The 282709-nt window shown below is 44.6% G+C and overlaps 13 protein-coding genes, 1 long non-coding RNA gene and 4 other non-coding genes across 27 annotated transcripts; 8 read left to right on the top strand and 10 right to left on the bottom strand.

Annotated features, from left to right (window-relative positions):
• Positions 1 to 6609: 6609 nt before the first annotated feature.
• Positions 6610 to 36762, bottom strand: Clstn3 (calsyntenin 3). Its single transcript, XM_047551736.1, has 18 exons — positions 36439 to 36762; positions 33787 to 33909; positions 33127 to 33322; positions 31496 to 31704; positions 31079 to 31228; positions 30645 to 30830; positions 29931 to 30212; positions 29008 to 29120; positions 25246 to 25408; positions 24561 to 24617; positions 23608 to 23765; positions 23326 to 23474; positions 16433 to 16659; positions 15988 to 16158; positions 15019 to 15164; positions 14710 to 14845; positions 7802 to 8004; positions 6610 to 7572 (listed from the first exon to the last, which is right to left on the bottom strand). The coding sequence occupies exons 1-18, from the start codon at positions 36500 to 36502 to the stop codon at positions 7432 to 7434; spliced, it is 2874 nt and encodes a 957-aa protein (XP_047407692.1). The 5' UTR covers positions 36503 to 36762; the 3' UTR covers positions 6610 to 7431.
• Positions 36763 to 38271: 1509 nt separating this feature from the next.
• Rbp5 (retinol binding protein 5) lies at positions 38272 to 42025 on the top strand. The gene is made up of 4 exons (XM_047550749.1): positions 38272 to 38444; positions 38717 to 38895; positions 41020 to 41121; positions 41534 to 42025. Exons 1-4 carry the CDS (start codon positions 38372 to 38374, stop codon positions 41585 to 41587), a joined length of 408 nt encoding a protein of 135 aa, XP_047406705.1. The 5' UTR covers positions 38272 to 38371; the 3' UTR covers positions 41588 to 42025.
• Positions 42026 to 48141: 6116 nt separating this feature from the next.
• On the bottom strand, positions 48142 to 61948 carry LOC124983810 (uncharacterized). The gene is made up of 3 exons (XR_007108499.1): positions 61739 to 61948; positions 48638 to 49393; positions 48142 to 48275 (listed from the first exon to the last, which is right to left on the bottom strand). It is a non-coding gene; the product is annotated as an uncharacterized LOC124983810 (long non-coding RNA).
• Positions 61449 to 74391, top strand: C1rl (complement C1r subcomponent like). Its single transcript, XM_047551403.1, is given in 8 exon segments — positions 61449 to 61516; positions 61934 to 61951; positions 62020 to 62107; positions 62109 to 62237; positions 67853 to 68042; positions 69438 to 69563; positions 69709 to 69783; positions 72246 to 74391. Coding segments are annotated over 8 exon segments (1467 nt in total). The 3' UTR covers positions 73019 to 74391.
• Positions 74392 to 77324: 2933 nt separating this feature from the next.
• C1r (complement C1r) lies at positions 77325 to 87401 on the top strand. Its single transcript, XM_047549332.1, has 11 exons — positions 77325 to 77480; positions 78180 to 78408; positions 79799 to 79991; positions 80309 to 80455; positions 80556 to 80752; positions 81043 to 81190; positions 81414 to 81535; positions 83181 to 83259; positions 83627 to 83782; positions 85991 to 86065; positions 86524 to 87401. Coding segments are annotated over exons 1-11 (2118 nt in total). The 5' UTR covers positions 77325 to 77478; the 3' UTR covers positions 87294 to 87401.
• Positions 87402 to 100528: 13127 nt separating this feature from the next.
• C1s (complement C1s) lies at positions 100529 to 110661 on the bottom strand. Of its 2 annotated transcripts, none has more exons than XM_047550854.1 (12): positions 110503 to 110661; positions 109538 to 109648; positions 109089 to 109296; positions 108704 to 108881; positions 107735 to 107860; positions 106702 to 106901; positions 106149 to 106302; positions 105661 to 105776; positions 105182 to 105260; positions 104172 to 104300; positions 103056 to 103130; positions 100529 to 101671 (listed from the first exon to the last, which is right to left on the bottom strand). In XM_047550854.1, the coding sequence occupies exons 2-12, from the start codon at positions 109558 to 109560 to the stop codon at positions 100872 to 100874; spliced, it is 2088 nt and encodes a 695-aa protein (XP_047406810.1). In that variant the 5' UTR covers positions 109561 to 109648; positions 110503 to 110661; the 3' UTR covers positions 100529 to 100871. The 2 variants fall into 2 exon arrangements, with proteins under 2 accessions (XP_047406810.1, XP_047406811.1); XM_047550855.1 differs by having other exon boundaries at positions 109538 to 109645; positions 110503 to 110659.
• A 49545-nt stretch (positions 110662 to 160206) lies between these two features.
• Lpcat3 (lysophosphatidylcholine acyltransferase 3) lies at positions 160207 to 206387 on the top strand. The gene is made up of 13 exons (XM_047548093.1): positions 160207 to 160465; positions 199375 to 199482; positions 200773 to 200879; positions 201448 to 201541; positions 201709 to 201746; positions 202158 to 202336; positions 203378 to 203486; positions 204260 to 204346; positions 204442 to 204608; positions 205159 to 205306; positions 205385 to 205543; positions 205635 to 205763; positions 205989 to 206387. Exons 1-12 carry the CDS (start codon positions 160315 to 160317, stop codon positions 205749 to 205751), a joined length of 1464 nt encoding a protein of 487 aa, XP_047404049.1. The 5' UTR covers positions 160207 to 160314; the 3' UTR covers positions 205752 to 205763; positions 205989 to 206387.
• A 238-nt stretch (positions 206388 to 206625) lies between these two features.
• Positions 206626 to 213476, bottom strand: Emg1 (EMG1 N1-specific pseudouridine methyltransferase). 4 transcript variants are annotated; one of them, XM_047548097.1, is made up of 6 exons: positions 213155 to 213471; positions 208168 to 208269; positions 207925 to 208066; positions 207481 to 207539; positions 207254 to 207403; positions 206626 to 206883 (listed from the first exon to the last, which is right to left on the bottom strand). In XM_047548097.1, exons 1-6 carry the CDS (start codon positions 213344 to 213346, stop codon positions 206797 to 206799), a joined length of 732 nt encoding a protein of 243 aa, XP_047404053.1. In that variant the 5' UTR covers positions 213347 to 213471; the 3' UTR covers positions 206626 to 206796. The 4 variants fall into 4 exon arrangements, with proteins under 4 accessions (XP_047404053.1, XP_047404052.1, XP_047404055.1 ...); XM_047548096.1 differs by having other exon boundaries at positions 206626 to 206888; positions 213155 to 213464; XM_047548099.1 differs by lacking the exon at positions 207254 to 207403 and having other exon boundaries at positions 206626 to 206888; positions 213155 to 213476.
• Positions 213477 to 213541: 65 nt separating this feature from the next.
• Phb2 (prohibitin 2) lies at positions 213542 to 218307 on the top strand. Its single transcript, XM_047548095.1, has 10 exons — positions 213542 to 213838; positions 214016 to 214100; positions 214395 to 214474; positions 215281 to 215465; positions 215970 to 216099; positions 216225 to 216328; positions 216737 to 216814; positions 217065 to 217141; positions 217738 to 217743; positions 217930 to 218307. The coding sequence occupies exons 1-10, from the start codon at positions 213712 to 213714 to the stop codon at positions 217955 to 217957; spliced, it is 900 nt and encodes a 299-aa protein (XP_047404051.1). The 5' UTR covers positions 213542 to 213711; the 3' UTR covers positions 217958 to 218307.
• LOC124984157 (small nucleolar RNA U89) lies at positions 216381 to 216643 on the top strand. Its single transcript, XR_007108614.1, has one exon. It is a non-coding gene; the product is annotated as a small nucleolar RNA U89 (small nucleolar RNA).
• A 3905-nt stretch (positions 218308 to 222212) lies between the features above and the next one.
• On the top strand, positions 222213 to 222288 carry Trnai-uau (transfer RNA isoleucine (anticodon UAU)). Its single transcript has one exon. It is a non-coding gene; the product is annotated as a tRNA-Ile (tRNA).
• Positions 222289 to 222905: 617 nt separating this feature from the next.
• On the bottom strand, positions 222906 to 240731 carry Ptpn6 (protein tyrosine phosphatase non-receptor type 6). 4 transcript variants are annotated; one of them, XM_047551208.1, is made up of 16 exons: positions 240489 to 240731; positions 234388 to 234510; positions 233937 to 234131; positions 230170 to 230233; positions 229902 to 230018; positions 229688 to 229801; positions 229411 to 229507; positions 228662 to 228741; positions 228316 to 228465; positions 226786 to 226917; positions 226499 to 226653; positions 224220 to 224287; positions 223964 to 224115; positions 223775 to 223866; positions 223292 to 223402; positions 222906 to 223098 (listed from the first exon to the last, which is right to left on the bottom strand). In XM_047551208.1, the coding sequence occupies exons 1-16, from the start codon at positions 240500 to 240502 to the stop codon at positions 223020 to 223022; spliced, it is 1743 nt and encodes a 580-aa protein (XP_047407164.1). In that variant the 5' UTR covers positions 240503 to 240731; the 3' UTR covers positions 222906 to 223019. The 4 variants fall into 4 exon arrangements, with proteins under 4 accessions (XP_047407164.1, XP_047407160.1, XP_047407163.1 ...); XM_047551204.1 differs by having other exon boundaries at positions 230170 to 230359; positions 240489 to 240728; XM_047551207.1 differs by having other exon boundaries at positions 223261 to 223402; positions 230170 to 230359; positions 240489 to 240723.
• Positions 240732 to 241192: 461 nt separating this feature from the next.
• Positions 241193 to 242838, bottom strand: C4H12orf57 (chromosome 4 C12orf57 homolog). Its single transcript, XM_047549962.1, has 3 exons — positions 242569 to 242838; positions 242115 to 242291; positions 241193 to 241420 (listed from the first exon to the last, which is right to left on the bottom strand). The coding sequence occupies exons 1-3, from the start codon at positions 242618 to 242620 to the stop codon at positions 241269 to 241271; spliced, it is 381 nt and encodes a 126-aa protein (XP_047405918.1). The 5' UTR covers positions 242621 to 242838; the 3' UTR covers positions 241193 to 241268.
• On the bottom strand, positions 242838 to 242899 carry LOC124984103 (U7 small nuclear RNA). The gene has a single exon (XR_007108565.1). It is a non-coding gene; the product is annotated as a U7 small nuclear RNA (small nuclear RNA).
• A 1003-nt stretch (positions 242900 to 243902) lies between these two features.
• On the bottom strand, positions 243903 to 256748 carry Atn1 (atrophin 1). Its single transcript, XM_047549960.1, is given in 12 exon segments — positions 243903 to 244267; positions 244455 to 244635; positions 245206 to 245349; positions 246160 to 246651; positions 246654 to 246756; positions 246758 to 246856; positions 247249 to 247471; positions 247673 to 249705; positions 250368 to 250481; positions 250622 to 250759; positions 250913 to 251083; positions 256500 to 256748. Coding segments are annotated over 11 exon segments (3588 nt in total). The 5' UTR covers positions 250940 to 251083; positions 256500 to 256748; the 3' UTR covers positions 243903 to 244233.
• A 4326-nt stretch (positions 256749 to 261074) lies between these two features.
• Positions 261075 to 268935, bottom strand: Eno2 (enolase 2). Its single transcript, XM_047551826.1, has 12 exons — positions 268825 to 268935; positions 267601 to 267699; positions 267043 to 267138; positions 266837 to 266895; positions 266464 to 266533; positions 265903 to 266036; positions 265456 to 265678; positions 264209 to 264406; positions 263191 to 263392; positions 262811 to 262919; positions 262521 to 262579; positions 261075 to 262009 (listed from the first exon to the last, which is right to left on the bottom strand). Exons 2-12 carry the CDS (start codon positions 267683 to 267685, stop codon positions 261940 to 261942), a joined length of 1305 nt encoding a protein of 434 aa, XP_047407782.1. The 5' UTR covers positions 267686 to 267699; positions 268825 to 268935; the 3' UTR covers positions 261075 to 261939.
• Positions 268936 to 269426: 491 nt separating this feature from the next.
• On the bottom strand, positions 269427 to 277533 carry Lrrc23 (leucine rich repeat containing 23). Of its 3 annotated transcripts, none has more exons than XM_047550479.1 (8): positions 277407 to 277533; positions 276712 to 276899; positions 276526 to 276635; positions 275688 to 275941; positions 274363 to 274493; positions 272723 to 272859; positions 270132 to 270444; positions 269427 to 269627 (listed from the first exon to the last, which is right to left on the bottom strand). In XM_047550479.1, the coding sequence occupies exons 2-7, from the start codon at positions 276847 to 276849 to the stop codon at positions 270171 to 270173; spliced, it is 1044 nt and encodes a 347-aa protein (XP_047406435.1). In that variant the 5' UTR covers positions 276850 to 276899; positions 277407 to 277533; the 3' UTR covers positions 269427 to 269627; positions 270132 to 270170. The 3 variants fall into 3 exon arrangements, with proteins under 3 accessions (XP_047406435.1, XP_047406432.1, XP_047406434.1); XM_047550476.1 differs by having other exon boundaries at positions 270144 to 270444; XM_047550478.1 differs by lacking the exon at positions 277407 to 277533 and adding an exon at positions 277109 to 277232 and having other exon boundaries at positions 270144 to 270444.
• Trnav-cac (transfer RNA valine (anticodon CAC)) lies at positions 271573 to 271646 on the top strand. The gene has a single exon. It is a non-coding gene; the product is annotated as a tRNA-Val (tRNA).
• Positions 277534 to 282709: the final 5176 nt, after the last annotated feature.

Raw genomic sequence — 282709 nt, 5'->3', positions numbered from 1 at the left:
CCAGTCTTCTAATTAGGGTCAACATATACATCTCCTTTTCCCTTTCACACCCACCTGGACTGGTCTCTAAGTTGCCATACTCTTTTATACACCTATCTTCAAAGACCACGAACATGACTTTAGGAGGTTGAGGCAGGAGTATCGTAAGTTCAAGGCCAGCCTCAGCAACTTAGCAAGACCCTGTCTCAAAGTAAAAAATTTAAAAAGGGCTGGATGCAGCTCAGTGGTAGAGTATACCCCTGGATTCAAACCCCAGCACCAAAATAAAGAACATAGCCTTTCTTCCAATGAAATCTCTCTTTCTCCATCTTTTGTTGGTAATTTCCACAAACCCAGAGTGCTGGGGACTCGAACCCGGGCCTCCAGCATGAGAGGCAGGCACTCTATGAGATGGGCTATATGGCCTGCCCTTCTCTATCTCCATCTTAATCAACCTTTTAATTTCTTTCAATTTTCTTCTGCTCCTATTTCAGGACCAATACAAAAATCCTATGTAGTTCTGTCATTGTTGTTTTTAACTAGTTTTTCCTTGATTCTCTAAGCCTTTGGGTTTTTCCTTAAGAAAATGGTATGTAATTTTAGGAATCATTTTCTTTACCAATTTCTTAAGGTAGAGAGATAAGCAAACTTACTATAAACCCAGAGGTTCAAGAAAACTATTAAAGGTGCCTGTATTCAAAACATTTTAAATCTTAAGAATTAGATTTGCTCAAGGAATCAAGGAGGTTCTACAGTTTGGATAAGTGTCCCCCAAAGGACCCTGTGTTGAAGGTTGAAATTTAATTGCCATTTTGACGCTATTAAGAAGTTGAACCAAGACAGGCACAGGGGCATATGCCTGTAATCCCAGTAACTTGGGAGGCTAAAGTAGGAGGATCACAAGTTCAAGGCCAGAGTAGGAAACTTAGAGATACCATGTCTCAAAATAATAAGGAATGGGAATATAGCTCGGTGGCTCAATTTCTAGTACTAAAGGGCTAAGGAAAATATTAAAAATCCTCTCTGTCCACGTGCCTGCTATGACCTTCACACACCCTTGGTTGGAATATCTAAAGAATGCTGACTTATTGGCTCACTCATGAAAACTCAGAATCATTCACTTACCTCAAGACTAACACTCTCTCCCTTTATAGATCTGGCAATCCTTGCAGGGATGAAGTGTCCTAGAGGGGATCATTAGGTCACACAGGTTGTTAGATGGAGCTTTCTTTGTTCTAATTTGTATTCCAGGAGACCCACTGGGAATAAGACTTTGGAATCTCATTTGTGGAGAGGATACTCTGCCTAGATCGTCCTAGTCAGCAACCTGAAAAGGTGCCCGGTGACTTCCCAGCTGCATGCCTTCAGGTGTTGGTGTTTCCCCTGATCTGGTGATATGTTTTCTTCACTTTCTATCTTGACTGTGACTTTTGATTTTGCTCTTACTTCCATATTATTACTAAAATGAATGTTATTTTATATAAAGAGCATGTCTTTTTGTCTGTGGGATTTACCTGCCAAATTCAGCAGCTGCACAGGTACATAGTGTTTTAGCATTACAAATACCCCCAACTCCAAAGATAGGCGGGGCCATGAAGACTCCACTCTAGTGATGGATTGATGCTGTCATCGTGGGAATGGGTTAGTTATCATGAAAGTATGTTCCCAATAAAAAGAATGAATCCAGGCCCTCTTCCCTGTCTTGCCCTCTCTTTTCACACTCTCTTGTCCTTCTGCCTTCTGCCATGGGGTGGGACACAGCAGAAAAGACCTAACCTAATGCTGGCACCATACTCTTGGACTCTCCAGGCCCCAAACCATAAACCAAATAAATTTTTGTTGATTTGAAATTACCCAGTCTTAGATATTCTGTTATAGCAGCAAAAAATAGACCAAGACACTTCTTTTAGGTGAAGAACTAAAACTTAGAGAAGTTGAAGGCCAAGATAATACTAAGTTACTGGGATATGGACACGGGTGGAACTGACAGCCTTAGTCTTAAAATTCCTCCCGACCACCTTGGTGCTTTGGGCTTTCCTCAGAGCAGTAAGACAGTATATAGGGTAGATTCCTGAAGTAAACGGTCATTGGTGCAGAGGTCTATGTAGGGACTGTTCAACTTCATGGGAACAGGTGGCATGAGCAGCCCAACTCCACCTTGGGCCCGGCACTCTGGGGCTTCACTCACTGTGTTTTTGTCCACCTCCCCAAAGGCACAAAGTTTTCAGGTCTCTGATTTGGTAACAGAAGGACACACTTTGTTCCTGAACTAGTAGTTAACATATCTGTCTTTACAGCATGGCTTTTTTCCCAATGGCATTAATGCACCATTTGAAAAGCTAATTAATTTTCAGTGAAGAGAGTGGACTTAAGAGGAAAACAACCCCCATCACAAGAAAATCATCCCACCATCTGGAAATGGTGCTTCCCGTTCTTCACTGGACTTATTTTCCTTCTCTGTAGTATTGTGGAAGGGACAGAAAATAAAATAAAAACTACTCTCCTTTTAGAACATCACACTGCAAATAGAGAACTTAATGTGGCTTTCATGCCTATTAACAGCCCCCGAGAACCAGCCACACTATGACCCATGAAGAAAAGGTCACACAATCCCAATCCACAAGAATTTATGGGAAAAATGCCCAACTGATGGTGAGGTGGAAGACGTACTGCAAAAATTGGGGTCAGGTCTTGAGACAATACTGGGGACAGAGGTTCCCTTAGCCTTGTGGACTAGAATTCCCACACAGGAAATACAGTGTTTCTACTCCTTTTCCCAACAAAGCCGGCTCTACCACTTCCCAGAGTCTCCATCCCCCGCCCCTCCTCCTGACTGTCACTAAATTTAGACCCTCATCTGTCCTTTTTCTGTAGGATGTTGGTATTTTAAGCTCTCAGCAGCTTGGTGCCACAGAGAGTCAGTGACTCCAGCACTGCAGGTAGACAAGGCAGCTCCTCCTCTCCCAGACACCAGCCTGCCAAGGGCTCACCTGTCTCCACACCTATCTCACTTTCTCCTGCCTCCCTCCCTCCAGGAGGCAGCATGAAGGAGCGGGTCCTCACAGGACCCTGGGTGAGGAGAGTGTTCCCTGGGAGGTGGCATTGAGGAAACCAGTACCCACAGTGCACAGAAGAATCTAATGGTCATCTGCTCATCTCCATGTCATGCTTATGGATGTCCCCAGGAAATAACTTCAGGTTCTGAAGGATCCAGTGGATCAAAACAGGCCAGAGGAGCACCGAGTTGTGTTGGCTTTAAGGATCCTAGTGAATTCACTTTGGTGAACCCCTGACATGGAGCTAATCTGAAGGAAATGAGATCTTCCGCAGCTCCTAGAAGATTGGAGCAGATCTGTAGAACTCCCAAGACGGGGGTTGATGGGTATTCTTAGAAGTGTTGCTGAGCAGTGCATCAGCCTGAAGGCTATAGGGTGGAATCCCAAAGTGGGCAGACCCACACCTTTGCACACTTTTGTGTCCACCCACCCCAACAGCACAAAGGTGAGTTTTCACATCTCTGGTTAGATAACAGGAAGGACACATTTTGTTTCTGAATTAGTAGTTACGTATCTGCTTTTACAGCATGACTTTTTTCCCAAAGGCATAGCTCTTCCTAATGCACCTTTTGAGAAGCTAATTAATTTTCACTGCAAAGAGTGAACTTAAGAGGAAAACAACCTCCCCACCTCCCAGGAAGAAAATTTTGAGTGGGGCCAAGGGAAATGTGTATGCTGTTTCTAATTAAATTGGAAATAGGTGAATTGGAAACACTGCCAAGTCTGACATCCTGAGGCTTTGCCAGCTTCTGTGAGGGAGGTTAGGGAACATCTTTCCAAAAGATCTTGAACAAAAAAATAAAAACCCATTTGGACTCCTGTCTGCTGCTCTTTGCCTGCATCATTGGAGTTGGTGTCTTGCCTCTTACCTGATCCCTATTTCCAGTCTGTGTGAGTGTGTGTGTGCGCTAGAGACAGATTGAGAGAAGGAAGACAAGTTGAGAATCGAGAACAGTTCAGGGCATGTGTTGGAATAAAGAATTCAAGGTCTTCACAGGCCTTCAGGATCCCACTGACATAAACACCCCACGTGACCTGCCCATCTGTCATAAAGGGAGACAGTGGACTGGGCCCTTGTGTGTCAGAGGCTAAGGATAAGAAGAGGAACAGGGAACAAGAAATAATTGGTGGCCAATGGTTCTGATTCTGGAGGCTGTTTCCAAGGAAACTAATGTAGAATGGTTGCTTTTTTTTTTTTAATATTTTTTTAGTTGTTGATGAAACTTTATTTTATTTATTTACTTACGGTTGCATAAAAAAATTTTAAAAAAACAAAAATCAGGGACTGATGCTCTAGGAGGGTCAAGAGGTAGGATGAGGTTAAACAGATGCTATGAGAGAGACTGTATGCTGCCACGTGACAGTCTGCAGGTATGTGTACATTAAAAGCCAGCTTGCCCTCTCACCTGCGGGCTTTCTGCCCCTAAAGCCTGAACTGGAGGTGAATAAAAACTCCAAGCCCCAAGTCTCAACTATGGTATAAGGGACTCCAAGGACCAATGGAAATAATGGATCCCACCTTCCACTCCTCTGCAGTGAGAAACTGTGGCCTCCAAGGCCAGGGTGAGTGAGGACTAAGAGGATACAAAGAGAGTGGAGAGGGGGTTGAACACACTAAAATTCCAGATCACAAACTAAAACCTGCAATTCATATGTCTTTGAGAGCTAGAGCTCTCAGTGTCTCGAGCTTCTGACCTCTATCTGGAGCTTCAGAGGCATTCCAGGATGAACAGGTAGGGCTGCTTCTTACATGGTGTTGCTTGCAAGCACTGACACAACAGCTTGACATGTAGGCAGACCACTACGGGAGAGGCTGCTATAGGGTATCTGTTTGGCCACCCTCTGTCCCCTGACTCCCCAGGCCAGTGCATCACCCACGCTGCTCTCTCTCCACCTACTGGTAAATTCTCTGAGTCTGAGAATGATGCACAACCTCATTCATCATTTCCTGGGCCCCTGCTGTGTGTCAGGACCAATGTGAGTTGCTGAGGATACAGAGAATCTGTGGTAGACATGTGCTGCAGCCCCATGGAAAGTACTGTCATGGAGATGTGACCATCTTTCTGGAAGAGGTGACATTTGAACTGAGTCTTCAGTAATAGGATTACTGGGCAATGGGAAAAGGGCATGCGAGGCAGGAAGAGCAGTACCTGCAAAGACACACGGGCAAGACAGAGCGGGGCGATTTGGGAAGTATAAATGGCTCATGTGACCAGAACCCAGGTGTGCAGTGATGGTGACAACAAAGAGATCGGGAAGGGAGGGAGGCAGGACCTGATCCTCCTGGGCTAAGAGGCCTGCCAAGAGGCTTGACCCAAGCAATGACAGGGAGGTACGGAAGGTTCCAAACAGGAGTGGCATAACCAGAGAGTCACTGAGTTACGGATGGGATGGAATGGAGTAAGACATCAAAGGCTAGGCCAGGTAGGAGGCTCTTGGAACAGACCAGGTGAAAAATGAAGAGGGCATGAGTCCAGGCAACAGCAGAGGAAGAGAAAGTCATATTTAAGATATAGCAATGACGGATTAGTCACCATTTGGACATGGGGTTGAAGGGAGGGAGGAATCTAGACTGACTCCCAGGTTTCTGGCTTAGGTAACTGGGTGAAGGTGATAGGAATAGGTAACCCAAATACAGAAGAATTCAGGCAAAGGTGAGTTTGACGCACAGGATGCCCAGGTGGAGGTACCAACAGGTAGGTGGAAATAGCAATTAGGAAAGAGATAAAAATGTGGCATCAACATTCAGCTGGTAGTTAAAGCCACGGGCTAGGACAGAGGCACCTGGTAGAAGTGGGAATAGGACCAGAGAGCTCCACCGCCACCTCACCGTATTACAGAAAATTAGGAGCAATCTTACTGATACTCTCACTCCCTTCTTTCTGTAGAAAGGAACCAAGGCTTAGCGTCCCTGGTGTTTCCCAGGGCAAGGAGAGGACAGGAATGATGTTCCCACAGTGGCTCACTCTTCTAGATAACTCCATATGGTTTATTCCTTTACCACTTGGACCAGAGAACCAGTGGCCCAAAAGGCCGAGGAAGGACCAGAATCTGTCTGACCTCAGGCTGGACTGCCAGGTCAGCATGGCGAGGCTGAGGCCACTCAGCAACCATGTCAGGAGAGCCATGTGGACAAAGCAGAGGTCCCCTGGGTTGAGGGCCACAGAATGATCAGCAAAGAGAGCTCCAGATCCCTTTTAGTTCCAGACAGCAGGGTTGCCTGCCTTCTCCCTGAACTCCCAGCCTTGGAGCCCATGTGGTCAGGCAGGATGTTCCAAGTAATAGGGAGAGGCTGGCGGTGTCCCCTACAAAGCATGCAGCATCTGTCCAGGTGTCTGTGGCATTTCCTGAGTTGTTTGTTATTTTATGGGGGTACTGAAGGAAGGAGACAGTGAGAGCCACCTACCCCCATATTACCTTCCCACTAGCCTGGAACCCTAGGGATTTATCTGTCAGTCCTACCCCTTCAGACCTGAATGGCCCTGAGACCCCAGAGCCTGCCACCCACGCCCACACAGGATCAGGCAGGTAGAAGGCAGCTCCTTGAGCTTTTTTCTTATTGTTTTATTTGAAAACCCTAGGGTGTGTCCCCTCCCTCGCCACACCCATCCCCTTCCCTCACCCCAGGACATGACGATGCCACACGCACACACAAGGCGGTGAGCTGCACACAGGAACACAGGGGCTGCGCTCACGACAACATTGAAAAAATATACATTATATATAATACAGCCGGGGCTCCCACTCTCCCTCCCATCCCCACAACCTAGCCACAAGCAGGTCATGAAGGAAGGGGCAGGAGCTATAGGACCTCAGGACTGCAAAGGCAGGAGGAAAGAGGACAACAAAGGAAGGAAACGGGGAGAGGTGGAGGAGCAGGGATCCCCAGAGTGAAATGGAAATAGAGGAGGGGATCAGAAGAGAGGCAGGGAAGGCCTGGCCTTCCTCCTCCACAGAGCCCAGGGGAGGAGGGCATCCCGTGGACGGGACAGAGTAGAGAAGGGCAGAGCAGAGGATTTTCCTTGATCCCGCCTGTCCCAGCCATGGCTAATGCCATCCCCTCCCCAATACAGTGCATGACTGGTTGGGGGCAGACAGAGACATGGTAAGCCAAGGGGGCAGCTGCCATGGGAGGCAGAAAGGACAGCCAGAGTCACCCAGCCCAGATGCCACAGGGAATGACAGCCCAGAGACAGGAGGGGTAGGAGGGAGGAGAAAGGGTTGGGGCAACTCCAGTGGGGTCCACTGGAGTTTTGAGACTAAAGGACAGCTCTTCTGGAGAACTCTCTCCCTCTCGGTCTCTCTTCTCTAAGAATGTCCTTCTCCCTTTCTTTCCTGGGCGTCTCTGTCTCACCCGGGGCAGAATTCTTTCTCTCTCTGGTCCAGGATGTAGGCCTTAGTAGCGATGTGGAGGGCTCTCGATGATGCGTCTCTCGTCACTGCTAGGGGAGTCAGCTGCCTCTGAGTCACTGCTGTCCTCCTCCTCCTGCTGGCCACCAGCAGCCCCCGCCACACAGGCTTGCCGATTCTGATAGGACTGGAGAGGGTGGAAACAGCGAGGACAAAGATCACACCCCAGGGTCTCTCCTTTAGGAGTCAGGCCTCCCTCAGTCCCCTTACTCCGCTCCCACCTCACTCCCAGTCTGAACCTTCTTCATCCCTGCTCACTGCAACAAGAGCTTTCACATGGGACCCAGGGGTCTTGATTGGGTATGTTCCAGGTGAGCTTGACTCCATACACCTCCCCATTCCTCAGAGCCACTCACCTCCATAGGATTCACAATAATGGTGAGAGCAGAGTCATCCCAGAAGAGGTCCGGGTCTTTGGGGTCATTGGAGGCCCCTGGGGGTCCACCAGTCCCTGAGACGCGGCGGTGAAGGGAGTGGATGCGCACAAGGCCCAGGATGACCATGAGCACCAGGAAGCCCACACACACCACAATGATGAGCGTTGCGGCACTGGGGACCACTGTGGGGAGAGTGGGGAGGTCAGCATGACACAAGTGGGGGCCTCAGGCCCAGGGAGGAGGGGGAGGGGTTTGGGGGAAGAGGCTGCCAGGCAGAGGAAGTCCCCAGTTAGGACAAGACAGCATCCACAGTAGCCCAGAAGAAGATAGCCTGAGAAACAGAATCCACTAGGTAGGACAAGAAACAGGAGAGGGAGGGAAGCAGAATGGCTACTGCAATAGCCAAGGGGAGCCACAGACAGGAAGGCTGATGGGAAAAGGGAGGCAAGGGCAGGGGAAAAGAAGGCACCTGACACCGCCCTGCCATGAACAACCCTGGCATCAGCAGAGACAGAGGACAAGGACTGGAATCTGCATAGTCTTTCTGCATGTGCCTTACCCAGACACCACTCAATCTAGGAAGCCCAGTACCCAGAGGAAACAGAACAGAGCACTACAGAAGCTTGATGGACAGGAGGGGAAGCAGACTCCCAACTTAGCCTGGCTGCTTGAAAGCAGGCCCCAAGACTGGGGACAGGTCCAAGGGGCAAGGAGAAACCCCTTCTCTTACCCACCTGATCTGGGCTCATTCCTGCTGGGTGACACCTCCCTTCTTCTTGAGGGCTGGAGGCTCCTGGTGGTTTGGGGCTTCTCCCTAGTCATCTCCCCCTGAGGCAGCCCTGTCTCCTCCTTGGCCCTCCCATGCCTCTGACCCTGCTGCCTCACTTTGATGCCCAGGTTCAGGGGGGCAAGGACCCTGACAGGCAGTGAGAAATGGAGGGGCACAAGTACTTTCACAAGGACCCTTGAGCTGATGGCAGCAAAGCAGATATGCATGCATAGGTACATACCCAGGAAGAATGTGTGGGCACACAGCTGGACAAATGTTGCCATGCCCCTCAACTGAGCTAGGCCTCTGCCAGCCTGCACACCTGCCCTCACCAGATACCTGGCAGCCTGCTCACACCACGGGATTAATAAAATCCATCTAAGGGTCTCCAGCAAAGCATACAAAAGCCATATAGGAGACATCACCCAGCTCCCTGCCAGCTGAGCAGACCAAGCAAGCCCCTGAAGGAAGATGTAAACAGTATAGACTTGGGCCGTGAGGGCTACAGAGCAAACAGCCCTGTACACAACTCTGCCTCTTTTCTGCAAACACATACACAACACTCGGAGAAGCATGAGGAAGCAAAGAGGGAGAGCCCACAGTACCAGGGACAGCAAGTGTAAGTAGAGACCCCACAGACACAAGCCCAGGCCCAGAGCCCTTGCGGGCATCTGGGTCACAACACGCCACATAGGTTCACACCGCTACATGGCAGTTCAACCCTGGCTTAGTCTGTGTGTGTGTGTCCTAGACACACATACACACACACACCCACAGATTAGCAGTCACATAAGCAAGCCCCCAGAAGTGCATGCACACACACACACACACACAATTACATTCCAACCCAGTTCCAAATTTACCCACATTACATGATCACACATCAAGAGACAGAGCAAAGCACAGAGAAGCACATGGCACAGGAGCCCCCCACCACACAACCTGCTGTAGACCCTTCCTCACCAGCAGTCAAACACTCCTGCTGCCACCCGCTCCAGGGCCAACCAGGTGAGTGAAAACACCAGGCCTAGGCAGGCCAGCCACCCACGCACCTCCCTGAGGCCACCCAGATGGCTCTCTACCAAGTTGATACCCATCCTGACCCGACCTACAGCCCATTTGGAGCCACTTGCAGAGCACAGCTGGCTCTGCAGGGCAGAGTGGGTAGGCTTCCTGGGCACTAGCTCAAAGACAAAGATTGGCCTGCCTGGATCAGCATTCCTCAACTGGCTGGAGATCAGGAAGGAGGAGAGAAGGGGACAGAGCTGCCCTTTCTGCGCATCTGCTCCAAACAGTCTCTCCCAGGTCTCCAAGTCAAAGGAAAAGACCTGGTGGTGGGTGACCCACCAGCAGATGGCCCCTGTGGCTAAACCCAGGCTCTAGAAGGAGTGGCGACGCCATCCTGTGGAGTCGGCCCACAGCAGGTGAACAGGCACTATGGGCACAACAAGAACAAGCCACACTTCTGGTGAGTGCTTTAATCAAAAGCATTTGTCCTAATGGGCGTGGCACACGCCTGTAATCCCAGAGGCTCAGGAGGCTGAGGCAAGGGGATTATAAATCCAAAGCCAGTCTCTGCAATTTAGTGAGGCCCTAAGCAACTTAGTAAAATTCTGTCTGTAAATGAAAAATAAAAAGAGCTGGGGATGCAGCTCAATGGTTAAATGCCCTGGGGTTCAATCCCTAGTACCAATAAATAAATTATCCCTCTGAGTCCCTGGCCTGGTAAAGGAAATGACAAGTTGATTCTAGGAATAAGGAAGGACCATCAGAAAGACAAAATGCAGATACTCTGTGTAGCCAAACAAGTCTGGTTAATTAAGTTAAGATGAGCCAGGAGACCAGGGAGATGGGAGGATTTTTAGCTACAGACAAAAATTTACATTTAAGAAGTCCAGTCAACATTTCTTGCTGCATTAGATCCTAGCAGTTAATTCTTCCCTTGAATGACCTCTATGGCTGACCTTAAGGGGCGTTTTAGCAAATGGCCCATGTAATCAGAACAACACTATTGAAAGCCCTGTCTACAGCCCCACATAGTGCCCTCTTTATGAAGAAAGAGAGAAGTCTTCTGATCTCAGTCCCAGAACTTCTCTAGAAATTCCAATTGGTCCCTGTTCTATGACTTCCATAACTTCTCAGGTTTCCTTTTGCTTTAGCCACAAGGAAGTTCAGAATCAAAATTCTGCTCTATACTTGCAACTGCGCTGCATCTAAGAGTATGTATTTTATAAACTGACTTTATTCTTTTGCTTCATTTTGTTCTTCTTTCATCATTATCCCTTCCTCATTATTTCCTAGTTCATATTCTTTTTATTAAGTGTCATTGTTTTTTTTGTTTGTTTGTTTCGTTTTTGTTGCAGTACTGGGAATCAAACTCAGGACCTCATGTTTATTAAGGCAAGTGCTATACCACGGAGCTACAGCCCCAACCCTTTTTCTTTTATTTTTACACAGGGTCTCACTAAGTTGCTTAGACTGGTCTCAAACTTGCAATCCTCCTGCCTCAGTCTCCCTAGTAGCTGGTATTACAGACGTGTCATTGCACCAGATGTGTTGTTGTTTTTTGTTTTTTGGTTTGTTTGTTTGTTCGGTTGGTTAGTTGGTGTTTGGGTTTTTTGTTGAAATAGGCTCTTGCTATGCTGCCAGGCTGGCCTTAAACTCCTGGGCTCAAGTGATCCTTTCTGCCTCAGCTGCCTAAGGAGCTGGCCAATGCCCCTGTGCTGGCTCATTTTCTTTTAATCCTATTTCTTCATGGGTCTTTCTGCAAAGCTTCAGGTAATTGTAGGAAACAGTAGGAAAATGACTTCCAAACTTTTCTGCCCAATGAACTCAAGTAAGGATCTTTAAACTCACTGATACCTGGTGTCCTCAGCCCCAGACAGTCTGATCTCATCCATCGGATGTCACTTAAACACCAGGATTTTTTAAAGCTCCCCAGATGACTCTGATGTACATCAAAGTTTGGAACAACTACATAAATACATAAACAATGTCTTCATCAACTCAGACAATCTTACTCTCCCTAACCATAAACACCCTTAATCACCCTCTCAAATTCTCAAATTTACATTCTTTCTCATGCTCCTCAAATTCAGAGAAGACCTTCTTCTCCCTATGGTCCAAGTTCAAACTTTACATATCCACAAAACCTTCCCTGACTGTCCCAATACACACCAATCTTAGGAGCTGCAAAGAAACGTGCCTTAGTTCCACTGGAGGAGATCACATCTCTGCTTCTACACGATTACAGCTGGATATTGTGAAACCACAGTTCTGCAACACCACTTTTGGACTTGGGAGGTGAAAGGGAGGGAGCACCTTGGGGAGTCAGAAAAGGCATGTGAAAAGGTCACCTGAGACCTGAGGCAATGTCCTCAGGGAAACTGTGAACCCTGTGCCCACTCAGGCTGAAATAAGGGAAGAAGGAAAAGCAGGCTGCTATTCTAATTAAACTCTAGGGGGGCGGGGGCTGGATGTGGCGGCCACACCTTTAATCCCAGCGAGTCACAAGGCTGAGGCAAGAGGATTGAAAATTCAAACCCAGCCTCAGCGATTTAGTAAGGCCCTAAGCAATTTAGTGAGACCCTGTCTCAAAATGAAAAATGACTGGGAATGTGGCTCAGTGGTAGAGCACTTGAGGTCCCTGGGTTTAATCCCCAGTTTCACCCCCACCCCCAAAACTCAGAGGAAAGCTTAGTTGACCCAGACACTGGCTTAGAACAATGGACAAGAAGCCTGAGCTTCACCATAGGGAGAAAAGGAGTTAACACCTGTAAGCATCAGCCCCACTCACAGCATCTCTGGCGGGTAGTGGGTGAGAAATGCTGCCTATGGGACCAGTCAATGCAGGGCAGCTGGACACCCCAGGGGAGGAAGGTCTGTAACATTGGGCTGGGGTTGCAGCTCAGTGGGATAGCACTCGCCTAGCACGGTGAGGCACTGTGTTTGGTCCTCAACACTGCATATAAATAAATAAAGGTATTGTGTCCATCTACAGCTAAAAATATTAAAAAAAAAAAAAAAAAAAAAAAAAAAACAAGGACTACCTCACCTGGGGTCTCCTACCAAAAAAGAATAAAGAGGTTGTAGCTCAGTGGTAGAGCACATGCCTACCGTGTGTGAGGAGGCACTGGATTTGATTCTCAGTACCGTATATAAATAAATGAATCAAATAAAGGTCCATCAACAACTTAAAAAAAAAAAGAGAGAGAGAGAGAGAGAGAGAATCTTATCAGGCCCAGAAGCACACCCAGATCTCCAAGAAAAGAATGAGAAAAAGAACTAAGGAGTCATAGGAGATATATATACGACTAGCTCCAAGTGTTTAAAAAAAAAAAAAAAAAGACACACATACACACATACACACACACAAAACAAAACAGGTTTCATTTGTTAGTATGTCTAAAATACTGGGTGAAGTGTCTTTGAACCTTTGCAACTTGATTATGCCTTATATCCCCTCTCCCTTCTATTCCCATCTACTTTGCTGTAACAAATCGCAGTAGAACTGACAGAAAGGACTCTGCAGCTGTTTTTGTGGAGACAACCAGTCCCAGGGACAAGGAAACACAGATACAGTGTAGGTGGAGGCCACTCCAAGAGACCAGACTGAATACCTGGGAGGACCAGGGGAGCTAGCCTGATGAAAAAATTTTGGGAAGCCCCTCAGGAGCCCCAAATTAGGTACAACTCTAAAGTAATGAGACTAAAAAAGCATAACCATGTGAGGAGAAGGTTGAGGGCCATGGTTAGTGCACATGCTTTGGAATCATGCTGCTTGGACTTAAATCTGGTTCCAACTTTTTTCTAGCTGTGTGCTCTTGGGTAAGATACTTGACCTCTTTGTGCCTCTGTTTCCTTATATTTAAAGGAAGTACTATTTCATTTTTTGTTTGTAATGGCAAAATGAGTTAATATATGTAAACCCATTAACACAGACAGCAAGAGCCTGTTTGTTGGTATTACCATTACATGTATTGAGATGAATGCTTACATGGTACTGTTCAGTGACCCTGAACTTCCCTGAAGAAAGCATTTGTGGAACTCCCTGGGGAGTTGGTTTCAGAGTCTGTCACAACCCTTTGACATTTTTCCAAAAGTGACAAGTCTATGACCTTTGATAGTGGTTTTAATGTTTTAAAAAGTAGAATGATATCCAGAGCCAACTCTAACAAAAGTAGATGATGAAGTTGAATAATACTGAACTGGGTTAAAAGCGAAGTAGGTCCCCAAAATTACAAAAATAAATGTACCTCCTGAATGGGCTTTGAAAAAAAATTCTAAAGAGGGATTCCAAAAATCACTTTCAGCAATGTCAGCATCATTATTCATTTTTTAGTAATGAAGACTTGTTTTATAATATTAAGTATAAACATCAGGTTACAAAATAGTTTGATCTCAATTTCTAAAAAGAGAAAAATAGGCATAGAAAAAAGACTGGAACATAATACACCGTAAAGCAAGGCATATTTTTTTTTTCTGTATACTTGTATTTTCTAGTTTTTCTACAATTGAGCAATGTGTACTGGAAAATAATTGTACTGTGGTAAAGGACCATGGTTGGGAAGTGAGATTGCTATAAAGGCAGCACTCCATCTGGAGGTAACACTTTGCATATTTTGTTCTAGAAATACTCTTACGACTTTACAGATAGCACATAATGACACAAGTAAAAGTACCAACTCTCTCCTTGAAGACAGGAATTGTATCTGTTCTATAATATTTTATATCCCAAATAGCATCTTAGGATAGTGCTAGTACCTTATAGGTGTTTAATGAATGCCTGATAGCTCCACTGCAGAGGATCTCTAAGTCCAGAGCTAATTTGGGAGAAGGTTCGTCAGCAGAATAACAGACACCTAAGCCACACACTTATGATTCCAGGCACAAGTGTCCCTTCAGTAACTCAGGGCATAACTTGTTCACAAGGGAGTTAATGACTCAGCAGGATAAAGGGATTAGTCCACAGCTGTCAACTAAAACAGGTATCACAGGCAACAGAATCAACTGGCCTCCCCTCTCCTCTCCTCCCAAGGGTGGAAGGGAGTAAGTAATACCAGTGACCCCCTCATGTGCCACCCACCTCTCTTGCCAGGACCCAGTTAGCCTTACGTACTGGAGTTCCGGTGGGAGCTGGCCAAGCTGTGTCCCGCCATCTCAGGAAGAGGCTGGTGACCATGGTGCAGAAACTGCTGGGAGCTGAGCACATGGCTGGGGTGGGCAACCCGGTTCATGCTGTGCAGAACATTGACCTGGGCAGAGGGAGGGCTCTATGGGCACAATGCTTCTCCCAAAGCCCCTCCTCACCCTTCAGAGCACAGCTCCATATCTGAAATCCTGCTCACCACTATCGAGTTGAGTCCACCCCACCCTCGCTCCTTGCCAGGGGATAGTAGCTGTGGAAAAAAGGAGATTTTCTGGGTACCTCCACGATGAACTCATTGCTGGAGTAGCGGCCATTCATTTCTGAGCAGGAGAGACGAAATTTCCTGGAGTAAAGGGCAGCTCCATGTCGTAGCCGATAACGAGCCTGCCTCAAGATCTCTTCATACACAGTGATGCTCTCCACCCCTGGGGAGGAGGTAGACTCAGTGCAGGGCCCTGGACTCCCACTAGCTGACAAAGCCATAGAAGGAATTTTCACACCCCACAACAGGATGTATCAGAGGAAGAAATGCTCCCCCACTCCCACCCCACTTGGACGGACTTGAGTAAAGCAACTAAGGCTTGTCCTTCTCTACTAACTCAGTTACTTCTGGGTAAGAATGAAAAGGAGGAAATAAGGATATCCTGCAAGACAGAAGGGCAGAGGCAAGCAGAAAGGAAACAGGGAAGACACAGCTTCAGTGAGGCCCTGGGAGGGAAAGACAATAGGAGGGAACTGGTCATAGCACCTTCTTCTGTTCCCCATGAGGAGGGCCCTTCAGAGAACAGCAGCCTTCCTTTGCAAATCACCAAAGCATCACTCCCCACTAGTCATTATGAGATGAGCACTTAACTTAAAGCTATGGTGTGTATGTGAGACAGGGAGATGGAAGATAGAGAAGATGACCAGTGCTACCAAACAGCTAGATGAGCTAGCTAGTCTGGGAAGACTGAGCCAGAGGAGGAGAGAGATGAAGGAGATCTGAGGGAGAACACAAGTGGAAGCAGAAGTGGAGGTGAGCCAGACTATGGAGAGGAGAGGGAGGAGAGAAATTGCCAGAGGTCACACCCCAGTACACTTCCCCAATGGGCAATCTGGAAGTCAAAAGATCTTCCAGCTAGGAAGGTACAAGTTGGCACTTGGTCACATCCCTGGGCCTGGAAAAAGGACACTCTGGGTTTCCTAAGTATTTAATCAAAGGGAGAGGCACACACACAAAAAGAGGACAGGCTCTCAGGCCCCACTGACCAGCAATGGTGAGGTAGGCTGATGTGTTGGTGAGCTCCAGCCCTCGCTGCTGCAAGGACGCCATGTCCAAGAGCAGGCTTTCCCGCTCAGGGTCTAGGTCATCCCCCACCAGGGAAATTTCACAGCCATCCAGGTTGTGCACAATCTCATCCGACATACGCGTGTCTGTCACTGGGTGGGAAGAGTCAGGGTCTGGGTCAGAGCTGGTTCCACTGAGGTTCTGAAGTCCACCATTATCATCATCACCTTATAGCCACTGGCCCCACCCCAAAGGGCATCCTTAAGGGAAATCAGTCTTTGTTTTCATGATCATTCCACAGTGGTTTCTTTACACCCATGGGCCTCCCACCGCTCTGTTTCTTAAGTGTGAGTTGTACTAGTCAGTAACCCCAAAAGGTTACTAGCCCAGACATCTGGATGATGTCGCTTCCTGGATCATCCTCACCTGTGCCCTGCCAACTCTCGTCCTTTTTGGCTTCCACCTGGTGAGAAATGGAGCAAGTGATTTGAAGATCAGGGAACAAAGGGACCCCCTCAGGTCCCTCAAAGTCCGCAGCTGGGCGGGCAAAATGAGTGGTGCCACTCAGCAGGATCTGCGGGGCATCGGGCTGAAGAACCACCACGTAGCCCTCCACTTCAGGGATGGAGACACAGGATTCTTCGCTGAAACATCTATGTGAGAAAGGAGAAATAAGCAGTTGGTGACCCCATTGCCCCCTCCCTGAAAATTGTTTCAATCCTCTGGGCCTCCAGCTCTACAGTGCAACCCTCATGTTAGAGCAGAGTTGGGGAGGAGACGATGTCTCTGCACCCCAATACCCACAGCAAAGATGGAGGGAAGGTCTCCTTTCCTGATAGGACATCACTACAGGAAAAGGTCAGGGACAGAAAGGGAGATGGTCCCAATCTGCGGGGGTGATCACATCATCAATGCTATGCCCCAAGACTATGGAATGTCTGTCAAGTTTTATTTTAATGAAAAATAAACTGAACTGACAAAAATGTATATACACACACAGTTCTTCACCAGGGAGGAAAATTACATGGGTTCAGTATAATATCTGGCAGATATGTGACCCAAAATTTTAAAATGGGGAAAGGTGGAAATTCTATCAAGGGAGGTCCTCTTCCTTGGTGTATCTTCTATTCTCTGATATCAGAGATACTGACAGGGAGGTGAGATAATCTGACCTTGGACCTAGATCCACCCCCTGCAGCTTGGTGATCTGGGCCTTGGTCCTGGAGGATTCTGCCAAGCCAAAGCAAACTACAGGACAGCTGCTCAGAGCTATTCCAAGGAGCACTTCCAGTCCCACCTTTTCCAAACCTCCTTTTCCCACCTCACAATCACATAGCATTAACCAGTTTATGAAGAGTTTTGCCCATAGTCTTTCATAGTAAACTTGCTTTGATGTTGTACAATAGGGAGAAGGCACCTAAGCTCTTAGATCAAGCATCTGGCCACAAAAACTTGACAGTTTAAGAGTCAAGGTTTAAACTAAGGTCCACTGATCTTTCCACTAAACTGAAGCCACTATTTAGGACCTAAGTTTTCACCAAGGGAATTTATTTATAAAGAAGTTCCATAATATATTTTTCATAGATTTTTCAAAACAGTATGTGTTGGAAATTTCAACCCGAATACAACAGTGCCAGGAGGTGGGTTCTAACAGAAGGGGTTTAAATGGTGAGGGCTCCTCCTCATGAGTGGATTGATGCTGATTATAAAAGTCTCATGCTATGAATTTGATCTCTCCCTCTGACTCTCACTCTCTTTCTACCCTTCTACCATGGGATGATGCAGCAAGACAGCTCTCAACAAATTCCAGTCCCTCACTCTAGGACTTTGAAGCCTCTAGAACTATAAGAAACAAATCTCTACTATTTATAAATTACCTAGACTCAGTTATTCCATTATGGCAACAGAGAACCAGCTAAGGAAATTAATAACAAAAAAGTAGAGTATTGCTTAACCAATGCCTAAAATATGGAAATAGTTTTGGAACTGGTTAATGGGTGGAGGCTGAGACAGTTTTGAAGTGAATGCTGGAAAACAGTCTTTACTGCCATGAATGGAGCATTAAGGGAATTCTAGTGGGGGTTCAGAGAGAAGAACTATAGAGAAAGAATAGAACTTCTTAGAGATTATTTAAGAGGAGATGATCAGAATGCTAGTAGAAATATGGACAGTAAAACCATTCTGATGAGGTCTCAGACAGAAATGAGGATTATCTTATTAGAAACTGGAGTAAAGGCAATCCTTTTTATAAGTTGGCAGAGAATCTAACTGAGCTGTATTCATGCCTGAGGTTTTATGGAAAGAAGCATTTAAGAGCAATGAACTGGAATATCTGGCAGAAGAAATAGCCAAGCAAAATATTGAAAGGGTTGCATGACTACTTTTAACCACATATGGTAAAATGGAAAAAAGAAAGAAATTATTTAGAGCTGGAATTTATAATCAGGTGCAGTGGTGCACGTCTGTAATCCCAGCAACTCTGGAGGATTACAAGTTCAAGGCCTGTCTCTGCAATTTAGCAAGACTCTGTCTCGAAATAAAATTTTAAAATGGCTAGAAATGTAGTTCAGTGGTAAAGTGTCCCTGGGTTTGATCCCTAGTACCAGAAAATAAATAAATAAAGATGGAATTTATAACTAAAAGGGAAAAAGAACTATGAGATTTAAAGGATTCAAGTAAAGAATGAAAAAGGGTGCTAAAGTATGACCAAACAACTCTCTAAAAAGGAATTAGCATGAATAGAAAGAAGTAAGGTAGCTGGGTGCGATGGTGCATTACTGTAATCCCAGCGACTTGGGAGGCTGAGGCAGGAGGATTGTGAGTTCAGCAACTTGACGAGGCCCTGTCTTTAAATAAAGTATAGAAAAAGGGCTGAAGATGTGGTTCAGTGGTTAAGTGTCCCTGGGTTTAATCCCCTGTACCAAAGGAAAAAAAAGAAAGAAGTAAGGTGTTAGGCATCAAGACAATGAGAGAATGTCCCCAAAGGTATTTCAGAGATGCTGAGGCAGTCCCAAGTGAACAACCCAGGGTACCCAAGAGAAATCATCATCCTCAGCCTTGTGCCACCGCCAGTCTTTGCTCCCCACATGCTGGTGCAGCACCCTTGACCATCCCAGACTCAGCTTAGACCACTTCTCTGAAGGGTGCGAGCAGTTAAGTCTTGGTGACATCCACATGGTGCTGACTTTGCAGGTCCTTAAAATACAAGAGCTATGGGGTTATGGCTTCCTTCACCTAGATGTCAAAGCATGTCACAGATAGCAGGGAACTCAGGAAGAGACTTCTCATAAATACAGAGCCACTGCAGAGAGAACTAAGTGGGTCTACAGCTCAATACCCCTGCAGAAAGTCCCCACTAGGGTCATGCCTAGTGAAGTCATGGAAATGCAATCACCATGAGACTCCAGAGCTACAGAGCTACCTGCCTCTGACACCAACCTGGAAGAACACAGGCATGAGACTCCAAGCTGTGAGAGTTCCACATGGGCTGAGCCCAGCCAAGCCCTGTAAGCGGGACTACTCAAGGCCTTGGGGGCTGAATCCCCACTTCAGTGTGTTCAGGAGGTAGCACATGGAGTAAGATTTAACTGGAATTTTAAGATTTAACGTTGTTTGTTTTTGGACTTGCTTGGGACCAGTTACCCTTTTTCTTTCTTGTTGTTCCCTTTTGGAATGGGAATGTCTATATTATGCTTGTCCCATCAGTGTATTTTGGAAATAGATAACTTGTTTAATTTCACAGGTTCACAGATGGAAGGGAATTTGCTGCAGAATGAATCATGCCTTGAATCTCACCCATCTCTGATTTAGATGAAACTCTGGACTTTGGATTTAGAGTTAGTACTAGAATGAGATAAGACTTTGGGGCCATTGGGATGGCATGAACACATTTTCCATGTGAGAAAAACATGAATGTGGGGGGACAGGGGCAGAATGCTATGGTTTGAACATGTCCCCCAAAACACATGTTGGAAACTTACTCCCCAACACAGCAGTGTGAGGAGGTGGGGCCTAGAGGAAGGTCTTTTTAGGTCATGAGAGTTCCATTCCCATGAATGGATTAATGCTGATTATAAAGGGCTTGAGGCTGTGAGCTCAAATTCTTGCTCTCTTGCTCTCCTCCCACACATAACACTGCCCTTCCAACATGGAATAATGCAGCAAGGAACCCTATCCAGATGATGGCCCTTCAATCTTTAACTTTCCAGCCTCCAGAACTATAAAAATGAAAAAAGAAAGAAGAAACTTGATTCTTTATAAATTACCCAGTCTCAGGTATTTTGTTATAGCAGCACAAATTAAGACATTCCCCTTTGAAAAAACAATCTTCACAAGGCAGTGTAGGGACTGTGGTCCGTATGCTTGTGTGTGCTAATTGAAATGATTTTGCAGAAAGGATTTAATTATCAGTGTTACTGAGCATGCCCAAGCTGGCTGTTAGAGCCAAAATGGAACAAGTATACCCTCAACAGGTATGATGTGCCCAGAGCCCCTGAAGTTACCAAAGCCCAGGACTTCCTGAGTTCCTGTACCAGAAAAATAACTCTAACAGGCATCTCCAATGCAGTGAGTAATCCTGTAGTACATTACTGCTCTGGACACCCAAATAAGAATAGGAAGCTATCCCTGACCCAAAGAAACTCATGATCTGGTAAAGAGATTAGGTATGGCACCCAAATCTTAGACCAAATGGACCAAAGAAAAAACCATGAGAGCACAGAGGAAAGAGAATGGAGTAGGGCACTTGGAAAAGAAAGGTACAAATAAGTCAGGAAAATTAGCAATTGAACTAGCTTTGAAAGAAGGTTGGACTTTGCCAAGGCAGAAGGTAGAGAGCATGGTGAAGAGCACACTAAGGGGAGCAGAGGAAAGGCAGGCCAGTGCCAGATGGTTCGGGGCCTTAAATGCCATGATAAGAATTCAGTTTATAAGTTTCATGCCATGGACATAAAGTCATTGGTATCTTTTTCATCAGGAGATCATGCTGATCAAAAATCAGATTTAAGATCACTTACCTAGCTTCAGGGTGGAAGGTGTACTAGAGCTAGATCACCTAGTTAGGAGGCAATCGGCCAGGTGAGAGGTAAGGAGAGTTTGGGTGGGAGGGGCAACAACAGAATCAGAAAAAGAGAAAACAGATTGCAAACACCTAGCACAGAGGCAGGACCTGGATGACCTGGAAACTCCACCTGGTGTGCAGAGGATGAAAACAGGAGGAACGAAAGATGACTAAGGGGTTTCTAGCCTGGGTTATGTCAAGGACAGAGATGCCACTAGAAAGAGAAGTTAGGGGGAGTAGCTACTTTGGGCAGTGGTTAAAGTTAATTATTTCAGCATTAGCTCATCTGGGTTGAGGTGCTGGAAGATCATCTGGATAGAAGTTACAGAAAGCAGGTGTAAATTCTAAAGATGTGGAAAGAAGACAAAGTTGGAGAAAAAGGTGTGGTTTCCATCTGTTCCAGGGTTCAGACCATGAATCGACAGGCCTCCAAAGAAACAAAATAAAAAATGTTTTAATCTTAGAGAAAAGTTGCCTTTAAGCATTAACCAGTCACATAAATCTGGTTTTACACGGACAGAGGTCCAAGAACTGAATACTAGAAGTTAGGGAAGTCACATGGACAAGGACAAGCATATACATCAGAGAAAGGGAGGCACTGCCATGCTCTGTCTCTCCCTGTTACACACATGCACACACATACACGCACACAATTTTTCTCCTATAAGGGAAGTATTAGGGTGGCACCAATCACATGGTTACCCTAGAAATGGAGAGAAAAGAGTTCTCAGTCTTAACCTCATAAAGAAAATATCAAGGCCTCTTTCCTCTTCTAAAGAGCTAAAGTTGAGTTCCAAGCCCTTGGATAAGCCTCTATCCTAGATGTGAAAGAGGTATAAGGAATTCAGATGAGCCAGTAAACAAGAAGGATCTCAGCTCCTCCTTCTGTGCTTGCAGAGCTCCACCCCGCAGCAAAAAGCAGTCCTCCCTTCTGATGTGGCTCCTGAACTGAAGGAAAAGAGACAATTCCTTGGTCTCTGAGGGATTAAACCCTTCATAATTAGATGGCAGCCCTTAACAACTGGAGTGCTGACTAGGGTATGGCGGGGTGCATACTCGGCTCTCATCTGTGCCATGTGATCTTCAATGACCTGTGACCTTTCCCACCATGACCACACCATGGATCAGCAGCCCAATTCCCAAAAGCTATTGCCTGCCTTCTACAGCTCTAATTGTGCAGCCTATTAATCTTGCCCAGAGCCCTCTTCCCTTTAACCCCTACCAAGATAAAGATACCTCAAAGATGTTGATCTTCAGACAGCTTATGGAGAAATTAAGGTAGAGCTGTGAGAACACAGGAATCCTGACTCCTAAATCCACCCACTAAATGAGAGTATCTCCCCAAAACTTCCCCACAGACCATAATAAGGGGTGAATATAATAGTCAACATTTACAGAAGGCACTCTACTAGGCACTCTACTCTTTGATCTGGGACATATCATTTCATTCTCATAACAATCCCATGAACTAGATTCTATTAATATCCCTTCTTTATAACATTTGTCAGATACTAAAAAGCTAGTAACAGACCCTGCGTCCTTAACTATTATGCTTTCATGGCCTCTCAATCTGCATTTTCAAATTCCTAATATGTACTTAAGTCTTGAAATAATCTAATCTTTCTTTTAATAAATTCAAAATAATTTACTTAGAATTCAGAGGTCAAAAAAATTCTCTATAAAACACTAGACACTAACTATTCTCTTCTTTTCCATCCGATAGTCTCAGTTCCAACTACACAACTGTACCATCCTACTGTGAAATCAGTCATGGAAAATATGTTAATAAAAGGGCATGGCTGTGTTCCAATAAAACTTTATTACAAAACAAACAGTAGACCAGATCACACGTTGCCAACCCCTAGCTTGGATCCTCCTGTTTGACTTTGGAAGAGCTTAGTGAAGCAACTAGAGCTCACTGCTTGCTCAAGGCCATCCAGTCAATTAGTGTTGCGTCATGATTAATGTCAGGTCCCCAGCTCCCAGTCTTCTGGCTCCTACTTCACACATCTCATAGAGGCATTGAGAAGATCAAACCCCCCAAATCCTGAAAGTGTGACTTAGTGGAACGATAATGAACTGGTTATGAGTCTAGACCAGATTCTTCTACCAACACGACTATATGACCTTCAGCAGACCAGCTGTCCTCTCTGGGGGCCCAGAGGGTAAGGCATGGCTAGTTCTAGGTGACATCTTAGGCCCAGGAGTTGAGAACTATCTGACTGTGCTCTATGATTTGCCCCGCCCACCCAACACTCACTTGACTGCAGTGGTGAGGCGCAGGGGCCTGACGCCGGGCGTGGCAAAGCGCAGAGTGTTCATGTAAGCCACATGCTGCAGGGCATGGTTGAAGGTCTCCACATCATCCCCCTCCAGGGTGAGCAGGGACTGCGAGGGGTTCACGTGGACCTGGGCCCCAGACACAGACACAGCTGAGAGCAGGACCAGGAGGCAGGAGAGGAAGGGAGCAGAGGTAGAGAAGTGGGGAAGGGGAGGGGCGGGGGCATGCCGGGAAGGAGAGGGCTGGAGGAAGGGGCTATACCTTCATGCCTTTGCCCAGGCTCTCGAAATCCCTATAGTCCAGCCCCTCCCGACATGCATAGAGGCACTCGATGACCTCGCGGCTCTCCAGGCGACCTGAGCGCACGCTGAAACCAGCCAGGTAGCCATGGAAGTAGTGGTGGATCGGCAAGGGGTCTCCTAGGGCAGGAACACAGGAGCAGGCCCAGCGGTGAGAGGAGGAAAGGGGAGGAGGGAACAAGGACAGAGGCTGAAAGAAAGAGGAAAGAGACAGCGAGAACGAGACGAAGACTTGAAGAAGAAAATGAAGAGGAAAAATATGGAAAGAAAAGAGATGAGAGGTGAGAGAGAAGTGAAGATAAGGGGCGGGCTGGAGAAGGGAGAAAGATGAGACCAGAGACGGGATGGGGTGCGGCTCCGTGGTAGAGCTTGCCTAGCATGTGCCTGGCCTGGGTTCCATCCCCAGCACTACAAAGAAGACAGGATGAAGCTGGGGGTGGAAATAGAAGCAACAGAAATGAGAAAAGCTTCTGAGAAGGAGAGAGAGAGAAGAAAACCAGGAGGACAGGAAGGTGAGTGGAAAAACCGAAAGGAAAGAGGGAGAATGCAAGAGAGGGTGTTCATAGTGGCATGCAAGGAGACCAGGATGAATGTGTGTGAGCTTCACAGATGCCCAGCTCTTCCCCTCCTGCATGTCTGACTCCTGCCACCTCCTTTCTGTCATGTGAAAAGCCAGCAAGAGAAACCCTTTCCTATATTCTGTGGGCAGGAAAAAACAATCGAAATCCAGCCAAGCTACGGCTAGCTTCTTTGCTCCAAGGAGACCGGACTTTGCTAAATTTCTCTGTGACTCCGCCCCCTGGTGGCCGTCATCAGCAACTAGACAGGCTAGATGGGACTTAGGTGAAAAAGGTAGCACAGATCAGAAAGCTAAGATGAGGACTTGCTGGCCTCCTGTTCATACACACGGAGTACCTTGGGTGGTGTCTGTGCTGTTGTCTCCTCCCTTTTCTTTCTCTTTGTTCTTCTCCTCTGAGGACAAAAAAAAAAAAAAAAAAAAAAAAAAGTGACAGTGAGCTAAGGTTGTGGAGACAGATTGAAGAGAAGAATGAGAGTCTTCCTCTCATTCTTCTGCCTAATAGCACCTGCAACCTCCAAGCTGAGTCCCAACCCTTCTTGTGTCATGTCTCAATTTCAGGCCTCTGTTATAGACCATCCTCCAAATACATTGCTGAGAAAACACAGGAATCTTGGTAAGACACATATGTGTGCCTCCAAAAGAAAAAAAGGAAAGAAAGAAATGGCTTAGAAGTTAGAAGGTCGAATGCTCTGAAGGGTTACTGTCCTCCAGTGGGGGAATGGATCATCATCACTTCAGAGGAATAAAGTGGGAACTGGCTGAAGTTATGGAAAGAAAGATTCTAGGGACACCCAGAAGGAAATCCACCAAGTCAGAGGTGATGACCCATGAAATGGGAGTGGATGTAGAGGCCAAGGTCTCCTCCAGTGGAGACCATTCAGTCACCCTGCCCAACTGCAGGGAAATGCAGGAAATGGCCTCAGCTGCAGGGTCAGGCTGCTCTCTCACTCCTGACCAGCCTATGTCCCCTCACCAACCCTAAGCCACTGAGTTTTTACTGAGAAGATCAGGGAGACTTACCAGTCCAGCAGGCCCCGATCATGAGTGCAGGTTCCCTTCGTGGTGGGTGGATGAGGCCATTGTCATGGATGAGAGCAGGGTCAAAGGAGATGCCATCAGCATAGAGAGTGACTGTGGGGAATTCCAGGTTCAGAGCATAGTGGTGCCACTCATCATCGCAGACCTGGGGGAGCAGGGTGAGGGCAAGAATCTTTCAGTTTCTTCCTTTTCTGGGAACTAACCTCAAGCACCACTTCATCTCCTGAGGAGGACAGTCCAACATGTTCCTAGTTCTACCAACAGGGCTGCCTTCCCAGCTCAAGGAATAACATCCTTGTCCAAAATCTATCAGGCAACCAACATAGTATGGAAAATTCCACTAGTCAGGTAAATCTTTAAAACTATAGTGATGCACTGTGAGGACTCAGCAGGCCGTAGTTGGCTTTGAAGATGGAGGAAAAGGCCACACCAAAGAATGTAGGAAGCCTACAGAAACTGGAAAAGGCAGGGGAATGACTTCACCCCTACACCCTCCAGAAAGAATGGCCCTGCTGACACTTGGTTCTTAGCCCAGGGAAACCCAGTCAGATTTCTAACTCACGGAACAGTAAGATAATCAATTTGTGTTTTCTTAAGCCACTAATGTTGTAGTAATTTGTTATAACAGCAACAATTAACTGATAAATTCCAATGCAGTAAAATATACATATGCAAAGAGTCAGGTGCATTGGCATCCACCTTGAGTCCCAGAAGCTGAAGCAGGAGGATCTCTCCTGAGCCCAAGAGTTCAAGGTCAGCCTGACAACACAGGGAGACCTCATCTCAAAACAAACAAAACACTATAAACATAAAACTACGTTGTGAATAGATTTTTCTAAAAAAAAAAAAAAAAATGTAGGTATATATGGCACTGGACTCTCTAGGGTAGTTTCTAACCCAACAGAATCACTGAAACCAATACTGCTGCCCTTTGCATTCTCTTCTAGTGTCAGTCAGCTGGGGATGGGGATGGCAAAGGAAGGAGCAGAGCTCTCTGCCTTATCGACCTCCAAAGTTTAGGTTCCCTCAAGGCTCACACCTAGGCCCTCTCCCCTCTCTTCCTAGGATTTACCTTATCTATTCCCCATGGCTCAGATACCATTTTATGCTGATAATTCCCCAGTCTTCATCTCCATTCCAGGGCTCTCCATTTGGATGTCTCACAGGTCTATTTTTTTGGAGAGGGAGGTACCAGGGATTGAACTCAGGGGCACTCGACCCCTGAGCCACATCCCCAGCCCTATTTTATATTTTATGTAGAGACAGGGTCTCACTGAGTTGCTTAGTGCTTTGCCTTTGCTGAGGCTGGCTTTGAACTTGCAATCCTCCTGCCTCTGCCTGAGTTGCTGGGATTACGGGTGGGCACCACTCCTCCTGGCTCACATATCTATTAAATGTAACGTGTAGGATGAAAATCCATGTCCCTTCCACATTCCCTCGGTTTTTGCTGGGTAGAATAACAACTCTACCATCCACATGTTTGCCCAAGTGGTAACCTAGGAGACATCTTCAACTTTCTTTTCCCTCATCCTCTACATTCCAGTCAATCAGCAGGTGCTTTGGCTCTCAGGTCCAAACAGAACTAAGAGCTGTGGGTTCCTGTGCTGGTCTCTCTATCTCCCTTGTCATATGCCAGTCAAGTCCCCAGCCCCTTTGTGGGGACTATCTGTTCACTGTCACTTTTGTCTCCAGTACAGTCCTCCCACCATTGCCAAAACAATCTTGTTAAAATGTAAATCTGATCAGGTCATACTCCTCCTTTAAATCCTTCAAAAAAGGCTTCCTATCCCTCAAAGGACAAAATATAAACTAACCCCAGTGACTAAAGTCTACTGTACAACCTGATTGTTGCCCATCTCTCTAGTCTTTCCCTCTTGTTCACTGTGCCTCAGCCTCACTGGCCTTGCTTCCATGCTTGGAAAACGCTCACCTTTTTTCTGCCTCAGGGCCTTTGCATCTGCTCTTCCCACTACCTGGAACACTTAATACTCTCCTCTCAGTCAGCTAGTTCTCATCCTCTAGCATTAAACTAAAATTTCCCCTCAGCCAGGCATTCTCTGGATATCCAATCTAAGTTCCTCACCCACATCCTATCTTCCCCCACATTCTATCTCAGGTCCTTGTTAATTTTACAGTACCTATCATAATTGATGGTTTTGTATGTCTTTTTAGATTTGTGGGTTTTGTTTGTTTGTTTTTTTAGTGCTCAGGATTAAACCCAGGGCCTCTAGCATATCAAGTACATACCCTATCACTGAGCTAACACAGCCCCATTTAGTTTTTAAAAATCTTTCTTCTCTTGGGGCTGGTGTTGTAGCTCAGTGGTAGAGCACTTGCCTAGCATGTATAAGGCACTGGGTTCTATTCTTGGCACCACATATAAATAAGTAAAATAAAGGTTCATTAACAACTAAAAAACTATTTTTTTAAAAAATCTATCTTCTCAAGGGTCTAGGGGTATAGTTTAGTGGTCGAGCACTTGCTTAGCATGCACAAGGCCTTGGGGTTCCATCCCCAGCACTGTAAAACAAAAACAAACAAACAAATCTATCTCCCCAACCAAAGTGTAAACTCAATGAAGTCAAATATTTTGTTCCATCTTCAATTCCATTATATCCCCAGTACCCAGCAGAACAACAAGAACTTAATTGACATTTAATTGATGTTTTTAATAAGTGAGAGTAAATTAAAGAAAAATGGGAAGGGCAAAGTAGATTATCAGCAATGTGGCAGAAAGAGCAAAAAAAAATGGCAAATGGCAGACTTTGTTTTTAAAAGAGTGGCATGAACAGCAAAGCTTTTGCAGGTACCCTCAACTATCCAGTTTGTGAATTTTCAAAGCCCTTGTTTCTCTTCTCTCTCTTACTTTCTGCTTTTTTTTTTTTTTAAAGTTCTGTGTTTATTCAGCCACTCTACTATAGCATGCAAGAAAAATAGAAGATGGTAACTCAAATTAGTCTTTACTGGTCCTTGTGTTCAGCTTGGAGAATAAACTGAATAAAGAAAAAGCTACAACTGTTGGTTCATGAGAGGATTTAAATTTTTTGATCCACTTTTATTAATTCCCCATAATAGTGAGAATTACTATGTATAGAGTGCTTTTTAATCTATAAAGTTCTGTCATGTAATTTAACCCAACAACCACCCAGGGATATAGAATCCTTTTTTTTTTTAGTCATTGATGGACCTTTATTTTATTTATTACTGAGAATCAAACCCAGTGTTTCACACAGGATAGGCAAGTGCTCTTAACACTGAGCTACAACCCCAGTCCCTATAAAATATTTTTTATCTCTATGTAATAGGTTTAAAAAAAAAAAAAGCCTGAATTTTAGACATATTAGCCAAAATTTCATAGCAGGCAAGTACCCCGACAGGACTCAAACCTAACCTGTGTACTTCAAAATTATTTATTTTCTTGGTTAAAACTCTTGAGAGTCAGGGACGTGTACTGCTAAGGTTCTCCTTAAGAAAGAGATGAAATAAAACAAAGGGGGAAAGACAGTCGGTCGACCTTAGTGTTAATAGTGATTTGTTGCCTATTTCCTTTGAATCCAGGAGTTCTTACCCTAAGGTACAAGCCTTGGAGAAAGAGAACCTGGGAGTAGAATGACAGGGAACGGAAAGAAGCATGAAAGAGGGGGCACAGGCAACCCAGAATATGTGAATCCCTTCAGGGGACCTTCTTTCCCTGAACATTAGTTACATGCACCTGGCCTCCAAGGAGCAGGGCACCAGCCTCACCTGTTCCAACTTCCACAGGAACTTGACCGGGCGCGCGCTCTCAAGCAGGGGCCAGTAGAGGAACGCAATTCTGCAACCATGGACGGTCAGCGAGTAGTGAGAGAAGCCATCCTCTGAAGTGACAGGATGGGGAGAGGGGTCAAGCACAAGGCCACAGGCAAGAACAGCAGTAGGAAGAAGATGCCGGATGCTGCTGATCCTCTCATGTGCTCTTGTTTCCCTGCTCTCTAGTGTCCTCTCTCCCCCCTCTCTTTCTCTGTCTTTGCACACACAAACACACACACATACATGCATACTCCAATGCAAGTGACAACTAGAGCTTCTCAGGCACTGGTTGCCCAAAGGAGGAACGCTGGCCAACCTGCTCCTACCCCCACTGGTCCTTTGGTTAATATACACATCATGGGGGACAATCCTTTTCAGGTCAAGAGAAATGAGGTCAGAGAAGTGGCTAGAAATAAAAGAGTAGGTCAAGGCTGAGTCCTCCCTAAGGAGCTGTGCCACCACAGTTGAGGAAGAGGGGTACTCGGAGTCAGTTAGCTCTTAGTGGAGGAGAATGGCATGGGGGTAAAGAGGAAGAAATGGGCATACCATTACCCAGACTTTTCCATTGCAATGGTTCATGGGAGTAGAGATGGGGTAGTCAACTATCTGATGGGATGCAGGGGTATTGATCAGACAACTACAAATGAGATTGGCAGTGGCCATGAAGAATCTCGTTGCACCAGAGCAGCAGGATCTCAACATGCCATGTTGGGGATAAATCACAGAATTTCAGGAAATATCAAAGCTGGTACTTTTATCAAAGCATGTCACAAATGAGAGAGGAAGTGACCTATTCACAGTCACACACAGGGCAGTCACAGACTCAGGACAAGAAGCTAGTCTCTCACTCTCAATCCAGTGCTCTGAGGAAGGCTCACCATTCTGGACTGTGTTACACACAATGGTTTCCTCTTCCTTCTTGCCCTTGTTGGGAGTTATACCATGCTTCATCCAGAAGGACAGGGTGAAGTGGTCACTGAGGCCATCCTGGGGCCCGGAGCCCAAGCCAGCTGTGCCACCCAGAGGCACCTGCACAGCTTGAGTGCCGTTGAACCAGTAGATAAGGCTGCTGTCTTGGCTGTAGTGCACCGAGAGCCCTGCTGTCCAGTTGGCATTGGGGCCTGGCATGGGCAACAGATCCACCTCCCCAGTGGCAGCACCTGCAGGGGCCCCAGGAGGCACAAGTGTCAGAGCTAAGGGACAGCAGATAAGGGAATGGGAAGGAGGCAGGGAAAGAGGGACTGATGGGAAAAGATTTCCTGCAGCTAGTCTCACCCCCTCTTGTGAACTTTCAAAGAAAGGAAAGGGATGAACCTCTCTTCTGGGAATCTCTCTCCAGTTAACTCAACCCATCCTCCACCTCTTCATGTCTCCCTACCATTGTTCCATAATGTGTCTGGTGACTAGTGAAACAATTATGATCTTTGCCAAAAACATATCTACCTGCCCTTAGACCACAGAGCTAACTACATACCACAGCTCCAGGCAGATGACCAGAGAAGATATAAGGGGATTCTTAGGAAATCGACAAAGGTGCAGGATGGTTGGAAAGGGACAAGCCTGAGGAGTGTTAGGGGAGGGAGTACACGCACCACACAGTTTCCGCAGTGCCCGCTCTGAATAGTTGTCTCGGTCACAGCCCTTGGCCACATGGCTGGTCTGCAGCTCTATGGTGGCCTGAATGTTCCAGAGTGGTTCATCACAGGTCTCCAGGCGGATACCAGGGAACAAAGCCAAGCTGCCAGCGCCTGGTGCATATTCAATCCTTTTGTTCCAGCCTGCATGAGTGAGACAAAGAGTGAGCAGTGGAGAGAGAAGGTAAGGCAACCTCTCCTATCCACTCCCCTCCTGCCATGTCTACTGACAGTCTCAGGTTCTTAGGAAAATGGTTTGGCAGGAGTACATGCCTGGCTGCAAATATGTCCCCCAACCCCTAACCTAGCCCCTATGGTTATTGAATGGGACAAAAAGAGAAGCCAAGGTGAACGAAGATTCACAAAATAGGTCACAGAGCTGAGCGCCTCACCTTGCCAGCTGGGTTTACAGGTGGGCTTCACCTGGATCTCCACCTCAGCATCATCTGCTGCTCGCTTCTTCCCACAGTCATAAGCAGTCACCGTAAATTTGTAGAGTTTCTCACCACTATATTGCAACTTCTCTGTGTTCTCAATGTTCCCTGGGGCACAGGAGTGAGGGAAGACAGAGAGGGTCAGGTGCACTAGAGAAGGCCCAGGGAGGCAAGGGGAAGATTAAGGAGTTAACTGAGCAGTAAGTGGATTCATCAGCAGGAAATGGAAAGGAGCCAGAGAAAAATGGCTCCATTTGTAGGAAGGAGGGTGCAACAAGGATCTGAGGGGCAGAAGTAGAGAACACAGTGCTGGGTTGTCCTGAGGAATGTGGTGCACAGGCCTGGGCAGCTGAGGCACAGGGAATGTGGACTCACCATCATTGTCAATGAGGAAGGGGGTGTTGGGCGTGAGGATCTCATAGTAGCAGATCTGGCTATACTGGGGAGAGCAGTCACCATCGATGGCTTCCACCCGCAGGATGCGATCATACAGCTTCCCCTCTGTCACTGCAGCACGGTACAGCCGCTCCACAAACACGGGGGCAAACTCATTCACATCGTTGACCCGCACATGCACAGTTGCCCTGCAAGCACCAGAATGGGAGGAGGAACAAGGAAGTGTTAGCGAGTTTCTATACACCAAGCAAGGTGCAAGCAGAATTCCACATGGAGAATGGGAGCTGGAGGGAGCCAACCTATCTCTAAGACTGCTCACCCCCACCACACAGAGCACTGGGCTATGCCAAAATCATGCCAGAGACAGGGCAACACAAGGAAGAGGGCCCGAGGAAAAGGTAGCTGAAGTGAGGGATAAGGAACAATCTGCAGGGGACACCAGGAGCTGATATGGAGGACTTCAGTACAGAATGCTATAGGTTAGGTTGCCATGACCAGAGGTGGCACAAACCCAGCAGGTCCTTCCTTCAAAGGTCAGATCCAATGGGATAATCAAGACACAGTAAAAGCCAAACTAAAACCAGCCATAAGAAGGGAAGTGGTATTTGTACAAGTTAAAAGTCAGCTGGGTGCAGTGGAGCACGCCTGTAATCCCAGGGACTCGGGAGGCTGAGGCAGAAGGATCACAAGTTCAAGGTCATGCTCTCAACAACTTAGCAAGACCCTCAGCAACTTAGTGAGACCCTGTTTCAACAAATAAAAGGGACTCAGCGTTAAAACACCCCTGGGTTCAACCCTTGGTACCAAAAACTAGAAATAAAAAAACAAAAACATGAAGTCGTAAGTCACCTGACACATCAGCATAGTACGCATGAGCCATGGGCTGCCTTCCCGCATGTGAATGAAATGTGCATGTCAGCTGTGGACCCTCTCCATTCATGCTCTTACTCAGGCAAGCAGAGCTGGGTCTAGGTCCTACATGCTGAGCCCTGACCCTCCTCAGGATCCAGACCCAGAGGAAAAGGTCCTCTCTCTAAATGGGAAACTGAGTCACAAAGAGCATTTTATGTCTAATGCTTCATAGTGGCCTAGGAATCCTGACTGCTGATCTTTCTCCTCTTCTCAAATGGAAAGTGAACTGGAAACGGATGTAGGTATCTGGGACCCAAATCTCTTTTACCCCCTTCCCCACCGCTCACCTAGAGCTGTGTGTTATGAATTGTGTGCACGGCACACACTGCAAAAAGACTAGAGGGGGCAGTTGAAAGGGATCTGGATGTGTGCTGAATGTGTTCATCCTCTTCCTCCTTGTTGTCTTCCCCATCACCTCACCTCCCACGTACTAGGCCCTTACACAAACCATCTCTAATCTTCACAGCAACTCTCCATTTTACAGATAAGGAAAAGCAGGTCCAGAAAAGCTAAATTGTCCAAGCTCATAAGAGGCAAAAGAAGAATTTGATCCCAGTGAACTCTGCCATGCTGAATGTCCTTAAACCCTATTAACAATGGTGGTGGGGTGGATTTTCAATGACACATAGACAGAGGATGGTAAGGGGCTTGGGGTGGGGGGTACACAGTACATGGGGCAGGGGAAAGGCTTTCCTCACTTGTGGGACTTCTTGGTGTTGGCCCCGTCAGGACCCTCGCCACAGTCGTAGGCTTGGATGGTGAAGGTATGCTCCTTCTGGGCCTCACAGTCCACCGGCTCCTTGGCCCGAATCAGCCCTTCTCCAGTCGCCTTGTCCAGGATCACAGCCTCAAATGGCACCCCAGACCCATGGAGCCGGAAGCCACAGATCTCACCTGGCCAAGTGGGAAAGAGAAGGGGTGAGGCTCCTGCAATACCTGGTACTTCTCCTTCCCCACCCTCAACCTCCCCGCCTGAGACACACTGACACTGACACATCAGGTGGTCCAGTACCATCTGTCCTCCCAAACCCCTGGGAAAGCATCAACAATCAAATATACAGCTCCAACCCCAGCTTTTCCAAACAGCAGCCTCTCAGAGCCACCAGGCCTGAGTTCTGGCAAAATTGGAATGTGTTTAACCCCTGGCTGCCCATGACCCACTGTCGCACCCTTTACTCAATCTCCTTGTTCAGTGGAGCCCATGCCCCTCCTTGAGTCCACTTCCATCTTCCCCAGGACTCTTCCTCACTTTCTCATTGCTCCCACTCCCAGGATCTTCCCTACCTCCCTCGTGCTCTGATCTCCCACCCACTTTTTCTCTGTTCTGCCCCTGCCTTGCCACCCCCAGCCCCAATTACCTGCATAGCGCAGGGGGGCGTCCTTATCCAAGGCAAAAAGCGGTGGGTTCAGCAGGACAGTGTTGTCATTCTCCATGACAATGCCCTGGTACTCCGCCTCGATCCATGGCTTGTGCTTGTTGGCTGGCCCCACCCCAGGGAAAGGAGAGGAAGCACCTGTGAGCAGGACCACCACTCCCACCTAAACCCTTACCCACCCAGCAACTCATACCCCAGCATCATCCACCCTTTCCTCTCCCTGCTGAAGCACCTTACAAAAGGGAGGACTGAAGACAAGAAATCAACTACAGAAGTCAGAAGGTCTGTGGGAGATCAGAGCCTTCTCCCAAGGCAGGATAGACTGTTTCCATGGCAACTGCCTGCCCTAGGGGGAAGGGGACCCACCATCTCCCCTGGGAACCATAGTTAGAGATGGAGAATCTTCTTTAGGGACCTCCTATGTTTAGAGGAGTGGAGACTGGGAACTCAGGAAGCAGTAGTGAGCCCTCAGAAGGCCCTGGGAAAGGGAAGGGATAAGCTACAGGCAGAGTTAAGACTGAGGAAAAAATCTAGAAGTTTCTTGAGATTCAGATTATTTATCCTCCCACCCACCCCCAACCCCAAACCTCATTTAAATACTGATCCCTCCATTCTGCACTTTTCCCAATCAGACCCCAACCTCAGGCCACTCTCCCAGAGCAGAGGAAGAAAAGAAAGAAGAGAAGATATATAGGACAGAGGGAGGGGGACAGAGAGGGGCAGGGATGGAGCAGAGGAATCAATGCCAAATGACTGGACCCAGCAGAGCCAACATCCTAAGGGATTATAGAGCTGGCCTAGAAACATGCCAAATCCCCTCCCTGTTTTCCATCCCCACACCCAAGAGAACATTCACAACCAGCACATATCTATGTCCTCTATAAGGCCTCCAAACCCCACACTCCCTTGACCCCACTTTTTCTTGCTGTGCTGGGGATCAAACCCAGGACCTTGTTCTTGCTAGGGAAACACTCTACCACTGAGCTACATCTCTAGCCCAGGTTTAATACTAATTAATACAGACCCATGATTTAATACCAATTCTTGTGTACCCCAGCCCTCTCCCTTTCATCCACCAGCCAATTCAGGATAAATGTAGGACTCAGTCAGACTCACTTCTTCCCATCTCCTACCAGACTCAGTTGAAATCACATCTCCTTCACAGGACCAGTCTCCCATGGCCTGGCGAGGAGCTGGGGGAAACTGAAGCTCAGCATGTTCCCTTCCCCCTCTGTCTCACCCCCCAAACCCCAACCTCCACAGCTTGTTCTATCTAATCCCATTATGCCAACACCCAAGATTTAAAAGCCCATTCATGATGGCACATCAGCTAGACACATGTGGGCAAGGATGTATCATCTGAGGGAAACTGAGTCACCAAAGGGAACCTCACCCACAGTAACATGAGGTGAGCAAGAAATCCTGATTTCCACTCTCTCCTCCAACTACACTCCAATGCACTTCCTGCTATCTGAATGCCTGCCCCTTTCTTGCTGAGAACCACCATAACCCCCTTCCCTATGACTGAGGAGAAAACCACAAGATGGTGTACTGAAGGCCGCACAGGAAGTGGAAGAAGGCTCAGGAGCCAGGCTAAGGTCCTGAGGAGACAAGAGAGCAGAAGGAAGGGCTGAGGTGTGGCAAAGGCAGGGCTGGGAGCCCTCTCCAGACCTCACCCCTCCTGGTCCCTGAGCCTGTTCCCCTGTTGCTCCCCTCTTGGTCACCTACCATCTCCCTTTCACTCCCTCTTAGGTTCTCTGACTCTTCTTTGGCTCTGTGCCCCTCTCTTCTCACTTTTCTTTCTGATTTTCCTTTCATTCCTCCCTTTCTTCTGCCTCTATCTTTACCCTTTTCCATCCCCTTCTTATCCTCCTCCCACATCTCACCTCCCTCTCCTCCATCTCAGCTTTCCTTCTCACCACTCACTTGGCACCCCCACACACCCACTTCTGCCCTTCCCTGCCTTTCTCCTTCCCTTCCACTTACCTGAACCCTCTGTCCCAATGGCTCCCTCCCAACCTCCCTCCCCATCCCTCTGACAGCCTCACCCAGCTGAATTTATCTTCTGTCTGCCAGAGAGGGCAGCTCTGGTAACCCATAGCCCAGCGGATGCAAGCATAGGGTATGGATGCAGAGGAACACGCAAAAACATACGTGCTCCGAATTACTGAGCTGCAACCAACAGTTTCTCCCCGGGATGGGATGGAGAAGAACCAGATGGATCTGCCACACACCCTTACCGTGTGCACACCCCAGTGGGAAAGGAGAACCATTGAGTTACGCATACCACCCCTCAGGCAAAGTCTTCTGAGACCTGAGATATCTACTAGCATGGAGAAATTGTGGGAGAGGAGAGAAGCAAGAGACCACCCAGACAGGAATGGTAACCAAATGGGAGAATGACTGGCAAGAGAAGCACATGGGTAGAGATGGGTTGGAGAGGAAGATGTGTTGCCTTGGGAAGTGAGAAAGAAGGGAAAGGAAACAGGTCTGAGAAAATAGGTAAGAACGGGCATGGTCAGAGAGGAAGGGACACCTGTCAGGTGCCAGAGTCTCAACACCTCCTTCCCACCCCACCCCCACATTACTCTGCTTGATGCCTTCATTCAGAGCCCCCACCCCCACCTCACTCACCTTTGTTCCCAGAGCTGGGTGGAAGCAGAAAGGCCAGCAAAAGGGGCAGCAGCAGGAAGGTCATGGTGCGGATGTGGGGCAGGGCCAGGCCAGGAGATCGCAGTCCCCTGGGAGCCTCAAGCCTACTAATTCCACCTCAGAGGAGAGATGCCCGGGCTCTCCAACGAGGGGAGGGCAGCAGGCAGTGACAGGAAGGAGCCTGCCGCCCACGTTAGTCCATAAAGCGCACCCTGGCAGACCCCAGTCTCAGTGGCTGAGATGGGGGACTTGCAGTCGCTTCTCTTCCCTCTTGAGCCCAGCGTCCTCACTCTCACTCCCACCCATCCCCGCTACTGCAGGATGACGTCAGCACAGCCAGGCAAGGATTGATGAGGCTGCTGGCCAATCGGGTGACTGGGGGTGCCAGGTGCTGCAGAGGGGGGAGGGAACCAATAGGACTGAGGGGCAGGGGTGGGAGAATGTGTTAGGGCTTCTTCCCCTGACTGCAATTTGGGGGAGCAGAAGAACTGTGGGGGCTGGGGAGGAAACTGGAAAGCCCTAGAGGGGATGGGAGATAAGAGGGACATTAGGAGGAAGGAAAAGCTAGAAGCCAGGGATGGGAAAGGGAGGCATCAACTGAGACCTGAGGGTGGCCTGGAGGGGCGGTACACGTCACCACACCCCCAACTCTGCATTAACCTCTTTTCACAGCCCTTTCCATCAGCAAGTCCCTGCTGTGTGCCTTCTGGGAACTGCTAAGTAAAACCTTCAGTCTGAACATAAGAAAACCTAGCATTTTAGGTCCCAGCCCAGGTCTCTGAGGAAACCATAGGAGAGTCAGCAAGGCAATGCAAAGCTCCCTGGGACTGGAGGAAGAGTGAGATGTTTGTTCACTGTCTTCCAACACTCACACCCCTGTTGGGACAGTTCACCAGTGGCTTTTTTTGCTACCTACTCTACCTCCAAATTCCCCTCCTTAAACTATGATAGAACAGCCCAGTAGACTCTGAAGCCAGGGAATTTGGCAGGTTTGAGAGGGAAATGTGCAGTTGGGGGTGGCACACACAATAATTCAGGGGTCCTCCACACCACTATGGGAATACATCTGGTAAAAATGGGCTTTTGAAGGACTGGGGGCGATGGTATCATTGGCAACTCAAGACGGAAATCTTGGGTCTTAAGCCAAAGAAGATAAATTTCTCCTGAATAATCAGACAGATCCCTCCCTCACCTGCTCCAGACCTTGAGTTCAATACCCACCAGGATGCTGATAACCAGTTTCTCTGCCACTTTCTGTACAACCCTATAGGACCGAGATCCTAGAATGCCAGTTTGGGGTCCCAATTCAACCAATTATCTGAGGGAGCTGTGAGGCTAGGGCTCCAGGACTTTCTTCATTGTGGCTTCTAGCCAGTTGGTTATCTGCCTTCCTCCTCCCCTCCTACCTTTCAATATCCCTGACTCAGTCCCAGGATCTCAGGATACTCCTAGAACTAATTTATCCCTATCTGACACAGTCAGGGCAGCCATAACTGTGTCTGAGGGAGGCTGCCCCCTCAGGGCTCTGGGAGGGTTCTGAAGCCTGCTAGAAACTGAGTGGAAGCCAAAACTGACCTTTGGAAAGACTCAAGTTTTAGATGATGGACAGTCCCAAATCCTGCCCCAAGTTCCTTCCTCAGGAAAAGCTGAGGTCAGGTTCAATTTTGCCAAGTCCCAGACTTTCCATCAAGCTGTAGGCACCAGCCTCCAACTCATCATGGGGAAGGGAGACAGCCCAGCAGAGACTCTTATTGCAAAAGGACCCAGCCCTATAAAAACCCTGGCCAGGGGACCTTTCCACCCTCCTGTGTGTACACATGTGGAGAACTGACCAGTGTCTGTCAGTACTCTCTCCCTCTTCACTCTGTCTCCTGTTTCTTCTGAAATCTTGATCTCCATCCTGACCAGCAGAACAATGCCTCCCAACCTCACTGGCTACTACCGCTTTGTCTCCCAGAAGAACTTGGAGGATTACCTGCAGGCCCTAAGTAATGACCTCACCCTCCCAGACCTCTTTCACTTCCCTTCCCTCTCCCTTACCACCTCTAGGTCCCCCTGAGAAGGGGGCACCCTGGGGTCCAACATTGTGGAAAGGCTCTATCAACTGGCAGCCTACTTGAGATTCCAACAGTGGGTGGGTAAATCCTCAGTGCCAGACTCAACTAAAGGAGTGCTCAAAGCCACAGGGCCTGGGCGCTGCTACAGGCAGGGGAGTGCCTGGCTGGGTGGCAGGTACTTTGCTAAGACTTAACCCCCACAGACATCAACGTGGCCCTTCGGAAGATAGTGCTGCTGCTGAAGCCAGACAAGGAGATTGACCATCAGGGTGACCACATGGTAGTGAAGACGCTCAGCACCTTCCGCAACTATATTATGGAATTTGAGGTGGGAGTTGAGTTTGAGGAGGACTTAAGGATCGTGGATGGACGAAAATGCCAGGTACTTTTTCTTGGGCTAGTGGGGGAGAAGGAGGACAAGCAGGTGCCTCCTAACAATGTGGGCCAAAACAAAGGGTCTTCTCCCAGCCGCCAGAGCCAGGGAAAATGACCATCGCAGCAGGCCACAGGGTCCCAGGACACCAGGCTCTGTGACTAGCGGATTCTTGCCCTCCCCTGATTCCTTCCTTCTTCTTCCCTTCTCCCTCTTATCATTAGCCAAAGGGCAAAAAAAAAAACAGGCCCAGAAAGCCAATGAGCAAACATTTGCTCATTCCCTATCCCGTGACACTGTGGGTCACCTCAGTCTCTTTTCTATTTTCTTTTTTTAATATTTTTAAGATGTCGATAGACCTTTATTTTATTCATTTATCTATATGTGGTGCTGAGAATCGAACCCAGTACCTCACACATGCTAGGCAAGCGCTTTACCACTGAGCCACAACCCCAGCCCAAAATGCATATTCTTTTTTTTTTTTCTTTTCTTTTCTTTTCTGCTGTGCTGGGGATTGAACCCACGGCCTTGTGCTTGACAGGCAAGCACTCTATGAACTGAGCTATATCCCCAGCCTCAGTCTCTTTTCTATAACCCTAGTCTTCTATTGTTTTTCCCTACTTCTTCCAGAGTCCTTCTTGGTCCCCTTTGCAAACAATATCCCCCTATTTATCTCCTAAACTGGGGTTTTACTCCCATTGTTTTATTCTTGACCTTCTCTCTCTTACCTGTGCACCATCCACGGCAAAATCATCTACACCCAAGCTTTCTGCTACTGTAAACTGTCCTTGACATTCATCTCCAGCCAGAGCCATCTCCTGAAATCCAGGGCAATGTTTTTAACTGCCTGCAAAATATTTCCATTTGTGTGCCTCAAGGTCAAACTCGAATTCATTATCTTCCTACCCAAACCTACTCCACTTTTATATTTACTGTCTTTGTTAATGGCAATAACCAGTCAGACCAGGAGACCCAGTGATGTTTCTTATTTCCTTACCCTGTGCCCCCAAAACACACAACTCCCACATCAAGAAGTCTTTACAACTTTTCTGCCCTGTCCAGTATAGTAGCTACTAATTACATATGACTTCTGCACACTTGACATTGAGCTTCCAAGTAGAATTATGCCATGTGTGCAAAATACACACTGGATTTTAAAACAATATCCAAAATATATATATATAGAGAGAGAGAAAGATATAGATAGGTAGATAGAAATATAGATATTATTATAAATATATTATTTTATATGTATATATATTTTTTCTTTTTCTTTTTTTCTTTTTTTTTTTTTTTTTTGTACCAGGAATTGAACACAGGGGCACTTAGTCACTGAGCCACATCCCCAACCCTTTTTTATATTTTATTTATAAACAGGGTCTTCCTAAGTTGCTTTAGGCCTTGCTAAGTTGCTGAGGCTGGCTTTGAAGTTCTGATCCTCCTGCCTCAGTCTCCTAATTTGCTGGAATTATAGGCATGCGCCACCACACCCTGCTTCAGAATTTTTAAATATTGATAACATGATGAAATTATAAAATTTTGAACATTTTAGAGTAAATAAAATACATCATTAAATTTAAGTTAGCTGGGTATGACTGTGTACTCCTGCAATTCTGAGCATACCTACTCGAGAGGTTGAGGCAGATGGGTCTCAAATTCAAGGCCAGCCTGGGCACCTTAGCAAGACCCCGTATCAAAGTAAAACAAAAAGGCCTGGAGGTGTAGCTCAGTGGTAAATCACTAGACTTGCATGCCTGAGGCCCCATTATACGCAAAAATAATTAATTAATTAAGTTTTTCAAATAAGGCTCCTATAATTGTTTTGTAAATGTGGCATTTTATTTCTATTGTACGTCACATCATTTTATTCTATTGGTCAGTCAGCAGTATCTAGAGAACAAAGTTTCCATTCTTCATCACATCCTCCCCAGTTTCACCCCTAGTTATCCTCCTCCTCCCCTGCACTCCCCGAAAGGTCCCTGTAGACAACTGTGGGCCCCCCTTGGAGGCTTTTAGGAATGGAGGGGGTGGAGTTCTGCTAAATCAGAGCATCTGTCTCAGAATGAAGGGGCTGGAGAACACAGTAAGCTGAGAAGTCTTTGGGGTGTCCTTTATTTCTGCCTTCCCCTATAGACCATAGTAACCTGGGAGGAGGAGCATCTGGTGTGTGTGCAGAAAGGGGAGGTCCCCAACCGGGGCTGGAGACACTGGCTGGAGGGAGAAAAGTTGCATCTGGTAAGTTGGGTGAGGCTTGGGAGAGGGACCTCCAGCAAGGATGCATCCCCTTGCCCCAAACCAGAAAGTCTACTCCTCTGCCCCCACCCACCCTCACTGCCAGCTCCAAAGAAGTAGTGGGGGGAGCACTTGCAAGAGTAGGCAGAGGAAGATACAGAGTGGGTCCTGGCTAAAAATCAGATGAACACCCACAAATCATAACTGGAGAGATGGAAACCACCATTTTACATCCCCTGACCCAGCGACCTTCCTTCCTCTGGGGTGAAAAGTTGAGAATTTGGAACAATGATACAATTCCCCATGTATCAAATACTTTAGCTGCTATATCCTGAGGGATTAAATGAGGTCAGGGACTTTGAGAAAGGAGTTCCGGCTATTGAGAACCCTCCTCACTGTTCTCCTTTACCCCCAGGAACTGACTGCCAGGGATGCGGTGTGCAAGCAGGTCTTCAGGAAGGTCAGATAGCCCGAGAGGAGCCAAGGCCCCTCCAGACAGTGCCAATCCAGGCCCCTCTTGTTTGTGCCCCTTTCAAACCCAGATCAGGTTTGTGCCAGGTCAGCGTTTCCATCTCAGTCACTATTCTCCCTGTGGGTCCCTCCTCAACCCTCTCCATGTTAATGGGTAACCTGCAGCCCCCAGGTCAAAGTCCTTTCTCTCACACACTCCACTGCCCAATAATGGCCCTACTTCCAGTTCAAGGTCTGGCCTCCTGGATGGCAGAAGAAGGCAAAGGGGAAAGGACCCTTGAGAGTAACTAATCTCCACTCTATAGTTAATTTGGCCTCTTATTTTCCATCTAAGAAATAAACTACGGGCATTTGAGTGTTCTTGAAAATTCTATCCTGCTGGATCTTTTGGAAAACTGTGACTGGTTCAAGTGTTTAAATGGACTCTACTGTTAGAGACTTCTTGTTCGTTTCTTGGTCTTTATTCTCAAGAAAGCCTCATGTACTCAACAGAACCTGGTCAGAGGCATGGCCTCAACCACACAGGGTCTCACAGATCCACCTTACTGACATCTGAAGGCATCCTGGCCATTTTATACTTCCATCAAGCATGCTGGGGAAAAGGGAGGGGGCTGGGTGAGACTTTTGTCCAGTGCCAGGGAAGCTGGGAGCTTCCAAATAGTGCCCTGGCCTCTGTGTCTACTTTGGGAAAGACAGGCAGCAAAAGGAACAGAAAAGACTGAAAAGGGAAGCAGATGGAAGATGCAAGGCCAAGGGATAAACAGATAAGGAGCACACAGGTGTGCAAGCAACAGTAGCAGAAGTAGCTGGAGAGACCTCTGTTTGAAGACCAGCAAAGCTGAAGACAGAGGATAAAGGGAGAGAGCTGAGGACAGCACAGCCCCTCCCCTGGAATCCCAAACTCACTGACTTGGGAGACTGCCCAGAGGGTGGAGCCGGTTAAGGGTCAGGGCCAGCTCAAGCCTCAGCTTCCCAATGCCTCTAGGGGCCTTGGTTCTTTCAGAATAAAAGTCCTGTGGAGCAAGTGGTCAAAGGGTTCAATGTGTGGGTGGGAACAGAGCCTGGAGGAGGGGTGGAAAGTGGAAAGTCCCTGGCCCTCACCAGATGCACACCCGGTCTCCTCTTCCTGCAATGACTGAGCCCCCTACACATACAAGAATTACTGGGACTCTGAAAGGAGGCCTGTGCTACTAACCCTACCACATACCCTGGAGTGAATTTGGAAAAGAACTGAGTTGGACAAAATAGCATATTCCCTGCGCAGTCTCTCCACAGATGTCCCCAGCAAAGTGGGGAATGCAAAATCCTTTTCATTACAAAGCCACCCAGCAGAGGCTCTGAAGGCTACTGGATCCTACCCATCCCTCCCCAAAGCACAGGAAGATGCTCTATGTGTACTTGCACATTGCTCAAGTCACAGGGTCTTCTAAGTGTCCTGGTTCTCTGAGTTCACAGTGCATGTCCAAGCCTCTCCCTACAGGACTGTCCTTGATGTTCTTGTTCAGTGTTCCTCAGTGCATGCAGTCTTGCTAGAGGTCTGACTCAGGAGCTATAGGCCTCCAGGTGGCTAAAATGGTCTCAGTCCCTTAGAACTGCTCCCCACCAAACAAGAACACTGCAGGTCCCCTTCCTCATTCAACCACGTCCCTCCAGGAGCCAGAATCCAATGGAGGTCCCCAAAGGAACACAAGCAGTCTGGGGTTGCTGAGTAACTTCAGTCACCTCCAAGCCAACAGGAGCCGGGCCTGCTGAGACTATGGGAAGCAGGAGCTGCTGTTTCTCCTGTGGACAGCAGGGGGCACTACTCACTGCAACAGAAGTCACATCCTTCAAATTAAACCTCCTCCTCTATCACCTTCTTGGATATTCAACTCCCCACTCTTGTCCCCACCACCTCCCACACACAGGCCAACTCCCAACCCACAAAATCACCCTCACAAGGCCCTATCTCTTACTCAGATCAAATTCTATTCAGCCTCAGAGCAAAGAGACTCCAGAGAACCAACACATGGGTGAAGAAAAGGCAAGGAAGGGTGCAGGGGCCTCACATGGAGTAGGTCTCACTCCAAGGCCTTCCTGGAGCACATGAAACTGTGGAGTTGACTTTGTTGACCACAGTCTTAGACCCTAGGGATATGATTGGGAATCCAAAATGTTTATTTCCATATAAGATGGAACAACTGCATTCTCCTAGGATAGGTCCCTACCTCACTTCCACTCCACCAGACCCTGAGGCCAGGTTACAGCAATGCTACAAGTCCCCAACCTCACAGAATAGGCAGGGCCCAGAATAGGCAGCCTCTAGGCCCTCCCCTGTCCTCAGATCTCATCCAGCAGGATGGACTTGGAGCAGCTCTTTGGGTACGTGTGCTTTTCACTGAATACCCACCCCCACTAGAAGCCACTTAGGTTCCAGGGGAATGAGATGGAGCTGACCTTCCACATCACCCTTCTAGCAAGGGGGACCTGCCTTTCTCAAGGGCTTCAAGGCCCACTATCTAGCTGGAGGTGAGACTCCTGCCTCCCCTCTACCCTTGTTTTCACTCTGGCCACTGGATAGAGGGGACAGTCCTCTGGGTCTCAAAAATAGTCAAGCCATCTGGTCACAGATAAATTACTTACTTCAGAGCCTCTAAAATCACATCCAAAATTGATAAGGTGAACAGGTTTTGGTGTCAAACTATTGTTACCAAAAGTTCGGTCCTTGTCCCAGATGCCAATTCATGCCAATTTAACAATGAGGACACAGTTTTAAGAAAAAGGCAAAAGAAGTTTTAGTACTTTGCTAGCAAAGGAGAAATACAGGGGACTCCAGTCCCGGAGGCTGTGATTCTGCCCATCAGGGAAAACAGAGGGCTTTTAAAAGTGTGCTCTGGTAGGGGTTCCTGGGGCAACCTGATGGCTGTTAGGATTCACTTGTTAATTTGGGAGATATCAATTCCTACATCCTGTGGCAGATATCCCCTCCCTGTGGAGAACAGATAATATAGGGTAGGGAATGGGAAAGGAAGAAGAGGAAAAGAAAAACATGTCCCTTTTTAAATAAGCAGCAAGGGCTATATTCAAAAAGGTGAAGTGGACCACTGTTACACTATTATTAGCTCTGTGAGCATATACAAGTCTCCAACCTTCAGCTAATAAGCCACGTATGCCAGTCATCCAAGGCAGTACCAAGAGTACTTCCATCGCCAAGAAGTTTTGTGAAGATTCCATGAACCATCACCCAGCAGAGCACCAGGAACAGAGTAAGCACTCACAGGATGTTCAGTATCACTGCCAGTATTGTTCCTTACCTCTTGCCCGTGGTGACTGAAACTCCCTTAACTGGAAGCAAAGCCTTGTATTCTTTAGTTAAGGATAAGGCGTCAACTGCCAATACCTCTGAGGTTACACAGTGACGTATATATGTACCAAAGTGTAAATGACCAATAGCAGAGAAGTGGAGATGATATAGCTCTCATCCTGCTGCCCAGGCAGGGAGATTGTCTGGGAGCAGTGGGGGTGAAGGGGAGTTGTTGGTTTCTTCCCACCCTCCAGAACCAGATTCTCCCACTTGATCCACCCCCTCATCCCTGGGAGAGAACAAGAGTACAGAACACCTGTGCCGGCTTCAGGGCGGTTACTTTTGCTCCACTTCTTTCCCCCACGATACACACTAAAGCTCCTCCACCTAAGGTGCTCGACTCCTGTGGCCAGGCTATGTCCAGGCCCCAGACTCCTCCAGTCACCAGCTGCAGGCTCAATCACTTTCCCTTAACCCTCCTGCTCCCAGGTCTTTGTCCTCACTGACAACAAACCAGCACCCTCACCTGCCCTGGAGTTGTTTCCCACACTTTTCTCTTACGTGGGAGGCTTCCACCCTCCTCCTGACCCTGATCTGCAGAATGTCCTATCTCCTTTACACACAGGCCCAAGCCTTCCCTCCTCTGGTTAAGCCTTAGATTGACCCCACCAGCCCTGAGTAGTGGGCAGACCGAGGTCTTATGTAGACCCTGAACAATCTTCTTCCATATAAATGTGCAGCATAGCCTGTACAGTTCTTTCTGGCACACACCTCTTCTACACACAGTGTGTGGGGACATGTGTGTGTATCATGGTGTGGCCTTTTCCTTTCTTGTCCTACAAGCCTGCTGAAAGTCAGCATTCTCTCTGCTCCGTGCATGTAACAATAGCCATGGCTTCTTCGTTGACCTAGGCAGGTGACACAATGCAAAGCTGAAAGCATCATTGGAGGATCCACTGTCACTGCCTCCTATGTGATTCTGAGAAAATTATTTTACTTCTATGTGCCTTTGTTTCCTCAGAGGACTGGTCCTGTTCAGCTCTGATACTCTACAACTGATGTCTCTTGCCTTCTGTACCCACCCTCTCCCCTTGAGTTCTCTCTTTCCAGATGTTTTCGGAGAACAGTTGCTCCACATCCTTGACCCAGCTGCAAGGAAACTATTGTCATCCTTAATGTAACTGGGACTTCTGCTAGGTTTCCAGTAGAGAGAGAATCCACATGAGAAGGGGCAGCTAGATGGCAAAGCCCCTCTCCTTGAGGCTGCCTCTGCCCCCCACAGCAATCACCACCCCCTTTCTATCTGCCCACAGTCCCTTTATCTCTGAGTAGCACAGATGGGACAAGGTAGATCTTTCAAATAGGGCTTTTTTTTTTTTTTATTGTAAACAAATGGGATACATGTTGTTTCTCTGTTTGTACATGGCGTAAAGGCATACCATTTGTGTAATCATAAATTTACATAGGGTAATGTTGTTTGATTCATTCTGTTATTTTTTCCCTTCCCCCCCGTCCCTCCCACCCCTCCCTTCCCTCTATACAGTCCTTTATCGTGCTCCCTCTGCCCGCAGAGAGAGACACGACAAACGTCTGAAGCTTTGGAAGTTTATTGCGTACAGTCTTCCTTTCTTTCCTTCTTATCTATCCCTTTCTCTCGTTCACTTTCCCTCTCCTGCACTTCACTCTTCTCCCGCTCGGCTCTCGCCTGCTCCGGCCGCTTCGTTTCTCCCGCTCGGCTCACGCCCGCTTGCACGCCTCTACTCCCAGCTTCTACTCCTACTCTCAGTTTCTTCTCTCTTTTCTTTCTCTCGCTCTCTTTTCTTTCTCTTGCTCTCTTTCCCTCTGCTTAACTCTCGCCTGCTCCGGCCGCTCTGTTTCTCCGCTTCTACCCCTACTCTCAGCCTCTTTCTCTCTCAGCTTCTTTTCTCAGCTTCTGCTCCTACTCTCAGCTTCTGCTCCTACTCCCAGCTTCTGCTCCTACTCCCAGCTTCTTCTTACTCCCAGCTTCAGCTTCAGCTTCAGCTTCAGCTTCAGCTTCAGCTTCAGCTTCAGCTTCAGCTTCAGCTTCAGCTTCAGCTTCAGCTTCAGCTTCAGCTTCAGCTTCAGCTTCAGCTTCAGCTTCCAGCTTCTTCTCCTACTCCCCCGCCCATCAAGCTTATATACACTTCAACCAATCAGGGGAGAGCACACGAGGTAAACGCGGACAGCTGCAGGTATAGAATAGGTAAACGAGGGGGGCATGCTCTAATCACATCGTTAACTAGCCAATCATTGGAATTCGCTGGTTGTTTACTGTATAGCTGGCCGCTTTTGGCTCAGCGTCAGGCGCCATCTTGACCGTGCTCAAGGCTGGGGGTCCTGGAAACCCCGACAGTCCTTCCTTCCTCCATTCTTGCCCCCCTCCCTAACCCTAACTCTAACCCTAACACTAACCCCTCCCACCCCCCATTATGTGTCAGCATCCACTTATTAGCGATATCATTCGTCCATTGGTTTTTTGAGATTGGCTTATCTCACTTAGCATGATATTCTCCAGTTTCATCCATTTGCCTGCAAATGCCATAATTTTATCATTCTTTATGGCTGAGTAATATTCCATTGTATATATATACCACATTTTCTTTATCCATTCATCAATTGAAGGACATCTAGGTTGGTTCCACAATCTGGCTATTGTGAACTGAGCAGCTATGAACATTGATGTGGCTGTATCTCTGTAATATGCTGATTTTAAGTCCTTTGGGTATAGGCCAAGGAGTGGGATAGCTGGATCAAATGGTGGTTCCATTCCAAGTTTTCTAAGGAGTCTCCACACTGCTTTCCAGAGTGGCTGCACTAATTTGCAGCCCCACCAGCAATGTAAGAGAGTACCTTTCTCCCCACATCCTCGCCAACACCTGTTGTTGCTTGTATTCTTGATAATCGCTATTCTAATTGGGGTGAGATGGAATCTTAGGGTGGTTTTGATTTGCATTTCTCTTATTACTAGAGATGTTGAACATTTTTCCATATGTTTGTTGATTGCTTGTAGATCTTCTTCTGTGAAGTGTCTATTAATTTCCTTAGCCCATTTGTCAATTGGATTATTTGCATTCTTGGTGTAGAGTTTTTTGAGTTCTTTATAGATTCTGGAGATTAGCGCTCTATCTGAAGTATGATTGGCAAAGATTTTCTCCCACTCTGTAGGCTCTTTCTTTGCATTGCTGATAGTTTCCTTTGCTGAGAGAAAGCTTTTTAGTTTGAATCTATCCCAGTTATTAATTCTTGCTTTTATTTCTTGTGCTATGGGAGTCCTGTTGAGGAAGTCTGGTCCTAAGCCGACATGTTGAAGCTCTGGACCTACTTTTTCTTCTATAAGATGCAAGGTCTCTGGTCTGATTCTCAAATAGGGCTTATTAAACTCCTGGGGGAAACAAAAGGGAAATGGAACAGAGTAATATACAAGTGCAGCTTCACCCATGAACCCATTGTCAAAGGAAGGGGTGTGCAGGATAGAACAGAACTGCTCTGCTGTTAGCACGCCAAGGACATGGGCCATGTGTTTAAAGACTTTGCTGCAGCAAGATGAAAGTCCACACAAAGCCCAAGAGGTTTTGAAACAGGCCAAATTTGCCCCACCCCAACATCTTAAGAGGAGCTTCTTCTGCTGAAAGAAGGAAGATGGAGCGGCTGCAACCCACCACCTGACAGGCACCAAAGAAGATGGGAGCAAAGAGGGCCCTGCCCCAGCCTAACTCCAGCTAACTGATGAGTCTGTGACTCTACCTTTTCCACCTTCTGTCTCGCGAACCTGCAGCTGCCTCCTCTCCTTTAAAATTCTGCTGATTTTCAGGGATTTCAGAGATGAAAACTTTGAAATGATTAAATTTCTTCTTTCTTCTTTCAAACTTGACTTTGGATAAAATCTTTTTGCCTACCAATTTGACTCTAAGTATTTCTGGAACAGTGAGCACTAATGGCCTAGTCTCTTTCTTCCCTAAGCAAAATTTTGTGCTGCCCAGTAAATTTAGAACTAGACTCTACAGCCTCAGAACTTGTTAATTTGGGCAATCTGCTGGTGTGGGACCTCATGGGATTATCAGGATGCACAATTGCCATTAATTCCCCTAGATTAAAAAGGCATTCTGCCTAGGGTTTTTTGTTGTTGTTTTTGGTTTGGGTTTTTGTTGTTTGTTTTTCATCATCGTTGGTTTTTTTGTTTTGTTTTATTTTGTTTTTGGTACTAGGTATGGAACCCAGGGGTGCTTTACCACTGAGTTACATCTATTTTTTATTTTGAGACATGGTCTCACCAAGTTGCTGAAGATCTTGCTGAATTACCAAGGCTGGCCTTGAACTTTCAATCCTCCTACTTGCCAAGTGGTTGGGGTTACATTGCACTACCACACTGGGCTGGCTGGGGCTTCTCTTTGTTATCTTCTGCTCTCTTCCCAAAGTCCCACCTCCTCTCAGGTTTGGCCTCCGGAGGGTCACACTTTGATCTGTCCAGTCCTGCTACTGGATGAGAATGGATGCAGGGCCCTAAAGGTAGAAAACAAGAGGTCAGAGTCCTGCCAAATACTCTGGGTTCAGCTTAATGCATCTGCAATACAAACAGATCTAGCAAAAATAACATCTTGATAAATGTACTAAAATAAGGTCTGCTTCTGTGACAGTCAATTTCCAAGATGGCCTCCAATGACCCCCTCCTGGAATTCCAGTCCTTGTGTTGTCTCCTCCCACATTACATCAGGGTTGGGCCAAGTGACCAACAGAATAGGCAGAAATGATATTATGTCACTTGTTACTTGCAAGGTTAGATTATAAAAGACATCTTGGCCTCTGCCTTGCTTTTTCCATCTTAAGTCACTTTTTTTTTTTTTTTTTTTTTTTTTTTTTTTTTGGTACCAGGGACTAAACCCAGGGGCACTTTATCACTGAGCTACATCCCCAGCCCTTTCCATATTTTATTTTGAGACAGGGTCTTCCTAAAATGCATAGGCCTCACTAAGTTGTTGGGGCTGATCCCAAACTTCGGATCTTCCTGCCTCAGTCTCTCAAGTTGCTGAGATTACAGACGTGTGCCACCAGCCCCTTCTTGGGTCACTCTTGAGAATATTCAAGTGTCCTATGAAGAGGGCCTTGTGGCAAGGAACTGAGGTCTCCTGCCACAGTCATGGGGAGGCAGAACCTAGACTGCCCCGGTCAAGTCATCAGATGACTGTAGCCCTGGTCACCCCTTGATTGAAACCTTGTGAGAGACCCTGAGCCAAAAGCACCCTTCTAGCCACTTCTGGATTCCTGATGCTCAGAAACTGTGTGAAATAATACCCATTTGCTGTTTTAAACTGCTCAGTGTAGGGGAGATTTGTTACACAAAAACAGATAACTAATACATAGCCTCAACCTTGAATTTCATCACAAGTAAATTTCTCCTGGGACCATAGCTTCAATGTTTCCCAAGCCGGCAAAAAACTGGGGGATGACTTGAGGCAACAAAAACATGTCCAGTCACAAAAAGATATGACTCTACTCAGTGTTCACAGGCCTCCCATCCTAGCTAGAAGCTGAGATACCATGTTACCACTCAGTACAGAGGCTCACATCTCAGCATCAGCCCCTCCACACATCTAAAGAGAAGGAAGGTCAGAGACAGGCAGCTGTTCTCTTTCCTTCCTCTGTAAGCTCCTCCTGCCTAAGTACTATCTGAGAAGCCATTTCTTCCCTAGGTAACTGTTCAGGGGAATATCTGGCATCTCAGGTGGTACCCACTTTGTGCCAGGGGGTCACCTTGTGCAGGGGCCATCAGATGTAGCCAAATCTGAGCCAGGTGCTATGGCACATGCCTGCAATCCCAGCAGCTCAAAAGACTGAGGCAGAAGGATTGTGAGTTCAAAGCCAGCCTCAACAACTTAGCCAGGACCTAAGCAACTCAGCAAGACCCTGTCTCTAAATAAATATAAAAAAGGTTGGGGCTGTGGCTCAGTGGTTAAGTGCTGCTGGGTCCAATCCCTGGTACCAAAAAACAAACAAACAAAAATGATATAGCCAAATCTGATGCCTGGAAGGATTCCAGGGAAAGTGTGTACAGACATTGTCCTATTGTGCTCTCCCAGACAGTACAGGCAGCCCCTCAATTTGCCAAATGAAAACATCCAGGAGAAGCAGAGCACCCACCAGTCCCAGATATACTACCTGCCAAAAGCTCTATCACTAGATGATAGACCCCTAGTGAAGGCCAGCTGGGCCCTCTAAGGGGCAGAATCCTTCCATTCACAGGGTAGCTTTCTCCAACAAAAGGTGAAGGACTTAACAGTGAAGAGCAAGATCACATGGTGATGACCAGAACTCTCACTAAGGAACAGCAAATGGAGCAGGGCTACGCTCAGAATCTCTGCCTCCAATGCCAACCCTAGCTCCCAGACACACCTGTCTACCACCTACTTCTCCTCTATCAACAAGAACTCCAAAACCTGGTGCATACTTCCCTGCTCTGCCCCACCCCAGACACAGGTGGTCCTAATGTGCCAGGAACTGTGCTCAGTCCTGGGGATGGTGCAAATTGCAGGACAAAGTCCCTCCCTCAAGGAACTCATGGTCCTGTGGGAAAGACAGACAAATGGACAGGTGGTTATCAAGTATCAAGAAATGTACAGGTGGCACATGCCTGTAATCCCAGCGACTTGGGAGGCTGAGGTAGGAGGATCACAAGTTCAAAGCCAGCCTCTGCAAAGGTGAGGTGCTAAGCAACTCAGTGAGAACCTGTCTCTAAATAAAATATAAAATACGACTGGGGACGTGACTCAGTGGTTGAGTGCCCCTGAGTTCAATCCCTGGTATCCCCACCTCACACCAAAAAAACAAAAGAGAGATGCACAGGGAAAGTAAACGATCCTGAGTCAAGGAGACACATGTGGAGAGAAGTAAAAATAATGGCTGGCATCTGTGACATGATTACCATGTACCAGGTACTTACTCCTCTCAAGAACCCCATCACATATCACTGTTCCATTTTACAGATAAGAACGAAGAATTTCAGTAACTTATGAAGGTTATACATCAAATAAAAAGGAAATCTGGGTTTGGACTCAAGCAGATTGGGGCTGACCTAACCCTGGTTTTCTCATCCTTGGCACTATTGACATGTTGAACCAAATCATTTTGGGTAGGAGGTAATGCCTTGTAAACTGCAGGATGCTAGGCACAGTCCCTAGTCTCTGTCCACTAGATGGCAGTAGCATCTACCACTTGTAAAATACAAAAACAAAAATCTGTAGATATTGTCAAATATCTCTTGGGGAGCAAAATTGCTCCTAGGGGAGCACCACTGACCTAACCATTTTGCTCTTTGGTCTCTCTAAGCAAGAAATGATATTATTTATTATTGTTGTTGTTGTTGTTATTAATTTATTATTGTTGTTTGTCAAAAGCCAGGCACTGTCCTAAACAATGTTGGTTATTAACTCATTTAATCCTCACAACAACCATCTGATGTGGACACCATCATTCTCTGTTCCACAGAGGAGGATGTTTAGTGGCACACAGAAATTATATAAATTGGCTGTGGTCCCACAGCTTCTAAGTGGTAGTGCCTAGCTAGCTTTGAGCTTGGTGAATGTGGCATAGAAGCCCACCCATTTTACAACTATGCTATACTGGTTTTTTGTCTCTGATGACTGAAGAACATGGGATTTAGCTGGGCACCGTGATGCATGCCTATAATCCCCGTGACTCAGGAGGTTGAGGCAGAAGGATCACAAGATCGAGGCCAGCCTCAACAACTTAGCAAGAACCTGTGTTTATAAAAAATAAAAAGGACCAGGGATGTAGCTCAGTGGCAAAGCACCCCTTGGTTCAATCTCCAGTCCAAAATATAGAACAAGGTATTGGCCAGGGGGGTCATGTGTGCAAATGTGAGACACATTCAATGTGTCTGGAGCACACATGTGTGGCACAACAGTGCAGATGTGGCTAGAAAGACAAATACAGCCTGGTTACCAAGGAGTAAACTACACGATCCACACGTAGCTCAGGCTGCATGTTGTGGTTGTGGATTGGAAGATAGAGTCATTGAAAATTTTTCAGCTTGTGAAGGGCGTGATTGATGAATACTATGGACAGGTAGGAAGGGTGGGCTTGACACTCCTTTGGGTTCATTTACCTCCTGCCTGAATGTCCATAACCTATGGAAGTTAAAGTCCTAATTTATAAACCTGAGATGACATGGCGGTGGGAGAGAATGCAAACAAAACCCACATCTAATTGGGGTCATCCCTGTCCCCTAAATCCCTGCCCTGCCTACATCCATACTGGCCATTCAAGACAGAAGCCCAGGCTCCCAGTTCAGCCCACTCAGGCTGCTTATCCTACTGCTGTTTTGTATCTCCCTTCCCATGTGGTGCTGGGCATAGAAGTCCCACCATGTCTTGTCCCTGGGCAAGGTATCTGAAGACAGGACAGCTGTGGAAAGGAATAGCTGTTGTTGCCTCTGTCGCCCAGGGTCTCGTGGTTGATTGGATTCCAAGAGAGCAGATTCTTTAAATAAAGACTGCAGAAAAAAATCCCTGGCCAGAACACAACATTCCTCTGCTGGGCCCTTCCCTTGCAAGACAGCAGGTGGCAGCACCAACAAAATTGTCAAAACCAAAAACCCAAATTTCCAGTATGCTTATGCACTTCCTGCCTTTACACGCATGTATTCTTTCTACTCACCCTCCCCTGCCCGACCTCTGCCCTCTGCTCCTCTTCAGTCAATGAGAAACAAAATTGAATGGACCCAGATGCAAGCTTAGAAGGTGTGAGGACTGGAGGCAGGGGGAAGAACATCACTTTGTCTTTAAACCTGGTCCCTGGAATACATTGTCCTTGTTCACTCAGTCCCCCAAGGCTGAAAGAATCCACAAAAAGCCAGGTATAGTGGCACATGCCTGCCTGTAATCCCAGCTATTTGGGAGACTGTTAGGAGAATCTCAAGTTCAAAGCCATCCTGGGCCCTTGAACCCTGTCTTGAAATAAAATAAAGGAGAAAGACTGAGTATGTAATTCAGGGGTTAAGCCTGTAGCATGAAGCATATATGAGACCCTGGGTTCAATTCCCAGTACCACAAGGGAAGAAGAAAGAATGGACGATCCCCACTAGAGCAAGGAAAAGATGAAAAGGATCCACATCTGGCCTAACCTTAAATTCAAGGACTAAAAGTCCCTCATTAAGAGAGAAGAATGGAGGAACTTTAGATTATGTTGAAGGAAATGGGGGGGGGGGTTTGAAAAATCGTGGAGCAAGACAGACATCATTACCCTGTGTACATGTATGATTACACGAATGGTACGAATCTATATTGTGTACTGTGATGGGCTGACAGATCTGGCTCCATGAGAATGTTATAGGCCAGACTCTAAGGGAAATGACTAAACAGACTCCATTTTGATCTGAGACTCCATGTTATGTAGGAAATAAGCTTCTCCCATGGGAACACCCCGCCTCTGTGCCCATCATCAGTTACTTGGTGTGACATGTTGAATAATACACAATGACAACTCCTATTTAGTAAAGAATTGCTCTCTTTTGATTCCTATTGCTCCTAAATAATGTACCATGTGAACAGTGATTGTGTGGATGTTAGTAACCATTCTTTAGTTTGTACCTAGGTAAGGGTCATTTTGACCCACTTCTCCCTTTGTTGATGATCCCATGATGTTAGTTTGTAATTTTGAATCATAGCAACAGACACTTATGATTGATGTGATTTTTGGTATAACAACCCCTACAACCCTGTGGTCGGGGTTGTTCTCCCAATAGCCATTTTTTTGGGGCATTGTGTGAGACAGTCAGCTGGCCAGCTTAATAAAGACTCTCAAATTTGGACTTCTCAGTGGTGATCAGTCTGTTCTTAAGTTGCGCCCCATAACATGTACAACCATAGAAACAAAATTATGTACCCCATTTGTGTACAATGAATCAAAATACAGTCTGTAAAACATAAATAAATAAATAATTTTAAAATATATATATATCTGTATTAAAGATGCCCCCAAGATGGGCATGGTGGTCCATGCCTATAATCCCAGTGGTTCAGGAAACTGAGGCAGGAGGATCACAGATTTGAAGCCAGCCTTGGCAATTTAGCAAGGCTCTAAGCAATTTAGTGAGAGCCTATCTCAAAAATAAATAAATAAAAAGGACTGGGGAGGTAGCTCAGTGGTAAAACACCCCTGGGTTCAATCCCTGGTACTAAAAAAAAAAAAAAAAAAAAACTGTCCCCAGAGTCAGTCTCACACTCAAGTCAGTCTCAAAATCTGTGATTTCATCCTTCTAATCCTCTCTGGCTTAGAAGGGATGATCCAGTCACACTTATAATTTTAAATCCATTTATTTCATAACTATTAAAGTGACTTAATAACATTACAGAAATTTCACTAAACATCATTTAAATTATCCATGACCCTGTGTTCTAATATGACAGTTATTTTAGAATTTTCTCATGGATGTTATCTATAGTTGTAAATACAGTGTACTTGCAAATTGTAGCTTGCTTCCTTTACTTAGTTAGTTTACAGGAATCCCAATCCTTTTACCTACATTTGAGGGCCTTAAAATAGACCAGATGTGACTTGTACTCTCTAGGGGCTCACATTTGGATAAGGGAATGAGAGCCAAAGTGAATGATTGACACATTAGAATAAGGTGACCTACTGTCCTGGTTTGCCTGGGATTGAAAGGCCCATGTTTCATGAAACCCCAACCCAATCAGGATGATTTCTAATAGGTCACTCTATTAGAAACAAGTTCCCCCAAATTAAACTAGTTCAGAGTTCACAAGTCCACTTTAATTTATATAATGTCCTTTTAGCTATACCTTTTTGCTTCTCCCCACCTCATGTTTGCCCTAGGGTAATTGTTTTCAAATTTTATAGTCTTTAAAATTATTGCGAACCCAGAAGAGCATTTGCTTATGTAAGCTATTTCTATTAATATTCAATATATTCAAAATTAAAATAGAAAGCCAGACACTGTGGCACATGCCAGTATTCCCAAAGATGTGGAAGTCTGAGGCAGGAGGATCATAAGTTCAAGGTCAGTCTCCGCAACTTAGTGAGGCCCTAAGAAACACAGTGAGGCCCTATCTCAATATAGAAAATTAAAAGGGCTAAGGATGTGGCTCAGTGGTAAAGCAACCCTGGATTCAATCCCCAGTACCAAAAGAAAACAAAAGAAAAGAAATTAAAAATAAAATTTTAAAACACAAATACACAAAACACACATTCCAATAGTTAACAGGGGATATCATCACAGATCGTGTAGCCTCTGGTATGCTCCACTTTATAATCATGAGAGAATGAGAGAAAAAAGCAAATAGCATCTTGGAACTTTTATAAAATCATTTTGACCTAACAGACCCACTGAAAAGATATTAAGACCTCCCCACCCCAGGGCTTCCCAGACGGTGCAGAGATCCATTGCTCTGCAGAGAACCATCTACCAGGAATTAAGTATACATCCTTAACTTTCCAGTCTTTTTTTTTAAATATATATATTTTTAGTTGTATATGGACACAATGCCTTTACCTTATTTATTTTTATGTGGTGCTGAGGATCAAATCCAGTGCCTCACACATGCTAGGCAAGCGCTTTACCACTGAACTACAACTCCAGCCCCAACTTTCCCATCTCGAGATTCATATTTGTACCACTACAGGTAACATGAAGGACACTTGTAACCATCTGAGTTCACCCCCCGCAATCCTTTATGCTGTAGTTTCCATATATTAATTTTTATTTATCATTTATTTATTTGGTACCAGGGATCAAACCCAGTGGCCCAAGCTCTCTTTTATATTTTATTTAGAAACAGGGTCTCACTGAGTTGCTTGGGGCCTAGATAAGTTGCTGAGGCTGGTTTTGAACTTGTGATCCTCCTGTCTCAGCCTCCTGAGCCACTAGGATTAACAGCATGAGCCACCATTCCTGACACATCTATACATTTATAAACCCCACAATTCAGGGTAATAATTTTTGCCTTAAGGGTTTTAAGTATTTAAAAAACATTAAGAAGTAAAATGTGTCAGACACACCATGGAGCCCGGGGACCTGCTTGGGGTAGAGACTGTCCTTGTCGCCAGGTGGGATGCAGGTCTGCTCCAGCCCCTCAGTGTGTGCAGGCTCAGCTTAGCCCATCGTAGACAGAGGAACCAAATGGTGCTCATTTCAGAGCACGGGTGTGGCCATGCTTGACAAATATCTTAACTTCCTTATGAAATTAAAATGTAAAAAAAATATATAATTCTCTTGTAACGCAATCATTATCAGATATGATTGGGACAGAAGTGGGTTGACTTTTTGCAAATGTGACTAAAGTGGGAAAAAACACACCATAGACATTTTATTTTAATGGGGAGCACCTACATGTTCATGTCTTTGCCAGCCTTTTGATGTCAGGCCAAAGCTTTTCTAACTGACAAGAGTCATTCTAAAAAAAAGAAGGAAAATGTATTTTACCTTTACCTACAAATTTACGACTTACTCTGTTCCAGTCTATGGCTCTGTTCTTCCATTCAACCTCATTTCCTCCTGCCTGAAGAACTTTATTCAGCACCCCTCATAGTGTAGGTTTGCTGCTAACGAAATCCATGGATTTATTTCATCTTCATATTGGAGAAATATTTTCACTGGAACAGAAACTCAGCTGACTTTTTCTCTTTCAGCATTTTAATGATGTTATTCCACTATCTCCTAGTCTGCATTGTTGTTGATGACAAGACAGTGACATTGAAAATATTGTTCTCTGTTATGTCGTGTCCTTTTCCTCTGACAGCTTTCAAGATATTTTCTTTATCTTTGTTTTTTGCAGTGTGACTATGATATGCCAATGTGTGCTTTTTTATTTTCTACTTTCAACTCTGCTTTAGGGTTATTAAGCTTCTTGAGTCTGAAAATAAATATCTCTTACCAAAATGAGAAAAAGATCTGTCACTGTTTCTTTGAATATTTCTTCTGCATCATTCTCTCTTTCTCTCTCTCCTGAAATTCCAAGAACACTTGTTTGAGGATTTTTTTTTAATATTGTCTAACAGTTTCCTGAACTTCTGCTCATTTTAAGAATATTTTTCTCTCTTCTTCAGATGGGATCAAGTCTTCATGTTCAATGACTCTTCCTTCTCCCATCTCCATTCTTCTGTTATGTGTGTGTGTGTGTGCATGTGTGTGTGTGTGTGTATTGAACCCAGTGCCCTGTGTATGCTAGGCAAGTGCTCTATCACTGAGCCACTTCCCCAGTCCCATTCTTCTATTAAGTTCCTCCAATGAATTATTTTATTTCATATATTTAATCCTTTAATTCTCAAATTTAAATTTGGTTATTAAATTTTATTTCTCTGCTTATGTTTCCTATTTTTCCTTAGTATGAATATATTTTTCTTTGCATCTTTATGTACTAAAATCCTTGTGCACTGACTCCACCTTGGTCCTTTGGAGGATGGTCTCTCTTAATTGTCTTTTTTCATAAGTACGATTTGTTTTTCCTCTTTCTTTGCATTTTGAGTAATTTTGTATTGTATCCTGAACGTGCTACATCTTAGTCCATTTTCTCTTGTTACAACAAAATACCTGAGACTGGGTAATTAATAAAGAAAATGTATGTATTTCTAACAGTTCTGGATGTGGGAAGTACAAGACCATGGTGCCAGCACCTGCTTGGCCACCAGCAAGGGCTTTCTTAGGAATCATATCATAGCAGAAGGCATCACATCAAGAGACAGAGCAAATATGCTAGCTCAGGTCTCTTCGTCTGTTAATGCCACAAATGCCAACATGGGGGCCCCATGCTCTTGATCTCATTAATCCTAATTAGCTCCCAAAGGCCCCAACCTCCAAATACCATTAATCTATGACTTTAGGGATTAAGTTTCCAGCATATAAACTTTTAGGGTCCACATTCCAGCTATAACATGGTGATTGATAGATTATAAAAACTATGGATTTTGTGATGTTCATGAAAAGAGTAATGTGGGGGGGGGGGGTTGAGTAGGCTGTTAACTGGGTTTACCTTAAACTACAAACTGTCTTGAGATGAGCAATAGCTCAAATGTAAGTTCAGATCTTTTCAGTCTTAGCTAGGCTCACTGGAGTCTGTTCCATGCATGCATTCTTTAGAGAAGTAAAGGTAGAAATATCTGATACATTCAAGCTGCTTCCAGCCTGGTTATTAGCCAAGCATCAGGCAATGAGAGGAAATTCACTTTTAGAGGTTGGAGCTCAAGGGAGTGGCTCAGAGGCTCAATGCTGTAGCCTTCACAGTCTATCCAGCAACTACCTGTGGCCCTAGACTAAACAAGGTGAGCAAAAGCCGCTCATGATGAAATTAAGGAAAGAGCCCTAGTTCTCCCTTAGTCCTGCTCCCTCCCCACAGCTCCAAAACCTACATCATCAACTTCTCATCTTCCCCATCTCCCCACTCCCAGACATGGACAAGTGTGCAATTCCACAAGCCAGCCCTGAAAAGCCTGTGTCTGCATCTATGCCCATAATTACTTGGGTAGCCATTCCACTTCTCCTGCTCAGGCTAGAAACTGTAGAGCTGAGGGGGAAGCCTTGGTGCAGGGGAGGTGGTGCTGAAAACGGGAAGGGAGCACAGCCGCACAGCCCCCACCACCAGCTATACACAGTTGTCAGGCTCCTTCTCCAGGCCCAAGTTCCTGGAGGCTTTGTCCCCTAGACCCCAACACTCTAGAGTCACACCACTTAAGTGAGAACAAAGAAGACCCTCATATCCTGGTGTCAGATTCCCTCAAACAGATACCAAGACATCAGCCCCCAGAATGCCCCAGACTCCAGCTATAGGTGTCTCACTGTCTCTTCATTCTGTTGGCTTCCTGTCCTCTTTCCACCCAGACTCCACCCAGCACTTTAACCCCTGTCCATGAAGGGGCAGCAAATATCCTGGTTTGCCCAGAACTTGCTGTTTTAAAACTGAAAACCCCATGTCCCAGGAAATCCCTCAGTCACATGCACATCAGACTAGTGGGTACTCCTATCTGCTCTGGAGTCTCCTTTAAAGGCCTTTCCCCTCCACTCCTCCAGAACATCTCCAAGGAAGTCTTCTCAGACTGGTTAACCCAGGTATTCCAGTTCCCACCCCTCTTGGAATAGCTCAGAAACAGAGGATAGTTCTGTCCCTCACTGACTGTCAGGGTTGGAATAAGAGAGTGAGTAGGGGTGGACTGACCCAGTCCTGAGCTGAGCCACCACTGGTTTCTTCCCAACAGATGGGTTGTGGGATTGGTATCCTTGGGCACCCCATGGAAGCATCTCTGGTTCTCCAGGTGCTCTATGGGATCCTAAGAGTTAGATGAGAGGGTGGGTTTCAGTGCACTCGGGGAAAGGAAGAAATCCCAGCCAGAAGGGCCCATCCCCAAAGGATGAATTTGGGAGATCATCCCCAGGTGTGTTTGGGGTTTGGACATGGCACACAGGGTAGAGCAGATCTCTAGACTTTGTCTGGGACATCAGGTGTGTCCTGACCATCTCTGCCATCCCCTCATAGCTATAGACTGTGACTCTTCCAACCTTTTTTAATCTGGAAAAACCAAAGATACCCCGTTGGGGTCTATAACTTGCTGCCTTTGTGAAAAGTCAAGTTACTACAAGCAAAATGGAAGAAATAGTAGATTCCTCTCAGACAAGTGTGTGTCTAGACCTTCCACACCTACCTTGACAAGGGCTTCCTGACCCACTATCAAGCCATGAGTGAGAGTCCTTCCTGGGGGTGTAGTCAGGGAGCCTCTGACCCCAACTGTGGCCCCTGGTATCTGCCTAAGGAATTATGAGTGACAGCCTAGCTGATCCCTGGGGATGTGGGGTACCTAGGCTGGACTATGGCCCTGACCATAGTAGACAAGGAACATGCAAAGTTAATGGGAGGGATTTAAAAGACTATCTAAGCCAGGCAGCACACACCTGTAATTCCAGGACTCAAGAGGCTAAGGCAGGAGGATCCCAAGTTCAAGGTCAGCCTCAGTAGTTTAGCAAGACACTGTCTCAAAATGAAAATAAAAAGGGCTGGGGATGTAGTTCACTGATTGAGAACATCTTAGTACCAAAAAATAAATTAAATAAAAGACTATGTAAGTGAGTGACCCCAATCCATCTTTGGTGAAAAGGGAGAAGAAGAGAAGGTTCAAGTTCATGAGTCACAAATTCTTCAAGATTAGGGCTGGTAATTTAAGTGAGTGAGAAGGATAGGGAGGGAGAGAGATGACTGGTCAACGGTTCAAGCCATCATATCACATGTGATACACACACAGTAAAAATTAGTTTTTAACTTGTACAAAAATTGAACAAAAGAGTCAAGAGGTGGTGCTCCCCACTCTGATCCCTGAAGGCCAGCATGGTTTTGGAGATTGTTTTTCCCAGTTGTTCTGGGTGAGCTATTCTTGATTTGGACAGCAGGTGGCACTCAACCCAGAGAATTAGAAAAGGAACTAGTTTAGTTGCTCAACTCATTTCCAGTAATTTCTCCCTCCTCCCCACAGGCCCCACAGAGCTTTATGCAGCCCCACTTCCTGTTCCCTGGCCTGGGCCAAGTCCTCTAGCAGGTTCCAGATGTCTGGTCCCAGAGTTGGGGAGTATCTCTGGAGAAGTCCTCCCTCCACAAGCTGCCCAGGCAAGATGTGAGTGTGCCCCGGGGAGAGGCCTGGAAGAGATAAAGGGTGTGGAGAGGGCGAGGTAGGACACACACCCAGCATATGTGCACTCACCCTCTGCACGCACTCACAGAGCAGTTAGTCCAGAAGGAGCTGGAATTTGCTTATGGTCTCTAGCAGCCTTCTTCCCTGGAGCTGGCCAGGTTTAACGCTCTGAACAGGAAACATTTAAATGTCCCTCTATTGTACCTTATTGCTGCCTCAGATCCAGGCAGAAGGCAGCCTTCCAGTGCAGACGAGACTCAAGGAGAGCAACAATGGCAGTGTCCTCAGCGGGTGCAAAACTCTGAGTTCTGAGGCTCAGGCTGAATGGGAGACTTTAGGGACTGGTTGAGGAAAGGGAGTAGACAGGAAGTGATCAGGCCTCAAGGGCAGAGGCCACAGCTGCTGGCCCCTGCTTTTGCCTGGCCTCTTTATTCCTTCTTGTCACTTGTCCCTAACCTTCATATATCCACAGCCTCAGGCCACAGCTGTGTGGTCTCATCTTGCCCCACACAGGGCTCTGTGCTCTTGGCCCAGTGACACCCCCAGAAGCTGACATCCTCTGGGTACTGGAAGCTGGAAGCCGTATCTCAAAGGCCAAGAGAGCAGCACTGACATCAAGGCTCCAGGGGGCTTTGCTGTAAGGCTGGTCTTCCAGCACTTGGACCTGGAGCCATCCTCAGACTGCAAAGGGGACTCTATCACAGTGAGCTGGGGGAGAGGGCCTACAGGGACCCTGGGGTGGATCTGCCCTGAATCACCCATCTAGAGGGGGCGGGGATGAAGAGCAGTCAGGAAGGTGGCAGTCTGCCCAAAACATGGCTTCCCACCAATATCTCTGTCCTTGGCTACCATCTGAGTCCCGCAGAGCAAAAGAGAAAGTGGCAGGACAGGCCCTGCATTTTAAATACTTACAAAGGGACACATAGATATTGTAACTCTAGAGTAAAAGGTCAGGGACTCACACATTAGGTATTGTTGAATACCTGGGAAAAGTTTGCCTTGGCAAAGATACCACAAGACTTCTTAGGGCAAAGGCATTATTCAGAATAAGGTCATTTTTAGAACAATACTTTACATTGTCTTTTGGTTTAAATTTTGTTTATATCAAAATAAGACATGCACATATTTTTTTTTAAAAGCAGGGTCTTTCAAGGCTTCTATTGAGAAATAGCAGTCTGAGGTCCTCTCCTCTCACCCTTAAATGCTGCTCCCCAGGAGCAATCATTTCCAGTTCATGTAGCTGTTTCATATATGTAAATAATGCTTATTCTTAATCTGTTATGCATTTTTCATTTTGGTCTCTTATTCACTTTTCAATTTTAGTCTATTATTCATTTTCATTATTTCTCATTTTCATTTTCCATTAATTCCAGCCATATAAAATGAGGACTAGTTTTATCTTTCTTAGACTTTCACCATCTACATTTCCCTTGCCCCATGTTCCCAGTTTATCAATGTTATCATTTTTAGTTGAATCTATATTTTTTATTTGCATTGTTATGACTATTAAATATTCACATTTGTGCACATGATATTCAGTAATTATATTTCCTTCTCCAACTTTTGGGTTTCTCAGGAATCAGTAAGGACATGGAGTTCTTTGGGGGTGGAAGTTGTTTGATTTTGTTTCAATTTTTAGTTTACTTAGTTCTCCCTGTAACTAATTTCTTCCAAATTCTTATCCAGGAATGTACAACTTTTCTCAAAATACTCCAACACAAAGTTCAGTCTTGTTTTTGTTGTTAGCAGCAGCATCCTTCCTTAAGATATCTTGATAGTTTATTCCACAGCCTGAATTCTTTGCTCTCTCTCCTTTTCCACATTCTAAGTGGAATTCTCCCTCTCACCTGTCTTGTGCTGTACCTGAAATCCCATGTCTTTCTGGGGTTTTGTTGTTGTTTGTTTTTTTGCTCCCTCACTTTGGAGGAGCACATTCTCCAATAGCTTCCTTAGAAAGAATATCTTCACGGAAATTTTAAAGGATCTTAACATGTCCCTAAATATCTTAGCTCTACCCTCATGGTGGATAGTTTATCTGCACATAACATTTCAGATTGCAAGCTCCTTTGTTTCAGAATTTTGATGAAATTGTCTTCTATCTCTACTACTATTAAGAAGTCTGAGGCCATTATCATTCCTGATCTTTCATTTTTTCTACCTAGAACTTTTTAATTATTACCAATATTCTGAACTTTTATTATGATGTGCCACACTAAGGGTGTTTTTTTTTACTATGCATATTTCTTTTAATCTAGAGATTTATTTATTTATTTATTTATTCATTCATTCATTCTTTTATTTATTTGTTTTTGGTACTGGGGATTGAATCCAAGGATATTTTACCACTGAGCTACATCCCCAGTCCTTTTTATTTTTATTTTGAGACAGGGTCTTGATAAATTGCTGAGGCTGGTTTAAACATTGTGATACTTGGGGCTGGGGAGATAGCTCAGTTGGTAGAGTGCTTGCCTTGTAAGCACAAGGCCCAGGGTTTGATCCCCAGCACCGCAAAATTAAAAAAAAAAATAAAACATTGTGATACTCCTTGTGATACTCCTGCCTCAGTCTCCGGAATCGCTAGTATTACAGGTGTTTACTGGAATTACTGGTTCTCCAGACTATTTTAATCTATTTCATCAATGCTAGGAATATGCATTATTTATTTTTAAATTTTTAGATGTCTGCTTTATTGTCTCTTTCTGAAACTGCTATAATTCAACTGTTGTATGTTCGTGACTGAGTCTCTAGTTTTATTATCTCTTCTATTCTATTTTCCATCTCTTCATCTTTTTGTTTCTCTTTCTGGGAGATTTCCTAATTTTTCTTTTTTCTATGCTGGGTACTGAACCAAGGGCCTCACACATGCTAGGCAAGTGCTTTACCCTCATCTCAAATTTCTTCGTCTTTAAATTCCAAACTTTTGTCTGGGTTCAGTGGTGTACACCTATAATCCCAGCAATTTGGGAGGCTGAAGCAGGAGAATTGCAAGTTCAAGGCCAGCCTCAGCAACTTAGTGAGACCCTGTCTCAAAATAAAAAGTAAAAAGGGCTGGGGATGTGCCTCGCTAGTAAAGTGCCTCTTGGTTCAATCCCCAATACCAAAAATAAATAAATAATAAATCCCAAACATTTTCTTGTACTAACATATTTCACTTCTAAGGATTTATTCTTACTTTTTTTTTTTTTTATTTCTTTAGTTGTTGATGGGCCTTTATTTTATTTATTTACACGCAGTGCTGAGAATCAAACCCAGTGTCTCACACGTGCTAGGCAAACACTCTACCACTGAGCCACAACCCCAACCCCTGTTCTTATTTTCTAAACGTGCCTTTTATAAAATATGATTTCATAGATGCAATATCTACTCTTTTCCCTCTGTTGGGTTATTTTTCAGTGTTTCTTTTGCTCCCTGAATTATCTCTACTTCACCCGAATTTCTTTTTGCTATTTTCATCTGTTTTTCATCTTTCTCCTACAATGTCTGATAATACTTGGCTGTCCATTCACATTTGAATGAAGCACTAAAATGTTGATTTGAAGTTTTCTGTGGATAGTTAAACTTGTCAAATCATGGGTTTGAAAACAGGGTGTCTTATTACATTTTCACATATTACCACAGGCTGGGTAATTTGTAAACACTTGAAGTTTTTTTGACTCATAGTTCAGGAGACTGGGAAGTCTAAGATCATGACACTGACATCTGAAGATGGCAATGACTTTTATACTGTGTCATAATGTGGCAGAAGGGCAAGCAAGCATGTGAGAGACAGAAGAATTGGGCCGAATTCATCCTTTTTATTAGGAATCCACTCCCACAATAATGGCATAAATCCATTAATCACCTCTTAAAGTTCTTACCTCTTCTTAACACTATTACAATGGCAATTATGAGTATGAGTATGAGTTATGTTTTCAAACCCATGATTTGACAAGTTTTAACTATCCACAGAAAACTTCAAATCAACATTTTAGTGCTCATAATTCATAATTGAGTATGAGTCAACCTGATTTGGTGGTGCATGCCTATAATCCCAGCTACTCTGGAAGCTGGGGCAGAAGGATCACAAGTTAAAGGCCAGCCTGGGCAGTTTAGCCTGACCCTATCTCAAAATAAAAAATAAAAAGGACTGGGTATATAGCTCAGTGGCAGAGAATTTGTCTAGAATGTGTGAAAAACCTGGGGTTCAATCCCTACTACCACAAAAAAACTTTTTTTCAATACAAATTTGGATTAGACATTCAAACTATAGCATAGGGTTGCCAACAGAGTGACTTAGATGTGCTACTGGGGACCTCCCCAGCATGTAGAAGTATTTTCTCTGGGACAGTCAGCTTCTCCAGAGACTCCTACTCAAGGCTCCCAGAATTCTGGGCTCTCAGGTGAGAACAGGGTTTGGGAGAAGAGGACACTTCTCACTCTTTGATAGGCAGACTTTCCCTTAATCCCTGTTTTCCTTGCTGTCCTTCACCTGCTCTGTGTACTTAGGGACCCCAGGTTCAGGATTTCTGATTCAAGTTCATGTCTTCTGCCAGGGCAGGTTAGAGACAGTTGCCGAGATTCACAGGATGGATAAGAGGATCTGAGATCTTCCCTATCCCCAAGGGCCCTTCCCTATCCCCAAGGGCCCTTGGTTCCCCCAATTCCTGAAACTTTTCAGGATTCTGCCATGAGAATTTACTTAATTTATGTTAGCTTTCACCTTTCAAAGTTAGTTTGCTCCTTGTCTGTCTTCGTTCCATTGTCCAAAATGCTGCTGACACCTGTTACCTGCTGTCATCTCACACTTTTTTTTTTTTTTTTGGTGCCAGGGATTGAACCTAGGGGTGCTTAATCACTGAGCCACATCCCCGTCCCTTTTTACGTTTTATTTTGAAACAGGGTCTCACTAAGCTGCTTAAGACTCCACTAAATTGTTGAGGCTGGCTTTGAAGTTGTGATCCTCCTGCCTCAGCCTCCCAAGCCACTGGTTAACAGGTGTGCGTCATCACACCTGGCATCTCTCACTTTTTTGTCCTTGCTTATGTATACCATTTTATCTCTTTAATATCATCTTAGTAGGGTTTAAGATGGGAAAGGAAATAAATGCTTTTATTTAATGCTTCAGATTTAACAGGTCAGGACATTTTATTTGATTCGGCCCACGTCTGTTAAGTAGCTACCATGAGCCCTTTTCCACTTAAATAATGGAAAATTTTAAACCTGGCCTAAGTCTTCCCTTGTCATGGAGGGAGTTCAAGTTTGGGAACAGAATTCCTCTTTCCCAGTATAAGTCACACTCATCTCAAATACAGAATTCCACACACTATAATCTGCTCAATTTTTATCTGTCATTATCCTCAGTCAAACTGTGGGCTCCTTAGTAACAGATAGACTTTATTTATCATGTCTGTGGCCCCAGCACCTAGCATAGCATCTCACACATGGTACGTGACCAATAAATGTTTGTTGAAGGAATTAATGAAAGAATGAGTGAAATCTCACCCTGCATGTGGTTTCATTACACAGAATGAATTTTGAATGAGCAGGTATGTAGTGCCCTGCTCACCAATGCTCTTACTGTGGATACTGGAGAAACCACAGGATTTGGGGTGTTGGGGAATGGGAGCAGGGAGAACGAAAGCAAGTTAAGCATCAGCATCCAGCGTGCCCATGCTTTGCACATTTCGTGTCCCTAGGTTCCACACCTTGTGAGGGCTTCCATATACAGTTCACAGGGTAAGAAGAGGGATGTCCCCAGGAGAGGAAAACAAGAAAGGGCAGGCACCCCAGGGGCTCCATCTTGGCTGAGTATCTTATTGCTTCAATTGCTTCACAGATGTTGGCCATAGAAAGTTACTAGAAAAAGGGGAAGGCAACGGGATGGGGGGAGGGGAGAAGCTATATGGGAGGGGCTCTCTGATTCAAAGCACTGGTGCTAGAAGCACCATAGTGACCATCAGGGACTCAATGGTGAGCAAAACAGATATAGTCTCTGTCTTCTTAGAACTTGTAATCCTGTGACCATACAGGAACCCTGGTGTTCCCAAGGAGCTTCTTGAAAGAAGGAAAAAATGGTGAATTTTACAAGATAATGAAGGTAGGTCAAAGAAAGATTCTAATATGTAGTCATTCTGGAAGAAACTCTGGAAACCAATGATGACAACAACCTACTTGAGGAAGATTCCATCAAGTGTGGCCTCTGAGCTCTAGAGATGTACAGATCTTCTAAATGGGGCTGGAGTCATGCCCAACTGAGCCAGAGGTGACCCTATGACAACCAGTGATATAGACTCACCCCATACCTACCTGTTCTCTCACTCCTCCGCCTCTTCCTTTCAGATCTCAGCTAGTGGGATGGATCTGAGCCGGCTCTGTGGTAAACAGGGCTCCCCTCTGGCCAGCACCCCTGGTCAGAGGGAGTTTGTGTCTTCAGGGAGGAGATTGCGGCTGACTTTCCACGCACACACTTCCTCCAAAGACAAGACCATCTGTCTCCACAAGGGCTTTCTGACCCTTTTCCAAGCTGTGGGTGAGTGTCCCTCCTTGGGTGCAGGGAGTTAGCCTCTGTCCCCAGCCATGGTCATGGTATCTTGAAGGGACAAGTGGAAGCTTCACTGACAGCTGAGGATGGGGGCTTAGGGACATCTGGGCTGACCCCATCCTTGCCCCACCCTTGACCCTACTGGCAAGCAGCCTAATTAAGAGGAAACCATTTCTCAGCTCCAGCCGTAGTTTCCAGGCAGATTTACAGTCCCAGTATTTACAGATCAAGAGAAGCCAAAAAGAGTTTTAAATGAAATTCTAGATTTTCAAATGGTGACTCAGACTTTTTTTGAAAAATATAAATTAAAAGAAAAAAGGATAGTAGATGGTATGATAAAAAAAAAAGTACGTCTTCCTCTGATCTCTGGCCCTTAGTTCCTGGTCACCTTCTCCAGAAACACCCTGCTCTCTATTTCCTGGGTATACTTCCAAAGATATTCTATACATTTTGAAGATAAATTGTGTGTGTGTGTATGTGTTGCATACTATACACAATGTTCTAAACTTGTCATTTTTCACTTGCTATTATCTTAATGATCATCCCATATGCATACAGTTAGCTTTGACTCATTCCTTTTTAATGATCACATAATATCCCTTTGATTGATATGTCATAATGTATTTAATCAGTTTTCTGCTGAAAGATATTTTGCTGCCATGAACAGTGATGATGTTGATATCCTTGCATGTACATCTTTGTGTGCGTGTGTGAGAACATCTTTAGGGTAAAATCTTAGAAATTGAAATGGTAGGTCATAAAAGATTTGCATTTTTTAAAAAAATTTTTAGTGCCAATGGACCCTTATTTTTATTTATTTATATGTGCTGAGAATCGAACCCAGTGCCTCTCACACATGCTAGGCAAGTGCTCTCCTACTGAGCCACAACCCCAACCCGCATTTTTATTTTTGGTACTGTGAAATTCCCCTCCATAAAGGTTTTAATGATTTACACTCTCACTAACCGTATTTGGAAGTACTTGCCTTCCCCACACCCCACTTACTATAGTTATTTTCAAACTCTTTGCAAGTTGACAATCAAATCAGTAAAAACTAGCTCCAGTTTTTTTTTGTTTTTTTTTTTTGGGGGGGGGTGCGGGGTACTGGGTTGAACCCAGGTTTGCTCTTCCACTGAACCTTTTTATTTTTTATTTTGATACATGGTCTCACTAAGTTGCTAAGGCTGGCCTTGAACTTGCTATCCTTTGGCCTCAGCCTCTGGAGTTGCTGGGATTACAGGTGTGTGCCACAGCACCCAGCCTTCAAATATTTTTTAAAAAGCACTGTTCAGGTCAAATGAAATATAGCTATGGCCAGAATCAGCTCCTGAGTTGCCAGTTTACAAGTCTGTGTGAGGCCTAATGACAGCTATTTTCCTATAGTGGTGAGTTGCAGTCAGCCCATGAGCCCGGCCAGCAGGGACTCTGAATCTATTATTTCACCGGCAGCCAACTCCTACAAGATCCAGAGACACTGCCAGGAACCGTATTATCAGGCAGTGCCAGCAGGTGAGTCCCCACCTGCTGAAGAAGCAACTTCATTGCCTCACTCCTACCCCAAGACCTAAGGCCCTCTGAGCACCTAATCTGTTAGCCCGACACCATTCAGTTCTGAACCTGCTTCTTTGCCCCCAACCCCCATTTTGCTCTTCAGGGACACTCAGCTGCCCAGCCTGGAAGACCTGGCAGAATAGACAGGATGGGGAGGAGATTCCTCAGTGTGTGCCTGGTGAGTAGCTAGCTACCTGCCCAGTGCTGTTCTCATGGCCACTCCCAAACAAGCCTCAGCTGTAACTGGGACCTGTGAGACACGGGGGGTAAAAGAAAAGCCTCAGGTGGAAAGGGGAGATGAGAGTGGGTGAGCGTGGTGGTGCAAGCCTGTAATCCCAGCACCTCAGGAGGTTGAGACTGGAGGACCACAAGTTTGAAGCCAGCCTCAGCAATTTAGCGAGATCCTGTCTCAAAATAAAAAAATAAAAAGGGCTAGGGATATGGCTCAGTAGTTAAGTGCCCCCAGGTTCAGTCCCCGGTACCACAAAAAAGGCAGGGAAGTGGTGAAAGCAGAAGGCAAGGAGGAAAAAGGAAATTAGGAAGGCCCAGAAAAGAAGAAGCAAGGAGCTTGTCCCTTATTCTTTAAGGGTCAAAGTATGTCTGAGAAAAGAAAAGCACAAGAGAATAATCAGGTGGGAAAATGAAGGAGGAAGGACAGGAAAGTTAAAATAAAACTCTTTGTATGTTTAGTGTATTTTAAAGATACAGGCAGGTTTTCTGACTGCCCCCCAAAATCTTCCTGTCTAGGTGCCACACTGTGGTGTGTGTGTGTGTGTGTGTGTGTGTGTGTGTGTGTGTTGGGAAGGGTGCCAAGGATGAAGCCCCGGGCCTCACACATGCTAGGCAGTACTCTACCACTAAGCTATGCCCCAGTCCTCTACCTTTTTTTTTTTTTTTTAAACTGAGACAGAATTCACCATTTTAACCACTTTGAAGCGTGCAATTCAGTAGACTTAGTGTATTCACAATGTTGTAAAAACATTACCACTAATTCCAGAACATTTCCATCATCCTCCATCTGAAAAACCCAGTACCTATCACTCTCTTTTCCTCCATCCCCTGGAAGCTACTTATCTACTTTCTGTCTCTGTGGATTTGTCTATTCTGAACTTCTCGTACAAATGGAATCACACAATGTGTCTGGCTTCTCTCCCTTAGTATTATGTTTTCAAGGTTCATCTGTGTTATAATATGTATAATACATAGCGGTACTTCATTTTTTGTTGGGGGGCAGGTACTGGGGGTTGATCTCAGGGGCTCTCGACCACTGAGCCACATCCCCAGCCCTATTTTGTATTTTATTTAGAGAGAGGGTCTCACTGAGTTGCTTAGTGCCTGGCTTTTTATTGAGGCTGGCTTTGAACTCCAGATCCTCCTGCCTCAGCCTCCCAAGCTGCTGCGATTATAGGCATGTGCCACCACGCCTGACCCTCAGTCTTTTTATAGTTAAATAATATCCCTTTGTACTTATATGCCACATTTTGTTTATCCATTTATCAATTGATGGGCATGTGGGTTGTTTTCACTTTTATTTTTAATTTTTTTTGCAGTTGTAGATGAACAACATGCCTTTATTTGTTTATTTTTATGAGGTACTAAGGATCAAACCCAGTGCTTCACACGTGCTAGGCAAGCACTCTGCCATGAGCTATAGCCCCAACACCTTGTTTTCACTTTTGCCTATTATGAATAATACTAATATGGATGAGTATTTGTGCACAAGTTTTTGTATATATTTCCAAATCTCTTGAGTATATACCCAGGAGTGAAGTTGTGGGATCATATGATAATTCTATCTTTAACTTTTTGGGGAACCACCAAACTGTTTCCATAGCAGCTGCCACATTTTACATCTCACTGGCAATATAAAGGTTCAAATCCATCACTTGTATTCACTTTTTTTTTTTTTTTCCAGTACTGGTGATAGAACCCAGGGGTGATTTACTACTGAGCCACATCCCCAGCCCTTTTTATTTTGTATTTTGAGACAGTGTCTTGCTAAGTTGCTCAGGGTCTTACTAAGTTGCTGAGGCTGGCCTTGAACTTGTGATCCTCCTGCCTCAGCTTTCTGAGTTGCTGGGATTACAGGTGTGCGCCACTATACCTGGCCATATTTTCCAATCAAAGCATTACCTTTCCAACCCAGTAGGATGCACAGAAAACCACAGGGAAAGTCCCAAGTTTCCTACTCTGGGAGTGGGTTGGAGGACAGTAATGCACAGTTCCAAATTAGGATATGACACTGAAAATGGGCAACAGGTACTAAAGGTAAACTCTGCTTGTACCATGATGTGGCTCAAGGATGGTTCCTCCAAGAGTCTAGAGGAATGGCTTAAAGATGGCCAAGGAGGCCCCACAGAGCCAGCCCCAAATGTGCTCATCCAGGTTCCCCACCTCTCAGTCCACTGTCCTGAGTCCCATGAAGGTTACGTGCCCAGTAGTGTCAGAGTTGATTCACTGCTTCCATCAGTCCTTATGGTCTATGCTCGTGGGTCTGTACCAGCATAAGGTCCTGACCCAATGCAGGGCCATACCTGGGGCCTTCTTCATGCATCCACCGCAGCATTCACAGAAGCAGCGCTTTAATCCATGTGTTTGGTTTCAGTGCTGATTGTTCCCTCCTCCCTCTCTCTCTCCCAGTCTGTGGACAGCCAGTCACCCCCATTACCCAGAACCCAAAGACCCTGGGTTCTTCCAGAGCTAAGCTGGGCAACTTCCCCTGGCAAGCCTTCACCAGCATCTATGGACGTGGGGGCGGGGCCCTACTGGGAGACAGATGGATCCTTACTGCTGCCCACACCATCCAGCCTAAGGACAGCATCTACCTCAGGAAGAACCAGAGCGTGAATGTGTTCCTGGGCCACACAGACATAGCTGAGATGCTGAAAGTGGGAAACTACCCTGTCCGCCATGTCTTTGTGCACCCAGAGTATAACCAGAGTGAGTCCCACAACTTCAATGGGGACATCGCCCTTCTGGAGCTTGAGCACAGCATCCCTCTGGGCCCCAATCTCCTCCCAGTCTGTCTGCCTGACAATGAGAGCCTCTACCTCAATGGCTTGTGGGGCTATGTCAGTGGGTTTGGTGTGGAGATGGGCTGGTTAACTGAGGAGCTGAAATACTCAAGGCTGCCTGTAGCTCCGAGGGAGGCCTGTGAGGCCTGGCTCCGGGAGAGGCACCGGACTGAGGTGTTTTCTGACAACATGTTCTGTGTTGGGGATAAGATGCAAACGAACGGTGTCTGCCAAGGGGACAGTGGTAGTGTCTATGTGGTATGGGATGATCACACCCATCGCTGGGTGGCCACAGGCATTGTATCCTGGGGCATTGGGTGTGGCAAGGGATATGGCTTTTACACCAAAGTGCTCAACTACGTGGACTGGATCAAAGGAGTGATGGACAGCAAGGACTGACCCTGGAGCACCTGAGCAGTGACCAATCAGCTCTGTGGAGGCTGCAGTCAAGAGAGGGTTGGGAATGAGGACCGAGTCCTGGAGGGAGGAGCAGGTAACCCCTATTTAAGTCATCAATGCAGTCAACCATGTGGGAGAGAAATCCTTTCCCATCAATATACACCATCCCAAAAAGTAAGTGGCATCCCACCTCCCCCTTCTCCTCACCCTCTACCTTCCTGCATGTTTGCGCCAGGGAAGCAAGCCCTGTACATCTCTCAACCCTCATCTGACATGAAGCATCCCCTTCCCATGCTTAATTTGTAGACGCAGCCTCTCACATGTGGAATCACATGTGGAAGAGTCACCATCTCACCCCTATTCAGAGGAGTATGGAGGAAAGGGCCTAAATTGCATTTTGTGAGATTGCAAGTTCAAAGCCAGCCTCAGCAACTTAGCAAGGCCCTAAGCAACTCAGTGAGACCCTGTCTCTAAATAAAATGTAAAAAGGGGCTAGGGATGTGGCTCAGTGGTTAAGCACTCCTGGGTTCGATCCCTGGTACCCAGTCTTCCCCCCCAAAAAATTGCATTTTGTTCCTGAAATAGTCCAAAAACCCTTTAATTGACCTTCGACTATTCAAGCTATGGGCTTTACCACCTACCACAATTCTTAGATGCAATTATCATAACAGCTCCTTTTTGTTTGAAGTCTTCTCTATGTCAGGCTTCACTTGTTATTTCGCTTAGTCCTCACACTATGTTTGCAAAGAATGTGCTATTATCCACATCCTACAAATGAGGAAGCTGAGGCTCAGGGAGCTATGGTGACTTGTACAAGTCCCACAGCTGGTGTTTGGCTGCAGAGGCTGTTCTCCTCCTAGTATGCCAAGATAATTCTCAGTCCTCAAGACGCACCACAGGAACCTCTCTGTTCTGGTCCCTATATCCTCAGAGATTCCTCCTCCCTGAGAGGTCTTGCTTCTGTGCAGGTGGCATCACCTGCTCACACTTTCCTCCTGCCTTGTCCCATGCAGACCCCTAGGTGAGCCTGGCACTGGACTGGAAATTCCTGAAGACAGCCTGGTTGGTGTCCCTGTCATCCTGAGGGTACAGCTACCCTGAGAAGACCAACTCTTTAATTTTTAGTAATAATTTGGGATGCTTTATAGTGGAATACAAAAATAAAATACAATTATTCAGTGGAAATATAAAATGCATAACATAAAACAGAGAACAAATTTGTTAATGTTGCAGGTCAAGTTCCCATTTGGTCAAAGGTTAAATTTAGCCTTGCAAAACAGCAGGGTTCAAAGTTGTACATACATGTGGTTACTTCTGTTCTATTTTATAAACCTACAGGCAGTACAAAACACAATAAAAATATTCTCAGGTGATCATGGTGTCCCATGCCTTTAATCCAAACTACTCAAAGAGACTGATAGGAGGCTAAGTACCTCAGGTTCAATCCCTAATACTGAGAAGAAAAAAAAAACTCAAAATATGAAACAGAGCTGTTTTAGGTGATATGATTTTGGCTGTTTGGTTCTCCCCCCATTCTCTATTGGCTAAATTTTATTAGTGAGCAAGTATTATTTTTGTTTATTTTCTTTATTTACTGTTTTTTAAATTTTTATTAAAAATGATATTAGAGCTGGGGTTGTGACTCAGGTATAGAGTGCTTGCCTAGCATGTATGAGGCACTGGATTCAATTGCTAGTACCACATAAAAAAGTAAATAAACAAATAAAATAAAGGCATTCTGTCCATCTACAACTACAAAACATTTTCTAGAAAATGATATGAGTTTCTTCCTACCATGGCAAAAATAGATATCTATATCCATGTGGGTATGTCTAGATCTGTATCTATTTATATCTGTAAATGTAGATTTAGGTCTATGTCTAGCTCCAAATCTATAGATATAAAACTATATCTAAAGATGGTGCAGATGATCCAAATCTAGAGAAATAGATGATGAGATATAGAAATATAAACACAGCAAAGAAAGAAACTTTTTTGTGGGGCACAGTGACACATGCCTGTAATCCCAGAGACAGGGGAGGCTGAGGCAGGAGGATCACAATTCCAGGCCAGCCTCAGTGACTTAGTGAGACTCTGTCTCAGGGTGAAATATTAAAAAGGCTGGGGATGTAACTCAGTGATAAGTGTCCCAGTACCAAAAAAAAAAAAAAAAAAAAAAAAAAAGCTCTTTTCCTTTCTTTTCACCCCTGAGCGGATGCGCTAGTTGTCCGCATAATAAAGTCTCTTGCCTGAGAAAAAAAAAAAAAAAAAAAGGAAAAAGAAACTTATTTCCCCTAGAACCAAATCTTAAAAGGAATGAACAGTATAACAATATCTTCCATTCCAGTTTTAAATAAGTGCAGGAGCAATCTTCATATGGCTCTTTCTTCTATTCTTGTTATATGGCAAAGGCATAACAAAAACATGTAAGAAATGGTTATTTTGAACAGGTGGGCAGAGTGGAGGTGGGGCCTAAGTGAATAAGATCCAGGTTTGTCACTTTACAGTCATGTTGCGTGACAGAACAGAGCTCAGAACCCCTAGGATGTTACATGGCACCAAGGCAGAAATCAGAATTCCTAGGATGGACGAGAGAACTTCAGCTAAGATAACCTTCTTGTATTGTCCCCTCCTTACCTGTTCCCTCTGCCCCCATTATGAACATGTAACACACACATTGTTGTGAGGATACTAATGTGCACTTACCTGGATAAAATTCCCCTTTCTTCTCATGTTCTGATCTGGACCATCTCCTCCCCTATCTTTTGTTTTTCCTGACCCTACAAGCCTATGGATCATGTCATCATCAAATCACAGATCAGCCCTGCTACCAGATTCAGTTCTCAGCTCCAACACATAAGCCTGGTGTATAAAACCTCTAAACCTTGGTTATGCTAGCATTTTCTGTGTGCCTGCTCTCATTTGGTAATGACTTGGTCACTGCCAAATGGGCAACTGCCCCATCTTGCAATCTACTTCCTGGCAAAGTGATTGGCACATTAAGTAGGTAACCCACAAAGGATGAGTAGGTGGGCAGATGGGTGGAGTGATGGAGGGGTCAATCTCATAAGGGAAAGAAGGACAGCCTACAAAGGTAGAGGAACTAGAAGGACCTGCTCAGCAAGCTGAGCCTCCTATGACAAAGTGCTACAGGGTACTTGGAGCCATGCAGAGTTGATGAAGAAAGGCTCTCCAAAAAAAACAAAACTTTAAAGCAGGACATTATATCCTGGTAGATGGGAGCTCTCCCAGAGGCCTGGCTTCCTCTCAAAAAAAGACCAAGTTGCTCTTGCTCTGCAGCCACACCCTTTGCTTAAGCACTAAGCAATTGTAACCTTCAGGGGTCAAACCTGACCAGACACTAAGGAAAGAGGACATTTCTTGTTCCTCCATATCCTGGTTTTTCAAAAAGCAAAGTTCATTGGCAAGCCTGCTATCACTGAGGTGGAAAGGAGGGTTTCACAACCTAATACTGCTTTAGGGTCACCTGATATAATAACCCTTCTTCTAAACATAAGTGTCATTCACGAGTAAAGTAGGCCAGGACCCCAAAACAAACCCATTTACCTCTGGCCACTCCTGCAGGCCTCCATTACCCCACTGTTCCTATCACTTCATTCCAGGCATTTAATCCTGGCCACTCCTGGACAGGGCTGCTGGGTAAACAAGGACAGAAAGAACAGGGTCAATGGAAAAGGGCAGCCTGGTGTGGTGGTGCACGCCTGTAATCCCAGCTACTCAGGAGGCTGAGGCAGGAGGATTGTATGTTCCAGTCCAGTCTGAGCAACTTAGTGAGACCCTGTCTCAAAATAAGATTTTAAAAAGGGATTGAGGGTATAGCTTAGTGATATAGCACTTGCCTAGCATGCACAAGGCCCTGGGTTTAATCCCCAGTCCTGAAAAAAGAAAGGAAGGGAGGAAGGAAGGAAGGGGAAAGAGAGGGAGGAAGGAAGGGAGGAAGGGAGGAAGGGAGGGAGGAAGGAAGGGAGGGAGGAAGGGAGGGAGGGAGGGCAACCCAGAAAAAGGAGTCCCTTGCAGCCTGTGATTCCCTGTTGCCTCTTCGATGAGAATTTTGAAAAAACAGCAGTAACCCCTAGATAGTCTTTGAAGAAATACTGATCAGATTTAGAAAATGAAGAGTCTGGATTTCCAACCAAAGTCTTCCTGCTCCTTAAAAATTCAGACCCACCCACTCCACAGCTCTTCCCCAAATATACCAGCAGGTGGCACCACTACCAGTGATTTCAAAACCAAAACCAAACAAAGTGGAAACTCAGATTTTTTTGTTTATGCAAATAGTTCATTCCCTACAACATTCCTCCGGGAATGGTCCCCCCCTCCACCTCCACAATCATTCCCTCCCGCTTCCCGCCTCTGCATGACTGTCTCTCCCTCAACACACAGTGCATGAAGACGCTGTCAGGAGAGCTGAGGACCCAAACACAAACGGGCCTTGAGAAATGTGAGTAAGGTTGATGGGCACTGAGTTGGGAGGGAGAAGCTTGGGCATAGGAGGCAAGCCTGTACCCAGATTTGCTCAGGGAGACAGAAACACCCTTCCCCACCTGTACACCTCATCTACCCCAATGCACACACGCATGTACGCACGTGAACACGTACCCTCATCCCTCCTCTAGAGAACCAGAAGAGTCCTTAGATATGTGAGCCAATGTGGCCTTCCCCTTCTTTTGTTTTTGGGATCATTGGGATCTTCCCAGGAGGAGGATCCCCCAAGTGTGTTTCTCAGACTCCATGAAGGGTTTCTCCCAGAGGCCTTTGCTGAAACTTTGGGAGTCCTTTCAGAGAGCCATGTCTGGAAACCCTCACCCTCGATTGACTGGTTCCAAGCCAGTCCTATTCCGGGAAGAGAAGGGGATGGAGGGGGCAGGGCAGGGGAGAAGGCTGGTGAGGGAGCATGATGAGAATGCGGTGACCTCTGGACTGGACACTGCTCAGGGAGGGATGCACGATGCAACAGCTGCAGAGGCCAGGCTCCCTGCCCCACCCACCCCCACCAACAACATCTCTATTAGGTCTAGAAATGGGCAAAGTGAAGAAGGCAGAGCAATATGGCCATCCTGTCCCCCACCTCAGCTAATGCCCAAAAAGCAAGGGTGCTACACCCCTCCAGCGCCATAGACACCTTCTTTCTTTTCGGCAGGTGGCTCTTCTCCCTCTTGGTGCCAGCCCTGTTCTGCAGAGCAGGAGGCTCCATCCTCATCCCTCAGAAGCTTTTTGGGGAAGTGACTTCCCCTCTGTATCCCAAGCCTTACCCCAACAACTTTGAGACAACCACTGTGATCACAGTCCCCAAGGGATACAGGGTGAAACTTGTCTTCTGGCATTTTGACGTGGAGCCTTCTGAAGGCTGTTTCTATGACTACGTCAAGGTAGGAGTCAGGTCGGAAGGGGAGAGGGCAGAGGGCACTAACCCCTTCTGGATGCACAGGGCTTGTGCCCTCACCACCCTGGATGGCATGCCCACCCCCAACACCACCCCAGCCCTGTAACAGCAGATGCCAAGTGGAGTTCTGCAAACCAGGTGATTCTATAGATGGGGCACCCACAGGTTGGAAGGCCCTCAGAGGCGCAGTCCCACTCTTAGGAGATTCATTGTCTATAGGAGTCAGACAAATCTCCCATCCACTGGTTAGCTGGGAGTCTTTGGGAAGCAACCATACCTCCCTTCTCATAGAGGATATTGCTGTGGCTGCCTGCCTCATCATTATGAGAAGGAAATGTGTGCATGGCAGCCTGAGCACAGCCTTCAGCAAGGACAGTGAACTCAGTCCCCTTATCTCTGCAACCAAGGGGGCTTCCTTCTCAGTCTTTCTATATCCAACAAAAAATAAGATGCAGGATTTGAGTAGAACCTGTGAATTTCCTGTACCTACCATTCCCAGGTGCTAAGATATGAGAGAATAACATGAAAACAGTGTATCTTCCTAGCACAGAGGACCTGGTGAGTCCATGAGGGAAAGAGGGGTTGGTGGCAGTGACGGTGAAGGATAGAGGGAGGGACCTCTCCTGCTTTTGAGAGATTGGAACATCTATAAGGAAAAAAGATAGGGAAGCAAGGCTAAGACTGGTGAGCCCCGGAGCTTGTATTCAACTGGGTATATCCGGAGGCATGACTGGGTGTGAATGGCTTGAATAAGGTGAGGTGAAATAATTTTTTTGAGCAGGAGCTACCAGGGATTGAACTCAGGGGCACTCAACCACAGAGCCATATCCCCAGCCCTATCTTTGTATTTTATTTAGAGACAGTCTCACTGAGTTATTTAGTACCCCACTTTTTACTGAGGCTGGCTCTGAACTCACAATCCGCCTGTCTCAGCCTCCCAAGTCACTGGGATTACAGGTGTGTGCCACCGCACCCAGCTATTTAAGGTGAAATTAGAAGACAGAAAGTAAAGACCAGTGCAGGTTCTAGGAATGAAGGAGGATGATAAAGGTGGGGCAGAGGTGACCAGGGTTTGAGTGGAAGAAAGACACAGGAATGAAGAGAGACCTGCAACCCACTGGGGGAGCATAAAACAGGAGAGATAAGGTACTAGGCACAAGACATGTAAAGAGTTAGTCACAGGGAGACAGGCAGACATATCTACATCAGTCACCTGGGACGTTGCAGCAGCCGGAGCCCAGCAAGTAGTGACCAGCTGGAGCCATTGTGGGGCATGATTCTCTCTGGAGCAAGAGAGGAGGACCTTCCCTGACTTGCTGTATGGGAAGCAACTTTTCAACAGGGCTTCTTCCTCCCCCGTGTCCTTCCTCCAACAGGTCTCGGCTGATAAGAAAGACCTGGGGAGGTTCTGTGGGCAGCTGGGGTCTGCACTGGGCAACCCCCCAGGGAAGAAAGAATTTTTGTCCCAAGGGAACAAGATGATGCTGACTTTCCACACAGACTTCTCCAATGAGGAGAATGGGACCAGCATGTTCTACAAGGGCTTCCTGGCCTACTACCATGCTGTGGGTGAGTGGCCCCTGAGGGGACCCTTGATTCCAGCCTCAGCCATGTTGAATGGGGTACACAAAAAGGGAATCTTGAATTCAAAGGAGCCAAAAACCTGACTTTCCTTGTTCTTCCTCTCAAGAGAGCTTTCTGCAGAAGAGGACTGTCAACTTGGGCTCTGTTCCCATTGGGTAATTCCTAGAAAGCATTAGAAAGACCTGGAGGTCCAGGTGCCTGACTGTATCTCTAGGCCTCTGGTGACTGACCTCTCTAAGACCAGAGTCACCACAGAGGTCTCCTGGTGTAAATTCAACCCTACTTTCTGGAATCTCTTCCAGACCTCGATGAATGTGCTTCCCAGCACAACTCAGCGGAAGAGGATTCCCAGCCACAGTGCCAGCACCTATGTCACAACTACATTGGTGGCTACTTCTGTTCCTGCCGTCCAGGCTATGAGCTTCAGAAGGATAGGCATTCCTGCCATGGTAAAGTGAGGTGGGCATGGGAAGTTGACAAGGAGACGGGCTGAGCAACAGCTTGCTCCAACCCGAGACCCTGCTGACCCCTCTGCCTCTGATCTCACAGCCGAATGCAGCAGCGGGCTGTACACAGAGCCATCAGGCTACATCTCCAGTCTGGAGTATCCCCAGCCCTATCCCCCTGACTTGCGCTGCAACTACAGTATCCGTGTAGAGCGGGGCCTCAACCTTCACCTCAAGTTCCTAGAGCCTTTTGAAATTGACGACCACCAGCAAGTGCACTGCCCCTATGACCAGCTCCAGGTACAGCCACCCTACCCCACTGAAAGACCCCTTCCTCTCCTCCCCATATCCACTTGGCTCTTCTTGACCCTGTTTCCTCCTGGATCTCCTGGGAACAGGGGCAGGGATGACCAGCATCTTACAAAGGCTGAGTGGGTTCCCACAAATCGGGAAGTGACCTTCAGGTGAAAACATACACAAGGCAGGATTCCACCACCACCACCACCTTCCTGGTCACGAGGCTGATGCCCAGGCAGCCCTGTCTAAAAATGTGCTAGCTGGAGAAATAACCCTCCCTCCTCCCCCATCAGATCTACGCCAATGGGAAGAACATGGGCGAGTTCTGTGGGAATCAAAGACCTCCTGATCTTGACACCAGCAGCAATGCCGTGGATCTGCTGTTCTTCACAGATGAATCAGGGGACAGCAGGGGCTGGAAGCTGCACTATACCACTGACAGTAAGGTTCCTAGACTGGAGCTAGAGTTCAGCATAGAGCTTGTGCCTAGCTTACATAAGGCCTTGGGTTCCATCCGCAGCACCAAAATAAATAAATAAAAACAAAAAATAAAAAACAAGGTTCATGGGACCTCTCTTACTGGCCAGCAATAGACAGAGAGAGAGTGGGGAGAAAGAAAATCAAGTGGCTCTGAAACAACCATGCCTTCTTGTCTCCCCAACAGTCATCAAGTGCCCCCAGCCTAAGACCCTGGATGAGTTCACCATCATCCAAAAACTGCAGCCTCAGTACCAGTTCCGTGACTACTTCATCGCCACCTGCAAACAAGGCTACCAGCTCGTGGAGGTAAGAGTCCCAGGCTGAGGAAAGAGCAGTTCAGTGTCTCAGGAAGATTCCAGTGGGTAAGTCTGCAGCAGCCCTAGGCTCACACACAATTCTAATTATCAAGGTTTCAGCTGGAAAAGTCACCTGGTCTACTAGCTCTCACACTTGACAGCACTGGAGAGTTTTTTAAATACCACTGTTGGGACCCTAGAGACTCTTGATTCCATGAGTCTATAGTGCACCCTGGGCATCAGGATTATTTAAATCTACCCAGATGATTCTGATATGTAGCCAAGTTTAAGGACTACTGATCTAGTCCAATAACTCGTGGCAGAAAAAGCAGAGTAGGGATGTGGTGACTTATTCAGCATCATGTAATGATTTGGTACAGTAGGAACTGGGACCCAAATCTCCTGCCTTCTGCTCCAGGGCTCTTTTCTGCACATTGATGGTTTCATCTCACACCCACTGACCTGTCCTCAGCTTTGCAGACTCAAGAGGGAATATGGTTTTTTCAATTGACCATTATCAAAAAAAAACTGGTGCTGCTTTTAAAAATAAACAAGTTCACCTCTTGCTGGGTGTGATGGTGTGTGCCTGTAATCCCAGCAACTCAGGAGGCTGAGGCAGGAGGATCACAAGTTCAAAGCTAGCCTCAGCAACTTAGCAAGACTCTGTCTCAAAATAAAAAATAAAGGGGCTGGGGTTGTGGCTTAATGGTGGAGCACTTGCCTGGCATGTGCAACACCCTGGGTTCAATCCTCAGCACCGCATGTAAATAAATAAATAAAATACAGGTCCATTCACAACTAAAAAAAAAAATCTAAAAAATAAATAAATAAACAAAAAGGGCTAGGGATGTACCCAATGGTTAAGCAACCCTGGGCTCAACTCCTGGTACCCAAAATAATAATAAATAAAATCTATAAATGGCTGGGCATGGTGTGGGCACACCTGTAATCCCAGCATATCAGGAGGCTGAGGCAGGAGGATCACAAGTTTAAGTCCAGCCTCAGCAACTTAACAAGACTCTCAGCAACTTAGTGAGACCCTGTATCAAAATTAAAAATTAAAAAAGGACTGGGGAGGTAGTTCAGTGATGACGTGCCCCCCGGGGGTTCAATTCCCAGTACCAAAATAAATAGAAATTTAAAAACCTGGAGATGTAGCTTGGTGGAAGAGTGACCCTGGATTTAATCCCCAGTGCCAAAAGAAAGAAAATAAAACAAAGGAAAAGAAAAGAAATAAATACTATAATCTAAGAGAGAAAATGTGATACAGGGCATTCCAGGGAGAGAGAAGCATTGGTCTGCTCTAGGGCAGTTTTTTTCTTTCAATACAAAAACACTCATCCTGGCTTGTGGGTTTTCTTGTTTGTTTTCTCATTTTGAATTATAAATTGTAGGGTTTAGTGGGAACAGGTTAGAGTCCAGAGGGAAGACTATTGGGTCCAGTTTTCTGCTGTGTGGGTCAGTATCCCATCTGTGGCTCTGGACTGAGAGGTCTGGCTAGAGAGAAGGAAGAAGGAAGCTATGATGGGCACTGGTTGGGGAGCCCAGGTCTGAGAGCTCAAAAGCAGACTTGGAACTCCCTACTGCTCCTATGCAGGGGAGGAGAGCTGCCTGTCTCCTGGTGCTAACAGCACCTCTCACCTCTACTCCAACAGGGGAAACAGGCGCTGTTCTCCTTCACAGCCGTCTGCCAGGATGATGGCACATGGCATCGTGCCATGCCCAGGTGCAAGAGTAAGTCAAAATTCAGGGGTCCATCTTCCCCTGGGGACCTCCCATCCCTCAGCCTTGGGGATCTGAGCTGAGAAGGAAAGAGGAGGTACAGGCTCGACTCTTTCCAAGAGACCCTCCCCCTGATGTGCTCTTTGAAGCTTATGGCACATCTCAGGAACCACTGAGCCGCATCTCCACAAGATCTATGGGCTCTACCAGAACCAAGTTTCAATCCATCCAGCTCCTGTCCTTTGCAAGTGCCCTGCTCGCTGACTGTATTTCTCTAAGTTTCTTGGCCTGTTCTGCAGGCAGACAACTCACATTCCCCCTACTGAAGCTCCAGGACAGTCAATTCTCAGTTCTCACACAACCTTGTGTTCTCCCCCAGTCAAGGACTGTGGGCAGCCCCAAAGCCTGTCTAATGGGGACTTCCATTACATCACCACAAAGGGAGTGAACACCTATGAGGCCAAGATCCAGTACCACTGCCATGAGCCATATTACAAGATGCAGATCAGAGCTGGCAGCAACGAGTCCACACGAGGTAGGAACTGATGCCAATGACAGTCTTCTCTCCTTTACGTCTTCTTGGGACATCCTCTGAGATGTCTTCCAATGGAATCCCTAGGGAAAGTATGCTAACATATCTTCCCAGGGAACTGACTTCTGAAGTTACAGTCTGAAGAGTCTAGTAGTTTTGAAGAAGGAGGCACCTGAGCTGATACAATGAAAAAGATTCAAACCTCATAAACTGTCGGTTCCTTCTCACCACCACTACTATCATCACCACAGTCGCTACCACTACTTGTAACAACACCATCATCACCACAACAGCACCAACACCAGCACAGTCACCACTATAACCACCATTACTAACACCAATACCACCATCACCAACACCACCATCACCACAGAAACCATTACCACCAACACCATTACCAACATCAGTGCTACCCATTGTTACCAATTCCAACACCACAATCACCAGCATCACCATTATTACCAGCAATATCATTGCCACCATCGTCATCATTACCATCACTACCCAAACAAACACAAACACCACCATCACCATTACCACACCAATACTCCCAGCATCAACACCATCAGTACCACCAATACCACCATTACCAATACCACCATTATCAATACCAATTCCACCATCACCACCAACACTACTATTACTACCATCATCACCACTGTGACCACCATCACCATTACCATCACTATAATTTCAGTGAGACTAGCCCCTCCATTCTTCCCACTCAGGGCGAATGTTGTTATTTTTTTTATATAGGTTTACTTAATAACTCTCAAACTCTCTTATCTATGGGTATCTTGAAAACTTTTTTCAATTAACAAAAAAAAAAAAAAAATCAAGGCTGGGGGTGTAGCTCAGTGGTAAAGAATTTGCCTAATGTGTGAGGTCCTGGATTCCATTCCCAGCCCTGAAAGAAAAAAAAAAAAAAAAAAAAAAAAAAGAACTGCATTCATTAAAACAGGTTTGAAATGTGTAAAAAAAAAAATAGGTTATATATGATGTTCATTAAGAGATGGGCTTTGGAGTCACTATTCATGTTAGTTCTGGTGCGTAGAAATTCTGTGCCCATGCTGGGCACAGTGGTACACTTCTGTGATCCCCGAGACTTGGGAGGCTGAGACAGGAGGATCACAAGTTTGAGGCAAGCCTCAACAATTTAATGAGACCCTAAACAACTTAGTGAGACCCTGTTTCAAAATAAAATATTAAAAGGGTTAGAGATACAGCTCAGTGGTAAAGCACTACTGGGTTCTATCCCCATACCAATAAATAAATAAAAGAGTACTTTGACCTTGTGCAAATTATTTAAACTCAGTTTCCTCATTTATAAATTGAGGCTCATACATACCTGAAAGTGTCACTGTGGCACTTAAATGACATAATGCAGACAAAGTGCTTAACCAAAAGAATGGTACATTGTTAACAAACAAAAAAATGTAGCTGCTACCAGGTATGTAGGCACATACCTATAATCCCAGCAGCTCAGGAGGCTGAGGCAGGAGGATCTGGAGTTCAAAGCCAACCTCAGCAAAAGCGAGGTGCTAAGCAACTAGTGAGACCCTGTCTCTAAATAAAATACAAAATAGGACTACAGATATGGCTCAGTGGTCAAGTGTCCCTGAGTTCAATCCCCAGTACCAAAAATGAAATTTTTAAAAATGTAGCTACCATTATTATCTTCAATCCCACTACCAAGATGTGTGACTAACTGGGCATGATGGCACATGCCTGTAATCCCAGAGGCTGAGACAGGAGGATCAGTTCAAGGCTGGCCTTAGCAATTTAGCAAGGCCCTAAGCAACTTAGTGAGACCCTGTCTTAAACTAAAAAATAAAAAGGGATGGGGATGTAGCTTGGTGGTTAAGTGCCCTGGATTCAATCCCCAGTATAAAAAAAAAAGCCTCACTGATAAGTTTTGGATATATTCCTTTGGTTTTATGACTACTTTCACAAATAGGCCTCACATCAAACACATAATTAAGTATTATAATTTTTTTCCCTTGACCTTAAAACAAAAATCTATGTAAGAGCCTTTTAACACTTTTGGTATTTTATCCTTATAGATTTGCTCAGTTTAACTTTCATCCTTGTCTATGTTGGTTCCTTATTTCCCATCTCCCTGTAACAACACACTCAGGGCTCACTGGCTTCTGCAACCTGGCTTTCTTGCCCATGACCTCCCATCCTGATCACAGCCCCTTCTCCCCTCAGGGTTGTATACCTGCACAGCCCAGGGCATCTGGAAGAATGACCAGGAAGGAGAGAAAATTCCTCGGTGTTTGCCAGGTGAGTGGAAACCCTCTGGGGCCATTGTTGGTATCTGAAGCAACCCTGCACAACCTCAGAGGAAGTATGGCATAGAGAAAGGAGACTGAGTGAGGAGAGAGATACTTTAGCTGGAAGTAAAAACCAGAGATGCGGAATAGGGAAAAGGAGAATAATACAGAGATGAGGATTGTACCAGGAGAAAGGAAGAGAGGCACAGAAAACTGGGCCCGGTCCAATGGTCTAGCATTTCCACAGATGGAGAATCAGGGAATAAATACACAAGAAATCCCAGGAAGAAATAAACAAGAAGAGAAGAAGCTACCCACAATAGGCCCAAGAATAGGGTATGGGAACAGAGGAGAAAGGAAAAGGGCAAGAGTCAAAATGAGGGAGGAAGGGAACTGACTGACCACAAGAGGAAGGAGGGGCAGGACCCAGGACTGACTGGTCTTGTCCTCCCTGTCTCTTTTCTCAAGTGTGTGGGAAGCCCACCAACCCCGTGCAACAGAAGCAGCGCATCATTGGAGGGCAAAAAGCGCAGCCCGGCAACTTCCCCTGGCAGGCGTACACCATCATCCATGGGCCAGGGGGTGGGGCCCTGCTGGGAGACCGCTGGATCCTCACAGCTGCCCACACTCTCTACCCCAAGGATTTCAACGTACAGGAAAATGTCACCAAGGATGTGTTCTTGGGCCACACAAATGTGGAGCAGATCCAGAAATTGGGAAATCACCCTGTCCACAGGGTTATCATTCACCCAGACTATCGTCAGGAGGAGTCCCACAATTTTGAGGGGGACATTGCCCTGTTGGAGCTTGAAAACAGCGTCACCCTGGGCCCCAACCTCCTCCCCATCTGCCTCCCTGACAATGAGACCTTTTATGAGAAAGGTCTCATGGGCTATGTCAGTGGCTTTGGGATAACAGAGGAGAAGATTGCTGAAAACCTCAGGTTTGTTCGATTACCTGTAGCTGATCGAGAGGCATGTGAGAAATGGCTCCAGAAAAAACAGACTAATGATGTTTTTTCTCAAAACATGTTCTGTACGGGGGACCCATCTCTAAAGCAGGATGCCTGCCAGGGTGACAGTGGAGGTGTTTTTGCAGTGAGGGACCACAAGAGAGATCGCTGGGTGGCTACAGGCATAGTATCCTGGGGCATTGGATGCAGTAAAGGATATGGCTTCTACACCAAACTACTCAACTATGTGGACTGGATCAAGAAAGAGATTGGAGAGGAGGTCTGAGCCCAGACTTCACTAGGTCAGAATCCAGAGTGCAGTAAAACAAAGTTATCTGACCAGTAGGTGATGACCATTAAGAATCCACATTAAAACCGCTGATGTAGAAAGACACCATGAAATTCTCTCTCTCTAATTTTATCATGTTTGTTTTTGTTTTTGTATTGCCTTTTGGTTTTGGTTCTGGCTTTTTACCATTCTGAAGATCAAACCCAGAACTTCAAGGGTACAAAGCACATGCTCTATCTCACCCCCAGCCTATAAATTCTCTATTTTATAGTACCAACCACATTCTTCACCTGAAACAAATCAAAGAATGCCTTTCATTTGTCCAAGGATTATAGAGAATATACTTATCAATCTCTACTTACATTTTCCTTTTCATTTTTATACCATTGGGAAACTAAATAAAACCCTTTCCAAATAAAAATTTCTGAGACATTCTGCAGCATCAAATGGATCAAAAGTGGTATTTAATTAACACAAAAATATTTAGTAAGGTCATGTTTAAAATATTTACCCTAAGAACACAATAAGAACAATTTACAGTTAGTGTTATGAATAACAATATATTATCCAGGCACGGTGGAACACATCTGTAATCCCAGCGACTTGGAAGCCTGAGACAGGAGGATCACAAGTTCAAAGCCAGCCTCAGCAAAAGCAAGGTGCTAAGCAACTCAGTGAGACCCTGTCTCTAAATAAAATACAAAATAGGGCGGGGATGTAGCTCAGTGGTTGAGTGCCCTGAGTTCAATCCCCAGTGCCAAAAATAAATAAATAAATAAAAATGTCCTGGGAGTTCAGGACTTAGCTTGGTGGCAAAGCACTTGCCTACTACCCGCAAGGCCATGGGTTCAAACTGCACCACTGAAAAAAAAGTCAGGAAGAATAACAATATATTTCTGAATTTCATTTTGATTGTACTATAGAAGGAAGTCCTAATTTTCCCACATACAGAGTTGGAAATGCAACAGTTTTTTTAACAGTTCACCTTCCAAACTCTACATATTCCTTAGAGAAAGTTATAAAATTTTTGTCTCCAAGTTGAATCACTAACAATGTTTTTAAATAACTTGGATTTCTGTTGTTGTTGTTGTTGTTTTGTTTTGTTTTGTTTTGTTTTTGTCTGTTTGCTTGTTTGATTGTGGTACTGGGGATGGAATTCAGAGGCACTTTTCCACTTTTCTACTGAGCTACATCTCCAACCCTTTTTAAATTTTTATTTTTAAGACAGGGTGTTGCTAAATTGCCCAGGTTGACTTCCAACTTTCAATCCTCCTGCCTCAACCTCCCAAATTGCTAGGATTATAGGTGTGCACTGCCCTGCCTGGCAATAACTTGGATTCTTTAAGATTTATTTAAAGAGCCAGGTGCAGTGGCGCATGCCAGTAATTCCAGCAACTTTCGGGGGCCCTGAGGCAGGAGGGTCACAAGTTCAAGGCCAGTCTCAGCAATTTAGCAAAGCCCTAAGCAACTTAGCAAGACCCGGTCTCAAAAAATAAAAAGGACTAGGGATATAGCTCAATGTAAAGCTCCCCTGGGTTCAATCCCTGGTACCAAAAAAAAAAAAAGGATATATTTAAAGATCATGGAAAAGTGCAAAACTCGTAATAAGCATTCCAAATCTTTATAACAAAACACTTTGTGCTGGACTCGGTAGTACATGCCAATAATCCCAGCAACTAGGGAGGCTGCAGCAGGAGGATTGTGAATTCAAAACTAACCTCAGCAATTTAGTGAGGCTCTAAGCAATTTAGCAAGATCCTGTGTCAAAATAAAACATAAAAAGGGCTGGGGATGTGGCCCAGTGGTTAAGGGCTCCTGCTACCCCCCCCAAAAAAAAAAAAAATTGTGTTATTGCACAAGCAACTACTGGGGACTTGTTTGAACAATTTTACATGGTCTAACACATTAAAACCATTGCAGTGTTGAAACAGTCCCAAGTATGGATGAGTTTATAAATCCATTGCCAGTCTATAATATCTTATTCAACCCCTCAGAGCCAAGTGCTTTTCAATATCCAAGATTCTATAAGTTTTAGGAATGTAATACACTGTTATGAAATATTCCCTGCAGGTTTCAGGATAGCACCCATAATAAAAACAGATGAGTGATTCCTTGGAAACACATTTAAATATTCACAGTAAGTGAGATAAAGTTACCCGTCAGTTCCGGTCAGATTTTACCACTAATTAAGTTTCACTGCCAAACTTAATAAAAACATTTCTGGTGTTTAGAGCATTTTGGATTTCAGGAAATGATAGAAGAAAACTTTTTCTCACAGTCTACACAACAACATATACAAATGGTGTGTAATACATTTGATGAGTGTAACTGCAGTTTTTTTAAAGGTTAGAAATGTTACCAGAAGTGAAGCATCTCCAGGATTCCCCTGGAAGCAGGAGTGGAGGAGATGGAGGTGATGAAAACAAAACAAAACATTGAAAAATACTGTTTTGGTTTTTTTTTCAGTATTGGGGATTGAACCCAGGGGAACTTTACTGCTGTGCTACATTCCTAGTCCTTTTTATTTTTTATTTTGAAACAAGGTCTTGCTAAATTGCCCAGGTTGGCCTTGAACTTATGATCCTCCTGTCTCAGCCCTCCAAGTCGCTGGGATTACAGGCATGCGCGCAAGTTCTGTTGTGCCCAAAGGCTCGAGACCCCACAAGGACCACCAGAGACCACGATCAATGCAAGCAGCAAAGAGTCATTTATTAGCAAGTTCGAACCTGGTCCTCTGCGTCCTTAACCAGTGACACTAAGAGAGGCCCCGAGCCCTCGTTAGCAGGGTTTTTATAATGAAAGGCAAGCAGTTTTACAGTGTTCTTTTAATTGGTTAACATTTGAACAGCTAAACATTAGTCCTCCTCTGGTTGGGTCCGGCCAATCTATTTGATTCTCATTGGGTCCTGCCAGAACTGAACGGTCCCAGTGGAAGAAGGGAGGAGGGAAGGGGTGAACTATGCAGGAGATGAGTCGGGGCTAAGCCCCGCTCCCGTCCTTGACGGATAAGGTCTCCAGGCAACCGCACATTCCTCGGACAAATATCTCTTAACAACCTTGGTAAGCACAGGGGCCCAGCAGTCCTGTTTGTCCTTGAGACAGTTAGCAGCACAGATACCACCCTGCTCTCAACAGTTCAGGGATAGCTTCAGCAATTTAGGGAGACCCTGTCTCCGAATAAAAAAATAAAAAGTGCTAGGAATATAGCTCAGTGGTAGAGAACCCCTGGGTTTAATCCCCAGTACCATTATAGAAAAGAGAGAGAGAGAGAGAGAGAGAAGAAAGTTCTCTATAATCAATGATTTTAAGGAATTTACTACAAAAAGGAAGAAGGAAATAAGGTAAACCAGGTCTGAGGGTATAGCTTAGTGGTAGAACGCTGCCTTGCCTTCAGAAGACTTTGGGTTGGATTCCCTGCATGGGGAAGGAAGGAAGGAAGAATGTGGGCAAGCTGTTGGAGGAACTGTGATCAAAAGAAGTTTACTTTGAGATTAGGGGAATAACGCCATGTTTATACACTGAGAGGAATTACACAAGAAAGGGAAAATGGTGACAATGTGTGTGGTGGGCGGGAGGGAGAGGGGGGCGATCCGGTTGGAGGGTGTCAGAGAATAAGGGAACAGATGTTGGTATAGTAGTTGATGGAGTGGAGGAAGCGTATAGATGTCCTAGTCTTCTTCTGTCTTGGTAAAGTAGAAAATAAGGTCACCAACTAACAGTGAGGAGGAAGAAGTTTTGGGGTTTGAAGAGAGAAATAATGAAATATTTTTTGAGAATGGATTAGGAAATTTTGATTGCTAGGACCATTGAGTATCCACTTGAGGGCTGGGGATGTGACTCAGTGGTAGAGTGCTTCCTGGGCATGCTCGAGGACCTGGGTTCCATCCCCAGTCCCTCAAAAAATAAAAGGTTCATGTGAGATTCATGGATCAAAAGTGAGAGAATTTTTTTCTTTTATTCAAGAGGCACTTTTTCACTTCCCTTGGAAATTCTAGAGATGAACTTAAAAGTATTAAAAGAACACCTCTTTCAAGGATGTTGTCACAGACCACTTCTGTCGTCACAATCTTCTTCCACATGAATATTAATTCTTCTTCACTTAGGTTGATACATTTTAGTAGCTTCAGGCTTGATTGTATTATTCATTCAATTATAGATATCTAACAAGCACCTATTAAAGACCAGGCACCATGCAGGATTTGTTTTTGAAGAGACGACTCTGTTTTGAAGCAGTGACTGTGCAGGCCTTGCACTTAATGGAGCCACGGGTGCCAACTCTGTGCCCTCTGTGGTAGACAGGTCACTCCTAATCCTTCTCTAGCATACATGGTCATCCTACAGCTCACTGGATCACTGATGTTCAATCAGCCTTATCCTCAAAGGCCCAGAACAGAGCAGCCCAATTGCTATTTATTTTCTCTGATGAGCTTGATCAAACTCAAGAGTTTTAGTCTTGGCTCCTCCACTGACTTGTTACTATGTGCCTGATGGTCACAGACAGGGAGGGCACTTTAATAAACTGATCAGAGTTTCCAGGCCTGGGGCTGGTGACTGAGATCCCGTTTGGGAAGCAGAGTGGACTCTGCGACTTTGCACGTGGGTAGCCTGTTAATGAGGATGGGCCGATGTAATGAACTTTTAATTAGGTTGGCTTGGTGCTTGACCCCACTGTACTGTGTGCTGGGTAGCTGGGGAAACCTCCCCACCTGCATGAGCCAGATAGAGTGTCCTGGAATGCTTCCAGGCATGCCCCAGCCCCTGAGGATTTTCTTTTGTGAGACAATCTCTCTTGTTTTGAGACAGTTGTGAGCTGAACTGTGTGTTTCCCCCAGCCACTAGCACAGCTACACCAGCACAGGCACTTAGGAGACAAGGTTCGATTTGGTGGAGAGAGTATATTCAGACCACAGAAAAGCAAGGGAGTTCAAGGTGTATGCAAGAGAGTTATCATACAGAATTTAAGCTAATTAAAGAGAAGATCAAGCCAAGTGTGGTGGCACACACCTGTGAACCCAGCAACTCAGAAGGCTGAAGCAGGAGGGTTTCAAGTTCCCGGCCAGCCTGAGCGACTTAGAAAAGCCCTAAGAATAAAAAATATAAAAGGCCTGGGGATATAGCTCAGTGGTAGAATGCCCCTGGTTCAATCCCTAGTATGAGAGAGAGAGAGAGAGAGAGAGAGAGAGAGAGAGAGAGAGAGAGAGAGAGAGAGAGAGGGAGAAATCAAGTACTTAAGGGAAAGTTATGTAGTAAATATGCAAATACGCGGTAGGTCAATGGTCAATGTATTGGGGAGGGTCCTGGTGTGGGAATAATAAGTGTAGCCTTAAGGAGTAGCCTGGAAAAACAGGAGGCAGTGGCAAGAGAATAGGATGTGTGAAATTGAGACTACTAATAGTTGTTGTCCATGTGATGGACTATCTAGCTACAATCACGGAAGTGTGTGTCTGAGACAGAGTGGAAAATAGAATTGCTGGAAGATATTTCATGGATCAAGAGGTCAGCGTTTTAGAAGAATCACCTATATATACAAATGAAATTGCCACAAATCAAGATAGGAATGGTGTGAGAATGACATTGAACTGGAAACCAAGATTACTGAGCAATGAGAGGAATGACTAGGTTTCAGGAGAGGACCACATTGATGAGGAGATGTGGAAAATACACTCTGATGATATGAGCTTTAAAACTGAGAGGTTGGGAGAAGAGGGAGAGAGTGACCACATGCCATCAGCCCCAGGAGAGTGGAGACTATGGGAGAAAAATAGTAACTAACTGAGAGAGCTTCAGGAGGACACAGTGATTCAGAGAACTGTTTCTGCGGTCGAACTGCCTGGATACTTTCCATCCAAGAATAAGAGCATATTACTTAACCTCTCTGAGCCTCAGTTTCTTCTTCCGAGAGTAATGGGGGTAATTATAGTACGTACAATCTCATACAAATATTAAAGATTTAAGTGGGATGATACACGTAACAGGCTTAACACAGTACCAAGCACATTGTAAGCAATTCTGGGGAGATGTCCTTCAGGTACCTCACAGCCTTAACATCCACATCAGAAGGCAGAATCCGTCTTTGTTTTGTTTTGTTTTGTTTTGTTTTGTTTTGTTGTTGTTTTATTTTTCCCCGCCTGAGAGGCCAGGAATTTGAACTGCAGTCCTTGCGCATGCTAGGCAAGCGCTCTCCAAAACAAGCTATTTCTTCAGCTCCAGGATCCTTCTTTGTGACTGTGATCTGTGTGGATGTGAATTTCTCCCTTCCAACACACTTTGTAGTCCTTTTGCTATAATATGCTGTATGTCCCCCAAAGTTCATGTGCTGAACTCTTCATCCCCAATGCAACATTATTGAGAGTTGGGACTTTTAAGAGGCAATTAGGTCATGAGGACCATGCCTCATTCACAGACTAATACCATTATCATGGGAGTGGGTTGGTGATTTTAGGAGTGGTTCCTGATGAAAGGATGAACCTTCCACAATCATGTGATGCTCCCCACCATGTTAGAATGCAGCAAGAAGCCATCACTAGATGCAACCCCACTATCTTAGACTTCCCAGCCTCTAGAGCCGTAAGCCTAATAAATTTCTGTTCATTATAGATTACCCAGTGAGTAGTATTCTCTTATAGCATTAAAAAAAAAAAAAAAAAAAGACTAAGGTATACCACAACAAAAAGTAATACCATGCCCACCTGTAATCTCAGCAACTCAGGAGGCTGAGATAGGAGGATAACAAGTTCAAGGCCAGCCTCGGCAATTTAGGGAGACCCTAAGCAACTTAGCAAGACCCTGTCTCAAAATAAAAGATAAAAAGGGTTGGGAATGTGGCCCAGGGGTTAAGCAGCCCTGGGTTCAATCCCTAGTACCAAAAAAGAAAAAAAAAAAAAAAAAAAAAAAAAGTACTACTATTAAAGATACAGATTTTCAGAGTCCCAAGAAAATTTTAGGCCATCCCACCCCCAAAATACTTCTGACTGATCGAAGTGCCATTAACAAAAAGCAAAGGTGCTTCAGGTTTTTGTTGGTCAGGCTTATGGGTTGATCTGTCCACTCACACTGGATGAATGATGATATGAGGGCAGCACAAGATGCCAAAAGCAGCCCAAGACCAGGAAGGAGGTTTGAAATGGCCTAGGGTCACCTGAAGCAAACTGAGGCAGCTCTGCAAATTGCTGGGGGGTGGGAATCCCCACACTGAATTGTGTCACCTGTAGAGAACCTCAGAGCACATAGTTTGACCTACATCCAACATAGGTGATTCATGTTTTCCAAAATATCTCTCAGAGAACCTCAGTTGAGCTCCTTGGACTCAGCCCTTTCCTGTACTTCGTTGCAGGAGAAAACCAAATTCTCCTTTTGGGTTCTTCCAGTCCTATTTAAGCCCTGACAGTACTCACCTCTAGGAGTCCCAGGATTCTGTTTTCTTTTGTCCTGAGATTTCCCTGCACTACGTATTCAGGCACATTTTACCTTTATCCTAGCATCTGTGAATTTTTATTCTAGTCATTATCTTTTTGCAGTTGGAAACCTTAGATTCTTCTTGCTTTCTAACAGAGATCAAAAAAATTTTTTTAATTTTATTCATGAATGGCAGATACCCAGAAAAACCTGAGCATGTTATGCCAAAAATATTTCACATTCAGCAATGAAAAAAGAAGAAATAATTTGCTTTCACGTTAAACATAAGGGAGATGCAGATTGCAAACAGCCTATTTGGAGGTCAGACAGAAGACAGTGGCTAAAATTAGAACAAGCTTCTAACAAGCAGTTGCTAGTCTCCTATGTCCTTTTTGCATTCCCTTGCAGAAGGAGAAAGATTTTGTAAAACAAAAGCTGCACTCCCAAGCAACAAGACCCATTAGGAGACTCTCCCTTTAAGTTGATGCTCCCTCCTTCAGAGTTTCCCTACTGTTGGCTTCTGTTGCCAAACTTCATCTTGCCCCCACAATGTATCCTGTCTCCCCTTTTCTCTTGCTCAAGAGAGGGCATGTTAGTCAGCTTTCTGCTATTGTAACAAAATACCTGAGATAATCAACTTTAAAAAAAGGAAAGGTTTATTTTGGCTCCTGGTTTGACAGGTTTCAGTCCATGATGAGTTGGCCCTGCTGCTTTGGGTTTTGTGAAAAAGTGGCACAACACGGAATGGAGCATGTGGTAGAGCAAAACTGCTTACCTCAGGGCAACCAAGAGAGGATGAGACCCGTAGGCCACAATGCCCTTCAAGGGCACACCTTCAGTGACTTAGAGTCCTCCTGCTAGGCCCCACCTCTTAAAGATTCTATTACTTTCCAATAGCATAGAACTGAGGACCAAGTCTACAAGACAGGGCTTTTAAGGGACATTCCAGAATCAACCTATGGCAGTGAACATACCCACCTTCATCCTCCTAGCACAGCTGAGAGGTGCTGGACTTTTCAAAAGTAACTTTATATAATTGTAAGAGACACTAAAAAGTGAAAGGCTATGATTATAAAGAGGTAGCTAGAGTGTAATCTGTGGTGATGGAACAGTTTTGTATATGATTGCAGTGAAGGTATATAAAACTCCAATGTGAAAAAATGATGCAGAACCATGCACACACATTGCACCAATGTATCGTGCTTTTGCTATTGCGTAAGATGCAACCAATAGAGATCCTAGGTTTAAAAAAAAAAAAGAGTAACCATTAGGGAAAATGGGCAAAAGGTACACAGCACCTCTCTGTACTATCTTTGCAACTTCTGGTGAATCTGCATTTCAAAAGAAAGGGCTTTTGTTAGATCAGCATTAAAAAATAATGGCAGGGTTTGAGGATTTAATTAATATTAAAGTTCTCTCCTATTTTTAATTTCTTAAATAAAAAACATTGAATTATATTTATTATTTTCCTATTTTTAATTTTAAAAAATAAAACAGATATGCAGAAAATATAAAGTCACATTTCCAAAGGATATGTTTTATTTTAGGAATCACGGTCAAGGCAACTTGGAAGAGTTCCAGAATCCCTTCCTGCCCATTCTGGACTCGTCCTGTTTCAACTGCATTCCTTTCCATGAAGTCCTTTCGATTTTTTTATCCCCCACCCACCCCCAAAAAGCATACAGAGGTTTATTTAGAAAAATAGATACATATTCAAGGGAGAATGTGGGCCTCTCCAGAGGGAGAGACAGCCTTCCATCAAGTTCTTTTGACCACTAGACTCTATCTTTCCTCCCTAGCCAAGTTGCGGATTGCTACAATTTGGATCTGGAATATCACTCCAAATTCACAGGTTGTAGGTTTGGTCTTCAGCCCATAGCACCACCGGGAGGCAGTGGAGCCTTTATGAGGTGGGGGACATTCACTTCCTAGTGGGAGGAAGTTAGGTAGAGTAACCTTGAGGGGATGGGGACCCCAGCCCCTCCACTCTCTCTCTTTGCCTCCCAGCCACCGTGAGGGGAGCCAGTTGCTCCCTGACACACTCCCCACCATGATGTACTGCCTCTCCATGAGGCCACCTGATCTTGGCCTGGAACCTCTAAGACTGAGTCAAAATAAACCTTTCCTCTTTTTTAGGTGATCATGTCTGGCATTTTACTAGAGAAATGGAAAGCTAACACAATAATCCATTGGTCCATTTTCTTCTAACTGAAGAAAACTGACAATTCATCTGCTTTAAAAAGATTTTTTTCCAAGTCAGGTGCTGTGGTGAATGCCTATAATCCCAGCAGTTCAAGAGGCTGAGGCAGAAGGATCACGAGTTCAAAACCAGCCTCAGCAAAGGCAAGGCGCTAAGCAACGCAGTGAGGCCTTGTCTCTAAATAAAATACAAAGTACGGCAGGGGATGTGGCTCAGTGGTTGAGTGCCTCTGAGTTCAATCCCCAGTACCTACCCCCCAAAAAAGGATTTTTTCCTCAGTCAGGCACAGAGGCTCCTGCTTGTAATCCCAGCTACTCAAGAGGGTGAGGCAGGATGATCACAAATTCAAGGTCAACCTGTGCACTGTAGTGAGACCCTGTTTTAAAATTTAAAAAATTAAAATAAAAAGGTATGGAGATTTGGTTCAGTGGTAGAACACTTGTCTAACCTGCACAAAGCCCTGGGTCTGATCCCCAGTGCCATAAAAAATAAAAATATATTTTTAAAAATTTGTTTTCCTAAATAACAGAATGAATCAAACATTATTACCCTATATAAATGTATGATTACAAAAATGGTATGCTGTTACTCCACGTAGAAACAGAAACAACATGTATCCCATTTGTTTACAATAAAAATAAATTAAAATTTAAAAAATTTTGTTTTCCTAACTTGGAATGGACCCACCTTTTGACCCAGTTATAACACTCCTCAGTTTATACCCAAAGAATTTAAAATTAGCATACTACAGTAATGCAGCCACAACAATGTTCATAGCAGCTCAATTCACAATAGCTAGATTGTGGAACCAACCTAGATGCCTACCAACAGATGAATGGATAAAGAAACTGTGGTGTATATACACAATGAAATATTATTCAGCCATAAAGAATAATAATATTATGCATTTGCAGATAAGTTGATGGAATTAGAGAATATCATGCTAAGTGAAATAAGCCAATCCCAAAATACCAAAGGTTGAATGTTTTCCCTGATAAGTGGATGATGATATATGATAGGGGTGGAGGAATGAGGGATGAGAAAAGAATGAACTTTAGATTTCATAGAGAGAAATGAGAGGGAAGAGGGACCAGGGGTAAGATGGTAGAAGGAGACAGAAATCATTACCCTATGTACATGTATGATTACACAAATGGCATGAATCTACATCGTGCACAACCATAGAAACAAAAAGTATTCGCAATTTGTGTACAATGAATCAAAATGCAGTTTGTAAAAATAAAAAAAAATAATTAAAAACACACACACATTTTTGTTTTGTTTTGTTTTCCTTAGTTTCAGGTGATACAGGCACACATTGTCCCTAAGTAAATTTCAAGGCAGTAGTATGATTGACTGATATCCTTTAAGCCACCTGATGTGCTAGCCCTTCTAGGCCTGAAGATGACCTCTGCCCAGCTCAAATTTGGTGATAATTAATGTAAATCCTCTTCCTGCCATCCAGGGAACCTATCTTGCAGTGCAGTTAACCAGGCAAAACCCAAACCCATATGAGGCAGCAGCAAAGGGGAAATTGTTTCACCAGCAACTCAGCCTAACAGCAAGGACAGAACCAAAAGGACTGAAGATTCTCTCCTGAAGGCATGAATTTCCTTTTTCTGTTAACTTGTTAGATTCCTGGTTTCTTGTTTGCTGTTATCCCAAATATTAGAAGAAGGGAAATGCCTCTACCACGTTCCCGTTTCTCAATTTAATATTTCTCCAAAGTATTTTTTTCCTCCAGAAGAATCCTCTTTCTGTCACCCAAATCACTGTAGTCCAGGATATGCTATCAATTCCATTGCATCTGCAATGACAGGCAGTTAGGTGTACAGTTAAGGAACAAGGCAGTGGTTTTATGCCACTTGGTTGACTCAATGCCATCCTTCCAGAGACTCCTGGTGATTGCTTATGATTCTTCAGTCCCTTCTATCAGAGTTCTTCTGGTTACCTCATGCTGTGTTTACCCTGCAGTCTAAAGTCAATTGTTGAATTTGGCCCTTTCAGTGTATGGAGGATCAGAGTTCTTTCTTGATAAACCCCAAACACACCCCTATTGACTTCTGGGAAATGTACTCTCCTAAAGCCAAATGTCACAGTAAATAGGCCAGAGTTCCCCTGAACTCTTATTTTCAATCTTCAGTTTCCATAAGATCCCTTGTTAGGATGATCATCACCTAAGATAGCTCTCCTGTCTCCAGTTTTAAAAATGCTAAATCTGGCCAGGCATGGTGGTACTTTCCTGTAATCCCAGCACTTCAAGAGGCTGAGGCAGGAGGATAGTAAATTCTAAGGCAGTCTCAGCAATTTAGTGAGACCGTAGTGAGACCCTGTCTCAAAACTTTAAATAAATGAAATGGACTGGCAATGTAGGTCAGTGGTAAAGCACTCTTCTCAATCCCCTGTACCAAAAGAAAAAAAAAAAAAAATGTCTCAGAACTGGGGATGTAGGTGAGTGGTAGAGCACTTGCCTAGCATGTGTGAGACCCTGGGTTCCATCCCCAGCATCCTACCTCCCAAAAAATCTCTCTCTCTCTCTCTCTCTCTCTCTCTTTCTCTCTCACTGGTACTGAGATTCAACCCATGGGTGTTTAACCACTAACCTTTTTCATTTTAAGACAGGGTCTTGCTAAGTTGCTCATGGTTTGCTCATGGCTGGCCTCAAATTTGGAATCCTCCTTCCTCAAACTCAAGCCTCTAAGATTATAGGTGTGTACCGCCACCCGGGCACTAGTTATTCTTTGAAGAGGAGTTCTTTGTTACATTTTGCTTTGCTTTGTTTTGCTAAATTTCTTTTCCCTAGGAAATAACAGGGAATACCTCTGGGTCCATCATCAGTGAACTTTCAGCAACAATGTCTTTAGTACAGAGTCCAGTCAAATTTTCTCCCTTATTGAAAAATCAATCAAAACTACCAAAAAAGCAAACAGAAAATCCTGAATTTTTTTCTTTTGCAGTACTGGGATCTAACCCAGGGCCTTCTACATGCTGTGAAGTGCTCACCACTGAGCTATAACCCCAGCCCTTTTAATTTAATTAATTTAGAGACAGGGTCTTGCTAAATTGTCAGGGCTGGCTGGGCGCGGTGGTACATACCTGTAATCCCAGCAATTTGGGAAGTTGAGATAGGAGGATTGCAAGTTCAAGGTCAGCCTTTGCAAATTAGCAAGGCCCTCAGCAGCTTAGTGAAATCATGTCTCAAAATAAAAAATAATAAGGGTTGAGGATATGATTCAGTGGTAAAGTGCTCCCCCGGGTCAATCCCTGGTACAAAAAAAAAGGTAAAAATAAAAAGGACTGAGGCTGTAACTCAGTGGTAAGCATCCATTGGTTTAATTCCTAGCACACAAAAAAAAAAAAAAAAGAGAGAAAGAAAGAAAGGAAAATGTCAAGGCTGCCTTCCAACTTGCAATCCTTCTGCCTCATCCTCCTGAGTTGCTGGGATCATAGGTGTACCCACCACACCCAGAACTCTGAATTTCTTTAGTTTTTCTTTTTTAAGTCATAATATTGTATTATACAAATGAATATTATAGAAAATTTATTTTCAGGTGACAATGAAACAATTCATATTTAATTTCCATTCGCCTCCTACGGTCCTGGGGTACTGATAGAGAATAAAGGAAGTCAGCCAGAATTGGATTATAAACATGCTTTATTGTAAGTAGATAATGGATACTGAGAATGATAAAGCAAATGCAACTTCAGTGAAAGAAGAACCAAAAAAAAATTAAGGTATCCCTGCCGAAGAGTGCAAGACAGATGTGCCCCTCCATGTTGGATCTGTAACAGGTACTCAGGCCACAAGTGAATAGCCAACATAGTTCTACCATCCAGTCAGGCACCTTGACAATCAAGTTCTATCTCAATGATACTCCCTTGTCTTCTCTCAGTCATGGTGAAATAATGAGAATATTGTGAGGAACTGAAAGCAGTGAGTAGATCATATTCATTGGAGAAGCGGGTGGTGTATGCATGGATTAATCCTTAATAGAAGGACTATTTTCCTGCATGGTTTTCTTTATCCAGGCAAGATAGTTCTTAACCTTTGTGTAGATCCCATAGGTCCCACACTTGGGTCCCCAGGACACCAGGCCAGCTACATAGAATTTGGGGTTATCTTCATTGGGGTCCTGAATAGCAAAAGCCCCACCACTGTCCCCTTGACAGCTGTCAACACCCTTCTGTCCTCCAGCACAGATCATGTTGTCAGTGAAAACATACGCAGCTGGGTCCACTTTGGAATTTCCCCCTTTCACCTCTCGGCACTTTTCTAAGGGAGCTACAGGTAATATTGCCCCTCTGAGTTGGATAACATGATCTCTTATCTCAGTTCGACCCCAACCTGAGATCATTCCTAGTTTTCTCAGTGGGGGGTTGTATTCTGAGGAGGTGCCTGGCAGGCAGATGGGGGAGACATTTGGTCCCATCTTCACAGGGTCCCTCAGCTGCACCAGCGCAATATCATTGTCAAAATTCGTTCGTGAGCTTGAGTCATCCACAGGTTTCCAACCCGGATGAATAATCACACGTTCGGCGGTCAGCATCTGGGCATTGTTCAGATGTGAGGTTTGCACAGTGGTGGACCCGACATACATAGGTGGGTCAGGGTTTCCCTCCACAACATGGGCAGCCGTCAGCACCCAATACTCATCAATGAGAGCCCCACCAGCCCATGGATCCTTAAAGAAGACTTGCCAAGGGAAATTTTTGATCTTTGCACGGAATCCTCCGAATATCCTCTGTTGGATTGGCAAGGGCTCACTGGGGACTCCACAAACTAGGAAAAAATAAGATGGGAGGGACAGGAAATGATACTGGACTCCTGAAAATCCTCCAGTCACTCAAATACTTTTACCATTGGCTGCAGAGTTCTCCAGCATGAGACAGTCAACCCTATTTGGTCAACCATCTCCATATCTGATGTATCCTAGCCTTCCCTAAACATCCTCCTTTGCCAATGCCATAAGCAGGCTCATAGAAGAGCAGTTAAAAGAGTCTCAGCATGTGAGGCCAGGCACCCAACTGGGAACCAGTGCTTTGTACCTTCTGCTGATGCCCAGATGAAACCTCTATTTAATACCTTCTTTACTGAAGTCCTAGTTGCACCTGACTCCCTCCTAGCAACCCAGAGGTCAAGCTAGGATGTAAAAAGAGGGTTCTCTTCTTTGGTCTTAACCTCTCCCTCTCCATGGGCTGGTTCCAGGTAAGACTGCTTTGCCATTCCCCAGTACTGAATTTCAGATCAAGTTGGCCTATCTAAATCCCTTGCTAGACAGTCTGAATAGACTTTGAATTGAGTACAATGAACTTTGGACCCAGACGGAGCTGGGTTCAAATGCTGCCCCTGACTCTTATTGACTGTAAACTCTGTAAACTGAATTCACTCATCCAAAAAATGGAACCTCATAGGATTGCTGAAAGGACATGGAAGAGATGATAAATGCAACAAACTAGCTTGGTCCTTAATTCTCAATAGCATTGTTATTACTAGGATCATTATTATTATTCTTGTTTTGCCCTTTTGTCTTCTATGCAACTCTGATCTTCCTATAACCCCTCATTTACTTTATTCCTCAATATCTCCTTTCCACATAGATTTTTTTTCTTTGTTTGGTACCAGGGCTTGAATCCAGGGGCTCTTAACCACTAATCCACATCCCCAGCCCTTTTTATTTTTTATTTTGAGACAGGGCCTCACCAAGCTGCTGAGGCTGACCTTGAACTTGCTATCCTCCTGCCTCAGCCTCCCTAGCTGCTGGGATTACAGGCGTTCACCACCATGCCTGGCTGCCACATAGACTTTTAGTATAATAACTATGCTATATACCCACACTTCTTTCTGAACGTTGATTCCTCACTCTCAACTTTCAAGTCCTGCTTTTGGCAATTCTGTATTTGCTTATCTCATCTTCATCACCAGATTCAACTGTCCCTGACTCAACTATTGCTGGCTGACTTGCCTACTTTGCTTCGAGCTGGCCTGACTCAGTGTGGTTGAGGGAATTCCCACAGCCCAGTGTTACCACCACCTCACTGTGCTGGATCTGGAAGACCTGGACTAAGTCCTTTCCCAAGAGGATTACAGCTGCTTTCAGAAGGTGACTCCCCACTCCACTGCATGTGTGGCTCCAGTCTCTGCCCACACCAAAAACCCTGGTTACCTGGAACACATTTTGGCAGCTCTGTGCCCAGCACTTCGTTCACCCAGCTCCCGTTCACGGCACAACGATACTCCCCTGGAATCACACAAGGGATACTTGTCAACACCACCACATCTTCTCTCTTCCATTTCCCCCTTTCAGGCAGAGTCTGGGCTCCTCTGGGACTTGAGAAGGGGGTCAGAACAAATCAACTAGAAAATAATCTTGAGCATTCCTCCAAATAATCCCTCAGACCTCTATGCTGCCAAAGGAGAAGAAAAGAGTAGTCTCCAAAGCAGAAGAAAGAAAGATTATGGTAGAGATTGGGAAAGTGCTTCAAGTGGGAAAATAAAACTTTTTAAAATGTTAATAATATAATGAAAAGCAATGTAATAGGGCCTATTGTGTTTCATTCAGCACTGCCAAGGCCTCTTTTGCAAGAAAACCAGACATCAGCCAGGCACAGCACACACCTGTAATCCCAGCGACTCAGGAGACTGAGGCAGGAGGATTACAAATTTGAGGCAAGACTTAGCAAATTCAAAATAAAAAATAAAAACGGTTGGGGATGTAACTCAGTAATAAAGTGCCCCTGCATTCAATCCCTAGTACCAAAAACAAACAAAAAAAAAAAAAAAAAAAAAAAAAAACAGTCATCACCGTATAGTGACTTGCAGCTGGAAGAATTCCTCCTGTGAGTTTTACACAGAACAACTGATTCAAAGGTGAATAACCATATGAAAGGAAGGTTGTAGGGGAATGCCTGTTGTAACTGCAAAGCTGAGTTGGTGACCTTTAAAATTTTCTGTGGGGCTGGGGTTGTGGCTCAGTGGTGAGCGCTTGCCTAGCATGTATGAGGCACTGGGTTCGATTCTCAGCACCACATATAAATAAGTGAATAAAATAAAGGTCCATCAACATCTAAAAATTTTTAAAAAAAGATTTTCTATGAATGATCCTTGAGAATATACTCTGCCCCACCTGAAAACCGTATCCTGAGTCTAAGCCAAGAGGATAACAATGTGTGTTGTCTCCCCCATTTCTCTACAAACTCTCCCCAACCAAGAAAGATTTGCTCTTCACCCTCTAAGTGTTCACATTCCCTTTCTTTCTCTTTCTCTAGTAGAAAAAACTTACCTCCTTCTTCATGTTCCATGTAGTAATATGGTTCCTCACAAGTGTAGCGAATGACAGAACCAAATAAAGTATTTTCTGGATCTTCAACTTTACCATGTTGAATGGGTTCAGGAGTACCACAGTCCACAGCTACAAGAGGAAGGGAGGAGACTGATGATCAGGACAGTCACTCCTTCCCAGGAAGCATTATGGGGTCAGTTCCATCCTTACTTCTTTCCCACCCCATATCCATAAGCACGCCCTGGATGAATCTCCCCACACCACCTCTCCATGACCATCCTCTTCAACTGACATCACGCCACTCTCTAGACCATCGAGATCTGCCAATCCAGATGGTCCATTGAAAGCTAAAAGGAAGAATCTGGTTCTCAGTCATTGGCAGATCCATGGAAGTCAAAAGGGCACCCATTTGGAGCTATTAACTACCAATCCCAAAGCTCCTTTCTTAGCCAGGCATGGTAGCACATGCTTGTTCTCCCAGCAACTCAGGTTGAGGCTCAAGGATCCCAAATTTGAGGGCAGCCTGGGTAAGTTAGTGAGACTATGTCTCAAAATAATAAATAAAATGGACTAAGGGTATAGCTCAGTGGCAGAGCAGCATTGGATTCAAGTCCCAGTATGAGAAAGAAAAAAATGAAAGGAAGGAAGGAAGGAAGGAAGGAAGGAGAGAGAGAGAGAGAGAGAGAGAGAGAGAGGAAGGAAGGAAGGAAGGAAGGAAGGAAGGAAGGAAGGAAGGAAGGAAGAAAGAAAGAAAGAAAGAAAGAAAGAAAGAAAAGAAAGAAAGAAAGAAAGAAAGAAAGAAAGAAAGAAAGAAAGGAAGAAAAAGTCTAGCTGACCTGGGACCAGGCAAGGGCTGGGTCTAGAAAATCTTCTGACTTGCTTCCCTTCAAAAACCTAACCCACTCTCTCATAACCCTAAGAGGAAACCATACATTTGAATTTTTATGTGCTGATTTTTCAATTCCTTTTGGGAGGAAAAAAAAAGAGTTCCACATTGAAGAGACACATACGTTGACATTTCAGTTTAGAATTACTCCATTTTCCATTGCTTTGACAAGTCGAATTGAAAGATGTTGAGCCACCACTTCCCTAGAGAACAATAGACATCAACATTAATTTATACAGTGAGAGATGGGAAATCAAAACCAAAAATGGAATTGATCTCTGGACTTGGATCAATGAGATGTCCTCACCAAAAGAAGCTTGGGAACATCCTAGCAGATGACCCAAAGCACCTAGGAGCTGGGGCTGAAAGAGACAACTCTGCCCCAGCATGTCCACTCCCCTTCCCCAGGAAGGCTGAAGGCAGAGAGATGCCCAACTGGCCAAGGAACTCCATGACTCACAAAGGACTGAAGATCTTGAGCTCTTCTATGGCAGAGGTGTTAATACCTTAATCAAACAGGGACAATAGGCAACGGCTGGAAAATTTCAGTATGCTTATCCTGATCTGGCCAGAGATAAGAGAGAAGCCCAAATGGTACTTTACCTCTACAACTTCGAACCCATCCTGACAGGTTATCTTCACCACATCTTTAAACACATATTTGGCCTTTTCAGGCTCCCAGAAAGAATTGGCAGTGACTTCTTTCGGACAGGGGTTTGCTTAGAAAGGGCAAAGTTGAGACAGAAAAATAATTTTACTAAATAGTTGGAGACTGTTCTATTTGCATCATTCTCGTACTTTCTAAAATCATTCAATTATTCTCAATTCCAATGCCTGACATCCCAATATGGCAGATAACTAAAATAATATGGCATTACTAACTAACAATCCCCAGGTTGTCCACATTCTCAGATCCAGTTGAAGGATTACTATATGTTGAGGCATTTCTGGCAATAATTGACAGATTTAGATCTTCTGGAGAAACTGATGTTTCCCAGGATTCTATCCAAATAACAGTCTACTTGTTTTGATCCTATATTGTTCAAGGACTTTAGTGTCACCCGTCAAAAAGGCACTTTTAGGTTACTCACGATCTCCATGGTAACGAAGTTTCCATCCTTTTTTTTGCCCCGTTAGATCAGTTTGAAATATGATATCAAGAATGTTACTCCTAGTTTCAATAGTCAGAGGTCCAGGGAATCCATTACCACAATAAGGACCAAATTGTTGGTTTCTTGCAACAAACTGAAAGAAAACAAAATGATTAAATCAGAAGAGAAAGAATTTAAAGGGACAAGGTTAAATGGAAGGTATAAAAGGAACAGTTAGGCACAGTTCTGCATGCTTTTAATCCCAGCTATTCTGGAAACTAAGGCAGAAGGACTGCAAGTTCAAGTCAGACTCAGCAACTTAGCGAGGCCCTGTTTTAATAGAATAATAAAAAAGACTTGGAGCATAGTTCAGGGGTAGAATGTGTGCCTAGCTGTACAATACTACCAAAAAAAAAAAAAAAAAAAAAGTAAAGGAGATAATAACTGTAATACAAAATAATAAGACAACAATAAGGAGAAGGAAGAAGGATAGTTTTGTCTTCAAGAAGAAGTAAATGGGGGTGGGGGCAAGAACTAATCATCCACCACGCACAACTAAACTGTCATGGCAGTTCCCCTCTGAGTCTGCTGGTTCCACATCAAAATCTTCTCTCCGCACAGTGACCACCACTTGGAACCCCTCCTCCAACTGGATCTGATATTCACACCTTGAGTTCTCTGGATATGGATTGGGATAATTGGGACTTGCAATCTCCCCAGTCAAGGTAGTAAACACATCCCCACTGCAGTTGACTAAGGGAGAAAAAAAAAAAAAAAAAAAAAAAAGGGGGAAATCAAATATATGGTCAAGCAAAGAAGTCCTGCACCAATCTATGATTCCTTCTGTCATAAACTGAAAGTCCTCCATTCAGACTAATCTAGGAGCCCTGACTGGGGCCCACAAGGGGCAATTATATACTCAGTGTTCATTAGTAAGGATATCCAATGCCTATGAGATTTCTATCACTTTTCTTATGATGGAGCCTTTCATGGATGTGAACAACCTCAGGCAGACTCTTCACAGGCATCTATCTCTCTTCTCCAATTAACCCCAACTCCTGTCTCTCTTCCACTTCCTGACTGCCATGATGTGAGCAGTTTTGCTCCACTACATGCTACCTGCCATGATGTTCTGCCTCACCACATACCCAAAACAATGGAGTCATCCAACTATGGACTGAAAGCATGAGCCAGAACAAATATTTCCTACTTTTTAAAAAAAAATATTTTTAGTTATAGATGGACACAGTACCTTTATTTTTATTTTATTTTTTTATGTGGTGCTGAGGATCAAACCTGGTGCCTCGTGTGCTAGGCAAGCGCTGTACTACTGGACCACAACCCCAGTCCACATTACCTCCTTTTAAGTTGTTTATCTCAAGTATTTTGTCACAGAAATGAAAAACTGACTAACACAACTTATCTTGTTCCCCTCCTGTGGTTTCCCCCTTAGTTTATGGGTAACGAAGAATAGATGCCTGAAAGGAGAACCTACTTAAAATTGGAAGGATAGACAAAGCCTTTTCTGATGTCTCAATCTGTTCCAAATCCCATGGAACATGAACCTCTCTTAATGCCAAGCTCACCTCCACAATTCCTCATATCATCGTGGAGGAAGTACTCTGGAGGACAGGAACAGAAGTAACCACCAATGAAGTTGTTGCAGAAGTGGCTACAAGGGGCATCTGCAAAATCTGTGCACTCATTTACGTCTGTAAAGTAGAAAAAGATTGAAGTCAAGGACAAAACTCTAGAAGGAGGAATGAGTTTAAACCCAAAATCATAAGGGTTAAAAAAAAGAGAGAGACTGTTACAGATCATCAAAGAATCGCCTTTTAGAGTGCTATTTTTCTACATTATTTCCTGAACTATGATTCTAAAGTTGTACCCTGCCATTGAACTGCTATAAGGAAATTCTCAGTGCCAGAGATCCCTGTTTTTTTTTTTTCTTGCATACAGAGCATTTCAATGCTAGAGACAAAACTCTGCAGGCTAAACATGTGACATTGTTTTCTGCAAGGATGAATCATTGATTCATCTATCTCATTATACCACTGGTCCTTCTATCAGATCTAAGCAAGTTTGGTTTTGTGACAAGTTCTAACTTCATTTTAACCTGGAGACAGATGTAGAAGTGCCCAGAATTTGAAAGTTTGAATGCCATATCTTGTATTGACTTGTGTATCCAATAATCCTTGTGTAATTTTTGGCAAGTGATTAACTTTACAGTTCTCACTTTCTTTATCTTTTTATGGAGATAATAACACCTACCTTGAAGTGTTGAGATTACATTAATATAGGAAGCTTTCTAATATAGTACTCAATTCATAGTGATACTCAGTATATCAAAATTTATTATCTGCTACCACCATTAATATCATCACCACTAAAATACAATCGTTTGTCTTTCACAAAGGTAATTCATGGAAGGAGTCAGGCCAAGTCAATACTTTGTAAAAGTTATAAATAGAATCCTCATTTAATGCATTGTACAATATTTTTACCGTTTCTAATCTTGTAACTGGATCAATAAATCATATAAGGGTGAGTCTTACCAGTGGCAACATAATATGCAGCAAACCCAGTAAACCGCTCTTCATTGGAGAAGTCTGACTTAAAAGTCACCTGGAGTTTATTGTATGGGACGTGGAACTCTTCCACAATTGGGGAGTTGGGATTCTTGCTGGTCCTCTGCCCACAGAGTTTCCCTTCTTCGGTGCCTCCCGACATTATCTAAGAGAAGAGTAAAAAGGATGTTATGAAGGGGAATATTTTGGCATGGAGGTGAGAGGAAAAGGACAGAGAGAGTAGAAACTTGACCCCCGTAGGACTACCTGACTCCAGTTCCCTGCAAGCCTATGGCTTTCCCTCATGCATCCTTCTCATTCCTCCACCCCAGCCCTGATCTTCCATCACCGTTCTGCATGGTTCGTCATATACCTGCACTGAGTCATATGCGCAGTTCTCTGACAGTTCTATGTCCAGATGAGTGAAGTAGAGGTGAATCCCATACCCTTCAGGAACTTCTATATCCCAAGATTTCTCTATCTCATTGGGGTATGCCTGAGGATAGTTAGGGGACAGGATCTCCCCATACATGGTAGGTTCAGCATAAACACATGCCAAAAGAGAAAACAAGACAATGCACCTGAAATTAAAAAAAAAAAAAAAAAGGGCATAGTAATGTGGGTAACCCAGCTACCAACAGCCTTGTGTAGAAGTCTAGCATTTGTCACAAAGAGAAGAAAGGGAAAGAGAAAAAGACACCCATCAAGCCATGGAAGAAAACCTTAGGTTGGAATAAAGAAAAGGCCTAGGTCAAATCAAAGTCCTTCTCTTGAGAAAATGAAGTGATCTATGAATGTCTCTGTAGACCCGCAATCACTTACCACATATCTGGCGACGTGTCCATGTCTCTGGACCTAGTTATTTGTTCCTCTGGACTTTGGAGCTAAAACAGTAGCCAGCCTGGCTAGCTGTCTGACAAACACAGGCACCTGCTTTGGTGGTGAGGAGCACCATAAGAATAACACATAGGTTTAACAGAGCCACACCACTAATCTCCACCATATGACACCTGGCCTCTCACACCATCCCTGGTCAGACTTCAACTAATTTTCTAGACTGGAACTAAATCTTATCCTTCTCCTATTGCTGCTCTGGACCTTCTTCCAATTTTTCTCCAAAGCAAATAGTTTCTCCCAGTTTTCTTCTTTTTTCTTCCTCACCCCTAAGCCCCCTTATCATTCTCGTTCCTGCCTTCACAGAACAATAGCCCCATTTCCACTCAGGTTTTCAGGTGCCCACCTGACCATCCAGCTAAGACAGTTCCCCTTCTTTTCCACAAGGAAACTTTTATCACTTCAAGTCAGCCCCCTTTACTATGGTTAGTATAGCATGGGTTTCTGTTGATGTCCCCAATGACCCACTGATGGAGGAATGAGATTCTTTCAAGGGGAGGGCAGGGACCTTGAGAGAAGTTGTCTGAGAGGAAAAGTACTGCCGCCTCTGAGATAGGATTGCAAGAGGAAGGAGAAAAGGGGCAGTTAATGACAAGAAACAGAATCTTCCAAAGTTAGTCAGTCCGTTTTTTCCTTTACTAAGTAGAGAGGATATCTTCCCACAGTTCCTAGAAAAGTCAAAATTGCTTTTAACCCTGAAAACAATGGTACTGTGGTGGGATAAAGTGGGGATGGATGGGATCAACCTAGGAGAAACGGGTTGTCTTAAATTCTGTCTTTTTTTATTCTACTCTTTCCAGCCCTCAATCTTTGCCCCAAAGCTTTCTCTGTGTGATTCTCTGCCTTTCTTTCCCTTCCATCAAAGCTGTGCTCTTCATTTGTAAAGTTTTTACCTTCAGAAGCTGATGGGAGCAAGTGGGTCAGCCCCCTCGCTCCTGCCAGTGGTCATGCTGGGCAACTCTGCTGGCTCCCAGGAGGATGCTCCCTCTGCAGGAACCTCCGGCAGACCTCCCTGTCCTGATTCTGTTCATAAGATTCCCTAACCAAATGTGCATGTCCGAAATTCCCTGATCTAAACAAAGAGGGGGCTGGGCGACCATGACACAGAGGAAGGGTAACTCAGCCTTGATCTTGGAGCTCCCTCTGCTTTTGAAACAAGAACTGCATCTTCCTCCCAGGCTCAAGTTCCAGAGAAGAAAGGAGGAATGGGGAATTTCACAGATTGCCTAATGCTCTTTTCCAGCCAAAGGGTGTGTTTCAGAAATTTTAAGGGAAGTCAGGTGACTTATGGGAAAGGGAGGGAATTGATACTAAGAGAAAAAAGCCAAACCCAGAAAGTTCAACTCTCACACTGTGAATTATGAATTAAGAGAGAGGGGTTGTCAGAAGTGCAGTCCATCCCTGCCTTCAAGGCAAATTTAATGGTTGGATAATGATTTATACCTAGGCCTAAGCTCATGTGGGTTGATGTGTTTTCCTCTTCCTAAAATCTCTTCCCAAACATCTTGATACTATGCACCAGTCAAGATAAAATGCAAGGCCTAGGGTTGTGGCTCAGTGGTAGAGCACTTGCCTGGCACATTTGAGGCACTGGGTTTGATCCTCAGCACACATAAACATAAATAAATAAAATAAAGGTATTGTGTTCATCCACAACTAAAAAGAATTTAAAAAATAAAATAAAACCCTACCTCTCGACCATGGGACCAGATTTGCTTTGAGAAGCAGGATTTTACTAAGGCAATGATGTATGTGGACCCAAAATTAAGCAACATCTCCTTCGTTGCCTTGCTCCAGGTGTTACCAAAAACTTGGTCCTTGTCCCCAATGCCAATCCAATAATGAGGACATGGTTTTGAGAAACAGAAAAAAAAGTTTTATTACTTTGTTAGAAAAGGATAAGCATCACAGAGGCTTTTTTGCAGTGCTGGGGATTGAACCCAGGGCCTTGTATATGCAAAGTAAGCACTCTACCGACTGAGCTATCTCTCTAACCCCAGAATAGGGAACTTTTAAAGAGGTGATTCAAAGGCTACAATCCATGTGTTCTTGGTCCAGAGTTGTAATTCACTTGTTAATTTGGAAGATAGTCATTTCTGAGATCTTGTGGTACCATCCCCAAGTCTGCATTACTTAGTTATTGTGGTGAGTATGTGCTCAAGGACTAACTCCACCTAGGATGGGGAAGAAAGATAATCCTGTTTTCCCTGAAATTAGGGATGGGGAAAGATTAGGGAGGAGGAAGGATAGAGGAAGAGAAACATATCCTTTTTAAAATCAGTCGCAGTGGCAGAGCAGCAAGGGCTATATTCAAAGCATAAAGTGGACCACTATTATATAGGGACTGGGATCACACTATTATCAAACAGTAATATTTCTGAAACTAAACATATTGATCTTCAGAGTAAGAAGAATAATTAAAGATTAGAAATTATTTCAAATCTGTTAAGGTCAGGTTTTGTTGCCAAATGAGTTTTTGGTGCTAAACTTGAAAAGGGAAAACAAACAATGTAGCCCCTCCTGGTAGCACATGCCTGTAATCCTAGTGATTCAGGAAGCTGAGGCAGGAGGATACAAAGTTTTATAACAGTGGTCCATATTATGCCTTGAATATAACACTTACTGCTCTGCCACTGTAACTTATTTTTTTAAATGGACATGTTTCTTTCTCTTCCTCTTGCCCTGCTCCTCCCTAATGTCTCCTGCTCCCTAATCTCAAAGGGAAAAGGATTACCTTTCTTCCCCATCCTAGACAGAGTTAGTTATCTGTCTTTGAGAGCTCACCCACCATAGGAATGAAGTAATCCACACTTGAGGACAGTACCAGAAGATCTAAGAGAAGACTATCTCCCAAATTAACAAGTGAATTACATCTCCAACAGAAACACATGGAATGTAACCTTTGAATCACCTCTTTAAAAGCCCCCTGTTCCTCCTGATGGGCAGAATCACAGCCTCTGGGACAGGAGTTCCCTGTGCTTCTTCTTTGCTAGCAAAGCAATAAACCTTCTTTTTCTTTTTTCTCAAAACTGTGTTATCATTATTGAATTGGCATCAGGGACAATGCCTGCACTTTCAGCAACAGGAACATCTGGTCCTTCTTTGTGAGGACATCTGTGGTGCCACTTGGTGTAGGAGTCACAATTAAGTTGGACTTGAGAACCTAGAGATATTTACTCCCTTCTAATCTGCCCTAAATTCTCATCTGTTTATTGGCCTTGGGCTTGGGAATTCCCTCTGGTTGCCTGTCCATATTTTTGTTTTTTGTTTGTATCTGTTATTTCCCCTTTAAAGACATGGCAAATACTGAATTGATCCTACAGGTAGTCTTTTGGGAAATGTAAGAACCCAGAAACCACTCCAGACGCAGGAACTCACATAAGAGAGTTTATTAAGCAAACAGGTAGTGTCTCCCTGCAGTGTAAGAGAGAAAATGACAGGAAAAGAGAGAGAGAGAGAGAGTGTGCACACAAGAGAAAGAGTGAAAGCCAGGAGGAGAGAGCATGAAAGCGAGGAGGAGAGAGAGAGAATGGCAGGGGAGCTATTCTTAAGTAGTGGAATTTCATGGGCTAACAAGGACCAATAACGGAGAAGAATACTTGCAGGCTGACTGATAAACCAATAGGTAGCTAGGATGTTCACAGACTGACAAGCTAGGCTGTAAGTTGGGAGATGGGGAAATGACTGCAGCGTAAAGGGCGGGGGAGCAGCTTTATATTATATTCCCCCATTTTTGTTTTTATAAGAAGATCTTTTGTTCTCTAGTTCTCTCCCCCCTTATCTCTCCTTCCTGTCTATGTGACTAGGCCTGGTTTTGCAGGTGAGAAGTAAAAAGTAAGAAATGGATGGGACAGGGGGAGAGTCAAAGTAATTCAGCCAGGCAAGGGCCCAGGGGGCATTAATTAGCAACTCATTGCTTGCAGTCTTTGATAAGGGCAGGGAAATTTGGTAATTGATGGGCTCCAAAGATCCTTGACATTCCATTCTCCCAGGGGCAGTCTCCAACTTCCAGACTTCCAGAGGCAGATGGCTTTCATGGACTACATTTCCTCAATTTGACCAATCCCCTATTTCTACACTAACTGCCTGTCCCCAATTCTGGCTTCATTGCCCCCTCTAGTTTTAGGAACTCCTTACTGCTGTAGGGAAAGGGGGCGACAACCACTCTGGCTGCTTTGAGCTGGAAGGGGGCAGCATGGGGCAAGCAGTTTGGAGTTCCCTTTTTAAAATGGGTCAATTGAGGGGTCCATGGTAGAAGTCTGGCTGGGGAAGAGCAGATTGTAAAGGCATCTCGGGGTGGGTGCTTCTATGAGAGAAGAACAAATAGACATGAGTACTGAAATGAGATTAATACAAAATAAATGTTGCAGAATCTGGAACATATCAATGAATATCACGAAGATGACAGAAGTCAATAAGCCCTCACCAGGAGGTGGAAGAACTGAGAAATTGTTCCCATAACAAGGCCTAACAAAGGCTGGAGAGGACAAGGCCTTTATTTGGGAACTTTAAGCTACTTAATGTCATCTGATTTTTGTAAAATATCCTTTTATTGGTATAACCTGTGTTTAGTAGAGATCTCTATATTTCTGTTACTTAGGGCTAGATAATCATACTAGCAAACATAGATTAAGCCTACCTGTGTAGCTTAGGAAGGTCTGTAGGCCTTAAACTGACAAAAAAACTTCTGACTCTGGCAGTTTCTCTTGATAGTTATCAGGCACATTTGCCTAAGAATCTCTTTTGTAGCTTCCAGTCTATATTCTAGTGGGCTAACACAAGTGTATATTTTAAATGCCCAAGAGTGCTGTATTTTGGTTTTAACTGTTTTGCTAGGCATCTAAGATCAAGCTAGTCAAATTGACCTGTTCCTGTCTTGTTAAGAGTCAGCTGAGTTCCCACAGGGTCACTCATGGGGAACTTGAGAGCAGCTTCTTAGCTCCAATAGTGCCATCCATTAGGCAAGGTCTCCTCAATGAGGTGGCTTCCCTTGGAAGCATCAGGAATGTCTCCCTCTTTCCATGACCCTCCTCTGCAGCAGGTGCATTGATTGGCTTGTCATCCTCCAGTGGTCTCATTGGTCTCCCTGATAGGGAGGTTGTGTGGCCCAGAGTTGCAAAGCTCCTTAGAGAGGTTCTCTTGTTCCCTGGATTCAGGCTGACTTTGAGGGCAAGATCCAAATACTGACTTTTCTTGGCCTCTGTATTTAATTTCAACCTCTAAATTTGATCTTAACCATTCAGAAAGCCAGTCTCGCCAGTCATAAAGTAAGAATACTGGGCTTTAATTTCAATGTCTATAACTTTATAGTTATTTATCCTTTTATTTAACTGGAGTCTATATTAGGACTGGAAGTTACCATTATATACTATCTGTTCTGTAGGTGATGGCTTATTATCACAAGTTACCTAGGTTCTGTGTTCTTGAAGCAGTACCTCTGCAAAACAGGTTACAGTTTCCATTTTTAAAATTTTCATTTTATGCAAGCTTATATTTAGTTTCACACAGACAGACAACACATAAAACAAAAGCAAAGGCCTTGTAACATTTATCTCCATTGCAATGTAACAGATGTTCAAAAATAACTCTAGAGTTGGATAAAAGAACTGATCAAAAACCATTAACCTAGGTATGTAGGATCAAAATTGTGAGCTAAAAAAATATATAGCATTTAAGAAAAATAAGAGTCCTAGAAGAAAAATTATAATGGCCATTAATTATAGCATGAGAGAGTGAGAAAGAGAAGGGGTGAGAGGGAGAGATAGAGTGTTCTGTGTTGCAGCCCAGGAGAAATTTAAAATGGACACTTTTTCTCTTCAATCTCAGGTTGGTCCCTTGCTGAGCCAGCTGCAGTCTACATTTCAATGCAGGCTTCAGCAAGGCTAGGCAGAGGGAATTACCTAGGGCTTTTAAACTTTTTTCCTGGTTGGGAATCAGGTCAGGTTTGGATGTAAAAAATTATGAAACATTATCTCCCGCTACTTTTGAGGAATGGGGCTGCTATATCATACTCCTTACTGCAACATACCACTGACTATTGAGCTGGTTAGGGTTACTCCCTCCACACCGGCCACTTCCCATGGGGGACGGGAATATGTGCACAGGACCTCATGGCAAGAGGACTGGGTGAGCTGGGTAGGAGAACAGAAGCAGAAACAGAACGGGGCAAAGGAGATAGAGAAGTAGTGGCCCGAGGGCCTCTGCCACAGCAGACCAGTATGGGGTGGTTTGTTAGCTGAGTCAAAGTTGGAGAAGGAGGAGGGATTAAGAGGGGGAGAAGAAGCCAAAAGGAAGCATTCAAGTTTGTAGGAAGAGCAAAAAAGTACAAGAAAGAAAAGACTTGAAGATAAGGACTCCCTTTCCATCTGCCCACTCACTCACAGAAGCTGTGAGCCATTACGTGGCCATTTTGGATTGATTACCTAGGCCAGGGTCAGGTAAAGGGGTTTAAGATTGTCTAGTAGACACCCAAGGGTGAATCTGCCAGAATAGAGGACCCGGATCCCATGGTGGAGACTGATACAGCCGAGTCAGTGTCCAGGGCATCCCGAGGTCAGAGTAGTGGGCTGGAGATGAGAAGGCAGCACAGTGTTGGGGTCATCACACAAGCATCAATGTGGGCCAGGTAAAAGCTGAGAGAGTAGAGGACCTGATGTCAGGATTTTCAAGAACGAGAGTGAGCACAAAGTGGAGCCTCAACCCTGAGAGAGAATCTCCACCATAAAGATCAGGGCCCCACTGTCAGATAAGGTCAACTAAGAGGGCCAGCTATAACTGCAAAAGTCGTGGATGGGGGAGCCCCCATTCCTCAACCACCTCGAGGGTACCGGACCATCAACGGTCAAGTCTTAGGTCAGCAGAGGAGTGTTTAAGCTGACCTAGGGGAAAACTCACCAATCTGAAGGCCGGTGGTGGATGTAGAGAGTGTCCAGGCAAATGGAAGGTGAGACCAGCATCTGGGAGTCTGGGTTGATAGATGGGATTCCACCCACCTAAGTGGTGGTAGAAGAGCCCATCAAAGTCACAGCACCAATGTAAGAACCCAGAAACCACTCCGGATGCAGGAACTCACATAAGAGAGTTTATTAAGCAAACAGGTAGAGTATCTCCCTGCAGGGTAAGAGAGAAAATGAGAGGAAAAGAGAGAGAGAGAGAGTATGCATGCAAGAGAGAGAGTGAAAGCCAGGAGGGGAGAGAGAGAGAGAATGGCAGGGGAGCTATTCTTAAGTAGTGGAATTTCATGGGCTAACAAGGACCAATAACAGAGAAGAATACTTGCAGGCTGACTGATGAACCAATAGGTAGCTAGGATGTTCACAGACTGACAAGCTAGGTTGTAAGTTGTGAGGCGGGAAAATGACTGCAGCGTAAAGGGTGGGAGAGCAGCTTTATATTATATTACAGGAAAGAACTTGATTGATCAAGTTAAAGGTTCCCATCTGTTGGCTGTGGTTTTCAGACTCCTCTCTGGTTTTCTCTCTGGCTTTCTTTTTTGTACAATCTTGTAATTAAAGTTGGTCTGTCAGAGGTAAAGTAAATTGAAGAAAGGGCCCCCTACAGGTATAAACCTGTGTAAGGTGATGTTTTACAGTAATGATCTGGCTTTTGAATAGCTTTCTGAATTATTACACAATATTGTAGTTAGAGTTGGTTTGTCAAAGGTAAAGTGATGCACCCAGAAACCACTCCAAACGCAGGAACTCACGCAAGAGATTTTATTAAGCTGACAGGCAGAGTGTCTCCTTGCAGGGTGAGAGAGAAAGAAAGAAAGAGAGAGAGAGAGAGAGTGAAAGCCAGGACAGAGCAAGAAAATGGGGGAGCTATTAAATATTGGAATTTCACAGGCTAATAACAACAAACCGATGATTGGTGAGGAGATTCATAGGCTAACAATCTGGGTTGTAAAATGATATGGGGGAGGCAGAATAATGGTGGCAGCAAAATAGCAGATCCAATGCCAACATAAAGTAAATAAAAGAAATTTTTACATGCAGGTCTGTCTGTTTTAAATGTTCCTGTCTGTCAACCCTGGTTTCGATGATCCTCTCTTATCTGTTTTGGTTTTACTTTGTTTTATTTATTTTTGTTTTTGTTTTTTGGTTTTTCTGGTTTTGTGTGTGGTTTTTTTTGTTTTGTTTTGTTTTGTTTTGTTTTTTGGCCTGTTACTTGCCCTTTAAGACATGAACTATGCTGCATTGATCTTATCAGTAAATAGTCTCTTCAGCAGAGAGATCTTGGCTTAATGAGTCACCTATAGGTATAAGCCTGTCTAAGAGAAAGACAGTTTAACACAATATGGCCTTTGAATGTTTTTCTGGATTATTATACAATTTTGAAGTTGAAGTTGGTCTGTCGGGGTAAAATTTATGAAAGAGATTCTGTATGTACATGCATTTATGCAGTTGCATAATAAGGGGTGTGAACCATCAGGAACCAAGTTGAAGGTGCCAAAAGGCACTGCCTCTGGTGTGCAAGGATAGAAGGACACCAGAAGAAAGGGTTAAAAGATTTCAATCTTTTAAACCCAGTGCTGGCAGTCCCAGCACTGTTTCTCAGCCTGGCCCCAGGCAGCCACAGATCATCTCACTGTGGGTCAAGGACACCAGCCCTAAACAGGGGAAAGAAAAATCCCAGGAAAGTTTCCTGAGCTGTAGAGAAGTGACCAAAGAGAACCTGGCCTCTGTCCTTCCTTCCAGGCCCTTTTGCCCATGGAGAGTGGAGGTGCTGGCCACAACCTAGAAAAGATAAAAGAAAGTTATAGGTTTGGAAGTAAATTTCAGAATGGAAATCTGGAAGGTAAAAGAAATGTTTCTGGATGAGAAAGTATTTTGTTTGGTAAAGTAATATTCTTGGGCTAAATTCCAAGATGAAAGAAGACAAAACTAAGGATGTAAACAAGTTGTGAATGTTTAAGTAAGTTGCAGAAGGTTCATGGAAGGTAAATCTCAAAAAATTTGTGATTAAGTTGGCTAAAATTAGCATAGTCAGCTAAAGTTATTTGAACTTTACCAATATGAAGCAAAATCTAAAACATTGATCTGCTCTTACCTATAAAGATAATTTTCTTGTATTTGTTAGGTTTTATTACTTGGGGAAACTAAGTCTTAAAGGAATTAGGGTTTGTACCTGTTTTAAAATCGTAAATGATTACTTTACAACTGGTTAAACAAACAATGGTTATTTAGGTTATAGCAATATTGTTGACACCCAAAATATGTGACTATGTATATGTGTACCTCTGACAACTATATCTGTCCAAGTCTTGTCTGAGTATTATATAAAAGTTTGTAAAATGAAAGTTTATGGGTAAGATAACCAATAAGTGCTCTCTTTTATACATTGTATCTGACATGGAAGAGCTGCATTGTCATTTGAAGACCTGTCTTATATTGGTTTGCTTGGACTAAGTCAATTTCTGATCATTAGCCCTGTTTCCTAAAAGCATACGAGAGTTAAGGCTATACTTTGATTTTTCTTAATACATACATGAAAGCACATGAGAGAATATAAAAAGAAAAAGGAAATGGAAGGAGATCTTGTGGACTAGTGAAGCTTTATTCAGCACTGGATGGGCATATCTTCCAGGGCAAAATGGTGGCAGGTCACTGGAGGATCTGGGTTTTATATGGCCTTAGCAGAGACAGGTCATTGGAGGAGTTAGTTACTTGTGGCAGGCCCTCTTGGCAGGCAGGGTCAAGTAATGGACAGAGTTTAGGGTAGGACAAGAGGACAGGTAGGTAACCATTCCAGATTCTGAATTTTTGCTTAGTTAATATCATTTGGTATTTTCCTTGTAAATTTTATAACTGGTTGCTGGTTAATGTTTTGCAGAGGTACTACCTGAGTTAATTTGAGATAAAAAGTCATCACCTATGGGACAGATAATGTATAATGCTGACTTGCAATACTAATACTGACCCCAATTAAATGATCGGGTGTACTGTAAAATTATAGATATTGAAGTTATAACCTGTTACTCCTACTTTTAAGACTAGTGAAACTGGCCTGCTGAGTGTTTAAAACCAAAAACTTGGAGACCAAAGTCAAGGAAGTAAAAGGGCCAAGGAAAAAATGGCTAACATTTTCGCCCTTGCCCCCTAAGGTCAACCAGGACCCAGAGAATGACAGGAACGCTCTCTGGGCCCTGAAACTCTGGTGAGTCACCAGATCGGCTGATCAGTGAGGTCAAGAGGACCCCAGTGAACAGGAAGTCAACCAGTACACATTCTGCAAAGAGAAGGGTCATTGGAGATGTCCCTGATGCATCCAAGAGAAGCCATCCTGGAAGGTGGCACCACTTGCAGAAGAAAGCTAAAGGAGCCAGGAGGCTTCACCTCTTCAAGAGTGATCTCTGAGGAATCTCACCTGAATTTTAAGAATAGATAGGAACAAGTCCAGTTTTGCAGGAGAATATAGCCTAAGCACACTCCTACATGAACAATTAAAAGAAAGAACAATGGGTTTGTTTAAATGTAACTTAAAGATGTACACTTGTGTCATTTCTACTAAAATTAAGTAAAGCTGGAGGCTATAAAGGAAGAGCTCTTGTGTGAGAATGCCTAGTAATGATCATAAAGGACTCTAGAGTCACAAATTTGTCCTGAGTTAATTTGAGCCTGATCTCATAGACTTACAAATCTTCTTAACTTCTCATATTGATAAACTTCATCTGTTTTTTCACTGTTATGATTATGAGTTACTGTCTTCATGGTTTTCACAGACTGGCTTAAATACTAATTGCTTTTGTGCTAATTGTTTATGAAAAAAGTATTGCTTTGCTGTCTTGTTTATTGTTATCTTAGCATGATCACTGCCCTATGTATGCCTTGTCCAGTCACTTGCCATCAGCCACTGTGGACCTCTGAACTGCTCTAATGCTGAATACCCTTAACTGTCCACAATCCACCTGATAGAGAAAAAGGACTTTGGGTTACTTCCCCCAACTTTGCCCCCCTTTCAGCAGGAAGAAGCTTAGAGATATTGTCCATTTTTCCATAGAAATGGAATGTGGAACTCCAACTAGAATGGCTATTGTCAAGAACACAAGCAATAATAAGTGTTGGTGAGGATGTGGGGGAAAAGGAACACTCATACATTGCTGATGGAGTTGCAAATTAGTGCAGCCCCTCTGGAAAGCAATATGGAGATTCCTCAGAAAACTTGGAATGGACCTACCATTTTACCCAGCTATCCCACCCCTCGATTTATACTCAAAGGACTTAAAATCAGCATACTACAGTGATGCAGCCACATCAATGTTCATAGCTGCTCCATTCACAATAGCTAGATTATGAAAGCAACCTAGATGCCCTTCAATAGATGACTGGATATAGAAACTGGTATATATATATATATATATATATATATATATACAATGGAATATTACTCAGTCATAAAGAATAAAATTATGGCATTTGCTGGTAAATGAATGAAGTTGGAAAATATCATGCTAAGTGCCAAGCCCAAGAAACCAAAGGCCAAATGTTTTCTCTGATAAGTGGATGACAATATATAACGAGGGGGTTGGCAGGGAGAGGAGAATGTAAGAACTTTGAATGGTGTAGAGGAAAATGGGATGGGAGGGGGTGGGGGAAGGAAAGATAGTAGAATAAGACAGATAGTATTACCCTATGTCTATGTATGATTACATGAATGGTGTGAATCTACATTGTGTACAACCATAGAAATGAAAAGTTATACCCCATTTGTATACAATGAATCAAAATGCAGTCTGTGAAAATTAAAAAAAATTTTTTCAATAAAAAATTTTTAAAAAGAAAAAGAAATTGACAATGGGAAAATATAACAGTGGTTCTCTTTATTCTTTGAATGTAACCCTTGCAGCTCTGCCACTGCGACTTGTTTTTAAAATGGAAACATTTCTTTCTCTGTTCCTCCCTAATCCCTCCCCATCCCTAATCTCAAGGGAAAATGGATTACCTTTCTTCCCCATCCTAGACAGAGTTAGTTATCTGTCTTTGAGCGCTCACCCACCATAGGAATGAAGTAATCCACACTTGAGGACGGTACCAGAAGATCTGAGAGAAGACTATCTCCCAAATTAACAAGTGAATTATAACTCCAACAGAAACACATGGAATTTGAATCCCTCTTTAAAAGTCCCCTGTTCCTCCTGATGGGCAGAATCACAGCCCCTGGGACAGGAGTTCCCTATGTTTCTCCTTTGCTAGCAAAGGAATAAACCTTCTTTTCCTTTTTCTCAAAACCATGTCCTCATTATTGGATTGGCAATAGGGACAAGGACTGAGCTTTTGGCTACAATTTAAGGCCAGCCTTAGCAAATTAGAAGACATAGTCTCAAAATAAAATATAAAAAATTGGGATGTAGCTCAGTGGTAGTGAAATAGGTATTTGGGATAAGGAGACAGAGAGAAATTTAGTCTCAAAGCAAACACCTGTGGGCCACTGAGATGCAAACAGCACCTAATAACAATTGCAGCTCCAGAATAACATGCCCTTGGCTGGACACTTGATCTGTGGCCTTGTAATTCAAATGCACAAGCACAGGAAAAACTGTAGTGAAACTGTGTAGCTCCACCCTGGTCCCACATCTAGTCCTAGCAACTGCCCCCCTGTAAATACTAACACTGCACATCAGTCAAAGTAGTCCACATTCTTCCTTGAATGTGTATTCTTTGCTTTATCCTAATGACATCTCTCTTGAGATTGCTCCCATTCTTCTTTGAATATGCAACTACTTTCCTAAATAAATCTGTCTATGCCTTTCACTGGCATGTGCTAAAAAAATTTTTTTTAATACCAGGGATTGAACCCAGGAGTGCTTTACCCACTGAGCCATAACCCCAGTCTTTTTATTTTTATTTTGAGACAGTGCCTTCTTAAGTTGTTGAGACTGACTTTGAACTTGAAATCCTTCCACCTCAGACTCCACAGTCACTAGGTTCACAGGGGCAGACCACCACACCCAACTTGAAATTCTTTTCCATTATGTATGGCAAGAACCCCCCTGGGCCTGGTTCAAGTTCCCCCTTCTTCTGGGAACTCAGACCATTCTTTGGAGACATCTCTACTCTTGTGACAGTAGAGAGTAAGTAGGTCCAATTCCCTCAGTACTGCAAAAAAGAAAGGGGTCGGGAAGAGGGGAGAAAAGAAATACAGAAAAGAAAAACAGTTTTCAGAGCCTTTTGGAATTTAGAATTGCAGATGAGGGAGTGTGGACCTGTACAAGTCCTCCTCAAAACTCCCCCTGATCTCAGTACTCCTTTTTTCCTTATCACTTTCTACTCCCTGTTTTTTTGTTTGTTTCTTTTTCTTTTTGTTTTTGTGCTGACCAGGATCTTGTGCATGTCAGGCAAGTGCTCTGGCACTTAGATACAATCCCACCCCTTGCACCCATCTTAATGTCTGCATTCTAATGAACCAAAGATTTCATCAATCAAAGAGCCTTTGTTTTTTTTTTTTTTGTTTTTGTTTTTGTTTTTTTATATATACCACTAAGTACAAAAAGGCTTTCAATGAATTTATGACATGCCATTGATCACAAGATGCATCCTGATTTCAGAGTGGTAAAATGTGGGGCTGGATAAAGCATGGTACACCAGTCTTACCCCCAGTTAGTTCAGTGCTAGACCAGCAGTTAGAAAACAAGGTCAAGTTCTAGTTCTGGTACTCCACAATGGTAGACTTAAGGCTTAACATTGAACTTTCTAACTTCCTTAAATATAAAGCAGGAATAACCGGGTGTAAGCAAAAATAAACAAAATGGTTTCAGCACTATTATGAAAACACAAATAACCAGGACAGAAGGAGACCTCAAGTGGATCAGCAAGCTTTCCTTTATTCCACAGCAGAGTCAATCAGTCAGGCACTGGAGGGACTCACTTTCTGGGTAGAAAAGTGGCCCCTGATGACAGAAATCTGGGTTTATGTAGGTTACACACTGGGAAATGACTTAACCATTGAAGACTTTAACAGAATATATCAGTTTGGGCATTCAAGAAACAGGTTGTGAGAATTTGAAATTTGTTTTTACTGGGCAAGAATGGAGGGTCCAGAGTTCAGCATTCAGTGCTTATCACTTTCCCTCCAGGGTCTATTGTACTGTCACTGGGGAAAGATTTATCCAGGGAAGGATCAATGTCTTGGCTCCTTCCCAGAGATTGTCATTTTTAGACTTGGTAGATATTTTCTTCCCAGGGATTGTCTTGTTGCTGGGTGATGCTTGGTTCCTTCCCGGGGATTGTCCTGTGACTGGGAAAGGATGTGTTGGGAAAGGAACAATGTTTTCAATGTGTTGCCTTCTTCCTCCTTCCCAATTCCCAGGACACACTGGGTTGGGGTTGACATTTCCATATCCTTCACTTGGGACATGGCTCAGTGGTAGAGCACATGCCTAACATGCACAAAGCCCCAGGTTCAATCCTAGTGAAGCCAGAATTAAGGACAGGTAGTTAGTGTAGAAATAGGAAATTGGGTCAATTCGAGGAAATGAAGCCATGAAGCCATCTGCCTTTGGAAGTTGGAGACTGCCCCTGGAAGAATGGAATGTCAAGGATCTCCAGAGCCCACTGATTACCAAATTTACCTGCCTTTATCAAGGACTGCAAGCAAGGAGATGCTAATTAATGCCCCCTGGGCCCTTACCTGCCTGAATCACCTTGGCCCTCCCCCTGCCCATGGTTTCTCAGTAATGCAAAACCAGGCCTAGTCACCTAGGCAGGAAGGAGAGAGATAAGGGGGGAGAGAACTGGAGAACAAAAGAGACTTTAACCTATAAAAGATGTAGGGTGCGCTCACTTCTTGGGACTTTTAGAACATCAGCCATGGCCCCCTTCTCCCTGCCGGGAGAAGTCTGTATTATTCCCTTTAAATAAACCTGCTTAATATGCTTGCCTTGGCGTGCTTCTCTAGTGTTCAATCTTCAACATTAGAAGGAGCAGAACTCGTCACCGGTAAACGGCGGTATCACTAGGTTCTGTGACCTTGAAAAAGTTACTTTTCCACTGAGCACCAGCTTCATCATGTGGAAGATGAAATATCACTTACTTCAGATGCAGCTATCATTGTCAGGGCCTGTTGTGACCAAGATTAAGTGAAATACTGCATGCTAAGCCTTCAACATATACTGATAGTAAGCCCTTAAAAAATAAACAAATCGTGTATGTAGTGGTACAGGCTTCTAATTCCAGTTGTTTAGAAAGCTGAGAAACAAGAATCACAAGTTCAAGGTCAGCCTGAACAATCTATCTCAAATTTAAAAATAAATAAATAAAAAGGACTGAGGCTGGGGATGTAGCTCAGTGATAGAGTTCTTGCCTAATGTGCTTAAAAACCTAGGTTCAATCCCCAGGACTGAATTAAATTAAATAAATTTAATTTAATTTAATTTAATTTAATTTTTAAGAAAGGACTGGGAGTGTATCTCAGTGGTAAAGCAACTCTAGGTTCAATACTCAATTTAAACAAACAACAGAGGGGTTGGGGGTGTAGCTCAGTAGTAGAGTACTTGCCCAATATGTGTGAGGCACTGGGTTCAATCCTCAGCACCACATAAAAAATAAATAAAAGTATTTTGTCCTACACCTAAAAATATTTTTTTAAAAAATCAACTTAGGATATGCACTTTATATCTGTTACTGAAAGCTCGGTCCTTGTTCCCCATGCCAATTCATACCAGTTTAATAATGAGGACAAGGTTTTGAGTAAAAGAAAAAAAAGTTTATTGCTTTGCTAGTGAAGGAGAAACACAAGGGACTCTAGCCCCAGAGGTTGTGGTTCTCCCCATCAGGAGGAACAGGGGGGTTTAAAGAAACACTCAAGGGTTGCATTCCAGGGGCGCCCTGCTGGTGTATCAAGGATTCACTTGTTAATCTGGGAGATAGTTACTTCCTAGGTCTTCTGGTGACATCTTCTTCCTATGGAGGACAGATAATTCAATGAAATCTTGTTCCTGGTCCCCAGGTTAGGGATGTGGAGAGGGAGAAAAGGAAAAGAAAAACATGTACATTTTAAAATAAGCAGCAAGGGCATTCAAAAGGTGAAGTGGACCACTGTTACATATTGAAGAAAAAATAATATTTTATCAAATTGTGCAGGGTTCCCTCCTCTAAATTCAATGATGTCTAATCTTGAAGAAAAAGAAGTTAAACCCTCTCCTACTCTTGCCTGTGTTATTTTTACTTTTTCAATTTTTCCATCAAAATAAAAATTATTCTTTTTATCAAGTTCTCAAGAAGGAAAACACCACTCCTGTAATGGGCTCTGCCTCTTTCCTTAGCTCAGAGGTCCTGCCCAAACCACCTCCAAACAGCGGGGGGCATGTTGTGTATTCTGTCCAATGTCATAGGGATTCCTTAAAACTGAGGGTGTTGCTGATTGCCACGGTCAGGGTCATCCTGTTAGCTGTGAGGCAGGAACTTTCAGGGGCATTCACCTGTGTTGAGTGGTGGGGTCTTGTAATGAGACAAGGATATAATAGGAATTGCTATAGCTGTGTGTTATGTAGTAATAATAAGCTATATTTGGTACTTGCCTGGACTTATAAAACTAAAATCATAAAAGGCGCCTGGTGACATACTTGCTGTGTGGCAGGATGACACTCCTGAACAATGCCAACATGAACCTTTATGATTTGAGTGGTGGCTCCTAGTCTAGTCATGTTCTGGTCTTTATCAATGAAGACCAGAGCATGACTGGGCTGAAAATCACTATTTAAACCCCTGAACTTTGGAGCAAACTGTCAGCAGCACCATGACCAGAGGACTCCATGTCGCTCTGTCTCTTGACTGCCCCTGGCTGCTGTCCACACTAGTGCTGATTATTGATCAACTGTTGTCACCGAGGCCAGACAACTGACCACCTCTCTCTCGATGATGACTGCCATCCAGCCTACACCCAAGGACATCCAAAGACATCCGAGGAGCTGAGAGAGGCTACTGCTGAGAAGAATCCCCTCGGTCTTGTTGACTGACTTCTTGGCTAAGAGACGTTGCATTGAGTAAGTCCATAGGGATTGGACGCTAGGTGAACAAGGGAGTGAATCTTCAATGTATTTGTGACTTATTATTAGGAATGTTGAGTGTGCATTGCATGAATAAAATCCACTTGTTGGAACCAAACTTGCTTCCTCTCACTCACTGCTCGCGACAAGCTTCCTGCTCCTTTATTTATTTATTCATTTATTTTTGGTAGCAGGGATTGAACCCAAGGGTGCTTAATCACTGAGCCACATTCCCTGTAGGGGGGATTCTGCCACGTCCAGCGTGAGTGATGGAAAGTGTTTCTGTCAGAGGACAGGGCCAGCTGTTGATTAGTCACTAAGAAACTTGTTTAATTAAATAAACACAGGAGCCAGTAATCTTTTTAAATGGAAGAGGGTGTGACAGAACGAGCCATGCCAAGATCTGGCCTCTAACAAGATGGAGAAGTCCACCTTTCCTTTATTATAGTCATATAGATAAAGGGGGACTGAGAGGAGCTGCTTCTGTGAAAAGCAGGATGGGTGGAGTTAGGAGAGCCATTTGCTCTAGAATTAGCATCTCCTCAGGGGTGAGCCACTACACAGTCACATACCCCAGGCTATCTGAAACAGTCTCTCATGACTGCCAGTTCCTGGGAGTCAGACCTCTCTATCCCATGGCTTAGCCAAGCCTGATTCTGCTAACCATGGATGGATTTTCACATCCCTAGCCCTTTTTATTTTTTATTTTGAGACAGGTTCTCACTGGGTTGCTGACACCTTTGCTAAATTGCTGAGGCTGGCCTCAAACTTGTGATCCTCCTGCCTCAGTCTTTCAAACCTCTGGGGTTACATGCCTGCACCACCAAGTCTGGTCCTCTTGCTCCTTTAAATGGCTGTTAATGTCTCTTCTTTTTTTCAAGTAAGGCCATGCTGTGGAGAAAACCTCAAGGAACCAGCCAAAATCGCTGAGTCACTCTCACTCTTCTAGGTGACCTAGAGTAAACTTTGCCATTATAATCTCATTATAAGGCTAAATTCTCCAACCAGGAGGCATTCCCATTTGCCATTTTTGAACAAGAAAAGCATGATCTCAAAGTAAACATGCTCAGAAATGTGCCAGTCTCTACATGCAACAATGAATCTTTCCAACATGAAGATGTGTGATTTTCCAAGGGAAGCCCCTTAAGATCTTTGTTCAGGGAGATACTGCTTCAGGAATTATCCCCGTACTCTCCTAGCTGGTACTTTAATAAACCTCTTCATTCTTTTATCCTCTGATTGTGTTTATTGGTCTTGATCCCATAAAGGGGCAGATGCATTGTGTTCAGTTATAATCGGAAGCCCAGTTGATATGATAATGCAGAAGTACAAACCAGGAATTAAAACCTTACAGGTTGATAGGTAACATGTGTTCAACTTCAGGTTGCAAATGTCCCAAGTATACTCGTTATTAAATCCAAAAGAAAGAATCTATAGGACTCAAGAGAGAGGTTTGGGAAATTTTATTACTCATGCTATTACTGAAAGTTCAGTTCTTGTCACCAGTGCCAATCCAATAACCAGGACACAATTTTGAGAAAAAGGAAAAAGAATATTTATTGCTTTGCTAGCAAAGGAGAAACACAAAGGACTCCTGTCCCAGAAGCTGTGATTCTGTCCATCAGCAGGAACAAGGGCTTTAAAAAAAAAAAAAAAAAAAAATATATATATATATATATATATATATATATATATTAGTTGTAGGTGGATATAATACCTTTATTTTATTTCTATGTGGAGCTCAGGATCAAACCCAGGGCCTCAGGCATTCTAGGCAAGGGCTCTACCACTGAGCCACAATCCCAGGCCCAGGAATAGGAACTTTTAAAGAGGTGATTTAAAGGCTACATTCCAGGTGTTCTCTGTTGGTGATATAATTCAGTTATTAATATAATATATGTATATATTATACATAATATATATAATTTGTTATACATATAAACATGTTATATGTTATAATATATATGATATATATATATCTTATTGACAATACTTTATCCAGCTATAAATCAAATGACATGAATAAATGGCAAACAAATTTGTTATTTCTATACAAATCTAAAACTACCACTACAGATAATTTTAGTTTGGAGAGCACCAACTTGGTAAAGTGCTCTCCCCTAACCTTTACATTTAACTAAGTTGAACTTTTAAAGTACAATTTAGAATCCATAGTGTACAATAACAAAAACCACAGTCTGTAAGGAAATCCCACGGAACCATGCCAGACCCGGGAAATCACATAAGGTAGTTTATTAAGCAAACAGAGTGTCTCCCTGCAGGGTAAGAGAGAAAATGAGAGGAAAAGAGAAAGGAAAGAGAAAGGGCACGCGCTAGAGAGAGTGTGAAAGCCAGGAGGATAGAGAAAAGTGAGGAGGACAGAAAGAAGAATGGGAAAAGATGGCGGGGAAGCTATAGTAAACAGTTGAATTCCACCTGGCTAACAGGGGACCAATATCGGAGAAGGATACTTGCAAGCTGACTGATGAACAGTGGCTAGCTAGGATGTTCACAGATTGACAAGTGGTTGGGAGGCAGGGAAAATGACTGCACCTGATGGGCGGGGGAACAGCTTTATACATTACACAGTCTGCATGGGTTAGCAGTACTAGCAAAAATCAAAGGATAGCCTTAAATCTCTTATACATTTAGGAAGCAATGTTAATGATCAGAAATTGATTTAGTCCAAGCAAACCGATATAAGACAGGTCTTCAAATGACAGTGTGGTCCTTCTATGTCAGATACAATGTATAAAGGAAAGTATTTATTGGTTTCCCTGCCAGTAAACCTAGATAAACTTTAAAAGTATAGACTTTTACATAACACTTAGAAAAGGCTCTGACAGATAAGTTCTCAGATGTATACTTATATCTAGTCACATATGTTTATGGTGTCAACCATATTGTTATAACCTAAAATAATAGTTGTTTAACTAGTTACAAAGTAATCATTTAAAAAACTTTAAAACAAGTACAAATTCTAATTCCTTTAAGATTTAGTTCCCACAAGTAATAAAACCTGACAAATACAAGAAAATTACCTCAACAGATAAGAGCAGATCAGTGTTTCAGATTTTGCTTCATATTGTTAGAGCGGTCTGAGGCAGCTGGATGGGGGTGGGGCATCATGCAGCCCAAGAGCCAGAGAACAACCAATCAGACACCGACAGATAAACCCTAGTGGCCTCTCGGAACCCCCCATCAATCAAGAGTCCCCAGCCATTCCGGGAGGGACACAAGTCCCAGTAGGATCTCCAGCCAACCCCAGGGGGACGGTAAACCCTCGAACCTTCCCGCACCTATTCTGGACTACAAAAGCCCACCCCACCAAGCCGAAGCAACTTCCTGGGTCCTCCACCCCGCCCTCACTCTGTAGGACCAGCGAATCTCCACCTAGAGCTGATCCCAGTAAAGCTTTGTTCATCCGCTTTTGGTCTAACTCCTTTAGTTCAAATAACTTTAACTGTGCTAATTATAGCCAATTTAAGATTTGATTTGAGATTTGAGATTTTTGATATGAGGTTTACCTTCCACAAACCACCTGCAACTTACTTAGATGTTCACAACTTTTTTTGGGGGGGTTGTTCATTTTTTTTCACATTGCATTTTTTTATTGTTTGTTCTATTTAGTTGTACATGACAGCAGAATGCATTTTGACTCATATTACACAAATGGAGTACAGTTTTTCATATCTCTGGTTGTACTCCATGTAGACATGTAGAACAGAGGCCTAAGTTCTCTTTGGTCATTTTTCTACAGCCCAGGCAGCTTTTCTGGGATTTTTTCCCCCCAGTTTAGTGTTCTGGACCCACAGTGAGATGATCTGTGGCTGCCTTGGGCCAGGCTGAGAAACAGTGCTGGGACTGCCATCACTGGGTTTAAAAGATTGAAATCTTTTAACCCTTTCTTCTGGCATCCTTCTATCCTTGCACACCAGAGGCAGTGCCTTTTGTCACCTTCAACTTGGTTCCTGACTATTCATACCCCTTTTCATGCAACTGCATAAATGCTTGTCCATAATCTCTTTCATATACTTTTCCCCTGACAGACCAACTTCAGTGTCAGTATTTTATAATAATCCAGAAAAAAAAAAAAAAAAAATTTAAAGACCAGATTGTGTTACAGTTAACCACCTTACTCTTAGTCAGGTTTATCTGTATAGATGACCCATGCAGCCAAAACCTATCTGCTCAGGAGACTACTAGTAAGATCAATGCAGCATGGCCCATGTCTTAAAAGGTCAGTAACAGACCAAAAAAAAAAAAAAAGACCGGAAACTAGGGCTGACAGACAGTAACCTTTAAAACAGACATGCACTTACAAATTTCTCCCATTACTTTACCTTTAACAGACCAACTCTAACTGCAAATTGAACAATAATCTAGAAAGCTAACTGAAAGCCAGATCATTACACTTAAACATTGTCTTAGATTTATAGGTGGCCATTTCTTCAACTCACTTTACCTCTGACAGACCAATTCCAATTGCAAGATTGTACCAAAAAAGAGAACTATACAGACAGCCAGAGAGAATCCCCAAAACCATGGCCAACAGATGGGAACCTTTAAATTGATCAGTCAAAGTCTTTCCCAAGACACTACCTATAGAATCAATGCACTACTGGCCATGTCTTAACAGACAACCAGAGGGAATTCCCAAGTCCAAGACCAAAAATGAATGAGAACCTAGAACAGACCAGAAGCGGGTAAATATCCCTAGGTTCTTGAGTCCCATGTAACCATAACTCCTACACCAGTGGCACCACAGATGTCCCCAGAAAGAGGGACCAGATGTTCCCTCTTACAAAGAGTACCCAAGTGTATGGAATGAAGAGTCTTGGCATCCATCCACACTGGGGGACTTACCAAAAGGCCAAGTTGTCATGAATTTCCTGAGTTCAGTTTCCCCTTTCTCAAAGTGGACCATAATGGAGCAACCTGTACTGATCAGAGAGGTAAGGCTGGAGTTCCTCAAAGAAAAGGAGCTTCAGCAGCTGCTGGGATGGTCCCTCAGCCCCTCCCTTTACTCACAGGAAGAATTCCTCTGCTTCAATCCAAAGCAAACTCACCCATCTCCAAACTCTCCTGCACTTGGCTCTCAACAAGTTCACCAGCACCATGAATCCTCAGTATGAAAGTGGAGTTCTTTGGAGAGCCAGGTCTGCCCAAGAAAACTGGAGTGGGGGCTGCTTTCAGGTTCCATCTGTGTCACCAAATTTGATGCCAAAAGTTCACCCTTGTCTCTGATGCCAATTCAATAATGAGGATACAGTTTTGAGAAAAAGGAAAAAGAATACTTATTGCTTTGCTAGCAAAGGAGAAAAATAGGGAACTCCTGTCCCAAAGACTGTGATTCTACCCATCAACAGTAACAGGGGGCTTTTATAGAGGCGATTCAAAGTCTACATCCCACATGTTCTCTGTTGGAATTGTAATTCACTTTTAATTTGGGAGATAGTCCTCTCTGAGATCTTCTGGTCCCATCCCCAAAGTCTGGATTACTTAGTTTCTATTGTGGGTATATACTAAAGGACAGATAACTATCTAGGAAGTGGAAGAAAGGTAATCCTCTTTCCCCTGAGATTAGGGATGGGGAGAGATTAGGGAGAAGCTGGGAGAGAGGAAGAGAAAGAAATATGTGCATTTTAAAAATAAGTCCCAGTAGCACAGCAGCCAGGGTTATATTCAAAGGATAAAGTGGACCACTGTTACAGTGCACTCCTCAGGAGTGACAAGCCAGGATACCGTGGAGGACCACACTGCACCTACAAGCAGGGGAATAAATGGAATAGGTTTCCTCCTTATAAGTTGTTTATCTTTGGTATTTGTCACAATAACAGAAATATAACACACTATTCTTTGACATACAGGCTATATAGACTATTGTCAAGAATTTTGTTTGTTTTTGGGTTTTTTTTTTTTTTTGGGGGGGGGGAGGTTGTTACAAGGGATTGAATCCAAAGGTACTTAACCCCTGAGTCACATCCCTAGCCCATTTTTTTTATGTTATTTAGAGACAGCGTCTTGCTAAATTGCTTAGGGTCTCACTAAATTGCTGAAGCTGGCTTTGAACTTTCAATCCTCCTGCCTCAGCCTCTCAAGTCATTGGAATTACAGGCATGTGCCACTGTACCCAGTTAAGAAGACTTGACATGACCTAGCCTTGCCAATAATATAACTGGACACATTTGTGTCTTTCTATAATGTCAGGGTTTATTGAGTAATTATCAATTCATAAGCTACATAGCTGTCTTTGACTTTAATTCACTGAAATACTGATGGTTCACTTGGTATCAGGACCATAGCAATCTCAAATTCTTTTATTCCATTCCAATCTCAATTTCTAATATCTATAACACATAAGTCATATGCTTCACACATGATATATGTAAGTTACAGAAAGGCTAAGAATAGGTTAATGTTGCCACAGAGTTTCAAGAAGCTGAGTCAAGAGCAAAGACAGAGCAGATACAAATACAAAAAAGTCACTGTAGGGGGCTGGGGAGATAGCTCAGTCGGTAGAGTGCTTGCTTTGTAAGCACAAGGACCTAGGTTCGATCCCCAGCACCAAAAAAAAAAAAAAAAGTCACTGTAGGTTGTTCAGGGTGCAGAGCTATTCAGTCACAGAACTTGTTCAAGACCAAGTCCAGATGGCAAGTAGTTTCATAGTGGGCCAGTCCAGCAGAGAGATCAAGCTGAGCTGAAGCCTCTGGGACAGAGTCAGGAGTTTGTCACCTGTTGACCTCAGGATGCTTTTACTGCATAGTCTGATTCAAAGGCCTGTGTGTGCCACCATTCAACCATCTTAGGTTATTAATGTGATTATGGTGAGGAAGTTGCATCATTGGAGGTCTGGTATAACTGAGAAGCTCAAGGGCCTTGGTTTCCATATATGGGTTTTGTTGATTCTTAGATTTTGGTCTTTTTGCAATATTGGGATTGAACACAGAGGTTCTCTAATACAGAGTTACACCCCCAGTGAAAGCACCCAGAAACCACTGTGGACACAGGAACTCACGTAAGAGATTTTATTACGCGGACAGGCAGAGTGTCTGCCCGCAGGGTGGAGGGGGGAGGGAGAGGGAGAGGGAGAGAGGAGGAGGAGAGAGAGAAAATCTGGGGAGGGGGGGAGCTATTCTTAGGCAGTGGAATTTCGCTGGCTAATAACAATGAACCAATGACTGACTTGGAAGTTCACAGGCTAACAATCTGGACCAGTGACTGACTAGGAGGTTCACAGACTAACAGTCTGGATTGTAAATTGGTGTGGGGGAGGCAGAATAATGGCGGCAGCAAAATAGCAGATTTGATGCCAATACCCAACCCTTTGTATTTTTTATTTTGTAACAGGGTCTCCCTAAGTCACTGAGACTGGCCTCAAATTTGTGATCCTCCTGTTTCAGCCTACAGAGTCCTTGGGTTTAGAGGTGTGCTCCACTACAAGTGGCCACAGGTGGACACTTTTTATTAGCATGATTCATTGATGAATTAGTGCCTTATGGTTGTGCAGCTGGGGGGTTATTCTTTTTGATAAGTTCTGTATGTCCAATGCCTGGTTATTATCTACTTGCCCAGACAAGTTACCAAATCATTCTGCCTTAGCACTTGCACTCAAAATGGATTAACTTACGGTAAATTGCTGCTTTATAAAATGGAGTAATTCAGGGCAATGCACAACCGGAATACATTCTTTTAAAAAACATAGTAATTACCAAAAGTGCTATACAGATTCAGTGCAATTCCAATTAAAATCCCAATGATGTACCTCATAGAAACAGAGCAAGCAATCATGAAATTCATCTGGAAGAATAAGAAACCCAGAATAGCTAAAGCAATCCTTAGCAGGAAGAGTGAAGCAGGGGATATCACAATACCAGAACTTCAACTATACTACAAAGCAATAGAAACAAAAACAGCATGGTATTAGTACCAAAACAGACAGGTAGATCAATGGTACAGAATAGAGGACACAGACACAAACCCAAATAAATACAGTTTTCTCATACTAGACAAAGGTGCCAAAAGCATGCAATAGAGAAAAGATAGCCTCTTCAACAAATGATGCTGGGAAAACTGGAAATACATATGCAACAGAACGAAACTAAACCCCTATCTCTCACCCTGCACAAAACTCAACTCAAAATGGATCTAGGACCTCGGAATCAGATCAGAGGCCCTTCATCTTATAGAAGAAAAAGTAGGTTCAAATCTTCAACTTGTTGGCTTAGGATCAGACTTCCTTAACAGGACTCCCATAGCACAAGAAATAAAAGCAAGAATCAATAACTGGGACAGATCCAAACTAAATAGCTTTCTCTCAGCAAAGGAAACTATCAGCAATGTGAAGAGAGAGCCTACAGAGTGGGAGAAAATCTTTGCCACTCATACTTCAGATAGAGCACTAATTTCCAGAATATATAAAAAACTCAAAAAATTCTACATCAAGAATACAAATAGGCTGGGGAGATAGCTCAGTTGGTAGAGTGCTTGCCTTGCAAGTACAAGGCCCTGGGTTCAAACCCCAGCACTGCAAAAAGAAAAAAAAAAAAAAAAAAAGAATACAAATAACCCAGTCAACAAATGGGCTAAGGAAATGAACAGACACGTCACAAAAGAAGATCTACAAGGGCTGGGGATATAGCTCAGTTGGTAGAGTGCCTGCCTCGAAAGCACAAGGCCCTGGGTTCAATCCCCAGCACCGCAAAAAAAAAAAAAAAAAAAAGATCTACAAGCAATCAACAGATATATGAAAAAATGCTAAACATCTCTAGTAATAAGAGAAATGCAAATCAAAACTACACTAAGATTCCATCTCACCCCAATTAGAATCGCGATTATCAAGAACACAAGCAACAATAGGTGTTGGCGAGGATGTGAAAAAGGTACACTCATACATTGCTGGTGGGGTTGCAAATTAGTGCAGTCATTCTGGAAAGCAGTGTGGAGATTCCTTAGAAAACTTGGAATGGACCCACCATTTGACCCAGCTATCCCACTCCTTGGCCTATACCCAAAGGATTTAAAATCAGCACACTACAGAGATACAGCCACATCAATGTTCATAGCTGCTCAATTCACCATAGCCAGATTGTGGAACCAACCTAGATGTCCTTCCTTCAATTGATGAATGGATAAAGAAACTGTGATATATATATATATATATATATATATATATACACAATGGAATATGACTCAGCCATAAAGAATGATAAAATTATGGCATTTGCAGGCAAATGGATGAAATTGGAGAATATCATGCTAAGTGAGATAAGCCAATCTCAAAAAACCAAAGGACGAGTGATCTCACTGATAAGTGGATGATGACACATAATGGGGGGTGGGAGGGGTTAGTGTTAGGGTTAGAGTTAGGGTTAGGGAGGGGGGTAAGAATGGAGGAAGGAAGGACTGTATAGAGGGAAAAGAGGGGTGGGAGGGGTTGGGGAAGGGAAAAAATAACAGAATGACTCAAACATTACCTATGTAAATTTATGATTACACAAATGGTACACCTTTACTCCATGTACAGAGAAACAACATGTATCCCATTGTTTACAATAAAAAATAAATAAATAAAAAGAATAATAAAATTATGGCATTTACAGGCAAATGGATGAAATTGGAAATTATCATGTTAAGTGAGATAAGCCAATCTCAAAAAACCAAAGGACGAATGATCTCGCTGATAATCGGATGATGACACATAATGGGGGGTGGGAGAGAGGCAAAATGGAGGAAGGAGGGACTGTATAGAGGGAAAAGAGGGGTGGGAGGGGTGGGGGGGAAGGAATAAACAACAGAATGAACCAAATACCATTACCCTATGTAAATCTATGATTACCCATATGGTATGCCTCTACTTCATGTACAGAGAAACAAGATGTACCCCATTTGTTTACAATAAAAATAAATTTTAAAAAAACATAGTAATTCAGAGTAGAGAACAGTTGGCTCTCCACAATGCTTGCCAAAGTAACAATTCATTTATTTCTACATAGATATTGAATATTACTCATGTACTTTTTTGACCTAGAAAAAAAACGTAAGTAAAGGATCTATCAAAAGAAACAAAGTGAATGGGCTTGGGGAGTGGCTCAGTGGTAGAATGCTTGCTTAGTATACATGAGGCCTCATGTTCAACCCCAGCACTGCAAAAACTAATCGATTTTTAAGAAACAAAGTGAATGTACAGAAAAAAGAAAGTAAGTGTAGAAAAGGAGCAATAATGAGGTAAAGTCAATCAGGGAATTACTCTGTTCCCTGCCCAAATTGTATAGGAGACTTTGAGCCTGAGAGTTTAAAACCAGCCTGAGAAACATAGTGAGACCCTAAATGAAAGAAAGAGAGGAGGCAGAGGAGGGAGGGAGGGAGGGAGGGAGGAAGGAAGGGAGGAAGGAAGGAAGGAAGGGCCAACTGCAGTGGCACATGCCTGTAATCCCAGTGATTGGGAGCCTGAGGCAGGAGGATAGCCAGTTCAAGCCAGCCTCAACAATTTAGCAAGGCCCTAGTGAAACTCTGTCTCTAAATAAAATATAAAGAAGGGTTGGAGAGGTGGTTCACTGATTCAGTGCCCCTGGGTTCAATTCCTAATACCAAAAAAAAAGAAGAGGAATTCCTTGAGTTATCTAATTTAATAAATGTATTGGGTGTGTGTGTGTGGTTCTGTAAGGACTTAAATCTGCTTTGGTGGCCTAGCTGCTTTCATTTTGCATTTTCCTCTTTGCTCTGAATCACCTTGGAGGCCAGGAACAAAGTCTGATCTGATAATCAAAATCTTGTAAGGAATTGAAGCTACCCTCCAGGAAACAGCAACTTTCTTATCAAAGATAAGATCTGATTAAGATCACCTGCATCAGTAGTGTAAGGAAATCCCACGAAACCATGCTGGACACGGGAAATCACAAAAGGGAATTTATTAAGCAAACAGAGTGTCTCCCTGCAGGGTAAGAGAGAAAATGAGAGGAAAAGAGAAAAGAAAGAGAAAGGAAAAGAAAAAGAAAAAGAAAGGAAAAGAGAAAGGAAAGGTGCGTGCTAGAGAGTGGAAAGCGAGGAGGAGGAAAAGCAAGTGTGTAGGAGAGAGAAGCAAAAGAGGAAAAGTGACGGTTGAATCCCCACCACCTTCCGGCTAACAGGGGACCAGTATCAGAGAAGGATACTTGCAAGCTGAATGATGAACCAATAGCTAGCCAGGATGTTCACAGATTGACAAGTGGTTGGGAGGCGGGGAAAATGGCTGCAACAGAAAGGGGGGCGAGCAGCTTTATACATTACAAATAGCTGTGAAAAGCCTCCAGCTATGCAGATCCCCAACCCTTGCCCTCATTCCCCTTCCTGTAAAGCCTCAGTCATTGTCAGTTCCTCCAAGACAGGGCTAGGGACGAGGGTCCCTTTGCCGTAGTGAGACCCTGTATCAAAAAAAAAAAAAGAAAGAAAGAAAGAAAGAAAGAAGGACAGTATTATTACAGTATTATTTGAGTTGTCTAATTTAATTTCCTCTCCCCAGCCTCCAGTGGGGAATTCTCCTTGTCAGGGCATATCAGGCCTTGCCTTTCCTTTTCTTTTCTTTGTCATTTGGGGCTCTTTTAAGCTAATTTGGGTTTTTTTGTTTGTTTTGTTGTGCTGGGTATTGAACCCAGGACCTTAATGCTTGTAAGGCAACCACTTTAACCAACTGAGCTATATCCCTAGTCCCAATGTGGGTTATTTTGAACCAATTTGAACTTCTGTCATTTACCTTACAGGGAAGTTTGGATTCTAATTTTGTGGTACCAATTAGCAGGCAAGGGATATAAGGTACACAGAGATAACAGCTTGGTTTGAGGAGATCTCTGTTGTAATTTGCATAAAAATGGAAAGCACTAATTCTGTGATAGTGGCCACTAGGAAAGATTTTGACCATCTCCTATAAATCCATAACTAAGAAAAAGTTGATTTACTATTATAGTGCAGCATGGTCTATGTACCTTAAAAATGCACTCTGGTTTAATGTAATTATGTATTCTTTTGTCTGCTGGTCTGGTTGTTAGTCTGTGTTTATGATAACTGCCTTGATAAAGGCAAAAACCAATCTGATGTCTGGGAGTGACAGTCACTACCGGAAATTCATTGTTTGGTTGACAGTCTTTGATTTATTCTTAGCTGATTAATTTGGATATCCTGTGTTTCCAACCCCTTGTTAGAGCATTGTTTGTTAGCATTTGGTCTTTTCTCCTGCTATTCCATTATGTAAATTTGCCTTTTGCTTTTTGTCTCTTTCTTCTGATTATTCAACCTTGGCAGTTTTAGCCCAAAACACAAGTCCACAAGTTAGCTCCAAAGGTTGCACTTTGGGGAGAGGGGGCATCTCCACTGAAACAGAAAGCACATTCAAGGAAGGAGAAAGTATTGAAGCCAGAATTGGGGACAGGCAGTTAGTGTAGAAATAGGGGATCGGGTCAGATTGAGGAAATGGGGGCCGTGAAAGCCATCTGCCTCTGGAAGTTGGAGACTGCCCTGGGAGAATGGAATGTCAAAGATCTGCAGAGCCCATGGATAACCAAATTTGCCTGCGTTGGTCAGAGACTACAGGCAAGAAGATGCTAATTAATGCCCCCTGGGCCCTTACCTGCCTGAATCACCTTGGCTCTCCCCCTGCCCATCCCTTCTCACTTTATGCAAAACTGGGCCTAATCCCTTAGGCAGGAAGGAAAGAGACAAATGGGGAAAGAATGGGAGAATAAAACCTATAAAAAGGACAAGATTTGCTCAATCCAATGAATTGTACCTTTGGGTCCCCTTCTTCCACCCGGGAGAAGTCTTTTTCTTTAATAAAGCTTCTGGGCTGCGGATATAGCTCAGTTGGTAGAGTGCCTGCCTCCCAAGTACAAGGCCTTGGGTTCTAATCCCCAGCCCCGCAAAATAAAATAAAGCTTCTTACTTTCTACTCTATGCTTGCCTTGGCATGCTTCTCTGGCATTATACACCTGGAGAAGCAGGACTCGTCACCGGTATCAGCGTTTGGAGAATAACCCTTTCTGGCTCTCCAGGTAGTTTTATGTGTGATGATTATGGTGCCTGGGCTCGCAAGTACTTTAAAGTTGAGGAACATTTAATATTCCTCAATTGGTTTTCTTGCATGCTGTACAACAAAAGTGTAAAATATATATAATTTTCTGACCAGCTGTGTCTAAATTCTGATGCAATAGGAAATGTTTTAAAATATAAATCAAATTTTCTAAAATGACTGAAAACTGTGATAAATTAAAGCAGAAAGAAAAAACTTTGGAAAGCTCAAAGGAGGCTTTCCCAGGTTGGGAGGGCATAGGAACAGCTCTTTGCCTAGTCATTGAAGGGTTATGTCTTATAGAAAACAAATTGTTCAGAAGGACTTATCAACTAGATATACTCCAGAATATGAGTTTTATAGCCCCTCACAAAAGAAATTCCCACTTGTAAGAGTGACTCCCTCTATTAACTAGTTCTTTCTTTTCTTTTTTTTTTTTTTTAATTTTTATACTGGAGATTGAACTCAAGAGTACTCTACCCCTGAGTTCCATTCCCTAGATCTCCCTCTCACTCTTTTTTTAATTTGGAGAGAGGGTCTCGCTAAATTGCCAAAGCTGGCCTCCAAGCAGAGCGTCTTTCCTCAGTCTCCTTGAGTTGCTAGGATTACAGGTATGCCACACCTGGCTTTAGTTAGCTCTTAAAATACAAAAAACCTGCATAACAAGCCCCACCTTTAATCCTTTTGCTTTCACTGGGCCTTTGCCTTCACCCTTCTTAATGAGGTTTAGACGAAGTTCTGTCTGTAATATGCAAAATTTTTACTTTGTTTAAACTAAATTATACCTTTGAAAGTACAGATTTAAGATTAAGGATTTCTTAAGACTGTAGCAATCATTCTGAGGTTAAGAGGAAGAGAAAGATTAGGCAGATAGGGAAATGGGCCCCTAGGCAACTTCCTGGGCATCAGAGCACAAACAGCAGCTGCAGGGTTTTGCTGAGGAACTTGCAAAAAGGTCATTTTAAAATCAGGACATATGAGACCTGGAGTCCACAGCCTCTCCAGAGAAGGAAAAATGCCTGACCAATATCTCAACTGGACTAAAGTCTGCATGGATGCCTTGTGAACATCGAGAGCCTCACCAGGATTGGGTTTGGGACTGACTTCCCTAAACCTATAGACCCATATGAACCCTTGGACAGTGGGGTGTAGTGGCACAGGTTTATAACCCCAGCAATTTGGGAAGCTAAGGCAGGAGAGTCACAAGTTCAAAGCCAGCCTCAGCAACTAAGCAAGGTTCTAAAGAACTTAGTAATACCCTGACTCAAAATAAAAAGTAAAGGGCTAGGGCTGTGGCTCAGTGGTAAAGTGCCTCAGGGTTCAATTCCCTAGTACCAAAAAAAAAAAAAAAAAAAAAAAAAACCCTTAGACAATAAACATTCACTGATAACCCTCTCCAGTCCCCTCCCAACCAATGGGAGCTTTGCTTCACTTTGCTTTCATAAATTCTTTTTTTTTTTTTTTGGTAGTGGGGATTGAATCCAGGGGTACTCAACCACTGAGCCACATCCCCAGTCCTTTTTTATATTTTATTTAGAGACAGGGTCTCGCTGAGTTGCTCAGGGACTAGCTAAATTGCTAAGGCTGGCTTTGAACTCTAGATCCTCCTGTTTCAGCCTCCTGAGCATCTGGAATTATAGGCATGTGCCATGGTACCCAACTGCTTTAATAAATTCTTTTACATTGCTTTCATCCCCTGCTGCCTATGAATCTAATTCTTTGAAATTAGGAGACAAAAACTCATCTGATCCACATTCTGTGTTACAGTATCAACAGACTAGTTTTAAAAATTGGCAAATGATGAATCTAAATAAAAGCATAAAATCTTTGTTTTCTATTTTTATGTATGTAGTGTACATGTGTATATCACGTGCATATGTGCTATGTTGACATGATAACAAATTGGTTTATAAATGAGAACACATAAAGCTTAAAAGGGCATAAAGCTGGGTATGGTGGCATACACCGGTAATTCCAGCAACATGGAAGGTTGAGGCAGAAGAATCACAAGGTAAAGGCCAACCTGGGCAACATAGAGAGACTGTCTCAGAGGATTGCAAGTTCAAGGCCAGCCTCAGCAACTTAAGTGAGGCCCTAGATAACTTAGTGAGACCCTGTCTTAAGATAAAAAATAAAAAGGGCTGGGGATGTAGCTCAGTGGCTACTGGTTCAATTCCCAGTACTTGTAAATTTTTTTTATTAAATAAATAGCACATAAATCCAAATGTCTTAGCTTATGTGACTTAAATGAATCTTTGACAAATAAGTTACCTTAAATTTGTTGGTAAGACAAAAGTAAAAATATCTTTAAAAATTATTAACACATGCTTTCTACTTCCCAGCTGCAATGAGCTGAGCAGCTCTCCTCTACCACACCCTTTAGCTGTTATGTTCTGCCTCATCTCTGACCCAGAGCAATGGAGCTAACCGACCATGAACTGAAACTCTGAAACTGGAAACTGCAGGAATATGTAAAAAGTAGACAGTTGATGCATGGAACAAGGAATGGTTTCTTAGTTTGAAGTTTGGAGAAAAGAGAAACTGAAATCTTCATCCTTGGACTAGTCTTATGGTATCCTGAGATGTTTAAGTGTAAAGAGATGTACATGCAGTGGGCAGGGATTGGGGGAAATCTCTTGAATTCATTTCAAATGAATAATGATATGAAGCTTGAATTAAGAATCTCATCTTGTTGACAGCCTCAATATCTTCAGTGTTGTCTGGGGGTGTCTTTACTTGCAAATCACCAACAACTTTAGGGCAGTGAACTTGCCACAAGAAAATACCCAAATTCAGCTGGATTGTTGGAGCCCCAATTCCCTGAGCTGTGAACTATGACCTGAGTCATAGGAGTGGTTCCTCCTGAAATTCCTGGAGGACACACATTTACCTGAGGGAAAAATCGGGTTGGCTTTTTTTTTTTTTTTTTTTTTTAAGTTTAAAGAGGTTATGTATTATCTGCTGGAAAAGGCAGGCATGAAGAATGCTAACATAAATAAGTAAACCATGTTTGAGTATTGGAAGAGTTGGAATCAGTGTGGACTGAAAATGAAAAAATTGACCTACAGTCAGATGTCATCTGGATTATTACAAAAACTAGAATTTCAAGTACAATGTTGAATAGAAGTGGTGAAAGAGGGCATCCCTGTCTTGTTCACATTTTTAAAGGGAATGCTTTCAGTTTTTCTCCATTAAGAATGACATTGGCTGTGGGCTTAGCATAAATAGACTTTACAATGTTCAGGTATGTTCCTACAATCCCTACTTTTTCTAGTGTTTTGAGCATGAAGGGGTGTTGTATTTTGTCAAATGCTTTTCCTGTGTCAATTGAAATAACCACATGATTCTCATCCTTAAGTCTATTGGACATGATGGATTACGTGTATTGATTTACAGATGTTGAACCAACCTTGCATTCCTGGGATGAATCCCACTTGATCATGGTGCACGATTTTCTTAATATGTGTTTGGATACAGTTTGCCAATATTTTGTTAAGGATCTTTGCATCTATATTCATCAAGGATATTGGTCTAAAATTTTCTTTCCTTGATGTGTCTTTGCCTGGTTTGGGTATGAGGGTGATATTAGCTTCATAGAATGAGTTCAGTAGGATACCCTCCTTTTCTATTTCCTGGAATACTTTGAGAAGTATTGGAATGAGTTCTTCTTTGAAGGTCTTGTAGAACTTGGCTGAGAATCCATCTGCTCCTGGGCTTTTCTTGGATGGTAGACTTTTGATGACTTCTTCTATTTCATTGATATTGATCTGTTTAAATTGTGTATGTCCCCCTGGTTCAGGTTGGGAGGAGCATATGTCTCTAGAAATTTGTCAATGTCTTCTGTATTTTCTCTTTTGTTGGAATACAGATTTTCAAAGTAGCTTCTCATTATGTTATGTATTTCAGTGGTGTCTGTCATGATATTCCCTTTTTCATCACGAATTTGAGTTTTTTGAGTAATTTGAGTTTTCTCTCTCCTTCTCTTTGTTAGTATGGCTAAGGGTTTGTCTATTTTGTTTACTTTTTCAAAGAACCAACTTTTGTTTTGTCAATTTTTTGAATTGTTTCTTTCATTTCATTGATTTCAGCTCTGATTTTAATTATTTCCTGTCTTCTACTACTTTTGGTTGTTGTTCTGTTCTTCTTTTTCTAGGGTTTTGAGCTGTAATGTTAGGTCATTTAGTTGGTGACTTTTTTATTCTTTTCTTGAATGCGCTCCATGCAATGAATTTTCCTCTTAGTACTGCTTTTATAATGCCCCAGAGATTTTGATATGTTGTATTGTCCATTCTCATTTACCTCTAAGAATCTTTTTATGTCCTCCCTGATGTTTTTTGTTATCCATGTTTCATTCATAGCATATTATTTAGTCCCCAGGTGTTGGAGTAATTTCTGTTTTTTATTTTGTCATTGATTTGTAATTTCATTCCATTATGATCTGATAGAACACAAGGCATTATCTCTATTTTTTTGCATTTACTAAAGGCTGCTTTGTGGCATAACATATGGTCTATTTTTGAGAAGGTTCCATGTGCTGCTAAGAAAAAAGTGAATCCACTTGTTGATGGATGGAATATTCTATATATGTCTTTTAAGTCTAGGTTATTGATTGTGTTATTGCGTTCTATGGTTTCTTTGTTTAGTTTTTGTTTGGAAGATCTATCTAGTGGTGACAGTGGTGCATTAAAGTCACCCAGAATTATTGTGTTGTAGTCTATTTTATTCCTGGAATTGAGAAGGATTTGTTTGATGTACAGGGATGTACCATTGTTTGGGGCATAAATATTTACTATCGTTATGTCTTCTTGATTTATGGTTCCCTTAAGCAGTATGAAATGTCCTTCTTTATCCCTTCTGACTAACTTTGGCTTGAAGTCCACTTTATCTGATATAAGGATGGAAACCCCACACTTTTTTGCTGAGTCCGTGTGCGTGGTAGGTTTTTTCCCATCCTTTCACCTTTAGTCTGTGGATGTCTTTTTCTATGAGATGAGTCTCTTGAAGGTAGCATATTGTTGGGTCTTTCTTTTTAATCCATTCTGCCAGTCTATGTCTTTTGATTGATGAGTTTAGGCCATTAACATTCAGGGTTATTATTGAGATATGATTAGTATTCCCAGTCATTTGTGCTTATTTTTGGTTTTTAAGTTGGCTTGATTTCTCCTTTGAATGAATTTTCTTTTAAGGTAGTTCCTCCTTTTGCTGACCTACATTGTTGTTTTTCATTTCCTTCTCATGGAATATTTTGTTGAGAACATTCTGTAGCACAGGCTTTCTATTTGTAAATTCTTTTAACTTTTGTTTATCATGGAAAGATTTTATTTCATCTTCAAATCTGAAGGTTAGTTTTGCTGGGTCTAGGATTCTTGGTTGGCGACCATGTTCTTTCAGAGCTTGAAATATGTTGTTCCAGGCCCTTCTAGCTTTTAGAGTCTGGGCTGAGAAATCTGCTGGTATCCATATTGGTTTCCCCCACATGTAATCTGATGCTTTTCTCTCGTGGCCTTTGAAATCCTATCTTTATTTTGACTGTTAGGCATTTTCATTATAATGTGCCTTGGTGTGGACCTGTTGTGATTTTGTGCACTTGGTGTTCTGTAAGCCTCTTGTATTTGATTTTCCATTTCATTCTTCAAGTTTGTGAAATTTTCTGATATTATTTCATTGAATAGGTTGTTCATTCCTTTGGTTTGTATCTCTGTGCCTTCTTCAATCCCAATAATTCTTAAATTTGGTCTTTTCATGATGTCCCATAGTTCTTGGAGATTCTGTTCATGATTTCTTACCATCTTCTCTGTTTGGGTAACTTTATTTTCAAGATTAAATATTTTGTCTTCATTGTCTGAGTTTCTGTCTTCCAAGTGGTCTAGTCTGTTGATGATGCTTTCCATTGAGTTTTTTATTTGGTTTATTGTTTCCTTCATTTCAAGGATTTCTGTTTGTTTTTGTTTTGTTTTTCTTTTCTTTTTTTTTTTTTTTTTTTTTTTTTTGGGAATCTCTAACTCTTTGTTGAAATGATCTTTTGCTTCCTGCACTTGCTCTTTCATCTTATTGGTATTATCTTTCATTGTCTGCATTTGCTCTCTTATCTCATCCTTTGCTTCGCAAATCATCTTAATCATGTATAATCTGAAGTCCTTTTCTGACATTTCTTCTAACATTCTATCATTGGATTCTATTAATATAGAATCTAGATTTGTTTGGATCATTTTCTTCCCTTGTTTTTTCATGTTGTTCATGTATCTTCCCCTCTAGCAGTGCAGATCTGGGGTATTGCAGATTTCCCCCTATAGGCTTATAGTGGCCCTATAGGTTTCCAAAACCCTTTCTTTAAGGGGAGATCAATATTAGCAGTGCCCAATTCAGACACTATGCCATCCTAGACCAAATAGCCCCTATGAGGACAATAAGAAAATTGTCATAATAAACAGAATGAGTTCAAATATTATCTTCAGTAAAACAAACAGATTTGCAATAAGGTCTGCAGTTTCAAATGGAGGACAAAGAGGATGCAGAGGGATGTAGAATGTGGCTGTTAATGGGATAAGAAAAGATTATACAGAAGTTCTAGATAATCGAAAGGGTGAGAGTGTAATCAAAAGAAATTGGATGTTAGCATGCAAACAAGGGAGAAAGAGACTGTGAGGGAAGAGGTAAACAAAAGGAAAAGAGAGCAAGAAAAGTAAAGAAATAAAAACTTAAACTTTTTCAATAAGGAGAAAAAAGAAAATCTACAGTATAACAGTCATATAGTCATGAAAACTCCCAGAGTTCAGTAGCCTGATGCAGGAGAGGTACCTGACAATGAGCTTCAAGCCTCCAGCAGGCATCTCAGGATGGGTTTTGCCCCACCTAAAGATCGGAGTTAAGGCTTCCAGGATTATCGAAGATGGCCGCTCTGGCTTCCAAATGTGTTGGCAAATGGGGAGCTGCAGCTGAGGGTGTGGATGTGGTCAGCTGGAGGTCCTGGAGACGGGATGCAGTTGGTCCAGCAGGGGTCCTGGAGGTCCAGTGCGTTTCGTGTGGTTGTGGAATCCTGGAGGCCAGTTGTAATTAGCCGATCTGGGGTCCCGGTGATAGGGTGCAGTCAGTTGGTCTGGGGGTCCTGGCAGCAGGGAGCAGTCAGTCGATGTGAGGGCCCCAGAGGCAGGGAGTGATTGGTCAGGCTGAGGGATCCTGGAGATGGGGCTCAGTCAGTCCAGTCAAGGGTCCTACGGGGCCTGGCTGTTGTCTCAAAATGGGGGAAGCCACGTGTAATCAAACCTGCAGGTACTGTAACAGTGAACTTCCAGGCGACAGCAGGCAGCTGGTGTTCCACTGGCGGTCGGCGATCAGTTTGCTGACTGTTGTCCGACAATCGGGAGGTTAATCTCGTGCGTTGGGTGATGGACAGGTGTAAGGCAGGCAAATGGCTGATGATAGGTGCCTGACAGTGAGCCACCCTTTTGATTTTTGGTACTGGGGATTGAACCCAGGGGTGCTCTACCTCTGAGCAACCTATGCTATTTTCCTAGCCCTTTCCAGACCTTTTTTTTTTTTTTTTTTTTTTTGTACCAGGAATTGAACTCCAGGGAGCTTAACCACTTAACCTCTGAACTACATCCCCAGGCCTTTTTATTTTATTTTTTATTTTGAGACAGGATCTCATTAAGTTACTAAGGACCTCGCTAAATTGCTGAGGCTGACTTTGAACTTGCAACCCGCTTGCCTCAGTCTCCCAAGTCACTGGGATCAGAGGTGTACACCACTGCATCCAGCTCTGCCTCCATTTTGCATCTGCCTCCTTTGCTGAGTCACCTTGGATGCCAGGAACAAAGTCAGATCTGATAATCTTCTCATGAGGAATTGAAGCTACCTTCCAGGCAACAGCAACTTTCTTATCAAAGACCAGGTCTGCCTGAGCAAAACTCAGATAACAAGGCCAGACCACACCTGATCAAGATCACCTGCTTCAGTAGTTGTGAAAAGCCTCCAGCTATGCAAATACCCAACCCTTGCCCTCATTCCCCTTCCTATAAAGCCTCAAAGTCATTGACAGTTCCTCCAAGACAGGGCTAAGGACATGGTCCCTTTGCTTTCCTGGTATAGGTTATACTGATTAAAATTCCTTTCATGCTTTTCACCATTACCTTTTCTGTTCAGTTTTTAGGGTGAGAAGCCAGACCTGATTTGTTGTTGAACCTCTTGGCTAAGACTCTATTAACAGAACTAGGGACTGAACCCAGGGTTTTGAGAATGCTAGGCAGACACTCTAACATTGAGCTATATCCCCAGCCTGACTTGTCTTATTTATTTATTTATTTATTTATTTATTCTGATTTGTCTAATTTATTTAGACAGAAATCTTGGGAATGTGTGGGGTAGATATTGAGGGTTTGGATTAATGGCAGAAGGAACATCAAGTTGATTCTAGTCAAATTTATCGACATGGACTCAGTGGGGGCTCTGCATTTAATGTTGCACCTCAGTGAGTTAGGAAGGACCCTAACAATGTAGCTGAAACAGACCAAAATATGGCCCAGAGTGAGCCAATTAGAAATTTTAGACCCGCCTTCAATTTAGTGTTACAGGAAGGTTTAGGGAGATTGGAATGTTAGAAGGGTTGCCATTTGTGACCTATTCACTTAAACTGGAAAGGTCTAGAAGACATATCTATCATCAATATTTTGAGAAATAAATTTGTGAGGGGAGCCCCAGTATTTTTCTCAGTACTAAGGTTTGAGCCCCGATCACTTTACCACTGAGCAACATCCACAGCCACTATTTATCTTTCATTTTGAGACAGGATCTCACTAAATTGACTGGGTTGGCCTCAAACTTGAAATCCTCCTGCCTCAGCCTTCCAAGTCACTGGAATTTCAGGCATGCACCACCACACCTGGCTAGGACACTCGATTTTCACAGACCTGTGGGATTGGCTATGGTATTCCTGTAAATGAAATAGGAAGTCTCTTAAATTCTTACTTGATCTATATAACCAGAAAAGTTCTAGATCAAGTGAACAAAAGGTTCACCTGAATTATAAAAACAGGGAGTCATGGCCCATCAATGAATTCCCAGACATAAGCTAGTTTTCATACCCAGAATTCCTTAAATGAAGGGGAGGCCAAATCCCCTTGAAGAATAACTGCAGTATACTACCCAAAATTTGTACAGTTAATATTTCTCCTAGTCTTCCCAGTGGTATCTATAATCTTTAAAGAGGGCAACTGTATATTGAAGAAAAAGAAACAATCAGACATTTCAGCAAATACTGCCTCTGAACTGACACTAATTTCAAGAGACACAAAAAGTCAATGTGGTCCACAAGTCAGAGTAAGGCCTTATAGAGATTATGTGATGAATGGAGTTTAAGTTCAGATGATCTCCCAGTGAGCCCCTAAAACCAACTTGTGGTTATTTCCCCAGTTCTGGAATGCATAAATAGAGTAAATACACTGGGCAGCTGACAGAATCCCCACACTAGTTTGTTGATCTGTGGAATAAGGACTATTATGGCAGGAAAGGCCAAGTGGAAACCATTAGAGATGTCTCTATCTGGGAAAATGGTAAACCAAACACAATACCATATTCCTGAAGGGGTTGCAGAGATTAGCACCACCATTGGCACATTTCTACACAACTTCTCTATTTGGCCTGTTCACAAGACAGATGGATCTTGGCAAATGACAGTGGATTATGGAAAACTTATCCAGGTGGTGACTCCAATTGCAACTGCTATTCCAGATGTGATTTCATTGCTTGAGGAAATTAACATATACCCTGGTACTTAATATTCAGTTATTGATCTGGCAAGGGTCTTTTTTCTTGATACTGATTAGTAAAGACCACCAGAAGAAGTTTGAGTTCAGCTGACAAAGTCACTAATACACCTTCACTGTCCTACCTTAACAGTATATCCATTCCCCAGCCCTATGTCACAGTTTAGTTCTCAGGTACCTTGAGTGATCAAGATATCACACTGGCCATTACATTAATGACATTATACTGATTGGATTTCATAAGCAAGAAGTGGCAACTATTCTAGACTTATTGGCAAGACATTTATATGTCAAAGAATCTGACGACAATTCAGGGACTTTCTACTTCAGTGAAATTTCTAGCCAGGAAGAGTAGCACATCTCTATAATCCCAGCTACTTGAGAGGTTGAGAAAGAAGGATCAAAAGTTCAAGGCCAGCCTCAGCAGTTTAGCAAGGCCCTACACAAGGTAGCAAGACCCTGTCTCAAAATAAAAACTAAAAAGAACTGGGAATGTAGCTCAGTAGTGAAGTGCTCATGGGTTCAAGTCCCAGTACCAGAAAAGAAAATAGCCGAACCTGCTACTGGAGTAGAGACTGGACACTTAAACATGGGCCACCAAGTTAACATAGACATGAGCTGAAATGGGTGTTACCTGACCCAACAAACTACAAAAGTTGACATATATAGCAGCACTCTATCCTCAAATGGAATTGATGTGTATGTTATTGGGCCCACATGCTCTGAAGGTACAAGTAAGTTACATGAGGAAATGGCCCAAACACCTACAGTCCCCACTCTGGCTATACTGCCTTCTCTCTCCTAGTTTGTATCTGTGGTTTTATAAGGATTTTCCTATGATCAACAAGTGGACAGAAGAAGAGACTCAGACCTGGTTCTGCATAAATGGAGACACCTTCCAAGAAGGGACAGCTGTAACACTACAGTTTCTTTCTGTGACATTCCTGAAGGTTGGTGGTGACTTGAAATATTCCCAATGGGCAAAACTTTAAGTAAGTACCTTGTAGTTCATTTTGCTTAGAAAGAAAAATACCAGATATACAATTATGTACTGATTCATGGGCTGTGGCCAATGGTTTAATTACATGGTTAGGAACTTGGAAAGGGGATTGGGATATAGTGCAATGTTAGAGCACTTGCCTAGCATGTACAAGACAAGGGTTGTTCAATTTAAAAGCACTGAAAAAAAAAAACTTGAAAGAAATATGACAAGGAAACTTAGGGAAGAGGTGTGTGAATAAATCCTTTCATGGGCAAAAAAAACCTCCAATATATTTGTGTTCCATGTCATGTGACTACTCAACAAAGGGTGACTGCAATGTAGGAGAATTTAAATAACAAAGTAGATAGGATGACTTATTCTTTGGATACCAGTCAGCCTTTTTCCCCAACCACCCCTGTAAATTCCCACTGCACAAAGTGGCCACAGTGGTAGGGGTGAATGTTATGCATGGCCTCAACCACGTGGATTTCCACCCACAAAGTCTGCAGCCACTGCTAAGGGTCTGGTCTGACAGCACCAGAAATCAATACTGAGTCTTTGGTATGGCACTAGTCCCCAAGTTAATCAGCCACCTACCCAGTGGCAGGTTGATTACATTGGACTGCTTCCACCGTAAGAAAGTGCAATTGTTTGTTCGTTTTTGCTTCTGGAGATTGAACCCAAGGTGCTTAACCACCGAGCCACATCCCCAGCCCTTTTTTATGTTTATGTAGAGAGAGGGTCTCACTGAGTTGCTGAGGGCCTCGCTCAGTTGCTAAGGTTGGCTTTGAATTTGTGATCATCCTGCCTCAGCCTCCTGAGTCGCTGGGATTACAGGCATGCACCACTGCACCTGGCAGAAAGTGCAATGTTTTGTTCTTATTGGATTAGGTACTTACTCTGGAAAAAAGATATGCCTTCCTTGTGTAGGATGATTCTGCTAAAACTACCATCTATGAACTTAAAGAATGCTTTATCCATCATCATATTCCAAACATGGTTCGAATTAGGGAACGCATTTCAAAGCAAAAGAAGTGTGGAAATGTGCTTCTGCTCATGGACTTCACTGATCTTATCATGTTCCCCTTCATCTTGAAGTAACTAGCTTGATAGAATGGTAGATTAGTTTGAAGACACAGTTACAGCACCAAACCTTACAGGACTGGGACAATGTTCCCCAAGGGGCTGTAAGTATTCTGAATAAGCATCCATTATATTGTAGTATTTCTCCCATAGCCAAGATTTGACAGGTTCAGGAATGAAGAGGAAGAAATGGAAGTGGAACCACTTGCTATTTCACCTCATGAACCACTAACAAATTTTTTGCTTCCTTTTCCTGCAACTTTATGCTTTACTGGTCTTAATTCCAAAGGGAAGAATGCTTCTGCCAGAAGACAAAATTATTCCAGGCTGCTACCCAGTCACTTAGGACTCCTCAAGTCTCTGAATAATATGCAAAGAAGGGAGTTACTGTTGATCAATCCTGACTACCAAAAGGAAGTCAATTGTCACTCCACAATAGAGGGAAGGAAGAAAATTTCTGAAACTCAGAGATGGCTTAAGTCAATTCTTAGTACTACCATACCTGTGATTAAGATTAATGGAAAACTACAACAACCCAATCCAGGCAGGACTACAACAGCTCAGATCCTTCAGCGATGAAAGTTTGGTTCACTTCACTAGGTATGGAACCACTACCAGCTGAGTAACATTCTTGCTAAAAGCCAAGGAAATACAGAACACGTAATTGGAAGAACATAGTTATAAATACCAGCTATGGAGCCAGGCACATTGTACCAGTCATGTACACTTGTAATCCCAACTACTCAAGAGGCTAAGGTAGAAGGATTGCAAGTTTGAGACCATCATCAGCAATTTATCAAGACCCTGTCTCAAAATAAAAAGGCCTGGAGATGTCACTAAGTGGTAAAACACCCCTGGGTATTTGTTCTCTTTCATGTAACACAGGATCTAATAGTTCAGATATGAAGTGTCCCCCAAGAGCTCATGTGTGAGACAATGTAAGAACGTTCAGAGGTGAAATGATTAAACTATGAGAGTTGTAACCTAATGAGTGGATTACCTACTAATAGGGATCAACTTGGTAGTACCTATAGACAGGTAGGGTGTGGCTAGAGAAGGTGGGTCACTGAGGGCATGCCTTTGGTCCCTGGTGAGCTGAGGCTCTCTCTCAGCTTCCTGAGTGCCATGTCCTATGCTGCTTTCATCCTCCACACCCTTCCACCATGATATTATACTTCATCTTGGGCTCAGAACCATGAAATCAGTCATCTATGGACTTAAGCCTCTGAAAAAGTAAACACCAAATAAGTTTTCCTCTTCTAAAATTGTTCTTGTTAGGTCTTTTGGTCACAACAGCAAAAAAGTTGACTAAAACACTCAGGATATATTGACTCTATATCATAGTACTTAACTAGTTTTAATTTTTCATCATAGTAGTTATGAAATATCAAAGAGAAGAGTAAACATCATTCAAGGATTTTTGTCTCCTGGGGAAAAAGTACATTTTCAGCTGTACACAGAATGGTTACAACATGTTATATAAAATTATGATCTTATCATTGTCTATTTGGAGAAAAAGTATGGTTTAAGGAGATGAATATGGGTGCCACTTTTTTTTCCTTTTGGAACCAGGGATTGAATCCAGGGGCACTCAACCACTGAGCCATATCCCTAGCCCTCTTTATTTTCTATTTTGAGATGGGGTCTTGCTAAGTTGCTTACGGCCTCACTAAGTTGCTGAGGCTGGACTTGAACTTGCAATCCTCCTGCCTCAGCCTCCCAAACTGCTGGGATTACAGGCATGTGCAACTGCACTGGCCTGTAATGGTTAAGTTTATGTGTCAATTTGACTGGGTTATGGAAGCCTAAATATTTATTCAAAACTTATTTGGGGTATATCTGGGAAGGCACTTCCAGATGAAAATTACATTTAAATTAGGAGACTGGGTAAGGCATATTCTTTCTCCCCTTCTCCACCCAGCATGAGGTGCTTCATTCAATCTGTTAAAGGAATGAATAAAATAAAAAGTTGAGTAAGGGAGAATATACTCTTTATACCTATGTTCAAGATGGAAAATCAATCTTCTACCATTGGACTCTGACTCAGACTGGAACTTACACCATTGCCTCTCCTGATCCTAAGGCCTTCAGGCTCAGACTCAATACACACACACACACACACACACACACACAACCTTCTGGCCTAATGGTTTTCTTCCTTTTTTTTTTTTTTTTTTTGGTATTGGGGATTGAACCCAGGGACACTTTACCACAGAGCTACCTCCCCAGTCCCTCTTAGTTTTTATTTTTTGTTTTGCAATAGGGCCTCACTAAGTTGCTCCAGTTGGCTTTGAACTTGGGATTCTCCTGCCTCAACGTCCTAAATTGCTGGAATAACAGGCATGCAACACCCTGTCTGACTATGGATTCTGTTTCTCTGGAGAACCCAGAGCAATATGAAAGCTTAAGCACGGTCTTTAACAATACAAAACTATTAGAAAGATTAATTACTTTGTCACTTTTTAAAAGCCGACCATTTATTTTTTAAAAAATTTCTTTAAAAAAGGAAACTTATAGTGAAAGTGTCAGACTGACTTGCCTCCAGTGCCCAATAGCTCACTAAAATAATAATGAAGCGTGGAACACAGAAGGTACAAATTCTCTAGGGATAAAGTAAATGAAAGAGGATATTCCAGAAGATTAAATACTCCAACACATTTTAGGAAAGAGGTGAGAGATGGTAGCATAGTGATGACAGAGCAGAGGGGAGGCACCTCAGTGAGGAGTCAAGACTGGACAGCTGGCCTGAAAGCCTAAACTCAAGAGGTTGGACTCTCAGCCTGTTCCCAACCTAACACATGACAAATGCCCAACCCCACCACCATCAGGCAGATAATTGATGCTAGATTCTCTGGAGAAAGCAGATGTGAGAAACCCTGGACTCAAGGACAGGAGGCAGAGCAAGGAACAGGGAGATTTGTGGAGCTGAAAATGGGCACATATCTTCCTGATAGGAGACTAGATTTCTCTCAGAAAATAAATAAATAAATAAATAAATAAATAAATAAATAAATATATCCCTAAATAATAAACCAACCCTCCTAATACTAACATTTGGAAGTTTTCAACCAGAAGGAGAACCCCCAGCTCAAATACCTTTAGAGAAACTCACCTGTCAATAGCCCTACCTACAGCCCATATGCTTGTTCAATTTTGAAAGAACAGTGATTATAATAAAGGTGACAAAATAAACTGAGTAAAAGAAAATGCTAGGAATAAAAGAAGAGGAATTTTAAAATAGGTACAAAAAAGAACCCTGCCCAAGCCCCAATTAATGTTCTTGGAAGGCTAAAACAGTAGATTGCATCCATGAAACAAAAATGCTATGGAAAAAAAATGAGCTATCCTAGCATAAAAAAGGGTTCTTGCAAATAAAAAACATTAGACAGAAAATAGTGAATTAGTCAGGGTTCTCTAGAGAAACAGAATCAACAGGAAGTATGATTAGAAAAAGGGGATTTAGTAGATTGACTTATGCAACCAGAAGCTGGATAGTCCACAATGTCCATCTGCAGCAGGAGAGCTAGAAGAACCAGTAACTGCACAGTCCAACAGGCAGAAGCCCCAGAACAAGAAGGATCAACATTGCTACCCTAGTCCAAGACTAAGACTTCTGGAAACCCCCTGGAGAATCACTGGCAGAGTCCACGTTGAAAGAGTGAAGAAGCAAGAATCCGATATCCTCAGATAATCCAAGCAGCAATCAAGAACCCATTCAAGAAGAGTGGAGTTTACATCTGCATCTGCTTCCTTGTTCTTCCAACTTTTATTTCATCCAAGCCACCATCCTATTGGGTGATGCTGCCCATGCTTAGGGAGGGTCTCCACTTCAGTTCTCTATCTCACATTCCAATCATTCCTAGACACACCCTCACTGACACACCCAGAAGCCTCTTAATCATCTGCATCTCTTAATCCAATCAAGTTGACAATTTAAATTAACCATTGCTATTGTAACTATTAATGGTCTTATATGAGTTGTAGTGTCACTGGAAGAGGGTCAGAGAAGTTTTCAGAGAAGGTTTCAGAGAAGTGGAGCTCAACTCAGGATGAGTGGAGTTCCTGACAAACATTGTAGAAAAGAATTTAGGGACACATCAAATAGAGGCACTAGCAGGGATTTAACTAGGAAAACAGGATTATGCAGTCAAAGGGAAAGAGAATGTGAGCCATCTTGAGAATGAGAAGCAATGCTTTGGTCTGGGGTTCTAATATTTATAGAAGGACTGTAGCTTGGGAATTCAATTAGAGGCAGAGTCAAGGTGGAATAACACAATTTCCCACCAGTTTTCCTTGCTTGTTCATTGCTCTTGCATCATGCTGCCTTCTATGGGCAAGGACATGGGCACAAGGACCTGGACTGGGTTGCTCACTAGTTTCTTGTTTTTCATTCCAATAGTTCATGGGCAGTGCCTGTATTCCAAGGGTTCATGGGTGTTTCTCTTTTGAGATTCAGTATTTTTTTCCCCTCTGTATTCCTAAATTCCTATCTCAGTAGTTTCAAAAATAATGCAAACACCAAATTCCTATGGGAATAAAGAGTAGTGGGTAGCTGGGTAGGCACTGTGATACACTCCTGTACTCTCAGATATTCAGGAGGCTGAGGCAGAAGGACCACAAGTTCAAGGCCAGCCTGGGCAACTTAGCAAGACCCTGTCTTAAAAATAAAGTAACAAGGGCTAGATAGCTCAGTGATAGAGTACTTTCCTAGCATGTACAGGCCTTGGGTAATCTTGAGGTTTAATACTTCAAAGGTTTGTATCTTGCTCAAGCTAAGTCTGATGCAAGTTAGGTGGCCTTCTTTATCTTATAGCTCTGCCATGTAGAACATATGGCCTTTGTAAGAACACTATAAGAGGGGAAGAGAGAAATTTGGTAGTTACACTGGCCCTTCATCACTTTGACCAGGAAATGATACACTTCATCTTGGACTTACAGTCATGAAAACTGAGAAATAAATGTCTATTATAAATTACCCAGCTATGCATGGTGGCATATGCCTGTAATCCCAGAAGTTAGGGAGGCTGAGGAAGGAGGATCACAAGTTCAAGCCAGCCTCAGCAATTTAGTGAGACCCTAAGCAATTTAGTAAGACCCTATCTCTAAATAAAATATGAAAAAACGACTAGGGATGTGACTATGTAGGTAAGAGCCCCTGGGTTCAATCCCCAGTGCCAAAAAATAAATTACCCAGTTTCAGATATTTTGTTATAGCAGGACAAATGTAGAAGGACAAGAAGGGAAGAAGGGAAAAGTAGAAAGAGATACTGAGATAGCTAAAGAAGGAGAAAAGAACAGGGGAAAACAACAGTAAGAATGAGAACTGGAGCTATAGCTTATTGGTAGAGTGCTTGTCTAGATCGCAGGAAGCTCTGGGTTCAGTATCCAATACTGCAAGGGGGAAAAAACAAAACAAAACAAAACACAGCTGGGCACAATGGTGCGAGCCTATAGTCCCAGCTACATTAGAGGCTAAGGTAGGAGGATTTCTTGAGTCCAAAAATTCAAGGCTAGCCTGGACAACATAGTGAGAAGCCATCTCAGAAAAAAAAAGTGATTTAACCAATACATTTTGCTTATTTCTATACCAGAATTTCCAGTTTGTTTTATAATTCTCTTGCTCTCCCTCTCTTCCTCTCTTAGTAACATTAATATAAAGTTTGAAAGCATGCAAAATTATACTGTATATTGTTTCTGATTACATACAGTATGTAAGGTATAAAATAGAAAAGACGGGCTGGGGATATGGCTCAGTTGGTAGAGTGCTTGCTTTGTAAACACAAGGCCCTGGGTTCAATCCCCAGCACCGCAAAAAAAAAAAACCCAACAACAATAAAATAGAAAAGACATTGATAAATACTAAAGTTATGGGTGGGAGGTGCATTTAGCTCAGTGGTGGAGTACTTTACCTATCTACCTATGTGCAAGGATCTGGGTTCAATCCCTAGCACCAAAAAACCCTTGAAGATAAAAACCAGAGTCAGCCAAGTGGTAAGTGACTGACTAAGGCCTTCAGACTCAGAATTTTATATATATATATATATACACATATATATATATAAAATTTATATATAAATTTTATTTATATATTATAAATATATTATTATATAATATAATATATATTATATTACATATTATATTATATATTATATATTTATTTATATATATATAATAAAATTTATATATATATATGCCTTCCAGCTAATTCTTTTCTTAAGTTTAGAAGTCATAGAGAAACCCTCCAGCTGCTTAAAGGAAAATATCCATGAACCAGGTGTGACAGCACACACTGGTTACTCAGGAGGCTGAAGTAGAAGGATTGCAAGCTTGAGGTGAGACACTCAACAACTGAGCAAGACCCTGCACACGTGTGTGTGTGTGTGTGTGTGTGTGTGTGTGTGTTCATCCATCTTATTAGTTCTGAGAAAGGAACTGCCATCAGAAAAGGATAGGCCAGGTTCTTCAACTATATATGTGATGTTTGTTTTTTAACTTAGGCTGGCTATAGTATAATCTACAGTACTATTTACTTTTCTGTGTGAGTGAAATATTTCATATTTTTTAAAAGTTGGGGCCTGGCAGTGTAGCACAATAGTAGAGTACTTGCCTAGCATGTGTGAAGCCCTGGGTTCAGTCCTTAATACCCTGGGTTCAATGGTTCAATCTCCAGTACTAGAAATTTAAAAAGAAAAAAAAACCACATTGTCCCCCAAAAAAGGAGTAGGAAGAATTTGACAATACTAGGTTTCAGTTATGTCTCTGCCACCTGCTAGAAAGGAACCTAATAAGTTCCTTAATTTTTCCAAGGCTCTGGGTCTGTAAGAGGATACCATAACAATAAATATACTGTTGTGTAGCCAAATTAAGTGAAATAATATGAATAAACATGATTTTGTAACCTCTTCTATGTAGGATTATGATCAAGGCCTCCTCCTTTACTTTGGCATTCAGCTCAGAGCCCAGAGGACAAGGGATTTAATTTTAATTACACCTATACTCCCAGTGGCTCTAGAGGCTGAGGCAGGAGGATTGTAGGTTCCGAGACAGCCTCAGAAATTTAGCGAGGCCCTCAGCAACTTGGTGAGGCCCTGTCTCAAAATAAAAAATAAAAAGGGCTGGGGATATGTTTTAGTGGTTGAGTGCCTTTGGGTTCAATTCCTGCCAAAAAAAAAAAAAAAAAAAAGATATTGTGTATCTTCAAAATAACTAGAAGAGAGGTTTTTTTAATGTTCTCACCACAAAGAAAATAATAAATGTTTGAGATGATGCATATGCTTATTATCCTATTTGATCACTATACTATTTATACTATTTGTGTATCAAAATATTATATTGTATTCTATAAATACATACAATTATTACATGTAAATTAAAAATAAAAACTTTTGGGAGCTGCAGTTGTGACTCCGTGGTAGAGCGCTTGCCTAGCAAGTGTGAGACACTGGGTTCCATCCTTAGCACCACGTAAAATAAATAAAATAAAGGTATTGTGTCCATCTACAGCTAAAAAATATATTTTAAATAAATAAAAACTTTTTTAAAATAAAAAATAAATAAATATGCTTTATAAAGAACAAAATGCTGTAGAAGTATAAACCGTCATTGCACAAGAATGCTCTACATAGTTAACAAGAAACTCTTAGTGTTCCATGGTTACATACTCTCATAGAACCTTGACACTTTCCTTCAGAGTACAGTCACACATTCACTAATGCCACTATTTGTGCACTCCATGGCTTTGTACTCGTTATTATATTTCCAAACCCAGGGCAGTTCTGGGCATATACTAAAGCGCTCAAAACATTGTGTATGGGGGGTAGGGAATAGGGTTACACGTAGGAAGTGAGAATAGGAAGCAGCGTGGGAACAGAGATCTTTTTAATTTTGTTTCATGGTTCTATTCTGTTTGAACTTTTATCATGAACATGCATTACTTGAAAAGTGAGAAAACTAGTTGAATTGTTAATTAAAATAGCAAGTGTTAAATAGGCATTTCTTAATTTCATCGCCTCTCGGGAGAAGATCACGTTTTACTATAGGAACTGACACGTGGAGTGTGGATGTAGTTCAGTGGTTGCTTAGCATGGGGGAACCTCTAGGTTCGATTCCTAGAACCTCCAAAAAGGAAACTATAGAGGGATCCGTTGGATTAATTTTTTAAAAAAATAAAAATAAATTTTAAAAAATTAGGCAGGAGTGATTCTAGGCACTGGGCTCTCCCCAAACCTCTCTTGGAAGAGAGGGCGACACACCTAACAGCTCAAGAATTGAAGAAGAGTCCGGGAAGTACCGTTAGGAGGAGCTCGCGAAGCTGCATCAGGAATTCCCGCCTCTCCGTTACATGCCCCAGTAACCCCAGCGCGCCGGTGACCGAGAGTAACCTCGCGGTTGGGTGACGCCCCACCCCCCCGCCCCGACTCTCGCCTGCTCCTATCTCAGCCTATGGGAAGGCAGCGAACGAGCCGGCCGGACACTCGCCGGCGCCGACTCCTCCCCCGCGCACTTAGGACAGAGTTGAACAGTCACCACGCCGCGCGTTTTAGACTTTTCCAATAGCAGCCCAGGGTCCTGACTCCAAGCCCCGCCCAACCCGGGTCTGCCCTGTTTTCACTCTCGGTAGGAGTCACCTTTGCCTTACAAACGTTCAGACCCGCCTTCTTCCTACCTTGTTCGCTAGGCCCCGCCCCCTGCTCGTGTCGACCAATAATCGGGTGGGCCTGGCGACTCTGGGCGGGCCCGCAGCCAATGCGCACGCCGTGGGCGGGCCCCCGGCCGGAATTGGGGGTGAAGCTACAGCATTTTGCCCACATTCGGGGCGCGCGGAGCTGGGGGGGTCCCTGGTGGGCGCCCGCAGTTAAGATGGCGTCCGCAGTGGAGAGGGACGTGGGAAAGGTGGTGGAGCCGATTTGGGGGCTACGGTCAGGTTTTGAGGAGCTGAGCCTTAACAAGTTGGCGACGTCCCTGGGCGCGTCGGAACAGGCGCTGCGGCTCATCATCTCCATCTTCCTGGGTAAGGACCCTCCTGCCTCCCTCCGCCCCCTCGCGGAGTCCCCGGGGAATAGTGGAGGAATGGGGACAAGACCTCTCTCTTTTCCTGGAACCACTCAGGAGGGCTCTGTGGGGTGCGGGTGTGAATCCTAAAACATACCAACCATTTATTGAGGGGAAGATAGAAGTCAGGTCTCGAGTCTGGGGCGCTGTGCTCTTTGAACCTCTTCACCTTTCTCCTCGACCCCTGCTCTGCCCTCTGGCCCCTTATTCTGTGTCCCCACCTTCCGGTCAAACCATGCTGTACCGTGCCCCCCACGACCTGTCTTTATTGTGTTGCTCTCTTGAGTTCCACTCTCAGGCCATGTGTATTGCTAATCGCTTATTAGCAGCCCCCACACATGCGCGCTTCTTATCGGTATGCAGAGGCCCCCTAACTTAAGTATTTTAGCCCTTCCGGCCTCCTCAGCCCCATATACCATACTTCCATATTCTGAGTCTGTCTTGTGCATTGCGAGTTTATATTACACTTTCATCTCTTTGTGTCCCATTAATAATATTTTCTTATACCACATTGCCTCTCCCACCCCCCAGCCACCCACCTGTCATTTATCCTGGAATATCATTTTAATGTTGAATTTGGAAAAAAGGACCAACAACCCCCTTAAAAACTATCCATGCTGTTCCAAACGTTTATTATCTATGTGGTTCAAAAGATGTAATGTGTCTGAATTTATGTCACAACAAGCTGTATTATAACTGGTTTATAGGTTTTTAAAAAATAATATGGAGGCAGCATAGTACAATGAAATAGTATGTGAACTTTGAAGGCAAAAGAATTGGACCCAGCCTTGCTGCTTTCTTACAAATGGTGGAACCCTAAACAAGCCACGTAACTGCCTTGGGCCATCTATGAAATGAGAACGTCAGCACCTACATAGGATTACTGTAAAGTCCTGTAGGAATTCAAATGTCAAAAGATCAGAATTGATTGATAGATAATTTGAGTAGTGGAAGTTTTTATGAAGGTTATAGAAGTTTAGGAGTTTGTAGAACTTTATCGAGAGAGACAGGTGTGTGTATGAGAGGAAGAATTAAGTGAAAGCTAAAGGGATCATAAGTAACAGGAATGGGGCAAGAACAGAATATTACAGATCTGAACCTTAAGTTTGAGATGAGGTTGGGCAGATGTGAAAGGGCTTAAGTGCCAGAATGAAGTTTGGAATTTATCCAATAGTCAGTAGAGATGTTGACATATAATATCACCAGAGGGTGTTAACCCAATCTAGATAATGGAAGAGGCATCAATTCATATTTAAACACCTTGGCTAATATCATTGTTATTTACCTATTAACCTATCTAACCAATATGATCTTCTTTTCTTCCAAATAAAGGTCACTTTTTCCCTCCCTTGTAGAATTGTGGATTTCAGAAATGGAAGAGATCTCAGGTTGTAAATTTGCTCAGTGTCATCCAGGCATAACCCAATTTTATCAGCACCCAGATCTAAAGGCTTCTTTGTACCATACCAGCTTTGAACTTCCTACTCTTTGAACCTTGCTTCTGACCCAGTTATTTGTTGGAATTGAAATTGGCAATTAAGAGTGTTTACATTCATTAGTTAGGAAGCTCACTGTTGATTTCTCAATCATAAATTGAAAACATAACAGAGGTAGTGACACTATAAGGAGCAACCTGTTAAATGAAGCAGGCTGGAATTAGGACTTGGAATTTGTCATTTGTGTGCTGAAAAATCAAATACTGCTTGTGCACTCTTGGGGGTTACTGCTATGTACTGTCTTGGGGCATCCAGCTGACTAGGAAATAGCTCCATACGCTACCCCTCTTTTTTCATCTTATTACTTGGTGCAGTACTTGTACCACACTTCCAAGCCCCCCTTGTCCATACTACCATTCTCCTTCTTATCTTAAATGTAATATTGCTTTCAGTAGCAATAGTTCATTGTGTTTCTCACTTTAGATCAACTTGGGCTTTATGTTGCCTCATATCAGTTATAGTTTTGTTTTGTTTTTTTGCAGTGCTAGGCATTGAACCTGGGGCCTTGCATGAACTAAGCAACTAGACTACCACTGAGCTATACACAGCCCAGTTATAGCTGTTTTTAGGTGGATATGTATGATTGTATTTGTAGGCATAAGTTAAGTATATGTAAATATAAATTGATAAACTTGACATGTACATGGAAGAAGGAGTGCATTTTGGTTGTAAATATTTCTCCCTTACAAAGATATTACCACTTCTGTATATTGTAATCTAGAAACATTGACCTTTTAGCAGTGAGTTCCTGGTTCCTGAACCCAGCTCTCTCAGGGAACTGGAATCTTGGAGGAAATCTTTTTTTTCTTTTTTCTTTTCTTTTTTTTTTTTTTTTTATTTGGTACTGGTGATTGACGCCAGGGCCACTTTACCAATGAACCACGTCCTCAATCCTTTTTTATTTTTTTTTTATTTTGAGACAAGATCTCACTCAGTTGCTTACAGACTCAACTTACAGCCTCAGCTGCTGAGGCTGGTCTTGAACTTGCAGTCCTACTGCTTCAACCTTTGAGTCCCTGGGATTAAAGGTGGGTGCCACTGCACCTAACTCTGGAGGAAATCTTTGTAGAGGTACTAAGAAGGCCTGTAGTCCAAAATGATTTCTTATTCACTTACTACTAATTAGAGATCAATTTGAGTTGAAAGCACCTCTGAAGGGGAGAGTTAGGTGTATTAGTCACATTTTAAAGTGTACACACTGACACATGCCTATAATCCTAGCGACTCTAGAGGCTGAGGCAGGTGGATTGCAAGTTCAAAGCCAGCCCTAGCAAGTTAATGAGACCTTTAGCACTTGGTGAGACCCTGTCTTAAAATTAAAAAGGAATGGGGATGTAGCTCAATGGTAAAGAGCCCCTGGGTTCAATCCCCAGTACCCCAAAAAATAAAGTGTAAATCACTTTTAATCATCACTATTAACATCTTACTTTCTCTGCTTGAGTTGTGTGCTGATGTGGGAATGGGGCACAGAGCATTAAAGCACTGACTTTCAAACTTTTGACTAGGACTAATGGTAAGAAATACATTTTACAGAGCTGGGTTGTGGCTCAGTGGTACAGTGCTTGCCTAGCACATGTGAGGCACTGGGTTCGATTCTCAGCACCACATAAAAATAAGAAAAATACAGGTATTGGGTTCAGATATAACTAAAAATATTTTTTAAAAAAGAAATATATTTAACATAGTGACCCAGAACACACACAGGTATATGTGTATATATGTATTCGAAACTAGTTTCAGAAATGCTAAATTGATTTCATGGTCCATTAATGAGTTACAGAAAGCAGTTTGAGAAATTCTGAAGTAGAGGCTGTCAATTGAAGGGTGGAGGTTGGAGTGGAAAACAGTGCTGGGAATTGAACTAGGGTCTTCATACATGCTAAGCACACGTTACTGAACTAAACCCCTTCTCCCTTGTAAGTTTTTAAAAATATTTTTAGTTGTAGATATATACAGTTCCTTCATTTTATTTATTTACTTTTATGTGGTGCTGAGGATTAAATCCAGTGCTTCACGTGTGCTCTACCACTGAGCTACAACCCCAGATCTCCCTTGTAATTTTTGATATTTAATATTTCAAGGAAAGAGTAAATTTTTGTGAACTGCTATGTTGGAGCATTTTGAATAGCTAAAAGACTCTATTAAAAGGGTGTGTGTAGATAAATTTGTGTTATGTATCATTTCAAGGAATTTGGTAGAAGGGTGCTAATAGTGAATTTTGCTTGAGCCCTGGTGCTGGCAGATGCTGCTGGGAAACCTCCCCTTCAACAACGTGGGTCTTGTTACTCCTTAACATAAATTGTTTCAAATAAATTCAAGAAAATGTACCTACTGTGGACCAAGCAGTATTCATGACCCTGGAGAGGCAAGGGCAGTGGAAGCACTGGAGCAGCTCTGGAGACTGAGGCAGGAGGATTACAAGTTCAAAGCCAGCCTCAGCAACTTAGTGAGGCCCTTTCTTAAAATGAAAAATAAAAAGGGCTAGGGATGTGGCTCAGTGGTTAAAGTGCCCCTGTGTTCAATCCTTGGTACAAAAAAAAAAAAGAGAGAAAGAGGCCAGAACTGTTAGGTTATGGAGCCCTGAAAACCAAAGTAATGAGTTCTTATTTAAGTAAGAGTTTTTCGTTGTTGTTGTTTTTCATGGGGCTGGGTCTCAAACCCAAGACCTCACACATAGGAGGCAAGAGCTCTACCACTGAGCTACACCTTCACCCCCAGTAGAGAGTTCGGAATGGGAAGTAATGTGATTGGAACTGTATTTAGGAAGATAATACAGCATAGGGTGGTTTGGCTTGTTTTTTTGTTTTATGGTACTGGGAATTAGATCCATGGGTGCTTTACCACTAAGCTACATTCCACCCTTTTTTTCCCCCCTAATATTGAGACGGGGTCTCCATAACCTGCCGAGGGTCTCGCTCTTGCAATTTTCCTGCCTCAGCCTCCCAACTTGCTGTAATTATAGAAATACCACTGCACCCAGCCACAGCATAGGGTGATCTGAAGTAGTCATAGACAGGAGCTAGAGAAACTAATGAGAAAAAAACAATTATCTGGACAGGAAATTTTAATGACTTGGAGGCAGCGGGGTTGCACTGAGAAAAGGAATCACTTTTATCTACACAGTTGTTCATGCCAGAAACCAAAGAATCAACTTTGTCATCCCCCATCACTTACCCCTCACATTCCAGTCACCAGATCCTATCAATATAACTTCCAGATTGTGTCTCAAATTCATCTACTTCTCTCCATCACCACAGCCACCAGCCATCTCTCATTAGAACCACCCAAGCAGCCTCCTGACTGGTCTCTAATTCTCTTCTTGCCCTCTCCAGTCCACTCTCCAAAAGCAGCCAGAGGGAGCCGATGCTGTGCCTCTTCTGTTCAGAACCCTTCAGGGGCTTCCATACATGGCTGGTAAGCCCCTGCCTACTGCTCCAGCCTCGCTTCAAGCAAGTTCACAACTTTTAGCCACATGGCCACCTTTGAGTTCTTCAGAAAAGGCATTTAGCAGCAGCTGGGCGTGGTGGCGCTCGCCTGTAATCCCAGCAACTTGGGATTCTGAGGCAGAAGGATCACAAGTTTTCAAGGCCAGCCTGAGCAATTTAGTGAGAGTCTGTCTCCAAAAAAAAAAAAAAAAAAAGGACTAGGGATGCAGTAAAGTGCTCCTGGGTTCATTCCCCATACCATTAAAAAGAAAAGAGAGTCTAATTCATATTGATTATGTTAGTGTTACTGCCCCTTATTGATAGTAGTAACAGCTGGCATTTATTAAAGCTTTTACTGCATACCAGACATTATCCTAAATGCTCCACAGGCAACTCCCTGGTGAAACCTGCCAATTACCCATAAGATAATTACAGTACTGGTATGATCTCCCTTGTACAAATAGGAAATGAGGGCCTACAAAGGTTAAGTAACTTGACTAAGGTCACACTCAGTTCTGCTGGACTCTTCCGTGTCTGCTCTTAACCATAGTTTAATTGGGAAGAGCATGTGGGGGTGGAAAAGAAATGCTCTTGGTAATCCTTTTTCTTTGCTCTCTGTGGTTAAACCAAGATGTGCTCAGCATGAGATACCTCTCAGTGTCCAAAGCTAGAGCTGGCCAAATGGAGCAGATGGCCACTATGCTGAGTATGAGTGTTCCCTAGTCTTGGCCATGTCTGTAGCTTGGCAATCAGGCTGATCAAAAATTGCAGTTGGGGGTAAGAATTCACTCCTCAGAGGTTCAGAATTAGCATCACTAACATTAGCAAGCTTTAAAATCAAAGGAAATCATGTGGTTTAGTTCCCTTTGGACCAAAGTCACAACTGACCCTTCAGGAAAAATCCATTATTCAGTACAAAAAACTTTCTTTGGGTAGCTTTGAAATCAAAATATAAAGAAACCAAAGTTAAACTAGCTGGAAATTAAATAGAATTAACTAAACGAATGGGACTTCTGATTATAATACAAAGCAGGATCCAAAAATTCTATAAAATAGGGAGGGGTGTCCTAAATGCCTTTCAAAGGCCTTTCTAATTCTGAAAGTCTTATTACTTGTTCATTTTTTAGACATTTTTTAGACTTTATGCTAATTCATAGCCATAAATTTCATCATCACCTAAAACTTATTTGGGAATTTTTTAAAAATATTTTTTAGTTTTCGATGGACTTTATTTTGTTTTTGTTTATGTGTGTGCCTCACACATGCTAGGCAAGCATTCTTCCACTGAGCTAGAACCCCAGCCCGAGAATTTATTTTAAATATATTTTTTCAACTACCTTTTCTATACTTCGAGATCTTACATTGTACAAAACTTCATGTTTTGAATTCCAGTATAAGTTTATTGTCAAACATAACCATCTCTTTGCAAAGACATGCATAAATTAGGGCCCTAGAGATTATTTGCACAAGCTAATTTACAGGAAAATTACATGCCCACTGGCATTAAAGCATGTCTGGGCAACCATGGGAACTCGCTTGTGTTCAGTCTAGCAGCCTTACAGAAATGGTATTTGATTTTCAGAGGGAAAAATAGCATTTCTGCAGGGCTTTAAAAGAATGGTAAGATTCCAGTCAGGTAGAGTTGAAAGGGAGTGCTTGCCCACTACAAAGAGTAATGAACATATATGTGGAGATCAGGAAAACTGAGAAAAATCTGAGGAACAGTAAATAGTCCACTTTGGCCAAAAAAATAGAATAGCCTTAAAAGAGTCAAGAAAAAAAATCAGACCTTTCAGGTAGGTAAGGGTGGGTGGCAGAATAAGGTAGTAATTTGTGATTGTCTTTAAAGACCTATAGGCCTAGGTTCAAGTTCTGGATCAAATATGTACTAGCTGTTTAAGCCATCCATTTTTTCATGCCCCAAAGACCAATTTTACTAAAGTATTAAGACTAAAAGCTAAGCACTTTTATCTGATAAAAAATTTTTAGAATTATATTTAATTTATAAAAACAGTATTTTCAAACAATGCAAAATTCATATGAATTTTTAAAACAATAGTCATCAAAAGAATCATTTTATATTTCTAGAGGACTTCTTAGGCATGCCCTTTGTGTGACATGCTCATTCTCCTCTGCTGTGGAAAGAGTTGAGAATCATTGCTTATTGGGATGCCATAAGCACTAAGTGTATATGAACTATGTAAACATCTGACTAAGCCTGTCCCAACACAGTTTTAAATAATTGTTCTTTTCCTTTACTCTCAGTAAACATTAATTTCCCTTTCCAAGGAGACTTTTAGAAACAAGAGCATCTGCATTTCTTGGGAACTTGTTAGAAGAGCATATTTCTGGGTCTACCCCAGACCTGGAGAATGAGAGACTGTCCAGGGACCCAGGACCAGTGCCTTTTAACAAGCCTTCCAGATTCTACTTATTACCCCTGGAATTTGAAGATGACTGCAGTAGGTTTTTCTTCATGAATCTTATTTTATAATACTTGAGATTATAATAGGATCTTAAACTTTTTGAAATGTTGTGTGCTATGATCTTAGAAATAACCAAAACTTTCTCAGATTATTATGTATGACTTAGTATCCCCTCATTAGCTGGCATCTCTTGTTCTTCAGATGTTGATAATATTATCAAATAATATTGTTAAGATCATGGTCACCATTGTCATAACTATCATAATATGCACCAACTGCTTCATACTTTTGATGAGATCAGATACAGAATTTTTTCATAAGGTGGTTGGACTAGTAGCTCCATCTTTCCTTCTGTCATATCAGCCACCTTGAGCAATAAAATACTCCTAATTATCTCCTTACATTTTTCTTAATACACTTACTAAATCTGTGACTTTAACAAAAATTAGGTGTCCCGGTTACAGGGTTGCAGATGCCAGGGAAAGCTGTTATAATATCAAAGAAAAGAATTCTCTCCAAGCCAGCCCCCTTTTAATCCCAGCTACTCAAGAGGCCGAAGCAAGAGAATCAAGCAAGAGAATCCCAAGTTTGAGACCAGCTTAGTGGTACAGTGCCCCTAAAGGGAAAAAAAAAAACAAAACAACTTCCCAAGCATTGTTTTTAAGGGGTATGTGTATGTGTTTGAGAGAGAGAGAGATTAATTTTCCCAACAGTTGCCTAAATCAAGCACCAGGAGATTTAGGGCCCAATGGGAGTTCTTTTTTTTTTTTTTTTTCTTTTTTAAGTTGTAAATAGATACAATACCTTTATTTTATTTATTTATGTAGTGCTGAAGATCAAACCCAGTGTCCCACACATGCAAGACAAGTGCTCTCCCACTGAGCCACAACCCCATTCCCCAAATTGGAGTTCTCTTGGTCAAACAATTACGGCTTCCTAGACACTCCAAAGCTATCTATAATTTATATAGTTCAAAAGGTATCATATGTATCATTGTTTCTTCCCTGTCTTCAAAACAGGAAGGGGGCATGGAGAGTAAAACATTAAAGGTAGAAAAAAAGATGAGTAATTTCTAGATAAGAATTTCTTTTTGACTTGAGACACTTTTTTAAATCTAAGTTCCTCCCTCTTCAGTCAGTAGTTTTGAAGATCAGTGAAATTCATGAAGCTGTGGACACGCTGAATAAAGAATTCTGTATAAGAACCACATACATGTATGGCTATTGTTAGTAACAGAGGCTTCACATATAGATTCTGTCTCATTATAACTATGACAGTTTGTCAGAAGATTAGGTCAGAAATTATCAGACCCAGGTTTTGATTTTAGCTTACATGAAGTCTTCAAGTAGATCATTTAAATGTCTCACTCTTAACTACAGGTTGTTTAAATTAAGAATAAAAGCTTCTGTCAATTAAAGCTGTTTTTCAGTACCAAGTATTCAGGTTGCTATGGCATTTTCATAAGAAAACCATAAGTGATCATATCTGCTACATAAAATTTATATATGGTAAGATAGTAATTTTGCAGGCAATAAAGAATTCACTGTGAAACTAGAGGATTTATGTGCAGATAATTGTGTGCAAATCTTGGGATATTAAATTCCAGAAGGCTAAAGTTTTGATTTCAGTATATTTGCATGCTATAATGAGAAACGGCATCCATGTAGATATGGTAAATGGCTAGAAGTTTCCAATTTCTGCTGTGATAGCAATTCTAAACTCAGATGGACTTGGACACCATTCTGGATTACTGTCCATAAAACTACTGTTTATAGGCCAGCAAGCAGAAGCCAACTGGAATAGTGCCCTAGTGCCCTATAAGGTTCCTATAGCATATACCTCAGACAATTTCTTCAAGTATTGTTTTCTGTGTTGCTTGGGGGTTTTGTTGTTTTGTGTTTGTTTATTGCTGTTGTTTTGTTTTGCTTTGTTTTGGTGCTGGGAATTGAGCCCAGGGCTACTACTGAGCCAGAAGTGGAAAAGATTGATTAAAGTTGAAGTACAGACATACTGGGACCTTGACTGAAAGTGGTGAACTTTGAGTTATTAGAAATCCTCATTCTTCAGCTAAAGGATAATCTAACTCTACTTTTTAATTCTTCACGATCATTGACTCTGAAAGAATAGGAAACAAGCTGGGGATGTAGCTCAGTGGTAGAGTGCTTGCCTATATGCATGAGGCCCTGGGTTCAATCCCCAGCACCACACACACAAAAGAATAGGAAATGAACTGGGCATGCCTATAATCCCAGCAATTTGGAAGGCTGAAGCAGGAGGATCACAAGTTCCAGGCCAGCCTCTGCTACTTGGCAAGATAGTCCTAAAATAAAATAAAATAAGGACTGGGGATGTAGTTCAGTGGTATAGCATCCCTTGGTCCAATCCCTAGTACAAATAATAATAATAATAATAGGATATAAAGGCAAACATCCATGCTTCTAGATAGCAGTGCTTTCTTTCTTTTCTTCCCCCCAGTGCTGGGATGAAGCCCAGGGCCTCACACGTACTAGGCAAGCACTCTACCTCTGAGCTAAGCTACACACCCCAACCCACATGCATTTATTTTTTAAATATATGCAGCCAACTTGCAAGTGTGCCCAGTGTCAGTTAGGCTCAGCAGTACAGCAGAAGTGCTGTAAGCCACTAAGAGCCTAACAAACTGTCAAGGAGATCCAGGTCACTATCTCACCAGAAATTCCAAATTTCTTCAAGTGTTGTCCTCTGTGTGTTTTGTTTGTTTGTTTGTTTTTGTTTTGTTTTTTTAATTGTTGTTATTTTGTTTTGCTTTATTTTGGTGCTGGGAATTGAGCCCAGGACTACTACTGAGCCATATCCCCAGATTCTGCCATCTTGTTTTATATCAAATTTTATGTATATTTTATTAAATTGTAAAATATGTAATTTTTAATATTTTCAAAAATTCTCCCCAAATCAAGTAATACTAAGACGCTGATGTTGAAAGAAGTAGATCATTTCTGACTGGTATGGTCAGTGATAAGTTGGAGGTGATCAAAATTTAAGACTTGTGCAATTCAGGCATTTTGGGAGACTGAGGCAAGAGAATTCAAGTTCAAGGCCAGCCTGGGTAACTTAAGGAGATCCTAAGCAACTGAATGAGACCTTACCTCAAAATACAAAATAAAAAGGACTGAGGGTGTAACTCAATGGTAAAATACCCTGGGTACCACCAAAACAAACAAACAAAAAACTAGAATGGGCAAGGATTATGAATAGACAGTTCTCTAAAGAAAATACACAAATGACTGATAAGCACATGGAAGAATGTTCAACATCATTTCATTAGGGAAATTAAAATCAAAACCACACTGACATACCACTTCACACCCACTAGGGTGGCTATAATAAAAAATACAACAACAACAAAAAAAAAAACAAGTGTTGGCAAGGATGTGGAGAAATTGTAGCCCTCATGCATTGCTAGTGGGAATATAAAATGGTGCAGCCCCTTTGGAAAGCAGTTAGGAAGTTTCTCAAAAAGTTAAACAGTTACCATATGACCTAGCAGTTCCATTCCTAAAGATACACTCAAAAAACTGAAAACAGTAGTTCAGACAAGACCTTGTACTTAAGTATTCATAGCTTTTTTTTTTTCTTTGTTGTTTTAACAGTACTGGGAATAGAACCCAGTGTTTTATCCCTGAGCTATATCCCCTACCCTTTTCTTTAAATTTTGAGACAGTCTCACTAAGTTGCCCAGACTAGTCTCAACGGTGGGATCCTGCTCAGCCTCCCAAGTTGCCACTGTACTCAATGTTCATAGTATTGTTACAATGGCTAAAAAGTAGAAGTAACCCAGTTGTCCATCAGCTGATGAATATTTCATAATACAATGGACTATTATTAAGCTATAAAAATGAAAGAAGTACCAATACATGCTACCAAACACATAAACTTTAAAATGCTAAGTGGAAAAAAACCACAAATGACCACATATTACTTGGCTTCATTTATATGAAAGACCCAAAATAAGTAAATCCATAAAAACAAAAAATAGGTTGGTGGTTGCCTGGAAATAAGAGAAGGGGTGAACTGGGAGAGTCTGCTACAAAGTATAGGGTTTCTTGTTGGGCTCATGGAAATGTTCTGGTATTAGATCTTGAAGATAGTTGCAAAACATTGTGAATATACTATAGTCCACTAATTGGACACTTTCTTTAAAAAAGGAAGAGGGACTATGTATGATCATAGAGGGGGAAAAAAACTCCTTGGGTTCACATAGGGATAGAATGAACAGTATGATCAGAAAGACAGGTTGTGAAGGGCCTCAAGTGCCGAATTCAAAAGTCGATTTTCAAACCTGGCAGAGTGGCACATGCCTATAATCCCAGCAGCTCAGGAGGCTGAGGCATGAGAATTGTGAGTTCAAAGCCAGCCTCAACAACTTGTCAAGGCCCTAAGCAACTCAGTGAGACCTTATCTTTAAGTAAAAATACAAAAAAGGGCTAAGGATGTGGCTCAGTGGTTAAGTGTCCCTGGATTCAATCTCCAGTACACCCCCCCCCCAAAAAAAAAAGTTGATTTTCATTTGTGGCTAGTAGGAAACCATGGAGTATTTTGAGCAGGGTATGGTGTATTCAAAGCAGTGTTAGAGGAGGTTTAATTTGTGAAATGGGAAGGAGAGATACTGGGCAGCCAGAAGGAGAGGTAGAAAATTCTATGATGTCATGGGTTCAAGGTTCAGATTTTCATGAATGACCCTGGGTATGTATGTATATGTATAGAATATGGTGGTCATTTGGGGAAGACTGAGGCACTAGAGAGGTGGTAGAGCAGAGTAGTTAAAAAACAGACTGGAGGCGGGGGTCTGGGTTGAAATCCCAGCTCTGCTACCAGCCGGCTCTGTAGCTTTAGGTAAGTAACTAAACTTCTCTGTGCTTCAGCTTTCTCACTTGTAAAATGAGGGTATCCCATTTTAGGGTTGTTATAAGAGTCAATGTTTACAAAGGGCTTACAATTCTTGTTCAAAGAAATATTCCCACTAGTCTGAGATCTAGTGCAGGCATGAGAATTAGTGGGCAGCTGAATCCCAGCTTTGTTCCCTGCTCCTGATAACATGAAGTAACAATTGTGTTAAAGAAAAATGCAACAACCTTTACTTTGTATAAAATTACCCTATAAAGAAAATCCATCTACTAATAATGAAGTGGAAGTGACAGAATGATCATTCTTAGCCAGAAAGTTTTGTATACCTTAACAAGCATAATGTTGAATTTGGTAATTTTTTTGTTTTGCCCTGCTGGGGAGAAACCCAGGGCCTTCCACTTTAGAGGCAAACCCTGTACTACTGAGCCACACCCCTAGCTCTGGTTCTGTTCTTTGCTTTGAACCATTCTCCAATGTTTTCTCTGCAGCATGATGGGAGGGTATGGCCTCCCTTCAGAAATTGGAAATCTGCATTTTATTTACTTATTTTTTTGGTACCTGGGATTGAACCCAGGGGGACTTGCCACTGAGCCACATCCCCAGCCCTTTTTATTTTTTATTTTGAGAACGGGCCTCGCTAAATTGCTGAGGCTGACTTTGAATTTGTGATACTCCTGCTTCAGCGACCCAAACAACTGGGATTATGGGTGTGTATCACCACGCCTGGCTCCAGCAATGACTTTTGAGTCAGTTGTATTTCACCTATGACATGTGAAAAACTGAAAACCAATGAATAGTAGAATTGATTCATTTCGTTGAAACATGAAAAAAGATATTTGTGCTTAATTGAATCAAAAATTTATCAAATAAATCACCCTACTCACAACACATGGTGGCACATTCATGTAATCCCAGCAACACTGGAAGATGAGACAGGAGGGATTGCAAGTTCGAGGACAGCCTCAGCAACTCAGTTAATTTTCAGACCCTGTCCCAAAATTTTTAAAAAGGACTGGGAATGTGGCTTAGTAGTAAAACACCCCTGGGTTCAATCTCCAGTACCAAAAGGGGGGGGGGGGGACTGTTCCCTAAGGACTTCCATTAATAAATGCTATAGGGAGAGAAGTGCATTTTGTACTACACTGCCTGTAAAATCTTGTTTTTAAATTTTTGTTTTTGTGGAGTGCTGGGAATTGAACCCAAGGCCTTGGGCATACTAGGCAAGGGGCTCTATCACTGAAAATAAAATTATTTTTATTTAGGCCAATTTCAGGTTCCTAAGGTGACATGGGACTTAACAAAATCCAGTGTTTTACTTTGTCCATTTTTACTTATTTCTTTATTTTCTAAAGGAAAAACTGCTACAAAGGTATGTGGGTATAGAAGAGAATACATTGCAGGAAAAGCTGGGCATAGTGACCCATACCTGTGATCCCAGTAACTTGGGAGGCTGAGGCAGGAGGATCTCAAGTTTGAGACCAGCCTCAGCAACTTAATTAGGCCCTGTCTCAAAATTTAAACAAAAGGAACTGAGGATAAGGGCTGGGGTTGTGGCTCAGTGGTAGAGCACTCACCTAGCACTTGTGAGGCACTGTGTTTGATCTTCAGCACCACATATAAATAAATAAAGGTATTGTGTCGATCTATAAGTAAAAAACAAAAAGAACTGAGGATAAGTCTCAGTGGTAAAACGCCCCTGCTTCAATTCTCAGAAGGAAGACAGAAAAGTAGCAGGAAAATATTTTTATAGAGTTCGTACTCCCCCTTTCTATTTTCTTTTGAGGGATAAAGAGAGTGAGAAAGACCAGCAATTACATGTATTCAGATTCCTAAGAACAACTAGGGTTCTCTTAGAATCTTATCTGGGTAAAAAGCAGCTTGTTGTTTCACTTGCTGAAACACCTGTTGAGAAAGGAAGTCTCACCTGTCTTAATTGTGTATACAGAGATTAGGTTTGGACACTAAAAGAGATGTTTTCCTGACAAGTGTTTGGGAGAACTGGAGAAAGAGCAGCTGATTAATCACTTGGCAGTGACAGGGCAACCTGTGGGCAACCCTCGTCTAGATCAAGTTAGACCAGGAGTGAACAACCTTTTCTCTGCTACAGACCAGGGCCATGGGGGGAAGGGGCACAACACCACATGCTAGTTGGACCTCCTTGAGAACCATAAAGTATGTAGTCCAATAAATATTAAAAATAGAAACAAAGCACTTACAAGAATATAGAATAGAAAAGGAAAGAACAAGAAGTTAAAGGACTTGAGAGAAAGATCAGGAGCAAGTGGGAGAACCAGAGAAACCTGGAACAGGAGTGGCCCACTCACTGCTTCTCTGTGCCTCTGATGGACCTATTGCCCCAGGTGAAAAACAGCTGTGTTCAGTTTGCACCATCCTTTCCAATCCTGGACTGAAACAGTTGTTCCTACTGTCTATAATACACAGCTTTAGCATATAAAAATTCAGGTTACCTCAGCTACATCCCACCATCATTCTTTTCCCTGCCTGCCCTAATTCTGGCGGCAGCTCTTTTGATAAACACCGGATTTTAGCCACTGTATGTAAAAATGTTAATGAAAAAGAAAGAGGCTCTGCATCACATGATTTTCCTTTATATGTGTAAGCACCATGAACTGGGTTGATGGTGTATCCCAAAGTCCAGACTATTAATTAGTCTTGCTGCCTCTTCTTTTCACATTGGCTTCCGAGGTACCACCCCTTGCCACCCACATCCCAGCTGGCTCTTCCTGGGAGTCACACTACTAAGCCTCCCTGCTCCTCAGGCCTGATGCAGCTACTAACAGCCAGGTTCCTACCACCAACAACACTTGGCCAGACAACCCCCTCCCTGCTAAGCCCCACTGGAACTAATTTTGGGAGTATGTCTATTTATTGGAAAACCTTGATGAAGCTCTGTAACCACAGAATTCTGGAAGAAGCAACAGAATTTTTAGGCATATATCTAGTTTTGTTGTATTGGATTTTTTGTTGTTGTTATTATTGGTACTTGGGCTTGAACCCAAGGGCACTAATACCACTAAGCTCCATTCCCAGTCCTTTTTCTTTTTTATTTTGAGATAGGTCTACTGTCTCACCAAGTTGACCAGGCTGGCCTCAAACTTGGACTCCTCCTGCCTCACCTCAGCCTTCTGAGTCACTTGGTACTACAGGTATCCGCCACCATGCCCAGTTTATTTTTTTTTAATAATCCAGAATTTATGGGACGTGAAGCTTATAAAACTTAAAGTCCTTCTTTATAAAAATCAGGGTTAGGGGTGTAGCTAGTGATAGGGTGGGTACTTAGCATGCATTCATGAAACCATCCTGGGTTCCATCCCAACCCTGAAGAGTTAAAAAGAATACAAAAATATCCTCTAACAAGTTTTACAAAAGTAAGCCGGGTGTGGTGGCTTACACCTATAATTCCAGCTACTTTGGAGACTGAGGCACAAGTTCCAGGTGTACCAGCCCCAACTTCATTTTTTAAATTTTCCATAGCTTTTATTTAGTTTAATAAGTTCAAGATGGGTAAATGCCCAAATTTTGTCATCCCTAAGTGACTCAGATTTTTGAATCTGAGTTTTATCTTAAAAAACATAAAAAAACAATTTTTAAGAAGTTATGGACAGATATACAGAGTATTTGGTCATATAGAGAGTATTTTTAAAGTAGTCTAAAGGAAATATATAGTAGGGTCCAAGACCATCCCTACAGTGGATACCTGAAAGCACAGTACCAAACCCTATATATGTCTTTTCCCCTGTACATACATATGATAAAGTTTAATTGACAAATCAGGCACAGTAATAAATTAATAATAATAATAAAACAAATATAATAATATATTTTAATAAGTTATATGAATGTGGTCTCTTGGTTTTGGGCTTTGTTGGGGGGCAGGGTTTGTTTGTTTGCCAGGGTATTCTACCACTAAAGTAATCCCAGCCCTTTTTTTTGAGGCAGTGTGTCACTAAGTTGCCCAGGCTGACCTTGAACATTGGGATCCTCCTTCCTCAGCCTCTCAAGTAGCTGGAATTCTGGTGTGTGCCAGTGCATCGGGCTGTACTGCAACTTTTTCACTTCAGGAGAGCACTATTGGGGGCTGGGGAGATAGCTCAGTTGGTAGAGTGCTTGCCTTGCATGCACAAGGACCTGGGTTCGATCCCCAGCACCGCCAAAAAAAAAAAAAGGAGAGCACTGTTTGGCATATCTAAATTGCCAGCATTACTCTGGGGCCATTATTAAATAAAACAGAGGTTACTTGAATACAAGCACTGGGACACTGATATTGCCACAGTCACTCTGATAACCAAGTGCTTATCAAAGTGACTAATGAGTGTGTAGCATATACAGTGTGGATACCCTAGATAAAGATATAAACCATAAAGAGTTGGTTTATATACTGGACTGGACAGTGCATGACAGTGCAAGATTTTGTCACACTTCTCAGAATGGAATTATGTGTAATTTAAAATTTATGACTTGCTTATTTCTTGAATTTTCCATTCAGTATTTAAAAATTTTTTTTAAAAAGTTGATAGATCTTTATTGTATTCATGTTTTATATGTGGTGCTGAGAATTGAACCATTGCCTCACACATGCTAGACAAGGCTGTACTACTGAGCCACAACCCCAGCCCCGTCATTCAATATTTTCATATAAAGTTGACCACAGGTAATTGAAACCTCAGGTAACTGGAAGTTCAGAAAGCAAAATCTTGGATAAGGGAGACTACTGTATATATACTATATATATACGGTGCTTTTGCACAACAACCCTGCAGGATGACTGGTATTTTCCCTATATCACAATGAAGAAATTGAGGTACAAATAATGTGAATAATTTGCCCAAGCTGCAGAGCTGAATTTCTAAAATAGATCATTCTGAATTCCAGAGCTCAGCCCCATGGTTACCAATTTACAAAGAATTAAAATGTAATTAAATTTCCTGAGTATAGCAGTCGGGCATGGTGGTGCATGTCTACAAGGGGCTTGAGAGGCTAAGACAAGAGAATCACAAGTTTGAGGAAAGCCTCAGCAACTTAGTGAGGCCCCAAGCAACTTAGTGAGACCCTGTCTCAAAAGATGAAAAGGGTTAGGAATGTGGTTCAGTGGTTTAGCATCCCTGGGTTCAGTCCCCAGTACCAAAAAAATAAAAATAAATGAATACAGGCAACAGAGGTGTCTTTTTTTTTTTTTTTTTTTTTTTTTTTTTTTTTTTAAACTGGGAATTGAACCTAGGGGTACTTTATTTTTCTGCTGAAATACAGAAGTGACAGTAAACAGTCTCTATTAGCTTTAATGTTCTTTCAGTGTATAAATTTTCATGAAAATATTTTTCAGAAGAAACAAGATCTAAAGTAATGAAATAATTATGTGACCATTTGAGCAAACTAAGTAGTATAGAAAAGTACTGTGATACAGATGTTTAAGCATAATGTTTCTTGCCATTCTTTTTGCCATTTGATCAGACTAGAAATACTCCCATGGGCAGCCACTGAGGATGACTAACTTCTTCTGGGCTAAGAAGCTTGTGACCTTTGAGTGCCTAATTCCTGTATGTTGTATCATAACTTTTCAGTTTTTGTTGATACCAGTCAGCCAACTGGTATAACATCAGTCATTAGCATTGAATGTAAGAAGCCTTACTTAACTAAGAGCATTTTGCTTAAATGGAGAAATTAAATATTTTTGGTAGGGCTTTAGGGATAGTTCAGGTTAATTTGGGCCTGAGACTGCAAACTATTTCTTAACATTCATAACAATACTTTGTTTTCTGCAAGTATTAACTATCCACTAGTTCATCTTTAAAATGTTTCCTATAGATTCGGTTGCAGTGGTGCACACCTGTAATCCCAGCAGCTCAGGAGGCTGAGGCAGGAAGGTTGCAAGTTTGGGCTCAGCCTGAGAAACTGAGACCCTGCCTCAAAATAAAAAAATAAAGGGGCTGGAGTTGTGGCTCAGTGGTAGAGCGCTTCCTAGCATGTATGAGGCACTGGGTTCAGTTATCAGCACCACATGTAAATAAATGAGTAAAATAAAGTCATCTCGTTATTTTAAAAAAGATAAAAATAAATAAAAAATAAAAGGGACAGGATTGTAACTCAGTGGTAAGAGTACCCCTGGGCTCAATCCCCATTACCCAAAAAAAAAAAAAAAGTCCCCTCTAGTATGAGGGTGTCACTCTGGCCTTAAAGGAATGAATCCCTGGGTTTCATACTCCAGCACCAAAAAGAAAAAAAAAAAAAAAAAAAAAGTTCCTCTATTCTTCATCCCCAGGACTTTTTGCGGGGCAGAGGAGTGCAGGTACTAGGAATTGAACACAGGGCACTGTACCACTTAGCTACATCCCCAGCTCTTTATTGTTTATATCTTGAGACAGGGTTTGCTAAATTGCAAATCCTTCTGCCTCAGACTTCCAAGTCACTGGGATTACAAAGGTATAACACCATGCCTGGCCCCAGGGTATTTTTGATCACTTACCCTAGTTTTCTTGAATCCCATATCACAGTTGTCAAACTGTTTGAGATATTCAGACTGATGTAACTCTCAGAAATGAACTATCTTCTCCTCACAGTGCAGGAAGAGGAGATGGAGTCCCCAAGAATTAGATTAACAAAGTACAATAAAGCACTTAAATTTAGTATTAAGATGAAATGTTTTTTATTGTTGTTTGTTTTTTGTGTGTTTTGTTGTGTGGCTCAGGCTAGCCTTGAACTCCTGAGCCCAAGCTATCCTGCCTCACCTCAGCTTTACTGGGACTAGAGCAGTATACTACCACACCTGGCTTAAAATTAAGTTTATGAATGTTTTTAGCTAGAAAGATAAGCAAGTTTAAATATCTGTAGGGAGAGGCGATGAAACCGGAGAATAACAGTTGTAGTGTTAAAGGAGCATACAGCTAGTTACTAATGATTCCACTCCCAGGTCACTGCCAAGTACCAAGGCATGTGGCAAGAATTTTAGAATGGAAATCAGGTGATGTGGATTCTAATTTGAGCCCTACCCTATTAAACTTGGGCATGCCAATTATCCCCTTTGGGCCTTAGTTTCTTATCTGTCTAATGAAGGGTTTGGAGCAGGTAATTTCTAAGATTTCTTTACTTCTAAAATTCTGTATTCATGAATAACCATTCAGCATATGACTCAGCTGGAGATATACAGAATTGTTGGAGTGCGGAAGGTGGGTTGGCACCCTGCCCGTACTAATCAGCAAGGTTTAATCTGCTAAACAGGGCCGGTTCTGAGCAAATTCCAAAGGTGGGGCACACCCCTCCTGAATGTCCATAACCTACAAGGGCTTTTGGCAACTGACAGAGGAGGTCATTAAGGAAGTTCTAAGCACTAATGTGCTTAATTAGTTACCTATCACTTAAATAGTGCAAGGCAGGGCTGAACTCTTCTTAGTTCCATTAGTCTCCCTTTTCTGTCAGTTCTCTAGCACAATTTCCATTTTGGTGAAAGCATAGGGAAAAAATGACAAATCTTCAAAATCTTCAAAGTAGAAATAGTTTAAATTATCATATCAAAATATTTGACAAAAACAAGCTACAAATAAGCCATATTTGGAAGCAGTATTTTTTTTTTTTTTTTTGGTGGTACTAGAGATTAAGCCCAGGGCCTTGTACATGTTAGGCAAATACTCTCTTGATCAGCTATACACCCCGCCTATTTTCTAGTCTGTGAGCCTGTGAGTCTTGGGAGAATCTATTGGAATTTTTTGTTGTTGGGAGTGGGGTGTGCATTAGTACTGGGGATTGAACCCAGGACCTCATAAAAGCACCCTACCACTGAGCTATATTTCCAGTTCCTTTTTATTTTGAGACAGGGTCTCTCTAGGTTGCTCAGGCTGGTCTCAAACTTTGGATTCTCCTGCCCTAGCCTCCTAAGTCCCTCGTATTAGGGGCATGTGCCACCCCACCCAGCTGTTTGAAATTTGATTCAAAGAGCAGGCAGCTATCTGATAGACCCTGAATGTGGCCATCCAAGATTGTCTAAAGGAAATTACCCATTATCTATGGTAACATTTCATAGTCTAGAAAAGTTTTGAATTTTTGGTACCAGGGATTAAACCCAGGAGCACTTAACCACTGAGCCATATCCTCAGCCCTTTTCAAAAATATTTTTTTATTTTGAGACAGTGTCTTGCCCAGTTGCTGAGGCTGGCTTTGAACTTGTGATCCTCCTCCTTCAGTCTCCTAAGCTCCTGGAATTACAAGCATGAGCTACCACACCATAAAAGTTTTGATATCTGAGGTGAATTTCAGTCACTTCACTTTAAGGAACTGACCATCTAAAAGGTGTCTTAGAGACAAAGATAAGAGTCAGATAGCCTGGGTTGGGAGCATGGTTACCACATTATTGATGCCAAAAAAGAAATGAGAGACCAGGTAAGGTGTCACATGCCTGTAATCCCAGCGGTTCAGGAGGCTGAGACAGGAGGATCATGAATTCAAAGCCACTCTTAGTAACAGCAAGGTGCTAAGCAACTCAGCAAGACCCTGTACAAAATAGGACAAGATGTGACTCAGTGACTGAGTGCTCCTGAGTTCAATCCCCAGTACCCCCCCCCCAAAAAAAAAAAGAAAGAAATGAGTAGAAAAGAGGCAGTGAATGAGACCATGATTCTAGGAGACAGTGAAGGGAATAACAAAATTGAATAGTAGTGATAAGCAGCAACAAAGGACAAGGTGGGTGAGGAGAACTGGAGAGGAAAAGAGAGTGAGCAAATTGAAGGCAGAGGAAATAATGTGCTAAGTGGTTAAAGTATGGACTCAGAGATGAGATCCAAGGGTTAGAATCCAGCTTCATCACTTGCTAGCTTATTAGCACAGACAGGTTGGATAACTGCTTTGATTTGTTTCTTTATTCATAAAGTGAAGACAATATTGCTTATTTACTTCACATAGTTATTATGAGGACTAAGTACAATGATGTGTATAAAGTTTTTAACTCATTCACATGACACATCAGAAGTGTTCAATAAATGGTGGTTGCCATTGCTGATGATAATAATAATTGTTATTGTTACTGTTGAGAAGAAAGGAAGGAAGAAGCAACAAGAAAGAACATAAAGGAAGCTCTCAAAATAAGACTGGTACAGGTAGAATTCAGCTGATTGGGACTAGAGGTAAGGAGGAAATGTTTAAAGACAGGGGTAGGACATCTTTCTCCAAATCCTAGTTTGTTTGTTTTATTATATATAGATAAGTTCCTTACTGGTTCAATTATTTGAAAATCTTCTTTGTAAAATGAGTAAAATGGATGTACCATATTTGTCCTCCAACTTCCATCAATTTCCCTAGTTTGAGCAACTCAGCTTTAGACTAAAAAGCCATAGTAGGCAGTGATTTTTAAATCTGCAGTTTTTATTTGTATATGTGTGGTACTGGGGATTGAATCCAGGGGTGCTCTAACACTGAGCCATGTCGCCAGCCCTTTTTTTATTTCTATTGAGATGGGGTCCCACTGAAGTGCCAAAACTGTGCTCCAGTTCGTGATCTTCCTGCTTCAGCCTCCCAAGTAGCTTGGGATTACAGGAGGCTGCTTCTGGTTTCAGTAACCTTTCTAGAGAGAACTACTCTGGTTGAGTGATTCCCTGGGAGTGGGCTGTTTTCCTCCAACCCCAGTTCCATTCCCCCTCCTGTGTCAAGCTACTACTGTAGTTCAGTTGACGAATGCCTATTTGTGAAATTCAGTGATGTTTCGCTTTTTCTAACTCTCCTTAGCCTCCATAACATTTGATGTTATTAGACTCTTTTTCCCAGCTGAAATAGTCTTCCTTCCTCCAGACTGTCTTGATTTACCTGCTAGTTTCCTATTTTATCTCAGATCCCAACCGCATCCCCACCCCATTTCCCACTCTACCACTCCAACCCTTTTTATTTTATTTTGAGATAGGATCTCACTAACTTGCCCTGGATAGCCTGGAACTTGTGATCCTTCTGCCTCAGCCTTCTGAGGGCCTGGGATTACCCAGTAGCTGGATTACAGGCATGCCCCCATCACACCTCTCTTATCTCAGTCTCTTTTTGAGATACTGGGGAATTGAACCCAAGACCTAGTGCATGCTAGACAAGCACTCTACCATTGAGCCACATCCCCAGCCTTCAGTCTCTTTTGCTTCCACTCCCTTAAATACTGGTGTTTTCCAAGACTCAGCCCTTAGTCTGCCCTTATTTTATGGTCTGTGTGAGAATTTATCTTCTTTCCAGGCTTCAGCTATCACCAGCACCACCACCACCAGAGCAAGCCAATCTTTCTCTATTTTCAATGGCACCACCTTCTTGCTAACCATGGTATCATGAGACTTGGCACCTTGAGATGGGAGCTCTGTGACTGGGGTACCAGTGCTTGGTGGTACACAGACTTCCCAGAAGATACACAGATGTGGAGAGTTTTAAGAAAAGCAATTCCAGGTTGTCAACCTCCATCTGTGCTTTTTCTAAAATTGGTATGCTTGAGGCTATGTCTGTACCCTGAGGCATCTTCTTTCCTAATTCTTTTATAATCATCCTTTAAAAAAGAAAAACGAGTGGACCACCTGGTGCAGGCCTGTTATCCCAGCAAATCAGGAGGCTGAGGCAAGAGGATCACAAGTTCAAGATCAGCCTCAGCAGCTTAATAAGACCTTGTCTCAAAATTTAAAAATAAATAAATAATAAAAGGATGAGGATATGACCCACCCTTGAATCACTGAGATTACTGGCATGTGCCACTGCTCCCAGCTCTTTTATTTTGAGACAGTGTCTTACTGACTTTTCCAGACTGGCCTGGAATTTGTAATCCTCTTGCCTCAGCCTCCCTCATTCTCCCAAGTAGCTGGGATTACAGGCATGTGTTGCTGTGCCTGGTAACATGGAACTTTAGCATAAGAAATTTTCAGCTAGGTCTGTTGAGGCCCACTGTAGGAATTTAGTCTAAAACAATGGCTTCCTGTAATTCTTATTTAACAGACTGCATGGCAGATATTCACCATATACTTAAAACACATTTTCAACGGAACTTGGTAGCACACACCTATAAATCCCAGTGACTCAAGGCTGAGGCAGGAGGATTACAAATTCAAAGCCAGCCAGGGAGAACCTGCCTCAAAAAATAATTAGGGCTGGAAGTGTAGCTCAGTGGCAGAGCACCCTGGGTTCAGTTCCTGGCACTGCAAAAACAAAATCAAAGCACATGCACCCACACACATACATCATTTGCTATTGTTAAAACTTACAAATTTAAGTTTAAAATTTAAATTACACACACACCTGTAATCCCAGCAGGTCCAGAGGCTAAGGCAGGATCACAAGTTCAAAGCCAGCCTCAGCAATGACAAGGCACTAAGCAACTCAGTGAGACCCTGTCTTTAATAAAATACAAAATAGAAATGGGGATGTGGCTCAGTGACCAAGTGCCCCCCTTAGTTTAATCCCCAGTACTAAAATATAAATAAACAAATAAAGTAAGAGAAATATAGTCACAAATCTCTCAGTGGCTATACCACCAAAAAGGTTTGAAGACCCTGTGTTAACAGTTTAACCATCTTTGATTTGTCCTTTTCCCTCTTTCCTCAGATTCTATCAATCCTCTTGATTTTTTTTTTTTTTTTTTTTTTTGGTATCAATTTCAGACTTTCCTAGGACTGTCCTCACTTCTTTATTCAAATCTTACTCATCCTGACTACTCTGGTTAAGACTGATCTCTCTTCTCTAACTCTAAAACATTGTCTATTTCATACAATTAGCACTTGCCATAGAACATAATATTTGAGATATATATTTGGGGGGGTTGTACCAGGGATTGAACCCAGGGGCACTTGACCACTGAGCCACATTCCCAGCCCTATTTTGTATTTTATTTAGAGGCAGGGTCTCTCTGAGTTGCTTAGCACCTCAGTAAGTTGCTGAGGCCGGCTTTGAACTCAAGATCCTCCTGCTTCAGCCTCCCAAGCCGCTGGGATATTGATATATATATTTTTGATCTCTAGGAAGCAAGTTCCTTAAAGTAAAAGCACCTCTTAACAGTTTTACCATATTCCTCTTAATGCAAAGTACAATGCTAACCACATAATAGATGCTTAATAAATATTTTATTGACCAGAATACAGAGCATTTATTCACTCTCTTTGCTGAACAAATATTTTGGGGGTCCAGGAATCATGCTAGGCACTAGGGTACAATAGAGAACAAAACAGACCACAATTCCTGCTTTCAGAGACTGATAAATAAAATATGTCGTGGGGCTGGGGAGATAGCTCAGTCAGTAGAGTGCTTGCCTTGTAAGCACCAGGCCCTGGGTTCGATCCCCAGCAACCCAAAAAAAATAAATATGTCGTATGCTAAACAGCAATAAGTGCTGAGGAGAAAACGAAAGCACAGTAAAACGGAATGTGTGTTGATGGAAAGGTTGCAGGAGTTGGGGGTAGTTGTTGAATGCAATTTTTGTGTTGTTGTATGCAATTTTAGATAAGCCAGTCAGGGAAGACCTCGCTGTGATGTTTCATTGAAGATCTGAAATGCTTGTTTGTAGAGAGAGCATTCCAGGCAGGGAACCCACTCATGTGAAGAATCTAAGGCTGGCCCTACCTAATATTCCAGGAAGGGAGAGCTTTGTGACTAGAGCAGAACAGTGAAGGTCAAAAAGAAAAAGATGAGTCAGAGAAAGGTCATACAGGGAGAGAGGGTTGACAGATCCATCCTGTTGGTTCTGGTGGTTTGGTTTGGTTTTGTGGTGCTGGGAGTTGAACCCAGGGGCACTTTACAGTGAGTTATATTTCCAGCCCCTTTTATTTTGAGACAGGGTCTCACTAAGTTGCCAAGGCTGGCCTCCAACTTTCAATCCTCCTGCCTAAGCCTTCAAAATCACTGGAATTACAGATGAGCACCACCACACCCAGCAGCCTTAATGTAAATAGTACATTACAATTTAGAGAATGTTCCTGGCAAAGTATAACTAATATCCTTATAAAATAAATATGCTACAAATCTTTAGAAACACTGATGGAAGGGAAATCCCTTAGTCATTTTGTCACCAGAAGAGGTGAGAGGAGTTCCTGAAAGGGGATCTCAACTCCAGGACTAGTGGTGTTCTTAATGGAAAAGAATTAATGTTAACAGAAAAGAATTTCAGCATGTGTCAGAGACTCATAAATTTATTAAGGAAAGCATATATATATATATATATATATATATATATTTTTTTTTTCAAAGTAGAATGAGCACTGTCTCAAGAGTGAGATGTTTTGGGGATCCTAGGGGTGGGTACGGGAAGGTGTGTGGCAATGGTATCAATCTGGTGATCACAAGACAGTTTGGTGGTATGATCATTCTCAGGATCCATAGGCTGATGTGTCCTCCATTATCCTTTCAGTAGGTAATGCTGGAAATTGTAGATTTATTAAAATGTTGTATCACCTTTTGCTTAATGTAGTTATGGGTGGGTTATACTTCCTTATCCTTCCTTTTGTCGCCTTTCTGTCTTTAAACTATTCTCTCCGACCTCAATTTGATTTTCACTTTGTATGAAAACTAGATTCAGAAGCTCTGATATGCACTTGACCCAGCATTTTTCAGAAAAGGCTGCTCTACCACCTTCTGGCCTTACATAAATGTGTATAGATATAATTTAGTGAACACCTAGAGTATTTTAGGCATTGTGATAACTACTGTATGTGCATTTTACCTCCTTTAGTCCTTAAAACAACTCACTCAGGAAACTGATGCGCAAGATCAAACAGCTATTAAGTGTCAATAACTGTTGGTGAATCAATAATAAAGTATGCAGGATAGTACATTATGGGAGGTTCAGAGATGTATGTAGGTCAATAGGAAAAGAGTTGCAAACATGAATTTTTTAATTTATTTTTTTATTTTTTGGTACTGGGGATTGAACCTGAAAGCCCTTTACTGAGCTACATTCCTAGTCCTTTCTATTTTTTATTTTGACACAGTCTCACTAATTTGCCATGACTGGCCTCAAACTTATAATCATCCTGTGTCAGCCTCCCAAGTTGCTGGGATTGATAGATGGACACCACCATGCCTGACTTGAAAATTTTAATGTAAAACAAAAATATGAGGAATGGTTTGTCAAATGAGAATTTGAGGCCTACATGCCAGGTACTTAAGCCCTAAGTCCGTAATACAGAGCCATGAGTTTGTTGTGGTCCACGGTATCCTTAGAGAACATTTGAACTGGGTTTTGAAGAATAGCTAGGACCTCATTTAGTAGAGGGTCCTTAGGGAAGTTACTATACACAAAGGGATTGGTGTGAGCTAAGATGTAGATATAAAATATGTAATATGTGTTTGGACAAAAATAGGCAAATGAGTTTTAACTGAAGCAGAGAAATGGAAGCTTTAACTAGAAATGTAGTTTAGAAAATAGGAATTTCTAAACTAGGAATTAGGGCTCGGTGAGTAGTCTGCTGTGAACCATTGCTGAATTCTGAGAAGTTGTTGAAGGTTTACTCTGGTGTAGGATTGCAGGAATATGTGGCTGCGGGCAAAGGTCAGGGGGTCATTACAAGAGTTTCAGGATGAGGTACTTGAGGACCTTAATGAAATGTAGCACAGAAAAGGGGAATGGTGATAATGATAGTGAAAGACCTAAGAAAAGAGGCATCACAGGATTTGATTACCAGGGAAAGGCAAGAGGCAAAGACAGCTTCAAGTTTTTGAATGCGGTTGTGTGACCTGGAGAATGTAACACCATTAATTTTAAAAATGCTAAAAGAAGACTGATACAAAGAAAAAGTTGTGCTTTAGTTATATAGGATTTGAGATGATATGAAATATACTAAAAACATCCAGCAAGGAAAAAAAGAAATGTGGAACTGAAATTTGAGAATTTAGGACTAGCTTGTCTTTGGCATAAAGATTATATTAAGTTACATGAGCATGGATGGTGTTTCCAAAGTTGCAGAGTCCTCCTGGGGGACACCTGTATTTATGAGCCAGAAGAAAGCCTTCAGTGAAACAGAAAGATAAGTGGGTGCAGTCTGCACAAATTATAGTCAACCAACCCATGCCAGTCAAAGTGACTATAGAAAATAAGAGTAAATACTTAAGAACTTTTATAGCAATTTGACAGTACTGCCACATCCACACAGATGACTTCGTATTTTACAAAAGTTTTGGTCCACAATGGATGGGAAATCTAAAAACTGGTCTTTATGACTGACTGAGAAGTACTGGGTTACAGGAAAAAATCAGGATACCCACTCCTAGGCATGTATCCAAGAGAATGCAGAAGATAGGTTCACATTAAAAACTTCTATATAGGGACTGGGGTTGTGACTCAGTGCGCTTGCCTCACACATGCAGGGCACTGGGTTCAAACCTCAGCACCACATAAAAATAAATAATGCTATTGTGTCCATCTACATCTAAAAAAAAAAAAAAAAAAAAAAACTTGTACATAGTGGGTGTGGTGATGTGTGCCTGTAATAACAGTTACTCCAGAAGCTACGGCAGGAGAAGGGCAAGTTCTGGGTCAGCCTGGGAAACTTAGTGAGACCTATTTCAAAATTTTAAAAAAATTTGGGCTGGGTCTGTTGCTCAGTGGTAGAGCACTTGCCTAGCATGTCAGAGGCACTGGGTTCAATCCTCAGCATCACATAAAAATAAATAAAGGCATTGTGTCCATATACAACTAAAAAAATATTTAAAAAAAATTTTTTTTAATTTTAAAACAGCTGAGTATGTAACTCAGTGGTAGAGAACTCCTGGGTTTCTATCCCCAGTACCAGGGGGGAAAAAGAAAAAGAAAAAAGGGAGGAAGAAAAAGAAAAGAACCAGAAGGCTGTATATCTCAAACAAATAAAAAAGAAGTTCTCAAATAAAGCAGAACTGTTGAAACTAAGGAGGAAGAAAGGACTGCATTATAAGAAGGAAGACAAAACCAAACCATCAGTGGTTGCCAAAGTGCTACCCATGGACTCCTAAAGATACCTGAATCATCGAGTACGTGTCTTTTTAAAAAAATCTTCCAATTGAAGAAATGGGAAATATGCATAAAGCAGTTCTGCATCCTGGTGGAGAACAGTGGCTCTCTGGAGGAAATACTTGGGCAATAACTTGAGTTATATGCTGGTTTAGCAGCTTCTTTTTCATGGGCCACCAGTTTTACTTGAAAGAGTAACTGACAAACTGGTTATTTGGCAGACAGTCTCTTGAAAATTGTCATTTCAAGGAAAACAACTGAAAATGTTTGTAGCCAATAACAAAATTCAAGCTTTCATGTAAAAATTAGAATTTTGAAAAATGTATCCAATACTACCATGAGTTTGACAGTTTACCAGTATATGGACTTTTCTGCTTAAATTAATGGTGATATTAAGAAATGTGGTTTTTTTATTGTGGAACCAACCTAGATGCCCTTCAGTTGATGAATGGATAAAGAAACTGTGGCATATATATACAATGGAATATTACTCCACAATGAAGAATGATAAAATTATGGCATTTGCAGGCAAATGGATGAAATTGGAGAATATCATGCTAAGTGAGATAAGCCAATCTCAAAAAACTAAAGGACGAATGATCTCGCTGATAAGCGGATGAGGACATATAATGGGGGGTGGGAGGGGTTAGCATTAGGGTTAGGGTTAGGGTTAGGTTTAGGGTTAGGGATAAGGAGTGTGGTAAGAATGAAGGAAAGAAGGACTGTATAGAGGGAAAAGAGGGGTGGGAGGGGTGGGGGGAAGGGAAAAAAATAATGAATCAAACATCATTGCCCTATGTAAATGTATGATTACACAAATGGTATGCCTTGACTCCATGTACAAATAGAGAAACAACATGTATCCCATTTGTATACAATAATAATAAAAAAAAAAGTAAAAAAAAAAAAAAATGTGTTTTTTTTTTTCATTTTAGTCCAGGATGTTTTATTAATGTTTCATCAGTCTGAATTTGTATGCCATATTTCAATTTACTGATGAACTGCATTCTAAAAGCTAAATGAAATATTATTTGTTTAGAAGGAAAAACATTTTTTTCTCTGACAAAATAGTATAGATAATAGTGCCACGAAGCCTATTTAAGGCACAGTGTGATCACTATATTCTCATTCAGTTGGACTTGAATCACATGTCCTCAATAAAGATTTCTTTTTCTTCTTTTTTTCTCCCTGTGTTGGGGATGAAACCCAGAGCATTGCACATGCTAGGCGAGTGCTACACTCCAGTCAAGATTCTTTTGTTTTTTTTTTTTTTAGTTAATTTTTTTAAAATTTTTATAGACTGTATTTTGATTCATTGTACACAAATGGGGTACAACTTTTCATTTCTATGGTTGTACACAGTGTAGATTCACACCATTCATGTAATCATAAATATACATAGGGTAATACTGTCTGTTCCATTCTACTATCTTTCTGTCCCCCACCCTCTCCCACCCCATTTGAATGTATATTTTTATACTATATTCTAATGAAGTATATCAGTATTTGGAAGATCTGCCTAACTCAGTGAACCAGTATTTTTCAGCTGACCAATGTCTGATGTTACAAAATCATGCCTGGGCTAAAGACCCATTCAAAGCTGAAGAGAGATCAGTGGGTTTTTATGGTTTTTATTATTTGTTGTTGTTTGGGGTTTTGTTATTGTTGTTGTTGTTTTACCTATTAGTTAGAGACAGAGTATTGCTTTGTTGCCTAGTCTGGTCTCAGACTGCTACCTCAGCCTCCAAAGTAGATAGCACTCTTAAGTTTGTACCACCATTCCAGGCACCAGTGGATATTAATAGAACAGTGTGAAAAATTCCTTGATATGGTTTCACATTACAACTAACCTTTGAGATACTACTCCTTTTTGAATTTTAGTATAGTATCAAAGGAAAATATCTACTTTTCGGTTTTATATTATTGTTTTGGTTTTTTGTTTTTGTTTCTGTTTTTTTGTTTTTTGTTTGTTTGTTTGTGTGTTGTACTGAGGATTGAGTCCAGGGCACTTTACCACTGAGCCACCCTTTTTATTTTTCATTTTGAGACTGGGTCTTACTAAATTGCTGAGGCTGGCCTTGAACTTTGTGATCCTTCTACCTCAGCCTTTCAGGTTGCTGAGATTATAGGTATGTGCCACTGCACTGACTCCTGCTTGCTCCATGATCATAAGAGCATAAAGTGGCCCTGAACCCAAAAAGCTTGAAAACTACTGCTCTATGCTGTGATATCACATCAGTCCTTTGTGTAGTGTCTATAAGTAGTCTTTTCTATAAAACTGATATCAACATCTGGCTCATTGAACAAACACATAATAGTTCAGTCTAATTCCATCTTCTCCCTCACACTTGCCAAAATTTATTTCCTTTCACCAGGGTCGTGTGGAACTAAATGATACTTCTCCAGAGTCCAGAAATAGCTATACAGGATGAAGGAAAAAAGAAATGTACTGTTTAACAAGTGAAGCCTTACAACTTTAGGATTAATTAGTATAAGTATTTCCCTATTGTTGTACAGAAAATAAAGAATTCCATTCATTTATGATCAGTCCTGGTCCCAAATGCAAACAGCACGTGAAACTATGTAAACCTCCAGTGCCTAAAGAATACAACTGAATCATTTCTCAAGCTTGACTACAGCCTCTGGAGAGGACCACATTAAATGTGTCTCAGAAGCCTACCTTAAAGAGCACAGGATCTCAAAATAATAAATAAAAAGAGCACAGCATCTCAAATGTCCTGACGTTTGCTCTTGGAGAGCTCCCATTCTAATTGGTGATCCTCAGCTTAGGGTATTCTCTAGTTCACCATTCCATCTGCTAATGAGTTTTTAAAGACCCTCCGTCAGCAAACAGAGGGGAAAAAAAAAAAAAGAAATAGACCAGGTATGTTAGGGCACACCTATAATCCCAGCTACTTGGGAGGCTGAGGTGAAGGAACACAAATTTGAGGCCAGCCTGGGTAGTTTAGTGAGACTTCTCTCAAAATAGAATAAAGGGCTGGGAATGTAGTTCAGTGATAGAACACTCTGGATTTAATCCCCAATACTGCCGAATGAGATAGAGTACTGCCAGCAAGTTCTTAAAAACCTCTGGACCAGCTTTATAAACCCATTTGGTGCAATTTAAGAAAGGACAGCCACCCCCAAATGCCAAGGTGAGAATTCTATTCTCAGAAAGGGCGGGGGGGACTGCAGCCTTGCATCAGGGTTTCAGGAAGGTGTTGCTTCTTAACCCTGACTGCACATAGAATCACTTGTGGCACTTTTAAAAGTACAGGTCCTTTTCCACTACTGAGTCAGACTCTGATGAGTAAGTGGGTGAGTGAGGAGGCGCTTTGGTGGCTTTTTTATGATTCTATAGGCAACTATAGCCACTATATAAAGCACTGGTTCCCACAAAAATGCATTAAGACTCAGAAACAGCTTGTAGGACACCACCCTCCCTAAAAACAGCATGTCAGTCATCCCCAGGTGGCTAGGCTACAAAGCCTGCTGAGTGGGGTGGCAGCCAAGAGCAAGGTTTGGTGTTTATACACTCAAGGGGCCCAGGTTGTCCCAGCAACTCACCCCAGCATGATTCCTTCCCTTCCCCTTTGCAGCTTCCTTCCAGGCTTTGCCCTTCATCTGTTAGGGTCTTAATCCTGGTAACCTGGCCTACTGCATTTATTATATTTTCCTCCCAGTTCATCCATCTTCTTATCATGTGTTTGCTGGTGTGCCATAATACTTTATTTCTATGGGTCAGAACAAACAGGATCTTTTTTTTTTGGTATTTTTTGGTGATTGAATTCAGGGGTGCTTAATCACTGAGCCATATCCCCAACTCTTTTTATTTTTATTTTGAGACAGTGAGACAGGGTTCTTGCCAAGTTGCTGAGGCTGTCTTTGAACTTCCACTCCTCTTGCCTAGCCTTTTGAGTTGCTGGGATTATAGGAATGCACCAACACACCTGGCCAAACAAGACCTTTGAGTGGCCAGAACTGATGTTACCAGGCCCATATACTAAGTCTACTAGGAAAGCACTTAAGGCCCTGGCTCTTTTCTTGCATCTTTTTTTTTTCACTCCTCTAAAACAAAGTTAATGTTTCTAAGGCCTGCAGTAAGTTAGAAACGGGAAAAGGAACTGGCACACACCTATAATCAATCCCAGGAGCTCAGGAGGCTAAGCCAGGAGGACTACAAGTTCAAAGCCACCCTCAGAAATCTAATGAGACCCTAAGCAACTTAGTGAGACCCTGTCACAATAAAATATAAAAAAGGGTTGGGGATGTACAGTGCACCCTAGGTTTAATTTCCCAGTACCATAAAAAAGGGAAAAGGAGGGGCCGAGGAAGTAGCTCAGTGGTAGAAGCACTTACCTAACATGCAAGGCCCTGGGTTCAATTCCCAGGACAAAAAAAAAAAAAAAAAAGAAAGGGAACTATTCTTGACAGACCCACTGAAAGCTCAAGAAGTGACTTATTGATCCCAGAATAGCAAGGAAAGGGACAGAAAAGCTTTAAGAAATGAATGCAAGAACTCAGAATCCAGGATGGTATAGGCCCTATAGAATTAGAGCAAAGAAATGCTCACAACCTCAAAGGTTAGAAGCCAGTGGTGACACTACTTTGGAATAGAAATGACCCAGATCTCAAAGAAAATGTTAAATCATATTCAGCTCATGGGAACAGAGTAGCATCATTCTTTTTTTAGTTTTTAAGCATTCCATTTAGTTAAAAGATTTTAGTGGTCAAGCATGATGTGTACACCTGTAATCCCAACTACTAAGGAGACTGAGGCCAGAAAATCAAAAATTTGAGGCCTAGCCAGGCACAGTGGTGCATGCCTATAATTCCAGTGGCTTGAAAGGCTAAGGCAAGAGGATCTCAAGTTCATAGCCAGCCTCAGCAATGGCAAGGTGCTAAGCAACTCAGTGAGACCCTGTCTCTAAATAAAATACAAAATAGGGCTGGGAATGTGGCTCAGTGGTTGAGTGTCCCTGAGTTCAACCCCCAGTACCCCCCCTCAAAAAAAAAAAAAAATTGAGGCCAGCCTGGGCAACTTAGTGAGATCATGTCTCAAAGTAATATTTAAAAAGGACGGGGGGTATAGTTTATGTAGCTGAGAGATGGAATATTCCTGAGTTCAATCCCTAGTACACATATTTAAAAAGTTTTAGTGCTTGAAGAAATAAACATTTTAGCTACCCATAACTTATGAGTGCTCTAGACAATTAGAATTTCCCCTATTACTTTGTTTTTATTCATTTATACCACTATTGCAAAAAAAAAAAAAAAAAAGATTTAAGGCATTGCATCTATTCTGTATACCTTCTAGTACCTGACACTAGTTCTTAGCATTGCTTGCTATTAATATGGTGTTCTCTCCCTGCCAAATTCCTGCTCACATGATGTGAGACTTGATCCTGTTTCTGTGCTTGATCATCTGACTGTGAAAGGGTTATTGATATCTCTCTCTCCCTTGAGCTAGTAATAACATATCACATCATCTCAGCCAACTGGAAAATAAAACATTACATGCTACCCCTCCTCCATTATATGCTCCATAAACAGAATTCCTGGCATATAGTAATCATTTAATAAGCATTTATTGAATGAATAAATGAGCCAGTAATCCTTAGGATGTTTATAGAATTATCTATAGGTGACCCTTAATAAAAAAAGTTAAAATTTATCAAACTTACATACACACACTGTATATGGCACCATCAGTTCAGAGAAATGTAAAACAAATATAAAGTTGCAATGTGAAATCGTAACTGCACAGAGTGAACTGTAGTATAAGAATGAGGAAAGTGGGCTGGGGAGATAGCTCAGTTGGTAGAGTGCTTGCCTCACAAGCATAAGGCCCTGGGTTTGATCCCCAGCACTGCAAAAAAAAAAAAAAAAAAAAAAAAGAATGAGGAAAGGTTGCTCAGTGAATACTGAGTTATAGTTAGGAGTAAGAAATTCTGGTGTGCTTTGCACAGCTGGATTACTATAGATAATGATAGCGTATTGTACATATTAAAAAGCTAAAAAAAAAGTGCTGGCTACATTGCCTAGCATGCCAAAGGTCCTAGGTTTGATTCACAGCCCCATTTTTAAAAAGGTTAGAAGAAAGGGTTTGAATATTTTTAATATAAATGAATAATAAATGGGAAAAATAAATAGTGTTTGAGGAGATAGATAGGTTTACCCTGACTTAAACATCATTAAAATATGTATTTGGGATGGAGTTGTGGCTCAGTGGTAGAGCGCTTGCCTGGCATGTGTGAAGCCTTGGGTTCAATCCTCAGCTAGCTATCTCTCCCACCCCATCCATATATATATATATATATATATATATATATATATATATATATAAAATAAAAGATCCATTAACAACTAAAAAATATTTTTTAAAAAAGTGTATTTGTGTATCAGAACATCACACTATACCCCACAGCTATGTGCAATTACTGTGTTATCGTGTGTAAGTTTAAAAAATTAAATATGGCATTTTAGCTCAGAGCTCTTGCCTAGCATATACAAGGTCCTCAGTTCTATCCCAGCTCTACAAAAAATAACAAATTTAAATTTTTAAAAACTAGCTGTAATACGTACTGTACTGCTATAATAATTTCATAGCCACATGGTGTTGCTATTGCAATGAGCTCAAGTGTTGCAAGTATCCATTTAAAACACCTTGTGGGGAGATCCGTATTCCCAGCTGCTCAGGAGGCTGAAGGAGGAGGGTTACAAATTCAAGGTCAGCCTAGGCAATTTAGGGAGACCCTGTCTCTAAATAAAAATATAAAATAAAAAGGCTGGGGTATATTCAGTGGTAGAGTACATCTGGGTTCCATCCCCAATACTGCAAAAAACAAAAATATGTAATACATATAACATACAAAATATGCATTAATTGAGTATTGATGTTATTGAAAAGGTTTTCAGGCAACAGCAGGCTAATAGTTAAATTTTGAGGAGAGTCAAAAATATGCAGGCACTGGGGATGTGGCCTAGTATCTTAACATGCTCAAGGCCCCCAGCATTGGAAGGAAAAAAAGATTTATGCAGATTTTCTACTAGGGGGTGGGTGTTGATGCCCTCAATCCCCACAATGTTCAAGGGTTGACTGTATTTGCATGAAGCCATAAACTTGATAAAGACCCTAGCCTGTTATGGGAACAGCAGAGAACACCAGTAAATTCTGGCACCAAGAAGATTGAATGGTTAATATATTGTTATGTGAAAAAAATATGATACATAAGTGTACAGAGTGATCATAAGTTTAAAAAAAAAAAGCTTAGGGGAAAAAGACTAGAAGAACATAAGCCAGCATACATGATTATCCATTTACTTACCCATTTACAGATAAATGAGCACTTTCTTTCTGTATGACACTTCTAAGCATTGCAAAGTTAACCAAACTCAAAACAAACTGTATTGCCAATGATAAACAAACTGCAATTTATAATTTAAAAGCAAGAATTGCAGTAATTGTGAACCATGACCAACTCAAGAATACTAATTATGCAGTGACAGGAAAGGTAAGGTGTCCTTCCAGAAAACAGTAGGGAGCAGTAGGAATGTTGGCAAGCATGTCAGCCAGACTTTTTCACAGAACACTGAAGGTGAGTCTGCAGTAAAACCATAGGATATACTTAATTTTAGTCAAGAATCCCAAACGTATTGATCCTTTTTAATTTGGTAAGCAACCCCTGGTCCTGTATGATCAGTGCATGGCCCATCAGGAGATCCCCTATAGTTCACACATGGCCCTTGGACTGTACTATGAACCACAGCTTTCAAACACATTTTTCCAGTACACCTAAGCAGAGTTATAACTTGGTTGGTGCCCAGATTGCAGAATGTGAGGAGCATCTGTCTACAAGTATCCTGTGACTGGTATCCCAGATTGTAGCCCAGTGTAAATTTACGTTTATCCTCTTGATAATCTGATAACATTATGCTAACAAGACAGATCACAAAGTGTAAAATAATGTTTGTAGGCATAGGTAAGCATTGATTCCTTGTATCTTTTTTTGAGCTGGGGGGTAGGGATTGAATCCAGAGGTGCTTTACCAGTGAGCTATATCCCCAGACTTTTTTTTTTTTTTTTTTTTTTTTTTGAGACAGGGTCTTGCTATGTTGCTAAAGCTGACTTCAAACTATGATCCTCCTGCCTCAGCCTCTGGAGTTGCTGGGATTACAGGCATGCACCACCATGCCTGGCCTTTATATCATTTTTAAAAATTGAAAAAAGAGCCAGGTGCAGTGGCACACACCTATAATCTCAGCTACTTGGGAGGCTGAGGCAAAAGGATCCCAAGTTTAAGGCTATCTTGGACAATTTAGTGAGAACCTGTATCATTGTGTGTGTGTGTGTGTGTGTGTGTGTGTGTGTGCGCGCTGGCGATTAGAACCCAGGGCCTTGTGCATTTGAGGCAAACACTCTACCAAATGAGCTCTATCCCCAGCTCTCAAAATAAAATTTTAAAACTCTGGGGATTGGGACTCTGCAGAGGTTAATCCCCAGACTTCCTGCTAATAGCAGGAGAGACCTGGGGGGTGGGGGCAGGCTGCAACTGCTGCAGGTGAAATCTCTGCCAGCTTCTTATAGCTCTGGAATCCTGCCCTGAAAACCTAAGGTACCAGGCCCTCAGGGAGAATCGAGAGATACAAGCAGTCTATGACCTCCCCACATCTAGGATAGTTTACAAACTGCCACCAGCCAAAAGAAGCACAACCCAACTCCATGGAGCCCTGGATGGAGCTCCTCAGTCCATTTAAGGATATGGCTGGCACAGAGATGAGATGAGTCAGTCTGACATGGGTGGACTGGTGGGGATTCTGAGGTGTCATCAAGTCCCTGCAGCCAGCACAGTTCCCCTAATAAAGGACTCAGGGGGGCATCAGAGGGATCCCCAAGCACACCAGAGGCCCCTCATCCCTGAATCCTGTTTCTGGTGAGCATCCACCTGGCTCTGAACCCTCTGAACCTCCTAGGAGACAGCCACCTGACTCCCATGATGGGGACAGAAAGGAGCTGCCCCCAGAGCAGACTCTACCATGTGACCCCATAGGCACAAAACAATTGCAGCATATGGACTGAGGGCCAGAGCCTGGCCTCCAGCCATCCCATCAACCTGGTCCTTCAATCTAGTAACAAGGACGCAGACCTGCACATAGTAGTGGGAGACAGTTTAAAAGCAGAGAAGGAAACAATGACATTAGTCACTGAGGCCATTCCAATATCCCAAGACTGGGAGCTGTTTCCCAGTAGCACTCAAGGGCCAGTTTTCCTGATTTCTCAGCACTGCAAGTGAAAGAACTGGGGAAGCTGATGGCAGAGTTCTCTACCCTCTACCTTCCTTCCTCTACTCTCCAGCTTTCTGCCCCAGCTCTTTGCCTGACCCACCTTTGCTTCAGGTATGCCAGGATGTGCCATCCGCTTTGGATTGCAGTCTGCTCCTCTGAAGCCTGGTGGCCAAACGGCTTCCTCAGGGGCCCCTGCATTACAGATGCTTCTACGATTATATATTCACAGCTGCCTGTGGTGAATTTTGGCTCCCTGCCACCAGCACTAGCTCCTACCCTATTTCCAATCCCTTTCCCTGTTACCTGTGGGCCCTGATCTGCAGTCTCCCAGCCTGGCTGTGCAGCCTCCACTTGCTCCTGCTGCCTTCACCTGCATGACCCTTCCTCCCAAGCTTGGGGTGAGCAGAGCTGTACCTAGAAGAACTAAAACCTTTCCAGGATTATCAAAAGCTGAGCAGCAGCCTTGGATGACCTGGGTTGTCTTATATTCCCCCATGAGGGAATTATCTGGTCTCAATTCCCATCTTAAGGCCCCCCCACTTCCACCCATAGTCAAGTGTTCCACACCTAGCACTTCAACTTTTATCCTCAGGCCTCCATACCCTGCACTGCTTGCCAAAACCTTGGGATCGAACAGGGCCTCCTTCATTAGAAGAGCCTTCCAGAAGGGCAAAAGAGCCTCCATCCAAAGGGACAAGTATCCTGAATTGCCTCCACCCTGCTGAGGGAGTTCCCCTTGCCCCCACCCGACTACCTGGGGCTTGTATATAGATTATAAATACACAAGGGGAAAAGGGTGGGTGGGGAGGGATTGCGGGCCGAAGCCTCACTTTCCCTTCTCCCCTTTCTTCTGGTCCCCTATTCCTGGTGCTGTTTGTTTAAAAAGAATAATAACAGAATTAAAAGATAAATAAAAATAAAAACACTGGGGCTATAGCTCAGTGCTAGAGCACTTGCTTGTCACATGAAAGGCTCTGAGGTTTGATCCCAGCACCAAAGGGAAAAAAAGATTTTTTTCAATGAAGAGAAAATTCCCAGCAATAGCTAATAGGGGGGTGGGGAGATAGCTCAGTCAGTAGAGTGCCTGCCTTGCTAGCACAAGGTCCTGGGTTCGATCCCCACCACCAAAAAAAAAAAAAAAAAAAAAAAAAAAAAATAGCTAATAGGTTATAAATAAAACCTAGTCCTAGGATCCAACTCTATATTACCTCAATAAAAAATCAGTATGTTTACTTCTCAATATTATTTACAAAACAACTTTTGAATCATGAGGGTACTGTTATCCTCCTCACTGTTGACATCCATATAATACATGTGGGGTTTTGTTTTTGTCCTTGTTTTCTCTGTTCTGGTCTGAGCTTCAAGCCACATAAACTTCCATGGCACCAAACATGAGTAACCTTCTTATCTTTCTCCCCATCTAGGGTACCCCTTGGCTTTGTTTTATCGGCATTACCTTTTCTACAAGGACAGCTACCTCATTCATCTCTTCCACGCCTTCACTGGCCTCTCAATTGCTTATTTTAACTTTGGTAAGTAAACCAAGTTAGCAGTGACCCCATGATTAGAAGGATGCTGGGAAGGAACAGACTTGAACAAAACTTCCTTGAAGAATTTTTTCTCGGGCTGGGGAGATAGCTCAGTTGGTAGAGTGCTTACCTTGCAAGCACAAGGCCCTGGGTTCAATTCCCAGCACCGTAAAAAAAAAAAAAAGAATTTTTTCTCTCTCTTTTTATTGGGTATGGGGGATTGAACCCAGGGTGCTCAACCACTGAGCCACATTCCCCAGTCCTCTTTTGTATTTTATTTAGAGACAGAGTCTCACTGAGTTGCTAAATGCCTCCCTTAAGTTGCTGAGGCTGACTTTGAACTCTTGATCCTCCTGCCTCAGCCTCCCGAGTTGCTGGGATTACAGGTGTGTGCCTGGCTCCTTGAGAGAATTTAGTGGCTTGGAAAGTTTTAATTAATGCTCTGCTTGCAAAGAGAGGGTTATATGGACAGAGCTCAGCTTAACTTTTCCTTTTTTCCCCTTTTATGTACATTCCTCTGTCAGATAAAAACATTTTGAAAAATGTTAAACAATTAAAAATTATACATGTATCAAAATGTCACATAGTACCCCAGAAGCATGTAAAATATTTACATGTTTCTGTATCAATTAAAAAAATAAATTCAAAGCCAGGTTTGGTGGCACACACCTGTAATCCCAGCAAATTGGGAGGCTGAGGCAGGAGGATCACAAGTTCAAGGCCAGCCTCAGCAGTTTAACAAGTCTATAAGCAACTTAGTGAGACTCCCCATCTCAAAATAAAAAAGTAAAAAGGGCCGGGGATGTCGCTTAGTGGTAGAACACCCCTGGGTTCAATCCCTTGTACCACAAAAAATAAATATATAAATTTAGGGCTGGAAATGCACCTCAGCAGTAGAGCACTTGCTAGCATACGTAAGTTCCTGGTTCATTCTGTAGCACTATGAAAATAAATTTAAATAATAAATACAAGCATTTTGAGGGTAGCTTGCCAGACCCCTTCAACAGCAAAGGATCAGTTTCTCTGCTGTGGCTGTAACTGAATGACAGATCCAAGCAGTTCCCACTCAAGATGATCCCTCAATTCATACATACAGAAATACCATAAACACCCTGATAATCTCAATGTTCATACAACTAATTTGCATCCCTTCCACAGGTTTTTTAAAAAAGAAAAAAAATCCTAATATTCCTGATACCAAAGTGTTGTCTTTATATGTCCTTTTTGTGGTTGTAAGTCCTAGGAAGAGTGTGAGTATAAAGACCAAGCTAAAATTCTGCTCTCTGCATCCAGGATACCAGTTCTACCACTCCTTGCTATGTGTTATACTTCAGTTCCTCATCCTTCGACTGATGGGCCGCACCATGACTGCCGTCCTCACTACCTTTTGCTTGCAAATGGTAAACACCTTTCTCTTAGCATCTCAGGTCACAGCTGAGGCAGGAGAGAGGCAGGGGACTATGGCATAGAAAAGCAGTGTGGACTAGGAGACCTCATTTCCAACCCCTCCTTCCAACACTTAGCAGTATGACTTTTGGTAGGTCACTTCTTACTGGGCCCAGATGTTTCATATGCAGATTGTAATAGTAACTCCCTCCATGACTCAAGGAAGGTGCACTAGGTAATCCTTTGCATAGGACTATGCAACTAAGGTTCACTAGTTTTCATCGGGATTTGCTTAGCAATCCATGAGGGAAGTTATCTAAAGGCAAGGAAGAAAACCAATTTAGAATGAGCTAAAGAAGCTAAGCATCTCAGTTCTTATCTCAGTTTAGCCCTTATTTTGCTAAGAATTCTTGAGCAACTCTTCCTTTATAGGCTCAGGTGTCTCCATTTGTAGGAACTCCTTAAAGCTTTTAATCATGGGACCAGGAGAAAGGAAAAATGAAAGAAAACAAAGGATTCCAGAATGAGGAGAAAGTGAAGGAAGACATAGTAGTGATGGTGGAATGTTTGGCTCTCTTCTAGGCCTACCTTCTTGCTGGATATTATTTCACAGCCACTGGCAACTACGATATCAAGTGGACAATGCCACATTGTGTCTTGACTTTAAAGCTGATTGGTGAGTGGTTGAACACTGCCTTCCTCCTTCCAGCTGGGCCCCACTCCCATCAGACCAAAACCTTACTGGTACTTTCCCATTACACTCCTGGATGCACTCAGTCCACAGGCCACATCCTCACAATGTCCTCTCCCTCTACTCTACCTACCCCTTCTCTCTCTGCTCAGGTTTGGCTGTTGACTACTTTGACGGAGGGAGAAATCAGGTAAGTACCAGTTCCTCTGCAGAGAGGTTAAGGATTTAACCAGAGGGAAGGAAGAAGGCTATTGTTACCAAAAGACTGGACCCAGATACCAGGGGCAGAGCCTCTTTCTCATTCCCGAGCCTCATTCACTTCAGATAGCTCTGAGCAAGGATCAACAACTCTAACTTGCTCAGGATCCAGCTCCTGCACAAAGTCCAGAGACCAATGCCAACAAGGCAGTAACAGCCAACAGTTGCTGAGCTGCCCCACACATAATTCATTTCCACTTGAAGCAGCTCTTTTCCATCCCCAAAGGAAAAGGCAAGCTGAAGAACCCCAGACAGTGGGGCACCAGGGTGGGGGACACTCAAACTGGCTCGTGGGGGGGAGATTTGAGGCTATCCTGAACCATGCATTCTCTTCTCGGCATAGAATACCTTGTCCTCTGAGCAACAGAAATATGCCATACGGGGTGTCCCTTCCCTGCTGGAAGTTGCTGGTTTCTCCTACTTCTATGGGGCCTTCTTGGTAGGGCCCCAGTTCTCAATGAACCACTACATGAAGCTGGTGCAGGGGCAGCTGACTGACATACCAGGGAAGATGCCGAACAGGTAACTGCCTCTCCTGGTCAAGACTTCTGTATAGGTGTCTCACTGGACGGTGACTTCTTTTTTTTTTTCCTCTCCTGGTACCAAGGATTAAACCCAGGGGCACTTAACCACCAAGCCACATCCCCAGCCCTTTTTTAGACTTTTTATAGAGACAGGGTCTCGCTGATTTGCTTAGAGCCTTGCTAAGTTGCTAAGGCTGGGTTTGAACTTGAGACCCTCCTGCCTCAGCCTCCTGAGTCACTGTGATTTTAGGCGTGTGCCACCACACCTGGCTCTGACACTCACTTCTGAAATGACTTTCCTGAAGGCCAGTCCCAGCTGCATTCTCCAGCTAGGTCCTAGCACACCGATGTATGTCACACAGACCTAGACTTTCAACCAAGCACTCTGCCTGCTCGTTGTCCTAGTAGGCACTTTTCCACCCAGGTTACCTCTAGCTGTCCGTGCTGCACTTATAATACAAACATAAACATTCATTTTTATGCCACAGGATTTTGCCTGAACCAGTCACATCCCTGCCTTAAAGTCTGTTTTCTCATTTAAAGAGGAAAAAACAAAGAGATTGTTCAATATATAAAAGTATATATGAAGATATATCAGAAGAAAATGTAAAAGTCACCAGAATTCCTTTACTGAGAACTTGTCTAACATGAATTTCAGCATCAGTTCCACCAAGATAGGAAGGAGCAGATTGGAATTTGATGGTGGTGGTTATTATTATCTACATGGGATTGTCAGTCCCAATGTAGATTGAGAACCGTGGTGAGAACCTGAGCTCAGTAGCATCGCCGAGGGGGCCTCACCCACACTTCTCCCCTCTGCCCTTTTCATTCTGTAACTTGCAGGTTTGTGGGTACCATTCCTCATAACCAACCACTCAGGGGAGATCTCTTTCCTGGAAACAGTACCAACTTTGGGCAACAGAGGTCCTCATGCCATTCCAAGCAGTAGCCATTCCCTGAAACACTTCTCTGAGTAACTGAGGGTCAGAGGGTGAAGGGCTAGACTATGCCCTCTGTGACCCAGCTCATTCCTTTCCAGCACCATACCTGCTCTCAAGCGCCTGAGTCTTGGTCTTATCTACCTGGTGGGCTACACCCTGCTCAGCCCCCACATCACGGAAGACTATCTCCTCACTGAAGACTATGAAGTGAGTGGTTGCTAACACAGCAGCACTGCCATTGCCTCATAGAAAAGTGGATAGGCAAGGACCCCTGTAGATAGAAAAGAAGTAGGCGATGCCATCTACAAATGCATGTTGGTTTTGCTCTAGATCTGTGAGAGTTGGTGTCAGTGCCAGCCGGGCCAGGACATGTTCATCAGCCTGCACTGAATGACCTTCGTGGGCACATGGCTGTGCCAGGTGCACTTTAGCACCCTTTTCCTCCCCCTAAAGCAGCTTTTAGCTTGCTTTATTATGTCCAAGTTCCTCCCTGGAGCGCAGCAGCTGCTGATCCTCCAGCCTGTTTTCTTCTCTTGACTGACAGACTTGGGGACTTCTAGGGAATTCAGAAACCAAGGGAGAGGGAAATGCTGGCTTTGTTCCTGCCCAGCTGAAAGGCTTGCAGCAGTTCCGTATCCATTCTGGGTAGGTTTCTCCTTAAACTAACATGAAATGTGAATATGTAAGGTCCCCCAGTACTTACTGTTCCTGACATTACCTTGTGAAGACAGCCAGCCAGTAGAAGAGTTAGGACAGAGCTGTTTCTGGGACTCTTCAGGGAAGATGAGAGAGATGTTCGTTGGGCTCCCCTGCCTACTTCCCTTAGCCTGTTTTAAAGGCACTTAGGCCAGATTGTCAGGGCCTGTCTGATAGCAGGATTTTATAAGAATGAGAAAACCAGACACAGATTGGAAGAGGAAGGGCACTAAGGGGAACATGCCTGTGTGCTACCTCTAACACACATGTTCTCTTCCCTCAAGAACCGCCCTTTCTGGTTCCGCTGCATGTACATGTTGGTCTGGGGCAAGTTTGTGCTATACAAATACGTCACCTGTTGGCTGGTCACAGTAAGTAGGAAAGATGAGACAAGGTCATATTTAGACAAGCTGTGGGGGTTGGTTGGGCAGGAGTGGCGAGAACCCTGAGCTGTGCCTCCCCTCAGGAAGGAGTATGCATTTTGACGGGGCTGGGCTTCAATGGCTTTGAAGAAAATGGAAAAGCAAAGTGGGATGCCTGTGCTAACATGAAGGTGTGGCTCTTCGAGACAAACCCCCGCTTCAATGGCACCATTGCCTCTTTCAACATCAACACCAATGCCTGGGTAGCCCGGTAAGCAGTTGGAGAAGAGGCTTGGACCTGAGCTCCTTCCTTCTGCTGCTTTCCCACATTGGAAGGTGGGGGATGTATGATGCCACCTCTGTCCCTCTTTCCCACTTGGGTAGAATCTCCCTTCATTCTTACATATCCATTATCCCTACTCACATCCCTCCAAAACATTCCATAAAAGGGCCTCAAGCCCCGGCTTAATCCCAGTTCTGCCACTATATTTGTTATCCTTTGCCCTATTTATATCTTCATTTGTCCCCACTAGAGTATAGCAGCTTGAGACTGATCTCTTTTCCCACTGCCCTTTCAGCGTCAAGCACTTAGTAGGCACTCAGTTATTAACCTGGAGTCTTGTTTTCGGACTCTCAATGGCCATCACCTTCCATCTCTAAAGATACCCAGTTACCACTGCCTTCTGTACCCCAACTCCCCCATGGCCACAAGTGGGAGTCAGCTACCACTCTACTTGTCAGGGCACCAGGAGCCCAGACGCAGGATAGTGGGAATATGAGTAGTCAGTGTAAGACTTATCCTTGCCCACCCTTTTCTCTAGTTACTTCTTCAAAAGACTCAAGTTCCTTGGAAATAAAGAACTGTCCCAGGGTCTCTCGTTGCTGTTCTTGGCCCTCTGGCATGGCCTACACTCAGGATACCTGGTCTGCTTCCAGATGGAATTCCTCATTGTTATTGTGGAAAAGAAGGTAGGCCTCAAGGTTGCTAAGTAAAAAGGGGAGTCAGAAGGGATGAAGACACTGATAACTACTCTCCTTCCTTCCCAGGCTGCCAACCTAATTCGAGAGAGCCCAGCCCTGAGCAACCTGGCCTCCGTTACTGTCCTGCAGCCCTTCTTCTACTTGGTGCAACAGACCATCCATTGGCTCTTCATGGGTTACTCAATGACTGCCTTCTGCCTCTTCACATGGGACAAATGGTTTAAGGTTAGTGAAGGCCCTCTTGAAAGGTTGCCAAGAGACTCACTGAAACATCTCAAACCTCAAGACACCCCATGCTTATCTCTCTCTTCCCCAGGTATATAAATCTGTCTATTTTCTTGGTCACGTCTTCTTCCTGAGCCTACTATTCATATTGCCTTATATTCACAAATCAATGGTGCCAAGGAAAGAGAAGTTAAAGAAAATGGAATAATCTATTTCCCTGGTAAGTAAACATTCTACACCTAACATTAAACTGCCAGGTTTTAGACTGGAGCCACAGACTAGGGGAAAAGCTAGTATTGGAAATTTGGGGTGGATTTCAAGGTAGCATGGCTGCTGGGGGACACAGTATGGGGCACTGATACTCTAAGGAATGCTAGGAGGAAGCTGCAGGACCAGGACCTGGAGGTGCCACTGACCAGCCTTCCAATCACATCTTTCCTTGCAGGTGGCCTAGAGCAGGACTGGTGCAGAAACTACTTGTCTCCCTTTTCACAGCACTCCCTCGCCCAAGAGCTCAGAGAACAGAAAAGCCAGGGAGCTGGAAGCGTGCCACTCCTAGCTGTGCCTCTGCTGCCCGCCAAGTCTTCACTGGGCCAAAGGGGAAGTTCTTGTGGGAGGAGCACAGGGGCCGCACCCCCCTCAGACTCCCCCATGCACGTTGCCTTATCTCTCCTCTCTAGCCAGGAATCTGTTGTGTTCTCTGCCAATTTACTATGATTGTATATGTGCCGATACCACCTACCCCCCCTATGGGGGGGAGGGAGGGCACAAGGCCCCACCTGCTCCACTTTTTCTATCTTGGAACTATACCAGATAAAATCACTTCTGTTTGTTCAGTTTTTCACTGCTAGTGTCCCTGACTGCTTTCTTTCAAACACACAATTATCTGTACTTGCCATGGCTGGAGTCATCAAGTCCTTTCCCTTCACAGTACAGGAATATGGGAAACCAGGAGCTAAAGCCTGCCTTCAAATCCTGGAACCAACCAAATCTGCAAACTCTGTGTCCCTGATGTCTAAGGGGAACAATTTATACCAGTAGATACTGAGTTCAGGACCCCCCCGTCCCCAGAAACAACTAGGTTTGCAAAAACAGTATTTATAGGATAAAGAAGAACAAATACACAGCAATGTATTCCCCAAACTCCACAGTCTTCAGTGCAGCAGCAGTCAATGGGGTCAAGGGCTACAATGCCAACAGTCTTTTGTTTCAGAGCTAGGTTCTGCTACTGTCAAATGACCCCCCATACTTCTTCAAAAGCTGTGGTAAGTTTGGCACAGGTTAGGGCAGCAGAAAGAGGATAGTTGCTGATGGACACCATCTTCTCTGTATACTCCACACTGACCTTAGAAAAGAAGAATCTGGTCAACCGTCACTCTATAGCAGGTTCAGCCCTCCTTTGGGGCAGGAAAAACAGCTGAGCTAATATTTCACAAGTGTGTCTACTATCTACTTCCACAAAGGACAAAGAAGATGCTAGCTTTGTCTGTTACAAATATGCCAGCAGTCCTCAAAGGATACACTGAGGCAGGAGCTGGAACCACCATTTGTCTTCTAGGTCTGCTGCTACCCTCTATTTCTCAATTTGTAAGGACAAGGATTGTCAGGGCTGGGGAACTGGCTTAGGCAGAGCACTTGCTAAGTGCTTGCTCTTGGAATTCTGTACTAAGCTTCAACTCTGAAGAATCTAAGGGTTAAACCAGACCTTACCTTGCCATGGGCAAAGGCCCCCACCACAAAAACAATAGGGTCACTACTAGGCACTAGGTGTCGCACATCACTGATGACTGGAACGGAAAAAGAAGTGCCAATTTTCAAACAACCAACTGGAAAGTGATCTGACACTGGATTCTTAATTACCTAAAGAAAAACAGAAAAATCAGCCCCAGTAACAGTCCCATAACCCAACCTCCAACTATTAGGTTTTAATACCTCACCTTCAAAAGCTTCTGGGGACCATCAGCTGCTCGAACACTGAGTTTGTGCAAAAGCTGAACTAGGAGAGGAAAAAAGTTCAGATCTAGGTAGAGTCTGTACTCCTACCCAGTGATACAACCAGAAAAACCCACAGGTAAGATGGGTTCCATGTGCCCTTTATATCCAGACTATACTACTAAAATGTTGCAAACAAACACCTATCAAGCATTTGACCAGCAGGTAGTAATAGGTTCAGACTCTCCCTTTTTGGCTCAGCCAGGAACCCACTATAACAAACAGGAGAGTGGAATTTCCATGCATGTGGAAAAATAAAAAGAGTCTATCCTGGCATTAGTCATGCCCCTCTCCCTCACTGAAGAATGCCACATTTCATTCTCCCTTTCCTCTTCCTTCTTCACCACTGCCAACTTTTCATTCTGAACTTAAGTCCTAAGGCTTCTCACCCATGAGGCCACAAAAGCGGTCAAAGGTTCTGGGAATTCGAGTCTGGGGGTTCACTTCAATCAGCACATTCTTCTGTGTGTGAATATAAACCTGCAGCAAGCCAGCTCGATTCAGGGGACTATCCATCAGCATCAGTAAGCTCTGAGGAAGACAGAAACCAAGGCACAGTGAAGGCTAAACAGAGGCAGCATTCAGCTGCCTTACGTTTATATAAAAGTTCAAAGGGCTGTGAGCTCTGTTACCTGGTGGGCTATGTCTGGTCTCACTTCCCCAGGATCCCGTCCATTCTTCAACAACATGGACTTGTGCTTGTCGCAGTTGAGTAGCTCATATGTCTTTCCTACCTGAAGAACAGAGAACATGATAAAGCAACAGAAGGTTCTTCTGTTTAGCACAAGACTTCTAAAGATGTGGTCCCTGAACCAGCATCGTCATCTGAAAATTTGTTCAGAAAAACTCTCAGGCTGACTTAATGCCTACAACAAAGTCAGAAACTTAAGGAGGTGGGGCCCAGCAAGCCTTTCAGGGGATCACTGTGTGGTCACATTTACATGCACACCCTCCTAAGTAGCCTATCTTAGAAGGGAAGGGAAGAAGGTACAACTTGTAGTCTACACTAAATCTAATTTTAAAACCTGTGGCTATTAGGAAGGTCACCTAGAACCAGGTAGAAGTTAGGTTAGTGAACTTGGCTGAAAGCTTGTTTATTACAGGAGTATATGTATTCATATGTACTGGGGAAAACAATACATCATCAATACCCTTAGTTTGCTTAAAACAAACATACACTAAGTGCATATGCTACAAATGTGAACAGGAATTAATGTGGAAATCCTAATGATGTACAAAGTCAAGGAACACTTTTCTAGGATGTGAAACAATTTAGAAGTGTTACTCCTAGTTTTGGACTGGCATGAGTAAAGATTTATAGAGAATCAAAAAGCAAAAACATTATTTGGAGAAAAGAGAATAGAGGCACTGAAAGACAGGGATTATGTATGAAATTGCTTTGTAATCTGCAGAATCCTTATATATCAAACACAAAGTGAGAATTCTAGAGTAAGAGAAGCATGATGGAAATGTCTCAAATATATTAGTCTGGTAATTCTATTCATTATGTGAATTAGAAGTGTAATAAAGAACTGGACTACACCTGTAGCAGCTCAAGAAATAACTCCAAGTTTGGGGGAGTGGGATATAGACTCTGAAATCACTTGAACAGCCTAAATAACAAGGACCAGGGGTATAGCTCAGTGGCAGAGCACTTGCCCAGCAATAAAGAACAGAAATGTCAAAAGAGTAAGCAAGAAGAAAAAAACAAAGAACCAAAACCTGAAGCCATGGGCTACCCTGAAGAACCATCCCTTGAATAGACTAATCCAGTTTCAACCCATTAGAATTTAACCATCAATTTTGTTCTTTCAATGAAACAATAGAAACATCAAAGTAGCTGAGTGGGTGGTGAACACCTATTAACCCCACTACTAGAGAGGCTGAGGCAGGAGGATGGCAAGTACAAGCTCAACCTGGGCAACTTAGGCTGTTGCAAAATAAAAACCTAGGGATGTAGCTCCATATTAGAGCACCCCTGAGTTAAATCCCCAGTACTGGGGAAAAAAAAAAAAAAAAAAAAGTCAAAAGTACTTCACACAGTAATGATTTATAAATAACAGTTTATGAAACTTTTGCTTTCATATAGTTCAATGTGTATACTGGCTCACAATGTAACTTGTGGTGAGTTAATAAGCTTGAAAACCACTGAGTAGAATAATGAGAATGAATACCAGATATCTTGATTGTACAAGGTATTGGAAACCAGACATGCTGGCACACCTGTAATCCCAGTGTCTTGGGAGGCTGAGGCAGGAGAATCAAATTTGAGGCCAGCCTGCTGCACAACTTTAGCAAGACCCCTTCTAAACAACATACACACACACCAATACACACACACCAAAAAAAAAAAGTGCTGGGGATGTGTAGCTTAGTGGTAAAACACCCATGGGTTCAATCCCCAGTACCAAAAAAAAAAAAAAAAAAGCATTAGAGACAGAAGAAAAGAATTTCTACATCTTCATTTTTAACCTATCATTCATTCATCTCTTTCCCTGAATGTAATAAAACAACCTGAAATTCCTTGGTTTAACCTAGTAACAAAAGAATGAGCAGCATCATAGAAATTCACGATTTTTTTTTTTTTTGTACTGGGGATTGAACCCAGGGACACTCAACCACTACATCCCTAACCCTTTTTATACAGTTTGTTTTTTCTGAATTTTGAGACAAGTTCTAAGTTGCTGAGTCTGGCCTCAAACTTTCAATCCTCCTGTCTCAGTCTCCCAAGTTGCTGGGATTATAGTGTGTGACACCATGACTAGCAGAAACTTAATTATTAAGTGAATAAACAGATTAGTAATCAGTGTGACAAAAGCTGACCAAGGGGAGCTTGCAGTTAAAAAACAATATATTCAATGGCCTCAAGGAATAAGAACTTGGTGCTTTCAAAGAACTTAAAGGAAGTCAGTGAGGTTAGAATAGAGGAATAAATAAAAAGAACAGGCTCAGAGAAGACTGGCAGAAGCAACAAGTGACAGCACAAGGAAGACAAAAGTTAACAACAGTCTGATGAAGATTTCCACCAGCTATGAATTCTATCACCCTTGAAGTACCACTGATGACAACTTGGCCCAAATGCTTCTAGAGTTATGCTCTAGGAATTTTAATTTGGCCATAAACTTCTCAATAAGTAATCTGGAATTAATATTACTAACAACCTATTCCAGTGCCAGACATTATTCTAAACACTTTATATGTTATTAACTCCTTTAATCCTTCTAACCATTACTATCCCCATGGACTACTTAAAGCAATTAAGTAAAATTATTTGCCTAAGTCACACGACTAGTAGCCGAAAAGATTTGAATCCAAGCACTCTAGTGTTGAGTCTGCATTCTCGAATACTGCTGACACAAACAAGCTTTTCACATTTGCAAATTACAGTTATTATGGCATAGCCTGACATGACAAATGTCAAAATTAACATTCAGGGGCTGGGGTTGTGGCTCAGTGGTAGAGCACTTATCCTGCACGTGTCAGGCACTGGTTTGAACCTCAGCACCACAAAAAAAAAAAAAAAAAAAAATTAACATTCAAAGTTAATAGGTTAGGCCAGGCAAGGTAGTGCACAACTGTAATCCCAGCAGCTCAGGAGGCTGAGGCAGGATTGCAAGTTCAAATCCAGCTTCAGAAATCAGTGAGGCCCTAAGCAACTTAGTAAGACCCTGTGTCTAAATAAAAAATAAAAAAAGGGGCTGGGGATATAGCTCAGTTGGTAGAGTGTTTGCCTTGCAAACACAAGGCCCTGGGTTCAATCCCCAGTACCGCAATTAATTAATTAATTAATTAATTAATTAATTAAAAAGGTCTGGGGATGTAGCTCAATGGTTAAGCATCCCTGGTACCAAAAAAAAAAAAAACAAAAAACAAAAAACAAAAAAAAAAAACAAAGAACAGAGTTAACAGGTTAGAAAGCTAGCAGGTAATTACTGAGAAATAACCTATAAGGTAGAAATATGAATAACATTCATGGTCAACCTGGGCAATTTAGGAAAACTTAGTCAAAACAAAAAGGGCTGGGCCAGAGACAGACACAAAACCTGTAATCCCAGTGATTTAGGAAAGCTGAGGCATGAGGATTCCAAGATGGAGGCCAGCCTGGACAATAAGAAACTTTTTCAACATAAAAGGGCAGAGCCCTAGGGATGTAGGTTGGTGGTAAAGTACCCCTTGGTTCAATCCGGAAAGAAAAAAGGTATGAATTACAGAAGCCAGGCATGGTGGAGCACACTTGTTTGTACTCCCAGCTACTTGGGAGTCTGAGGCAGGAGAATTACAAATTGAGGCCAGCCTGTCCCACCAGATACAATGTTGCATATCTATAATCCCAGCAATCTAAGAGGCTGAGGCAAAGAGGATCACAAGTTTGAGGCCAGCGTCAGCAACACAGCAAGGCCCTAAGCAATTTAGCAAGACCCTGTCTCAAATTAAAAAAATAGAGTAATAAAGAACTCCTGAGCCTAATCCTTGTGGTAGAGAACCCTGGGTTCAATCCAGAAAGGGAAAAAAGAGAAGGAAGGAAAAGAAGAAAGGTATCAAAACCTGAGAAAATGAAAAGGGGCCAGTGCACACCTGTAATCCCAGTCACATGGAAGGTTGAGGCAGGAGGATCACAAATTCAAGGTTAGCCTTGGCAATTTCACCAGGTCATGTCTCAAAATACAAAGTAAAAAAAACCTGGGGATGTAGCTCAGTGGTAAAGCACCCCTGGATTCAAATATCAGTACCAAAAAAAAAAAAAAAAAAAATATGGAAAAGAGTCTCACCTTAGATTATTAAAATGTACTATTCCTTTTTCTTTGTGGTGCTGGGGACTGAACCTGGGCCTGTGCATGTGAGGCAAGCACTCTACCAACTGAGCTATATCCCCAGCCCAAAATGTACTACTTCTTTTTAAAGGACTTTCATCACAGTCCCCCTTGTGGCTCACAATTGAGGTATATCCCCATTTTATAAAATGAAGACAAACTTATTTTCCCGAAATCATACAGTAAAATAAGTGTTAAAAACCAAGGTCTGACATCTAAACTACTTTGGTAGCTACTCGATGAACAAATTTAGCTCTCAATGGTAAGAGAGGAAATGAGAACACTGCCCAAGGCTTTAGGGCAATGAACTGCTGGTTTTATTCCTTTCAGAAAAATAAATGAATGATGGTAAAAATAAAATGTATTAAATTATAATCTGGTCCAGGCAGTATTTCGAGGTGGATAGAAACTTCTGACAGTGGAGATCCTTTTAACGAAATGAAAGGTCAAGTCTTTAGCAATAAATGGTTGGGCAACCTAGGCTACAGTAATTTACCTTTCTTTTTGGGATGTAGGAGGCCGCGATAGATGACCTCGCCTCACTTTAGTTGATTTTTCTATTATGGAATCTTGGTAAACAAATGGAATCAAGGAGGCGAGGGCTAGAGTGGGTGTCAAGAAAGGCAAAAAGAAAACAGGTATTGCCAACACAGGATGTGAAACCAAGAGATGACCAACTAGGTGACCCATCATCGTCCAAAAGCATGTTTCAACTCTTTCTCCATTCACTTTGTGCCCCTAACCCTCCCTTATCCCACGGAGTACCAGCTTATATGGCTACTAGTGTGGACTTTCTGTTCCAAGCTACCTTGACGGTTTCCAGACTGGCCCCTTCCAACACCACAATAAGCCTACGACCTCCGCTCTTGCTTCCTGCCCCGAGTCGAGGCCTCTTGGACGCCGCAGCATCCCAGTCCTGCTCCTGCTCCCCAAAGCGCAGCTCACGCGGTTGAAATTCATCACTGGGAGCAGCCATCTTTACAGTCAGCCCGGAAGTCATGCTATCGTCTTAAACTAGCACCTCGCGCGCGTCAGAATCGTAAACTTCCTGCGGGCTGCCATTTTGAAAGTGGGCGCTTGGAAATGGCGAGGGCTTGAAGTCTGGCGCTACCGAAGCCTCTCAGGGTGCGGAGGGTTCCAGAAAGGGGAGGAGCTTCCGGATGCGCGATTCCTGTGCGCGAAGTTCGGGTCCGCTGCAGGCAAAAGGGGAGGGTTTAGAAGAGAGCGCACTTCCGGTGCCCTTTCTCCCGCGAGCACTGCCGCTCCGATCCCTCGTGTGCTGGTTGTGATCTCCAAACTGGAGTCGGGTAGAGACGGGCGGGCACCCCCTCCTGACCTCAGGTGCCGCCGCCCTCAGAATCAGATATGGCCCAGAATTTGAAGGACTTAGCGGGACGCTTGCCCGCCGGGCCTCGGGGCATGGGCACGGCGCTGAAGCTGCTGCTGGGGGCCGGCGCTGTGGCCTATGGCGTCCGCGAATCCGTGTTCACCGGTGAGCCACCTCCGCCCGCTCACTGGAATCCCCAGGCCCCAAATCCCTGCCCTGTCTCTCCAGCTGTCCGCATTCACCTAGCGCCTCACGCTGTCCCACCTGAACCGATCCCGTTCTCTGAGCCGCGCATGTACCCTGAACAGCGGCCTGGTCCGATCCCTACCCCTCTCTCCACAGTGGAAGGCGGGCACAGAGCCATCTTCTTTAATCGGATCGGTGGCGTACAGCAGGACACCATTCTGGCCGAGGGCCTTCATTTCAGGTAATGGCGAGCAGAGCGTACTAACTGACCCTTCACCCTTGACGCGACCCACCAAGGACTAGTAGAATTTGCATCAGGATTCAGCGCTGCTCTTTCCCATAATCACCCCTGGCCCCAGGACAGTGATGGCTCCTCAAACTCTAGCAACACATAAACTGTTCTCCAAAGGAAGAAGAGAATCTCCTGTTACCGAGAAGAGCAAGCAAAAAAAAACAGTGGTGAGGTGAAGGGAAACCAGACCGAATTAATGAAACGTCAGTTTCCTAATTTCTATCCCTGCCCTCTCCCCTTCAGGATTCCCTGGTTCCAGTACCCCATTATCTATGACATTCGGGCCAGACCCAGAAAAATCTCCTCCCCCACAGGCTCCAAAGGTAAGTGTGGGCAATTGGAAGTCACGTGGCAGAATAGATTACCTGAAGTGAACAGGGAGCCTGGCAACATGGAAGTGTGGGATCTTTTAGGCCTTGGTTTCCACATCTGGAAAAGTGTCTGCCTCCTGGGGCTAAAGCAGTATATTCCAACACACTGAGTGTCTTCATGTTTTTATTCTTAACAGCCCCTTCCCTCTGTCGTTTTTTGTCTTAGTGCCTAAGTCAAAGCCTTTTTTTTTTTTTACTTGTATGCCCTGCCCTGAAAAAGTTTGACTCCTCTCTTCACTAGTCCTTTCCTTACAGACTACTTAGTTAGAAGCATGCCTTTGAGAGTCCCCTGACCCCTGCCTCATTGGACACAAACACACACAGGTACACACTGAGACATGTAGCTTAATATAACTAGCAATGTGCTTCTTTATATTGTTTTTAATGTGTATCACTTATTCATTCACTAAGCCCTAGGCCCTGGGAATAATATTCATAAAACACAATCTTTATGAAGTCTTAATACTGTAGTAAAAAGAGGCAGCTGATCGCAGTACTGCATGATAAAGATTACATTAAGAGGTTGCTCAAGATTCAGTGGTAAAAATAGGTGTAAGGTTTACTAATGTAGGGGTTGTAGGTCCACAGTGGACAAGGATGCACTTTGCATATGCCTTGTAGCATCTTCTTTCTCAACCTGATTATTCTCCCCCAGGAGAGTGCTAGGGTGTACACTAGGCTTAGATGGAAGCACATGGAGAAGAAAATATTTGAGGGGAGAGTTGGCCTTGACCAGCCACTGCTGACCTCTCTCTCAGACCTGCAGATGGTGAACATCTCCCTGCGTGTGCTGTCTCGACCCAATGCCCAAGAGCTCCCCAGCATGTACCAGCGCCTAGGGCTAGACTACGAGGAGCGAGTATTGCCGTCCATTGTCAACGAGGTGCTCAAGAGCGTGGTGGCCAAGTTCAATGCATCACAGCTGATCACCCAGAGGGCTCAGGTCTGACTCCCATCACCATCTGCATGGTGGAAACATTTCCCTCCTAGACCCAGGGTACTAGGAATTATGAAAAAAAGGTTGTGATCCTAGTTTCATTTCCATATAAATGCTGTACTAATTGCCACTGTAGGACACAGAACACAGTAGCAATCAATATTATGAAGGAAGCATAGGAGGAAATAATGACAAAGTTTTGTTGTAAGTTTGCCTGGTAGGAAGCTAAGGGGATGCTTGCTATATTGAAGAGTAAAGGTTTAGGAGTCTTTGTGACTTGGGACAATCATACTATCTCTTGGAGGCTGTCTCATCTATCAAATGGATAGATTGAACCAAATCCTTCCAATTCAGCTGCCCTAATGAATGTCCTTAAGGAACTGAGAATGGACTGATGAATTTCTTGCTATACCAGGAGATCTGGTATTCAAATGGTTACAGCCGTACAGCCTTCCAGTTCTTCAGTCCCCTCAAACATCCCTTCATTCCCATCCCCACCATTGCCCCCAGGTATCTCTGTTGATCCGACGGGAGCTGACAGAAAGGGCCAAGGATTTCAGCCTCATCCTGGATGATGTAGCCATCACAGAGCTGAGTTTTAGCCGGGAGTACACAGCTGCTGTAGAAGCCAAACAAGTGGGTGAGTCACAAGAGGAGTGGAGCAAGGGCTTTTGAAGACAGAAGGAGGACAGAGCTGTCCAAAGTTGGGGATCCTGTCACTGTCACCTCACTGTGCCCCCCCCCCCCCCGACTTTCCCACCACAGCTCAGCAAGAAGCCCAGCGGGCCCAGTTCTTGGTGGAAAAAGCAAAACAGGAACAACGGCAGAAAATTGTGCAGGCTGAGGGTGAGGCAGAGGCTGCCAAGATGATATCCTTGGCCTGTCCCCAGGCACCCTGCTTTCCCCATCCTCCCTCAAGGGCCGACTGATGAGAATAAGGCGAATGTGACTTTGTGCTCTCTGACCCTTGGCTCCTGGGGGGGTAGGTACACATGGGATCTGAAATCTTGGTGGGGAAACCTGAGTCCTGGCTCCCTACTGTAAGGCCAGATCAATAGCACTGCTGGCCTTGCCCTCATGTCTGTTGCTGCCCCTAGTTCCTGGCAGCAGTTTGCAGGGAGGCCCACAGGTGGGGGCCAAAAGGGATGGGCACCAGCCATGTGATCACAACCTTGGATCTGACAGCCCAGAGGAGGACTGCCATGAGAGAGTAAGTAAGAGTGGGGCCAGGAGTTGAGATCTCACTTTGTGTGGACCCTTAACCCTGCCCTGTTCACCTTGGAGAAGCACTGAGCAAAAATCCTGGCTACATCAAGCTTCGCAAAATACGGGCAGCCCAGAACATCTCCAAGACGGTGAGTGTGGGAGTTCAGCATCTCATTCAGGTTTCTACTCAAACTGAGTTCTCTGACTCTCATTCCCTTGATTGCCCAGGGCTTCCCTGACCTTCCATTCATTCCTGTTATAGTATTAATATGTCATAGTCATTGCTTATTGCTATATCCCTGTCTCAGCCACATGTTCCATTAAGTAGCTGTTGAATCAAAAGCATAGGAATCAAGGTCTTTACTAATGCTTGCATTTGTCTTATTTGCTGCTCTGTAGATTGCCACATCACAAAATCGTATCTATCTTACGGCTGATAACCTTGTGCTGAACCTACAGGATGAAAGTTTTACCCGGTGAGAATAGAGCTGCACAGTGTGATGTCACAAAAAACATGGGGCTTGAGTCTGGGGTCTCTTGGGCTCTGGAGCCTGTTACAGCTACTCATATGACTCTTGATACTTTTTCAACCACAATTAGAAAAGGGGGTGGCTGGCCAGGTGCAGTGGCACATGTCTGCCACTCAGGGGCAGGAGAATTGCAGGTTCTAGGCCAGCAAGACCCTATCTCAAAATCTTAAAAATATACCCAAAGGGCTGGGGATGTTGCTCAGTGGTAGAGAGCCCCTGGGTTTAATCTCTAGAACCACCCAAAAACCAGGGGGTGGTTGATTATTTGTATGAAAGGCACTTTGATTGTAAGCACAGATAATATTCAGTGTTAAGAACTCTCAAACAGTTGCTGTGGTACATGGAAGCGTATAAGGAAAGGAGGGAGCAGAAATGAGAGTGGCCAAGAGAACAAGTCTTTTGTGAGCCTGCGATCCTGGTCTCTATTCTGTGGTTTTCTCTTGGGAGTGGAGGCCCTAGAGCTGACTGGGGCCTGAAGCTGTTAAATCACATGCATTTCTCTCTTTCTTTTTCCTGTTCACCTCATGGTCTGGTGGTCACAGGGGAAGGTAAGTTGTTGCTGTCCTTATTGGGGTTGGTGGGGAAGTCCATCTTCTCCCAGTGCCTAGCCCTACTACCTCCCCTAAGTCACCTCCTCCACAGACCCTCAAACAGAAGAGGTGGGAATGACCTGGATATTCTGCATCTCACATTTATGTCTTCAGTAATGTCATCCTTCTGTCCTTTTTCTCCAGTGACAGCCTCATCAAGGGTAAGAAATGAGCCTGATGAGCAGAACTCTACCCCCAGGGAGGAAGCAGATGTGTTTCTCCACCAGTTTTTGAGGAACCAGCTAGGGGTCCAGCACACTCCATCCCAATATCATGTGATGGTCCCCTCTGTGCCCATCCTCTTGAGCCCTCGTGGATTGAGGAAGACTGACGACCAACCCTATTTAGGGGAATGACTTTCTTCCTCCCTGTGTTGGCCAAGGCTGTTGGAACAGTTTGTGATTTCTCAGTGATTTCCTACACTGTTGTTCCCTCCCTCAAGGTGGGAGGAGATAACCACCGTACCAGGAATTCTCAATAAATTTTTATTACTTAAGCCAAAATTAAGGCTTTAGGTGTCTGGTCATATGGGAAGCAAATGTTACCCAATCATGCTTGTGCCTCAGGTCTCCATCTGCCAGCAGAGGGCGCAAGGAGTCTGGCTTGAGCTCTCCAAACCCAGCAATCTGCTCCAAAACAGCACCCAAGCTGGGAGCAGTGAGGCTCAGATCTAGAAGCCCAGCTGTACCCATCACCCCGCCCGGCACATCTACCACACCACTCCATTTATTTATCAACATCTCCTTTTTTAAGGCTAGAGCAGCTGTGGCTTTGCTGAGCCAAATTAAAAATCTGATGACCCCAATGGGAGTTGCTTCCTTGGTAACAGGCCTCCACGGAGTTGTGGGCTGCTTCCTTGGTAACAGGCCTCCATGAAGTTGTAGTGAAGATCATGAGTATCAACTGAGGGACCTCAGTGGCATGCAGAAGCCCAGTGGGTTGTGTGTCCTGTGGGCACCTGCAACTTTCATTTTCACAAGATGTGAAGGGCAGTTTACAGACAGGGATGGACCTGAGGAGGTGGGCTTCTCATTCCTACAGCTCTGGAGCCCCAGCAGAAGAGCATCCTAGTTTTAATCCATAGGTAAGCTGGCTCACAGGAAGACAGACCTCACTGGATCTCAAGCACCAAGAAAATGAAGTCTGCCTATTATACCTAATTCCACTATAGCCCTACTCTTGTCCCTTGTCCTTTTGAGGGGACAACACTGGGGATGAAGTAATTACAAGATACATGGTAGAAGAGGAAGTAAGCTTTAATAGGGTCGGAAGTGGCAAGTAAACCTCTTAAAGAGTTTTGAAATAAGTAGATAATCTCTCCATCCTCTGGGGGTTAAATGTCAAGAAGGAAAAGGAGATGAAGTTGATGTGGCAGCCACTCTCCCTAAGGTGAGATTGACAAATTAAGGATCAAGAAACCTGGATTAGTCATCCACCTGTTGCTATTCACTCTTCATTTCTTTCAAATTCCCAAGGTGGGAAAACAATGGAGGTACCTAGGGAGTAAATATGTTTCCAAATCTTGCTGCTGCTCTAGAGGCAGCCATTTTGTCTCCTTTCCCATTGTTCCCCTTTTCCTAGTGATTTACACCTTCATCAAGAGGGGAAAGCTTCATAGGTTGTTGGTCAGGAGGCCTCCACGTTCTTCAGGACTCCAGGAAGTTCATTGCTGAAGGAACCAACCCGGGGGCCATCTTTACCAGACAGTGTTAGGAGTTTCACAAAGACCATCCAACACTGTACTGGAAGATGGACCCAGAGCCGGCCAACATGGAACTCCAGGCTACAGTTGACCAGTTGCTACAGGGACCCTGGCAGCAAGCCTGCTGAGGCCGTTTGAGAAGAGTATGAGCCAATCCCGCGCTCAAGGTCGGGCATGGGTTCTGTAGCCAACAGATGACACATCGGGATTGGAGGAGGGCTGGGGCCATTGTGTTCCCTTAGCGGGCAGTCAGCCAACAGAGAGCCACCCCTCCTGCAGCACCCTCAGCTCAGGACATGGGGTTTCCAGGTTATGTGGGGAGGTGGGGGTAGTTACAACCACCTGGGGGTCCCAGGACCTGAGCAAACGGATGGATGGAACGAACACAGGGTCAGAGGCCTCCATCATTACCCGGCAGTATTAGAGACTCCCAACCAGCACCCAAACACTGCTGGGTAAGACGAGGGCCCCCACCCAGCCTGCCCACCTCCAGTCAGCAGGCCCAGCTCCACACTCCCTGCGGGGAAGGTACAGATCCCTGGTTCCCATCCCCCCACCACCCGTGTCCCTGGGGAAGCTTCCGGGTGAGCCCTGCTGCCCACCACCAGCCCCACCCTGAGTGGTTAAGATTGCCAGGGCCCAGGCAGTGCCTCAGAAGCCCCTTGTCCCTCTGTTCTCTTCTGAGCCCCTTCCCCTGCCACCCTTACAGCCTATTCCTGCCCCCAACACACCCCAATTCCCTGGCCCTCAGACCCCACTCTACAGTTCTAGCTCAGCCCCAGGACCCCTTGCCTGATGGCTTTTACCTGTCACCAGGCCTGCCTGCCCCCTAGAGAGTGGGTGCCGAGGAGAAGAAGGGGCGTCAAAGCCCGGATTCAATGGCCTGGAGCCCGCTGTGGCTTCCACTCTTCCTTCTTCCTTCTCTGCCTGCCAGGCAGCACCAGCGCCTCACCTGGGCCCCGCCCGCCGCCCTGCGCACAGGTGTGTCCTCCTGCCATAGGCTGCCCCCCTCACCGTCTTAACCCCTTCTCTCCCAGCATCAGCCACAGTCATCTCCTGTGAGGCCTGGCTACCCCACTAGGCCTCTCACTCCTGGTGGCCCATTTCCTCCTATCTGCCTATTCTCTTCCCAGTTTCCAGGGAACAAGGAAGAAGCTGTCCTTGCATCTCCTCTCCATGGCTACCACGCCTTCAGGAGACAGCCCCCTCTGCGGCCTCTGACCCTGCCCATATCCAGACCTGGAGGACTAGAATCCCCGAGGTCAGTGAGGGGTCAGTTCAGCAGGATTTGGGCTGCACCCTTGCCCAGTGCTGGCCTGGACCGAGCAACCCCTGAGGGACAGGGGAGAGGAGAGGCTTCACAGGGTCTGTGAATAGCAGGTACCAGCAGGGTGCCTCCAGGTCCTCACCCCTGGTGTTGGGATTTCAACCCCACTAGAGGCCCCAGCTAGCCTGACCCTTCTGATTAAAGCATGGAACTGCTTTCGAAAAGTCCTGGGAGGAGGAATGAACGATCTGCTCATTCTCAAGGACCCACCTTACAACACAGTCCTCCGAAGCCCTCAGGAGTTCAAGTTCCCACCCAGGGCAGTTAGCCCAAGGGCAGTTAGAGGGGTGGGACCTGCCTTTCTTCTGTGCTGCTCAGGCGTTGCTGGGCACAGGGCCCTGAGGCCCACAGGTGATGGCCCCACCCATCCACCCCCTGGAGGGCCGCAGCTCCAGGGAGCTATTGTGTGGCTCTGTCCCTGAGCCCTTCCTGCTCTCTTTGTGTGCAGCCTCCTCCACACCTGCTAGAAATTATTTGGTTTGTGTACCTCGTCAAGATATGTCTCCCCGACCAATATCCTGAGTTCCAGAAGGACAGAAACTGTTCTGTCACCATCATTCCCAGAGAGCTAGTTCTGTGCCTTGATAGGATGGACACTCACCCTGTATGCCTCAGGACCCACCCCATCTCAACCTTTCCAGTGGTGAGAGCCAGTTCTTCCCCAAGTGTGACTCACACCAGCTCAACTCCCCCAGGAGACTTGAGTTTTAAATAAAGGAATCCCACTCTGGAAGGAAAAGGGGACAAAATAATAAACAGGTCTTCGAGTCATCCTGCTATGCAAACTGCCCAAGAGGATGAGGGCAGTGGTGGCTTAATGGGGGAGGGACTAGGCCCTTTTTAGCTTACAGGATCCAGTGTACCCCTCTTAGCCTAGATGAGGGGAAGTGGGAGGAGGTGGCACAAGATAGTGCTCCCAAGCCCTTCCTGAAAATCTTAGTTCTTGAATCTGGAAGATAGCAGCAGGTTGTGTGTTACATACCTCTTAGAAAGACCCCACCTGCATCTCCAGGATAAGAAGGTGGGCTCTGGGGCCTGTGTTAAAATCTGAGCTCTGTAGCCCAGTAGTCGTGTGACCTTGAGCATTTTATTTGATCTCTGTTCCTTAGTTCCCGCCACTATAAAATGTCAAAGGTACTTAGATTGAGGGCGAGGTGTAAAGCACTTGCTTACCATGCAGGAGGCCCTGGGTTCCATTCTTAGCATCAAAATAAAAAGGCTCCTATAGTGAATTAATTGCATAGTCTCTTAAACAGTGCCTGGGCACATGGCCAGCATTTAATAAATTATTGTTGCCATGTTATCATCATCCATTATCTCAATGATCTTCACTACCACTCTGGGGAGGGCGGATGAATTAGGATCACACTTAATTTTAAAAAGAGTGCTGGGAGGGCTGGGGATATAGCTCAGTTGGTAGAGTGCTTGCCTTATAAGCACAAGGCCCTGGGTTCAATCCCCAGTTTTTTTCCCTGGGGGGTGGGGGGTGGGCAGGAGAGTGCTAGGGATGTAGCTCAGTGGCAGAGCTCCTGCCTAGCACACTAGAAGCCCTGGGTTCCACCCCCAGCACCAACAAGAAAGAAAGAGCTGGGTGTGGTGGCACACACCTGTAATCACAGCAACTCAGGAGACTGAGGCAGGAGAATCGCAAGTTCAAAGCCAGCCTCAGCAATTTAGTGAGGCCCTAAGCAACTTAGAGAGACCCTGCCTCAAAATGAAAAATAAGGGTTGGGGTTGTAGCTCAATGATAGAGCACTTGCCTAGCATGTGTGAGGCACTAAGTTTGATCCTCAGCACCACATAAAAATTATTAAATAAAGGTATTGTGTCCATATACTAAAAATAAATTAAAGGGCTGGGGATGTGGCTCAGTGGTAAAAGTACCCCAGTTTCAATCCCTGTTACCCCCTCAAAAAAGGAAGAAAAGAGACCTAGGAAACTCACTCTAGGTCTCATGCCTATGTGAAGCAGCAGGCAGAACCAGGTCTGTCTGACCCTGCAGGGCCGAGTTTTATGTGGCCACACAAAGCAGCACCCTGGCCCCTCCCATCCAGAGTCACTGGGCAAGGAAGACGCGCAGTCCAGTCAACACACAGTGATTCAGGGGTTTTATTTACAAGAATAGAAGGACCTGGCTCTACCTGGAGCCTTGTTGGGCTATATACAGAGTGAGGAGAGAAGGAGGTAGGGGCACAGCCTTTTAAATTACAATAGAATAGGGGTCCTAAGTTCTGGCATGGGTTTTGTGGGTAGGTTCAGTCCTCTGCAGGGATCAGGCCTGAGGCTGCAGAGAAAAGGGAGGAAGAAGTCACAGTGTGGTTAGTTAGAAGGAGGGGAGGGAAACAGAAAAAAGGTCTGGGAACATCCTGGAAGGGCAGGGTAAGGCTCCAGCCACCCAGAGGAGGAGTGGGGGACAGGGAGGAGGCCCACACAGAAGGGGCCATACCATGGCCCCCTCAGGATGGAGCCCAGCTCACTTCCTCTTGAGGGAACCTTTGCTCTTCTCCTTGTCTGCTGACCGCTGCTTCTTCACTTTCTCCTCCTTCTTGCTCTTACTGTGCAGGTTTTCATATACATCCTCCTTGTGTCTGAGGTAGGGTTGGGCATATAAGGTCAGTGGGTGCAGTTCAAGAGACAGTGCAGGGTGACCTGGCATCCACAGCCCCTTCCAGTCACCCCATCTCACAGGTGAGCAAACTGAAGCCAGGAAAGCAAGGCAACCTGGTCATTGTTCCTTCACTGCTCCCACAAGGGCAGGACACATCTCATACATTAGTACATTGCTAGTACCTGACACAGGTCCACGCATGGTGGACACTTAGAAAATACTTAGGCACAGAGGTAGTGAAAACCAAGCCTGAACTTAAACCCAGACCTGGAGGTCTTCTCCAGGGAGGGAAGCCCAAGTCGAGCAGGAGAATGAGGAAGATCCAAGGAGGCAGCAGGCAGGGGTCACTCACTTGGAGGAAGTACGGGAAGCCTTGACGTGGGCACTCCTCATGGCTGGGGGATAGGTGATGTTCCCATATTCTGACTCCTGGCCCTTCTGAGACTGTGGGCAGAGGTATGAAAGGAAGGTAGTGATCCCAGCAGGGCCAGGTGACACCTACTCTCCCCTTTGGTCCCAAGTGATCCCGTTCTGCACTCACCTGCATGACTTCCAGCTTCTTCTTGGTGGTTTCAATGAACTGGGCAATGGCCACATAGATGAACTTGTACTGCGCCTCCGTCTGCACCATGCCTGAGCGCTGTGCCCGCACCATCTGGATTGTCTTCTGGATGTCAATGTCACAGTCCAGACCTGGACAGGGATGGTGGTCAGACCTCAGGCCTAGGTACAGGCAGAGGCAAAAAGGCTACCCTGCACCCACCAGGCATGCCCACCTGCCCCCAGATGCCCCTCACCCTTGGTGGAGATGCTCTCCATGAGCATGTCGATGACAATGATGGTGCCTGTGCGGCCGATGCCTGCACTACAGAGGGAAGGGCGGCTATCAGAGCCCCAGCCAGCCCCTCCCCCCAGCAGCAGGGAGCTGCAGGGTTCATCCCCAGCCCTGGGCCAGGGTGCAAAGAGCCCGAGGCTCCAGTCACCTGAGGCAATGTGCCCAGAGCCTCTGGGCAAGCCAAGGCAGACGTGTGCCCAGCTCTGCACCCATGCTTCCACCTCAGCCAAAGGATTCCCTGGCGAGGGCCTGGGGTGCTGATGCTGGGGCCTGCAGACACATCAGTCTTCCTAGCACTTCTTCACTCTTCTATTTCCCGCTCCAACTCACTCCTGACTGCTGGCTGTCCCCACCTCTTAAGATCCAGGGCCCCCACCTCCCAGCTCCTCAGGCAGTCTGGATCCTTCCCCATCCTGCCTTTCATATTTACATGTGAAAATGTAGCTTCCCATGCAAAAGGCCCTGGGTTCCAACTCCAGCACCACAAAAAAAGGGGGAGGTGGGGGGCAGGGAGTGACATCTGCCTCTTCTTTCTGTGGAGCTTCGTTTCCCTTTTTCTTTAAACCCTGGCGGCAGGCTAAGGGCAGCCCTTGGGACAGATGGGTGCAGGGGCCACTAGGGTCAGGGTGCAGTAGGATGTCTCCCTTCTCCTGTACACTCTGCCACTGCCCTTGAGAAAATAGTCCCTGGTGACCTGAGGCCCACTCATGGCTGGGCCCATCAGGCTGGTGCCCTGAGTCTGTCTAATTTCAAACCCAGATTGTCAAAAATAACCCCCCCACACCCACTTCCTTCCTGTAATGTCTAAATAAAGACCTTGGGGATTTCAAGAATGGGGGAGCGGGTAGCAGTAGGAGGGTAACTCTGGCAATGGACCTGTCTCTGGGAAGGCAGAAGGCAGAGCCCAACTGACACAGTGTGGGGGCACCTCCACATTCAGCCCACCCAGCCCTGTCCCAGAACAAACAGTTGATGGTAAGAAGGAGGAAGACTGAGGCCCTAGAGGCTTGGGATCACATGGAGGGAATGGGAAGAGGAAAAGCAGGTTCCCATTTCCCCCATTCCCTGCCTGACATGAGTTACTACACCATCAACGGTCCCCATCTTTGGAGGATTTAGAGTATTCCAGACAAGAGCCCCATTTTGGGAGAGTTTAGAGTATTCCAGATGTAGCGATAGGGTGTCATTTCATTTTCATGACAATGCTATGAGCTTGATTTTACAGATGAGAAATCTGAGGGTCAGAGAAATTAAGTAATTTGCCCAACAACACACAACTGGTAAGTGAAGAAGCCAAAACTTAAACAAGCAGCCTTTGTCGAGGACCATGTAACTTGTGCCTCCCAACATCTAGGCCAGACCACAGGGTAGGCTCATTTGAGGAACCCCTACTCCTCCTTGATGAACTGTATTTCTCTGCCTCAGCCAGTACAGGGAACAGGTCTCCTGCATATGAACATGAGGGTCTTCAGAGGAGCTCAGGGTGCATGGGCCTATCCCAAAGACATCAACCACTGACACACTCTGGGGTCGAGGTGGGGGCATTGGCTGGAGAACGGGGAGAAATGGTGAAGAATCCTAAGTCCCCAGAGCTACAAATGGAAAAAGAGGAGGGTCATGGAGTCACACTGATCTTAAATGGAAGGCAAAAAATAAACTGGCTGAGGAGGACAAGAAAAACAGGCAGTTAGGACTCAGGTCTGCTGCAACAGCCAGTCCAGCCTCTCCCACTGAGCAGCTGGCGACTGGGAAAGTCAGAGTTGGCTTCCTCAGTTGGCAGGGGTGGACTAGATGGCACCTCCAGGGAGGTCTCTGGGGAAGGTACACCCAGCCAGCAGTGGGGCTGGTTCCAGCCAGGTCCGCCCACATGTCCAGAGCCAGGAGGGAACCCAGAGAGGCCGGGGGCTAGGGCAGACAGTCAGTGAGCTCACAGCAGTGTATGGCACTTGCTTAGCACTATTTGCGTCCCAGCTGTTATTTATCTATTTATTTATTTTAATACTGGGAATTGAACCCAGGGGTGCTTAACCACTGAGCCACATCCCCAGCCCTTTTTTATATTTTATTTAGAGAGAAGGTTTTGCTGAGTTGCTAAGTGCCTTGCTAATCTGCTGAGGCTGGCTTTGAACTTGCAATCCTCCTGCCTCAGCCCCCAAAGTTGCTGGGATTACAGGCGTGGGCTACCGCACCCGGCCCAGCTGTTATTTTTATTACCACTGCTATCGTCATGATTATTCTCACCTGCAATGCACAATGATGGGCCCTGCATGAGGCAGACTTTCCTGCCGCTGGTTGATCTGGTCCAGGAAGCTGAGGACACCCCCAGGCTCACTGGGGACCCCATGGTCAGGCCAGCTCAGGTACTGGTAGTGCCAGATCTCCCGAACCAGGTCCCCCTGGGTCAAGGACATGGGGTCAGTGCCCCCTGCTCCTATGCAATACCCCATCCTGCCTTGTCCCACCCACCCAGATGAGAGAATGAGTCCAAGGAGAGGCTCTGGGAGTAAGCAGGGCCTGGTGACACTCACATTGTCCAGTGGGGAGACCTGTAAAGTACGGAGTTTATATTCTGTTGTGTCGTGCTCTCTGCAATTGACCACAGAGTAGAGTCCATAGACACGCTGAGTGCCTACCTCTGGCCAGTAGGGAACACATTTGCTCTGAAAAAGGAGAATAGGAAAAGAGATATAAGAAGCAGGGCCCTGGGGCTGTTCTGGGTCCCACTCTAAGTCCTGAGTCCCTCATGCTGGCCCAGACATTGTTGAATGAATGGTTGAGCTGACTGAGGGTCAGAAGACCTGGGATCCAGTCTCAGAACAGTCATCTACAGGTGGTGTGATCTGACCAGCCACTTGACCTTACAATTCATTCAATACCCATTGAGGCTGTGCAAACTGGGCTGGAGTTACAAACACAAGAAGCAGGATGGATGTGGCTTAGCGGGGAGGGCAGGTTTAGCATGTGGGAGGCCTTGATATTCTATTCCTAACACTGCAAAAAAACAAAAAACTAAGTAAGACACCATTCAAGCCCTGGTGCGCCCAGGAGCTCACAGAAAGACAGGCAAACAGGGAAACAATGTGCTGCTCAGGAGTGTGGCTGAGGAAAAGGTTTATTCTCCCTCTGGGTCAGGGAGGCAATCCAAGATGGCATAATAGAGGAGGTAGCATTTGAGTTGGGTCCTCCAAAATGAGCACTCTGCCAGGCAGAGAGAATGTGAAAAGAGAAAGTCATTTCCTAGACAAAAAAAAAAAAAAAAAAAAAAAAAGAGCTTGTGCAATGCATGGACACCTGGAAGAGCCTGGGCCATTTGGAGGCAGGTGTGTTCTAGGGAAGTACGGCAATCAGAGGGAAGCCACCAGGCCTTCAAGTGTGAATTAATCCCAGAGGCAACTAGCAGCCATTGAGATTTCAGAGAAGAACAACTTGATCCAGTTTGTGTTTTGGACAGAATTATTTTGACTACAGCATAGAGAGGGAACCAAGTGGGAGAGGGGAGGCTTCAGAGAGAGTGGAAGCACAGTACAGAGTAGACAGAAGGGGCAGGGAAGGAAGAGGCAGAAGGGATGTTTGCCTTGACATACATTAAGGAGAGCAGTTTTTTCTGTTTGTTTCCTTTATTGCAGTACTGAAGATTCAACCCTGGGCCTCATAAATGCTAGGCAAGCACCCTACTTCAGAGCTAAATCCCCCTCCCCTAAGAACAGTTTAAAGTCTGAGTCTCACATGATTTTGTGTGACTATTTGTGGTACTGCAGACTGAATTCAGGGCCTCAAAAATTGTAGGCAAGTGCTCTACCATTGAGCTACATCCCCAGTTCTTAAAGTGTGAGTCTAGAGCTCACAAGGGCCCAAGGTTGGAAGTGGGAGTCTGGGAGTCACAGTGTGTAGTAGAGACTTTGTCTCTAGGCTTCAATCTTCCAACAAGCATTGGGCCCTTGCCAATTGAGATCCTTTTCCACCCTGGCATCTAAACTTTCTTTGGCTTAATGGTGGTGAATAACAAGTACTATGGAAGGAATTTGGGAACTAGAGGGATGGTACAGGGCTATGCCTACCCGGCCTTTCTCCACCTCTCGGGTGGTCATGACGATGACGCGTGTGTTTTCCTGCCATACCATCTGCCAGAAGTCATTGACTGTGGACTCCAGACAGCCCTGGCTGGCAATGTAGGCCTTAGAGTTCTCATCAGGGCTCAGCAGCTGATTCTGGATGCAAGAGTAGAGAAACACAACCTAGGACTGTGGGCCCCATGGCCTGGACAGGCCCTGAATCACCACCACCCTCCTGCAACCCTAGACATCAGCTTTGACTCTGCCCAGGTATTTCTGGATCCTGGAGTCCCTGCAGGAGAGGGAACTCCCAGGGCCCAGCCTTTGCTCCCACATGACCCACACCACCGACCTTGACATAGTTGGCATTGATGTAGTCTGACCCAGGGATGTTACTGTCCCGTCCCTGCAAGATCACTCGGCTGTGGTCAACTGGACAGGAAGAAGATGGCTTGGGTCAGCCAGGGACTTACCACTACTGGGTCAGACCCTTTCTAAGCTAACAGGTCATTCTTGCCTCAAAGCCATGAGGCTCACAGGGGATTGCTGGTGGGCAGGTGGCAGAACTGTCTGGGGTTGGGGAAAGAGGCTTCATAAGGAAGGTGGCTGGGCATGATGGTTCATGCCCATAATTCTGGCAACTCAAGAGGCTATGCCAGGAAGAGTGCAAGTTCAAGGCCAGTCTCAGAAATTTAGCAATACCCTGTCTCAAAATAAAAAAGAGAAAGGTCTGGAAATGCAGCTCAGTGGTAATGTACCCCTGGGCTTAATTCCCAGTACCACAAACAAATAAATACATAAATAATTTTAAATTGTTTTAAAAAAGGGTTGGAGATACAGTTCAGTGGTAGAGCACCCCAGGGTTCAATCCCCATACCATAAAAAAGGAGGGTGGTAGTAGCAGGGGACAATCTGCCTATGGGGAGGCTCCTGGGAATAGAGGCTTCTTAGAGGGAGATGCTGGGGGTGGGCAGGTGGACCTCTATGTGGAGGGTAGAGACTCGGGGAGTAGACTCAGAGGATGGCTCGGGAAGGAGCAGTCTCATGGTGAGTGGCAACTGCCTGGGAACCTGGGAGGGGCATCAGCTGCCTGGAACTTACAGGGGAGAATGTTCTTGTATCGGTTCTTGCTCTTATTCTCTGGTCGCTGCCCTTCCAGCCGCTGGTGCAAGTTCTTCACCTCCTGCTTCTGTAAACTCTGAGAGGTGAGAGTAGAAAATGAGCACCAGCCCCTGAGAGGGCAACTGGGGGTTGAGATGCTGTGGGGGCAGATCAGTATTGGAGGTGCCTAAAGAAGACAAGGAACTACCTGGAACCCCACAAGGGTGGCCAACTGCCCCCCCACCGATGTCCCATCCCTGCTGTCCTCATTGCATACCTCAAACTCCTCCCAGAAGCCAGCCTTGGCTGTGTCCTCTGAGTCCTGCTTCTTATTCAGTTCCAAGACCCGGTTCTCAATGTCAGCTGCATTCACCCGAGTGGCATAGTAAGGCTGAGGTGGGTAAGGATAAGAAGTCAGCAACCTAAGAATCTCAAAATCTGCATCGGGAATGGCCAGAGGAAGAAAGGAGACAGCAAGGTCTGCCCCTCACCTGCCGCAGGTAGACGAAAGCCCCCGAGGCCTCCTCAATTCCTGTTTTTTTGAAATGTTCCACCAGGTCTGTCAGGCTGTCAAAGGTCTCCGAACCACCCACCGTGAAGCGTCCACCCTGAAAGGCATCAAGTAGGGCCAACCATCAGGGCCTGGGTCTACCTCCCTGGACCCCTAGCCTTGGATCCAAGCTCAGGCAGCCCTTCCCCACAGCCCAGGCCCTGGGCACAGACAGGAACTCCAGTATGATGCCTCTCCCACTGCCTTACCTCACACATGACCTTGATGTGAGTGACCCTGAGTGGGGAGCCCGGGCCGGCCTTGGGCTGGTCGCTGAGCACAGACAGCACAAAATCACCAGGCTGGCTGAGACTCTCACGCACAAGAAATGTCCAGGGCTCACCCTTGGCCTGCAGCAGTGCTTCTGCCTGTCCTCCAGACATGTGGCCATGGTACCACCTAGAGAAGGCAGCACGAAGGAAGGAGGGCCCCAGAGGAAGGTAGAGCAAGCATTCAAAGTGAGGGTAGGGGAATCAGTACCCACTACCCTCTACATGCCTAAACCCTGTGTTAGGTGCTGTTAAAACCACCACTGCATTTAGGTCTGTTAACATCCCACAAAAAAGATGAAGAAAAATCCAGGTGACCCATGCCTGTAGTCCCACCAGCTTAGAAGACTGAAGCCAGCGGGTAGAGTTCAAGGTCAGCCTCAGCAACAGAGCAAACCTTTCTCAAAAATAAGAATGCTGGGCCGGGGAGATAGCTCAGTTGGTAGAGTGCTTGCCTTGCAAGCACAAGGCCCTGGGTTCGATCCCCAGCACCGCAAAAAAAAAAAAAGAATGCTCACAAATTGCATTCATCCCCATTTTATAGATGAGGAAACTGAGGCTGAGCATTTGAAAACTGATCCCAGGCCCTTGATAGATAAGAGTCAAATCTCAAGAGCTCCACCAGAGTGAATGTGGTGGCACATGCCTACAATTCCAGCAACCCAGGAGGCTGAGGAAGGAGGATAGCAAATTGGAGGCCAGCCTCAGCAACTTAGCAGGATCCTGTCTCAAAATAAAATAAAAAAGGTATATAGCTCAGTGGTAGAGTATGTGCTTAGCATATACAAGGCTCTGGATTCAACCCCTAACACCAAAAACAAAACAAACAAACAAAAAAAAACAAAGAGTCCTAATCAGAATCCAGAATCCACCTCTGAAAGTTTAAGATGGACAGAAAGGCGGGCAGTATCCAGAATATTCAGAGGGATGAAACCAAGGAAGCACCCTCATGAAACATAGGCTTGGGCTAGGGAAAGAGAGCAGAGAGATGCAGATGTAGGACAAGCCACAGAGGGTGCTGGGAGATGGGGAGACAGAAGTCATAAAGGAGAACTCCCCCAAGGAAGCAGGAAACACTAACACCCTTGGGGAGGGTGGTGTAGGGTCTGGAGGGTGCCCAGGATGATATCACTGCAGGGGAGGCCAGACTCAAAGGGCTCAAAGGGGCCACTGAGGCAGAAAGCAGAACTAAGGCCTTTCCCCGAAGTACAACCCCTTCCCAGGAGGAAACTGCAGCCCCACAATGCCCAGCCCCACAGGAAACCACGTGATGGAAAAAACACAAAACTCCTTCTGGGGAGAGAGTGAGAAGTGAGGTTGTGAGGTTTCCTCAGCCCAGGGACAGGGGGGGCATTTTCCAACCGCAGGGATGGGGGAAGAAGGGAGGGGGCCAGGCTGTCCTGACCCATCTCACCCCTACCCAGAGGGCCCTGCAGCTCAGAGACATCCAGGGTCTCCTGCCCAGACACGAGCACCCTGGGTCACCCCAGACCACCCTTCAGAGACAGGCCAGAGCCCCCCACCCCCAGGCAATGGGGGGCTAAGCCCCTTCCCTTATGGCCCAGGATGAGGAAGTCCCCATGCAAATGTCAAGCTGACCACAGACAGAGAAGACGCCATCAAGGGGACAAATGCAAATTCCCACAGAAGAGGAGGATGTGTAGCCAAAGGCAGGGAACACAAACAGAAGTTTGGAGAAAGAGCCTCCCACATGCTGCCAGGGTCAGGGGTGAGTCTCAGGCTTCCTAGCTCAGGTAAACCAAAGAACCTCTTCAAGTCGCCCATCCTCATCCTTGCCTGCCCCAGCTCTGCCCCCTCTTCCCTCCTGTGCTCTCCCAAACTCTTCAAAGCCAGGCCTCAGCCTGCTCTCCTGGGCACCTTCTCAGCTCCACCTTCCTCCCTCAACCCCAGCCAACACCACCTCCTGCTCCTCTACAGCAGTCAGCCTTCTTCTCCAGAAGAGAGGACGTGGGGAGTGAACGAGGGTCTGAGTGTCCAAGCCCCCATGAGAGCTGCAGGAGGCAGGTGGGGGCTGGTGGTAGAAAGGAAGGAGGTGACCATGAGTAGACCAACAGAAATCCATTCCCAGGCTTCACTACTAGAAGAGAACGTGGATCAGTGGCTTCATATTGACTGCAAGGAGGTCTCCAGAGGTGGGCCATGGCTTTTACCTCATTTCACCTCAACCTTATTCAGTTCTTCCTTTTTCTTTTTTTTTGGAAATACCAGGGATTGAACCCAGGGCTTCATGCTTGCTAGTCAAGCATTCTGCCATGGAACTATATCCCTAGCCCTTCATATTTTTAAATTTTGAGATAGAGTCTCACTAAGTTACTGAGGCTGCCCTTAAACGTGTGATTCTCCTGCCTCAGCCTCCCAAGTCTCTAGGACTACAGGTGTGTGCCCCAGTGCCCAGATATTTATAAGCTTAATGACTTGAACAAAAAAAAAAAATTTTTTTTTTTATACCAGGGATTGAACCTAGATGCACTTAACCTCTGAGCCACATCCTTAGTCCATTTTTATTTTTTATTTTAAGACAGGGTCTCGCTAAATTGCTTAAGGCCTCACTAAATTACTGATGCCAGCTTTGAACTTGGAATCCTCCTGCCTCAGCCTCCAGAGCCACTGGAATACAGGCATGTGCCACCATGCCAGGTTTTAACAAAACTACTGGTGCAAGTATATAGGCATTGAATCTCAAAATAACTGAAAACTCTAAGCAGTAACTCAATGGTAGAGTGCATGCTTGGTATGCACAAGGCCCTGGATTTGATCCCTAGTACCAAAAAAAAAAAAAAAAAAAAAAATTGAAAACTGTCAGGATCAAGGTTCAAAATCACTTCAACAACAATATACAAATATAGGACAAGAGTAAGTTGATCTGGCCCTAGGAGTCCATGTGATGAAAAGCCTAGGTTTATTCCACTGCCCTATACCCTACTAGAATCTGTCATTGAGATGTAGCAGCTCAAATGAGCCAGTGTAATGAGGAACATTCATGTTTCCCCTCCCCTCTGCCATGCTTTGGGAGGATCTCATGGGGATAGCCAGCCCAGCTGTGGGAACCACACCTTTACAGCAAAGGGTGGAGTGGCTGTTTTGAGTATTGCCCTGTGTCCAGGATAGTACTCGGCCCTTTACAAACATAACCACATTACACCCTGTTTTCAATTATTTATGTTTGGGTCAAAGAACTCTATCCAGTCCCAAAGAATGGACCCACCCTCACAGGGTTGCGGAATCAAGTATAGGCGCCGAGTGTCCTGATGAAAGTGAACCAGTGATCGTTCTCAACATGGACATCTCACAACACTAAGCCAGGCCACGCTGGGGCGGGGAAGTTATAGGAAAGCAGATTCAGCTCCATAGAAGGAAGAGCTTTCTAGCAACAGAGCGGACCTGCTAGGAAATGCCAGCCATGAGGAGTGGCCTCCCTGTCACTCATAGGACTGAGCTGCCAGCTGACAAGGACCCTGGAGAAAGGCAAGGTAGCCCTCTCTTGCTTCCTGGGGGGCAGAGAGGAGGGGGTTAGTGCTATGAATCACCTGGCTGTAGAGGAAAGACACTCAGACCTCTGAGATGGGGCAGGATGGGGAAGGGATTGCAAGCAGATGGTGCCTGGGGCCCAGGTGCTCACCTCCCTGACAGGTAGGGAGAAGGCAGCTGCCTCCATGGGGGAGAGGGTCAGGCTGGGTGCCCCTCACCTTTCACTGGTGGGGTCGGAGCAGTTAAGGGGGTACTTGAGGTGGATGATGGTGCCATCACGGTCCTGCAGGACACCCTGCTGATGGGTGTAGTATTCCACCAACTCAGTCAGCGTTGCAAACTTCTCCCCTCCATACAGGTCGTAGAAATCCCCTGAGTTCTGGATCCGGATATGGGTCACCTGATCTCCCACCCTGCAGGGACCAGGCAGTGAGGCCAGTGGGTACAGAAGCAGAGGTGGGGTGGGGTGGGGAACAGGCTGAGGGTCCTGAGTATGAGGCACACAAAGGCATGGGGTGGACACAGACAGGACACATGCTAGGGCTAGGGACAAGGACATGGAGGAGGCATGCGCGCTGGGGAATCAGCAATGCCCTGGAGAACCAAGAAGGAGTGCTCAGGGGCTGGACATGTACGACAGGGCTGCCAAAACACTGGAGGGTCACCTACCTGACAGAGAGAGAGAAGTCTCCCTGGTTCTTGCGACTGGGCCGAGCCAAGAAGCTCCCATGGACTCCTCGGCCCTTAAGCAGCGTCTCTGCATCCAGCCCACTGAGGTCTCGGTGAAACCACCTGTAAGGCCCCCGGGCAGAGTGTGAGGAGAGGTCCCTTAGGCCCTAGGGCTCCCTTACCTCCTGCCTTCTGTGGGTCCCAGGCCCTTACCTCACCATCCTGGGGGCTCCAGAGAGGAAGGGGGTTCAGAGAATTAGGAGGTGCCACCTGTATGGGCAGGCAGAAAACTCTGGGGCTAAACCTCAACCGTGGCCCTCAGTGTCCTAGCCACCTTGCCACCGGAGTCTGGAGGTCCTGTTTCTGAGGCTGCCACTCCACTGGCCTGGAGCAGCAGGGCGGGGACAGGAAGGGGCGCGGCCGACCCCTTGGGGGAACTCACTTGTACTTCTCTTTTCAGAGCAGAGCAAGGGAGAAGCAGAAGGGTGGCAGGGCCTGGGGGGAGGGGCCCACTTCCCACGCTTCTGCCATCAAGGACTCAGGAGCATGGCACCAGGCATAGGTGAAAATTCAAGAAATAAGGACACAAGTGTGTTGGACCTCCAGATCAAGATCATGCCTCACATACGTGAATTATCACAATCCCACATCATCTCTTCCTCCACCAGCGACTTCTACACAGCCTTTGCTGGCACAAGCTAATAATAATGACAGTGACAGCTATCGTTAATGGAGTGTTACTACACACCAGACACTACGACGATGTTGTTTACATGCCTTCTGTGAATTATTCCTCACCACAGCCCTATGGCCCTACCACCATCTTTATTCCCATTTTACAGACAAGAAAACTGAGGCTCCAGGAGTTTAAGGAATTGCCTGGGGTCATACAGTTAGTAAGTGGCAGTAGCAGTCAATGATTTTAACTGCTATATGCCAGGCCTCAGGGCCTCAAAAAACAGATGTTGAGAGACACCCCCCACGTCCAAAGTCACTGCTATGGGAGAGGATGACTCCCTCACAGCAGAAGCTTATAAGGAGGAAAGCTGTCACACATCTGAAGAAATGGGCAAAACGAGCCCCATGAAGCCTGGTCAAACTTCGCCTTTTTCTACTTCTAGTCCCTAGGCCTTTGCCCAGTCCCAGGACTCAGAGATTGTCTCCCGGGGGCCATGGCTGGTTGACATTAGGAGATACAAGAACTAAAAGTTTGGGCTGGGGTTGTGGCTCAATGGTAGAGCGCTTGCCTGGCATGTGTGAGGCAATGGGTTCAATTTTCAGCACCACATATAAATAAGTTAAATAAAGGTCCATCGACATCTAAAAAAATTTTTTTAAAAAGAACTAAAAGTTTGTCTGTACATGTAATCCCAAGTACAAACACAAACACTACCAAGCCAAGACCAGCGGCAAGTTGCTCAACAGAGGACAGAAAGAAACCCCTAGGAAGGACAGGGCTGGGAGGGCCCATGCATCTTTGTTACACCTTTATTTAAACTAATTTTTGCAGCACCTGGCATCGAACCCAGGGCCTTGTACATCCCAAGCAAATGGTCTACCTCCGAGCTATATCCCCAGGACCTTTCCTTTGTTTTATTTATTTATTTAGAAATAGGGTCTCACTAACTCATTAAGTTGCTAAGGCTGGCCTCAAATTTGCAGTCCTCCTGCTTCACCTCAGCCTGCTGAGCAACTGGGATCACAGGCATGTGCCAGTGTGCCCGACCCCTTTATACCTTTCTGAATGTTTTAAGGGGCTAATATTGTACTCAGCAGTAAAGCACTTGCCTAGCATGGGTGAGGCCTGGGTTCCATCCCCTGAACCACACATCCACAAAAATGTTGTATAGGGGGTATGTGTGACCTTTACAAAAATAAATAAATTGACTGGGAGAGAGCAATTTCTAGGAAACTTTGGGGTGCTGAGAACACTTTCTCCGTCTGGATGGTATTTACATGAGTGTGTTTAAATGTCAAGTTAAGCTGGGAGCATAGCTCAGTGGCAGGGCACATATTTAGCATGTGTGAGGTCCTGGGTTCCCATCCCCAGCACCAAAAGAAATAAATTAATAAATAAGGGTGAAGTTGATCAGGTAGGCTTAATATTTTATTCACAATATGCAAGTTGTATCTCAATAAAAAATAAGAAAAATAAATAGCAAAGTGTTAAAATCCAACACGATCTGAGGGTGTCACTAGTGGTAGAGTGCTTACCTAGTATGCATAAGAAGCTTAGTTCCATCCTCAGCACTGAAAAAACAAAGTCTAATTACCCTGTGACAGCATTTTATCACTTTTAAAAACATTGATCAAGTATCATTTTCCCCTCAAAAAAATGTTTTCTCTTTTTCTTTTCTTTTCTTTTCTTTTCTTTTGTTTTTTAACCTTTTTAATACTCTTACTACTGCTCTATGGAATTTGTTTGGTCAATCTATCACATGGTCCAACTTTGACTACACCTTCAGTTTGGACACTAAACCCTGAAAGATCTGGAACTCCCATGAACTCTGCCCACACCAAGCAATAGAAAGAACCTTTGCAAAGTTGGTTCCACCACAGGGAACGGGGGGAGGGAGGGGGCCACTGATATCTTGGCTTGACTCTCTCAACATTCGGGGCCTAGCACAGTGCCTGACACAGAGAAAGTGTCCAGTGAACAAACTCATCAATACACACACACAGACGAGGTCACAAGCACATCCTTCTGGTCCCAAACACACTCACTCGTCCTCTATAGATGAGTGTGTGTGCGCGTGCACACACACACACACACACACACACACACACACAAGCACACCACTTACGCATGCACAGTCCCACCACACCCACCTCATCATCCAGGCCCATCCACAAATATATCTGGTCTGGGGCAAATCCCCAACGTGGACACACAATCCTGATCACAAACTAAATTTCAGGTGCCAAACTAGGCACCCCAAATTCCTGACCCATGGAAGTGATAGGAATTTCTTCAACGGGTATCAAGCCAAAAGACAGACTGACACTCAGATAAAATATATAGTCCCCCTAGGCACAGTGACACAAGTATGTAATCCCAGCAATTTAACAGACTGAGGCAGGAGGACTAAAAGGTCGAGGCCAGCCTCAACAACTTAGCAAGGTCCTGTCTCAAAAGAAAATAAAAAGGAACAAGGACATAGCTCAGTGGTAGAGCTCCTGCCTACAATTCAATTCCCAAGGCAAAAGGAAAACAAAACAGCAGGGTGCGGTGGTACCTGCCTGTAATCCCAGCAATTTGGGAGACTGAGGCAGGAGGATCCTAAATTCAAAAACAGCCTTAGTAACTTAGTGAGGCCCTAGGCAACTCAGTGAGACCCTGTCTCTAAATAAAATATTTAAAAGGGCTGGGGATGTGGCTCAGTGGTTAAGCAACCCTAGATTTAATCCCTGGTCCCAAAAGAAAGAAGAAGAAAAAAAAAAAGATGGCAAGTGTAGGGTTTCAGAGACTCCTGGGATGAGAGTGTCCCTGGGCCAGGGTGCAGATAGGTAGGTATCCTGTCACCCCACAGTCATGTGTCCACATCTGAGGATCTGAGGGTTTCTCATCCACAGGTTCAACCAACTGTGGATGGAAAACTATCTATTGATCTATCATCTACCTATCTACCTATCTATCTATCTATCTATCTATCTATCTATCTATCTATTTATTGGTACTGGGCATTGAAGCCAGAGTCATTAAACCACATCCCCAGTTCTTTATATTTTTATTTTGAGACAGGGGCTCACTAAGTTGCTTAGGGCCTCACTAAGTTTCTGAGGCTGGTCTCAAATTTATCATTCTCCTGCCTCGGCCTCCTGAGTAACTAGGATTACAGGTGTGAGTCACTGCACCTGGATGATGGAAAATATAATTTTTTGATTGTGTCTGTACTGAATGCATACAGACTTTTTTCTCATCATTATTCCCTCAGTGATACAGTATAACAAGTATTTACATAGCATTTACAGTGTATTCAGTATTCTAAATACGCTAAAGGTGATTTAAAATATACCAGGGAATTTGAAAAGGTTCTATGCAAATACTACACCATTTTATTCATTCATTCACTGACTATTGATTCCAGGGGCTGGAGCACTGAGCGACATCCCATCTTTTTTACTGTATTTGGAGACAGGGTCTTGCTCAGTTGCAGAATCTGGCCTTGAAATTTTGATCCTCCCGCCTCAGTTCTTCAAGTAGCTGGGATTACAGTCATGCACCACAGAGTCTGGTTCATGTTACACCATTTTAACCAAGACACTCAAGCATTCACAGATTTGCGTGTCTACTGGCAGTCCTAGAACCATCTCCCCATGGATGCTAAGGGACCTCTGTATTATTAATTCTCATTCCAATCCTATTTATTTTTATTTATTTTCTGGTGCTAGGGTTGGAACCCAGAAGTACTCTACTTCTGAGATATATCCCCAGCCACACCCGCACATCCTTTTCATTTTATTTTGAAATAGGTTCTTGCTAAGTTGCTGAGGCTGGCCTCAAATTTGTGATTCTCCTGCTTCAGCCTCCTGAATAGCTGAGATTACAGGCACACACCACCAACTCTATTAAGTTGTACTAGCCCAATTTTAGAAACAAAAACAAAGATTCAGAGATGTTAAGTAACTGCCTAGTCACAAGATAGTGAGTGGGAAGGTGAACAAGCCAAGTCTGTCTGGTGCCAGAACCTGTTGCCCTGTCTACCACACCAACCACACTGCTGTGGGCAGACATAGGTACTGGCACAGCCCATGATGGAAGATGGAGTGAGTAGGTGTTCCCCACAGAGGCAGCATGCAACCAGAGTTGGCATGCCCAGATGTACTCGAGCAGTGCCCAGTGTAAGCAGGGCAGTGTGGCTGGAACAAATCTTTTTGGAGAGGCTGGGACAAGATTAGGAGGATCTTATAGGTCTAGCATGAGGAACCAAGAAAGGATTCTGCCCTGGGAGAGGTCTTGGAGCCACTTGGTAAGAAAATGGTCATGGCAGGAGTATGGAAGGGCTCAGGAACTTCAGTAAGAACACATTAGTGGGGCTTACAGTGACAAGGCATGCAGTGGGGGAGACAGCGCAAGCAGAAATGGCACATGTGAATGTAAGAAGCAAGAAGCAGCCGGACTGGGGTGGGGGCAACCCATGCACAAAATCACCAATATTGTGTATGCAGGTTTTCACACATAATATCCAAACTCCAACAAAGTCTAACCTACCCTGGCCCGGCTTCCTCTCTGAGTTCCTTCTGCTGTAGGCACACTGTCCTTTTCCTATTTGTTCCCACAGTGGGCTTTACATTCACCATTTCCTCTGTATAGGGGTGCTTGACTCCTGACCACCACTACATGGTTTGCTCCTCATCATCCAGGTCTCAGTTCCAATGTCACCTTCTCAGGAAACACTCCCTGACTCCATCAGCTAGTAATGTCACCAGCATCCCTAGTCTCTTGCTAGAACATGAAGCTGTTTCATTTCCTGCATAACATTTCTGAGCATCTGAAATAATTGTTCACTGTGTTATTTGTTCGGTCTGTCACCTCTCACTGGAATGTCAGCTCTGTGAGAGCAGGGACCATGTCTGTCTCATTCACTCCAGTATCACCAGCATCTTAAACATACCTGGCACATAGTAGATGCTCAACATGTAACCATTGAATGAATACTGTAGGGAAGGGGAGGTGAAGGGAAACAAAATGGAACAAAGGCCAGAGGTTGGGAAGTGAGAAGGAAGTTGGCTGGGAATGGGCACCTTCTCAGGTGTGCCTTTCAGACTATTTTAAGGTAATGTGAATTACCCAGGAGAAAAGGTCCTAGGTAGGAGGCAGAAACAGAGGTCCAGAGGTGGGAGATAGAAATGTGATGGTGAGAAAAGATACACAACTATCAGGGGAAAAGTGTGAAAGAAAAAGGGAACAGAGAAGTATGAATAAACCTAAGGGTCTTCACATCTTGTGGGGAGGAGAAAGTCTGTAGGGACAGGAAGCAGGCATGGACAGGGGCAGCAGGAGATTATACTTATCACACACCTGTTGGGAGTAAACAGGTACAATGTCCCTCCCTCCCAAATTTACAGACTTTGGGATCCAGGTGGTACAGAGGACTTACCCACGGGACAGCATCTCCTTGGAAGGATGGGGGAGTCACAGGCAGAGGGTCACGGGGATGGGGAGGAGCCACTGGCACAGTAGTGCACAGTGGTCCAGGAAGGAAGAACACGCCTGATCTCAGCCACTTCCTCCTCGATCCAGCCCGCCAGGCCAATGGCACTGAAAGGACAAGCCCCTGAACTAATGGTCTCCGGGGAAAGGACAGGTGGGGCGGAGCTGGTCTGAGACCGCCCACAGCTGCCTGCTTACCCCGCTACCCGACTCTAGTCCAACGGGCCGCCAGCCGGTTCAGGGCTTCCTTCCCTTAAGAGGGGAGGAGCCACCTGCAGCTCCACCTGGAGTGCCAGCTGACAGAGCAGCTGCAGGGCCTGTAGGGGCAAAGACCAGGAAGTAATGCTGGCTAAGGGAGCACCGACCAATGGGGAACCTCTCTGTCCGTGGAAATCAAGGAGCTCAAGGAAAAGCCCCGGAAGCCCACTCCTCAAAGAAGGAGGTGCCACCTATGTGGACCCACCCTTTCACCTGCCTTGTGGGGAGGGGAGGAGCCTTAGGTCCTCACTGGAGCTGGGTTGGGCTCATCAGGGAGTATAGGAAAGGCTTGGACAAGGGAATGAAGCAACCTGAAAAGGAAGAAGGAATCCAAGGAAGTGGGGGGACAGGAGGGAGTTGTCAGGATTACAAAAGACTGACACGAGATTAAGTCACAGGCACATTTATTGTCCTCTGAAACACCTGAGGTCTTCCTCTCCCCTGCAGCAGCACAGGGAAAGGCCAACTCTCAGGAGGCAGCCACGCTGCCACCAGAAGCAGGCCCATGGGGCGGCAGCGTCATGGGTGGTAAGAACAGAGCCTTCAGCTTGCCTGACAGGCTGGCAATCTCAGGATCCTGGGCTTCATAGGACTTAACCAAGCGAGCAAACTTAAGGACACCTGGAAGAGGGAGTGGACAGTCAACTCACATTCCTGAGGCCCAGTGTGCCAAAGAGAGCTGGCAGGATGATGGTGGTGGGGGGGACGGTGACTTGAATATGAGATACTAGCTGGGCATGGTTTGGAACAACCACTTCCTGGTGTATACTGGGTACAACTGGATGGAATGCAGTGAATAAAAATATCCCCAAACAGTGTTCACGAACAGTGTTCATACCCCAAGTATGAACATCCATGAGATCCCATATCTACAGCCAGGACACGGGAAGACAGTGGGGTACCTGGACCGAATCAATGAACACGCTTGGGGTGGGGAATTCAACCTCTAACCCCTGAACGGATTAGCTAAAACACCTTTTAGGAACTACAGAAGGGTGTTATCATGCAGACGTTTGGCTAAACGCTAGCAAAACAACGGGGTTCAAGTCCCTAGTGCTTGTTACCCCGGGCACTTGCTTTGTTTTAAAGTCTGTTCCCTCATCATAATATGGAATAATGGTGTGGTTAATGGTTAAAACAAAATGTACTTAGGACGTTGCCGGCAAAAGTTCATGTTAGGCCTTGGGCTGCGTGGGCCAATACTATTAGATTGTGGCTGCCGCCATGTGGCAAGAAAGAGGACGACGGCTGTGGGGCCCACAAATTCTGCACCCTCTCCCCCATCCACCCCACCGCTGACCCTCGTCCGACCCACCTTCCCCGTCGCAGCTGAAGCCATAGGCTTTGATAACCTCCTGTTGAATCTGCGTGGCCACGGGCAGCACGAATTGCAGCATCTTGCCCATGTCGTTGCATGCATTGTCTCTAGCCTCATCCATGCGCACGGCGTTCTCCGGGGCCGAAAACGCCTGGATCACTTCCGCCAGGACCACTGCGTACAAGATGCATCCCCGGGAAGCGTCCCCGGGTGTGCGCCGGGGCACGGCCGGCGGGCCCGGAGAACAGCGCAGGGAAGAGGGCGGGGGATTAGTGAATTGGGGACTTAAGTAACCCGATAAAGCACGTAATCCGAATTCGAATAGGAGCAAGGACTCCATACAGGAGGGGGAAAGGGATGGTATACCACGCCCTCCGCCCCCATTTCCCGGCGAAAGTGGCCGAGTCTCGGGCCCAGAAACCTCCCAAACCTTGACCAGGATGCTTCTCACCCTTGGCCTGCTCCGCGCTCAGAGGCGCGGGTTGGGCCGCGGCGGACGCCATAGAAGGACGAAAGCTGCACGTGCAGCAAAATATAAAACTAAAACAACCCAGAGAAGCAAGCCACCTCCTAAAGCAGTTCTCAAGGCTGAAAGAGGCGGAAAGGAAGTGGCATCATCCGTAGCCGGAAGTCTCAACGTAGACTTAATTGTAGCACCCACAAAATTCCGACAACATGTAACTAGAAACAACAATCCTGTTTTTATGTACAGATCATGTGAGGGGCCTTCCGGCAACAGCCAGAAAGCCTGCTAGACAAATTCTAAAAGAGCTGCAACACTTGCAAAAAGCGCCCATGGAGCCAACTTGGGATGTATGTTGACTCCACTATTAGTGAGGGTGAGATCAAAGTGGTGCTTTTCGAATCCCTGCTAGTGTAAAAGCAGTAGGACACATTATAACGTCCGGGAAGAAAAACAATACTCTCAGGAACTTAGTGAACTGATTCAATTCTAGAATTTGTGAATGTTTGATATCTCGTATGCAAATGAGCTCGATGCTGACTGGCTGAGAAAGCAGCCAATCACGGCCCCTTTCTTAAGAACCAGGACAGCGACTTGCAGCAATGAAAGCTCCAAGCAGGAACCGTTCAGGCCTTTTCAAATGGTCTTGCGTAGTTACAGTGTTGCATAACGCTCTGTATTCTTTCCCTTCCAGGAGTTTGGAATTGTCACCCACTGAATGCCAAGTCCTAATCGCATGAGTTTACCGAAACTATACTTATCCCACTTGCACTTCATAATGTGCCTCGGACTATTCTCGGAAAGGATTCACGACCCTGAAGAGGTTTCAGGGTGACATCTAATAGGATCAGTGACAGAAACACCTCCAAAATTTTAGTAGTTTCTTTGACCTGGCCTTGCCGGATGTAGGTCCATCCCAGGCATCCCATTCCTGGAAAAAGGAAAGGCCTAGCACTATAGTATCCCATTGCCAGCAGAGCCGACACTCTGAGCTCTTTTGAGGTCCTTGTCCAACTGTTTAGGGTCCCTATACCTAGTTCCTTAATAAGGCCCATCCTTTCCCACTTCCCTGCTGCAATAAGACCTCACACGAACCCCTTAAGCCCACAAAGAACAAGTCACAGCCATCTTCCTGGGGAGTTGTGAGGATGTTTTTGTTTGCTTGGTTTTGGTTGGGATGTTTTTTAAAGAGCATCATATAGATATTTATATATATAAATTATTAATGTGGGGAGGGGGAGGGGCATACATCGCAGAGGGGGCGCGCACACAGGGATTGGGCAGGGGCAGGGCAGCACACAATGCTACGCAAAACAGCCACATCTAACAGATGAAATAATCACACCAATGGGGATGGGGAGAGGCAGTGACCACGGAGGGCTGGGCATAGGGGAGGAGGAAAGCAGGGTACAAGGAAGAGGGACCTGGTCCAAGATACTGTGCGCTTTCTGTCCCCACCCTTGCCACCTCCCCACCTCTGCACACCTCCTGGGCCTTGGCCTTCTGTCTGTTCCTTATTTCCTCCCTCCCTTTTGCCCAGCTGCGGAGGCCCTGCAACTGAACAGCACCCTCTCCTCAGCTCTGGGTGGCAGCCAGAAGGGGGTCCTTCAAGGTTCAGATGTAGGAGCCATGGTGTTCTCTTGATCCCAGGTTCTACAGTGGCTTGTCACTTTCTTTCTTCAGGTGACTAGGGAAGAAGTGATGAATAGTGGAGAAATGAGACTGAGATCAACTCTGTCTTTTCACAGCTAAGGAGGGGAAAGGAGGGGTTCCTCCCCCAGAACCCTACCACCCTATTGTACCATATCCACAGCTCATCCCATGCTGGCCTAGCCCGTCTCCTCTGACTCATCATCTAGGGCACCCCACAGTACCTGTAGTAGTCCTCCTGGGCAGGTAGCGGGACGCTGTGCAGCGGGTGATGAGCGTGAAGCCACTGCTGCTGCTCCAGCGCCAAGCGCTGCAGCTCAGCAGACTGTGCGTGCATGGCCTGCAGCTGATGGGCTGCGGACATCGGGGCAGAGAGGGAAGCTGGCAGGTCCCGGTAAGGGGCAGCTGTGAGCAGGAGGGCAAGGGGCACATGACTGATGAATACCAAGTACCTTCTTTAGGTCAGGGGTTAGCCAGCCACTATATACTGAGAAAACTGAAAGCAGAAAATGAAGTAACACAGCCCATCCTGCAAGCTGCCAATGGTGGAATGGAACTAGAAGGCAAACCTCTTAGCTTGGCCCTAAAACCTGAGCCTCTCTGGGCAAAGCCTCAGTTCTCTATTTTTTTATTATTTATTTATTTATTGGGGGCGGGCGAGTACTGGGGATTGAACCCAGGAGCCCTTATCCACTGAACCACATCCCCTGTGCTTTCTTTGCATTTTATTTAGAGACAGGGTCTTGCTGAGTGGCCTCATTAAGTTGCTGAGTCTGGCTTTGAACTCTCAATCCTCTTGCCTTAGTCTCCAGAACTGCTGGGATTAAAGGCGTGCACCACTGCACCCAGCAGCTCTCCTATTCTTATTCCAGCTCCCCATGCTTCCCCAAGTCCCATTAGACCCATCCCCAATTCCCCCATTCTGTCCATTCTGTCTTTTCATTAGTGCTTCCCCACCCCAGCCTCTGTCCTTACCGAAGAGCTGGTGACGAAGAACTTCGTTCTCGTGCAGAGGGTGAGGAAGAAGGGGGTTAGGGAGGGTCCCAGCTGGGTAGGGAATCCGGGTAAGGTGAGACCCTGAGGCCAAGGGGTCAATGAGAGGGTGCACTGAGGCAGAGGCTAGAGGGCAGAAAAGAGGAATGTGTCACTAGAAGGCATGTTTGGTAAAAACCATGTATTTGGGTGAAGGGATCTGAGCATGAGAAGAGACATGGACAAACACAAGGGAATGGAAGCACTAGAGACCTGGGAAATGGACAAGAAGAGACCCTACAGGAATAGGGACACACAGTGACAGATTACAGTTATCAGAGGGGTCCAAGAATGAGGAAGGAGAGAAATAAGATTACTTCGAGGTGGGAGATGATGGAAGTTTAGGAAATGAAACAGAAAGAGTGAGATTAAGAAGACAGTACTAGGGATCCGAAAATGAACATGAATTTAAGGCTAGGCCAGGCAGTGTTTTATTAGGAATATGGAAAAAGAATAGTAAGTAAAGATCATTACTGCCTATAACACCACAAACAAAGTTAAAGGGCCCCTTCTAGAAAGTTCCAGACCTAGACAGGGAAAGATCATAAAAGACCTCTAGCTGGAACAGAAGGAAAGGATGACAAGAAGCAAAGTCTGAATTCAGGGAACAAGAAAATTAGTATGTCAAGGGCTTTGGGAAAGGGGATGCAAGGATGGAAAAGTGGTGTACCCTCAAAAAGACTCCAGCTTGGGCCTCTTTCAGATGGGAAGGGGTGTGGAGAATGCACAGGCTCTATGGCTAGGCAAGTGCATGGAGGAATGTAAGGGAGGCAAAAATCAGGAAAGCTTTCTAAGGAGTTTGTGTCAGAACAGTAGAAGGAAGTAGGTCTGAGAAGCAGAAAAGCCCAATCAGGTAAGGTGGCCCCAGAGGTCAAAGCCAAGAAGCAGGGGTCTCACCTGCATGAATGGCATCCTGCTGGTGCAGGTGCAGGTGAGAGTGGATGTGAGAGTGCTGGTGGTGATGAGGGGTCACGTTGAGCATCTGCAGCCGGGCCAGTGGGTCATTGCCCAGGGCTGCCACCCTTTCTGCATGTTGCCTCTCAGCTGCCAGTCGTTCGGCATAGGACATGTCGGGCCGCAGGGCTGGCCCAGCTGCCAGCGCTAGCCGTTCTCGCTCCAGGGGCCCCAGGCTCGGATGAAAAGGGAAAGGGTGCAGGCCAGGAGGGCCAGGCTGCAGAGCCAGGCCCCCATGTCGGGGGAAGGGATCCAGGCCCGGCCCAGGAACCCCATGTAGGGGTTCCAGCTCACTAGGCTTCACCTCGAAGCCAGGTTTGAGACGATCACGGAGGTCTCGTTCACGGGCTTCCCGCTCCCTCTCCCGGGCAGCTGGATCACTGCTGTATAGGGCTGGTACATTGTAACCCAGAAGCCCTGGGTCCACTGCCCCAGTGGCACGTAGAATGGATGGTTTCGATTGCCAGGAGACATGACATGAGGTCGGGCATATTCACTGAGAGTGCGCAGGGCTGGAGTGTCAGGACCCAGGTAGGGGGGGCACCGTAGCTACAGCACTACCAGGCTCAAATGGAGGGCGATGGGGCACTGGGCCCAGAGAAGGGCACTCCACTGGAGCACGGCCCTCCTGCGCCAACTTCTGTGGGGTAGAGGAAGAAGTAAGAGTCCAAAAGAGCAGTTATGAGAATATTTGGCTGGTTCCAAGTTGCCCATCTGCCTCAGCAACTGAACGCCACAATGCCTCACCCCACTGCAACTATGCCTATAAAGGAATGTCCCTGCATCCCACCCTGTCGCCCTTCTTGTAATCTACCGGTAGTCTGACGGGAGCAAGCCTTCCCCAAACCCAGGAATACAAAGATTGCTCCCACTGGAATCCTCTTGGGCTCCCAGTTACGGGCTGCAGCGGCTCCTCCTCTCCAACAGGTGGCGAAATGATTCTCACTTCGCCCCCAGCCCCAGCCCAACCGGAGCCCAGCTACGCAGCGTAGAGGGAAAGGTGGCGGGTGGCGCATTTAGTGACGCACTCACCACGCTGCGTTCGAGCTCGCGCTCTTTCTCGCGCTCGCGCTCCTTTTCGCGTTCCCGTTCCCGTTCCCGCTCCTTTTCTTCACGCGCGCGCTGTTCAGCCTCGCGCCGCACCTTCTCCACTAGGTCGGCCCGCTTCTTGGCCAGCTTGGAGCCCTCCAGCGGCACGAAATACAAGTCGCTGCGCGCGCACGAGTTGAAGCCGCGGTCTAGGTGTTTGTTAAACCTGTGGGGCGCGGAGGCAGCGCGCGCTCAGTTCCTGCGAGCGGTCCCGCGGCCGGGCCGCCCTGCCCCATACTCAAAAGCAGCCCCCGCGAAGGCAGAGGACTGTCTGGTGTCCTTACAAAAAGCACCACGTAAACCCGAGGCTCCGGTGTCCACCGTACCCCGATTCCAAACCCACTGGCACCCTACTCAGGCCGCTCACCTGGCAGACTGACTGGCGTGGCTGGGCACGTCAACCACCTTGGGAGGGGGCGAGGGGCTGCGGGCTGGGGGCACAGGGCTCTCTGGGGTCTCATACTCCTCAGCTGGTTCTTGTTTAATCTGCGTGGCACTCAGAGGTGGCCCTGAAGCAGGGGCCGCAGGTGGTTGTGGCAGAGATGACAGGCTTGAGGGCCCCACAGGTGGCAAGGGCCCGGAACCCACCGTAGGTGAGCCTGGTTTGAATGTCCCTGGGCCTGCTGGCGGGGAGGTGCCTCGAAAGCCCGGTGGGGTCCCCGTTCTGAAGGAGGGTGGTGACCCGGGCTTGTATCCAGGTGGGGTGGCTGTCTTGTAAGCCCCCGGGGATGAGGCTCTCTTGCCATAGGGTGGGGGCCCAGGTGGAGAAGCAGTTTTGTAGCCTGCTGAGGAGGACGCCACGGTGGCAATGACCGTGGAAAGGGTAGCAGAGGAGGTGGTGACCGGAGGCACCGGTGGGAAGGGGTAGGGCGCCCCTTGGGGGCCCTGAGAAGGGGAGGGATGTGAACATGGGTAGGACCCTTGAGAAGAGGAAGAGTTGGAAGAGGAGGAGACTGGGGGGCCATTGGGGCCTGCTTGGCTGTAGGACACCTGACCATGAGGTGGGGGCAAGTGTGTTGGCCCTGATGGGTAGGGCCTCAGAGACCCCAGGGAGGGAGACATGGTGTAAGGGTGTGCATGGTGGGAGCCACTGCTCTCCAGAGGATGGGGATATGCTCCAGGTGGAGGGGGCCCAGAGCTTCCATGATGCTGTTGCTGCTGTTGCTGCTGCTGCTGCTGTTGCTGTTGCTGTTGCTGTTGCTGCTGCTGCTGCTGCTGTTGCTGCTGGTGGTGATGGTGATGTGCTGGGGCGGGTGGGTGGGCAGTGGATTGCCCCCCCGAAGAAGGGAAGGGGCCTGGATGGGCATTGCTGTTGGCCAAGAGACGACCATAGGGAGGAGGTGGAGGGGGACCCTGGCTCCACACAGCCTGGGATGGGAGGGAAGGCTGAGTATACTTGGGTGGCTGATTGGAGACAGAGAGGCTTGTTGGGGGAGGGAAGGAGTGGGGATAACTGGGCAATGCCTGGGAAGCTGGGTACTGGGAAGCAGAGGAAGAGGAGGAAGAACTGGAAGAAGAGGCTGCCACAGAGCTACTGCTAGACGATGAATAAGGATACCTCATTGGGGGAGCTGGGGCAGAAGAGGAGGAAGCAGGAGGCAGAGGGTGGGGTGAGGGAGCCAGAGTTGGGCCCTTCTCTGGGCCAGGAGGAAGTCCACCCATGCCCTGACCCATGGCATGAGGAGAGGGAAGATGTCCAGGGAGTGGCTGGGCCCCCAGGCCAGGAGGAGAGGCGGAGGCATTGTTGAGGGGTCTCAGGGCAGGTGGGGGGGGCAGGTTTGGTGTGACATGAGGGAAAGTGGCTGGTGGTGGAGCAGAGGTTAGGTTCCCACCACCCACTGGAGTATTAGGTGGCTTTGTTGGGGGAGCACCACTAGCTCCAGAGCTTGATATTGAAATGGGGGTTGTGGGTGGGGGGTGCTGCTTACCCCCACTAGGGGCCCCCACTGAAGAGACAGGCCCTCCTCCTTTCGGACCCATTGGGGGTCCAGATAAAACTCCCCCACCAGTTCCCCCAGGATAGAGCTGTGGGTGAGGAGGAGGGGCCCCAGGAGGAGCCTGGAACATTCGGGATGTGGGGGGCTCCATGGGAGCATGATATCCAGTGGGTGTCATAGAGGAATGGGGTTCAAAGCCAGGATCTGGCTGTCGGGGGGTGCTGTCTGCCTGCGGAGGGGAGGGAGGAAAGAGTGGAGGCGGATGGTAGGGACGGGCTGGGCCCTGGGACAAGCCAGAAGATGAATCGGAGTCATTCTCCACACTCCCAGGGCTGTAGATGCTGGGGGACGTGCTTCGGTTGTCCTGGTCTATATCCCTAGGGTCACTGCTGCCATCATCGTTGAGGCTTCGCCCATCCAAGCTATCCAGATCAGAGGGAGACTGTGGCCGAGGGAGCTCCTGCTGCAGAGAGGAGGAGCTCCATGTTTTCCTTTCCCTCCCAGTCATTTCCTCCTCACAGCGCACTTGTGCTGCGATGTGATGGGGACTCCTGCCATCTGGGGTTCCCCCAATCTCCCCAGCAGCCAGGCTTATTTCCCTCCTTGTTCAAATCCTCTTCCTCTTAAATATTCTTTTTTTTTTTTTCGGTGCTGGGGATTGAACCCAGGCCCTTGTGCTTGCGAGGCAGGCACTTTACAAGTGAGCCATATCCCCAGCCCTCAAATCCTGTTCCTTCTCCCCCTCTACAGCTGACTCCAAATTTCAATCTTCCACCACCTCATATTTACCCTCATCTCATCTCATTGACCCCCTTTAACTTATCATCCCCTAAACCCTTGATTCTTAAAAAGACCACTTTTGCATTTTCCTTATAACTTATTTGTTCCTTCTAGTAAGCCTTCTTAATCCTCCAATTCTTCCACTTTCCTTTGACCCTGCCTGGTCATTTTCTGGTCTGACCAAAGCCCTAAAGATCTGTTTGACATAAACACATGATTACCTTAAAAAGGACTAGGTTATGACTTTTATATCCCAGCAGAGAACAAAGTAGAAATGTAAGCAAAAGGAAGTTTGGGAAAAGAATGGTCAGAAAATGGCTCAGAATGGCTAACAAGGTCTCCTACCTCAGTTTTGGTCTTTTTTGGTGCATTGGTCTCCTCGCTTTCACTCTCTGAGATCTCCTCACTCCGGCCCTGCTTGGTGACTTTTGGCGTGGAAGCTTCCTCTACCCGGGCCTTCTGTTAAAGAGAAAGAAAATTCCTGTCTTCTCCCAAGCTTCCACTATTACCTTCTGCTAGACTGAAAGCTCCCCCCATGATACATACACCCTCAGCCCCAGTGCCAGAGCATTCTGTGTGAAAACCTGGGGACAAAATACCTTGGCTGTCTGCCTGGACTTTTCAGCTTTGCCATCACTGCTGGATGTGCTGACTCCTCCAGGAGAGGCCCGGCCCCTTGATCTCAGTTCTTCTCGGGGCCCAGGGGCCTCTTTCTTCCGTCCACTCCTCATTGACATCTGAGGAAGGAAGAAGGAGGCAGGTAGTATTTTTTATGTTGCACCTAATTTTATAATGCATGTTATTTCTGTTCTTCCTCTCTAGGTCCTTCCTCCTAGTTTCTCTGCACTTGCCCCTAACCTTTCATGCCTCTCATAGTAGCTATTACTCACTGAGTCTTTATTCTGTCGAGTCTTCATTCTTCAGGCTGTGGAGACCCCATTCTCCTCTGCCTGGGCAGCTAAATACAGAAACTTCTCTGCTCTGCCCCAAGCTCCCCACAGCTGTGGCCTGGGAAGCAGGTGTAGACACCTGGAACGTGCAGAATCTGTTTTCAGCAAAACCTGTTAGGAAAAGACCATCAGCGTTTTCATATTGCAGAACAAAGTCTGAAGGAGGTACTACTATGCCTGTCAGGGCTAAGCGGCCCAACCCTGAGCCTCTGGACAAGTAAGACAGATAACAAGACACTGCTGGCTTGCCCCATGGGCTACCTCGGCTGTCTAACTGAGGGACATTCTACTCATACTACAATCTCTTATCTCTGAAGAAGGCAGAAAATTCAGAAGTACCTATGAGCTCCAATCCAGGAGACCACTCAGCTTTCCCCTTCATGATCACTAAAGAATATTTATGTACCCATGAATTCCACAGAGCTTTACAAAGGAGCACAAAGAAATGAAGCCAAAGTATTAATTTATTTACTGTCTTCCTTGTGTCAAGTCCTTTAATACATGATATCATGTAATATTTACAACCAACACTGAAAGGTAGATATTATTCTCATTAGGTAGGTAAGGGAACTTAGGCTCAAAGATTGTGTGACTTGCCCAGCCTCCCACAGTGAAGAACCAATGACAGCCAGAATCAAGCCCTTGTCTCTTAACTTCAAAGCCCATGCTCTTTCTTCTATACTTTGCTATACTCTCCTCAGAAGCTGGTGGGGAGAATTCTCAGAAAGCTTAGATCAGTCACAGAGATAAGAATTTTTTTCACATCAGAGTAGGTAGAAGAATGTCCCATTCTACAATACACAGGAGCACAGCCCAGTGAATCCCAAAACCAAATCTAGATATCCCCAAATGGTAAAACTTCATTTTGGAGAACCTCACAAAGACCCATCCTCCAGTATGGTTGACATTCCACATCTACTGGTTCCGCATCCAGATTCAACCAACTGCAAATGTAAAATATTTGGAGAGAAAAATTCCAGAAAGTTCCAGAAAGTAAAACTTGAATTTGCCATTCCACGCCCTATGCTGAATCTGAGAATGAAGTAATGTCTAGGCATGCCCTGCTGTAGCCTCCTGTGCTTTCACAGATCCTGTCTCTTCCCAGCTCTCACTGTCTGCCTCATGTCCTTCACATTCTATGTAGTTAGACCTATGATGGCTGGTTGCCTCTGTTCTGAACTGGTTTCCTCTGTTCTAAATACATACAGACTTGTTTTTCTTGTCATTATTCCTTTAGCAATACAGTATGACAATTATTTAATCCAACAATTTAAATATTATTTACATTGTATTAGGTATTTGTAGCTAGAGATGAGTTAAAGTATATGGAAGGACTGCACAGGTTATGTGCAAATACTGCATTTTTAAAAAATATTTTTAATTGTTAATGAACCTTTAGTCATTTATTATATGTGGTGCTGAGAATCGAACCCAGTGCCTCACACATGTATCACTGAGTCACAACTCCAGTCCCAAATACTGCATTATTCTATTCAAGGGACATGTGGTATCCATGGGGGGGTCCTGGAATCAATTCCCTCAGACTTCAAGGGAACTGTGTGTTTCTTAAGGTTAAGGGAGAAGTCAGGCTTTCACATTAAGAACCAAAATATTAAACAACAACAAACAACTGGGGCTGGGGTTGTGGCTCAGTGGTAGAGCACTTGCCTGGCATGTGTGAGGCGCTGGGTTCAATCCTCAGCACCACATATAAATAAATAAATAAATAAATAAATAAATAAAAGGTCCGCTGTCAACTAAAAAAATATTAAAAAACAGACTCAAAAGATGAATGAGCACACAGTACAGATTTATAATTTTAAGCCTATCCTCTCACTTGGCGTAGACTTTATCGATCAATATAGGTAGATGTTATCATATATTGGTGTTTCCATAGCCACCTATTTTCATCTGCACTTGTTTGTATTTCTTGCTAAGAGTCAAAACTCCTGGGCTGGGGTTATAGATCAGTGGTGGAGTGCTTGCCTAGCATGTGTGAGGCACTGGATTTGATTCTCAGCACCATATATAAATAAATAAATTAAGTAAAGGTTCATCAACAATTTAAAAAATATTTTTTAAAAAACTCCACATTACAGACCATAAAATCTTTTGTGAGCAAAAAATACTATTTTCATACTGTTTTCCTCTATGTATCCTCCATGGATGTAATATGAGCGTGTGTGCATGCGCGCATGTATGCATTCTTTTCTTGCTATTAATGTTTAAACCCAGTTACTGCAGTAGATCTTCTTGGATTAAGAGCTGCTAGCCTTATTGGGACTATATTAAGCTTACCCACCTATTCTAAGTTAGAAGGCCTGCTAGGTAAATAGCATTTCCCATATTCTGTAGCATATTTCTCCAAGGAATATAAAATAATTACTTTTCACTCACCCCTACTGAACCATACTGAGGGAGGCAGCAGGGAGTGCATCTAACCTTTCCAGGAAATTTACAAACAATTTACTTAAGAGTCACAAGATAGTTGGGACACAAACCCAGGTCTGACCTTTTAACGGAAGTTCTGCCCAGTGGACTAGTCATTCTCTTTTAACTACAGTTAATACCACATTTTTTAGTTGTTTATGTATATTGGTTTTAAAATACTATCACCTGTCAGATGTGGCACACGCCTATAATCCAGCAGCTTGGGAGGCTGAAGCAGGATCCCAAGTTCAAAGACAGCCCCAGCAACTTAATGAGGCCCTAAGCAACTCAAGGAGACCCTCAAATTTTAAAAAAAGGGCTGAGGATGTGGCTCAGTGATTAAGCACCCCTGGGTCTAATCCCTGGTACCAAAAATAAATAAATAAATAATAAAATACTATCAACTAAAAACAACAACAACAAAATCCAAAGAACAAGACCCAACAAAATAAAAGAGGAAAATAATCTGAACAATAACAGAACAAAGATGACTATCTGTGACTGGTGTATCTTTGCCAGTCCACAGCAGGGTGCCTATCTCCTCTTCATCACAGACTTTGTTCACTAAGTCAGTTAAGAGCTAGGCATCCAAAATAGAAAATAACAGGGAGGTACCTGAATAACAAAGCAATCATATGTGCTCTTCTTACTTTTTTAATCTGCTGAAAACTGATAAAATTTGAAGTGAATAGCTTTGAAGGAGAAAAGCAGTTATTAAAAGGGAGGTAATCCCAGGGAAAAGGAGCGGCAGGGGGGAAGGACAGGGTTGGGTTGTATTGGATCATAGGTCTGTTTCTGAACCTGGGCTGTGTTCTAGCACCAATCAGTCAAACTAAACTCTTTTTGCCCTACCAGACAGATACTGTAACTAAAATTTATACAACACCTAATATGTACCTGGCAACACATTGAACACATTCATTACCTTACTACAAAAGGAAATTGATACAGCAGGTGAAAAGTAAAAAATAGGAAAAGAAGAGGAAAGAAGTAAGAAGAGGAAATGAAATTAAGGGAAAAAAATAAGGGAAGGATATGAAAAGGAATACAATCAAGTCCACAAGGCTCTCCGGGAAGTGTTTGCTTAGTGAATTTCAGGATCATTGGCCCAGCCCCCACTATTCCAGACCTGCCAGACCAAAAGTGTCCAAAGTGACTCTCAGATACCAAAACAGCCCAGACCAGCAGACAACAAGGCACTGGTCTAAGCCTTCTTGGAATCCAGGGCAGTCAGAGGGGCCTCAGAGGTCATCTCATCTATAATCCCTTCATTTTTACAATGGAGGAGAGGTTCAAAGCAAGAGAAGTGACTTGCCCAAGTCATAGTTTGTTAGAGGCATAGGCAGGACTACATCAAGGTCTCCTGGCTTTCATTCCAGAATATCTGCTCTGCTCTTGGCTATTTCAGTCCTATCCCCTGAGCCCCCTCACCTAGAATGGGCGTGGAGAACCCAGCCATGCCTACAAGGTTGGAAAGTAGAAGGTCAAAGGTTAGTTGAGGGAAGGGATCACCCTGGGGACTCTCTGGGAAAGAGAAGAGATACATGGGAAAGGAGACTTAAAGAGGAATCATGTTTAAGAAAATCGAACAATAGTGTAAAGCAGCAAAACGTTTACTATGTACAAACTATAGTAAGAGAGGAAGAAGCCAGAACAATCTGCCCAAAGATGGTATAACTTATTTTGTTGTTTTATTTCAGTGCTGGGCCTCCTACATGCTAGGCAAGCACTCTACCACTGAACTTCCCCCCAGCCCCAGATGTATAACAAACAAGAGCATTTTTATCTTTCCCCTATTCTTAGGAGGAGGGACATGGAAAAACACAAGGTAAGTAACATATCTACCTGTTTCAACAGACTGATGGATGGAAGGGGGTGCACTCCATCTACTGTCAGCACCAGAAACATCCTCCCAAAGCCAGTGAAGAGTCCTTAAAGGACCCAGCCACAGGCTGAGGTCCCACCTATTGGACATCCCACTGGATCACTGCCCTCAACAAAATGGTAAAACAATGTGCCCTTCAAGAGACCATCCCATATGGCAGCCACTACCAGCACCACAGTTGCCAAAGCAACTCCTATCCTTCTGTAGTACCTTTAGGGAGGGTAGCTTAAGGGTGCCTACCCCAGGCACAAAGGAAGACCTCTAAGTTCAAAGTAGGAGTGAAGGCCTTCCCTATGGAGCTCTCAGCTGAGGGACAGTCAGTGCTTTGAGGATTTGAGGGTGGAGGTCACAACTTGTTTGGAATGTCTATAAGGTTGCCCAATTCCCTCTTTTCCGACTTCCCAAAAATCCCTTCTTCCTAACTCTGCCTTTAGCGTTCCTGTCCTTCTCATTAGTTTAGGACTGAGTCCCTCAGAAGTAACTGTCTGGGATTGGACAAACAGGGTCAGAGGTGACCTGGAGTAAAGAAAATTGAATCACAAAAGACATGCCCTTCCCACTTCCACCCCCAGAAAACCTCTGCCTCTGCTTCTCAAAGATGGACCTCTCCTGGCCCCTTTCCCACCCTCAGTTTCCCCAGGTTCCATTCCCCTCTCAGTAGCAACAATTCCTCTCTTTCCACCTACCACACCCCTTTCCCGGCTCCCACTTCCCTTCTATTCCTAACACCCGCAACCCCCCGGCTCTGCAACCCATGTTCTGAGCCTTTGGGGCTTCTCCTGGCGCCTTCATGCCCCACCTCGTTGCCATCTCTCCAATCCATTCTGCTTCCTCAGAACCAGTCTCACAGCATCCCCAGTTTCTCCTTCGCCAACCCTCCACCTCAGCGTTTCTCCTCCTTTGTCTCCTAGTCCCGGCTACCCTCCTGCCCCACCAACCCTCTTCCTGAGACCCCCTACTTTCCCACCTTCCGGATCCACCAGCAGCGCCCAGGCCCCCATCTCTCGTCGGAGCCGCCCCACCCCCTGAGCCCCCAGCCTCAGGCCAGGCAGTGCCCGCAGTGGGGAAACAGGATTGGGAAAATAACAAATGGAGGCGGCGGCGGGAGGGGGAACGGGGAGGGGTGGGGGTGGGGAAGTCGCAGGCCGGAACCCGGGCGGGCCAGAACCCCGGCGGCCCGGGGCCCGGGGCCCGGGCGACAGCGGATCTTACCTGCGTGTAGCTCGGGACGGCTGGCTGGCTCCGAGCGGGAGTCCTGGCTCCAGCGCCTTCGGGGGGCGGTGGCGGCCGCTCCCCCGCCCCCCTCTTCTTTTCCCGGCTTCAGTCGCCGCCGCAACTGCGGCGGCGGCGGCCCAGACCCCCACGGAGGGCGGCCCCCATGCCTTGTTCCCCTACCGGCCCCGATCGCCCGCCGGCCCCCGAAGCAAACACGGATCGGCGCCCTCCCTCTCGCTTCCTTCCCCGCCCAGGCCCGCCGCCTCCCCCCGGCCGCCCGGAATGCCCGGGCCGCGCCGCCCGCCCCCGCCGCGCCGCTCGCCCCCCGCGCCCGGCCGGCCCTCCGCGCCGCTCTGGCCCGCCGCCGCCCGCGCCGCCGCGCGCCGCCCGCACTCGCGCGGTCCCCGGCCCCCGAGGCGGCCTCGCCCGCGGCCCCCGCCCCTTCCCGGCGGTGGTCTCCCTCGCCCCCTCGCCCCTCCCCGAGGCCGGCGGTGCCCCCGAAATGGGTCCCGGCCCGAGGACCCGGCCCGGCGCGGGGCTGCGGGCGGGCTGGGCGGCGCGTCCGGCGACTCGCACAGGAAAGCGGACGGCGGAGGGAGGGCGCTTGGGAGAGGGGGATGGGAGAAGGGAGGAAGAGGGAGAAGGAGGGAGCGCGGAGGAACCGAGGAGAGAGGGGCCAGGAGGGAGACGCGAGGGAGGGAGCGCGAGGCAAGCTGCGAGGGGGGAGAGAGGGGGATCGGGGAAGGGGAGGCGCCGTGCGAGTTGGCCGAGGCTGAGGATTAGGGGGCCGGGGCGCGGGGAGGGCTTCGCGTGGCAGAATGTGGGGAGCCCGCGGGCCTGGTGTGGGAGAGGGCTGGGTAGGAGGGGTTGTGGAGTGTGAAGACAGCAATGAGTGGGCTGGAGAAGTTTGGGGGGCGACAGGCTTGTAGCAGGGGTGAGGTGGAGGAGTTTGGGGGATACTGAAGTAGAGATTCGGGATAATGGGGTTAGATTGAAAAGATGGAGGGGCATGGATTCTTTGGGTCAAGGAGGTGTGTGGCAAAGAAGTGAAAGAAGCTTAGGGTGGAGGGGTTGGAGGGCTATTTTCAGAGAGAATGAGATGGAAGTTTGGGGACTTGAGGGGAAAAACTGAAAAAAAAGACATAGGAGAATGAGGTTTCTGGAAGAGAGTAAAGGGTTTGAGTAAAGAATTCGAGGTTGATGAAGGAAAACTGGAGAGAAGTAAACCACAGGAGATGTCTGTGGTAGAGAGAAGTGAAAGCATGAGGAACCTTAGGGATGAAGGAGGATGGACCAGATGCCTATTCTAGGGAAGACTGAGCTTCTAGGTGGGAAGGGAGGTGGGATAGCTAGATCCTGGAGGTGGGGACTTCCAGTTGGGAGGCTTTCCTTTGGCAGATAAAATGGGGGAGAAGGGGTTAAAAATATTGGAAGAAAATGGAAGATAAGACCTTTGATGGCAATATGGAAGGAAAGTCATTGATGGGGAAAGAAAAGAAACTGGGGAGGTGGCAAGAGAGCTCTGAGGAAAATGACAGAAATGGGGGATGGCAGTAGGTAAGGGGTATAATATGAGTGGAACACCATCCTCAAGCCCATCCATCTAGTTCATTTCCATCTTCCTTCCCAAGTTTGTTCAAAATTATCACTAATGGTTTCTTAGGTCACCTGAAGGGTTCATTGTGGACCATATCCCCCCATCCCAATTGTTTGAACATGGAGACAGTCCCCATCACAGACCACAGGTTCTTCCTAACCCTTCCTCCTCCCCTGATCTCTAGGCAATCTCTGGCTCAGTGTGCAGCTATTCCCAGTCTTCAACCATGAAGCTAGCACCCCCACCAATCTACCATCAGTGCCTTCTTCTGGGCTCCCTCCCTGGCCCCACACCAAGCAGCAACATCTCCCAGGACAAAGGACACCAGAGACACAGGGTGATTTTTGGCAGCTGAAATTGGGAAGGCCAGAAAAAGGGAGGGAGGCAGGCTGGGAAACAGGAAGAGCTGGAGCTGGAGTGTGGATTGGGAGCCTTCGGTAGCTTTCCAGATTTGGGGTGGGGGTAGGGTACTTGAGGGTCCAGTCCAGCAGGAGGTCAAGGGGGACCCTGAACTGGCATGCTTCCACCTGTCTTCTGGGAAGGAAGGAAGTTGGCTTTGTAGCAACTCGGTAGATTTTTGTCTCACAATTCCTTAGGCCAGACTCAGCCAAGATCTGGGAGTACCCAAAAGCTCTAAACAGATTCCAAAGCACTTGGGAACAAGGAACAGGAGCCAGAATGCTTCCTTGGCCTAGGAATGAATTCCCGCTCTGAACTGCCCTAAATCTGTTGGCACTCACTTTAACACCACAGGTCCACATTTCTTGCCCCTCCCAGGGCCTCCTAGAGATCAAGCCAGCTCCCTATCTTCCTATGCCCCTTTCTGTATCTCTTGGGGCACTTTACACTTCTCTCTGTTTTCTCTGGGGTCCATGACACCTATCTGTCCTCCGTGGCTCCAAGACTGGCTAGGACTATGTAGTTGGAGCCCTTCCTCAATGCTCTAGGACAGCCTCTACTCCTTCCTTCCACCACCTAACTCCTCCTTCTCGCTACACCCTCTCCCCATTACATTTCCTCTTTCTGCACTTCTCAGATCAGTTCTCCCACTGGGGCCTGGCCCAGGCCCTCCCCAAACCCCTTTTAGGGCTAATTTTCCTCCCTTGTTTTTTAAACCACAAAGACATGAGCCAGGATAGTCATTTATCTGAACTTAAAGGAAAAATGTAGACATAGGTAAGGGCAAGTTTGGGGAGAGTGGGAAGAGAAGCCAGGGCCTACCTTTTCCAATTTCTCCCCAATCTGGGGGCCAGGCTCACAACTCAACTGTAGGGAATAAAATATATACACACACCCCCTCCATCCCTCACCCCAGCTCCCTCTCTGGCCCCAATCCCCCACAACCCACTGGTCTCCAGGCAACGGCACAAAAGGAAAGTGGAAAGAGGGGCCTGGGAGGCCCAGGCAGAGCTAGATGTAACCCAATCCAACGCAGTACCTGGGGTGGGGGTGGGGGGTAATGTGCAATGACAGTCAGAGAGGCTGCTAGCAAGGAGGGAGGGAAGAAAGGACAGGTTAGGAAAGGTAACTCCAACTATAATGGTCCTGGTCAGCCTGGGAGTTACTGAGGAAGATAAGTTTCATGGACCCCAGAGAAAAAGAGAGCCACAGAGAAAAGTAAGAGGAGCCCCAAGGGACAGAAAGTAGCTCTAGGAGAGAAGCGAAAGATGAGATGCCCACATTGAAATTAAGAGGCACAGGGGAGACCAGAGCAAGAAGCTCTTTGTTTTGTTTTGGGTACTGGGGATGGAACCTAGGAACACTACCACTGAGCTACATCTTCAGCCTATTTTTTATTTTTGGTTTGGTTTGGTACTAGGGATTCAACACAGGAACATTTTACCACTGAACTACATTCCCAGTCCTTTTTATTTTGAGACAGGATCTCCTTAAGTTGCTCAGGCTGGCCTCAAACTTGCAGTCCTCCTGCCTCAGCCTCCCAGAGTCGCTGAGATTTCAAGGGTGTGAGATCATGCCCATGCATAAGAAGTTGTTTGAACTGAAAATGGCTGAGGTGTCAGAAACACAGGAATAGAGGACAAAGAGGGACCTGGCCCTGCCCATACATAGCCAGAATCCTCTTTTAGCCTTAGGGTGGGCAGAATGGCAGAGGGAGTCTGGGACCAGAACTTAAGAGCATAGGAGTTGACTGGGAGGTCCGCAGAGGGTACAGCCTTGAAATTGCTCCCACTCCACCTCACTTGGTGTCCAGTAATGTCCCACAGAACCTCAACTCCCTCTAGTGGCAGTAGTTCTGTGTGTAGGCCCTGCCTGATGGGATGGATGTGTCCTTACTCCAAGGTACTGGGAGGGGGTTTGTTCCCAAAGGTGGTTCTTAAGCTGAGCAGTTCAATGCTGAGGCTCCACAAGAGCTGAAGAGTTACATGGGCCTGCAGTCACAAATTGACACACGCCTTACAGTCCATCCAGCCAAGGAGTATGTTCAGTACTTTCAGTTTACTATAGGGAGGACTGTTTCCTCAGGCCTGCCTCTGCACCCCTGCTACCATTTTTTCCTCCCCTCTTTCCCATTTTCAGGAACTGATGTCCATGAAGTCCTCTTACATTTCAGAATCAGCCAGAATTTTGTTGGGAGAGGCCTGGTATGAGCTGCTCCAGTCTACAGCTTTTATCAAGGACCCTTTTAGAATCTAAAAACGCTTTAGACTGCTTCCCCCTGCCAAACAGACACAATTTTTGATACTTCCAATGACTCCTGGATCCCAGATTAAGAACCCCTAATTCTGGGTTCTGAGGCCAAGCGTGCTGCTGAGAATGCAGATGCAACATGGACCCCACCCAGCCAGATTGGGGTAGGCAGTACCATCACCTTAGTCACATTTGTTCATTTGGTCTTCCTCTCTTGGTGCCCTCCTTCCCTAGCTATGCTATCCAGTGTCACCAACTTCCAAGTCCTCCATCTTCTCTCCACTCATTTGGAGCTGAGTAAGAGTCCTTAGACACAAGAATGCACTGTGATTCAGACTTTAATGATGGTGCTCATTTCAATGCCACAAAGGTGGTGGCAACTGTGGAACAGCACAGGGAAGTGAGACAGCACTCTGGTGCAGCTGGAGGAAGAACAGGGAACCTAGGGCTGGAGAAAGATATGGGAAGAGTCCCCCAGACACACAGCCCCACTCTGGACCAACCCAGGGCTTCAGTCAGTAAACACAACATAACTGATGTTAAGACCCTTTTTTGTTGTTACCCTTCCCATTCCAGTGTAACCTCCCACCCCAGGTCATCATCGGATCTATAGCCACATGAAACACAGGTGCATAGTTCCATCAAATCAGGTCAGATTTAGGCCTGAGAGTTACAGGGAAATTATTAACAGGATGAATTAAAAATAAATAAGTGAATAAATAAATACACTAAGCTTTAGCTGGGCATGACCACATAACCAGCATTCCCTACTGCTCAGCACTATACCCAGAGTTCATGGCTCATATGCAACATGGAAAACAGAGCAAAGCACAAGTGACATATGGTCCCACTCTAAACACCTCAACACGCCAACCCTGAAATTCCTCTGTCATAGACACTGATCATTCTTTCATGGACCTCCTTATAGTCCTCATTCTCATTTCCAGTTTTTAAGGAAAAAGGAGGAAGAAGTGGAGAGTATGGTACCCCAAAGAATGGAGCCCATAGGAGGGAGAGCAGAAACAGCAAAGAGGCAGGGAACCTGAAGGGCATCTGGAGCAGGCTAGTCAGGGGACTTCTGAGTGCCCTGGGGCTCAGGGTATCAGGGTGAACTATCACAGGTCAGGAGAGCAAGAAGGAGGTTCCAGGAAGATGGGACAGAGGTTCCAAGTCTCCAGGCAAGTAGAGGGATCACAGCACACTGGGATTGCGGAAATTGTGTCCAGCGAAGCGAGCTTCATCCCCCAGCTCTTCTTCAATTCTGAGATGAGTCAGAAAGGAAACAGTCAGGAAAGCAGGAAGGACCCACATGTCTTTCAAGGAGTCCCTCTAGCCTCCACTTTCCCTCATTCTACCTGTTTTTGAGTCCTGTCCCACAGCGAGCATTTCCTGGCTTTCCCATGTGAGCTCAGTGGTCTACCAATCAGGCCGTCAGTAAACCAATCAAGCAAAGACAAGTATTTGCTGTGCATCTACTGTCTTGGGGTTTTTGTCTTGTTTTGGTTTCATTTGGTTTGGTTTTCAGGACTGGGGATTGAATCTGGGGGGTTCTACTACTGAGCTACATCCCCGGCCCTTTTTATATTCTGTTTAGAGACAGGGTCTCATTAAGTTGCTAAAGCTGGCCCCAAACTCAAGATCCTGAAATGTGCCATCACACCTAGCTGAACATCTTCTGTTAATTCGGGCCCTAGATGTTGGCGATATAACAGTGGGCAATCTAGGTTTTTAATTCTCTGTGACCTTGGGCTACCTTTCCCTGAGACCCTCACCTCATGAGCTGATTGTATTTAGCCAGACGCTCAGATCGGCATGGGGCACCAGTCTTGATCTGAAACATTCCAAAAGATGTGCAATTTAGCTCAGCAGCTGCCACTTCACTGCTAAATCTCTCATGTATACTAGGTAAGTACTCTACCATTGAGCTACACCCCAACCCTAAAACTTCTACTCCTGAAATTTCCCTGACACCCTCAAACACTGGAAGGAGAGACTCATCTGGGCCTAAAACTCATCAATCCCACAAGGATCTCCCTCCACCCCTCAGGTTGTCCCCACTCACCTGGCCCGTGCACAGTCCCACCACCAAGTCAGCAATGAATGTGTCCTCAGTCTCTCCTGAGCGATGACTCACCATGACCCCCCAGCCATTCTCCTGGGCCAGCTTGCACCTGTGTCCACACATCAGCACTGATTCCCAGCCCAGCCCCACACAATGGTCATCTCTCCCACTCCCAACCTTGGTCTATGTCAAGAAACACCTGGAGGGAAGTTGTCTAGGAGAGGAGCAGAGAATCATGGGTGAAAGAGATTAGAGACAAGAGAACTTGTGAAGGGGACTCCAGCTCTTTTCAGCAGCCCTGGGCACGATCAGGCTGGGAGCATTTGCAAGAAGGGTCCTGTAAAAATGGGGGCCAAGTAAAAGGGCCAGTAGGCACTCACGCTTGGATGGCTTCAGTGACTGAGCCAATCTGGTTGACCTTGAGCAGCAGACAGTTGCAGGCCTTTTCTTCTACTGCCCGTTCAATGCGCTTTGGGTTGGTAACTGTCAAGTCATCACCCACAATCTGGATCCCTACATTGGCTGTGAACTTGGACCAAGCTGCCCAATCATCCTGGTCAAATGGATCCTCAATGGATACCACTGCAGAAGGAGTAATAAGGAGAACTTTGATCTTCCCAGGTCTCTGCTTCAAGTAGAGACACCCCCCTTTGATTCCCTGAAATGAATAGGTCCCCTGGCTAAGCCTGCTCATCTTGCTCCCTCCCCAAACAAGCCTGTCCTGATTCCTATCCTGATTTTTATTTCATAAAACCTTCAAACAACAAGAGTTCAGAACCTTCCCACAACCTCCCATTGTATTTCCCTATTCTCAGTCCTAGCTCCCTTCTGCATCCAGTTTCATCAATCAAGATTACTGAAAGGTGCTAGTTCCCTGCTAGGACTATTCACCCTCTCACCATCCCTGGTTCCTTCCAAAGTCCTCTCCATGATCTAAGTAACTTTTTTGGTGTACTGGGGATTGAACCCAGTAGTGCTTAACCACTGAGCCACATTCCCAGCCCTTTTGATATTTTATTGTGAGACAGTGTCTCACTAAGTTGCGTAGGGCCTTGCTAAATTGCTGAGGCTGACCTTGATCTTGCAGTCCTCTGCCTCAGCCTCCCAAGTTGCTGGGATTACTGGCATGCACCACTGTGCCAGCTTCCTAGTAGCTTTTAGAGCCCACAACTTTAATTCAGGATCCAAAGTAGATAGAACAGACTCATCACAGGTACCTGTACATTAGCACAACAAAGTCCAATCTGCAGAAGGCTCTCTCACCCTATCCCTAAAGTTCCTCTTAGGCATCTCCACCTGGTACCTAAGTTGGTACCCCATAAGGTCCAAAGTTGCCCCTACATATTCCTGCCTGGCTCCTGCTCCTCCCCCTGCTCCTTCCACACTCTCTTTTCTCACCAGGATAGTCCCTGACAAAGTCCTGGTAGAGTGCCCCCAGCTGGTCCCCAGTGATATATCTGGAAGGATCAGCGGGAGACTTGAAGTCCAAGTCATATTTGCCATCTCGATAAAACTCTGAGGCAGCGACATCCATGCCAATGACAATCTTTTCTGTGTAGCCAGCCTTATCGATGGCTTCCTTCACCAGCTCCAAAGCTAGAGATGGAATACAATGAGATTATATGCAGGAGGAGTGGGCAGGGAGGGAAAAGGGAGAAAAAAATTTTTGAGCAGTAGAGGACTGTTGCTGGGGAGGTGTGGTTAAGGTGGTGGTAGAGATTATCTCTAGGTCTGGGAGAAGCCATCTTCCCATATTCTAGGGGGACAGAGAAATGGAATTATTGTGAATAGTTTTTCTTTAATAGTATCACATCACCTAACTATAGATATGATCTCATTTAATCCTCACAATGATGCTATGAGGTATAAAGTATTATTATTTCCATTTTACAGATAAGGAAAAGGAAGCACAGAGAAGTTAACTTTTCTTTTTTTTTTTTTTTTTTTGCAGTGCTGAGGATCGAACCCAGGGCTTTGTGCTTGCAAGGCAAGCACTCTACCAACTGAGCTATCTCCCCAGCCCAGAAGTTAACTTTTCAAGTTAACTTTTCAAGTCAAGGTTTAAATAAATTCAGGCAATTTAGTCCCAGAAACAACTTTTCTCTCTCTTTACTTTTATTTCTGTATTTTGTAATGCTGGAGATCAAACCTAAGTCTCAAGTATACTTAGGTGAGTGTTCTACTACTGAACTACAGTACCTCTAGCACAGAACTTTACCACTACCTATAACTGAACCTCAATACAGTTTCTCCCAGGGCAAAGAAAGATTTAGGGATCCTAGAGGCCTAAAAGGCTGGGATTGATTTGGAATGGCTCCCTGGAATTTGATATATCTCCTATGGAGTTAAAGGATGGGATGGACCCCAAGATCACCAAGACCAGCTCCCAGTATTCTCAGGGGCTCCAGTGAGAACTTACAGATACTAACAGATCTGGTTAAGCAGGTAAAAGACTATCCTGAGTCTGCATGTAACTTGGCAGGCCCCAGGAACCTACCCCAAGGGCTGGTACTTCTTGGGGCTTACAGCAGTTTCAAGGACCCTCCACCCAACATTCCTCAGGACTCCTAAAGTGGAAGCCCTTCTGTCATGATGTCTCAGAATACAATAAGCCTTTGAACTGGAAGTGGGGCTTCTGACCTCACCTTCACTGTTTTCCAGGATATTGGGGGCAAAGCCACCTTCATCTCCCACATTGGTGGCATCCTTGCCATACTTGTCCTTGATGACCCCCTTAAGGGTGTGGTACACCTCTGCCCCAAGGCGCATGGCATCCCGGAAGCTCTCAGCACCCACTGGGAGGATCATGAACTCCTGCATGGCCAGCTTGTTTCCAGCATGAGAGCCACCATTGATCACATTGAAGGCCTGGGGAGCCAGAGAGGATAGTCAAAGAGCCCTTCTCTCTCTGCCCATGAGAGTGCTGTACCCAGATCTGTACTGGAACTGTACCCAGATCACCAGACTGAGTTTCATGTTCCCATCCCTTCTCATTAGCTGCCCCATTCATGTCCCCCTCATTGTTCCTCATAAGATTTCATGCTCCCTCCCTCCCACCCCTGAGAGAGGCTCAAGCATAGTACAGTGCTCACCGGCACAGGCAGGATGAGATCTGAGTTCCCAGCCAGCTGAGCAATATGGCGATATAGGGGCAATTCCCGCTCAGCCGCCCCTGCCTTACAAATGGCCAGGGACACACCCAGGATGGCATTGGCCCCAAACTTGGCTGAGAGATTATAGAAAAAGGCACTGAGCAAAAATGTTCCTTATCCTTCTAGCCCTGACTCTACCTATATTCCCCAAAAAGAGCCAGGAAAGGAGATCCCCCTCCCCTCTCCTCACCCCAGTGACATCCCATCCATTCTGTCCTGAAAATGGCAGGGCAGGGGGAGGAGGTGGAAGGAGGGTATTAGAAAGGGCAGAAAGCCACACCCCTTTTAAACTCCCCCAGACTTAGGCCAACTCCCTCCTCTTTATGCTACAAATAAATTCTTCTTCTGTCTAATGTTACTCCCTCCCACTGCAGTGGCTTTGGGAGCATGGAAGAAATCCTCTGACAGTCTCTGAGGAAGCCCCCCAGCAGAGACCCCATTTAGTTCCTATCTATTCTATTGTTCTACCCTCATACCCACTTCCTCCCAGCCCCTACTTACATTTGTTCTCAGTCCCATCCAACTCCAGCATCAGGTTGTCCAGTTTCTCTTGCTCCACCACAGAGAGACCCTGTGGGCACAGCCCCCATCACCCAGAGCCAGGATAGAGGCTGGGCCCTAAGGTACAGGGTCCCCCCATTCACACAGGCTCTCATCTGGCTAGCATCCAACCAGGTCTCTATGACAGCAGCCTGCTAGCATTATGGGATGTGAACTCCCATGGGAGCAGGGGACAATAAGAAGTCTTTTCCCCACCCTTCCCCTTGTAACCATGATTCCTAAAAGATGGGTCTTTCCCTCCCCATCCTCCTTCCCATCCAGGATTCCTTCCAGGACATTGGTCCTGCCATCCCCAGCAAAGAGTGGGCCTCACTGAGCTGATGAGAGCTGGTGCAATAGTGCTGTTGATGTGGTCCACTGCCTTCAGGACACCTGGGAAGAGGAAGAGAGGCTGGACTGGGTCAGGGGAAGTCAGAGAAAAGAGGAGGGGAAGGCATGCTAGGAGAGGGTTGGGGAGCATGTGAGGTAAGGGTATAAGGCTGAGGAATGGCAGAGCCTAGAAAAGAGAAAGGGCCTCACCTTTGCCTAAGTAACGCTGTTTGTCCCCATCCCTCAACTCCAGGGCCTCATAGATGCCAGTGGAGGCTCCACTGGGGACTGCAGCTCGGAAAAGACCTGGAGAAGACAAGGAATGAGGAAGGAGGGAGAAAGACACTACAGGGACAGGGATTCCTTTAGCCTTCCAATCCTGATCCTAAACTCCTGCCTGCCACATCCAGTCCTCTCCCCATACTTCTCCATAACACTACACACACCATCCCCCACACACACAGTCAGCTACATAAACAGTGGCCTCCTCATCCACCCAGCAGAAGCCCACAGGCACAAGTGGAAGCCATAGAAATGAAGCTCTGCCAGGAAGCACCACACATACACACACACACACACACACAGAGAAGCAGATATACAGAGGTAGGGCACATCTCACACTAAACTAGAACACAGACCCACCTAACCTGGCTCCCCTAGACAAGGAGGTTCAACTCCACAATCCAGCCTTGTGAGCCTGGCCCAGGACCCAATTTCCTCAGAGTATCAAGGAAGGCCTCTCAACCTAGACCAGACTTAGTACATTACCCTTAGCAGTATGCAGATCCACCTCCACGGTGGGATTCCCACGGGAGTCCAGGATCTCCCGCGCCCAGATCTTCTCTATGGACATGATGGCTGGGATCTCTTTGGGTGAAAGGGAAGAAAGACAGGAGGCTTAGAGGGGTGGAGCTTGATATCAGTGGGAGGGGCCAGAGGTTGGGAGGGATGGGAAAGAGGTTACTGCAGTGGGTGGGGGGTGGGGAGGAGCTGGCTGCAGTCAAGAGGCTATAGAAGGGGTACCCCCTTCCCCCATGGGGAGAGGAGAAGGTCAATGCAGTGAGGAAGGGGAAGTCACTGCAGGGGGGCGGGGTGCCATCAAAAGAGGAGATGGGAGAACTCCGCAGGGAGAACTCGCAGTGAGGTGGGGAGGGACATGACAGTGGTTCCCTCGCCCTCAGCAGCTTCTCCAGCCGGTGGGGTTCCCCCCGATATCCCCAGAGCAGAATGGCTGCCTGGCTGGCATTTTTCCTTGGAAGTAGGAAGAAGGTGGGTTGTCTGCGCAACCTCTCCTGAGAGTCCACATCCTACACATACTTAACACTCCAGGGTCCCAACCTCTCTCCCAAACACGAGTCCCTCTTTCTGAGAAACGTGCAGTAGAGGAATCTAGGGGGCCCTCCAGTACCTGGGGGTTGCAGCTGAGTGGGGAAGCATGAGACCTGATGGGGTAGTGAGGCTGGGCCCAGACTCTCCTCAGTCCCCAAATTCCCCACTCCTTCCTTCCCTCCTCCATAGAGCTGAGAAAAGGAATTGCAAAAGGAGAGGGGCGACGTGGGGAAGGAGTAGGAGAGAGGGGAGTCTAGAGGAAGTCTGGGGGAGCTAAGGAAGGGTAAGAGAAGGCATCTCCCCCATTGCAAAGCAAAAAAGACATGCCAGAATAAAATGCACAGCCCGCGGAGATGCCGAACTTAAGAAACAAATCGGCTGGATCCGAGGCACGGGGAAAGAGGGCAGGCAAGGGTGAAGAAACGCGCAGTTAGAAGCAGGTGCAGAGAGGGTAGGTTCCTAAACGAGGGGGCGAAAACCTGAAAGCCAGAGGAGAGGTCCGCGAAGGCGGAGGGGGGTGGGGGGGATGGAAGGTGCCGGGGAGCGAGGGTGAAGAGCAGGTGCGCAGCGCCACCCGCAGAGATGCACGAAGGACAAGGAAGGAGGAAGGGACACGGCCAGGGAAAGGGAGTCAGAGGGTCGCCGGCTGGGCCAGGGCTTCACCTCGAGGCAGCAGACTCAGCTGGTGGCGGTGGCGGTGGCGGTGGCAGTGGCTAAAGCGCAGAGAGAGCGGGAGTGGTGGCAGCGGAGACTGCTGCGGCTCGCCAGCGCGGAGGGGGGGGGGGCGGGCGGGGGGCGGCGCCTATAGGGCCGAGCCGGCGCATGTGACCCGGAGCCCCCGATGAGTCAGGAGCTGCCGGCTGAGGCGCACGTATCAGCGCGGGTTGGGTACCGGTGGGGGTGGGGAGGGTGTGGGAAGCAAACGGGGAGACAGGGGAGACCCAGGACCTGCCCCGGGACCGGCCGAGCATACGCAGGCTCACCAACGCCCCGACACATTCCAAGGAAACAGGCGCGGTCTCACACCATAACCCTGCGTGTACCGAGCCCCACACTGCCAGAGAAGCCCATGGCAAACTCAGTAGCTCATAAATCAAGTTAGACACAAGAGTATCAAAATGTCTATTTATTTGAAAACCAGCGGAACTGTCCCTAACACCCCTGACTGCCTCCGCAGCACTTTTCTCCGCCAATCCTACAAGCATAAGCATCCTTGGCTGCTTACCCAGACCTGCTGTTGAAGGCTGCCCCCTGCCTAGGCTCCAGAGCGAGCTCAGGCCCACTGGAACACCTCACACTGCACCCAACAGTGCCTAGGTGACCATCACAGAGCCTGGACCTCAGGCTGTGAGGAATTCCCAGCTCTGGAGCAAAAGGAAGCATCCTGTCTTCCCCGGACAGTGGTATGAATGTAGTGGCCTGAGACTGGAGTCTTATCAGGTCTTGGGGTCAAGGTCATTGGTCTCCTGGAGGAAAAGAACAGAAGTCCCCATCAGAAGTGCCAGCTGCCTCAGTTCCCTGCACTCCTCTCAGTCTCTCACCCTGCCCTCTTTTCTCCTCCTCACCCCTGTGTCCTGTTATTTTTAGTTTTGGAGTTTTAGTGCAGGATCTTCCTCTCCCACCTTCTCTCCCAGGCCCTGCTGCATTCCTCATACACCAACTACCACTCTCCTATGCCATTCCATGCTCCCAGACCTGTTCTTTCATATCATCTTCACTCTATGCTAGCACTGGCTGCTCACCAAGTCCTCTGTCTGCCCCCCCAGTTTTTCTCAATTACTCTTCTGACCTCTTGATGTATCTCCTAGGCTTTTTATTAGTTCTCCCAGGCCCCTCTGGTCCTTTCTTCTCAGCCTTCACCCCTAACTCTGGTCTCTCTGAGGGTTCACCTTGCCTTACCCACTGCCTTTTGCAGAAACTTCTCTTCCCCTATCTGCCCACCCCTTGGCATCTTCTCACTGCCTCCCTACCAGCATCCTTACTATCCTTGGAGGCTAGAAGAACCACTGCTAGACCAATGACTGGTCCAGTTCCAAGTCATGCTCAGGCTCAGCCTCCTGCTCCTGTTCCTCCTTCATCCTCTGACGGATTTCTTCAGCCTCGGCCCGCTCTTCCTCCTCATAAAACTCCTTGTCCAGACGCTCTAAGTGTGCCATCTGCACCAGGGCCTCCTGACGGTAGTCAGTCTCATCTGTACATGGGTTCTCCAGCAACACCAAGGCTCGAAGCTTGGGCAGGTCCCGAAGCTTTGCCAGCTCTCCCAGGTCACTCACCATGTTGCCCCTGCAACATGTGGGGTCAAGAGGGTTCATCCAGGAATAATGGGCTTTGGTTGCTAGCTGCTAGGAATGGGGTCTCTGGAGGGAACCTCCCACGGGGACTGTTTTTCTAGAAATGCAGACTGTAAGGACAGGCCTGCCAAGTGCAGCCAGATTTGCCACACAGGTGCTGTCCAGTTCCACTCCTGTCCTGCTTGTGCCCTTCCAGGATACCTAAGTGCCATATTCTACTCTGTGATGTCTCATTGTTATACCTAGCAAAGCTAAGCCATATCCTGTCCTGTAGTTGGGGAGGAGTGGGCAAATTTCCATATATTATTCCAACAGATTTTTTTCTGTGTCAATCACACCTCAACAGAAGTTAGAAGGTAGGACCAAGTTTAGTAGAGAAAGAATGGGAGGACTGGGGATGTGCCTCAGTGGTAGAGTGTTTGCCTAGCATCCTCAAGCCCTGGATTTGAACCCCAGCAGCACAAGGCAAAAAAAAAAAGTATTAATTCTGAAGAAATGGGATCTAAGCATGGGGTCAGAGGGTGGCGCTGTGCTGATACTCCCCATAGGAAGGAACTAGCGCGAGAGATGGGTCAGGTCTCCCAGTCTGAATAACAAGTTTTGGTCTCCTAATGTGCTTCACTGTGTGATACTCATATTTATTTAAATGTTTCAGCCTGATCTTCTTCTCTCTCTCTCTCTCTCTCTCTCTCTCTCTCTCTCTCTCTCTCTCTGTATTGGGGATTGAATCCAGGGGTACTTTACCATTAAGCTACATCCCCAATCTTTTTTTTTTTTTTTAATTTTGAGACAGAGTCTCACTAAGTTGCTTAGGGCCTCTCTAAGTTAGTGAGGCTGGCCTCCAATTTGCAATCCTCCTGTCTCAGCTTCCCAAACTGCTGGGATTATAGTTGTGGGCCAATGCACCTAGCTGTTTCAGCCTGATCTCAATGAATGTGCTAGGCCTCCTGCAGTGTTTCTCATGTGGAGCATTACAGGCATTTTGTATGGAATGTTCTAATGCATTACAGGATGTTTAGCAACTCTGCCCTAGAAGCACCTTCCAGTCATTCAGACAACATGTACACCCCTTCCTCCACTTACCTCCAAACATACCCAGTTAATAGTCACTAAGTGGGGCTGGGGATATAGCTCAGTTGGTAGAGTGCTTGCCTCACAAGCACAAGGCCCTGGGTTCAATCCCCAGTGCCACAAAAAAAAAAAAAGTCACTAAGGAAGGGCCTATTATCCCTATCTAGTCCATTAGTAGGAAAACCTGCATATACAAATAGCAGATACATGCTATTAGTAGATCTATGTGGCAGAACTAATTGATAAAAGATTGCCCCAGGGGTCAGAGGCAGGAATAGGGGCTTCCAGGTACAAACACCTCTTCCTATTTGGATATTCTTTCTCTTGCCAGCTCTTGATTTCTTTTTTATTTCCCAAGAATGGAGACAATTTCCTTACATCACTGCTTGAAGAAACACACATAAATCCTCTAGGGATTGAAGATATTGCTGAGTGGTAGAGCACATGCTTAGCAAGTGTTAGTATGTGTGTGAGTCCCTGGATCTGATCCCCAGCCCCACCAAAAAAAAAAAAAAAAAAAAAAAAAAAGGAGGAGGAGGAAATGGTAGGAGAGGAAAAAAAAAAAAAAATTTAAAAATCTTCCATTAGATAAGAGTTGCTGAAAGAAAATCTCCAGACCCAGGCACCTTTCTAGAGATTTTCTTTAAAATACTCCTCCCTCAAATCTGAACACATCTTGTGTTTAATAACAGTAAGGGAGACATCCCTCACAGGTGGGGCTAAGGAGAAGACAATAGAGAAAGGAAATAGAAAAAGGTCACTCACCATGTTTATAGAAATAGAGAAAGGAAGTGGGAATTTGTATAGAATCAGGCCAGGAAAAGAGCTGGAAATAGAGAAAGGAAGTGGGAATTTGTATAGAATCAGGCCAGGAAAAGAGCTGGAGACAGATTATGAGCCCCTGAAGATCAGAGACACTCTCTGATTCCTTTAGATGTTCCCAAAACACAATACAAGGCCTGGCACATAGTATATTCTTAATAATTGTACATTTAATTAATAAGCATTCAAGAGTTTCCAGTTATAAAGGTCTTAGTGTTGGAATTAGAATCAAATGCAGAAGGAAGTTAAGAAAAGCAGGGGTGACCATCCAGAAGGCTGAGGTGAGGACCTGGCTATGCACTAGGATTGGAGCCAAGAAGGAACACAGGTTCAAAAATTGTTCCTGGTCAATGGTGACACAAGCGGGGAGCACATACCTCAAGTTGAGGTACTGCAGTGATTTCATTTCCTTGGAGAAGCCACTCAGAGTTTCAATTTGATTGTCTCGAAGATGCAAGGTAGTGAGATTGCTTAGGTTCTCCAAGCCTTCAACCTTCTTCAGCAAGTTCTGGGCCTAGACCCGAAGACACAGTTAATTGATTAAGAGAGGAGAACAGGGATAGGAAGTCAGAAAGAAATGAAGCAAAAGAGGAAATCCAAGAGGTGGGGAGCTGTGGGAGAGTAATAGGGATGAATGAGCAGAGGGTGTATAGAGAATAAAGGAGAGGGCTCAGTGGTAGAGTGCTTGCCTAGCATGCAAGGCCCTGAGTTCCATCCCCAACACTGCTGCAAAAAAAATTTTAAAAGTATGTGGGAGCCAGGTGTGGTGGCTCATGCCTGTAATCCCAGCAATTTAGGAGGCCAAGGTAGAAGGACTGCAAGTTCAAAGCCAGCCTCAGCAACTCAATGAGGCACTAAACAACTTAGTGAGACGCTGTCTCAAAAATGAAAAATAGGGCTGGGGAGATAGCTCAGTCGGTAGAGTGCTTGCACTGCAAGCACAAGTCCCTGAGTTCGATCCCCAGCACCACAAAAAAAAAAAAAAGAAAGAAAGAAAAAGAAAAAGGGCTGGGGATGTGGCTCAGTGGTTAAGCACCCTGAGTTCAATCCCCACTACCACACAAAAGAAAAAAAATGTAAGCCAAACACAGCGGTGCACACCTGTAATCTCAGCAACTCAGGAGGCTGAGGCAGGAGGATTACAAACTTCAGCCTCAGCAACCTAGTGAGAAAAATTTAAAAATAAAAAATAAGTAGGGCAAAGGACTGTGAACATGCTCAGTGGTATAGTACCCCTTAAATTCCTGGTACAACAACAAAAAAGACCCTGTCTCAAAATAATAAAAAGGGTTGAGGATGTAGCTCAGCGGTAGTGCCCCTGGATTCAATCTCCAGTACAAAAAAAGAAGGTCTAGGAGAAACTGCCATCCAGAGAAAGGTCAGCTGTAATTTCCTTCTATATATCTCACAAATGCCACCTCTAATTAAGGAGGAGATGCTTTAACCCACTCTCAGACCCCGGAGTCCCATTCCTCCACTGAGAAGTGGCTATGGTACCATCCTAGAATGAAGAATCTCAAATCTAAAAAACTAGACATTTAAGTGATCTCCTTAGTCTGATATCTGAGCCACAGTTATGACACATTTTGCTGCTGCATTTTTCTGTATTAAAGCAAATTATTATTATCTGCACATTGTGTATTATTAGTCCTGCTTGGTGGGAAGCACCTTGCCAGTTTTAATTTTGCATTTCCATAATATCTGGCACCAAGTAAAGGCTCAAAAACTGACAGTGGTTACCTGCCACTGTATGTTTGGTTATATGTAACTTGTTTTGATCTTTACAGGGCCTCACAGCCAAGAGTTTGTCTTGATTCTCAAATGAGACTTTGGACTTGTACTTTTGGGCAATTTGTAACTGTTAAGATTATGTTGACTCTTGGAAATGAACTAAATGCATTTTGGAAAAAAATGATAATGGTTAGAATTATGATGATGAAGTTAGTAGCTAAACCTAAGGATCCTGACCCCAAGGACTGTACCCTCTTCCCACTCCAGCTATTGTCCAGTGAACTACCAGGAAGAGGTTCTTCAGCTTAGGAAGGTTGATTCCCAGGGTGGATTCTAGCTGATTCCCCCGAAGCTCCAGGGTGTGCAGACTGCTCAGCTTTTGGGGGTCCAGACCCGTCACCATGTGGATGTGGTTCCCTGGGGAAAAGGAAGGTGTCAAGAACTCAAAGGGTCATTCTGAATGTTCAGCATTAGAACCTGAATTTGGGATGTTTATGAGTTGTCCTCTCCCTATAACACAAGGTGGATAGTGAGAAGGAACAACTTCAGAGCCCTGGGGCAAGTGGATCCACCCAAGCCTTTGAGGATCAAATGAAGAGTGTCCAAGCAATCTACATATCTAACTCTCTCTCAAGTTTTTGCTTAAATGTCATCTTCTTAATGATACTTGTTCTAACCAATTAACCTATTTAAAATTGCCATCTGTGCTTGCCCCCATTCCTGTTGTCTGATCTATCTTTTCCACAGCATTTATCGCGCTTTTTAATTGAAACAAGGGATACTTTACCACTGAGTAACACCTCCAGCCTTTTTTTTTTTTTTAATTTTGAGACAGGATCTTGCTAAGTTGCCCAGGCTGGTCTCAAATTTTGCAATCCATTTATCTAAGTTCCACAGGTCACTGGAATTACAGGCATACATCACCATGCTCAGATTTTTTTTTTATTGTGTTCATTGTGAATTGTCTGTCTCCCCCAACTAGAATGTAAGCTACACAAGTATTGGAATATAAGGGGGGAGGGTAGTGGGGATTAAACCAGTGAGCTACATCCCCAACCCTTTTATTTTTTTATTTTAAAACAGGGTCTCACTAAGTTACTTAGGGCCTTGCTAAATTGCTGAGACTGGCATTGAATTTGTGATCCTCCTGCCTCAGCCGCCTGAGCTGCTGGGATTACAGGGGTGGAATTTATGTTTTGTTCACTGCTATATCCCCAACACAAAGAACTGTTATAATGAACCATAATGAACTTCTTGACCTGTGTGTGTATGTGTGTTTCTGGTGCTGGGGATGATTCCAAGGCATCATGCATGTTAGAAAAGTGCTCTTCCACTAAGCTACACCCCTACCTCTGCAAGTGCCTTAACGAATGAATGAATGAATGAATGAAGAGTGCTGTGTGACTCAGTCAAGGACAATATGGCCCTTCAGTCAGACCCAGACTAGGAAGGAAAGAATCTGGGCCAGGAATGTATCTCAGTGGTAACAGTGCTTGCCTAGCACGCTTGAGGCCATGGGTTTAATCCTCAGTACTGAAAGACTGAAAGAAAAAAAAAAAAAAAAAAAGGAAGGAAGGAAAGCATCTTGTGTAGCCCATCCTAAGGACCCACCTTTGAGATCCAGGCTTCCTAGCCGAGGATGAGAGATGCCTTCAGTGTCAGTGATCTGGTTGTAGGCAAAACTAGCAATCTGCAGGTAGGGTAGTTCATTCAGTCGGGCAGTCCGAAGCTGATTGCTATCAGCTTTAAGCCACAGCAAGTGGGTGAGGAAATTGAGTGGTGACAGGTCTGTCAGGTGGTTTTCAGAAATATCCACATAGCGCAGATGGATGTAGGAGCGCAGCAAGTTAATGTCTGTCAGGTCCCTAGGAGATGGCAGAGGGAGGATTAGAGGTAAGAACACAGAATAGGCAGAGATGCTAAAGCAGAGGGCAACATGGAGATGGCTTATAATAGGGAGAATAGGTGACAGATGGTAGGGGAAAGAGAAGATAGGTGAGTTTTTTTTATTTTCTTTTGTTCTGTGGTGCCAGGGATCAAATACAAGTGTTCTACTACTTAGCCAAGTACATGAGTCCTGTTGAGGGCAGAGACTGTCTTTGAAGAGTTGAGATCTACACTCTAAAGGATAGGTGCAGAAGTCCAGCAGCAACATCACACATACTCTTAGTCTCCATTTCTCCAAGGAGACTTTTATTCGTTTGTTTTGCAGCACTGGGGTTCAACCCAGGGCCTAGGACCGATGTTAGGCAAGCGTACTGCCACTGAGCTATACCTCCATCCCCAGAGAGAATTAAGAGATCCTGAAAAGTAAATTCTATCCTTCCCTCCCCACTAGTTCAGGATGAGAGAGATCTAAACTTTCAGTCCAAACACCCAGGAATGAGAGTGGTAAAGCAGGTGGGACCCTACAATATCTTAGTCCTCATCTGATTCCTCATAAACACACCTGTCTTTAAGCTCCAGCTTAACATAAGCATGCGCCAGTCCATTACCAGTCTTACACAGCAAAGAAAGCCCTTCCTTCATCATGTTCTCGGTGAGAGGGGTAGGCATCCACTGCAGGAGGAAATAGAGTAAGACATCCCTTTCCAGCCCACCCCAACCTTAGGACCCTCCCTTTGCAGGTTCTCACTTCCTCAGAGAACTCTTCCCCCTCCTTCCTGTAGTCCTCCCACTCCTCTGTCTCCTTCTCATCATCTTCTTTTTCCAGATCTTCCTCGTCTGGCTCTGGCTCTGGCTCATAGTCATCCAGATCATCTTCATCTGACATCTTTCTCCCCGCTGGAAGGTTCTGGAGTCAGATCAAGCTCGGTCCTTGTCCTGAGAAAGAAAGATTTGGCTTTCACCAACCCTCAGCTCCCTGACCTCCATTGACATAGACCCTGCCTATCACACCTGCCCTTTCAACTGAGCTTCTTCCCTCATCTTGTGAACATTTCGTTTTGACTTCCAACATCCACTTCGCACATATCATACAGGACACCTTTCCCTTCAGAAATACCTTCCTGGACCCCCAGACCTTTTCTGACCTTCACAGTTGCAACTCTCCAGCAGACCAGTTTCCCTGTTTCCTGGACTTCCTTCTCTCCACTTCTTCCATCTTACCCTTAAGCCAAGTCATCCTTCAATCTCCCCTACCAATTTCTCTTCCTCCCCTCCGTTACCCTCACCTTCCCTCTTCCAACTCTAACCCGCCCCGACACACTCTATTCATTGCTTATAGCTTTGCCTCCCAGCTTAGCCCCATTTCCCTGACTTCTGAAACACCAGTCTGACGTGCAGTCTTCAACCCTCCCAAGTAATGCCCATTCGCAAAGGGATGCTGACCCCGGATCTGCTTAACTAGAAGCAGTTCTGGAGAGGGTCTTAGATCTGAGAAGGAAGGATTGTTTTGGAAGAAGCGCAGAGTGGGTAGTAAGATTGTGTACTGTCGTTATGGCAACGCAGGGCGGAGCACTTGGCTGCGGCAGTCCGCAACCGTTCGTGAAGAGCAGCCACCAACTGAAATGCAAATCCGCTGGAGCGGGAGGTTCGGCAGTTGCCTAGTTACGAAGCCTAGTTCCCAATCCTAGGAGCCCGGATGAGGCGCGGAAAACGTCGTGGAGATAATTGGCGGAGGTCGTAAAACAGTGGGCAGGGCTTACAACAGTACAGTGAGGCGGGAGAGAGGAGGGTCTAGCTATTACGTCACCCAAGACCTTAAAGGAACTGGATATACTTGATACAAAACCACTGTGAATTCAGAAGAAACTCCTCCCTAAAAGCAAAAGGGACATGGGCGGGATACAAGGAGAAGAAATACCAAGATAAAGGGTCAAATCCCCCGATAGGCCCCGCCCGTATCTATTTTCCCGTAGATCTTTGGAAGGTAACTTGACAGAACACAAGGAACCCAGGCCAAGGTGTGTTTGTTTTTTGGAGTTTGTTTTGTTTGTTTGATCTGGTTTGGTTTGGTTTGGTTTGGTTTGGTATGGTAGGGGAATTGAACGCAGGGGTGCTTTACCACAGAGCTACATCCCTATCCCTTTTTATTCTTTAAATTGGCTGACAACTTGTAAAGTGCATAAGTAATTCCATATGAGAATGAAAACAGAAAAAAAAAAAAATATATATATATATATATACAACAAGAAAGATGTTATCATAATGATAGCCAACACTGTAGGTTTTTACTAAGTGCCAGGAGTTTTGTCGTTTTTGCTTTTGTTTTGTTTGTTTGTTTGTTTGTTTTGCAGTACTGGGAATTGAATCCAGGATCTTGTTCGTGCTAGGCAAGCACTCTATCCACTTAGCTACACCCCAGGAGATAATTTTATAGTACATCATACTTTAGAGCAGAGATTCCAGACAGAGAAAGTACATGTGGTACCTGTGCAAGGAAAGCAGGTGTTCTACTGGGTGAACAGTTATGTTTGGTGTGGGGGGCAGGATGAGCCAGGAGCAGGGAACAGATCACAGTGAGGAATCTGGACTTTATTCTGAAAGCTGTGGGGAGCCACTGAAGATTTTGTCTTTAGTTGGCAAGGATTGATTACACTGTGTAATAGGCACTATATACTCCATGACATTCTTGATATCTTCTTCCTCCAATGATTGATCTAGATAGTATCCTTCAATTATAAAAGTAATATTTATTTTAAATAAAAATTCAAATTGGGACTGGGAATGTGACTCAGCAGTAGTGAGCCTGCCTAGCATGAGTCTCCACAGCCTGGGTTCTAGCACCACAAAAAACAAACAAACAAAAAGCAAATTCAGAAACATACATAGAAAGAAGAATATAAAGGCCTATGATTTCCCACAGCACCATTCTCATTTATTAGTAAAGATATCAAAGCCAAGTCAGGTGTGATGGTGCACATCTGTAATCCCAGCAGTTTAGGAGGCTGAGGCAGGAGGATTGTGAGTTCAAAGCCAGCCTTGGTAACTAGTGAGACCCTAAGCAACTCAGCAAGACCCTATCTCTAAAGAAAATATAAAAAAGGGCTGGGGATGTGACCCAGTGGTTGAGCACCCCTGGGTTCAATTCCCTATATAAAAAAAAAAAAAAAAAAAAAAAAGACATCAAAGCCAGGCGTGATGGTGCACACCTGTAATCCCAGGGGCTCAGGAGGCTGAGGCAGGAGGATCACAAGTTCCAGGACAGCCTCAGCAATTTAACAAGGTCCTAAGCAATTTAGTGAGATGCTATCTCAAAATAAAAAAGGGCTTGGGATGTGGTAAAGTGCCTCTGGGTTCAATTCCCAGTACCACCAAAAACAAAACAAAACAAAACAAAAAACACACACAAATATCAATTTTTTAAAAACAAATGGCATCAATCATAAATACTATTCATCAACTGGATTTTTTAAATTTAAGTATATGTCTTGAGCCTGTTTCATATCACTAACCATAGATTGATCTACTTCTTTCTTTTTCATAGTTATCTGGTCTACCATTGCATGAGCATGTGTGTGTGTATATATGTATACTTTCACTATTTTTGTGGCACTGGAAATTGAACTCAGAGCATGGTACTACTAGCTACAGCCTCAGACCATTTTATTTTATTTATTTTTGGTACCAGGAATTGAACCCAGGGGCACTTAACTAATGACCCACATCCCCAGCCCTTTTTATTTTTTATGCTCAGACAGGGTCTCACCAAGTTGCTTGGGCCTCCATAAATTGCTCAGTCTGGCCTCAAACTTGTGATCCTCCTGTCTCAGCCTCTGGAGTGTCTGGAGTTAGAAGCATAAGCCACCACACTCATTTTTTATATTTGTTTTTTGTGGGTTTTTTTGGGGGGTGGGTACCAAGGATTGAACCCAGGGGTGCTTTATCTCTGAGCTACATCTCCACACCTTTTTATTTTTATTTTACTTATTTATTTATTTATTTTTGGGTGCTGGGGATCGAACCCAAGGCCTTGTGCTTGCAAGGCAAGCACTCTACCGACTGAGCTATCTCCCCAGCCCCCCCTTTTTATTTTTAATACAGGGTCTCCCTAAGTTGTTTAGGGCCTTGCTAAATTGCTGCAACTGCCTTGAACTTGTGATCCTCCTGTCTAGCCTCCTGAGTTGCTGGGATTACAGGCTATCCACTATGCTAGGCTTCAATGACTTGTTTTTGTGGTGCTGGGGACTGAACCCAGGGCCTTGTGCATGTGAAGCAAGCACTCTACCAACTGAGCTATATCCCCAGCCTGGCTTCAGTGACTTTTAATAATTAGAGTTGTAAAGTGGATCACAGACCTAGGCATTATACCAGAAGCCCTGTGCCTACTAGAAGAAAATGTTGGCCTAATACTCCATCATGTTGGCTTAGAAACTGACTTCCTCAACAAGACTCCTAAAGCACAAGAAGTAAAATCAAGAATCAATAAATTGAAAAGAAGGCTGGGGATATAGCTTAGCTGGTAGAGTGCTTGCCTTGCAAGCACAAGGCCCTGGGTTCAATCCCCAGCACCATAAAAAAAAATAATAATAATAATATATAAGTGGAAAAAACTTAACACCCCCCCCCCAAAAATAACCCAATCAATAAATGGGCAAAGGAACTGAACAGAACTTCACAGAAGAAGAAATAGAAATAGTCAACAAATATATGAAAAAAGGTTCAAATTAAAGCTACACTGAGATTTCATCTCACTCCAGTCAGAATGGCAACAATCAAGAATATAAGTAATGCCTGTATTCCCAGTGACTTGGGAGGCTGAGACAGGAGGATCTTGAGTTCAAAACCAGCCTCAGCAAAAGTGAGTGAGTCACTAAGCAACTCAGTGCGACCCTGTCTCTAAATAAAATACAAAAAAGGGTTGGGGATGTGGCTCAGTGGTTAAGCACCCCTGGGTTCAATCCCAGGTACCACAATTAAAAAAGAAAAAGAAGGAATACAAGTAACAAATTTTGGTGAGGATATGGGGAAGGGTACACTCATACATTGCTGGTGGGACTGTAAATTGGAGCAACCACTCTGGAAAGCAGTATGGAGATTACTCAAAAAACTAGGAATGGAACCACTGTTTGACCCAGTTAGTATATATCCAAAGGAGTTCAAGTCATCATACTACAGTGATGCAGCCACATTAATGTTTATAGAAACTCAATTCACAATAGCTAAGCTATGGAACCAACCTAGGTGCTCTTCAACAGATGAATGGATAAATAAAATGTGGTATATATACAATGGAATATTACTGAACCATAAAAAAAGAGTGACTTTATGACATTGGCTGGTAAATGGATGGATCTGGAGACTATCATGCTAAATGAAATAAGCCAATCCCCAAAAGCCAAATGTTCTCTCTGATGTGTGGATACTAATACACAACAAGGGGCAGAGGGGAAGAATAGAAGTTCAGTGGATTAGACAAAGGGGAATGAAGGGAAGGGAACAGGCACAGGACTGAAAGAGAGTGGAATGAATTTGACATAACTTTCCTACTTACATATATGAATACACCATAATGAATCTCCACATCACATACAACTAGAATCCTAATTAGAATAATATATACTCCGTGTTTTTATAAATGTCCAATATACTTTATTTTCACATTTAATTAAAAAGAACAAATTAAAAAATCAGAGTTTTATTACTATCACAACTTTAGAATGTGTTCATTACCCCCAAAAGAAATGATGATCCCTTTAGCCTTTGCCTTCTAATCTCCCCATACCTCAGTAAAAGGCACCCATTTTATGTTTCTATAAGATTTGTCATATTCCTTTGTGACTGGCTTCTTTCACTTATTATGTTTGCAAAGGTGCATTCATGTTGTAGCATGTGTCAGTATTTCATCCATTTTTGTTGCTGAACAATACCATTGTATAGATAAGCTTCATTGATTCATTCATCATTTGATGGACTTTAGCTCTTTTCCATTTTTGGCAATTATGTATTTTTGTTTTTCTTTTGTTTTGTTTTGGTACCAAGGATTGAACCAGGGGTGTTTAACCACTAAGCCATAATCTCAGCCATATTTTTTATGTTGAGACACCATCTCACTAAGTTGCTTAGTCCCTCCCCAGACAAGGTTGCACACACTTGTAATCCTAGTGACTCACAAGGCTGAGGCAGGAGGATCTCAAGTTTAAACCCAGCCTCAGCAATTTAGCTAGGCCCTAAGCAATTTAGCAAGACCCTGTCTCAAAAAATAAAAAGGGGGACTGGGGTTGTGGCTCAGTGGTAGAGCACTTGCCTGGCATGTGTGAGGCACTGGGTTCGATTCTCAGCACCACATATAAATAAATGAATAGAATAAAGGTCCATCAACGTCTAAAAATATTTTTTTTTAAATAAATAAAATAAATAAAAAGGGCTGGGGATGTGGCCCATTGGTTAAGTATCCCTGAGTTCAATCGCTGGTACAAAAAAAAAAGGTTGATTAGGGCCTCACTAAGTTGCTGAGGTTGTCCTTAAACTTGCAATCCTCCTGCCTCAGCCTCCCAAGTCACTGGGATTACAGACATGCACCACCACACCCAGCTGTTATGTTTTGTTTTGAGACAAGGTTTCACTCTGTTGCCCAGGCTGGCCTAGAACTCATGGGTACAAGCGATTTTTCTGCCTCAGCCTCCAGAGAAGCTGTGACTACAGGAGTGCGCCAACATACCCAGCTTCTTTTTTGGCAATTATGAATAATG

Source organism: Sciurus carolinensis, chromosome 4, assembly GCF_902686445.1.
Source record: "Sciurus carolinensis chromosome 4, mSciCar1.2, whole genome shotgun sequence".
NCBI classification, from domain to species: domain Eukaryota; kingdom Metazoa; phylum Chordata; class Mammalia; order Rodentia; family Sciuridae; genus Sciurus; species Sciurus carolinensis.
Note: the sequence above shows the minus strand (reverse complement) of the source record. Positions and strands in the feature narration are given on the sequence as shown.

What these genes read in the sequence shown, in the direction of transcription:
- Ptpn6 (XM_047551204.1), bottom strand. An exon ending in ACATCAAGGTCATGTGTGAG is followed by an intron (nt 230,019 to 230,169) that starts GTAAGGCAGTGG and finishes GATGCCTTTCAG; the next exon opens with GGTGGACGCTTCACGGTGGG. An exon ending in GCTTCTGGGAGGAGTTTGAG is followed by an intron (nt 229,508 to 229,687) that starts GTATGCAATGAG and finishes CTCACCTCTCAG; the next exon opens with AGTTTACAGAAGCAGGAGGT.
- Lrrc23 (XM_047550479.1), bottom strand. Translation starts at nt 276,849, where the DNA reads ATGTCAGATGAAGATGATCTGGATGACTATGAGCCAGAGCCAGAGCCA. An exon ending in AGGAAGCCTGGATCTCAAAG is followed by an intron (nt 274,494 to 275,687) that starts GTGGGTCCTTAG and finishes CCTTTTCCCCAG; the next exon opens with GGAACCACATCCACATGGTG. An exon ending in AGCTGAAGAACCTCTTCCTG is followed by an intron (nt 272,860 to 274,362) that starts GTAGTTCACTGG and finishes CTTCGGGTCTAG; the next exon opens with GCCCAGAACTTGCTGAAGAA.
- Phb2 (XM_047548095.1), top strand. Translation starts at nt 213,712, where the DNA reads ATGGCCCAGAATTTGAAGGACTTAGCGGGACGCTTGCCCGCCGGGCCT. An exon ending in TGTAGAAGCCAAACAAGTGG is followed by an intron (nt 216,100 to 216,224) that starts GTGAGTCACAAG and finishes TTCCCACCACAG; the next exon opens with CTCAGCAAGAAGCCCAGCGG. An exon ending in AGGCAGAGGCTGCCAAGATG is followed by an intron (nt 216,329 to 216,736) that starts ATATCCTTGGCC and finishes TGCCCTGTTCAC; the next exon opens with CTTGGAGAAGCACTGAGCAA.
- Clstn3 (XM_047551736.1), bottom strand. Translation starts at nt 36,502, where the DNA reads ATGACCTTCCTGCTGCTGCCCCTTTTGCTGGCCTTTCTGCTTCCACCC. An exon ending in GATCGGGGCCTGCTGGACTG is followed by an intron (nt 24,618 to 25,245) that starts GTAAGTCTCCCT and finishes TTTTGTCCTCAG; the next exon opens with AGGAGAAGAACAAAGAGAAA. An exon ending in CGAGAGTTGGCAGGGCACAG is followed by an intron (nt 16,159 to 16,432) that starts GTGAGGATGATC and finishes CTTCCCACCCAG; the next exon opens with TGACAGACACGCGTATGTCG.
- Lpcat3 (XM_047548093.1), top strand. Translation starts at nt 160,315, where the DNA reads ATGGCGTCCGCAGTGGAGAGGGACGTGGGAAAGGTGGTGGAGCCGATT. An exon ending in CTACCTTTTGCTTGCAAATG is followed by an intron (nt 200,880 to 201,447) that starts GTAAACACCTTT and finishes GCTCTCTTCTAG; the next exon opens with GCCTACCTTCTTGCTGGATA. An exon ending in TCACCTGTTGGCTGGTCACA is followed by an intron (nt 204,347 to 204,441) that starts GTAAGTAGGAAA and finishes GCCTCCCCTCAG; the next exon opens with GAAGGAGTATGCATTTTGAC.
- Emg1 (XM_047548096.1), bottom strand. Translation starts at nt 213,346, where the DNA reads ATGACTTCCGGGCTGACTGTAAAGATGGCTGCTCCCAGTGATGAATTT. An exon ending in CCAGTCTGGAAACCGTCAAG is followed by an intron (nt 208,270 to 213,154) that starts GTAGCTTGGAAC and finishes TCTGTTCTTCAG; the next exon opens with GTAGGAAAGACATATGAGCT. An exon ending in CCGCTTTTGTGGCCTCATGG is followed by an intron (nt 207,540 to 207,924) that starts GTGAGAAGCCTT and finishes TTCCTCTCCTAG; the next exon opens with TTCAGCTTTTGCACAAACTC.
- C4H12orf57 (XM_047549962.1), bottom strand. Translation starts at nt 242,620, where the DNA reads ATGGCGTCCGCCGCGGCCCAACCCGCGCCTCTGAGCGCGGAGCAGGCC. An exon ending in GAGCGCGGAGCAGGCCAAGG is followed by an intron (nt 242,292 to 242,568) that starts GTGAGAAGCATC and finishes TCTTGTACGCAG; the next exon opens with TGGTCCTGGCGGAAGTGATC. An exon ending in CTTCAGCTGCGACGGGGAAG is followed by an intron (nt 241,421 to 242,114) that starts GTGGGTCGGACG and finishes TCCCTCTTCCAG; the next exon opens with GTGTCCTTAAGTTTGCTCGC.
- Rbp5 (XM_047550749.1), top strand. Translation starts at nt 38,372, where the DNA reads ATGCCTCCCAACCTCACTGGCTACTACCGCTTTGTCTCCCAGAAGAAC. An exon ending in TGGATGGACGAAAATGCCAG is followed by an intron (nt 38,896 to 41,019) that starts GTACTTTTTCTT and finishes CTTCCCCTATAG; the next exon opens with ACCATAGTAACCTGGGAGGA. An exon ending in AGGGAGAAAAGTTGCATCTG is followed by an intron (nt 41,122 to 41,533) that starts GTAAGTTGGGTG and finishes CTTTACCCCCAG; the next exon opens with GAACTGACTGCCAGGGATGC.
- C1r (XM_047549332.1), top strand. An exon ending in TGCCATGCCCAGGTGCAAGA is followed by an intron (nt 83,260 to 83,626) that starts GTAAGTCAAAAT and finishes GTTCTCCCCCAG; the next exon opens with TCAAGGACTGTGGGCAGCCC. An exon ending in AATTCCTCGGTGTTTGCCAG is followed by an intron (nt 86,066 to 86,523) that starts GTGAGTGGAAAC and finishes TCTTTTCTCAAG; the next exon opens with TGTGTGGGAAGCCCACCAAC.
- Eno2 (XM_047551826.1), bottom strand. Translation starts at nt 267,685, where the DNA reads ATGTCCATAGAGAAGATCTGGGCGCGGGAGATCCTGGACTCCCGTGGG. An exon ending in GGATGGGACTGAGAACAAAT is followed by an intron (nt 266,037 to 266,463) that starts GTAAGTAGGGGC and finishes ATAATCTCTCAG; the next exon opens with CCAAGTTTGGGGCCAATGCC. An exon ending in CTTTGTCAGGGACTATCCTG is followed by an intron (nt 263,393 to 264,208) that starts GTGAGAAAAGAG and finishes CTCCTTCTGCAG; the next exon opens with TGGTATCCATTGAGGATCCA.
- C1s (XM_047550854.1), bottom strand. Translation starts at nt 109,560, where the DNA reads ATGGACACGTCGCCAGATATGTG. An exon ending in GACACGTCGCCAGATATGTG is followed by an intron (nt 109,297 to 109,537) that starts GTAAGTGATTGC and finishes TTTTAATTTCAG; the next exon opens with GTGCATTGTCTTGTTTTCTC. An exon ending in GCTGCCAAAATGTGTTCCAG is followed by an intron (nt 101,672 to 103,055) that starts GTAACCAGGGTT and finishes ATTTTTTCCTAG; the next exon opens with TTTGTGGAGTCCCCAGTGAG.